The sequence below is a fragment of the Passer montanus genome, unplaced genomic scaffold (assembly GCF_014805655.1).
Source record: "Passer montanus isolate IOZ18808 unplaced genomic scaffold, ASM1480565v1 scaffold46, whole genome shotgun sequence".
Taxonomy (NCBI): Eukaryota; Metazoa; Chordata; class Aves; order Passeriformes; family Passeridae; genus Passer; species Passer montanus.
The window spans coordinates 3222651-3511008 of record NW_024369485.1 but is presented as its reverse complement, the minus strand read 5'-3'; the positions used below and the strand labels follow the sequence as shown (position 1 = coordinate 3511008).

The following is a 288358-nucleotide window of genomic DNA, read 5'->3' as shown; positions in this document are numbered from 1 at the left end:
TTCCTGAGAGCTGGACAATGTACAACATCTCTCCAAAGTAAGAAATACTGCTTGGTGTCGGACTAAAACCAGCTCAGAAAAATGCATCCAGTTTTCTAAAGCAATCACTGAAATATGCCCATGAACTCAGGCCTGGAGGCGACAGACAGACCTCAGTTTAGGCAGTGACTTAGGTCTTCCCTCAAATGCTGCTTGAGAAATGGGGCTGAAAGAAGGACAAATCTGGATGGATGGATGGATGGATGGATGGATGGATGGATGGATGGATGGATGGATGGAGAGCTCTCCTTCTTTCCTTTCATCAGGATCCCTGTAAGTCACATCCCATGTCAGTTTATATGAGCGCAGTCTGCTCTGTAGATGTGGAGTTTCACTGTCACTGCTGCTGTTGTGGTTTTATTTTATAAGTTTGTGCTGAGAAGTGAGAAACCAGATTGTTATCATCAAGGTCTCTGGAATCCAGTACCAGTTTTTAGCCCTGGATCGAAATGCATCTGATAATTTCCTGGTCTTTGGTAGCTTAGGAGAAAAAATCAACTCTTTATGTGAGCAGTCACTGGAGCAGCCTGACAAACCAGTGCCCTGCCAAACCAGAAGCATTTGCAAGGTTTCCTTATCTTCATCTGTCCAATAGGAGAGCTGAAGCAGCTTTCTACAGGCTCTGATGTGCTTCTTTCTCACTGCAAGGACCCATCACGACTCCTCATTTACTTTACTTTTTCAGAGAGAAGATATTTTAATATATTGAGCAATTTATTAGTCAAGTTAATATCCTTTACATTATTATGAGGACATGAAGACAGCAAGACTTTTTGTACTTTAACCACAGAGTTGACTCTTGCAAGACCATTGGCAACAGCAGCCAATTATGCCATACACATTATGGCATATGTAATTCCCTTCCTCCTAGAAAACAACCATGTGGTTAGATGCCAGCTCTTTGCCTGGGCATGCACAGTGGAGAGCTTAGCCTCTGTTTAGAGATTGTGATAGGCAGGTGATAAGGTTCTGTTGATTATATCCTTGACATCTGCCCTGGTTCTGAAGATAAGATTTGGTGTGGACTCGTTGAGAGATCTGGGTGAGCCTTGCAGTTAGTAATATGCTGGCTAATGATTTCTGCCTTGCAGACCTTTTCATCCAGTCACAAAGCAAGTGAGTGGGAGAAGCTATAATAAAATATTAAACTCTTTTGTTCCAAAAACTATTCCCTACTCTTCTTTTATGCCTATATTTCAAGTGCTACAGCTCTTGCCTCTCACTGAACCCTTCCAGTGACTCATTAAACCTTGAAGCCTCTAAAGAAAAAGACTCAACTCCATCCCAGCTAGGCAATATCATGACATGAGATCAAATTTGATGCACTATTCCGACTGTTCCAGAAAGTCTCTTGTTTACTTCTCTTCCATTCTGGAATCACAGTCTGAACAACTGATTAAATCTCTGTAATTTACATAACCAGGACATGTATGCAAAATTTTATCCATCTATTTGTACCACTCAGTGACAGTCTGAAAATTACATGAGAACTCCCAAACTCAGCAGGTGTCAGCAGCTGCAATCCAGGCTGGCTCTTGAACAGATTATGGCACAAAGTGGGTGAATAGCAGGAACTCTGTGTTTAATCTCTTCTGTTATATCTACCTCCTTAAAAACCCTTTTCTACTCCACAACAAGGACAATTTATCAAGCAGGTATTATTATTATATTGACTGTTTCACTGTTATGGCTATGAAAGTGCCACCCACCAAAGAAGTGGCAACTCCAGCCTTCGAATCAATCATAAAATCACAGAATGTCTTGGGTTGGAAGGGACCTGAAAGAACATCTAATTCCAAATCCCTGCTGTGGGCAGGGATGCCTCCCACTAGACAAAGTTGCTGAAAGCCACATCCAATCTGGCCTTGAACGCTTCCAGGGACAGCTCAGCTTGCAGCAAGTGACAAAGTCGTTGTTTGAACGGCCCCTTGATGATCTCCTCTTCCCACAGAAGGAGGATATTTGGTGCAGGTTCTCCACGACCCTCAGGAGCACTGATGAGAAGAGGAAGCTCTAACTCACAGTAACACAGCTCAGTGTAGCAGACTCCAGGCCAAAGCACAGGGTGCCCAGGCACAGGAGCCACTGCCTCCGGCACAGGAGCCACTGCCTCCAGGTAGGACTGAGCAGCAGGAGAGAGGGTGATGGTGATGACTAACACAGACCAAGTCCTGACAGGAAATGTTCTGGTGACAGCAGAAACAGCACAAGTGACCTTCCTCCTGCCCAGCCCCAATGGGGTGGTTTTGGATGGCAGCTCACCCAAACTCAGGTTGTCCTGCCCTGACCTCACAGCCCCTTTGTTGCCCAGTGCAGAGGTTGGCTGCAGGTTTTGTTTCTCTGCCCTGCCCCAGTCCTCATGCTCACACGGCCCCCAGGCAAGGTTTTAGCTCTCTGCTTTGCCATCTTCTAAAGCAAACTGTGTCTGTGGAACAGGGAGTGCCTGCAGGATAAAAGAGAGATGGCTGCAGGTCTCATCGTGTTCTTTGTTTGCCATAAATTAAGCAAGAGATCCCAGGTACATGTAATGTCCTTATTGCTGTGTCCTCCTAAGTATGGGTAACTCAGCATTCAGGGAGGACAAGGAAACAACACTTTTGCAGAAGGTCATTTGTTTTATCTTGTTTCAGATGCTTGAGGACTTGTTTTGTTTTTCCTGTCCTATTTATGAGATGAAGATTGCAAAACCCTGGTAATGTGAAATTCACTAATGAAAGTGCCACTGGCACACAATTTACTCAGAGCTCTGCTACTTCAGAGTTTGGAGATTAACTCTGAATAACCAGCACACATGACTCAGTTCTTCTCAAATAGAGTGTATCCTTACTAATGAGGATGAAAATAATGAAAATCATTAAAAGGATACTCTAAATAATGAGGATTAAAATAACAAAAATCATTAAAATCATACTCTAAATAAAACATTGACAATTCTACTTTTTAAGATACCTTTTGGTCATTTGAATTTGAGATAACTTTTGGTTATTTGAATTATTTTGAGGCTTCCATTTGAAGTCTCAAAATTGTTTTTTGAGGCTTATGAGTTTGCTCATGCCATTTATGAAGATGATGTATAAAGATTTCAAAAAAAGGAACAAAAATATTAAGCTGAGAAAGAGAGAGCAGGTCTTCTACTAAAGGAAATTAGTGAGAATTAAGCTCTTTAATCACCCTTAAGTTATCCTCTTGCAATATCTGGAAAAGAACATTTTAGTTTTATCCTTAGAACAATTGAACTATGGCTTCCAACTCCTTTCTTGTCTACAGAAATCTGGACTTTAAGCAAAACATTAAACACATGGGACTTAGAAACTGTGATAAAAATGGAACTTGAACTGCTGCCTTATCCTACAGTATAGAACTATGTTTAAACTGACCTCATCTTCAAAATCAGCCTGGCTGTAAGCCTCTGAACCTCACAGTCAGGATCAGCTGGGGCAAGCAGTGGGGCTGTTCACTTTATTACTACCTTCTGCCTTTTCTGAATGTGTGACAGCACGTAAATGGGGACATTTCCTCAGCAGCTTTAACACACTTTGAGTGCTGACTGGTTGCCATGGCAAGTCAGCACTTTTAGGTAGCAGGCAGGAAACAGGGAGCTGCTTGTCCAACAGCAGCGGCTGGGAGGGCCCTGTGCATGCAGCAGTGTGGGGATTTTGCAACTTCCCGCCTCAGATATGGTCAAGCTGGCTGGGACTTTGCATCCAGCTGCTTCCTTTTAGTAGCTTCATTCTAGACAGAAGAATTAAGGGTAAATGAGTCACTGCTTCTAGACTAGGAGATCAGAAGAGAGGTTTGAACACCATGAGATGTTGGCATTAGTGATAAAACGCCACGTCTTGCTTCCCTGTTTCCCTTGCACCCATCCCGTATATCACAGCCTCCTTGGCTGTGCCACTGAAACAGAGACTGCATGTAACAAAATCACTGGGATTATCAGGGTTCAGCTTCTTTGGAGGGCTGTTTGGTTATGGGAGGGATAACCAATATTGGCATCTAAAAACCTAACTGCAACAGGGAGCCCAAAACAGGATATGGTACTCTGAGTGCAATCCCAGAAGTGATGAATAGAGAACAGGTTCACAGGGTAATTCAGGCTGGAAAGGACTTGGGGAGGTCACCCAGTCCAGCCACCTGCTCAAAGCTGGGTCAGTAAGCACCTCACTTTCTAGCACAGCCCAGGATGCAGCCAGCTGCCCTCACTGTGAGGGTACACTGCTGACTCATGCTCATCACCCCCCCTCAGATGTCTCTGAGCTAGGCAGCCTTTGAAGATAATGACAGAAATAGGTGTCTGACCCATTTCAGACATCTGCTTCAGCAGGAGATGAATCACACTCCAGCAATGCTTGGTTCCCTCCACTGACTACAAAGGGAGACCAGGGTGATTAGCTCTGATATAAACATCCATACCAGTGGTGCTTTCAGCCAGATTAACCCTGCTGCATGCCCAGAGTTTGCTGCAAGATGTCACACATGTGTGTGTGTGTGTGTGTGTGTGTGTGTGTGTGTGACATGCACTTGCAGGGCTCCTTTGAATGTGAAGAGAGTGCAATTCAGAAGGATATATATTCACAACAATGCACCAAACTGGACGTACTTGAAAGAACTGATTCATATTTCAATGACAGATATTCTAGCAAATATCGACTCTAGTGGTTTCTGAATGTTAGCTTGCTTTAAACATGTGCCAGAGATTTTGTATTTAATACTAAGTAGCATGAAGGTATCTTTCTCTTTCTTCTTCTATTTTAGTAATATCAATTTGATTTTCTCAGGCAAAATATAAAATTTGCTTTGAAGCAGTCAAGAGCATCAAATTCTGCATTCAACCCACACGGAGATCATCCTTAATTCTGTTTTTTCCTCTAAGAGTTTCAAAAGAGTTTCAAAAAGAAGCCTGAAGTCAGCAAATTTGACTGACTTTAGCTCCTGGTGGAAAGGTCAGGTAAAGTTCAACTCCTTTATAACAGAGGAACAATTCAGGAGGTCTTTAATCGTTTGTCCTGTAGACTAGCACAGTCCTCATCTTTCAGTGAACATAATGGTTAAAAATTACATTAAACCTCCCCTTTTTGACTAACTGCTCTTCTTTTGACCTCTCTGTAACCCTGAATATTATGGCCTGCTATCCAGTTTGAATCACAAATGAGTGTTGCACTTTTTAGATGCATGTTAAATAATCTGCCACTTTCTTCTGACTGAAGACAGACACTGTCTCTGCAGAAAAATCCAGGCAGATAAGGGAGAAAGCATCACATCCCATTCCCAAAAACCAGCCTGGACAAGCAAAGTACATATTCTTTTAATAAGTATGTTTTGAAATGTTGAGACATCATTGATCTTAATCTTAAAAGCTGCCTTTAGCCTCCTTTCTTGTACTTTGTAGCAGCTTCCTCAGAAGTCCACCACAAGCCTTCCCAGTCATGACGATCTCACATCATCTCTGGGCAGCTGACCACGCGCATACAAAACAGAGAAGGGGTTGTTCATGCTGGTCAGAGCAGACAGGAAAAAACAGAAAGAAGACACTCCCCCAAAGCAACTTTAAATAATGAGATTGATCGGCCTCTGCAATTCTTACTCCATGAAAATTGTGGATATCCAGCTGCTTGACTCCAATTGGGTTTAGGCTACTACTTAGGCCAGCAGAGGATGGTCTAAACATTTAATCCAGTGCAAGGGGGTTTTCAAATTACATGCTTGGGTCCTAGCATAGCATTGCCAAACATTCCTTCAGTGATGAAGCTTTCTATGGAAATATCACTCATACAGGTCCCTGGAGAAATTCTAGGGGGATCCCTGGAGCCGTGCTTTCATAATGGAGAAAGAAGCATAACCAAAGAGGAGTCTGGACCATCATGCTAGGAAGTGTCTGAAGTAGAAACTGGTGTTCTCCAGTTGGTTCCATCTTTTTATTTATGCCTTTCTGCATTCTAATGTTCCTCAAGTTCAGAAGTCGGCAGACAGCTCCTCTTTAACTTCCTATTTCTCTGCTAGTTTAAATTTTGCCGTTGTGTGTAATGCTAACCACACTGGAACTTACACCAAGCCTGGGAGGACAAAAATCCTTGGTCCTGGAGAGAGATGCCTGAGCTCAAAAACACTGTGAGATGTGTCCCCACAGCAATGCAAACCCTGCTCTGTCAGGGACAGGAAACAGGCACTACAGACAAACAGCTATAGGGAGGTTTACATTGGATATTAGGAAAATTTTCTTCACAGGTAGGGTAGTCAAGCATTGGAAAATGCTCTGCCCAGGGAAGTGGTAAAATTGCTGTCCCTGGAAGTGTTCAATAAGTGTGTGGATGTGGTGCTTAGGGACATGGTTTAGGTCCAAGGTTTAGAACCTGGCAGTGTTAGGTTAATGGTTAATGAGGTTAAATCCTTTTAATGTTTATTTGTAAGATAGCTAAAAGTGAATTCATGTTCAGGATGCACATGACATAGTTATTAACAATAACCCTGGATTTGTTAGTAGTAGTTCTAGCTGAGGTACATGTCCACCAGTTTCATAGATGGGTATAACACACCTAGATCTCCTGAGAGTGTTTCAAATCATGCATAGACCTCAGACATTCCTCACCTAAACTATACATGGACCATATACTCCAGAAACATTACCAGCACTTTTGATGATGCTTTTTATCTGGCTGTGATATTACCAAAATTATAACAGAAAAAAACCTATTTTGAAGCAAAAATAATGTCTCTGAGACTAGCAACATAGCCCAGACTTCATTGTTTTAAATAAGTGTCTCATATTTGGGCAGAATTAGTAAGATGCAGCAGATGTTCAGCGCAAAAGGATCATTTTCTACTCAGGAAGTTGGAGATTTAATAATAAATGTGGCCTGAGGATTTAAGTTTATAGTCTGATGTTATGGGAGCTTCTGAGCACTCAGTTCCTTTGAAACAAGCCTGCAAGATCTGTGAGAGATGTTAAATGAGCTCCTCAGGGCCGGGCAGAGGCCAAGGCTGTGAGGGAAGCACTCCTGCCCAGGAGATGGGACAGACAGCCCCAGAGAAAGCAGCAAGCTGGTTCTGAGCAGCCCAGCCTCCCCCCACCCCAGAGCAGCTCCTGCAGGGCCCCTCTTGCTGCTGCCCATGGCCCACAGCCTCTCCCTTGCACTTCACTTGGACAGACCCCTGAGCTCCACCCATTGTCAAGGTCATCACACCCACTCCAAATACTGCCTGCAACAGTAACTTCAAAAACATAAATATCATCAAATTATAGAATTACTGAATTGAAGGAACCTTAAAGATCATCTTGTTCCAAGCCCCCTGCCATGGTCAGGGATACTTTCTACAAGACCAGGATGCTCAAAGTCCTGTCCAATCTGAACACTTCCAGGCACAGGACATCCACAGCTTTTCTGGGTAACACGTTGCAGTGTCTGAGCAGCCTCACAACAGAGATATCACAGTACATCAAGTTTTTCTTAGTTCATTGCCTCCTTATATGTCTTTTCATGAAAGTTGTAGGAAGCATCACATTTGCGCAGCAGGCAGGGGGTATATGAAAGTTTAACAGTAATGCAAAGATCAAATAAACATCTTATCACAACAAAACCCCTGGCAGTTTCTGGTTAATCTCAATCTGCTCTCTGGTAGGTGTACAAGTGCCAAATATCAGTGTAAAGTCACCATGGAAAGCCAGTTATTTTAAAAAGTGTTGCAAATATCACATTTGTTTCCTCAGATCATCCCATTTCTCCAGCTGCCATTTGTGAGCAGGCTCTGTACACCCCTCTAGAGATGTGTACCACGTGTGGCTGCTGTCAGGTGTCACTCCAGGGCCACTGCACAGGAATGGCAGCAGCATTACATCACCCAACACTCCACTGTCTGGGGTGACCTCACAGCTCTCAGGAAACACCTGCTGTCAGCACTTGCTATCTTCTCTAAGGGCTGATAAAGTGTTGAATTTCAAATCTGCATGTTACCTCACCTGCCCCCAGCTCCAGCTACTGGCTGAACATACTCTAGAGGTTCTTAAGAAGTTTATTGCAGCTATAAAAGTCATGTGCCACGCATAAGCATTTTGGTAAAACATTATGCAGATATTTCTATCAAATACATCTTTCATGTCATTCCTTGAAGGGAATAAAGTCTCTTGTTAGGTCTCTCAAGTACCTGATTTGTGTTTTTTTCAAATTTCATTTATCATTGCTGAAAGTCATACGAAAAGGAAAAAATACCCTAATATAGGGAATACAACAAAGGACACACAGAAGGCACAGCATCCCTAGGGCAGAACAAAAACCAGCCCAGAGCCTGTCTGGGCAGCCCAGGAGCACCCCCATGGGTAGAGAGATTTGTCAAAAGGCAATTTGCTGCTCTCTAGCACAACCCAACCCAGTGAGAAATGAAACTGGGGGCTGCTGGGTGCTGGGGATGGATGCCTGGGGACAGGTCTGAATGGAAAATGGGGCATGGGGAGGCAGGGAGCTGATTCACATTTCAAGGCAGATGTTCTAGCAAGCATCAAACCCTAGTGGCTTCTGAATGTTAGCTGGCTTTAAATATATTTAGAGACTTTACTTTTAATAGTCTAGGTAACATGAAGATGCTTTCATTTTCTTCTTTTATTTTGGTAATAGCAAATTGATTTTCTAAAGGGAAATATAAAAGTCTGCTTTGAAGCAGTCAAGAGGATCAAATTCCCTGCACTGAAATTATCCTTAACTCTGGTTTTGGTAACCGAAACCTAATGGGCTGAGGCTGTGAACATCCATGTCAGTGTGGGGACATCCCTGAGGGTCCCAAGCTGTAGGAGCAGCCCTGAGGGACTGCAGCTCTAGGAGACCCACACGCACACACCCTGGAGGAACTGTGCCCATGGGGAAAGCAGCAGTGCAGGGGCACCCTGAGGGACTGCAGACAGGGGTGACCCTCTCCGTAGTGGGGACACTAAAAAAACCCTTTGAAGACAAGCTAGAATCAAAGAGAAGCAGAGAAAATCCTTGAGAAAAAAAAATGGTGGCAGAGAAAAATGAACAAGCAAAAAGCATCAGCAAAATACAGCTCCAAACACAGCCTCAGGAGAAATGATGATGCCACCTGAGAAATCAGAACAGGATAACATGGGCTGAAAGTCAGGGAAGCTGAGGCTGGGAAAGCAAATATAATAACTGATTTAGGGGAAGGAGGACAGAAGGTGTTTGCGTTCTTTTTTTTCTTGGTCAATATTTATAAGGCATCAGAAATTTGTGTTGTCTGTAATTAAAGTAAGTAAAAAATCCCAGCATTGAGTCTGTTTGGCCTGCAACTTCCCTCTCTATAGGAACTAGTGTGTTTGAGGCTTTCATCAAGGAGCTTTGGTAAATCAGCTGCCTCTCCTCAAAGAAGCAGGCACAGAGTGCTGCCAGACACACCTGCTGCCAGAGGCCACAGGCAGACACCATTTATTCCTGTTTGGAGGATGAGTGGAGCAGTGTGTTTTGCTGAAGTTTGTTCAGAGGCCGTGGAACTCTTCATGCAGTTTGCTTTTGCTTTATACAGAGTTCCTGCCATGTGTTCTCAAGGCACTGAAACAGAATCAGCCAATTCCCAGCATTTCCTCTGTGCACTGGGTACATTTGCTCTCCTTGTGTCTCTTAAACCACACCAGGCCAGGCTTGGACCAACTTGAACAAGATGAGGAGAAAATTCCCTGTGCCCAGGGTGGGAAGATCTGGGTAACAGGCTCTTTGCTACAGCTCTTCCTTAGTCAAGTCTGCCTGATGATTTCCAGGTTTTTTTGAGATGTACAGACTTTCATTTACATGCACAAACACACAGAAATTTCTCAGCAAAGTGGGATGTGTGCCCACGTATCTGCATTCCCATTTCGATGGGAGTAATTAGCAGCTCTAATTTTTATTTTTTTTCTGTTTAGAAAGATCAGGTTATAGTCTTCATTAATTCATTTTTTATTTAAGTTATTGACTGTGACAGACCACACACACTCTCTCCTCTTGTGGCCCAGCATCTCAGTCTCTCCCCACGCTACACAATGTGTCTGGCTCCACAGAATCATAAATATTGGAACAGTCCTTTAAGGTCATCAAGTCTAATGATTAATCCAGCACTGCCAAGCCCAGCATTAAACCATGTCCCCAGGTGCCACATCTACATGTCTTTTAAATACCTCCAGGGATGATGACTCAGCCACTTCCCTGAGCAGCCTCTTTGAAAGCCTGATCCTGTTTCAGTGAAGAAGTTGTTCCCAATAGCCAATCTAAACCTGGTCTGGTGCAATTTGAGGCTGCTTCCTCTTGTCTTATCACTTATTACTTGGGAGAAGAAACTGACTCCCACCTGTCTCCAACTTTCTTTCAGGTAGAGAGTGAGAAAATCTCCCCTCACCTCCATTTCTTTATCAAGCCTGACTGCAAGCACAGCTCCTGACTGCTCTGCAGCACAGAACTGAATCACTCTTTCAGCAAGGCCTCCTGATAATAAAATCTGTGCCAAGACGTTTGTGGGCGACAAGCACCAAGATGAGAGTAAGTCAGGGCAAATGTTTTTAAAATTTCACACATGTGTTTATTTTTATCTTTTCCCAGTATTTGTCCAGCTGTCTAATCTTCCTAAGAAATGCATAAATCAGGTTAACTCTTGCCCAGTGAAAAATTTCATGCCAAATTCTCCCAGGCAGAACTAGAGGTGGGGTTTTCAGTAGTGTCACCCCATCCTTTCCCCACACACCTGCCACCAAAGTAGCCCAAAAAAATAATGTCTCTAATTTTCACCTTAAACAATACACTGTGGTAAAAGAAATAAATTTCTTCAAAAATATAAAAATCATTTTTATTAAAGAAAATTTTCCTCCTTCAAGCCTGACTTTGAGTCATGGTGTTGCTTCGATGATGAGATTTATCCATGGTTTCAGTTATTACAGTCTGCAGCACAAGTCATTTTACCTTTGGTATGCTGCTCCCATGTCTTCTCAAGACCAAATTTTTCAGTGTGTTCTGGTATAGAAGCTTTGGATAAAAAACCCTCTATTTCTCTGCATGCAAATCTCAAAATTAAGGTATCCACCTACCACTGGTTTCTCAGAAATACACCCCCACATTTTCCCTTGCTCTTCTCCCACACTGTGCTACCTTACCAGACTCAGCAACTTGGCTTCCAGCCACAAATTACTCAGATATATAACTGGAAATAGAAATGTGAAGAAGCCCCACTCCAAACCTTACACCTTACAAATACGCACTGTGGCCTAAGACAAACTGTGACATCCCAGTAAGGTGTTAAAGAGCCGTGTCCTGGGCCAGTATGACACTGTCATGGAGCCAACAATAGGCCATGAGGGTCTTTAAGGGCCTCAACCAATGCAGCAGAATCCCACAATCACAGAATGTTCTGAGTTGGAAAGGAGCCACAAGGATCGAGTCCAACTTCCAGCGCTCCTTTGGATGCTTTTTAACGTATCTTTATATTTCATGACAATTTTGGCAAAGAGAAGGCTGTTTCTTGTCACCTCCTTCCTCTCTTCCTTCTCCACATCCACAAAACAGATCAATTTTTACCATGTCCAGAGGATCCAGTGCTCCAAGGCAGGACTCTCAAACCTCCACGGGCAGAACTGCAGAGAAGGAGACCTGAGTGCATGGAGAGAAAGGCCCCCTGCACCCAGGACTGCGTTTGCTCCATGAACCAGTGGTGTGTGTCACACCGGACAAGATCATCCCACCCAATGGTCTAGTGGATGCTTCCAGCCCCAGGTCTGATCATGTTTTCATTCCCTGTTGTGTCTGTTGTTCCTCCCCAGTCAGTCTGTTGGGATGCTGAGTGGGAACTAACATGATCAGGTAATTTTGTCCCTTGTCAGGGGTAGAACAGCTAGAATTTCAAGTCCAGCATCATTTAATATTGGAAGTTTGCAACATTTCCAATAACATTGCAAGAACAAGGTGCATACTGATCTCCTCTGCTGAAGAAAGCAAGAAAAAGTCAACTCAAAATCCCCCATGGTTAAGTGTAAAAAAAAAGAACCAAGATTATTTTACGTTCAGGATGGCAATGACCCCAAGCTGCACCTTGATGGGGTCAGATTTGGCCCTAAGGAACTTCTTAAGCAGGAGAATAATATAGTCCTGGAAGTATAAATTTCTGCCATACAGAGGGATAGTAGAGTCTGCACCTTAGAGACAAAACGTAAATCAGACTACCAATGGCTTGATCTGATGCTGGCAGTAGTCCTGACTTCAGCTTGAGGATGTCCTAGAGTCGGTCAGATTTGGCCCTAAGGAACTTCTTAAGCAGGAGAATAATATAGTCCTGGAAGTATAAATTTCTGCCATACAGAGGGATAGTAGAGCCTGCACCTTAGAGACAAAATGTAAATCAGACTACAATGGCTTGGTCTGATGCTGGCAGTAGTTCTGACTTCAGCTTGAGGATGTCCTAGAGTTCTTCAGAGGTCCCTTACAACCAGCATTCCAATGATTCTGTGAAAATGCAAACAGAACTGAGAGCTGCATACAACTGCTTTACTATTTGGATAAGACCATTCACTCCTGTCTCCCTGGAAGTTTATCTCTTGCCTACATTTTGCCATGCCACATCTAAATACTCAGGTTTTCTTTCCAAAAATTCTAAGCTGTAGTACCTACAAGCAATCTGTTCCTTGAAGGTTCTTTTCTGTTGGCCTGAAGTTCCTCTTTCTGTATAGAATTAGAATAAGGAGGAAGAAAAAGGGGATAAGATCTCCAATAAGATAAAAACTTAAACTTCATCAAATTCATCAGATGCTGAAAATGAATCTGAACTTTTCAAACATAAGTCTTGCATTGTTGCACACTGTTGCACACCTATATCATTAACCCAGAGCTCATAAATAACATTCAATAGATAAATTTCTGATTATATGCTAAGTTTAATGCTGGAAGGGACTATGTAAACATTTGTTTTTGCCTCTGGAACATCCAAAACTTTTTCACTTAACCATTTATACAAGAACTACAAGCTTGTGCTTAACAACATATATCACCCAGAAATACCTTATTCCTGAAGAAATCAACTTTCTAGTTCATATTAGATACAGAAGTGGGACGGCATCACACATTGTGCCAGTCATTAGGAGGTGAATAGAACTGTCACTTTCTGTGGAAAGCATAGGAAGATAGATTTGTGTTGTACCACTAACAGAAGGAGAAGTGCCAACGCCCAACCAAGCATGTTTCAGTATTACTCTGACCATGCTGATCTCCCCTGAAAAGATCCATGAAACATTTCACAGCTCTGCTCCCCTCAGTCTGATTTGCCATCCCCCAAATGCTGAGGGTGCTGAATTCACATAGAGACTGAAGTGTTGTAGGAAGAACGACACCACCATGCTGGATCTGTTCCTTGTTAGTCAGCAGTTTTCAGCATGGCCCGTTGTGAGCCTTCACTCCTGCACAGGGACTGGAAAGGTCAGTCATTTCTGAGCAGTGTTGACAGGACTGGATTGCAGCAAGGCATGCTGACTAGATTTGCACAGCTATTCTAAAGATTAAATGTGGTTTAGACAGCTGGCAGGCACTTCAAGCTGATGCTGTTCCCAGGGAACAGCACCAGCACAGTGCAGGCACCTTCCCCATGGTATGAGAGGGAAGATGGTCTTTCAGACCTGACAGCCCTTTCCACAGGGAAAAGATCATAGAGGCTGCTCATGAAGATTGATCCTGCTGTCCAGAAGCCATGGGTTTGTCTTCCCCTCATCCTGGCAAATACTTCTGGGACCCCACCAGAAATCTTACATAACAACCATTTGCTTCTCTTCCTGGATATCGATTCTCAGAAGAGAAGAGTGAGGGCTGGTAAAAACAGCTTTTCTTCACTTGATGCTGCTTTATTGCAATGTAGTGAAATGATCCACCTAAAGAGATACAAATGCTGCCTTTGGAAGGACATTGATCTGGTGGGGCAGTCCAGAAGAGGGCCAGCAAGATGATTAGAGGCATGGAGCACCTCTCCCACAATGAAAGGCTGTAAGAATTGGGTTCATTCAGACTGGAAAAGAGATGGCTTAGGGATGACCTAATTACAACCTTCCAGTACCCAAAGGGAGCCTACAAGAAAGATGGAGAGGAGTTTTTTAGAAGAGCATGTAGAAACAGGACAAGGGGGAATGGATTTAAAATTAAAACAGGTAGATTTAGATTAGATATTAGGAGAAGGTTTCTTTCCTGTCAGGGTGGTGAGGCCATGGCACAGGTTCCCAAGAGAAGCTGTGAATGCCCCATCCTGGGAAGAGTTCAAGGACAGGTTGGATGGAGCTTTGAGAAACCTGGTCTTGTGGAAGGTGTCCCTGCTCATGGCAGGGGAGTTGGAACTGGATGATCTTTATGGTGCCATCCAACCCAAACCATTCTATGATCCTATGATTTAATCTCCATATAAATGAGAGCAAAAAAGCAAAGGAGGATTAATTATTTGCTACAAGACTCAAAGTCCATGAGTTGGATGTCCATACCAACTTGGATGGACAAAGTGACTTTCAGCTTTCATCCATCCTGTGACATGGATAAAAAAAAGTCTTGTTAGACCTCTTTCACACTGATCTGAGAGGTTTCATGCCATGGTGTGGTAAATATGAAGTTCTCCTACAGCTCGGAAAACTTGGCTGTGATTGCTTACAAATAATGTGACTTATCTCACAAAATCCTCCCCTGCCCCCTAGAAATGTCACTGCACCAGAAAACACAGCTTGCTTCTAGGAGAACGACATGACTGAAGAACTAAGGCAGGCCAGAAATATCCTTGGGCTGGCAGACGAGGAGACAATGCCAAATGGGGACAGGACGATGATGGATGAGATGAACGGTTTCATCGTGACCTGGCACCATTCTCACATGCTTGTGCTTCACTAAAAGGCACTACAGAGGGGGTGTAACAAAAGCATAGGACTTTCCTGGTGATTTAATCTCACTATTGAATGAACAAGGGCATCTTTCAGGTGCTCAGGCTCTTAATTATTTGCAAAACTATTAGAAGAGCATTTTGACAATTGTGAGAAGTGGACTGGCTTCAAAGGAGAGTAAGGACAAGCAAGGAGTACCTCAGGAATACAAAAAAGGGACCACATAAACAAAAAAGGGGGAAAAGTGAAAGAAAGAATGTGGAACAACAGTTACAGATGATATAGGCAAAGTTTGAAAGTAAAAATAATACTTTATCATGTTTTAAACAGGGTACCATCGTTCATTGTGTGGACAAGGCAAGGTGGCTAAATAGGGATACACACAGAGGACTGAAAAGGAGATTGTCTGAGGGGAAAAGAAGTCAAAGATCCTGGTACACTTGAACCAGGGACTAAATTAATTATATCCCAAATGTTATAGATACACATGCAGGAAACTGGGTCTGGCAGCAAGTATGTCTGAACAATTCCATCAAGGAAGGATGGCTTCCTGAGTAGTGTCCAGAGTTTGGTTTTCTGAGCCTAGGAAACCAGAGGCTAAAAAGGTGTGTTAATTGCTTTCTATAAATACAGCAAGGAGGAAAGGGAAAGCAAACAGAGGAGAGGAAAGGATCCATTTAACCTAAAGCACAGTGTTGGCAGGAGAACAAATAGGTACATACTGTCCACAAATATACTTAGGCTGAAAATTAGAAGGCTTCTTGCCTCTAAAGTGATCAGAATCTCTTCCAAAAGCAAAGCATAACATTTCTTTGAACACAGACTTTCAGGGTGAATTCTTTCAGAAGCTTATAAAAGAGATTTCTGTGATAGCAGGGGAGGTGGCTAATAAGCTGAAAGGTCTCTTGTTTCTAAAAACAGCTGTCTAGATCTAGAATAGTTATAAGAAGGTGGTTTTAAAATGTTTATTTTGCATGCATAACTAAAAATCATTCAGCCTGCAATCATACAAAACCCCACTGGTGCCTCCATTGATTACAGTGCAGACAAGAGCTGTTTGTGAGCCTTCAACTCACCTGTTGCTACTTCAGCTCCCTGAGAGCAATGGGAATATGGGAGAAGGGCCCCCTTTAAAATACTGACAAACGTATTTCTTCCCCCAAATCATAAGAAACAAGATAGAAAAAAATGCAAATTTCATAAGCTCTACAGTGGAGTTACAAAGCTGTCTGGGAGTGCCACTGGCACCTCAGATTTCATGCAAAGAAGAATTTATTTTTTTTCAGTGAGGGTGGTAAATCACTGACATGGGTTGCCCAGAGAGGTAGTGGATGTCCCATCCCTGGGAATAGTCAAGGTCAGGTTGGATGGAGCTCTGAGCAACTTACTCTTTAAAGATCCCTTTCAACCCAAACCATTCTATTATTGTATGATTCTATGGCCTTGGTTCTCTCTAGACCTGTGTCTGTCCAGAGTTACTTTATCATATAAAGAAGAACCCAGCCAGGGAATAATGTGCTCTGACTCAAATGATTCAGAAGGCTGAAGAAATGCTTTATTAAGCTATACTATATTATACTAATACTATACTGTATTAAAGAGATACTAAAGAAAAACCCATGACTGTCTCAAATAGTCACAGCTCAGCTTTGACCCAATTGGTCAATCAGTCCAAACAACCATCAGCAGAATCCAATTAACAAATCCCTTTCAGTAAACAATCTCCATAACACATTCCCTATGTGCCAAACAACAGGAGCAGCAAAAAGAAATAAGAATTGTTTTCTCTTCTTCTCTGAGCTTTCTCACTGCCTTTCTCTAGGAGAAATCCTTGGGAAAGTTGTGCCTGCTGCTCTCTGTGAAGAGAGGTGTGGCCACATCACTCCAGTGCAGCTGTGATGTTCCAGGTTTATGCTGCACCTTATTCTGCAGCTCCCTCTGCATTCTCCCTCTGTGCAGAATTGGAGTGGAGCTGGGCAGTGCCTGCCAGCCAGGTGCCCCTGACTGCTCTCTGAGTATTGTTGCTCTCTAAATATTGTTGCTGTAAATATTCACAGAACAAAAGCAGGGAGGGACACATGACACATGCAAATCCTTGAAGCTACAAATTACTTTCAAACAAACAGTAGTGGTTAATTTGCCAGTGACAGAGAAGACAAAGCCCCACATTTTCCCTGTCTTTCCCATGGAGCTCAAACTCTTTCCCACAGCAGTAATTTTGGAGAGGAATATAGCTGAGCATTTGACATATGCACTATTTTGGGCTGTAAGAGTTGTTAATAACTTTTTGTGAAAACAGTCCATTAAGTTTGCTCCCCATTCCTTTCCAGCCATTTTCACTGCCTCATTTCCTGGGACTTGTTATCATAGGTCATTTCATGTGCCTCATTGTGTTGAGATTTTTAGTACATTGTTCAAGATGCAGCACTTTGGACTTGAAATAGATGCTGTACCATACTTCTCTGTTTTGCTTTGTTTGGTTGGGTTTTTTTAAACCCTGGCAGGTAACTAACAAGGGTCAAGCTGACCTGCATTTTCTCAGAGAATTCATGCTTAGATTTGTATAGGAAGAGACATGGTGTTTTGTGGTTTGGACATGCAGCCATGGACTGATATTCCATTCTTTATTAGAAATTCAGAAATACCTTTTATTTACACTCTGAATTCTAAAAAAATGCTGAAGCAGTGCCAGCATCAGGATCTACTGAGGGCAGCAGAAAGGAGGTCCAAAGGAGGCCATAAGGATGGTAAAGGGTCTAGAGGGGAAGCCATACAAGGAGTACCTGAGGTCACTTGGCTTGCTCAGCCTGGAGGAAACTGAGGGGAGACCTCATTGCTGTCTAGAGCTCCCTTACCAGGGGAAGCAGAGGGGCAGGCACTGACCTCTTCTCTCTGGTGACCAGTGACATGAGGCTGTGTCAGGGGAGGTTGGATATTATAAAAGGGTTTTTCACCCAGAGGGTGGTTGGGCACTGGAACAGGCTCCTCAGGGCTGTGGTCACAGCACCAGCCTGACAGAGCTCAAGAAACTCTTAGACAACACTCTCAGGAACATGGTGTGATTCTTAGGATTGCCCTGTGCAGAGCCAGGAGCTGGACTCAATGATCCTTGTGAGACACTTCCAGGTCAGGATATTCTAGGATCCCATGACTATTTCCAAGAAGAAAAATGTTTCAGAATGGAAATTATTCCTGATCAGTTGAGGATGTCCTGCATGCAGCCCTGACCTCAGTCCATGCTGCTTTCCATGTCTACACAAGGTGTACTGAACTCTCCAAGCCTAAAACTCTGCTGAAGCCCAGGAACAAAAAGCCCTGGATTTTCTGTGATTTCAGTCAATTCACCCTGTGATTGGTTCAGTTGGTCAGAGAAGGATGTAAGTAACACCAAGGCTGTGGTTTCAATCCCCATACAGGCCATTTACTTAAGGGTTGGACTTGATGATCCTTGTTGTGTCCCTTCTAGCTCAAAATATTCTTTGAATCTGTGAATAACCCACTCTCTGCCCCAGGTCTGAGTAGTTTTGAAATAAATGGAGGAGCTGGAGCAGGATGATCCTGGGGGCTGTGAAGGGGCCACTAACAGAGAGGAAGTTCAGCCAAGAGTTTCCAGTCCCAGACACTTCTCTATGGGAGCCCTTGGGGATGGGTGGATTGGACCCAACAAGTCTGTTTTGGACTTGTTCTGGTGTGGGTGAGGGTTGGGGATAGAGCAAGAACAGAGCCCCATGCTGGTGGGCTGTCAAGGGGCTTGCCAGGATCTGAAGTCAAATCACAGAGTCTCTTTTTTACTGCTTTTGAAGATGGATGCTACATCTGTCCTTTCCCAAACTGCAAAGGTTGTGTGTGCACTTCAGAAGCTCTATAAAATAAAGCTTAATAGTTTAGAAATTCATCTTGTTGGCCCTTAGGTACTCCAGAGTGTATTTCATCAAACCCTTCCTTATTTGAATCCATCTAACATGACTGGATTTAAAGCCTCAGATATGATGTCTTAGATCCCTTTCAAAAGCACAAAGGTTTCAGTTTCTAGGCAGGGCACCACTGACTTCAGGCTAATTATCCATAAATCTGTATTTCTTATTACCATCAAAGTGAGATAGAGAACTATTTCAAAGTCATATCAGCATTTGAAAGAGCCTGAAGATCCTGAGCAGAAAGGATGAATTATCACCCTGGGTAAGAATTCTCACTTTTGCAATTTTTAACAGACTTTACTGAATCAGATGCTCCAAATGTGTCCTATTCTTCACTGGAAACTATTTCTTTTCCTGTAAATTTCTGGTTTATTTTTATTGTCTATGTGCCTTTAGTACACCAATCCAAAAGCTATTTATTGTGGGAAGCATACACAAGACTCTTCCCCACTCAAACTGAGTACTTTGGGTTTCATTTAGAAATGCTGTGCAGGAGATTTCTGCCATTTCAGGTAGTATCATAAACATCTCTGTGTTAAGAGTCAGTGAGAATTTGTTGTACTACTGAATTCACTGCTAGAAGGTGCTCAAAACAGAGCAGATGAGCCTGGTCTAAAAGCCAGAATACAGCAGAATCAGTAGTATAACTCTACAATAAGAAATTGCAACTTGTCTCTATTTGAGTAGACATTCACAGAGAAGTTACTTGCTCAGCTTTGAACTAACTTTTCAGTCTGCCTGCTTTCACGTGATAGAAATTAATAAAAACAAAGGTAATCCCATGATATTTTGTAACACAAGATGTTTTCCATAAATTCAGGAAAAAAGTATGTCTTGTGTGCAATGATGTTGAGGACCCCTGAGGACCCCTGAGCTGTTGAGTTGTTGAGGACCATAGCTCAGCATCTCACCCCATTACACAAGGTGTGAACAGAACAAAACCACTGTCCTTCTGCAGCTCTCCATTCCCTTCAGGACACCAGCTTACACCTCTCCTGTGTTCCTCTGCTTCCCCTCAGGAAATCTCACTGGGGTGATGTGCCAGGGAAGGAGCCATGTACCATACTTATCTGCAATAGGGGATGAAAGAGGAACTTGACTCAGGTACTGGCCAGAAGGATGCCCAGCCATGTTCTGTGCCTGAGGGTCTCCTTGCTCTGAGACCAGAGTAGAACCCAGGTTTCACAAGATGGCCTGGGCTCCATTTCATTTTCATGCTTACTATTTTTCTTTTTAGTACCAAATTTATTCAAGGAGCCATGTACCATACTTATCTGCAATAGGGGATGAAAGAGGAACTTGACTCAGGTACTGGCCAGAAGGATGCCCAGCCATGTTCTGTGCCTGAGGGTCTCCTTGCTCTGAGACCAGAGCAGAACCCAGGTTTCACAAGATTGCCTGGGCTCCTGGATTTCATTTTCATGCCTACTATTTTTCTTTCAGAGTTCTTTTTAGTACCAAATTTATTGAACTAGGGGTGATTACAGTTAACACCCCACTTAAAAATATAAAGTTACTACATGAAGGCAAAGGGATGAGCCCTAACCTTTGAGACAGAAAGGCATTTCTCCAGACCATGGGGATTGGTGACGTTGAGCACTCCTGGATCTAAACCACTCTTGCAAATTTGTTTTTCAACAAGAACTGAGTTGCAAATCAGCAGAACTTCAAGTCCTGTTTGAAGCAACTGAGCAGCAACAAGCACATGAGTTACAAAGGTACATTTAAAAATGTTAACTAAATGGCAGTGCCAGAAAATGGCAGTACCAGAAAATGGCAGCCAGAGTGATTCTTGCACAAGTGCTCCTCCATCAAGCCATGACAAACAGTCCATGGCACCCACAGAGGGAAACAGTCCCAGAAACCCCCTAAGAGGCTCCAGCAAGAGCCACACTCCACCTGTCCCTAGGGGAATACAGTGACCCTGGACAACCATAAATGATGCTCCAGGCTCAGTCCTCTGCTCTGCTCACCCTACCCCACTCTACAGGAAATTCTCCACCCTGAGCATGTTCAGTTGCTCACAGCTCAAGCTCAGTTTGCCTTTATCACCAATACGTTTCCCCTGAGCCAATTCACAGAATTTAGAGGCAGTTTTCTTCTCAGCTGTCCAGCCTCCATCCATCAACACAACAGCAGGACCAATATACATTAAATTATTTTTCATCATCCACCAGTCTGATACATGAATGGTTTCCAAACATTTACAAGTAAAGGTCACAAATACCCTTTCTGAGCATTCGCAAGGTAACAGATTGGCTTGTGAGTTCATTGAATGGTTTGGTTTGGACTGGAAGGCACCTTAAAGATCATCCAGTTCCAGCCCCGCTGTCATGGGCAGGAGTACCTTCCACTAGACCAGGCTGCTCAAAGCTCCATCCAACCTGGTCTTGAACATTTTCAGGGATATGGAAAGGACAGTTCAAGTGATTTAAAACAAAAATAATTATTTGTTTTGGGGGGAAATCTCATCCTTTTCCTTGGTCCTTCAATGAACCTGATAAGTTGGGATTTGACAACTGGCTTGGCTGAGGACAAAAAGTGCCAGCCAGGCTTGTCCTGACTGAGTGCCACAGACACAGTGAGGAGTGTTTCAGACTCACAGGAAGAAATCTCTACATGACAAATTTTGTTCCATCAGCCAGTGCTATTATTTCTGTGAGTGCCACTAATGCTGACAGTTGCACAGGAAAACCTGGAAGTCCTCATTGACAAAGCATATGTCTACAAAATTGTTTGGGTTTCATTGACAGGGCAGGGTATGTCATGTAACTGTCCTCAGAGGTGTCTTATAATCAGCTGCTATACCAAACTGAGAAGACATTTGAAATGTGTACTGTGGCACTCTGCTTTTGATCTAGTATTACTCCAGAGCTACTGTTCATTTCTATGAACAGTTTGGACAATTAACAAGATGGAATACTTTAAAAATTTGCTAGCTACAAGAATACCCCAATAGATAAATTAAAAATCTTGAAAGAAAATCATAAATTAACCCAACTTTGCAAGATGTAATTGATTACATACACATGAAAAATACTAAACTTGCGAAGAATGAATCAGAGGCACAGACACAAACAAGGAACATGTAGGTTGGCAGCAGTGCAGCAAAAAAGGGCCTGGAGTTACAATGGATCAAAAAGCAAAGATGCACGAAAAATATGAGGCTCTCTGTGAGACAGGAGATAATTACTCTTTTCTGGCCCACTCTGGAAAATCCTCAACTAGACCACTGTGGCTCAATTAGAGAGAACAGAGACAAACTGGGGAGATTAAAGCACAGCAGCCAGAATGATGAAAGGACTCAAAACTGTGACCTACAGGCAAAGGCTGAAGAACAGGGGATTGTTTTCTCTAACAAGGGGGAAGCTTGAGGGGTTAAAACTTGCAGCTTTTCTTTGTGTAAGAAGCTCAGTACTGAGCTATTGCCCAGTAAAGTACGAGAAAGATAAAATCAGCTTTGCAACAAGAGAAATGTGGGCGGGTTATTGCATACCTGTACAGAAAGAGTCCTTGACATAAATGGGAGATTTCAGACAGACTAGATATGCTTCATCCCATGTCACTATTAATTATGCTTAAAGCCATTCCCAGGGAGTTATCCTGCTGGGACTATGCCTGTCTAGATCCATATCTGAGCCCACACAGAGCACAGCATCCTCAGCACATGGAGTTAGTGCTGGACAGCTGAGAGGGGTCCAGAGTGAAAATCTGCCATGACCTGCACTGGATGGGAATGTGATCTTCTGCTCTGTTAAAAGCAAAGCTCACGTGTGGCCCTGCCTAGATCCTGCTTCTGACAGCAGGGGAAAGGGAGCACATGTGGGCAAGGGAGCACGTGTGGGAGCTGTCCTGGTGACTCACAGAAAGGTTTCTCGCCTGTGCTTTAGGGGAGGGAGAGCATTTTGTTGTGGGATAGGTGAGTTTAAAACAGGGGAGGTTCTTTAAACCAAGGAGATTGCTGCAGCATGTAGGCAAATCTCGGTTTTATAACACCAGCAACCATTTGGAACAAGGTCATGACTGTTCTTAGCAACACTGGTACTTTCCTGCAGCACAAATCTACTTCCAACAGTATCCTCCTGTCCAGTCACAGGCAAAGCTTGACACAGAGCAGTATTTAGTGAATTTCTTTTCTAATAACCCCCAAGAGCTTGAAATCTGGCAGAGAAAGGGCTCACTACAGTCCTACTGTTGCTGAAGGGAATTAAAAGGCTTGACTCAAATCCACCCTAACAGGCAGCAGATATAACTTCCATCTCTTGCTGGAGGTGCATCCAGCTGTGCTGCTCCTTTGTGTGTGAGCTGTCTTTGTCCTTCATGGCCCATCCCATGTAACAGCAAAAGACTCAGACCAAACCCTTTCAACCAACTCAGTGATCAGCTTCTGCAGAGGAGCTATTTCTGGTGGACTAGCCTTGATCTCCATGAGCTGTTGGCATGGAGAGACGTTTGACTGTGTGAAAAGGGATAAAGGATCAAGTCCTGAAATATTTTGTCTGAAGCAACCTGGGAATGTTCCTCCATGCTGTGAGAAACCCTGCACTCAGTCATCTGAAGTAGCTGCTCTGACAGGATTTAAGTCCCCATAATTAGGTCTTTCAAGTATAAAAACTCAAAGCACAGACTTTCAGTTTTAAATAGTCCTGGCCTGTGTTCACCCTTCTGCCTCAGTTCTCAGAGGCTCTGCTTTGTGTCTGTGGAGGCTGTGTCATTATCCACCCACAGCAGCAGCAGGAAATTTTCCTGGGCCCGAACCTAACTTTTGTTTTTAGTTCAGTTTCTGACACCTCGCTCCCACTCCCGTCCTCAGGAACAGCTCCCAGGGAGGGTGAGTCACTTCACAGCCTTGGGAAGACAGAAATGAGGAGCTCATTCTGGCTCCAGCCCTTTCCTAAAGCAGTTTGCACAGTTTGCAGGTGCAGCCCCTGGAGGACTGCAGCCAGCACAGGGATTTTTCCCTGTCACTGACTGGAGGTCCCAAAGATCTTAGAGAAGGTCTAGAGAATTTCCTCCCTTTGCCCCAGCAACGCACACACAAACACAGCCCACATTCCCTCTTCCCAGCTAAGGTGTGACTGCAAACAAGGATGTGCAAGCCTGCAGGGATGAGCAGCTGCTGGCTGTGGGAGCTGCTGGTGCCTTCTGCTGTACTTTCCAGAGCCCTCCTTCCTCCTCCCATAGCTGAGCTTGCTCAGGAGGTTTCATCCTCTGTCTCTGTTCTAGAGGTCTCCTCACTGCCGTGCTCTGTGGTAATTTCCTGGCACCATCTCAGCCACAGAGAAGCCCCAAGGCAGAAGTACCTGGGAAGGTGGAGATGGTGCTCGTGATCACCTTTACAGCCCTGACACGGTGAGAGGATAGTGGGGAGGTCTCTGGTGGCAACTGCCAGCTGGGAATGTGCTCTGGACAGAGGAGGCAGAGAGCTGGCAGCTGATAGATAGCTCCACAAGCAGAAGTAAGTTGATTTTAGAGACTTTTTAAAGATTGGAAAGAGTTAGTGATAAGGTCTAAATGCAATCTAACATTCAAAGGAGAGCTCGTGTTTAAAGTAGGAGATTTGGTCAACTTCAATGGCAAATAATCACAAATTTCATCCCTGACACAAAGGGGATGTGTCAGTATGAGTTTCAGAGTGCTTCAAAGAAAGGTGAGAATTCAGATGTCCTAAACACACATTAAATTGATGATTACTCACAGAACAGGCTAACCTCATTGGCTTACTGTGACTGCAAGAGTATTTGTCTAGTCATGGATAATTGTCAGAATATTTAGAATTATGGTTTGGAAAAGCATAAGAGACCTGGAGATCTGTCTGAACCCTCTGAACTGTCTCTTTGCAAATGCAGGCTGGCAGCCTCACACAACTGGGTTTTCCTGTTGAGTCCCCTGGCACTGCTGTGTGTGTTCCTGGCTAGACATGCCACAAGTGAAACCTCTCCTGTGTGAGCAGGGCGGCTCTTCGTGCAGTCTTAGCCAGGAAAGCAAACAAAACTGAAAGGCAAATGTTATCTGACCACTTCTAAACTTCAAAAGCATTCAAGGTCAAGCAGTTCTGTTGGTATATAGATATATGCTAAAAAATAGCAGCACTTGGAAGGGCTGAGCAAAGAAGCTTCCTGTGGTTTGCTTTTCTTTTTTTCAGACTGGATTTCCTGTCAAGTACACCCAGAATGAGGAGAAAGACACAATTGTGTGGATCAGGAGGAAGAAAGTCAAAGGTGATCACTGATGAGGACTGAACAGGTGGGAATTGTGGGTATGACTGAACTCCAGGGCTCCTTTCCCAACATCAGCCTGGCAGCAAAGGTGCTCCAAGCCTCTGTGATGGCACAGAGGATGTCTGTCATGCAGCCCTCTGACTCACAGGCATTTCCTCACAGGCACTTCCACAACATCTCTGCAACACAGACCTGCCCAGTATTAATGTTGTACATGGCTGAGTAGGAGAGGCTGAAAAAACCACAGTGAAATCAGACACACGTGTTCAAATTGCCATGTCAGATATTGAAGTTCATTATGGAAGTGTCACTTTTTTAACCCACCTACTTGTTTTTTTTTTTCTGCACAAACTCGCAATTCAGGCATTCTCTGCCCAATGAAGCATTATGCAACTTGTTAATTAAAGCAGGTAGAGATTTTGCAATCCTAAATTCTGTCTGAGAGGCTTCCCTACAGCACAGGGCTCCCCTGGGCTCCTAAGGACAAGCAACTGGCTTCTGCCATGTCAGAAGTAAACATCTCCCATCTTCCATGAGGAAGATCTCTTTTACAACATTCCCAAATGGCAACAGGGGACTAATCTAATGCACACACATCCATCTGACCCGCAGGAAAGTCAATTTTGTCTGAACTCAAACTTTTCTGTATAAGTACAGCGTCACTAAGAGGTGTATTTTGCCAATGTTTGAGACTGGCAATTTCTGTTTGCAAAAAGATTGTGTAGTATTTTTGAGCCTGTGGTGAGAGAACTGATTTCAGACATGAGAACACGTGCAACTATTTGTCACAGAATCATGGAATCACAGAATTATAGAATTGTAGAATCACAGAATTGTTTGGATTGGAAGGAACCTTAAAGAGCATCCCATTCCAACCCCCCACCATGGGCAGGGACACCTTCCAACAGATCAGATTGCTCAGGGCTCCATCCAACCTGGCCTTGAACACTTCCAAAGATGGGGTATCCACAGCCTCTCTGGGCAACCTGTTCCTCTCACAGACACATCCACTCCAGAGCCTCTGAGAGCTCAGCTGGGGTGTTGGTGGCACCAATTCAGTGGCAAGAGCCCAGTCTCCAACCAGGCAGCACAGGTGACCTGCAGCTGGCTGTAACCTGCTGGGGAAGGCAGGTGCTCTCCCTCCTTGCTGCACCAAGCAGCCTCCAGCCCCAGGCCAAGCTCTTGGCAAAGCCCTCCTCGCGTGTTAGCTGTGCTCACTCTGTGGGCTCACAAGCACAAGCTCCATAAATCCAGTGCCTCCCACGGTGGGTGAGGTGTCTGCTGATCTGCTCAAGGGGCACATTGCACACCAGAGCAGAGCAGAAATCTGGCTGGGAAAAGGCTGCTTCAGACAGTGGAGGGTCAGCATGCTAGGGCAGCCAGCACTCCTACAGTCTGCAGGGAACCGAGAGATGGGGACAATCTGATGTAATTGTGACCACAGGACTGCTGCCTTTCCCTGGAAAGACAGGCCTTTCTGCATGCTAGGCCCACCACAGCAGCAGGCAAGCTCATCCCTTACAGTGTACAGAGAGCTAGCATTGGACTCGAGGGCTTTGTGGACACCCAAATGTGAGAATTCAGCCCTGAATGCATAAACCTAGATGTTGCCTTGAAAATAAAGCAACAATCTACCCTCTCCTCAGGAAAGAGTGAGCTTTGCCATGGCTGACAGCACTGTTGAATGCATAAACCTAGATGTTGCCTTGAAAATAAAGCAACAATCTACCCTTTCCTCAGGAAAAATGTGAGCTTTGCCATGGCTGACAGCACTGGCTTGTCAGAGGGCACCTTCCTCTCTTTTTTAGCTAAGAGACTCAGCTCTGTCCCAGATGACTGCTCCTCCTTGAAAGCTTATGGAGAATTGAGCTGGGAAACCTGTACGGTCTCACCTCCAGCCTAGAAATGCTAGAACTGAGACTGCACCAGGTCTGACAGCTTAGCAGAGAGCAAAAGCACTAAAAATCATTTCTGTGGCTTTTCAGAAGAAGGCATGAAGGACATGACATGTTTTAGGATTACTGTCAGAGGGGGAAAGGCTGCCTTCATGTCACCTTAATGCTGGAGAAGCCTGACCAGGTTTTATTGTTGCCCTCAGCAGAGCACAAAGTCTGTGCTGCTCTGCCCAGGTGAGAGGTGGTTATTCATTCACCAAACTTCAAACGCTGCAGAAAGTCATTTAGCACCTGAGCACACGCACATAAATCATCAGCCACGTTAAAGAGTATGAGGAGTTTTAAAAAGCACCTTGCCTCCTCCTTGGTGCACAGCAAAGGCAGCACCAGCCTTTGAGAAGAGAAGCATAGAAAGCAACAGCTGGTACAGACATTAAGTTAATTCTTGGCCACCAGCTTCAGCCCCAGGACTCCACCTTACAACACAGCTTTCTCCTTCAGCCTGTGGAAGCAGAGAGAAAAGAAAACCAAAGTGTTATCCCACTTTTAATGATCTATTGCTTCAAGCCATACTTGGGGGAAGCCTCAGACTGAAGGGAAAGAGCATGGAAAATGCAAGGTGAACCTTCAGGACAAGGTCCCCAGTGCATGTGTCTTAATGACAGCCTGCTCTTGGCTTCTTTGGCATTTGACTGCTAAGGTTACTGCTACTGTGTCTTCTGCACTGCAGAAAATGAGGGTGGTCTGCAGAAATGAAGGTCACAGATGGGTAGCAGATATCTCTGACACTTAAAGCCTGGGTAGATGCGAGTGGAGATGGCAGAGTTAGGTGGAACTACAGCATTACAACACTTTCCCTCATCCCACCCAGAACTTATCAGCTAGAGTAGCCTTACAGCTCCCTTTGCCTGCAGGGAAATGTAGCTCTGCTAAAAGGAATATTTTTTACAAGGGCCAACTGCTTTGGTGTTGTTCCCACATTGGACAGCCTTGAAACAAAGTGCAAAAGCAGTCCCAAGAGAAAATTGTTATGTCTCTGTGCACAATCCCAAAGGCCCACTGCTGAAAGCAGTGAAGCCCCAAAAAGCCTTCTGCAGATTTGAACTAAGTTATTGAGGAGAGAGGAAAATGGTTATTTCCATGCATCGATTTCTCCCTGTTACATGAGCAAAAGGTGACAAATAAATCTCCATAATGGCACAACCACCTCCATGGCACCCCCTCTTTGACTAGGAAATCATCCCTATGGGCTCTGCTTTGTCAGTGGCTGAGAACAAAATAGCTGAGGCACAGTAGGATGCCCCTGCCACCCATCTGGTTTGGCTGACCAGGGCTATTGCAGAAGAGATGAGGGGTTTATGGATCACATCAAATCCTGCTTCTTACTCAAGGCAACAAACCATCCTTACTCTGAGTGATGGAGAGGAAAGCTTCCAGATGTCCAAATTTTTGGCTTCTTGGGAAAATTTTGCCTGTAGGAGCTCATTTTCCCACACAATTAAACTTATGGCCTTTTTAGTTTAGGTCATTCCCTCTACAAATTTCAGAGGACTGAAGAGAAGGGAAGATCAAAATAGAACGAATCCCTGAGGCCAGGGAGGAAGCCAAACCATGTTGTGTGACAGCAACTTTCTTGGCACTCACTTGGACATGAGGAAGGTCTTCTAGACAGAAAGCAAGAAGTGCTCTAATATTCTTGGCAATGTTTGGTTAATGGTTGGACTCGATGATCTTAGATACCTTTTCCACCCTAAATAATTCTATGATTCTATGAGTGTAAGACTTTGGCATCTCCTAGAAAACCCCAGCTCTTCCAGCTGGTAAACTGGCACTCATCCCCATACACGCAGAATATTAAACAGAGCAGCAAAGCAGATCCTTTCTGAGGGTTCATAAGGCTTTCCACACTTTTCTTTTTCCCTCTGTTGTCACGGAATCATAGAATACTTTGAGTTGGAACGGACCCACAAGGAACACGAGTCCAGCTCTGAATTGAGTGGCCCATAGAGGGATCAAACCCACAAGCTTGGTGTTATCAGCACCATGCTCTGACCAGCTGAGCCAATCTCAGCCATGATAAAACCAACCCAGTACCTCATCTCCATGGCTTTTGTGTTTGACAGTAAGCATATATCTACATATCTCGGCTGAAGAGAGGTTTTTCTTCCTGTCAGGCTGGCTATGTACATTAGCAAAGGAAAGCTTAACTGGGCCTTTACAGATCTTCATTTTTCTGTTACACTTGCAATATCACAAGTTTCATCACTAAACCAAAACCCAAGGCATTTCTTGTGGCATCCAAGCTGCAAATTGGAATGTCAAGTAAAATGAAGACTTATAGGGTTGTAATTCCCCAGGACAAAAGAGGGGCCGCTTCTACAAAGCACTTCTGTCAGCTGCATGGAAATCCTTCCAGCAGGCTTAGCCTATGAAGGAGGAATTTACAAGCTGGAGATGATTAAAAGCCAGAATTGTGAAAATGGCAAGCAGGCCTTGCTTAAAGGGCTAATTTGATCCAAGGCAATAATAGCATATCTAATGGAAAGGCAGTTTGTATTCAATACATAATTTCATCCTCTCTCAAAAAATGCAGGGATAAACTCCACCACAATCATGGATATTCATTGTGATCATAAGTTGCAGATCTGTCACTTCACATCAGCACCTATTACCTCTCAGATTCCCTTCCAAGGAACATTTGGGGCCTGGCACATACCTGGTTAAGAGTGCAAAAATAGAGAGAAATACAAAACAAATGTCCAGATTCTGCCTTCCTTATATTCAGGTCTGGTTGCAGCACTGAATAAAGGAGCAGAATCTGGCCTTGGGGGTCTCAAAGGTACTGCAAGTCAAGGCAGAACCTGACCTGACTCTACCCACTGCTAGTTTCCTTTGCATGCGACTGCAGTCGTGCAGTGTTCCCCAAATAGAAGTTCATACCTTTTCACCTTCAGAGCTGGCCTATTTCTGCTCTCTGGTATTCAAAAATAAGTTTCTCTCCATCCCAGGAAGGAGCCATGCTATAAATATCCCCATGCAAGTTTCCTAAGTCCTAATGTTTCTCACAGGAGGGTGCAGCTCCTTGTCCAGAAGTGACAAGCCTGGCTGGGTTCTGCAATGCCTTTATTAATGTCCTTGTGCTGCTGTGACTGCAGACTAGGAATGGAGACATGGGCAGGAGCAGCAGCACTGCTGTAGCCATGGTGGTCTAGACACCAGCAAGAAAAAAGTTAGGAAAATCTCTTCAAACTTAATCAGCACAGGTGAGGCCACACAAAGAATCTTGGGTTCAGTTCTGGGCCACTCACAACAAGAGAGACATCGAGGTGTTGGAACATGTCCAGGGAAGGAACACAGAGCTGGGGAAGGGTCTGGAGAAAAGTCTGAGGCAAAAATAAGTTTCTCTCCATCCCAGGAAGGAGCCATGCTATAAATATCCCCATGCAAGTTTCCTAAGTCCTAATGTTTCTCACAGGAGGGTGCAGCTCCTTGTCCAGAAGTGACAAGCCTGGCTGGGTTCTGCAATGCCTTTATTAATGTCCTTGTGCTGCTGTGACTGCAGACTAGGAATGGAGACATGGGCAGGAGCAGCAGCACTGCTGTAGCCATGGTGGTCTAGACACCAGCAAGAAAAAAGTTAGGAAAATCTCTTCAAACTTAATCAGCACAGGTGAGGCCACACCAAGAATCTTGGGTTCAGTTCTGGGCCCTTCACGGCAAAAAGACATTGAGGTGTTGGAACATGTCCAGGGAAGGAACACAGAGCTGGGGAAGGGTCTGGAGAACAAGTCTGAGAAAGGACCTGGGTGGGGGTTCAGCCTGGAGAAAAGGAGGATCATGGGGAACTTTCTCACTCTCTAGAACTCCCTAGAAAGAGGTTGTAGCAAAGTGAGGCTCTGTTTTTTCTCCCAGTGAACAAATGACAGGACAAGAGGAAATGGCCCCAAGTTGCACCAGGTGAGGTTTAAATTGCACATTAGGAAAATTTTCTTCCCTGAAAAGGTGGTCAAACATTGGAACAATACCCAGAAAAGTGGTAGAGTCATCATCCCTGGAAGTGTTCAAAAGACATGTGGATGTCCTGGTTAGGGGCATGGTTTACTGCTGGACCTGGAAGTGTTAGGTTAATGGTTGGAGACTCCATAAACTGAAAGGTCCTTTCCAAGCTTAATGATTCTTTGCACTTTAATAAATCAGCTCATACAGGAAGAGGGCTCGGTTGTGAAAAGTGCATTACCTCAGTGCACTTTACATTGAACCCCTCAAAAAATAAGACACCAGTTTTCTTAAGAACCAGTTGAACTGATGGAAACATTCAGAATCATGAAAGGGGAGAGGGGGCCTGAAGGGATAATGTGTCTTGCCCAGGGAATCAGCAGCAAGCCCAGGAGCACAGCAGAGGGCTGCTAACACTATGCAGCAGTGTAAAAGTGTAGACCACACTTTTCCTGCCTGAAAGGAGCTTATTAAAGTAATTAAGTGATGTAAATGCTGTAGAAGCAGTGATGCAGGCATATATGTGATTGTAGCTAGTCCCACTGGGGAGAGAGACCAGCTAACTGCTGCATGGCACCTCCACGCTCTGAGACACACTGGTAGTACTATTTCAGGGATTTCTAGATCACCTCCTTGCTTCAAACACATTTCACATGAAACTAATCCCAGTAGTATCCATGAGCCAGGCCTGCCAAGAGGGATGCAGATCAGAGCAGATGTTCAGAGTGGCTGAGGCTGTTACACACAACCAAGCCAATAATGAGAAACTTTCATGAGGAACATTAGCCCTACATCCTTGAGATATGAAAAGATTGAAGGGGCATTTCACACCCCACTTATTTCTCCTGAGAAAAATGTTTTCACCAGCAAACCCTTTCAGAAGCATCAAACCCTCCCACCAACATCTCAGCATGTGCTGCAGTGTCAGAGCCTGTGACTCAGTGACAGCTCCAGAGACTTGGAAATCAGCTGCTGGATTAAACGGACTGTGTAGAAACACTAGGTTTGGGTAATTCCAAGAAATACAAGCTCTGTGACTAAAAAAAGATGTTCTCAAACTGTTAAATATTTAGCTGCCAGCTGGGGTTACTATGGAGAGAGGTGGCTCTGTTGGTAAGGAATACTGAGGGCAGGATTTAAAGAGCCTGTAAGGAAGAAAAGGAGTTTGGACAAAAATACATGTAAGTGTAAGACGGATGGACAGTCACAAGTTCAAGACCTTTCAGGCTGGTCCTTTGATGAACATGGTGGTATCTACTTTGCCTTATGTTTTCTGGGTCCTGTACACAGCAGGCAGTTATCTTTCAAAAGGAGAAGAAGAAATACTGAGAGAGGAAAAAAAAATTGTGAGTCAGCTATAAAGGAACATGAAGAGGACAAGAGTCAGGTGTTCCTGGGACCTCCTTGGCCTCATTTACTTCTTATCTATAAGGGTGAAAACATAAGCAAGAACATCTGAGTTTCCTCAGCTGCCCAGAAATGACACAGAGGAAGGGCAAGCGTGGTGCAGGGAATGTCTGTGGCCAGATAAGTGCTGTGCAGAGTCAGATAAAGGTGACAATTCTTATCCAGTTATCAAGCAATCTGGGAGTTTGACAGCAAAGCCATGCTATGTGTTTGATATGAAAGGAGGGGACTCCCCACATCCCCTCCACTCTGGCTGCTCACTTCTAGCTGATAATCTGTCCAGCCTGGAGGAAATACTGCTGCCTTTGGAGGAGCAGAGTAGTTTCCTCTGCTAAAAAAACGCATATAGCCAAAACCAAAAAAGTTTTAAAAAGCTTGTACAAACTGCCTCCAAAGCTGATTAAACTGTTGAGCAAGCTTCAAAAGCAAGTGGTGCCCTACACACCTTTAATCCATGAGCTCATCTGCTCACCCAAGAAGCATCCCTTCGTTAGGCCAGTGACTACAGCCTGAGCAGGGAGAGGACACACCTCGGCCTTGACAGTGCAGTTTTGTAGGAGTAATTTGTTGATCTCGAAGCATGAAGCTGAGTTACTGAGGGTGTAGGAGGAATAAATGTTCTGCAGGAGCAGCCCAGCTCCGTCAGTTCTAATCAGTAATACTTGGTTGCAGACTCTCACCGCTGTTTTTCCTTCCTCACTGAAAACAGAAAAAAAAAAAGCTGCTTTCCATGACTGACAGCTGTGGAAAATAAAGTGAATTGTTTTGGCCACAAAAATGGGTGAGTGTGAGAGCTGTCAGTGGCTCAGCTCCCTGTCACCTTCCCCACTGCAGGTTTGGTGCTGCTGCTGGCCAGAGGCGTTCAGCCAGGGGCAGGTGCTGGAAGGGGCTCAGGACTGTGCTGCACCCTGAGATGGACACGGAGCTGCTCACAGGAGCCCTGGGGTTGTGTTCCCCAGGGCTGTATCCTGCCCTGCACATGTCCCTGTGTGCCATGGGGACAGCCTGCAGCTCCTCAGCTGTCCCCCAAAACCACGTCTGAGCAGAGGGGTGGGGGAGTGGAGTGTGCTATATTTGTGTCTGCACTGTTCCCCATGACAAAAGATTCAGCAAGCACAGGCAGGAGGGTTCCACGTGAAGCCAAAGAAAGGCTGGAGGTAATACTCAAAATTAATAGTTCTTGCTCATGCATACACAGGGAAATGTTGGGCATGTGCTGCTGCATCACAGGAACCATGAATCTCCTCTAGTGATGTCCAAGAGAAAAACAGGGACTGAAACCTCTCCATAGGAGAAGTTCAGATGAAAAATTTCCATCTGTAAAGATGGGAGCATTCACCAGACTCCAGTTCTTCTAAGAACTTTTAGGAAAGGACCAAAACTCTGGTGCTTGCCAAGACAGAGGACATTTACCTTCTTTCTAAAAATGTCAGACTCATTTATGAAGAGTGGAATGAGGAACAACAGTCATGGGCAGACAGGAATGACTGGGAAATGCACAAGCAAGATGTGAATCCTAGCAACAAACACAACCTTCTCAGCACAGAGGCTTAAATGCTTCCCATTTAGGAACTGTTTTGATTCAACAGCTCCTCACAGTTTGTGCAGACAGGAAAGACCTGTATTCAGTAATGTAGCAATATGGTTTTCCTATACCACGGAAAAGGTCCATTAATCTTGGCATATTAATAAATGAGCATCTATTAGCAACAAACAGGCTGGAGATCAGATTTCAAGTGCAAGGAGGTGATGCTCAGAGCAGCTCTCTGATGCCAGAAGTAGAGGTCAGGAGAGGAATAAACCCAAAATCTGATGGACTTCCAGAGAGAATTGGATAATAAGGGACAATCACAGGGAATTAGCATGCCCTGGGTGGAGAGAGCACACAGGTCTGGGTCCAGGTGAGGTCTGCAGCAAGGAGCAGGGCTCTCAGTGCAGCTGCAAATGCCCATGCCAAGGGACAATGCCAGGGACAGCAGGGTCCACTGTGGCTGGGGAGGAGCTTCCAGGCTGAGGTGCCCAGTGGCTTGGTGGGTGAGCTGGGGAGAATCCTGACCTCTGTGTCTGCTGCATGGCTGATATCCCATCTGATCTTGTCCTGCCAAAGGGGGCAGCACTGGAGCAGGAGCACAGGTGGAGCACAGGGATCTCTGTCCATCCCAGTGACAACTGGGGTGCTGCCAGCACTGCACTTTCACACCCAGAAATCAGAACTGCATGGCAAAGCAGAAATCAAGTGAAGTTCCCCTGGGTGCTTGGCTGCCATCTGGGAGACAAAAGCATTGCGAGCACACCTCAGTTTTCGAGCTGCACAAAGCTGCACAGAAATAGGTGCAAGACCACAAACCATGGAGTCTCAAACCCTAAAGGTCAGTGAGGACCCTCCCAGGGCAGGGCACAGCCACAGCACAGGAACAGCCCTGTCACTGGACAGAGCAAGCTTGGAGAAGGTCCTCTCCTCTGCACGAGCACCTCAGTTCACTCATCTCCTGTCCTGTGGGGGTGAGGACAGGATACTCTGGTCCTTGTCAGACCTGTGAAACTCTCTCATTATCCCTCAATTTAAATAAATGCCCTCAGAGTTCAGCAGGATGGAAAGAGGTCAGTTTTGATCATGCAGGCTTGGTGAGTACCTGTGAAAGCTGCAGTAGTGGGTAGGACAGTCATGAGACATCCAAGCTGTCCCTCAAAGAAGGGAGACCACAAAACACAGGTCTGCTCAGGAAATAACATGTGAAACGTGAGTTTGACCTCTTCCCAACTTGGTGAGTGACAGCTAAGCTTTGATGTACAGAACCAGTGTAATTTAGGTTGGAAGGACCTCGGGAGGTCCCCTAGTTATTGCTGGGCTAACACTGACATTAGTCCAGGAAAATCACTGGCATTAATTTCTTCTGAATTCACAGGCAGCTTCTGTTTGATCAAACCTCTGCTTGGTGACAAATAACACACACAGCAAAGAAAAAGACAAACAACAATCCTGGCTCCCACCATGGGCTGAGCTTTGCCTTCCAGTGCTCTGCTCCCCTCGGACACAGCCCCACCTCTGGGGGAAAGGGCTTTGGCTCACAGGGAAAAGAAGGGGTTAACAAACCCCACGGCAAATTTAGCATCATCAGAAAAAGCTAGACTGCTACTTTCTAGGATCTACAACCTTTAGCCAAGGGACTCAGCTTGCTGGGAATTGTTCCTAGAGTAGCCCAGACAGTGTGACTGAGTGCTGGCATGATGCCTGTCACACTGTGAGAGAACTTCTAATCCTGGATTTTGGGTTTGGGGTTTTTTGGTTGATTGTTTTGTTGGGGGTTATTTTCCCCCGTGCTTTTTTTCCTTGCTAATAGTGATTTTTATAGCATTATTTTCAAGCACAACAGAAATTGTCTAATTGGAGTTGTTTTATTAAAAAAGGCTGAAGAGCTTCATGAGAGACATCAGGAAATTCTGCAGGACATTTATCAAAGCCACAAATTCTGGAAAATTTAAATCCTGACAGTATTATGGACAAAATCCCATCAATATAACTATGTGCACATGGTTTTGCAGACCTAGCTTTTATTCACAAAAATGTCCCCCATCTGTGCTATCCACAGTGTTGTGAGACACCTTGATAACCCTATTTGCCAGTTCTTTCACCCAGAAAGCCTCAAAGGAATACACTGCCCAACAAATGCTTCTGGACAGGGAAGCAGTCTACATTTAACCTTTACTTGAAGTTGCTTCAGTGTAAGGGCAGTAGGTTTGAGAAGCTGGTGACTGAAGGCTGGGTACAGCCCCAGTTCACCCACAGAGCACACAGTGCTGCTCAGTGCCACCCAGCAGTGATGCCAAGGGTAAGGCATGGCCAGCCCACCAACCAGGGCTGGAAGGGCCCATTGGTCTCCCCTGCTCATTTCATCCAAAAATGCAACAAATTTTGGCATGTGAGCACCTTCTGGATTGCTTTTCTTCCTTCGTCAACTTTTAAAGCACAGCCACTGGATTGGCTTGCAAATTTAACACGTAAGATGCATATTTTTCTTGGGTTTTTTAAAACCATTCATGCACAGACTTAACAACACAGTCTGTTAGTGGAAGAGCCGCAAGTTCTGAAACCAGTGTGTGACTGCTTTATGAAATAGTCATTTGGGAATGCCTAATAAACAATTGTTTTTAATTTTAAACATCTGTATCTATAACAATAAGAGCAGCCGACGTGCCCCTCCCTCAGTCCTGGGCTCTGCCTTCAGTTGAGTAAGGACTGGCTGCAGCCTGAAAGCGATCTCATCTGGCCCTGCTGCTTCATATGCTGTAATTCTAGCCCTCTGCGGCTTGTCCTGGCTGATTTTCCCCTGAAACTTGATCTTTACACGGATCAAAGGAGCAAAAGGAGAAACAAGAAACTTTTGCAGTGACATTTCAGCCACGGCAGCTTGAGCTGCGTCTCCAGTTCAATGCCAGCCGCCGGCTGCTGCCTGTGGAGCGTGCTGCTGTTTCCAGCCTCATGTCCTCATCCTGCCAGCAGAGTTTGCCACAGCACAGTCCCGTTTGGAGTGAAGTAACCTGCAAAAGGGAAACCTTGCCCCCAAATCACACGAGGATTTTACCAGTGCAACAAAAATCATGCTGGCATGGAATGACTCTGCTGATAAACTGACCTTCTGAGACAAAGCAGTATAATCCCAAAATTTAACAAAGGGTTCAGAAGATTAACATCACCAGCAGAGTGAATCAACGCATTACTTACAATTTGTCTGCTATATGGTATTAGGGAGACTGTCTCCCTGCAAGGTGACTGTGCACCAGCCCCCCAGCCCTTAGTGACAGTGTGTCCCCTTGCAGGAGGAGGCTGGCACCAAACACACCCACCCTGAGGAGGCTGGCACCAAACACACCCACCCTCAGCTACCCAAGGGCAGCTGCCCTGGGCCCTTCTCAGCATTTACACACCTTCATCATGGTGTTGGTAGCAGTCAGCTAGGGAAAAAGAGGAGGCTGGCACCAAACACACCCACCCTCAGCTACCTGAGGGCAGCTGCCCTGGCTTTCCTCAGCATTTGCACACCTTCAGCATGGTGTTGGTAGCAATCAGCTAGGAAAAAGCCTTCCTTCCATGGGCATTTCTGCAGGGTGTGCAGAGAAATGGGGGTCCCTAAACCTGCCAGGTACCTGCACCCAGCTCAGGGGCCCAGCACAGACTCCTGACTGTGGTCATTAGTTTCTTGTGATCAGATGGAAGAAATATGTCTGGCTTATTCCTTTGCCTAGTTTGTGAGATGCAAAATTACAGAAGCTTATGTTTCAAATACGTGCTTAGGCTAAGGAGAGTAAAAAGTGACTGAAACCAATGTCTTAGAGTACATATTACAACTGCTACGGTAATGTCAGTCTGAGAGTGCAAGTGAAACAGCCTGCCATCCTTACTTAGCTGCCTCCCTGACACGATGAAGAATTAAGAGCATTTTTAGATGAAAAATGTGCAGAGGAATGGCTTTGTATCAAACCCAGAGGTACCGCTGGAAAAGCCAGAGAATCCCTTAGGAATCAAAGCCCTTCTTCCAGCCTGAAATCTTCCCGGATGAATGTAGGCTGAGAATGGTCGCTCTGAATTTCACACGATGGTGTTAAATCTGAGCCCACCCAAGAGGAGAGGCCACCGGTGTCTGGGAGCCAGGGCTGTTAGCACAGAGCTCAGGCATTAGGCACACCTTCGCCAAATTCCTGGCTGCAAGATAATTACTACAATTTGCTTTCCTTGTCACCACTTTACTGGTGTGTGTGTCTGTGTGTCTTCTTCCAGCCTCTCATTTCAGTAATCACTGGGAGTGTTTTGAGTGAAATGCAGCAATCACTGCAATGCAAAGTGTTCTGTCACCATCAAGAAGGAATGAGCTCCCCAGCTGAAAGACCTTGTTTGGGAACACTTCCATGAAGAGACACACATCCATCCTCCTGCCCTTCACCTCGCCGTGGGAAGGTGTGTTGGTACACGCTGTCTTGACATGAGCTCTCTCCCCTCCAGTTTCCTTGTGCCTCCAGATGCCAACATTTTACTGTCCCTCCAAGATGACTGTCAGAGAAAATGGAAATTAATTGTGAGGACTTTTAGAAAGCAGTATTTAGAAACTTGGGAGTTTCTTTTAGACACTCATGGGTGGTTGGTTTAAATCCCCCAAAAGATACATATCTATCTTTGTCTTTCTCGTGTTCTTAGACTTGCACACCAGGCCATGATTTTCATCAAAATTTTCCAAGCTGATCATTTGTCAAAAACACAGTGTCCAAATGCTCTTGTAAGAACCTTGAGCACAAAACTCTGGATTTTTTTCTTTTTATATGTTTACACAAGTAGTGTGACTACATCTAGCTTTGCACACACGTTATGAAAAACTCCTGATCTGGAACTCACGCTGTTTTCACCAGATGAAAAAGTTGCCTGTCAGCAGGAAGGGTCAGGCTGCTGCCATCAGACCCAGAGAATCCAGCAAAGTGGGACCCGATCCTGCAGTCCCGACTTGTGCTGCTGCACTCAGAGGGAAGAGCCCCACAGAGCAAGGGCTCCAGGGTCAAACTTCGTGGTATAAAAACCCCACTGCACAAAAGCTTAGGAGCAGAGGAAAGGCTCTTCCAGGGCAGACTCCTGGCAGATCCTGCCACAGTGTCCAAATGCTCTTGTAAGAACCTTGAGCACAAAACTCTGGATTTTTTTCTTTTTATATGTTTACACAAGTAGTGTGACTACATCTAGCTTTGCACACACGTTATGAAAAACTCCTGATCTAGAACTCACGCTGTTTTCACCAGATGAAAAAGTTGCCTGTCAGCAGGAAGGGTCAGGCTGCTGCCATCAGACCCAGAGAATCCAGCAAAGTGGGACCCGATCCTGCAGTCCCGACTTGTGCTGCTGCACTCAGAGGGAAGAGCCCCACAGAGCAAGGGCTCCAGGGTCAAAATTCGTGGTATAAAAACCCCACTGCACAAAAGCTTAGGAGCAGAGGGCAGACTCCTGGCAGATCCTGCTTCCCACTTCCCCATGCCCTGGGCACTCCCCAAGCCTTGGGGGCTCCCCACTGCCACCACCCTCCTCTCCCTGCAGCCGGGAGGGCAGGGGACATTCGTATGCAAATGAGGGTGATTTCCCACCAGGAAACCCTCTTTGTTTCCAAATCCATATCTACAGCCCTGCCAGAGCAAGCTTTGAATGCAGAATCCCATGAATGACCTAAAAGCAGCGGAACTAAGCATTTAGCATAAAATCCCACCCACTGGTCCCCTTTACTGGAAAGCAAGATTTAGCAACACAGACAAAACCCACACAGACTGGCAAGGGAGGAGGGAAATGTACACACTGAGTGAGTTGGTGCTGTAGGCACCGGTGTAATGTTCTTACTCTGCAGCTACAGTTCAGTGTAAGGTATCACATCAGTGCCTCGGGCTTTGACCCCCTCTAACATCCCCACCTTTCAGCAGCAGTTTGATAATCATGTAAGGAATGCAGATATGCCCGCAGCTGTTATTACACCAAATAGTATCAACTTCTGAGTTATGGATGGATGATACGCTGCTGACACATACACCTCTCACTTCATGGCCCCTGTGACAGAACTGGAGAGGTCTGTCCTGTGCAGAGTGTGCATGGCCACAAAACTGAATTTACCTGTCTGCTGCTTTTCACAGACTGTGGCTTACCACTGCCACTGGGAGCAAGCCTGAAGAAAACTTGCTCTCAACAAAAAAATGGACAAATTCAAGGAAGGAAGAGGGAAGTACAACTCGTTCCTTTCCTGTAGTAGCATTGAAGAAAATGTCCATCCATTACATCAGGTTACTCAAATCAAGCACTTAAAAACATAGAATCATGGAAACATAGGGTGGTTTGTGTTGGAAAGGACCTTAAACATCATCTAGTTCTGCAGCCAAGGAATAAAATCTGTGACTGAATTACTGTTAGTGACAGTGATTCAAGTAATATACTTGTGGAGTCCCTTACAGTAATTTTTTTTTTATTTCTTTTACTGCAGGAGTTTGTGTCACATCTTTACTTGATGTCTTGAGAGGCTACCTAGAACAGAGGCTAGACAGTGTTAAGGGAATAAAGTAGGTATTTATTAAAGGGCCTTCAAAGGTACACCCTGGGCAGTACAAGAGCCTGGCTGAGGCTGCGCCCAAGATGGACCCAAGATCGACAGCGGGTCACACACTTTCACACTTTTATAAGTGTGTCCATTTACATATTGGGATTAATTATCCAATTACAGCTTCAGATTATGAAGTCCCATCCTCCCAGATTGCTCTCCTCAATTTGCTCTTGTTTAAACTTTTTGGGCCTGAAGCTGTAATGGTGTCCTTGGTTCTTGGGCTGAAAAGGATTGGTTTGTGTGACTAAACTGTGAAGAGAACTTGCTAACACTTTATATGAAGTTCAGAGTTATATACTAATGCAGTACAGAATCTGAAAAATATGAAAGCTAAAACTTAAGGCATCATAGTGAGCTGCAAAAAAAGATTTGTAACCCGTACAACATAATGTAAGGCAAATTAAGCTAAACTAATTTATTGTTGCGAACCCAGAAAGCCATTAAGAGGACATTGCCTTTACGTCTGCAATTGCACTTGTGCAACCCCCCTGGAGTTATGTGAGGGTTAAAAAAACTTGCAAGCATAAAGAGCCTAATTCCAATGCATAACAAGTGCTTCAACAAATATTCTGCCAGAAGTACCAAGGAGATTTAATTACTTCTTTCTCCCACCAAAGATGACTTATTCTGTGTTTGACATACCCTATGGAGTGTGCTTTCCACACAGAGATTCTCTATTTGATCATGCAAGGGCTACTTACAGCTGCTGTGGGTAAAAAGTGAAAAAGGAGCAAAAGGTGGTTCTGACCTTCCCTGGGTGGCTTCATCTTCAGTCTGCCCTGACAAGAGACCCTCACACTGCCAGAGGGTTCAGCCTGGGAACCTTGTGGGAGTGCACAAGTGGTCTCCTCTCTTGAATGGAGAATGATGGAGATGATGAGTGGGCCTTTCAGCAAGGTGCCCCTACATTTCCAGAGTTTGATGCTAAGGATGTGACAGCACCATCACAGGGTTCGCATGAGAAGAAACAACTTTAGCAGAAGCTGAACTCATCTTGAACAGAATAAGTGAAGGTACAATCTTCCTCAACTTACTCATCTGTGTAATGTGTGGACACAGCTGGCAAAAGCCTCTGTGCCCAGCAGTGTGCACAGGACTGTGAGGTGAGTCAATGGTCGACCTTCCTTTGATGCTCTGACTTGCTCAGCATCACTGCTTCTCCTGCCAAAAGGTTACAGCAGACAGACAGGGCTCAGATGAATATGAATTAGGGGACCAGATGAAGATAAGCAAGGGGAGGTCCAGATGAAACCAATCCTCTGTCTGAATACGGGGTGTAGGTTGTCAGGCACCTGCTCTGAGCTCAGGAGCCTGCCTGACCCCAAAGGTGCAAGATCCTCTGGGTACACCTGGGGGGATGCAGCTGTGGGGTGGAGTTGGTCAGTGTGACACTCTCACTGTGGGGTGACAGCCTGGACCTGTCCGGGTGTCAGATGGAGTTGGTCAGTGTGACACTCTCACTGTGGGGTGACAGCCTGGCCCTGTCTGGGTGTCAGGTGGATGCAGTTGGTCATGGGTGGAGTTGGTCAGTGTGACACTCTCACTGTGGGGTGACAGCCTGACCCTCTCTGGGTGTCAGATGGATGGAGTTGGTCATGGGTGGAGTTGGTCAGTGTGACACTCTCACACTGTGGGGTGACAGCCTGGCCCTGGCCGGTGTCTGAGTCACGAAGGGTGGGATGTGCCACACCTTGTTTCCCCTCCACCAAAGCAAGCCCAGCAATGTGACACAAAGCAAAGGAGTTACGTTAGAGCTCTGATCCCACCATCTGACCCCAATGGGTGGACTCCCACAGTGACCTCACCCTGGTGGCTTATTCAGCTTCACAAGCAGCTCAGTTAAAGGTCATGCTTGGTTAAAACCAAAATGTGCTTTCTTGCAGCTTTTCTCCCTTGGGCCAGAGGCAGTATCCCTGACTTGGGCAAAGATCCAATTGGAAATAATGAATGTAATTACCTTGTAAGCACCTCAGTGGAAAATATTGGTATAGTTAATTATACAGGGATGCAATGCTAACCCATTTCCCAGTGTTTAAAATACAAATATTAATGCTTTCTCCTTTGGGGTTTTGAGAAGATTAGTTATTGCTGCAGTCTAACTGAATTGATAAGGTTTTCAGCTATTGCAATCATTTTAATGAGAAGGTATAACATCAATGGCTGGCATCAGGTGTAAGAGTGTTACTCTGCACAGAGCTGGGGTTTGAGTCCCCCTGCAAGAATGAGGGCCCCTTTGGCCATGGTCCTTTAAGCATCCAAAACTGAGATCTCTTTCAAAGGATGTTTGATTTTAGCGTTCTCAAACTGAAGATAAGAAACTCACACACTGACTGTCCAGAGAACTGAAACTGAAATTTGAGTATCAGGAGAATTGAAAAGGATATCCAAAACCCAGGACTTCTGTACCTTTCAAGAAATCCTCGTTAAATTGGCTATGTGTAAATGTGTCTGCCTTTTGTTAAGGATTGTAGGAAACAGTGTAATAAACTCACAGCATGGACTGAGCATGTACTCCAGCATTTTCACATTATGGCTGATTGACTTCCCAGGTGTTGAACAAGGAACCTGTTATTTCTGTGTCAGTCTGCCTGAAAAGCCCCATCACTTTCAGCCCTCTGTGAGTAAATGAGCAAAAGCCACGCCATGTGTTCTCCTTGCTTTGGTATTTGTTAACATTTCTGAACTATATGTAGCCTAGCAGATATTCATAGGTCAAAACCAGAAAAAGCTCAACTCTCTTCTCACATCTCTGCAAAAGTAGTGGAGAAGATTTATGAAAATAGAAACCTGTTCTGAGATTTCACTTGAAGGTATCCAAGGAAGTTTTTCCAGGGGAAAAAAAAACAGGAGCCATCAGCACTTGGGGCAGAGGTCTTACTGTTCAGCAGCAATCACATTTTGCATGAGGCTACCTCTTCCTGCCAGGAGGCAAAGCCACAGGCAGCAGCCCAGGGCCTTGGGCACCTGCCCAGGCAAAGAGGGAAGGGACAGGCTCAGTGCTCTGCTGGGCATCCCTGACACAGGCCCAGAGTTCTCAGGCTGCCATGGGAATTAATGAGGCCAGCAATTGGGAAATCCATCCAGGCAGCTCTGGAGACTCCAGCCTCAACAGAGAGCAGTGTTTGCCCCATGCCCTGCTGCAGCAAGCAGGGCATGGGGCAGGGCACACTTCAAGCAAAGGGGAGACCACTAATAAAAACTGCTTTTATCTAAATATTTCCTTGAAAGGTAATCCTCACTGCCGGTGTTATTTTTCAGTTTTGTGCCTGTTCTGCTGCAACACCAGCTCACTGGGAGCCCGAGCACAGCCACAGAGGCTGCCCGTGCTCACCCACAACAAGGAGTTTAAAATACAAATATTAATGCTTTCTCCTTTGGGGTTTTGAGAAGATTAGTTATTGCTGCAGTCTAACTGAATTGATAAGGTTTTCAGCTATTGCAATCATTTTAATGAGAAGGTATAACATCAATGGCTGGCATCAGGTGTAAGAGTGTTACTCTGCACAGAGCTGGGGTTTGAGTCCCCCTGCAAGAATGAGGGCCCCTTTGGCCATGGTCCTTTAAGCATCCAAAACTGAGATCTCTTTCAAAGGATGTTTGATTTTAGCGTTCTCAAACTGAAGATAAGAAACTCACACACTGACTGTCCAGAGAACTGAAACTGAAATTTGAGTATCAGGAGAATTGAAAAGGATATCCAAAACCCAGGACTTCTGTACCTTTCAAGAAATCCTCGTTAAATTGGCTATGTGTAAATGTGTCTGCCTTTTGTTAAGGATTGTAGGAAACAGTGTAATAAACTCACAGCATGGACTGAGCATGTACTCCAGCATTTTCACATTATGGCTGATTGACTTCCCAGGTGTTGAACAAGGAACCTGTTATTTCTGTGTCAGTCTGCCTGAAAAGCCCCATCACTTTCAGCCCTCTGTGAGTAAATGAGCAAAAGCCACGCCATGTGTTCTCCTTGCTTTGGTATTTGTTAACATTTCTGAACTATATGTAGCCTAGCAGATATTCATAGGTCAAAACCAGAAAAAGCTCAACTCTCTTCTCACATCTCTGCAAAAGTAGTGGAGAAGATTTATGAAAATAGAAACCTGTTCTGAGATTTCACTTGAAGGTATCCAAGGAAGTTTTTCCAGGGAAAAAAAAAAACAGGAGCCATCAGCACTTTGGGCATAGGTCTTACTGTTCAGCAACAATCACATTTTGCATGAGGCCACCTCTTCCTGCCAGGAGGCAAAGCCACAGGCAGCAGCCCAGGGCCTTGGGCACCTGCCCAGGCAAAGAGGGAAGGGACAGGCTCAGTGCTCTGCTGGGCATCCCTGACACAGGCCCAGAGTTCTCAGGCTGCCATGGGAATTAATGAGGCCAGCAATTGGGAAATCCATCCAGGCAGCTCTGGAGACTCCTGGCTCAACAGAGAGCAGTGTTTGCCCCATGCCCTGCTGCAGCAAGCAGGGCATGGGGCAGGGCACACTTCAAGCAAAGGGGAGACCACTAATAAAAACTGCTTTTATCTAAATATTTCCTTGAAAGGTAATCCTCACTGCCGGTGCTATTTTTCAGTTTTGTGCCTGTTCTGCTGCAACACCAGCTCACTGGGAGCCCGAGCACAGCCACAGAGGCTGCCCGTGCTCACCCACAACAAGGATGATTAGTCACCACCTTGACTTTTGAGTACATTTCCATATGCCACACACAGGAAAAAAAACTAAGGAAGCAGCTCCCCCAAAGGGAATTAAAACCACCATCCTCTAAAAGCTGCCAGACAGGTATTTCACCCAGTGGAGAAAAGCCAAATAAAAGCAAGTGTAGGCAAGGGGCAAACTCTGGTCTAGTTCAGCTCTACCCAGGTGTACTGCTGCAAGCAGAGGACTGTCTCCATGAATCACAACACTGCTCTCACAAGTGTCAGCATAGAATCTTTTAATACTTTACATAAAAAACTGCATACACTATAGTTTTATGTAAACATCATATACATCTCAGTTTTTGCCATGTCAGTTTATTAAAAACAGTCTCAGTACCACTGTTGAGGGAAGAGGGAGAAAAGTAAACAAACATAAATGGATACATTTGTTCTCTGAACCAGAGAAACAGAAAATTATTTTCACCCAGGTTGGCCACCTCGTGAAAATAAGTTTTAAATAAACCTTGATTCTTTAAACTGCCCTTAGTACTAAAGTCTGATGTACTCACTGCATAAGTAACAGTGCTTTCACCCATTTTTTTTTTCCAAGGCAAAAATATACAGTGGTTTTATTTTGTCTTGTGTTGAAATCAGTTTTGAACAAGACCCAGATGAGGTTACTGAGTAAGAATGTTTCCAATGCTACAGTGTTGTATGCAGATGATGAGTGCATTGAGTGTTTAATTTAAACATAAAAAAATCCACCGAGTTGTGCAAAGTAACATCTTTTGAAAATAAACTTTTAAATAAACCCAAATCAACACACTTGCAGGAGACAACATTAAAAGTAAGGAGCAGGCACCAAAATCATAATATGGCAATATCATCCCCTTGCTCACCCTGCCTCATCTGTCAGGAGGTGGATATCCAGCAAGCAGGACAGTTCAGCTTTACTTTCTGGCCTGGTGGCTTCTGCAGCTGGAGTCAGTTCATGGCTCCTGTTATCAGCCGGCATCAGTCACTCAGGGCAAGTTCCTTTGCACAACACAAGTCCCACCTGGGCACCCCCTCCCCACCTCACTTTAAATAAGCACCCCCTGCACTCCCCCAGTTTGCACAAGACAAAAAAGGTAACATATATACAGGCTTCGCTTGGGATGACCCTTCCCTCCCCTCCCAGTCTCGGTCTTCAGGGCACTAATTTCCACAGCAGGTCAGGCTCAGGCTGAAACACGTGAGGGAGAAGCAAGGATGCTGCGGGCAGCCTGGGAGAGGCAGCCCCTTTCCCCAGCTCGCCTGGCTGGAGGCACATGCAGGCAGGAGGCAGAAGTCCCTTCGAGCATCTCAGCTCCACCGCCCTCCTCTTGCAAAAGAGAGGAGGCTGCCCGGGAGCAGCAGGTGTTGGCGAAGGGGCAGAACCGGGCGCAGCGTTTGCTCAGTCCAGTCTCAGCAGCTTTTTGTTGTTGAGTCCACGACTAACTCGCAGGGGCCAGTGGTAGGAGAAGGCTTCTCCCCACTTTATTCCCAAGACTCAGGGCATGCAATCCCCCCCTCCCACCGTCCCCACGGCTGAGCAAGCACAACCCTTTTCGGCCGAGGCTCGAGGAGCGTGCTCCCTCCCTCAGCCCCCAGCCCGTCCACAGCCAGTCCCTAGGGAGGGGACAGGCGGGTGCCGTGTGCGTGTGTAACCCGGCTCCTCTGCACCTGCCAACAGGTGATCCGGGCGCTGAGCCCAGCGCCGCGCTCCAGACACGCCCTATAGCACTTTGCAGCAGTTGATGCAGCCGTTCTGGGTGCCGTAGCGCTTCTGCAGGGCCGCCCGGGTGGCAGTCTCGAAGACCTCCCGGACGCCCTCCTTGGTCTTGGCCGAGCACTCCAGGTAGTCGTAGGCCTGGATGCGGATGGCCATGGCCCGGCCGTCCTCGGTGCGCACCGGCTCCTGCTTCATGCGGGCCAGCTCGTTCCGTACGTGCTCGTCGTTCCGCAGGTCCTTCTTGTTGGCCACCAGGATGATGGGCACGTTGGGGCAGAAGTGCTTGACTTCGGGCACCCACTTCTCCGGGATGTTCTCCAGCGAGTCCGGGCTGTCCACAGAGAAGCACATGAGGATGACATCGGTGTCCGGGTAGGAGAGGGGACGCAGGCGGTCATAGTCCTCCTGGCCAGCCGTGTCCCACAGGGCCAGCTCCACCTGCTTGCCGTCCACCTCGATGTCCGCCACGTAGTTCTCGAAGACGGTGGGCACGTAGACCTCGGGGAACTCGTCCTTGCTGAAGACGATGAGGAGGCAAGTCTTGCCACAGGCACCGTCCCCCACCACCACCAGCTTCTTGCGGATGGCAGCCATGGCCAGGCTCGCCAAGCTGGCCTTGCCGTGCAGCAGGACGATGGCAGCGCCCTCCTCGCCGCGGCCGCCGCCTCCCGCTCCCTCTCGCTTCTCACAGGGCACCGTGGCGAGCCGGCAGGCGGGCGCGCAGGCAGGCGGGCGCGCCCTGCTCTCTTTGCTCACCGGCACCGCGCCGCCGTGCCCTGCCTCACGGGAGCGCTACGGCCGTAGGGGAGCGCCGCCAGCCCCGGAGCCTTGCGGTGGAAGCGTCGCCGCCGGTTCTCGCCCTCACGGTAAAAACCCGCACAGCACCGGCTCCGCACAGCCACTGCCGCAAGCTGCGGCCCGGCGCCGCTATTTAAAGGCGCTCGCGACTTTCTTAATATAGCTAGCCAATGGGAAGGCAAGGAGTGAGGTCATCCCCGGCGGAGAGCGCTGCGATTGGCGGGCGGCCGCGGGCGGGAGGCGGGGCCGAGGCGGGCGGGGCGGCGGGCCCGGGGTCGCGGCGGGGGCGGCCCGGGAGCTCCGGGCCCGGTCCGAGCCCTCACGGCCCCGAGAGCCCTCACGGTGCGAGCCCTCACGGCCCCGAGGAGCCCGGCCCGGCGCCAGGGCAGGGAGGGCCGGTCCCCGCCGCAGCCTCGCCGCTCGGGATGGCCGGTGTGAAGAGACTGGGCGGGCACCCGGCAGGAACGGGGCGCGCCGCCGCGTCCCAGGTGCTGCTTTAAAGCCCGGGCAAAGCGAACAGACTATTGCGGGCGGGTGAATAAAATGAAAGTGTCCGCTGGGTGCTACTGAAAAGCGCTCGGCTCCCTTCCTTAAAAAAGCCATCATGTTCGACTCTGGCCAGCTCTTGGCCAAAAGGGAGCGGGGGAATTGTAAACCGGGAGAAGCAGGCTTCAGCTCAGGCTTGAAATGAACTGGCCCTGGGTCGCAGTTTACGGGGATGTGGGAAATCGCAGCAATGAAAAAATGACCGTGGAACATAAAGGGGCGCAAAGCGCTGCAGAGCGGGGTTGCTGGGAGGGCAGGGGGCGAGTCCCTGCACAGGAGGAGCTGGATGGGCTGCGATGGGCTGAGCCGGGCTGAGCTGAGCCGGGCTGGGCTGAGCCGAGCCGGGCTGGGCTGAGCTGAGCCGGGCTGGGCTGAGCCGGGCTGGGCTGAGCCGGGCTGGGCTGGGCTGAGCCGAGCCGGGCTGGGCTGGGCTGAGCCGAGCCGGGCTGGGCTGAGCCGAGCCGGGCTGGGCTGGGCTGAGCTGAGCCGGGGGACACACGGACACCGCCGGCAGCGGCGCGCTCGGTGCCCGGTGCAGCTGTCGCTGCTCAGCCGGGTTTGTTGTCCCGAACTTCTTCCCTGGGAGCTTTCCCACGCAGACGGTGTCCTGCTCCCACGGGGTTGGATTAGGAGTGTCTCGTTTTCCTAGCTAGCAGTGGCATTAGGGAATGGAACAAAAATGAGTGGTTTGTACAATACTGTTGTTGTTAAAAATTGTATTTTAAAATACCCACTTGGAGAGTGAATGCATCACTGAGTCCATCAAATCGCCTGACAGGTTACTTGTAGCAGACTGCTACAGAGGGGTGTATGTCAATAGGGCAAAAGGTTCGTTTAATCCTAGACATTGAAATAAAATTCATTTTCTGTTAGATTTTTGTAATATCTGTTACTCCCAGTCAAAAGAGCATGTCCCTGGATGCTGACGGACGAATTTGTACCTTGATTTTACAGGGCTTTGTACAGCATATTTTATGTAAACATAATAAATTCAAGCTGATTTTTTTAAGAATCCAGCAGTGAAGTGTAGACATAGACACGGATGTTCTTCAGTACCTGTGGCCTTCCAGCGGGCCAAATTTCTGGCTTGCATCGCCCCTTTAAATCCATTGTCACTGCTCGCCGGCTTCAGTTCTTCCCAAAACTGCGCGGAAATCATCCCCGCGCTGCCGCGTCCTCCCGGCGATGCTGCCCTGGCACCTCGGAGCTGTTTTCTCCCCAGTCCCAAGCAGGTTAAAGCCGCTCGGGGAGGCAGGCAGAGGGAATTCGCTGTGTGTTTTCCCTGTTCCATGGAAATCCCGGGAACTCGCCGCTGCCCCGGCGCGCTGACGGCGGGGCCCCGGCGCCCTCCTGCGGCGGCTCCGCGCACTGCACCGCCCTGCGCCGCTGGGACATCCACAGCTGGGAAATCCTGGGAACATCCACAGCTGGGAACATCCACAGCTGGGAAATCCTGGGAACATTCACAGCTGGGAACATCCACACCTGTAAAAAATCCACAGCTGGGAACATCCACAGCTGGGAAATCCTGGGAACATCCGCAGCTGGAAAATCCTGGGAACATTCACAGCTGGAAAATCCACACCTGTAAAAAATCCACAGCTGGGAAACTCACAGCTGGAAAATCCTGGGAACATCCACAGCCGGGAAATCTTGGGAACATGCACAGCTGGGAAATACACAGCTGGGAACATCCACAGCTGGGAAATCCTGGGAACATCCACAGCTGGGAACATCCACAGTTGGAAAATCCTGGGAACATCCACAGCTGGGAAACTCACAGCTGTAAAATCCTGGTAACATCCACAGCTGGGAACCCCACAGCTGGAAAATCCTGGGAGCATTCACAGCTGGGAACATCCACAGCCGGGAAATCCTGGGAACATCCACACCTGTAAAAAATCCACAGCTGGAAAATCCTGGGAACATCCACAGCTGGGAACATCCACAGCTGGGAAAATCCACAGCTAGGAACATCCACAGCTGGGAAACCCACAGCTGGAAAATCCTGGGAGCATCCACAGCTGGGAGCATCCACAGCTGGAAAATTCACAGCTGGGAAACTCACAGCTGTAAAATCCTGGGAACATCCACAGCTGGGAACATCCACAGCTGGAAAATCCACACCTGTAAAAAATCCACAGCTGGGAAAATCCTTCTCTGCAGCAGCAGCAGGAGAAGCTGTGACTGCTTCATCCGGCGTGAGAGGTGCTGCTTAAATATACTTCTGATTCTGCTTGTATTTGACTTTTGAATCATGCCTGGGTGTTTGGTTTTGTCATTTGAGGAGCACAACGTTTTGTTAAATAGAAAAAGGAATAATGCAAATGAACAGTTGCGTGGATCGACTCATCTGTGCTATGCCACAGCAAGCAGGTAAATAAGCACTTTATTCATTTCAAAGCACATGGCTCTGTTGTTGCCCAGAGTGCTGCTGAACTCTTTAAAGGCTTCAAAGCAGGGTGGCCTCATCCAAATTGTCTGCTGGTTCCAGCTTCCAAGTTGTGCAAAGGAATTACTCCACAAATGTCCAGCTAACCCAAGTTAAATCCATAGCATGAATTTTTCTTGTAACTGAGCAATGCACATGTATTTGCAGCACCCAGTTATGGTCTGAGCCATAACTGCTTCATTTTCAAGTGAAGTCTCACATCTCTAGTTTCCCACACAGTTGCACTGAAAGCAAAGTGCCTGACATTTCACCTTGCAAGACAGACTTCAGCAAAGACTGCGTAACTCCTTGACCAAGGGTTTCAAATGCTCTATGAATCTTTTTTTCCAGAAGCTTTGTATCCTGAGACTCAGCCCTGTGACCAGCTCAGGCTGAGATGACACTCATTTCACTGTGCTGGGGTACACTCCAGTGGCAGCCTCTCTGGGGAACACCTAAGTCACTGTGCTTATTACACATCTGTAATTAGTGAATGCATCCAGCTCACGTATTTTAGGGCATTTTAACTTATGTTGTAGCTTTTATATTTTCTGCATGAATCTCCATATGCTGAACTATAGTTCTTTAAGTAACCTGAATCTTCTCACTCTCTAAGCACAGCATTATTTCTGCTGCACCACATACATCTGTATGACTGATGAAGAAAGCATGAAGTAGGAGAAAGAAGACACCACTTGTTTGCTTTTATTGCTTGTGCTGATGGTTTTGAGATTAAAACTCAGATTTTTGTGGTTTGGGTTTTTTTAATTTAATGCAAGTGACTTTTTTTTTTGTTGAGAAGACAATTCCTGTCAATTACTGGAGATTGTTTCTAGATTATATTCCCCTCCTTCTCTTCTTTTAAACAGATTTTCTAAAGGGCATGTCTGTAACGCAGATAATTTGTGTTCAAGCATAAATCTGTACCAAAAGCACAAAAGCTCAGTGGGGAAGGCAATCTTTCTCCTTTTTGTCAATAAGTAGGCAGGTAAGCACATTGCCTGCTGAGGCAGCCATGTGTCCTCTAGTGGCACACAAAGTCCTGCATGCTGGCTCCTAACGCAGGCATCAGGCATCCTGCATCCTTGTGCAGGCAAAGCTTCTCAGCAAAGTGAGGAAGGCAAGAGGCAGTGAAATACGAGCAGTTCACAGGCCAGTGAAAAAGCACAGGAAAAGCTCTGGGTAGATGTGTGAGAACAGGCAGAAATTGTATCTGTCTCCCTAAATAAAGAGTTTCTGGCATGTTTAGGTACCAGACCTTGCTGTGTGTCACCACAGGTCCATTGCTTTCCAGAGAAAAGCAGAGTTTAACTCTGAGTCCCTTGGGATCAGTGCCCCCAGCAGACAGTCCAGACTGATCTGCCTAGAAACTGGAATGCCAAGGCACAGCAAAGGGTGAAATGACCTGTGTGTTTTCATACAGAGGTTTATGCTAAGTACAGTGCACATGAAAGCACACCATCCCAAAAAAGAAATGCTTTCATTACTAAAGAGCTGTATGGGATCCACTGGCACTGCTCTTCTAAGGAATAAGAAAGGTCAGTTAGAAGCTGTTGGTTTTAATTTTTTTCCAGTTCTTATAGCACGACTACAAAATTCATACTTTAATAGGACTCAGGAAATAAGGGTTGGCAGAATAAAATTATACCACTACAGTAAATTAAAGTGGCCTTTTGTCTCTAGCCGAGTTCAAAAATTACATAAAAACACGGCCTCATCCTTAGGCTAGAATTTTTGGACCTACAACCCCTCATCTCAGTTGAAGAATACCTCTGTAGCTGAATGAAATAAATGAGCTGGCCACATAACTATTATGGATACTAATCATGTATCTACATCACCAATGATGCCTTTGGAAACAGTTCTCTCTTCAGAGAGACCAAACTTGTCACCCTCTGGTTCCCTTTGTTCTCAATTTTTACTGACTGCAGACACCTTGCAGTCTTTGTCTACCAGGAAAGCTGAGACAGTAAAAATTGATTGTTCAATGCCAACAAGATAGCAGGGAATTCAGTCTCTATCTGGAGTTCAGGATAATATCCTCAACAGTGGGAAGTTCTTTCTCTTCAGACTCTCCAGTGGATGTACTTCATTCCACTATTTTCAGGATGGTCAGAAAAGGCTGCTCATAGAGACTGTGGGGTCTCCATCCTTGGGCATATTCAAAACCCAGCTGGACACAGTCCTGAGCAACCTGCTGTAGCTGATCCTGCTCTGAGCAGGGTGGAGTAGATAACCCCTCCTCACCTCATCCATTCTTTGATTCTGCAATTCATTTATTTAATGCCTCAGCAGATCTGGAAAGTGATGTTTGGAGGGTCTCTCTGGCAGGTCTGCTCCTGTTTCACACTCCAGCAGTGCCAGCCCACGTTCCACCAGGGAGCTTGGCACACTCAGTTCTGGAGTGCTCACACAGGATGAGGCTTTCGCAACAGGAACAAGGAAACTTCTGAAGTAAACGTGTTGTGATTTGTTAATGATTTGTGTAATTTCCACTTTATTGGCAGTAAAGTAGATTTTAAAACAATGATGTCATATGGTTCTCTATGTAGATTTATTTGCTATATTAAGATACATTAACCTATTCCTTTAATTACTGGGGTGTCCATGGTGGTCTTTGAAGTGTGGTGGTCAGTTCTCTCTGCAGGAGAACCTGTGACCTGAAGAAGCTGAGGCAGCAACAATATTAGAAGAAATTGGTCTGAGGGAAGGCAGCTGATGGTGGAAATTACCATCCTGTAAGTCTAACAAACTTCTATTTAATATAAATTAGCCATGACTGTGAAGACTGAGAACACTTTCTTAATTCCCACGTGATCACTGATCTGTGAGCAAAAGCAGCATGGGTGCACACAGAAGAGCTACTGCCATTGTAGAATTCCACTAACAGATCATGGCAGGAAAAATGTCAATAAAACCAATCTGGAAAGTTATTCACTACAGTGTTTTGCATTCCATCTCACTCACAAAATTAAGTCATTCAATCTAAAAAAATTAAATCTGTTATGGACTGGACACTGACCATAAACAATATCTGAGATGATAAAACAGAAACATAGGGTACTGCAGGAGTCTTGGTTACATCCAGATTTGGTTTATACCTTATTTTTTTATTTATAATATTAGGCAAGAACAGGGTAGTCACAATTTCAGAAAATTCTAATGTCAGAGAAATTAAAATATGGGGGAAAATAGGGAAGAAAGGTAAGACAGGAGTATGGGGAGAAAAAAGGAGATAAAGGAAGTTTCAAACGAATGGAATTTCTCTCCTCTCCTCATTCTACTCTTCACAAAAGCTTAAAAACAAAAACAAACACATCCTGTGAGTATGTAATTTTGTACTTCATCTTTATTTTCAAGGAGTGGCATCTTTATTTTCAAGGAATGGCTTTTTTAGGAGAAAGTTAGCTGCAGCTGGAGATCACCCCTGTGGTAAAATGTGCTTCCTCTTTGCTCTGTGCCATGAACACCTTCCCAAGTCCTGTGAGCCAGTGCTGACACTACTGACACAGAGATAGAAGGGAAAGAGATGAAACGTTCTCATGGATGTGTCAGGGAAGGACAAAGTGGGTTTCTGAGATCTCTGCCCAGAGTTCCACAAGGATGTAGACATCTACAGATGTTACTTTAATGTGCTTCTTCATGGACAGGACTGGCTTACAGCAAAACATCCTTGATTTTGGGGTTCTAGAAATCGAAGTACCTATTATTCCAGTGGCTGCTGACGGAACTAAGGTATTGAGAAAAAACTACTCCAGGCAACGAGGCAATTAACACTACAGAAGGAAAAGCTTAGGCTGCCAGCATTAGGGCATATGCTTGTCTGGGCTGTTCTGCCAAGACAAAAGAAGGTGATGATAGAGGCGTGGAGATCATTAACCAAGTGCATTACATGAGGAAGGGCGGAGGAAAAAACACTACAGGCACCGACAAATTTTGTGAGAAGGGAGCATTATTTTGTGGTTGGATTTCATCATGTGGAAAGGTAAGCAGATATTTTTGTTGCTGCTGTGATTGTGCTATAAAGGCTGCTTATATGTTATAGGAGGAAAACATCCCTTGTCTGCAAAGCATCACAATTGAAAGCTGGATTTATTTCTTTCTCCACCTCCAATAGAGGCTGAAGAGAGCAATTCTAGGTTTGAGATGTGGAACCAGTCCTGAGAAATGGAAATGACCAAGCTGCCATTCTCCATGGAGGTTTTTTGGTCAAGGGAGTTACACAGAGGCTAGAACAGAAAAACCAGCACTATGGGACAAGCACAAGAACATATGTTTTAGTGAATCTAATCCCAGGTTCCTGGTTGTGGGACTCAGTGGCAAACAGCTGTGCTGACAAAGTTTCCTTCCATACACTTCCTTGTGGGGTGTCCTTAGGGAAGGGTGTCACCACACAGGTATCCAACAGTCTGCTGTGCTAATAGCAGTGGGTTTCTGACTGGCAGAGCAGGTCTGACTTTCTCTAGGGTTCATTTGTGGAGCTGGCCATATATGCATCAGGAATGCAATGTATAGCATAGAGTACAATGGAGGCAGTGCTATCTCCACCTCTTCTTCAGGCACAGGTGAATAAACTGGGGTAAACCAGTCTGGATTTGGGGCAGGACAGTCCAGTTCATGATTGAATTCCTACCTCAAAAGTAGAGAAAAAGTCTAGACTTCAATTTCTACACCTGTTTGTTCTTATAATCGGAGTGTATGTTAAATTTTTCTCTTTTGGTAACACTTGCAGGCAGAGGACATAAAGAAGAGGGAATGCCAGCAACCATGCTGTCAACTTTGCAAGTCATTAACAATCTGGAAGGAGACTGAGACATTCTGTCAACCTAAGCAGAACATCTCAGAGAGGCACAGAGATGGACAAAAATGGAAAGATTTTGGGTGCAACTCCCCATTCCTCCCTTCTGAGAAGCAGTGAGTCCTGGCAGCCTAAAGAACTGAGTTATGAACTGAGATTAAAGGCACAAGGCTGGAAGTAGGCAAGTAATGTGACTGCAGAGTTTGAAGGCACGTGCTGAAACACAGAAATGGACAAATGGACAGAGAAATATTCTAAGGCAAGCCCCTTCTGATCCTGAAGCAAAGGTACAGCACTAAGTGAGTGTAACTGCCATGAACTAGGAGAACACGGAAGTCTGTCCCTTTGTTTTGCTGCTGGTGTCATCTCTCTGGCAGCCTGGTTAAAGTTCCCCAGGAGGAAACAAAATGAGAACAAAGACAAATTTCTAAATTCATTATGTACCTGGAGCTGTACACTTTGCAAATGAGTTTTTCCAGGTGAGAGACCTAGCAAAATACACAATATTTTTTTTGTTACCCACTCTTCCCACCATTATTTGTCTGTTGATAATACCATGGGTAGAAATGTTGGGGCTGGCCAAGTATTCAGTATTGGATGGATTGCTGCTTTCCTTCTACATCACTTTTTGATAGCAGTTTGAAGTCCACAATCAGGCTGTGCCATAACAACAAATGCTTCAAGGATGACATTTGCAAAAGTACCTTTCTTCCAAGAATCTCTGAGTGCTTTTCAACATGAATTGCCAGCCCATCTCTTGGTGATAAGTAGGTGTTATTTCCATCTTCAAACTGAGAAACTTAAACTGCTGCCTAAAGTAACTGTGAATCATCTACTTCCTGGAGCTTTCGTTTTCTTGTTTTCCATACCCTTTCCCTTTTGTCTCCTGGGCCATTCTTAACCACAATTTCCTCTCCCCTCTGTCGATAATAATACCCTAGATGCAAAGTGATGTTGTACCCAGATTTTAAAATTCTCTCCCCCTGTCCCCGCATGCAACTTGGGTGTGTGTGTGCTGTGCATTAGTGCTCTCCTGATTCAGGTAGTAGCACCAACTGAGCCTTTCAAAGAGCTGTATTTATGTAGATAGGTTTAAATTGTTATTTCCATCCTGTACGTGCATGTGTGGGTGGGGAGGATTAGTCTGCAGATGAGTTAAAGAGCACAGGTGTCTCAGGTGCCTCTGATGTAGAGCACTGAACTGGAGAGAGGCAGTTTTGCAAAGATTCCAAGCACTTACTGCTCCCCCTGCTTGGAAAGTTCAGACCACCTGGGTGAATCAGCTCACACTACCTGCTGCTTAGTAGGACACTGGGCAGAATATTGGCTGGTGTCTGTTTTCAGTCTAAATAAACAAGTGCTTTCCTCCAGAAGGGTGTTTTGTTCAGGATAAGGGTTTTACTCCCAGTATTCACTGTACATATCTCTGAATTAAACTGTTGTTACACTGACCTTAGTTTCTGTTTCTTAACCTTAACCTTTTTATTCTTTTTTAATGGGAAATAGAAAGATGGCAATCTGTTTCCACTCTGCAACTGGAAAAGAGAAACTCAGGGGAGGTATTTCATCATATTTTCTTAACGTGTATAAGCTCACTTTTTTGCCATTTCTATGAAAAAATCAACGATTTCCCTCTGTATCTGTCTCAGAGCACTTTTTCAAAAGATGTTTACTATGTGGCTAAGAGATTGATTTGGCTGGAGTCCATATTTAAGGGCATCTGTCTCCCAAGAGAAATACAGGCTGGATAGTTTCCTGTTTGGTGTTTTAGCATTGCTCTGAGATCCAGCAGTCAGTGCATTATCCTGAGGCATCTGTACTGGGGTTGCTTCTCTATTCCACCTCAGGCTATGTCTGAACACATGTGCATGTCTGCACTGCCAGGTAGCTGGAAAGAAGCAGTACCCCATGGCAGCAGGGTGCCAGTTCATTCCTTTCCCACTCAGGAATGTGTCCCCAGGATCCTGTGCCGACCCCAGGGCAGGAACACCTGCCAGGTGCCACTGGGCTCCTGCCCACAGCCTGCTGCCTTGGCTGCTGTACTCACTCATGGCAAGAGCTCAGACTCCACCTGTGGAAGAGCTCAGACATTAGCCATTGAAGAGCTAAAAAGTCTGTAGGAGACTGATGCTTGGAAAGTGATACATGCTGGTATCTTATGCTTGGAACAAAAATTAATAGTGATGAATCCACGAAAAAGCAAACTGCCAGCAGTCAATACTCAGGCTAAGCTTGAGCCAAAGTGCTCTCCTTTAATTTAAATAATGCTGCCAGTGTTGGAGGGTAAAGGAGAAGAAAGAGAGGGAGAGGAAACTGTTTTATTAACTTTTTTTTTTTACTTTTATGTATTTAAATATTAAATATTAGTATTTATTAGGAAAATAAAAAACAAAGGAAAGAAGTACTGTGGAACAGAAGATGGAAATTAAATGAAGCTCATATATCATTCAACAGGGCCATTTCCAAGATGAAAAACACTATTTGTTCCCCATCATCCCAGCTGTCCAATTGAAACAGCAGGGGAATTCATACTATATTAGGTGAATATGATGTTATACAGTGCAATTTGGGATTTCAGTGAAGCAAATATGAAAATAAATGATACTGATGTATTCAGTAGAAATAAGAATAAGTAAATAAATAAATAAAGTCAGAATATAACAATAAGAAAACAGTACGTGAGAGCAATTTTCCATTTTCATTGCAAAGATAATTTATGCATTCCATGAAACAGTGTTGTAATAGCCTGCCTGCTTAAGAATGCCATCAAGGCAAGGTTTGTAGACAATCTGATTTAGTTGGGAAAAGAACAGACAAGCTCTTGGACACTCAAGTCTTCAAACACCTTCTCCAGATCCCATTTGATAAAGGACCTGACTTCCCCCCATATTGCTCAGCAGACCATGATGAGCCACAAAAGCCATGACAAAATAGAATGTGTCTTGTGCAGAGATGTAGGAAGAACCTGTAGGCTTCAGAGACGTCTACAAAGTGATATATCAGCAGTGCTTTAGCAAAAACCTCCCTGCACAGCACCAGTGCAGGGGTTTGGAAGGAGGAGCAGTTTGGAACTAAAAAAGCCATGTGCTCTCTCCTTTTCACTCCCTGTTTTGCAGATGCAGTGGAGAGAGGGAGATTGGTCTTGCTTAGCAAGACCAATCTCCATTTTGCATTAGTTTCTTATGTAAGTAGGTCTTCCTAGTGGACAAATCTATCAGTCTACCTACTAATTCATCTGTTTACTCAAAATTATCTTCAGACAGGGAGCATGTTCTCTTTCATGAAAATAGATTCTCTTAGGCTTTTGTCTCAGTTTTCTTCATAATGTCTTGCCACTCAGTCAAATTCATTTTGTGAAGCTGCATCTGTTTTAAATAATTCATCATCTTGTACCTCTGCAATCACTTGGAGAATGTCAAAGAGATACAAGAGCCTGGAATTTCGTAGTATATTTTGATGGAGATACAGGGCTGGATCATGGTATTCCTCCACATCAACTCAGACTAGAATATGAAAAGGAGGAAAGACTGCAAGTTTTTGCCAAAACTAAATTCTGTGTGTCTCTAAGGCCTCAAAAGTTTCATCTCTGCTAGTGAACTTGTCCATCACTGAAACTACCTCTGCACTGCTGATGTGTTCACATTTCACTCTGCTCAGTTGCCCAAGACATGCTTTGTGCCAGCTACCTCCTGTGTCAGGGTGACACAGCCTTTGGAGAGGACTTGTCTCAGCACATCCCTCAGGCTGTGCCTGCTGAGGGGACGGGTTGGTAGACAGTCAGCTCATGAATCACACCCATGACTAGTTTCTGAGCAGTTTGATGCCACTGGGAGCAACTTTGCCAGCTCAGGTGTGGCTGAGCCAAGCAGTGCTGCAAGGTGTGTATGCCTGGGTGCTGGGAATGGGGGATTTAGCTGCCTGTCATCATCCAGCCTTGGCTGACAGGGAGTTTGTAAGCTTGAAGACATTAAAAGGACCATTTTCTCTCTTTTAACCCTTTTGCTCAGGCAGTAGGACAGTCTTGGCAGAGACTGTCCATGGCTCCCACCTGACTGCAGGCCCAAGTGAACAGGCTGATAAATCCAGTAGAGGCAAGGCTGCTGCAGGTCCCTGGCCCCAGGGCCAGCTGTCAGTGGGGCTCAGTGTGTGTTCCCAGTAGGCACGTGAGCACAAACACACTAAACACATATCTGGGTGCACACGTGATCAGTTCCACAGAAACATCAACACACACACAAGCACAACCAGCTCCAAGGACCTCATCCTGTTCTGCTCTCTGGCAGATCATGATGAAAGCTCATAAATATAATTTATTTGTTTGTTTGTTTGTTTGTTTATATGGACATCTATACAGTGTAGATCCCTCCAGCCACTATCCTGAGACATTCAAGTCTACACAGTAGCTGGTCCCTGAATCCTCTCATCTCCAGCTGGCTCTCACACAAACACAGTCAGGTCTCTCATTTGACTTCCAGGCTCCACAATACCCCAGTATCTGGCCAGGATCCCCTGGTTCCTCCAGTAGCCAATACAGAGATCTCTGGTGCCTCCAACATCCAGACCAGGCTTATGGTTGCTTTGGTATCTGTCTGCTGAAGCCTTTTATCCCACTCACCTGTTACTCCAGCTTGACATTCACCAGTGGTTCATCTAGACTCCCAGCACACATGTGCACACAGGGCAGAGAATCTCTCACCCATGAAAAGCCCCTGAAGTGGAGTTCAAGGAGAAAACAAGCCCTTCTGACCAGATGCAGGGCATAGCCAGCCAGACAAAGCAACCAGCCAACCCCTGACATGCCACTGGCCCCTTTTATCCCCTTATCATTGTGGTTTTCCATCCTTATTCCTTCCCAAACCACCAAGATCCCTTCCTTTCCCCCTGCATTGTTGCTCCTCTAAAGATCCCATAGTAAATAATGCAATTCCAAGGTGCTCCTCCTCTGTGTCCCATGCTGTGTCCTGTACCCCTTACCCTTCTCAGTCCACACAGCTTTTCCCTTTAGCTCAGGAGTGCCCCAGGCTGAGACCCCCCAGGACAGCCCTGAGAGGGGCTGCACCAGGGCTCATGACCCCTCCTGAGGGTTTGTGGGGTTCCCCCCACTGCCTCTGATCCACATGTTCCTGTGTCACACTCCCCAGCCACCATGGGAAGACACTTTTGGGTGTGCCACAGGCTGTGCCCATCATGGACAGCTGCCTGCCAGCACTTACCCTGCAGGGAAGTGAAATGTAGCTGTGCTTAGAGCCTTTGGCAGGTTAAAGCCTAAATAAATATTTATCAACAGCCAAAGCTAGAAAAGAGAGATAATAAAAATACATCTTTTGGAAGGCTCCCTGTCCACCAGTTTTCTGCAGGAAGGTAAATTTAAATTAATGTTGCACTTAAGCATTGCTTTGCTTTTAAAAACAATGAATGGGCCTGGGTCCATTTCCAGTGACCTGCTGTAAACCTGGTGCACACTGCTTCAGTAGTAAATTGCCAACAGACTATGATGCCTTGAAAATATGAGGGAAGCAGCTCAGACTTTTTCTTCTCTTCATCCCAGTCTCATTGGAAAGAGCACACTGGCTTCTTTCCCAGCAACTGGAGATCAAGACCACAGGACTTGCTCAGCCTCTGCCATGGTTGTCAGAGCATCACCATGGCCCCCCTCACTAAACCAACACTTCAGCCTCATGCAGGGACCACAGAGGAAAGGGTGAGGGACTGGGAATGAGTGGGATCCAACATCACAAAAACAAGCTTGTTATTTTCTCCCACTACAACCCAGACAGCTGGATTCCCATTATAATTAGACAGATATGGAAAAGCCTCATGGTAACCCCTACCAGCCTTTTCTGACACAGTTATGTGACGATTGCCATACGGATCAAGAGATGAGATTGCAAACTCAGCACTGCCTTTTTGTGTTGTGCTCACATGCCAAACATGAGGGGTTCTACCATCCCAGAGCAGAGGGAGGTGCCCCTGATGGTGACAGTGTTTCTTGATGTCCTTTGTTTAGCCACAACCATGCTTTAAGACAGACGATGGCAAATCATCACATCTGATAAACTCTGTTAACCAGAGATCTCCCCAGATTCCCAGTCTGTCAAGAAAATACATCAATACACTGCCATTAGCACAGGGCTTCCCTATGTGGTCATCCACCAAGACCCCTGGGGAAAGAGAGGGAGAGCCCTGGGACAATCTTTACTCACTTTGACTCATTGGGAAGCCATCCACCAAGTGCAGGATCTGGTCTTGGCACTTCGTCTGCTGCCCTATCTCAGCTACAAATTAGTGTTAAACATAAATGTTATTTATCTCTAATTAATTATTAAGGCAATGTGTAACAGCACTTAGGAAAGATCATATTGGTTTGTGTCTGGATGCAACCCAGCCCTCCCTAAATCACACTGAAAGCTGACTTCCCTCCTGCTGTAAGCAGATTACTTCAGTCTCAGTGTTGGTACATAAGGAGAAGATTTGTCACCCTTCTGGAAAATCAATAGGCTCTTGGCAAACTGGCTTCAGGGCTGTTAATCATCCTGATGGCACCATCTGCCCATCTTCCAAACTGCAGCAGGAGAACCACCCTGCCTGAGGGCCCAGCCATGGACCCTCTCAGTGGCTGCAGAGCCCTGGCACAGCTGGGTTTGCACCTCTCACTGCATTTGAAACAAGCCCAGCTGAAGGTATAGGAGGATCTATAGTGCAGATTTCATGGAGAACTCTGTCATGTCTCCTCTGTATTTCTGTTCCATGTCTGGGGGCAGTGCCTCTGCTTGGTGCCCAAAACCAGCTGAATGTTCACAGGAAAAACAGAGGAGTCAAAAATGCTGAAAATTCGAGATGCCTGAGGCATCACTGCTGGTGTGTGCAGCTTCTCAGTGCCTCATCAACATGCAGAGGATGGAGAAATCCATAGCAGAGCTTGCTGGCTATGGACTGTCACTTGTCACCATATGAGGCTCTGGTGTGAGTGCCCCACCTGCCCTGCAAGGAAAGGTCTCCTCCTCCTCATCCTCCTAACCCAGCTCAGTGCTGCTCCAACAGACAGGAGCAACATCTGTGGGAAAACCTCCTGTGCAGGGCCAGGACAGGCTGGAGAGGCAGGAGCCAAACTCCAGGAAGGGATGAAGCAGATGGCAGACAATCTGTAGCATGAGCAAAGGAGCTCTGGCCTGGCTCACAGGGGCATTGCTGCAGCAGAAATCCTGGCTGCTGCCTCTGGAGATGTGCTCCAAGTGCTGCTGCTGCCTGGCTGCTGGGAGGGGGAAGGGATGGGGCAGGACCCTCACACTGCTCCTGTGGCTTCCCATCCAGTCTGCCCAGGCTCTGCATTCCCCAGTGCCAGCATCAGGTGGGACCTGCTGAGAGCCAGGCTGGGGACACGGGCTGGGGACATGGGCTGGGGACACAGGCAGGGGCAAACAGTAGCGCAGTGCCAGCATCAGGTGGGACCTGCTGAGAGCCAGGCTGGGGACAGGGGCTGGGGACATGGGCAGGGGCAAACAGCAGCACCCAACTTCCTCCTGCTCTATATTCATCAGCATTTTTCTGAATCACAGACGTGGTTTGGCTGTGGGATATCAACTATGAGATTCAGAAATTAATTCAGCTTGGGAGCTTTGGATGACTCAGACTGCTATGAAAACACCCCAGGGCAGAAATGAGATGTAGGGAAAATTCACCCTGGGGGTATCTCTCAATGGACTTTAACTGAGGACAAACTTAATTTGCAGAACTGAAGCATATTTTATTTACTTTTTTTAACTAGCATTTTAAATTGAAATATTCAAATATGTAATCAAGATGCTCCTAATGGGCTGCTTTTATTGAAAGAGAGTTTGTTTAAAATTCCTCAACCTCGGAGTCCCAGACATATTTCCTTCCCCCAAGTGAATTCTCTGTTGAATTTCTCTACTGCATTAATTATGAAAATCAGAATTCACCAAATAAACAGACAAGATGACACAGCAGTGATGTTAGGCTGCCCACAACCTAACCCGTGATCCTGCTGGAAGTTGTCTGTAAGTCTCAATGGAAAAGCTGTATGCAGTAGTCATATGTGCTTTTAGGAGTTTGTGAAGACAGAGCTCTTTCTCATGCATCACTGGGCTCCCAAAGATAAGCTATAACAACCCTTAGAGTTCACTTAACTCTGCTGCCAAATGTCTGCCTGAGAGGAAAAAACCCATACATTTTTGTAGCTGGAAAAATATTGAGGCAAAGGATTTGAAACACTGAGCCATATGGACTCCTGCCTCAGCTCTCTCAGTGCAGCAATGCTTCATTGCAATCAATAAATGTTTCATCATCATTTCGGTGCAGGGAGGCTTTAAGGAGCCCAGGCTCCATTCTTGGCTCCACTGTCTGCTCACTGTGAGCTTTAAGCTTTGTTTCATGTCAATACACCAGGACTCAGTGCCCTGTTCTCTTCATGAAATGCAGGCTGTGTGCTGGGGACTCCCAAGGATGAATCAGAACGAGAATCAGAGTCAGAGCAGTTTGGACTGGAAAGAAACCTTTAAAAGCCATCTAATCCAACCCTCCTGACACGAGCAGGGACACCTTCAACTAGATCAGGTTGCTCAGAGCAGCTGCTGCTGTTCAGCTTGACCTTGAATGTTTCCAGGGATAGGACACCCACCATCCCCCTGGGCAACCCATGCCAGTGTTTCTCAACACCTTCTTGTAAAAGCTTTCTTCCTTATAGCTGAATTGATCCTCTTTCAGTTTAAAACCATTGCCTCTTATCCCATTGCAACAAGCCCCTTCTAAAAGGTTTGTCCTCATCTTGCAGTACCCTTCAGGTACTGGAGGTTGCTATAAGGTCTCCCTGGAACCTTCTCCAGGCTGAACAACCCAAACTTTCTCAGCCTGAAGCCCTCTGATTATTTTTGTGGCCTCTTCTGGGCTCACTCCAACAGGTTGATTGCCTTCCTGTGCTGGAGACCCCAGAGCTGGATGCAGGAGTGTGGGTGAGGTCTCACCAGAGCAGAGCGAAGGGGCAGAATCCCCTCCCTGGGCCTGCTGTCCACTCAGCTTTGGATGCATCCCAGGATGTGGCTGGCATTCTGAAGTGGTGTGGGGTGTCCAGGACAGCTCAGGGTGCTCCATGCCCTGGGTGTAGGGGATGGGCAGGCAGCACACTGTGGCATTGGAAAGGAGCAGGCAAAATTTTGACCATGCCTTCACCTTGGGAAGCCAATGCTCATGGCTGGCAGATGGAGGGAAGCTGCTGTACATTATATGAAAGAAACCCCGAGAGCAAAATCTGGGGAAAGACCTGGGGAAATTCCTTCCAAAAGCAAGGCCTTGTGCTGGAGGACACATCTGGATCCCATTTGTTGTCTGTTGTTCCTGGAGGTGTATCAGATTGTTTGAAAGCTCCCGGTGACCCACCCAGCCTGTGAGAGACAAGAGCTGGATCTGGCTGTGTTTCCATAGACTAAAGTCTGGGATGTGACATGGGGTGAAATTCACTTGGGGAAGGAGTTCAGAGAGACCTGTGTGTCTTGCACTGGGCTTTGGGAGAACCTCAGCAGGAAGTGAGGGGCAGCTTGGCCACATCTGCCCCCAGTATGGCATTTCTGGGACAGTGGGGGTGGGGTGATTTTAAGGCTTTAAAGGTGCTCAATGATGCAGGTTTTATATCAGGTTGATTTTCTTGCTTTACTGATGGCTGTGCCTGGTCCCCCCTTACACCCCCCAACCAGTCTAAGCCAAAGCTACCCCCACAAAATGCTAAGATAGTGTTGTGGACAGTGTGGATCCTCCCTTGGAAAGGATGGTTATTGTCTCAGGGGCAACATGGGTCCCAGGCACTGGCTTGAGAAAAGCCAGATAATGGAACATAAAATAACCCTGGAGAAATTGTTTCTCTGTGTAGTAACAAAGAGACAATTGTTGAAGCAACCTGCTAATATTCAAAGTGCTTTTAAGAATTAATTATCTGTTGCTGATGCCATTTGTGACTGACTACATCTGCCTGGGACATTGTCAGAGCCATCAGCCAAAGTTTTTGCCCTTCTGAACTTTATTTTCTATAACTTCTTACAAGCTAGAGCAGGTATAGTGCTTTACATGTATTCTTTCCTCTGCAAGATTTATGATATGGGCTAGATATCTTCATTTCTGCTTAAAGCTATAGAAAACATCTCTGTGGCTGCTGACACATCTTGAACATGAATCCAGGTATTCCCCAAAGGGGATGCAGGGCAAGGAGATACATCCTTGTGGACAAGCCCAGCTGGTGGAATGATAGCTCTGTTTTTCTTCTGCCCCAGGAGGAATGTGCTCCCCTGCTGTCCTACCTGAGAGAATGGTGGAAAAGGAAAACTGAGTTTGTTTGCCAGTCCCATCTCTCCTAAGAAAACTCCTGGAGGGAGCACTGTCCCACAAAGCATTTCCATGGGTCACACTTTGCAAAGCCCATTCAACTGTACAGTAATTGGGGTTCCAATTTATTATTACTTCATTTATTGAAAACACAAATGCATTTCTTCTGCACAGTTCAGGCATTGTATAGCAGTTATGCTGAGATGGTCTCTGGCAAATGGTTTAATTTTTGAGGGGGCTTCTGCACATGTACAGCAAAATGCAGGTCCTAACTCACAGCTACAGCTTCTTTGTGTTAGGAACTAACACATCTTAAATAAATGGTAACATTCTTCCACCCATACTCCATCTGCAGAAAAAATATATGTAATTAACCCTTCCCCATTATCCCCTGTGTCCATCTGTTTGCACTCACCTTGAATAGTGAAAAAGTCATATTCACTTTGTGCTCAGTTACACAACTTGAACCTTGAGTTTTACTCTGTGGGTTTCCAGCAAGCCCTGAGCTCAGCGGGGCAAGGTCCTGCCTGCTCCAGGAGGCAGCTCCTGCTTCCCAACCAGCTTTGATCTCAAGACAAGACAAAGAGCCAGGCTCTTAAAATGCACTTATAAAAGTACCTCTAGGGGTATCCAACTCCAGCACAAAAGCACTTCATCTGGATTTCCAAAATGGCAGGGTGATGGATATGTTTTGAATACAGTGATGAATAATTCAGTTTTCGTGTATTTGCCTGACTTCACAAGGACTCATCCTGATTTCAGCCTGAAAGCTGCCTTCCTTTCTAATCACTACTGCTTCAAGAAAAAAAGCCATGGCCCTGGGGAGAATCCCCTGTCCCAGGGCAGTTGCTGCAGCCCAAGAGAAGTGTCCCCAGTGCTGTTCAGCAGGTGGCTCTGGTGGGTGCTGTATTGTGGGTGCCTGGGGCAGAGACACAGGGACAGATGGACACAGCAACCAGGAGGCCACTACTGCAGAGGGCAGGACTTGTTCCCTTTTATCATTTCACTTCCAGCCCCAGGACTGCCCTCTCCCTTGCTCCAGAGCTGGCATCTGTCTGAGTAAGACCCGGAGCTGTTTGATCTCACTCTCCTGCCCCAAAAGGAGCTTTTCTGTTGCCAGTGGAGGCAGCTGGCTCTGGGTGGGCAGGGGCTGCCTGCAGCTGTTCACTGCAGCACAGTGAAACCACTCCCTGGGCACGACTGACCCCACTCCTCGGTGTCACTCTGTCCTGCCCAGCCACAGGGTGGAGAGGCTGATGCTGCTGAGCTCTTCATCACCTGGCTGCCACTGACACCTGCCAGCCCTGCAGTCCCCTGCTGTCACCTCCCTGCCCTCAGCTCCCAGGAGCCTCTCACCTGCCTTGGGCACAGCAGACATGGGAACTTGCCTGAGCTTGGGGGAGACCTTACTGCTCTCTACAATTACCTGAGAGGAGTCCTAATGAGGTGTGAGTCTCTTCTTTCAAGTAACAAGAGACAGCATGAAAGGAAATGGCCTCAAGTTGTTCCAGAGAAGGTTTAGATCAGATATTAGGAAATATTTCTTCACTGAAAGGGTTATCAAGCATTGAAACAGGTTGCCCACCGATGTGGTGGAATCACCATCCCTGGAGGGATTTTTTAGCAGTGCGGATGTGGTGTTTAGGGACATGGTTTGGTGGTGGCTTGGCCATGCTGGGTTAATGGTTGGATTCCATGATCAATGATCATAGAGGTCTTTTCCTACCTAAATGATTCTGTGATTTTAAGGAAGCCAACATTAAGCTGAGGTTTCAGCCCAAAATGAGTGCAATGGCTTCCCCATAATTTTCATCTGTGCCAATGTCTATTCCAAATCCCCCAATCCCTGTCTATTAGGTTCTGTTTTGTCGGGCCAGGGTTTTATGAGCCCTTAAAAGGGAACTTAATACACCCAAGGATAGCTTAGCTATTACCTTTGGAGGCAAATAATGAGCAGGATGGCTTCTGCTGCAGTGTTAGAAACAAAAAGGTTTAACAAAAGGAAAAACAATAAACAGAAAATCCGAGCCTGATCCTAGTAGAAACATGTTCACAAAAGCCTCATGGTTCCTTTGTTCTCGCTTTTTCTACCTTATGGGCCAAGCGGGACCTTTTGCCTTCTATCCAATTAGGTGACCCCAAAGTTTTAGTGATGTCTCAGGGGTCCTATAAGGTAGCTTTTCACCTAATCGTTAGGAGAAACTTCTGAGCTTCCTTCCTTTTTTGAAAGACAAAGGCTAGTTTGCCCCTCTCTCATTGGGGGCATCCTCCTACACTCCTTCACCTATCCTTTGCCCATATTCAAGACTCCTAAGTATTTGTGCTGTCTGAGGGGTATTTTGCATTGTAAATCTGAGGAATGCTACTTTTAGCAGAAAGTAAACTAAATGAGAGTGGAAAAACAGGAAAGGGGGCTGCTGGGCAGGTTGGCAGCACAGCCCTCAGGTCAGGAGGAGCAGGAAAGCTTGATCCAAGGGGACATGGCATGACAGGACCCTTTGGGAAGCTGATGAAGACTGCAGGAGATTTTTAAGGACCATTTCTGCTTCCACAGTGGCCAGGAGTCCAGGCAGCTCCAAGGGGATGAAAAGTCACCATATGCTTCTTTACCCCTGGTCATGCTTGTGCCTGTACATGAGAATCCTGGTAGGAACCTGCAGCAGGATCAGGTCCAAGCTTTTTGTCTTGCTTCAAAGGACACAGCTCTGCAGGTTTTGGGGATCTCAGGGGCCCTGAGACTTGGCATAGTTTGCAGCATCATCTGGGTGTGTTCAAATACATCCACACCCCTCTGTACTTTCTTGCTGGGCATGAGGCATGGCTCCTGCCTGCAGAGTGCCCACAGGGGCCAGGGGACTGAAAGCCACCCAGGGACACCAAAAGGGTGGCTCAGCTGGTACAGCTCACACAGTGGCCCTTCAGCCAGGATGAAACCCTCTGTATTTCCTGCAGCTGCTGCACACTTAATACAGATTGTAAAAGTATAGGTAAGAGAGACTACTTGGCCTAGGAAGAAAGAAGATTATTGGCATCATCTGATCCTCCTGCTTCCTCTTCAGCAAGATGAGATTATTTCCTTTTATTTACAAATATGAATGAACTAAAATTCGTAACAGCTCAGACAGGCTGAAGTCTCATTAACCCAATTTTAAACAGGGTGGGATGTGAGTGGAAAACTGAGCACTCAGAGCCCTGGAGTAAGGCCACAGCAAAGGGAGGAGGACAGCAGATCCAATACCCTGAGAGATCCTGGGGACAGCTCTGGATTCCTAATTCAGGAACTGGTGGTGCTCCTTGTGACAGGGTCTGTACCTTCTGGAAATCTGTGTGCATTCTGGTGCCCTCTCTTCAAAGGAATCATGACCTGATGATGATGTTTGGCAACCACAGACTGAGCAATGAAAAAAGACTGAACCATTGCTCTACTTTGTTAATGACACAGTTATGCTGTGGGAAAAACAGATTGTGAACTGAAGAACAGACTCAGAATGTAAAAAAAACCAGAAAGGAAATAAATCACTGCTAAGCAAAAAAAAAAATTATTCTGTCATTTCAAAAATTCTGGGCACATGTCTTTGCTATTTGGGTGTTGTCCATGCCTGAATTTTACATAGGTAATTCAGACAGACAAGCCAAGACTTGTATGTACAGTAATTCTCTTTCAAGCTACTTCTCATTTTCCCCGTTCTCAAGCTCCCCTGTTGCCTTTCATGTCACTGCATGGAAACCAGGGCATAGTCCATTAAATTAAACAATAACAACTGATGACCAAGCTTTAGAAGGAAAAGATGATCATTTATCTGCCAGATACTCAAGCCATAGGGTTCACTGTCTCTGAGGACAAACATGACATGGTAGCTTGATTCTATAAACAGATGGGCTATTTCACTAGCCATTAATCTCACTGCTAGTTCACAAAGCTAAGACCACCTATTTGTATGATGACTGTGGGTGTGCATCCTTTTTTAGCAGAAGCACTCCTTCATGACGAATGAGTCACATACACAAATGCCCTGACAGTATCCAACTAACTAATCAATAAATAGTAAAGTGCAAGATGTAGATCCCCCTGCACTGCTAGACTGAGTCATCCTGATGCTGGATTTATCACAGCCTAGACAAAGTTTCTAATAAAAGCACCAACTGTACAAAGTAAGGGTTTTCCATTGCCTTCAACTAAGGCTGAAGCTTCAGCTGAAGCTCTCAGAAGTGACAGACTGAAAGGGTTACACATAGTGGCCTGCATTAGGAAAGGTACCTAAGGGATGTCAGTGTCTCTCTAGATTTGACACCTGTGAAGGCACACTTGGAATGTTGCATTCAATTTTCTGACCCCTTCCCAGTTCAAAAGGAAAGCAGAGGAACTGAGAAAGTTCGCAAAAAACTCCCAAGTCAGAGGTCCAGAGCATTTGCCTACATGAAAATCTTGAGTTGGGCTTGTTGAGTCTGGCAAAAAGAAAGAGGCAACATAACAGCAACTTACAGCTCCAAAAAAGAGAGTTACCAAAAGGATAGAACCAACCACTTTGGCAGTAGAAGATGATACAGAGAAGGGCAACAGCCACAAGCTGCAGCTTGAGATGTTCAGACTGAACTTTAGTAAAATTTCTTTATCCAGAGAGTGATGCAGAGAGATGGTGGGCTCCATCCTCAGTGTTTTCCAAAACATGAAGAGACAGAGGCACAGGTAAATGACCTTACACGATAATAGTCCTGCTTCAAGAAGGAAGTTGGACAAGAGACCTCCAGAGGTCAGTTCCAACCCACACTGGAATGGTCTGTGATTCCCAGAGCTGACTGTATTTATTTCATCCCCTAAATGTGATGACCTGGAGAGCAACTTAACACTGCTGAGAGAGCACAATGAGGTCTTTTTTTATTTCCTATGTCCCAGCAAAGAGCAGGAGAGACTAAACACCAAATCCTCTGCACTGGCTGAGAACTGTTCAGATAAACCCACTCAGTCCAAGTGGGTGAACTGTGTTTCTTGAACAGAGGAAAATTAAAGTTATCTTGAATTCTGCTCTGTCCCACCCAACTGGAAATTTGTGCTCAACCATGAATTATGGAAATCACTTGAACTTGGGCGTATGAGCATGCCTGACTAGAAGATCACCAAAGGAGGATTTTCTGTGCTCTCTCACACACTGGACTGTCCTTTATTGTCCCTAGGTGTAGTCCTTCTCTGATGCTTCTGAGAAAGTCAGGAAAAAGCCCAGAATACATTCAGCTTTGTGCACCAAAGTAAAGCTCCCAACAGGTTGTTGCAGTTTGCCAGCTGAAGTATGGGACTCAATTATACTCAGGGTCTAGAGGTGGAGATCTTATGATTATCTTGAGGTCAATGCTGATAGTCCATTTTTCCTCTGAGCCCGTGAAGAAAGGGTCTAAGCACAGGTCACAGGGATCTGGAGCTTTGGAAACAGACAGGACCAATGAGATCTTGTAGGATAACCTGTACAAGCTGCAGGTGCAGAGCTCAGTCCACTGTCACATTGCCACTGTGCTGCAGGAATAAGTGGTAAGGATGTGCTGCCTCTTCCTGGCACTTCTATTGTAAATGTCTCATGAAGGAAAAAGAGATTCCAATTTACATATCCTGGGGCTGAATAGATAAGCAATCATTTTGAAAAATGAGTGTGCGCACATATAAACACCCACACGTTGTTAAACCTTCTGACCAAGGAGAGATAAGCCTGGTGCTGATTGTTTATGATCATGCAGTAAAATTTCTATGGAATTGTTTTTCTTGGATGAAAAACAGAAACAGACACATTAACTCACTTCATTGTAATGCCCATTTTATTGCAATTATCTTTGAATTCTCTGAGCTTTCAGCATCTTGTTTTGGCATTATAAACACCTGCAAATCCGAGGCAACATAAATAAAAAAGAACATCTTGTTACAATAATATCTATAGAAAATGAGGTTGGTGCAGAGTATGATAATTGCAGCTTTCCTGTTCCCCTATAGCCATACACAAACCAATAACATATAAAGGCTATTTATTCAAAGTGCTAAGTCTTTTCATGTTCTTTATTAGAGCACAGCCCCGTGTGATAAGCTTCATAAATAGGTAGGAAAAAGATTGTTTCCAAAAAATTATAATCAGAGAAATTGTATTATTCTAATTTTTAGGTAAGTAGCTGAGATATATCTCCTTTAAGAAGTTTCCCTGACATCAGATGAAGAGCCTGGGGCAGTGCGGGGGAAGGTAACCTAGAGCTCCTGACCTCATCAGTCCTTCTGAGAACATCCCCTCCTTTAAGAGACGTAGCCCAAGAATTTTATATTGTCAAGGGATTCAAGAGGAAAAATTGTTCCCTCATTGGCCTTTGTTGGCAGCTCCAGTAAAAATCAGTGGAAGGAAATCCTCCTAAACATTGTTTAAGCTAAGGATTTGGATGAATGGCATCTGGCCTATCCATTATCATACCTAACCCTTGGAAAAAGACTGTTGATGCATCCCTGTAGCTGCTGATATCACCACTCAGAGCAGCAGGAGGGGTGACATTGCAGAAAGAGATTGTAATCAGATACACAATTCTGAGATGGGCTGGAAGAGGCTTGGAGGATCAAGTAACCTGTGTTCAAGGATGGTAGCAGGTTAGGTAAAAGGTAGCAGGTTCTATAGAAGAATGCCGACAGAAAGTTAACTTTCACTACTCTAACAAAGCATTTTAAGGACTAATTCCTAGACCTTTTTAGTCTATGACAGGTATCATCCTGGAACCATCTGGAAAAATGTGAAGAAAACAGCTTATAATACCTCTCCTTCCCCGAGAGCTGGAAAAAACCAGCTGTGCCTCAGGATAATGGGAAACAACAGTGACTTCAGTGTGTTAGGTGTGGGTGAGAGCACAGCCTGTGACTTTTGTGCTGTGCCTTTAGAATCACAGAGATTGGCGGAAATGGCTGTGGTAGAAAATGCAATGAGATCTCACCACCTTTCTGCACACTGCTCCAACACTGCACTGCCCTCATGGGGCACATTTCCCAGCCTGAACATCTCAAGCTACAGCTTGTGACCACTGCTCTGAGCTGCCTTATAAAGAAGGGCTGAGGTGGTCTTCATAACTCCGCTGCCCTCATGGGGCACATTTCCCAGCCTGAACATCTCAAGCTACAGCTTGTGACCACTGCTCTGAGCTGCCTTCATAACTCCACCTTGAACAGCAGGGCCCAACACCAGATGCATTATTTCAGGGGTTGAGTCCATACAGACAGACTTTCCTTGCTCTGCTGGCCACACTTCTCCTAATGTAGCCCAGTATGTGGTTTCTTTAATTCCTGGTCAGAGTATCTTGCTGGTACATGTGCTCTAGGGTTTTTTGATTTTTTTTCCCCCCCCTCACTTTGTCACAAAATAAGGGTTTTTTTCTTAAGGGGATCACAGGAAGCACAGGTGTGAATGTTGGCACTTGAGTGATGCTGCTTGCATCCTCATCCTGAATGGATGGATCCCAGATGACAAGTGCATTCTCAACTGAGTGAACTGACAGAGCTTTAAAGCACTTCTTGTCTCATGTCAGAGAGTTTTCTGTGGGAGATGTGGGATGGTTTCTGAGACAGAGAAAGGACTGTTGTGACTGTGCACTTGGAACTGGAAGAAGCATAATCTTCCAGGGTGAATACCTGAGTGAAAAAGGGTTTATTTCTTGTGGCCATGGTGAGCCCTTGCTTTATTGATTTGAGAAGCTCTGCAGCCACAGTGTGTAAATAATTAAAGGTGTACAAGGTGAAAATAATTAAAGGCATTGCCAGGAATGGCTATGGGACTCAGTCTGCTATATGAATAATATTTCATTGTCTATCTTTTGCTGCATTTTATCTTGAAATAGGAGATAAGATCCTGAGAAACAGCCCTTTTGGGGATGAAAAATACAAAAGCACATATTCATTTGGAATCCATATGTAATGCCAAGGCAAAGCTGAAAAGGAGAAAAACGTCCCCAGAATTTTAGGGAAACATGAGGAGTCACAGCTGTAGTCCATCTCACCTGGACACTTAGTGTCACTCACATTCTACTCAGTGCTCTTTACAGAAGAATATTTTCTGAGCCTTGAAAACCAAGGTGCTGGGATAAACCATGAGGTGCAAGCACCCACCAGAAGGATGTTATCTCAGTTTGCATCCCTGGTAGTTGGAGCAACTTCCAGCAACAACTGGAGGTGTAAAGTGGCTCTCTGTAAGAAGCGAGGGTGGTACTTAAAGTGAACCAGTGGGAAATAAAAAATGATGCCACTGAAAATGAACAGCACGATGTAGAGGATCTCTATTTGGGGTTGATCAATGATGGGAGCTAACACCAGGTACACAGCTGCCACCAGCACAATTATGGGGATGATAATTGGGACCTGTGAAAGCAAAACATCAGCATAAAGACTCATGTAATTCTGGGCCTCTCTGTGTCTGGGCAACCCTGGAATTTCTGCAGAAAGATTTTAGATTAAACCTTCCTGCAACCTGAGGTATTACCTAGAAATACCAATTAATCCAGACATCCTGTTTCCCAGCCTACCCCCACCCCAAGGCTGAACATCCCTGCAAGAGCTACACCACCATATCACACCTTAACCCCTGGTCTTTCCTGCCCTCCTAGACCTGAAGATGCAAACTACTGGGTTTAGTGCCAGGTCTGTTCTTGTTCTCCCTACTACCTTGCATCTAAAAGCCATGCTGTAGACAAAACACAGAGCAATTGTTTTCAAATCAACTGTATCTTAGCCCTCTTGCACAAAAAGTTTTATCCATGTGTTGACAGACGGGTGGACAGGCAATCTCAGAGGCTGTTTTTGTAAGCCTGGTCAGAAAGCATTTAAACTTCAATTTGAAGCCACCCTTCCTCAAAGGAGAGTGGCTTGTGCATTCATTAATAATCCTCAGTCACTGAGGAAGCACTGAAGATCAGCTCACTCATGGCAGGGGAAGAACACGTAACTCTCGATTTCCCTCCTTGTATCTGTTTTGTGGGGAACAAACCTGTCCCTATGTTATCTCAAAGAACCTGGGGCACTCCACCTAAGTTATTTTTCCCTCTGCAAGGTTCTTGCACCTGGGCTAACCTCCAAGGAGTTTGCCCAAAGTCTGTGAGCATAAACAGGTGATTACATGGTTGATCAGGAACATCCTTCTTTTACCACTTAAATATTTTAGAAAGAAAGAGGATATGGTAGACATATTTTCATAGTGAGGAGGCAGGGCATTATTAGCTTATCAAGACAGAGAATTCAACCTTGACTTATGCCTGTATGTTAACACTGTCTCATCCCTTGTTGGCTTTGCTGACACAAAACTTGAAATTAAAAAAGGAAGGACAACCACATTGAATCTGTAAGCCACCAGTGCTCACTCTATTCTGTAAATGTTCTCATAGTCATTTGAACAATACAGGAAAATATTTGAGGGTTTTATGTTATTACTTTACCTTGTAAGATCTTGGTAGTTCTGGTTTCTTGATTTTTAAATACAGGAGCCCAGAAATAGTCATTCCATAGAAAAGCCATGCCATAAAACTTGAAGAAAAGAAAAAATATTAGACAGCATTAAACGTGGGGTGAGATCATCCAGGAATGTCAGTCCTGCCTTACAGATCCCAGATGTTCATATCTCCAATTAAAAAGGTGAATATTGATATAAATTTAGTAGTTCTTCCATTAATTTCCTTTCTAGCACAAACAATGAGAACTTTAGAATTATCTGAACATTACTGATTCAGTGGGGATGAATCACATTCAGTTAGGTCTCTAGTGACAGGAGCACTCATGCATTGCAAAGGTGCTGGTACCAATCTCTTTCTTTTCTTTCTTCCCTCCTCCTCTCCCCAGTATTGGTTAGAAAGCAATACTCCAAGCTCAAAAAAATAATGCAAGGAAATACTTATAAATATTGTAAACCCCAGGAGCACAGGGGATGCAAACAGAAACCTGACACACACACACCTGAAAAAGTTGACGATGCTGGTGAAGCTTCCTGATATTATCATTATTAAAGACATTGCAGATGTAAACAGTAGAGCAGGGGAGGGCGTGAGGCGTCGCACGTGAGCCATGGACAGAATGTCTGGCTGAAAAACAAAGCAAAGCCCTGCATCATCACTTCATGGACTCAGAGGTCCTTACTCATCCCCGCCAGATGCTGGTGGGAGCTTTGCCTGCAGCCAGAGCCATTCATAATCAGCAAACAAGCATTATATGAAACCAAACCAACTCCGAGGAGTGTAAATACAGAAACCTCCTTCAAGGGTGTTTTTATTGTGTCTCACTGATTTCAGTTTGAGCAGGCAAAATGAGGTTTTCAAACTACTGATATGACAGAATGAGTCAAATTAGAGCTTTCCTGACCACCATCAGGACCTTTTGCCATGGGCCCACTCTTCTGCCCTCTGTCATGTCTCTCTGGGACTTCACTTCTCTTAGGATGACTGGAAAATGAGACAAGGACTATTCCTGAAACATTCATGTAAATATAAATTAAAAAGGATTGTTTAAGGATTTGTTTCAGGACTAGTAGCCTCTTTATTGTTTGTTTCATTGGAAAAGTTTAATGAGAAGGCTCCTTTTAAAATCTTATTTTATTTTATTTTTAATTCCCAACCAAAATATTATGCAAAGACCTTAGCTAGAGATGAGTGTTTGAGAAATGTCATAAATGTCATTCAGCTCATAGTCTGGTATGGTCAGGTTCAGACCATCTGTCACTTCTCAGCACAGAGCTTGCCATGATAGAGCAGGCACTATCCTCAGAGAGAGAAGTCGAGGAACCAGTAACCACTAAACCCAAGAACCACCAAAACCAGCAACCACCAGCCCAGTCATCTCCACCAACCTGGTCATTCATACGCATAAAAGATTCCCTGCTATGAACCAGGAGTGGAGCTGGTGTGCAATCATAGATTCATAGAATGATTTGGGTTGGAAGGGACCTTAATGATCATCTAGTTCCAACATCCTGCTGTAGGCAGGGACACCTTTCACTAGACCAGGCTGCTCAGAGCCCCATCAAACCTGGCCTCAAACTTCCAGGGACTGAGCATCCACAACCTCTCTCTGCAACCTCTTTCAGTGCCTTCACACCTGAGGAACAGAAATGCCAGATGTTGTGGGTGGGAAGGACCAAAAAAAGCAGAGAGATTCAGGAGGAACACAAGAGGCCTGCTCAAAACAGAGGACAAATGCAGCTCAGCCTTTTTGCTCCTCTTTGTGGAGCTGTGTGGTTAAGTGTTTGTGGAGGTGTACCTTTGAGTGAGGGGGTCTGTATCAGCAGCTGGGATGTGACAGCAACCCTGGGGGCTTGTTTGCCCAGACACCAGTAACTGGGGAGACTGGGATCCAGGGGCTGAGTATCTGAGCCCAGCTGCTGGAGGGACCCACACTGCATATATGTTTTATATGTATTTCTCATTAACAGACCCCTGATCAGCCAGAAGGGGAATGAAAGGCCCTCGGTGTTGTTAGTGCTGGTGTTTGTGTGAGCCCCAGGTATGTCTGTATGTGCAGCTCTATGTTCCCTGCTGGCTCTGTATGTATATACACAGCTATACATGTATGTGTGTATATAAACATGTTTCATACCTGTGTTTGTGTGTGTGTGGCTGCTGGGAGTAGATGATGGACTTATTGGTTGGACCAGGGAGGAGGGAGCTGCAGCAGCCTGACCTCCACTGGATTACCAGATTTGGCCCACCTAACAAAACCAATGATAAACTCAAGCTAGGAGAGATGTAAGGCTTGGTGTCACCTTGTAATTGCCATGAAGCTTGAAGAGCAGAGATATCCTGTGTTGAATCTAAGCTGCAGTACCCATGTGAAGGCTGGATCACCCCAGAGACCAACCTGTGTAGTCAGTAAAAGAGCTGCAAAGGCAGCTGGCTGGTGCTGGGCTACCTTCCCAGTGTGAGCAAAGGTGCCTCACAACACACAAGCATGGCCAGGTTCTCCTTTCCTGGCAGATGTATTGACTAGGTCACCCCACAGTCTGTGCCTGGTGCTCCAATGCAGCAATATTTGAGTGGTTCATTTCAAAGCTGTTCTTAAAATCCAGGCTAGATGTGAATATGTTATCTTTTTGAAAGCACCTGATTGCAGAAGAAAGCCCAGAGACAACATACATCTTCCATTTGAAAGAGATGGGGATTAATGAGCAAGGAGCAAACCCCTTGAAGAGCTATCACTCTGCCAGTTGAACATACACAGTGTTTTCCTCTCTGCTTTGGTGTCACAAGAAGGTGAAGTTGCTCAGAGCAAGGCAGGCCCCTTTCTTTGTGCTCACCATATGGCCCTCCCTGGCAGCAATGTAGCACACGCGGCCTCCGCTGAAGAACGTCCCGTTCGAGGAACCAAACGTAGACAGGGCCACCGACAGGGAGATGAGCCATGCCCAGCTGCCCAGGACTTTGTCCCTGAGGTGGGAAAGAGTTCACAGCATGAGATGCAGTTCGTAGATGTACTGAATACACACTGTAGAACCAGACAGATTACATCCCTCCATTATTTCTGTAGTATACAGAATCTTTTTCCGAAGTCTTTCTAAAGATTTAAAGTCTTCTTGCAATTCCCATAATATTTAGTGACTAGAAAGTTTATCTTGTCTGACAGATTTTCTTCCTGCTATAAATATATATATTCTGTCCACACTGCAATGGTGTACAAAGAGGTCACAACAGGCAAAACCACCTTTTTTGTGTACTGATGCTGTGGCAAAACGCCTGAAGATACTGCTATCACAACCAATAATATTAGCTCAGAAATCACAAAAATTTGTTCCCATCACACTGGAAGAAATATTCTGTATTACAACCTCTTCCTGAATATGCATAGGATTTTAACCCTTTAATCTCACATACACCTATTACTGCTCTTCTGTGAATCTGACTTAAGCCAAAAAAATGGTTTGAATTCCAGATGTTTGGTTCTACAACATGTTCAGACATTTCTGGTTTTGTTACACAGTTCAAGGTAAACATTTGGAAGGAATGATAGTTTTCTCACCTAAAAGTGAAGACTGTCTTCTGGAATGAAGCAGCATTAAGAGTATTAACTGAGTAATACATGCTGGTGTTTGGGGTAATTATCACATACACAAACACTGTTTATCTAATTGGCAAAAATCCAAAACTCAAAGTTTTTTTAGATCACTTTATTGACAGACAAACTGAAGCCTGTGGTTGCTGTTAAATCACTGTCATCACAGAAATGCTGTGAAGAGTTTCCTGAGCTCCTTTTGTGGCTGCACCTGTCACCACTGAACAATGTTTCTTTCTGGCAGTTTTCCTCTTATATAGGGAATAAATGCATTTAAATGTGACAAGTCCTCCTCTGGCTTCTTTATACTCCTCCCATTCTTTCTTAATGGCCTGAATAGCTGCATGTGTTGCTTGTGAGCCACAAACTTCACCTCCTCCTCAGACTGGCTCCCCAGCCTTTGAGTGCCCAGCTCTCCTGTCACTAGTTCAATATTTCTTCCTGAATTGCACTCTTGGGTGAAAAGGTTAATCAGGAGGAAAAGGATATGTGTTACAAAGGAGGAAGTTCACAAATAACTTGTTAATTAGGAATGATGGGAAAGGAAGTGCAGGGAAAGTTCGTGACACTGCAGCTTAGTGAGGCTTTGTGACATGCTCAAACAAAGCACTAGACCTTTAAAAGCTCCTACTCATAACGATGTGAAAGGCTATTAGAGAACACATCCAGCAAGAGCTCAGTCAGATCTTCAAATGGGAGATCTTGTGAAATGCACACAGAAGCAAAGCTGCTGCTGACTTTTTAGGAAGAGCAGTACATAATCTGTGGATACACCATATCATAATTTCTGCCAGACAGCTCATTTAGGGCTATCAGGGATTCTGTGTCTTTGGAAATGCTTAGACTAAGGCTGGATGTTCTGGTGGAAAATCACTGATGGTGTCTATACCTCTCATGCTGGTCCCTTCCTTCTCTTCCTAAATTCCTTGTCCTGTACAGAAACTGTTTAATGTCACCAAATACTTCAGGTTGATGAAAGGTAGAAATTGTTTCTGTGCAGCTCTGGAAAAACACAAGCCAATTGAAGTTACAGTTATCAAAGGCTACCCAACCTGTGTATAACAGCTCTTAAAGGTGTTGTTGAGATCAATGCTATCTTCCATTTCCCCACAGATGGAGAAACTCAGACAAAAGACTCTGGTCTCCTCTAAATTCCAGGTGCCAAGTAGACAGGATTTGGCAAGTTGATGCCTGTCTCACTCCCAACCCACTGGCCCTGCATTAGCAGGGCAGCACATTGCCCTCTTCATTTCCCTGGCAATATCTAAAATGTGAGTCATTTCTCAGTCCCCAAGCCCATGTACCCTTGCTGCATTCCCAGTGCCTGTGGGGAGATGCTCCTGGTGTCACCTTCACCTCTCCTATACGGACACTTCCCATGAGGTGAAACATGAGTTGGGGGAGTTACAGGTTCCCAGTATAAACAAAGGGAATGGGGAGTAAGGAATGTGCCATCTTGGCAGCCTAGATGCACCTTGGAGACCATGGCCAGATGGAGCTGGTCAGCCTTGGCCTCACAGAACCACAGAATTATAGAATCATAGAACAGTTTGGAACGGACCTTGAAGATCATCCTCTTCCAAGCCCCTGCCATGGGCAGGGACAACTTCTACTAGCCCAGGGATGGGGTATCTACAGCTTCTCTAGGCAACCTGTGCCAGTGCCTCACTACCCTCACAGTAAATAATTTCTTCCTTATGTCTAATCTAAATCTACTCTCAATTTGAAGCCATTGCTGCTTGTCCTACTTCTACATGCCCTTGTAAAAACTTCCTTTCCAGCTCTTGCCTTTGGGCACTGGGAAGTGCTTTTTCTCCTCCAGGCTGAACAGTCCCAGCTCTCTCAGACAGCAATGTGCTTCAGTCCTCTGCCTGACAGGTCCTCCTGGCCTGACCAATGCAGTGCTGCCATTCCCTCTGGGAATAACATTTAAATCTCCTGAAACTCAGGAGAGAACCAGTGTTTCTCAGAGCTGCATTGCCCATGCTGCCCCGTGCAGAGCTCACCCCCAGGTGACAGCCACAGCTCCTGAAGACAGCAGCTCAGAGGGAGTCATGGCTGCCAAGTAGCTCACGTTTACCAGCAAATACAGGCACGTAACCAAAGGAATGGCAATCATCAGAGCTCTGGGAAGGGTCACCTGGAAAAAGGATGACAGCAGTGTTAGGTGCAGCACTGTGCTTTTTTTGTTTGGTTTGGTTTTGCCACCACCCACGTCTCTCATTCAAATTCTTCCACTCCCTAAACCTTTTCTCAGAACAAGACATAAATCCAGATTCACATGGCAGCTTTCACGCCTGTCTTGTACAGTTCCAAAGTTAGTCTAAAAAACCCCACAGCCAACCAAACAAAATAATTCAAACAAAGAGAACCCACCAAATCTTATTTAAAAGATTTTGATTTGTAGCTGCCCAAGATGCCTTTTGCATACTTCTTGATTATTTTACTATTGATTTATTTGTTAATAGTATGTTATGTCTCCTGGTGTGCATCTTCCCATAAACACCTCACTGCCATGGTAAAAGTTCTAGTGTGTGTTGTATCACATTTAACTACTCTACAGTTTAAATCAAAATAGGGGGTTGATTTCAAAATCTCAAAGGGGATTTGCTCTAGGAAGGAAATATTTCTTTTTTCTAAGTGGCAGGATTGTGTCTTAGAACACCACAGGATCATTTTAAGACTCAATAAAATCAAGAGTGTCTTATGCAACTTAAAATACTGGTAAATGGCAACTGTATGCATCTAAGAACCTGAAATATCAGTTTTTACATTCCCCATTCTCAATACAGGAGAAGATACAGCAATTCCTAATGGTGGTGTCTCCACTCTGGAAGGGCCTGAATATCATTTTTCATGATCCTGTGGGAGAGAGTGGCCCTGGGATCTTTGCTGCCATTCAGGTTAATATTTAACTGTATATTTGCATTTGATCTGTAGGATCTTGTGTGCTGCACTGGTACAAAGCACACTCTATAAACTCTGCACTCACACAACTCTTGCACTGCTGCAGTGTTTGATCTGTGAAAAGGGGTAATATGGCACAGAGGAGGTGATGTGAAATGCAGGTGAGCTACTTCAGTGCCTATAGCATGGACTGCACAATGCTACAATATAGATGTTTAAAGACAGGGATCATTCACAGTTAGATTCCCTTTCCAGTGAGGCTTGGCTTGCTCTGAAGTTGCTCCTCGATGCAACAGGGAGAGATAAAGTAGTTTTCTAAAGCATAGATTATGGATCAAGTCTTTAAGAAAATACATGTTGCTAAGCATCCTTTATGGATTGTAGCAGTGAGTGTTTTTCTGAATAAATCTAGGTGTCTACAGTGACATCCTCTAAACACTAAGAAAAAATTTCATCCCCAAAGCATCCAAGTGCTGCCTAATAATTTCTAGTCAATGGGTAATTTTAGGACTTTTATAGGACCACAAAATGGTTTGGATTGGAAGGGACCCTAAAGATTATCTAGTTCAAACCTCCATAAAATGAGCAGGGGTTCCTTCCACTACACCAAGCTCTCAAAGCCCAACACAAGCTGGCTTTGAACATTTCTGGGATGAGGCATCCACAGTGTCTCTCGTGTCAGTGTTTCACCACCCTCACTGTAAATCCCTTGATTACCACTCTTGACACAATCACAGATAGAATCAAACATATTAACAGCAGGATAAAGTAAAACCCAGCTTGCTCGCTCACTCACTCACCTCAGGCTTCTTCAGTTCCTCAGTTACATAATTCAGGTTGTTCCATCCATCATAGGACCAGAGCCCCTGGTAAAACGCCACTCCAACTGCCCCAATCCCTGCAGTGGTGCCTTGAAAACCATTCTGAAAACTCTGAGTTTGTCCCTTGGCAAGCAGCACCAACCCACCCACCACAATCACCAACAAAGCCAAGAGTTTGGCAGCTGTAAAAATGTTCATAACAGATGTTGCCAGCCTCACGTTGAGGCAGTTGATGATAGTTAAAATCAGGATGCAGGCAGCAGCTGTACATTTGACGGCAACCTGCGGAGACGCGCATCCTGGGTAGAACGGTGCAATGGCATACTCAGCAAAGCTCAGACAGACAGCTGCCAAACCAGCTGGTCTCACCAGGATGACAGAAGTGTAGGCGAAAAGGAAAGCAGGAAAGGAACCAAAAATCCTCAAAATGTAAATATATTCTCCTCCAGACTCTTTAATTATTGTTCCAAGCTCAGCGTACGACAAGGCTCCAAACATGGCCAGGAGACCACATGCTGCCCAGATCAGCAGGCTGCTGGCAGGGTTCCCCATGTGGTGTAGTACCCACTCAGGGGACATAAAGATCCCCGAGCCTATCATGGTACCTGCAATTAATGACACGCCACTAATCAGGCCAACCTCTTGTTTCAGTCTTAACTTCTCGTTCCCTTCAGTCAGATCTGTGGATGAATGGAGTGGATCTGTTGCCTTCCTTTCCCTCATCGTGAAAATGTGAGGAGACAGGAGACGTTGTTGTAAGGAGAGAATCTGAAAAAGGATTAAGGCATTTGAATAAGGACTACCCCAGGCTTTAAGGTTTAGTTAATAATTACAAAAGTCATACTGAACGCTGTTGAGAAGCACAAACCTATCTTGTGCATTTCACATTCTTTCATTACCTATCTTATCTTGGTAATTTATTATGCCAAGTTTGATTATCCCTGAATCTCACTGCAAGTAATGGTAATGGATAGTATCCAGCACCACCTCAAAATCACTCAGCACATTAATGGACTGTGATCCTGGTTATCTCTCCTTTAAATCATGCCCCAGACAGCATGTGAAATAAGGATCAGGTAAGCAAAGTCCCCATGCAAATAAAGTACTTTATTCTTTGCTGAAAAGTCAATGTTCAAGCACTTGCTTCAGTGCTCAATCTTATTTTCATTCTTCACTGTAACATGATCAAACAAACAAGTCAGCTGGCCAACATGCTAAGGCTTTGCTCAAGGTACATTTCCAGTGTCTTGATCAAAGAAACAGAAAGGTTTTGCTAAAAACAGTCCAGAGACACTTTTTCTGCAAAGTAGTAGGGGGAAATGTGGGCTTTTCTCAATTTTAGGAAGTGGAGGTGGAGAAGCATGAAAAGGCTACAATTACATTTTTCCAGAGCCTTTTTACCATTGTAGATAAGGTGTGCACACTCCTACTGGACCACAATCTTCAGAGCTCTTTGTCACAGCTCATTGTAAGCACATTTCAATGCACACATGACAGAAACATAGTACAAGCTTTTGAAGATACCCCTGACCCTTATTTAGATATCTAACACATATAATTCCAGACCTTGAGGCAGGTTCTGCTATAAATATGACTATTACAGTGAGACCTTTCTCTGCCCTTCATGGCAACCACAGACCTTGAATCTTTAAAACTATCTGTCCTTCTCAAATATTTGAGCTAAAAAAAGCATGACTATAAGCAGAGCTATTGTTTCTCTAAAAATTCCTTCTAAATCATTTAGACTTCTCCTTATTTGCCTTTTTGTAAAAAACAAATAAAAAAAAAAATGAACTAGCTTTGCAGTTCTCTGCAAGAAGAGTCCAAGGTAACTCTTGGACCCTTAAAAAATCTCGTGGGTCCACAAGAAAAACACCACATACAAGTCGTATAGTTTCTCATGCTAAGGCAAATAAAGTACTCAATTTTTATCATCAGGTTGAAGGACTTCAAGTTCTCTAAAGAAGAAAAAAGCTCTCAAATCTCATTTAAAAAGTAGAGGGGTTTAGAGTATAAATGTTATCATTAAGGAAATAATGAAAAAAGTTTGATGGGTTTCCTAAAGGATTTCAGAAGCTATTCCTAATGTCACCTCTCTAGTATTCACTAGGAAATGAATGCCAGCTGGTTTTCTCCTAATTTCAAAGTCCCTTGTAGAAATTCACAGCTGATCAAGGGGTAGCTGTAACAAAAGAGAAAGCTTATACTTTATCTGTCAAGTAGGTTTTTTAAGCTTTCCCAGCAAAGGTGTGAGTTCTGAGAATAAACATACACCTTGTACTGCAAGGTGCAAATTAACACATTTCAAGTTAATGGTTTGCAAAGTGGTTGAGAACTTGGAGGGAGGCATCCCACTAATGCAATGTATTTTGGTTTGCTTTTACTAAGTGACAGTGCTCTTCTTGTCTGGTTTAGCTATTTGTAGTGTATTCTTCTTTAAACTGCAAACGACGCTGTAAGGCAATGCTGGAATCCTTCAGGGGTCCGAAGGTCTGAGTTGTTTTCCTGCAGTACTGACACTCCTGTGTGCATCAATACATGTATTATGTATTCCAATCGTTATTGAAAACAAAGGCACAAAAAGTATGGTCAAATCAACACTAAAGAAAATTTAATGTGACTACAGGTAGTTAAGTATCCTTCTAGTAAAGCTATACATATGTTTCTCTCATTCTTCTTCTGTTTTAATGAAGGAACTTCTGGTCTGAAGTGTAAATGCAAGGTTCTTGGAGGGAATGTTTTCAAACCTTTCCTGTTCTTGCTCCTAGAAATGAATAACTTTTAACCTAATGTTGTAGGGGAAAAAAATTAGAATGTCTTCCAGCTTGACCATATTAAAAAAAAATTCTGTAAGACCCCTCAGATAATAAGAATTAATTAACTGGTATGTCAATAGCCTCAGTCAATTCCTAGAGGGAAGTCTATTTCCAATCCCAGATTCATTGTTACTGAATTCTAACTGCTTCCACCTAAAGTAATAAGGAATCTAATTAATAATGGTAAGAACTTGAGGCTATTCGTGTGGAAGCTAAGGTAGTCTGATTGATTTGGATTTTTTTTCCCATTGTCTTGTTCTTTTTTTGACTGATATTAGCAGTAAAGAGTAGCCTCAGATAGGAGCAGCAGCAGATAGTTTAGTCAAATTAATTGTCACAATTATAATTTGTCAAAACTGAGTATGGAAAAGGGCAACTCACTGCTCCCCTCCCAAAAGGAGAGGTATAATAAGGAGTAAAAATACAAGTTCTGCCTTCTCGTGTGGAGTAGCAGAGCTTTGCTGCTCAAGCTGTCACCTAATGCATCCCCTACCCGAACCATTCTCACCTACCTTTGACACTGCAATGGGTGGTTGCCATCTACTGGTCCCAAGCAATAATGCAACACGGCCCAGTCTGCATCTGGGTTGGGTATTTTGCATTCCTGGCTGAAAAGAAAGCCCGCTGTAAGTATTACTTCTTCAACATTAAGATAGCACAAACAGACTATATTCGAGCTGTGAATGAACAGTGTCCTTAATGTCTTTATCGGTTTTTTTATCTCAGGAGTATCTATGAGGACTAGAGAAAACTAATTTAAAGTAAAGGTCAATATCAGTGGTGAAAACTAGGCAAAACATGTGGGCAAATATTTTGCAATATTTAATTTTAGGTCCCAGGAATGATATTTGGAACACAGTTATGGGCTTGGTTTCCCTGTCCCACACTTGGAAAAGAGTTACAAATCTCTAGATGGGATTTAAAATAACCTGTAATCTGAGGATGGAGTGGCCAAAACCATTGCCCATAACTTTCTTTGGAGGTAGACACCAATACTATACTTATAAATTTGAGAAGAGATCAAGTTTTTATGTTTTTTTCATTAAAAACCCCACCAAACAACAAACATCAAGTTGGATGAGAGGTACTAAAGATTAGAGAGTTCATCCAGGACATAAGATGTGGGTTTGATGGCCTTCTCTGCTTAAGACCATGGAAACCCACAAATTCAGCTTGAATACTCTCACCTCCAAAAGGCAAGATTTGAACTGCAGTTGCAGGCAGATCGTGATGCCTGTACATCCCATATAAGTAGAGATGCCTGACTGAAAACAGAAAGGAAATAAAGGCCAGGAAAGTGGAGCTCTGAAATACATCTTGAGCCCAGAAAAAAATTGGGGCGGACAGACTACACACCCCAGATGTCCTGTGTGAAAACAGACAAAGGAAAGAGGACTCATGAGAGGTATCTGCCTGGGGAACAGGTGCCCCATGTGTTTGACTCTAATGCTCTGCATCCCCAGTGCATCCTGGCTCTTCTCACATCTGAGCCTTGAAAGGGTGCAGCTTTGGTCCTCCACACCCCTGGAGATGCCTGGACCCACCAGCTTCTTTCATGATGTGCCCAGGGGCCAGCAGTGTGTGGCTGCCCCCAAGGCAACAGTGCCTCTGGCACAAAAACAGGGCTCCTTGTGCAGCAGAGCTCTGGCTGGGATTTTAAAAATGCCAATGTGAGCTGCAGCTAGCAAAACAAAAACCCAGCTTGGGCTGCTGGGAGTAGGATGGTGGGGTAGAAATGACATTTCTGAGGATGCAGGATAGCCCTAGGGTTCACAACAAGAATCAACACTAAAACTGAGCTTGTTGATATTTAAAGAAACTGCCTTTTCCTGTCATGTTACAATAGCGGATATGAAGTTGGGAGGTTAAGAGTGAACCTTAAACCCAATAATTTACCACGAGCTGAGTTAGTGCTCCCTGTCTGGGTCTGCAGACAGCCTGCAGCTGAGCTTGAGCCTCCTTGCTCCTGCTGAGCAAGGGCTCAGCATATTCTGGTTCTGCAACTATTAAACTTTGATGGACTTGCTTTTGTTTTATAGATATTCTTTATTAAAATGTATTTGGTATCCCATGTTTCCAATTAGGCACTGAATATTTTGTTTAGTTATCTTACTGTGTTCAAGGGGAAGCTGCTACTGCCATACTGCACCCCTTAAAAACAATAGTATCTAGATAGAAGGAAATCTCAAAGGCTAGGGAGCAGGCTGTCCCTATGTGCCAAAAGATGAGTCAGTGGGGAAGAAAACCAGCCTGACTGAATAGGGACGTTTTGCTGAAACTCAGGGGGGGGAAAAAAAGAGAGTTTATGACCTTTGGAAGAAAGGGCAGGCAACTCAGGAAGAATACAAGGATGTCATTGGGTCATGTAGAGAGAAAATTAGAAGGTGAAAGCTCAGCTAGAACTCAATCTAGCCACCACTGTGAAAGATAATAAAGAGGGTTGAGGATAAGAGGAAATGGCCACAAGCTGCACCAGGGAAAGTCCACGTTGGATATAATGAAGAATTTTTTCACCTTTTTTTGGAAAGGTGGTTGAGCATTAGAATGGGCTGCAGAGGGAAGTGCTGGAGTCACCATCCCTGGTGGTGACTAAGAAACAGCTGGTTGTGGCACTTAGTGCTAGGGTTTAGTTGGCATGGTGGTATTTGGTCAAAGGTTGGACTTGATGGTCTTGGAGGTCCAACCTTAAATGATGCTATGATTTTATGATACTAGCTGCTCTAGAAGATACTGATGGAGTAAGGTGAAACACTGGTGAAAGGAGAACCACAGCTGAAAAGAAATAATTACAACTTGGGAAAAATACTGATCCCACCGCTGCTTGCACAGGTCGAGTTAATCTATCAAGTGCTATTGGTACTTTTCTTTTGGCAACTGAGGGAAATTATACAAACTTCTTCCTTCATTCTGTATTTCATGGGTTTATAGCTATTTGTCTATACAATGTGTGTATACACACTCACACACAATCTGTCCTGTTTTCTTTTCCTAGAAATTTAGCCTTAATAATTTATTTGCATTAGTTTGTACTCTTAAGAAGGCCTTTTAAATGTTGGAATTAAGTTTCATTTATTTATTAAGTTTAATTAAAGATGAGATTATCTTGTCCTACACAAAGTCTTTATCAAATTAATGCTATCATTACCAGAATACAAATACACATTTTCATGAAAACTTTCTAGCAAACAAGATTAAAAATAGAACTTGTACATGCCAAAATTCTATTTAATCACTGAAATGCATTCCTACATTTCAGAGTAGATGCACAATAATACCTTCACTAAAACAAGACAGTTTTATTGTTTTTAAGGTAAACTTCTACAACACATGCTTAGAGCTTAACCTGTAAATCTATATTCATTCTGTTAGGTAGCACTCTATAATAAAATAGTTTTCTCTGTACAATTCCTGTCAGAAACATTATAATAACATCAACCCAAATAATTCCAGTTTTCCTCAAGAGAAAAGGGGACATAGTAACTGCAGGTACTAAACTGAATTTCTTAAATCTTCATGAAAACTGATCCCTATTTTTGAATAAAACTCTGGACCAGAAGTGACATTGAGGGCACACAGAAGGCAGCTCCCTTCCCCAGCCCACCCCACTGCTGCCACGTCTCCCCCAAGGACTGAAGGGCTGTTTGTCCACCTTCCTCTTTTCTTCTTAATCATAGAAGTGAGGGAAGCACCAGCTTTGGTATTGTGGCACATCAGAGGACCTGCCCTACTACTAGGGGACTAGGAAAAGCACATGGAGAACAACAACCAGGAAGGAAAATAGGGTAAGGTGGCTTGCAGCAGCTGGTGAAAGTTTTGTGAGTTGCCTCCACCTGTTTGCTTTCCCTGGGCCAGAGTCGGGAGTGCAGGGTGGGGCTGGGTGGCTTATCCCTGCCTGGCACTGCTGCTGTCAACACGTGTGAGGCAGATCACCCCTCCACTGCTCCCCCCACACAGGGGTGGGATGTGCTTCAGCTCGCAGTCAGGGCCAGCATGAGGCCAGGGTTTGCCCCTACATGCCCAAAACACTTTCTTGGTGGAGTGGCTATAAGCTGTATGATGGGCTCTGGGCCATCCACGCTTCCAGCCCTGTGACGCTGATCTCCTGGGATAAGCTTAGCCAGGATCAAGGGGGCTCAGCCAGTGTCCATACCAGTAAGTGCCTAGCTTCTCAAAGAGCTAGGATAAGGGGGTAATTTTAATGCTGTTTTACTATAACATCACTTACACTCTATCAAATATAAAGCAAAAAACAATGTTTGCCTGGTAAAGTCAAGTAATTTATGACACTTTAAGATCTCTGGCTGCTGCTTTATGAAGTTGCAACAAACATGTATTTTCCAACTAATGCTTAATCTTGTGCATTTTTACCAACAGAAAAACTAATGATCTTGGGAAGATAGTGATGTGTTGAGACTAATTCCTCCCATCTGTATGCTTTGGTTAAAGCCAAAAATAGATATAAATAAAAAGAAGGATGAAATGGATTAAGCATACTTTCTTGGCCTTCCAAGGGAAGTATGTATGCGTGGGAGATGGGAACCAGGTTTTCATTCCACTTGGTAAATTTTCACTTGAGATCTTATGAAGGAAAGAACTGTGCTAAAAGGTTTGGAGGACTCTTCCTGGTCTAGAGATCATAGCTCCTTAATCACCCTTGTCAATGAGGCAGTCAGCATGATGTAACAGGAATCCCTCTTAAGTAGTATTGTTCTCTTGAATGAAAATTGGATGCATCTACAGATAATGTCCTCTAATTCTTAGTCCTTAGCCAAAATGAGTGGAAAGGCACCTCTTATTTACACATATACACTTCCTGATTTGCAATCCACTAACAGGATGTATTACAAGGGAAGAAGTTTTCCAGACAAACTGGATTTCCATCTGGAGCCAGCTCAAGCCAGTAGGCAAAGCAGGCTGCAGGGTGTGGTCTTGTGCCTACTTCTCCTGTGCCAGGGAAATGGGAATTGATTATTCCCATTTGAAGAGCTAATCTCTGCTTCCCACTTGCAAAGCTCTTTATTCCAGGTGTCACAGAGACTGCAAAGGTATGGCTGGCTGGGTGGTGGGTTCCTCCCCCAGCAGCTCCCACAGGAGAACCAAGCAATTCTCTTCCCTCTCACCCTGCCTTTTCCATTTGCTGCTCCAGATGCCAGCTCACCCTTGGGTCCCCACCCCAGCACTGGGGGTGCAGATGCACAAACAGCTGTTGGGCCCTGATAATAGATTAGCTGAAGACAAGGGTCCTGTACTACAAGAGAGGGCTGACTCACAAAAAGAACTTGAATTTTGTAATATTTAAAAACACATTGTTTCAGCTCAATGAATTTCTTGTTTTGTTCTGTATTTGACTAACTGCCTAGGAAGAAGGATGCAGCAGAAAAAAGAGAAGTACTTTAGAAGTCTGTAAAACCTGCAGATATAATTAAAGGTAAACCCACAGAGGTATGAAAACACTGTTATTATTTATGTCATATGTGCATAACATTGGCACCTACTTTTCAGTATTACAGTGCTCACCCACTTTGTTTATGCTCAGGAAGCAAGATGGAATTTCCCTTCCTCAGTCTGTGTCTGGCATTCTACACTCACTGTGCTGTGCCTTGCTGCTCTGAAGGCATGTTTGGCACAGAAGGAGGTTTGGGTTCTCTGTGTGGAAATGGGGGTCAGTGGGTATGTCTTCATGCTGTAATGGTGAGTCAGAACAGAGGTCTGAACTAGCTCTGAGCTGATACATCTGTGCTCCATTTTGGTATTTAAATGATGTGTCCAGTCATCTTGTTGCTTGCGGTTGGGCCCCCTTGACACTGTATAAGAACAGGAAATTCTTGTGAGCTTCAGGTGCAGTTAACATAGAAGAAAAAATTATAGCCTAGTGATTACACCAGAAGAGCAGAGATGACTGCAGATGTCCAAATGTTACCCTAAGCAAAGTCCACTTGGTGTTAAGGCTGCTGGTTCAGAGCCCTGCCAGAAGAACCTTTGGCAATTGGGAGGATCAGCATTTGATATGGCAAGAGGTAGAAGGGTGTTAATGAACCTAAGACGTGAAATTATGTAAGCCAAAGTACTGCTGCAGATCTTTCTTCTAGCTTATCCTTTGCACTACAGCTTCTCGTTTTTGAAGAAACAGAGACGTTCTAGTTAAGTTGGAGAAACTTAATGCAAGTTAAGTTGGAGAAACTTTATGCCCAAATATCAAAACTTCTGGATATGCTTTTAGAGTTCTTATAATGTATTTCCCTAGGAGAGAAAAAAAAGTGCATTCTTCCCACTTTTGTTCTGATATGGCTGAATTATGTCATCCTAAGTGTGCAAAAAAAACCCCCAAAAAACCACAAAAAACAACCCTCCCTATTATTCAGAGTTCTTGTGCTTGCTTCCATTGCCTCAGATATTTCTTTGAACTTTTCTCCCCCTTTTAGAAATTAGCATGTTTACTCATTACTGCTTAATATATGAAATGAGTGACAAATAATTTGATGCCCAACTCTAAGGTTTCATTTTTTGTACTGAGTATCATATTCAATCTTCAGCTCTAAGAGCCACAGCCTGCCCCTATCATGGAGATTTCCTGTACCTTAATTCTCCACTGGAAAGAAAAATATACTTCTATTGAGACATGCAGGCTCTTTTTTTAAAGATAAGCATTGATGCCACTCTGTTGTGAATGAAGTGAACATGAATATAAAAACCAGCTGGCATTACTTCTGGCTTTGCTCTCCACAGCTATTCACATCCATTCATGTACATGAGGTGATGCCATTAGTGATTCTGGTTGTATTACAATGGCAGGCTCTGGTGGCTGTGACTCTGAGGTATGTTTATGAAGTTTGTTCACACCTCAGCCAATTATGAAGGGACGGATGACTTGGGGACCAAAGCCATCCTGCAAGAGAAACAAGTCTCCTCCACCATTATAGCACAGATTTACTTAGCAAAGCATTTCCAGGAGAGACATTTCTTTCTTGGGACAAGTTCATGATGATGTGTGCTCCAGGGCTGTGCAGGCCACTCACTGACACCTCCTCTCATGCATTTCTTTTAAACATCTTGTTCTTGTTCTTGCAAAATTATTACATTGCTAATAATGTCTACAGGAGCAATGGTCATGTGTACAACTGAATGGAAAACCAGCCTTTTAGAACAGTAGTATAGTAATGAGTCATTCAAAAATGGGATTTGTGACAGAATTTACTACAATACAATTGTGAATTTTCTGTAGGTGCTAAACTCATGTGCACTAGCTCAGTATGATATGCCAGTTGCTATCTAGTCGATAAAAAATCCAGATTATGTGGCCTTCCTTGAGGAAATTTACAGGTGCACATACAGGTAGGGGGAAACAAATGGAAATAATACCATACTAGGGGAAGGCCTTTTTGTACCAGCTTTTTGTGTTAAATGGGAAATTTGAAGGATAACTAACTCAGAAGAGTTCTTCCCACACATGGTATTAAAAGCTTAAAACATGTAGTTACAAACATTAAAACTAGACAATGGATGCAGTTGCATAATGTGGGTCAAATATTTCCATATCAGAAGAGAGGGTTGAGACAGGCTGTGAAGATTGAGGGAATTCAGACAACAGTATCAGTACAAGGAGAAGCTGCAGAGGCTGAACAGGTTAGTGGTCAAAAGCAATAGAACAGAAGATCAGCCCTGACTCAGCACATGAATGGCTGTGGCAGGGAAAGGCTGTGCTTGTGAAGCAATGGTGGGCCAAAACGATGCAGGAATGGGAGAGTCCTGCTGTGAAAAGCGTCTGCAGCTCCTAAGCCTGTTTCTCTGAGGCTCTGGCTACAGATTAGCCAAGAGGGAGCCTTAGCTCACTGGGACAGAGTTCATACTGCACTAAATCTGCCTATGTATGATGGTCACTGCCAGGCTAAAACGTGAAATACAAATTCCTACAGCAATGCATCTAGCAGCATCTCTACTGACTGTAGCATTTCAGACTCATTGATTTTATTAATTAAGTCTCTTGACAAAATGGAATGCAGAACCCAATGCACTGGGTGCCTAGATTTGGTATGCAGTGGTGATGTGGGAAAGTCAACTTCAGGATGGTGTGGGGGGATAGAATATAAGAAAATAAAGATAGTGCAGAAAGTAATCTCACCCCTAAGGAGTTGCAGCTGGGCCAATTATCAAAGATTAGGAGCAGTCCTGACTTTAACAGGTCACAGCAGTAACCAATAATAATAAGAAGAGCACTATAAAAGAGTGGGTTGGCTGGTGGAGGAGGAGCTGGGGTCAGTTGGCTGCTTTGTGAGGGAGAGCCTAAGAAGCTAAGGAGCTGCCCACGAGAAGAGACAAAGAAGGTATGAAACTTTTGTGATAAGGAGACAACAGTATGGAACTTTTACAATTATATGATAACAGGCTGGGATCTGCTCCTGCAAATGCATGAAACATACATCCAGATGACCATATTTTACCAAGATGTAGCTCACAAGGGACATGCTAAGGATGAAAACCACCATTCCGAGGCCCTGCTCTCGATCTTGGACAGACAGCTCCAGTGGCTCCCAAGCTGCAGGGCTGTCCCTCAGTGAAGGTGGAGGTAGTGAACTGCAGCTGTTGTTTCACAGAACTCAGAGGTTCACTCATCCGTGACTGCTCCTCTTAAGATGTAGGATGACAGCCAGGCTGGGGATTAGACAGGGATTAGTTGGATTTGGGGTTTGGACTAGGGGGTCATTAAATCCCTTCTAACCCAAACAACTTGCTGCTTCTCTGCAAGGCCAGCAAGCAGAAGATCTGAGATGAAGATATGGACTTCTTCCCTGCAGAACAGAGCAGCTGCAGCAGAGGGCAGCCCAAGTAGGCTGCTGATCTGGGGACTCTTTCCAAGGAAGTCATACCTGTAAATCTTGAGCAAAGGAATTAAATCTGGGTTCTCCCCCATCCCAGGAGTGAAGGATGTCACACACCTTGTTTAAGAGTGCAAGCTTTTGCAGGGACTTTTTTTTTTGGTGGAGATGGTTTGATAGTGTCTGCCACATCTAGTTGTTTTGTATTTTCATAGCAGAATACCTTAATTTTAATTAATACAGGTTAATTATTTGCTACCCTGATAGATCCAACAGCACCATTTGTCAAAACTGCTGGGGGACATGAAATGTCATGGCACAGCAGGATAAATTCTGTTCATGGCCAGAGTTTTAGGTCCTGAAGTTTGTGGCTTTAGAGCATGTAGACCTCTTCACGATTAGGCACTATCTGAGCAGGGGTGGATAGGGCTGCAGCTTTCAGTTTCTCTGAGTGCTCCTCAGTTGAGTGCCTTACCCAAGATGTCAGAGGAAGACAAAGGCTTTCATATCCAGGTTTCCATATCCTTGGCTATGGTCTTAAACTGTGGACTCTTATTAGTATTTTTTATTGAAGATATTATTCACAGGAAAAAGAAAGCATAACTCTGTTAAAGGAGTTTATCTGAAATGTCTGCAGTGTAGGCAGGGCCCAGACAGCTGTTAATGCATCCTTAAAAAGAGGAATAGCTACAAGAAACACTTTCTAATGTTAGCAAGTAAAACTATCTAAAGCATTAAGTATTTTTAAAGTTTCCACTCAGAACAAAGGTAAAAGAGGCATTTCTTGAACTATTTTAGCAAAAACTTTAGAAGAACTATTTTAGTCAAAACACAAGAACTATTTTAGTAAAAAACTTTAGTGCCATTATTAAATTGTGAGATGTATGGTGGTGGAATAGTTTTATTCTTTTTTTTTAAAAAATATACCTTAGAAAAGAATCAAATAATTGTATTTACCATATCAAATTCCAAACTGATTGAACTTAAACATTTTTCTGTTTCATGATCAGATTGGTTTTTCTGAGGAGAAGCACACTGATGTGGAAATCATTCAAGCTTATGCTTATCAAATGCATGTTGAGTTTTGTGAAGATCTGATGCTTTATACAAACACTGATTATAATTATTGAGAACAAACAGGGTCCCCAGAAGGGTAAGAGCTGGTGTAATGTAGACCAGCTGCTGTAAATGTTCAGGATGCCAAGAGCATAACAGGGTTTCCTTCAGTCCCAGCTGGTCTGCATGAAGGGAAGGGCTGGCTTGGAGGCTGTGTCTTAGAGGCCTTCCCTCCTCAGTAAGCACAGGAATTGGCTTTTCAGCCCTGCAGCCTCCCTGGAGACAGCCCCAGGTGGCAGTGGGATGGGACACTGGGGATCACAGAGATTAGCCACGTGAGTGGCAGCAGGCTGCAGACATATGAGTATTTAGCTGACTAGTATTAGACTCAAGAAATCATTTTCCATTTCTTGCAGAAATGTTTCTATCTTTATCAGGAGCTGGGAACTTTTATGTTCTTAACCATGTCTATAAATACTGAAAACAGTGAGGATTTTCTCCTTTGAGACATCTCTATTTTTAAGAACACAGTTGGTAGTCACAGCCATCTCATCCACACAACTGCTGCGCCAGCAGCAGCACCAGTACAGGTGCTATTCCTGCAGCCCAGCTCGCCTGGAGTCACTGCGACAGGCAGGGCCTGGCTCCTCCCTGCCGGCACAGCCAGGGGTCGGGGCAGCAGCAGCGACTCTGCAGTGCCCACAGCACCGAGAGCCAGGCTTTGTCTGAAGGTTTCATCTGTGGATGGCATCTGTCGCTGTTTCCCGCAATGGAGCGTTCTCTAACCAGGCTCTTGAAGAATGGCAAAATAGAGGAATTTCTTGTGAAACGCATGTTTTAAAATGTCACTGACATGCAGAGAACCCTCTGATTTCTAGGGGCTGCTGAATATGCAGAATTTGTGCTCATATTGAGGTTATCAACATGCAGTGCTGGCAATGCCTACCAGCACCAGAACTGTATTGACCTCCCTGCTGTACCAGTGATGCCATCTTTAACTCCCTAATTGGAAGGGATAATTGGCTCTTTGCCCAAAATCACCACACAATAACTATTAGCACAGCAGTTAACTAATAAACTAGTAACTGCTGAGATGCATTTTTATTTAGCGTAACACATGCACGCAAGCACACATCCCATGGGTGGTGTGGGGTGTGGAGACCTTGGGAGTCACCAGGGACCACTGGGGACTCCTCAAACAGGCCTTGCCTCCCCCTCTGTCTCCCAGGCCCTCAGGTGGGCAGCACCTCCCACCGCCACACTTCTGGAAAGGCCTAAAACCACAGGATCACAGAACTGTTAGGGTTGGGAGAGACCTCTGGAGATCAAGTCCAGCCCCTGCCAAGGCAAGGTCACAGGAATGTCTCCAGAGATGAACGGCCGGGGAGGTTCAGCCGCGCTCTCGCTGTCCCTGTCCCTCCGCGCCATGTTGTTGTGAGCCCCGGGCGGGCGGGAGGGGAGGCAGGAAGGAGCGGCGCCCAGCGGGAGCGGCAGGAGGAGGAGGAAGGGGCCGGCGGGCGGGCAGGCGTGTCCCAGCGGCCGCTCCGGCTCCATCGCCGCCAGCCAGCCCGTGAGTAGCCCCGCGGGGCCGGCGCCGCGCTGGGAAGGCCGCGGGCGGGCGGAGCGGGCGGGCGGGCCCCCCTTCCTCCAGCCCCCTTTTGTCTGCGGGCTCGGCTGCGCGCCGAGGGAGGGGAGAGGGAGGGGAGGAGGAGGAGGAGGGAGGGGGCCATGTTGTGGCAGGTCACCGGGCGGCGCGGGGCCTGCGCGGCGGCCTCGCCGCCTTTGTGTCCGCCCGGGAGCGGCGCCGAGGTGGGGACGGAGCGAGCGCCGTGAGGGGCGGCGGCGCCGGGGGAGCGAGCGAGGGAGGGGCGGCATTGTGCGCTCGGAGCGGCTCGGGGGGAGCCGACCCCGGCCCGGCGGGGTGTGCGGGGCCGGGTTGGTGCCCGGGGGAGCGTCGGGGCCCGGGGCAGAGGGGGGCGGACGCAGCCCCGGGGCTACAATGGGCTCCGGCTCGGGGGGAGCGGAGACGGGGGCGGCGCTCGGACCCCACGGGCCATTGCGTGGCTGGGCTCGCACGGGCTTTGTTCGAACGTACGAAAAACTTGTGTTGTTTTTTTCGTGCTCTTAAAGATAATAACCGCTTCCTGAGAGTGCAGCGAGAAGGCCAAATGCCTTTGGTGGCTGGTGGCACACAATGAAGCGGTAGGGTTTGATTCTGCTTTGAGCCTGCCCGTGCAGACCACAAAAACAAAAAGTTAAGGAAAATGCCTCCTGTCCTGAGTGGATCGTGCGTACAGCGAACAGTTTGGGATCAATCTCCCCGGCAGTTATTGTGCAAAGATTGTTGGGTTTTGTTTTGGCATTGTTTTCTCTCCCGTATTTCCTAAGGTCAGATCCTTATTTATTTGAGAGAAAATATTTTTCGGACGGTTTATATTCTTCTGGTTTACAGTTTGTAGCAAGATGGCTTAATACCAAAATGTGCAGGGTGTTTGAGATGTGATAAAGAGCTTCTTATCACCTGATTTCGGGATGCTTTTTTCTGAGCAATTAGATGTGTATGAGCAATGTGAATCAGTAAAACTCTTAATTCGCCTAATATTCCCTACATATGCTGCATGTTAACAAAATACTTTGAGGTTTATTTTACTTTCTCTTTGTTGCATCTCCACTGAGAGATCAGGCCTTCGTAGTTTCAGTGAGCTGATGGTCTTGCTCTTCAGGTATGTGGGATATAAATGCATCTGAAATATAATTACTATGCCATGTTACCATTTTTACACATAAAGCATAGTTTTGTGTTATATTTAGTCACATCTAGGTTTAAAACCAGATGTTAAAAACAGTCGCAGTTTTGTTGAGAAGCTCAGGCAAATGTTGCCTGCTTTGCTCAACAACTCTGTGTCAACCCGAGTATAAATATGCTAGGGAAGTGGGAGAAGGAAACTTGCTTTAAAAAGGAAATGCTAATTTGGTGGTGGTGTAGTTTGGGTTATATGGGTGGAAATGACACCAAATCACCTGACAGTTTTCTGAAGTGTTCAGAGTTGAAAATTTGGAATTTGGCCCAGCAGAATGGTTAGTAGGCAAATGCATGTGAGAAACTGCTTGATAATGCACATTCTGCAGTTTATTATGTGGACGTTGTGCATAGGAAAGTCCATGTTATTTGAATACTCTTTTTTTCTGCGTTAATAACAATTGTTTTTATTTTTTTTCCTGTAGTATCACTCCGTAGTAATAAATCTTCTGTGTTAGGGATGTTGGCACGGTGCTGAGGCAATTGTAATTGTATCTGGTATCGTGATTGAGCTGATAGTGCAAGCAGTTGGCTGAAAGGGCTGGGCTTGCCTGTCTTTATATGAGAAGGTGCCTCTTGTTATGACAGTTTATATTAAATCTTACAGTGGATTGTGGAGTACACTGAAGACTTTATGTAGCTGTTTTCTTTGGGTGTTTCTCTGCAGTGTTCTTGGTGGGCCAGATGTTGCAGATGTTTAGGGCAAGTGTGTTAACAGAATGTCAGCTTGCTGAAACTGTGAACTAGATCTGATTTTTAAACAGCACTTTCTAGTTCACTTTTAGATGTTGCCCCCTTCTCCTTCGTTCAGTGATATTTGAGTGTTCACTGAATAATCAGCATGTGTAGAAGCATTCTTCTTGATAATTTCATCTCTTTCTATGTACAGTGATTTCCAAAATCCCCAAATTATTAGATCAAGTTTTTATACACAGAGGCAACTAACCCAGTAGGTTGAATTCCTGCTTGTGTCTTCCTGCCTTTTTTTTTTTAATGTGGAATTATGTGAAAATCAACTGTCTATTGCACTAAGAAAAAAATGTAAAATCTCTTCAATGTTAAATTCTTTGTTGAGAATCTCCTGTGAAAATGAGCATTAATACATTGTATTTTCTTTTTAAAAAGTTTGGTAGAAACTCTACAGAAGAAACAAGAAAGTAGACATAAGGTATAAATTCTTCTCATAGTGTGTATCAAAAGTGTAGGTATGTAAGAGAGTTATCAATCTTCTTTCTCTTTTGAGTAATTAGGTGAAAATGTTGCCTCATTTAATTGGGATTTCCCCACCCATAACATAACTGTTGTCTTGCTTATTCCCCATAAGCCAGTGCCCAGGCCTTTGTCTTGGCAGTGAGGAAAGAAATCTTTCCTTTAAAAGCTCCTGTAACAAATAACACTAATTGTGTAGTGTTGCTAAGTAATGAAGTTGGAGGCACTTCACAGTCATATAGTGGAAAAGCATTTTAAATTGCATCAAAACATGTAAAGGATTGGGTTCCAGCTGCTTCAGTGTCATTTCAAACAAGTTATATGGAATTTATACTATGGCTTGCATGCTGAAACTTTACAGCAAGGTTTAGTTTGGATCTCACTCAGAGTACCTGCTGTGGCTTTTAGAATAGTATGCAAGAGCTGATATGAGAAGTGTTTAGCTTACAAATAAAGACCACGTATCTCTAAAGATTATATTTCATTGTTGCTTAACAGATACTTTTTCTAAACATGCTTATTTAAGAGCAGTTGTAGGTATGTAGAAGTACATCTGAGGAGGTTATGACAACCATCTTAGGAGTTAAGAAGGAAATGCCTAGCTCCATAGCAAAAGCATCTCAGTAATAAGCCACATTTGAGTTTTTTGCCATTTCTCTGTATATGCATTTATTTGCACTAAACTTGAGTGGTGATATGATCTGCTGTCCTCTGCAGGCTATGCTAAAAACACATCTGCAACCTTTCTAGGCAGGCTTATTTTTTGACACCAAATATTTGTGTACCTAGGACTAAGTAAGCTGGTTTACATTTTGTAGTTGTGATTATTTTTAATTTGTTTTTTCATACAACTCCGGGATAGGTTACCTCTTGCTTCGTAGAGGTGTTGGCAAAAATTTCAGTTACAGGTAATAGGTCTGGTTGTCTGTCTTTCCATATAATGCTTTCAGCATGTAAAATGGAAATATAATGCATATAAGTCCTAGTGGAAGTGGAGTTATGTCAGGTCTGTATGTTCATAACTTTGCTCTTAGATTTCATCCATGTTTTTCTGGGAAGAATTTTGGGTGATAGATTGAACTAGTCATATGGTCATTTTGCATGGCTGATACAAAGTTTCATGTAGAATTAAATCATAAATATCTTCAAAAAGGAAGTGAATTTTTAAAAGCTGCATTAAGTTCTGTAGCTCTTCACATGTGTGTATTGATTAAATACAAAGCTAGACTTACTGGAAATGACTTTGTGTAGTTGATCTAAAAATAAGGAGTCTAGGTTGACTCATATATTTCAAGTATATTCTATTTGTCTTCTCTATGATATATAATGCTTAAATTTTAGTTCTGGCATGGTACAGTGATGAGTTAATCCCATAGTCTGAAGAAGCTGCAGAACTCATGTTACTACAGTATTTTGATGATAAGCAAATATCTACTGTAACAGTATTGATAAGACAAAGTAGCTTTAGATCTTGCATTACTCACAAAACCAAGATTGCTCAAGATTAAAAAAAATACTCCTACTATATAACTGTCTGTATATTATATTTTTCCTTGAAGATGCTGCATTTGGTAGTCTGTAAAACTCAGTGAATAAAGTAGAACTGTGTGGAATCTAAGTGTTGTAGTCTGATTATAAATATCTATCCACATATGTTAGATTTTAATTGGACTTGCCACTTTCCTTTAGCATGAAAAATAAAACATTTCTTAGACTTGAATATTTTTTTCCTCCCTTAAGAAGTACTTATTTTAGATTGTAAGTGGTATTTTGTGCTTTATTCATGTCCATTCAGATACTAAAAGGCTGATAATGCATCAGTTGTGATAGATAAGGGACGTGTGGCGATCATTAAGTGTGGCTATTCCGGCAGGCACAGGTGTTTTTTCCTGAGAGGATTCTGTCAATACAGAGTGTTTTGCTGTTGCCATTTGTAATTGTTTTAAACCAAGTCTTAAATGTTTCACAAATGAGCTGATGAATTTAATTTTAATCTGAGTCTGAAGTCTTCATTTTGTGAAGACCCCTGCAGGTGCTGCTGTGTGGGTTAGAGACGTTCAGTGGCATTTACTGTGTTAGAATGTTGTGTGGCTTAGCACATGTGAAAGAACAATTGAGGCTGGGGTGTAAGAGTGAGATGTAGTTCCCATACACAAGTTAGTTTTCTGTGCTACTTTGATACATAGTCTCCTAATTATAGAATCAGACATAGCAGTATAACAGAATTAGTGGTTTTACACATCATGCTGAGTAATAATGTGAAAGAAACTGCTGCCTTTGTGATTGAAAATTGTATTTTGATTTTTTTAGCAAGGAAATACGTGGGCAAGCATTTATAATGTATGGAGCTCTATAATTTTAATATACTATTTTGTAAAAACCTCTGTGGTGCTTTTTTTTTTCTTGTACAGTCCTAGTTTGGCAGTGGCATTTAAGATATAAAGTTTAAATAAGTAAACATATTTCCCAGTAAATATTGTTCTTATATTGCTTGGACTTTTTTTCCCCAATCCTAATTATAAGAGCTATATATTTAAAGATATGTAGGAAAGCCTTTTTTGTTATTAAAAGTTTTTCTTTTTAGCTTTCTATGTGGAGTGAGCATTTCTTGGGTCCCCCTAGGCATGGATGAAGTGTCCTGGCTGGAGATCAGAGGAATGATGCGTTGGTGTGGAAGCCAGTGGGGTTGGAGTAGGGGCTGCCCCACCTGGGGCAGTAGCTGCAGTAACATCGGCGCCCAGTTCAGGTGGGAACACTCCTCACACCATCCCTGTAACTGGTGTCAGGTGCTTCCAGTATCCAGGTAACCCCTCAGTGGATGTCCTCCATGCCACTGTTGGAATTTCTTCCAGCAGCAGGCTGGAGGGCAGCTGTGTCTGGCAAACCCTGCTGGCTCACAGGAGATGGCATTCATGTAAGTCAGCCAGTAGGTCATAAGTTTGTTTTTGATTGAAACAGTTGCTGTGTTTTGTGTCAAATTCATGTCTTTAAGAATAATATGTGTGAATTAAGCTGATTTTTCAATGCTGTAGTAATACAACCTAAAACTTACCATTCATTTTGTTAAAGCAGTTATACATTAAACTGCATAAAATAATTTTGAAATGTTCAGTTGGAACCATTTTTTTAAATTGCATAAGCATATCATATTTCTCTGAGTGCCTGGTTTTTATCAGAATATGATAAAAGAATTAGTTTTGAATTTATGCAAAGCAATTGGTTCAGTTTGAAAAGGCACTCTCTCCTGGTAGGCTTTATGAGAAGTAATATGCATTTAGTACTGAGTCTTAGTTGTTACACTTAGAGATAAGAATGTTTTATTCAGGTGAAATAGAAATAGAATTAAGTGTAGATTCAAATGTAACTCTTTTTGCATATGGTAACCTAGGAGAAAAACAAAATCCAGTTTTAAGCCTTTTGTCCTCAAATGTTTGATACAGCCTCCCAAGTTTTTAAAAGAATCTTTTGTTTGGTTTTGAAGATAGGAATTGCTTTCTCCCCCAGGATTCTGGTAGTGTGCCACAGTTTAGGTCCACAAGGAACTTCTTGCACCTTCCCAAGTCCAAGGACAGAGACTGTACTCAAAAAATGTAGTATGTATAAAAGCAAATGTAAATAAACAAAATTTGCTGACCTTACAAGCAGGAATGCCTGTTGTACTTCATATTCTTCTTCACTTGTTCTTTCTCATTCTTTAATTGCTTTTGGCATTTTGTTTCTTGCTTTCCTTTTTACTATTTTCTTCCTCTTATATTGACCTGAACAGCAAAATAGAAAACCTTTTACCTGATGTCCTTCTTCATGTTGTATCACATTCTTTATTACTTGTGCAGAAGCTGTAAAGCAGTTTTTTAAATCTAAAATATGACAGTATTTTATTTGTCCATTTGGATACACTTCCTGAGAATGAAAATTATGAGTTTTTACTCGCTAGTGGAAGTTGCACAGGTAATGCACTAATTTTCACTAGCATTTCTCAAGGCTGATGCGTTGTGTAGGTAAAATTATTCACAGATAAGTAATGCTGCATAACAGTTGCATCTTCCTTCTGCCATCTGCTTTCCATCCCCAGTGATCAGAGCCATGCCTTTATCAGAAGCTTTGTTTAGTTCAGTTACATCCATCCAAATACTTCTGGATTCCAGGTGAATGTCATGAACCTTGTATGTGTTTTCAGGTGACTTGAATGGGGGATGCAGAGGAACTACTCTCTTAATTTCTGAAGTGCTTCAGTGGTTCTGTGCATTATGAAGATGTGGTGAGGGTGAAGCTGCTCTCTGCTCTGCATTATCCATATGGGAATAGTAGTTTTCAGCTTACTGTCATCATCTAACTGTTGTGCTGTTTTTTGACTCATTTGCTCTCATTCTTCAGTAGCAATACAAACCAGCAGAAATCTAGGACAGGTCAGGGGACTTCTCCATTTCAGTTCTTTGATTTGAGTTCTGTGTACCAGTGTTCTTTGGGATTTACCTAAGATGGAGGTTACTGTTTTGTTGGAGGTGTTTTTGGTATTGGGGGGGGGGTTGTTTGGTTGTTGTTTTTGTTGTTGTTTTGGGGGGTTTTGTTTTTGAAAACTGTAGAGTTAGATGTACCAAACAAATGGGTTTTCTAAAATCTGTGTTTATGCAAACAGTGGAAAGAGTTTAGCTGGGATTGTGTTCTGTGTCTACTACATAAACTGTATAGGTTAATATATTAAAACCAAATTTTTTTTGCATCCAAAGGAAAAAATGGAAAGAAAACTAATATAAGCAAATATAGTAGATAAACATCTTGTAATGTCTGATGTTCAAAGAATCACTGAATGGTTTGGGTTGGAAGGGACCTTAAAGATGATCCAGTTGCAACCTGTCCATCCCACCATGGGCAGGAACACATTCCCCTAGATCAGGTTGCTTAAAATCCCATCCAGCCTGGCCTCTAACATTTCCAAGGATAGGGCAGCCACAGCTTCTCTGGGCACCTGATGCCAGCAGTGCCTCACCATCCTCATTTCTTCCAAATACTGGCTATAAACCCTGCCAGTTTAAAGCCATTTACCCTTACCCTATCCCTCCATGCCTTGGTCCAGCTTTCCTATAACCCCTCTGGGTACTGGAAGCTGCACTAAGGTCTCCTCAGAGCCTTCTCTTCTCCAGGCTGAACAATGCCATTTCTCCAGCAAAACCCCCCAAACTTCTCCCAGCACTGTGCTCCATCCAGTTTCCCAGGGATGTGTTGCAGCATGGCAGGGTGGTAGAAAAGCTGCAGCCTTCTTTGAAGCATCTCCTTCAGGGGCCGCTCGGAGTGAGGCCACGCGAGCAGCCATTTCACATCCATGCACACACACACACCCCCCACAGGTAGCTCAGCAGAGGACAGACAGGAAGGATCTTTGTATGGTGTATTCCAGCAAAGGTTTATTGCATCCACCACGCCAGAGGCACCAGGGACAAAGACAAGACCACGTGCTGTGCACAAGGTTAAGTAGGGGAGGGCACAGGGGCAGTACGAAGGGCAGGGCAAAGGGCATTGGCTTACAGGGAAGACTGGGCTGGCCACCAGGGGTACCACAACCAGTGATGAAACAGGGAGAGTTGGGACGTATGGGGAAAGGAGCTGGGATGGGTCAGTGTTCAGCTGGAGTCCATGGGGGAGTCCTTTCTGTCCGCCCAGGTGGGGAAGACTCTGTGGTAAGTCTCCCCAAGGCAATGCTCTGGGTATTTTCCTGAGGGGGCGGGATTCAGAGGATTCCACAGGGATAGTCATCTGTCAAGTAAGTCCCATGAGCCTGAGGCCTTAACTGATGATTTCAAGTTAATAGAGAATGTAGAAAAACCTTATATCCACTTTCATACCAGAAGGTACCAGATACTTTTTGACTGAGGCTGGGTGATACATAGAAGTGATTTGAAAGAGGTGGTGTTGAGAGCCATAAGACAAACAGATCAACTTGGCTGGAGTCACTAACGGATTGGGAAGAATCTTTAAATTAGTTAAAGTGCTAAAGAATCTCTGTAGGAGAATAAGAAGTTGATAAATATACTTAATTAACTGCAATAAATGAATTCTTGGAAAGACAAGTGAAACATTATCTTGGTCTTCTGAAAGCCATCTGAAATATCTTCAGATGCTTCAAGGAACTGAACATAAGGCAGACAATGTCTTTAGTAGAGATAATTACTTGTCTACTAGGATATTTAATTTTTACTGTAGTTAAAGACTGAGTTCCTTGTCAGTGTCCCTGATAAGGGGTTACTGTGGGCTGAACTGTGGGAATTATCACTGAAGTGTCAGTAGTTGGAAGGCAGTTCATGCCATTAATAAGATGCTTTAACTTTTGGTCAGCCCTGAAGCGATCAAGTAGTTAGATTAGATTATTCCTTCCAGCTGAAATAGTCTATATAAATTAATTCACAGTAGCATTGGAGGCCTTTGATAGCCCAGAGAAAGATCAAGTGGGTTATCCTGGAGATCCATGGTAGTATTGAGGCTTAGTGTACCCTAATTCAGAAATTACCAAGACTAATGAAAGAACTCCAGGTGGCACAAACATTTAAGAGAAGAGCAGGAAATTCGCACACACCACAAGTTGGTTGAAATGGAAAGTTGTTTTGGTAAGTGTGCACTTGACACATTGGTGTCCAAATTAACAAACCACTGGCTCAGAACTAACATAATTGTCTCACAGAACATTTCAGCATAAGAGGCACAGTTGTTAATATTCTCAGTCTGTTGTGTTCTTCTATATCTGCTTTAGCTGCAGCGATAAAAATTGAAGTGGTGGACAGCAGTTACTAATGGCCAATGCTTCAGAGAGCTACTTTGCAGGCAGAGGGGGAGTCTCTAAACAATAATTTGCAGCATAGAAGAGAGCAGAGACTAGAGGAGCATGCTTTGTATGAGAGGTGATAGCCAAAAATCTTTGGGCACTCAGTTGAATAGTAGTGCATGCAGAACTTCTCAGTACAAGATGTCAGAGCCAGCACCATTAATTTGAGTCAAGACACCACCATTGTCACCTTCCATATTAAAACATAATGACCATCCAGTCACTGACAAGGTTAAGTATAATTTAGAAATAATCATCTTAATTTAGAGATAATCATCCTTGACTCTCATTAATCTTTCTTTAAAATATTTAATAGTGAAAAGAGTTATAAAGGATAACAAACTAATTATGAAAACTATTTCACTTGAGGTTTTGACATTTTTTTCTGTCCCTCAACATCAAAAAAGCATTTCAGTCTCTGGTAGCAGAGCATTTGAGGAAGACTGCTGTGTGCTGTGGCATCATCCTTTCATTCACATCCCCATGGGGCTACAGAGAGGTTAGTGATCTGTTTGTCATTAATTCACATCATTTCAGGAATGAAGAATTGTCAGGGATAGAAAGGCTTAGTAATCCTCAATCAGCATGTAATATTTGGAGTTACAGAGAAGAAGTTTTTTGTAAAGTCAGGGTATATTTACTAGGATGTTGGACTACTTGCTGATGTTCTTCCCACATGCTGAAGAAAGCAGCTACAGCAGTGTGATACTGCCCAGGCTACTTGTCCTGTCTTTTCCTAGGTCAACTCCATCTACTTCCCTCCCTCATAGCAAAGTTAGTTAAACACTTCATTAGTTTAATCTAAATGTTTTAGGTTGTGAATTTTAACATGACCTGGGTGGCTTTGTGTCTTGCTTTTGAAGAAGCAGGAGTTGATAAGCAAGACTGACAGAGAAAAGCTTTGGCTGTTGCAGCCTTCTCCAAAAATCCAAAGGGTAGTGGTGCTATAAACAAAAGAACATAAATTGTGTCTTTGGGTAAAGTTTCAAGTGAGCTGCTGTTGCTGCAACTCATTTGTGTTAGAATTGACAAACATCTCAAAGTTTTGTGAATAGCTGATGTAACAAAGAAAAACCCTTCCTTGGAGGGGAAAATGAGAGAACAAAGGAAAGAGTCTTAGTGAGTTCAAGTGCTTTTTGGCACTTTTGTGGTCTGGAAAAGAGGCTGTATGTTTCAGTATTTGCAAGTATCCATCCTGACTTCCGTGGGGGTCTGTTAGAACTAATATAGGCATGAGAAAATGTATAGATGCTATTAAACTAGCAAAATGTGCAAATACTTAACAGGATGAAATGGACAATTCCTAGCACAAATTCTGCCTTGGTTTTAATAAGATTTTGTTTGTTGTTCAAATAAGTTAGACTAATATGTTTGTGCAATAGAAATTGGGAAATCATTTTCCCATATGAGACCTCACAGTCATGTAGCCGTCCCTTGAAACAATGAACATAATCTCTTCATTCAAATTGAGAACAACATAATCTGTTTCCTGACCTTACAGGGGGAATTGCATTTCCTCAATCATTAGTTCTTCCTTTTATAGATTTTACTTTAAATTGTCCCTAGAAATCTAAATACGCTTGCAGTCCATTTTTTTTATTTCCTATCTTTGTTCACAACTTTTACTTCAGTTTAAAAGTGAAGTGTAGTTGTGAAATATAACTACTTTAAAGTGATTTCAAACTAATTTTCATCAACAGATTTTTAAGACTTTTTCAAGTGTTAATCACCTATACAACGCATAAATACTTTGTTAGTTTTTCATAGTAGTAGCTCATGTTTTATCTTAGCTGATTGATGGGGTTGTTCTCCCTGTAAAGTTAACATCACTCTGAAGCTGTTCTGAAGATAATTTATTTCTGTTTCTGCAAGCAACAAGTTCTCTAAAGACTTTTTTGTAAGTATTATCTTTCTCTGCTTGGATTTGCTCTGATTTAATTTTGAGTTTGCCATTGTCATCAATTAGTTCCAGTATCGTTCAGCTCCACCAGACTAGAAACCCAGATTATGGTTGTTGAATGTATGATTTAAGCAACTTCTCAAACTTGCAAATAACTAAAACTTTTCAAGCCTCACAAACTAGGAAAAGAAATCTTAGACTGGTAGGATTTTCCATTGTGCTTAGAGGAGAGCTGGGGGAGAGAATTTGATTCCTGTTTTGGAAAATCTGTTCCCTGTTAAAATATCTTATTCAATAAGTTCCTGGTGAGATTTTTCTGTCATAGTAGTGCTGTATGAGATGGGGAAAATACTGTGAGTTTTTCAAGTGAATTGTAAGATTGGGCCTTTTTTCTGTTAAAAAAATTAAATGTTTTGCAACTTGATTAGTGAGATTTCACCTTATTGCCTGTCTGCTTGTGACTGTCAGTTTTGATAGCAGACATAGCTGGAAAGAAGAAATAATGTCTGTCTTTCCCCTCTGTTTGATTTGAAGTGGTTGAAAAAGGAATATTTTGGGATGTATTGCAATGTGTTTTCATGTAATTGGACTGAAAGAAAAGCATAGAGAGAAGAAAATTATGGCACCGAATTTTGCAGATACTTGGGTTGTATTTTTAGTATTTTCCAGTATGTAGTGCATAGAATAGGCAGTTTAATGTGAACTGTCATGAGGGCAGGGAAAAGGAGAATTATTGCAGTCACCTGACTGTGCAGGCAAGTTTGTTCTGTGTGACTTCTGTTCTTTAGAGACTTTTTCTTAATCACTCCTTCCAGTCACATTTGCTGTTTCTGTGTGTCTGCCTGGTTTCTGACCTTTTCAGCAGCATTTCAAACTGCAGCTGATGGTTTCAGCCAGTGAGGAGCTTGACCAGTTCTCCCCCACTGCATATTGTTTCATGTGGTGTCAAGTGGTGAGCTGCTACCTCCTGCACGTGGACTTTGTGGTAGTTGTGCCTTTATTAAATATCTTCACCAGTGTCCTTGTGCTGTCCAACATACTCTTCTTTAGTTCCACCTGCCTTGATGTCTCCAAATACCTGGCAAGCACTGTCGAAATGTTTTCATGTGAATGACTGCTTTATTCTCACTTTACCAATTTACTTTCTTGTTGTATCAGTCTTTGTAATGTCTTACACTTAGAGTTCTTTGAAGCAGAGTCCTTCATACTTCAGTGCTTATTCAATTCGATAATTAGCATAGGGAGAGCCTGGTTTGATATTACAGCAAACAAATGGCATGTGGTCAACTGTGTGTTATCTTATTTACATATAGATAAACTTTGGTGTGTGCTTGTGCAGCATGGCTCTGCACAGAATTCGTTCAGGTTGTGAGGAATTACTGACAGCAGCATAAACCTGAGCAATAGTGCTGCTTCCAGAGGGAGTGTGGGCTGGGAGCAGCTTTGGAGCACCAGAATAGGAACCAGAGACCTGAGCTGGTGCTGTATGGAGCCAGCTGGAGTTTTTTTGCATTCATTCCCATGTGCTTCTGGTTCTAGGTGAGATTGTGAACGAGGCCTTGTTCTAAACATGGTTATTGTGTAGTTGTGGAATTTTGTCCTAAAGTTAAAAACTGGCTTTAGGCATTCTGGTTTTGCATGACATCCAGGTATCATGGCTAAAAGGCCAAAAAAGGCTGCATATAGCTTTCAAGCCTTTTGCATTTGCAGCAAATTTCTTGATAAGTTCTTATTAATTTCTTTACATTAGTCATGGTGTCAAGAAAATAAAAATATGGGTTAGTTCTTTTGCTTAATCTAAGTTCTTATCTGTGGGTTTAGAATGCTGTTTGCCTTTTTTTAAATGTGATTTAAAATTGGTGGTTTTGAAAATTGGACACCGCTGTATTGCACAGAGGAGCTGCATTTAGTTTTCTGAACTACCTTGACTTGGTACCAGTTACATTAAAGTCAGGGTAAAGAAGGCCCTTGTGTGTCTTTGTGAAGAGTTATGTGAAAGCTTTTTTTCTCTTCAGTGTAAAGATGAAGAGAAAAGCAAAGTGGATAAATAAGGAAGGGAAGCATGCTGTTGAGTAAATTATTTCAGGGAATACTTTATTTTGTGTGAAGATTAATAACCTGGAATTTAGACATCTAACCAAAGATTTTGCTCAGAAAATCACCATGTGATATTTTTTTAGATAGTAATTCAAATGTGGGTTGTTTCTGTTCACAGTTTCTGCTTTTGCCTGCCCTATGAACTGTGCCTGTTCGTGTACTGATAGGGCTTTTACATGTAACTGCTCTTAAATTTTTGGCTTCTTAAATGAAAAAGTTGAAGTATTTGGCTTTAAATCCATTGAAGCACAGATGTATCAATAGCAATCTTTGAATTAATTTTTGTTAAAAAGCTTTTCTCTCTTCAATTTCAATTCTAAATAGCCTGCTTAATTTTTTTATTATTTACTTTTGTTTATTGTCGTTGGTATAAAGTCTTTGGTGTTATTTTAGACTGTCTTTTACTTCCTTTGGAGGACTTTGCTAGCCAGCACTTAATGAGATATTAATGTCCAAAGCTAGGCTGCAACTCTTAGTGAATTAGAAGTGACACTTACTGAGTTAAAAGTAGTCTCTAGTTGTGTTTTTTTAGAGTTGGCTGGTTTTTCCAGCTTTTAGGCAATTGTAGAAATCTATGGGTAGTTTAAATGCATGTTGTCCAAAGAGAACATCCTTAGAAAGCAGCTGAAATCATTGATAACAGCAATTTCTTTAAATGTCCGTTCACCTGCTGTAGACAGATAAGCAGAAAACACATAGGCTTCCCTGTAGCAAGGGAGGAGCTAAAAAAATACACTAAAAGAAGAAAGTTTTACCATTCCCTGGCTCTCCTTGAAGTTGTGCGGAGTTTAAAAGCACAAAAAAATTCAAGGTGGATTTTGGAGCAGACTGACATATACTTGAAACCTTGGGGGTTTTCACTGTTATTTTATGCTGGGGATGCAGAGAAGTTGTGTGTTGTGTCAGCATCTTTCTTTGCAGAAGCTGGTTATTTGTAGGGGAATGAGGAGTCTAAAAATTCCATATTGTTTGTTTGTAGTTTGGTGTGGTTTTTTTGTTTGTTTGGGGTTTTTTGGTACTATTAGCTGTTCAGTTCATTGCAGAAGAACTAGGTAATTTCATGTCTTGTTGTAGCACTCACTTTGAGAAGATCAGGCTGTGTTGGTAACGCCTAGTTTCTTCTTGCCTGCTCAGGAGGGGAAAAAAAAGCAAAACCAAAAGGCCAACAGCTTGTTCACATGGTACTGGATCATGAGGGAGAAGAATTCATGATGCTGGAAACTTCTGAGCAGAATTACTGGGAGAACTTCAGTTTTTCCATGTAGTGTTACTGAAAACTAAATCCTTGAGAAATTAATATTTTGTGTGGCAAATGAATTTTCCATATTCTGGAGGAAACAAAATGAAAGTACGTGCTCTGAAGAAGAGGATTGTTACTTATCAGTTGCTGGAGGAATGTTTGTGATATCAGCTCTATAATAACGCAAAATAAAACTGTTTCCTGGAAATTCTGTTAGAGTGACTTCTGGAATTTCCTCAGCCCCACTTTTAATAGGTGTGGTGTCCATGTGTATGTACACACATATGAAATAATTTTCTTCATATAAATGATACTATGTATAAATGAGATGTTCCATGGGATTCCTTAGGATCACATTAAATGGCGTTAAAACCCGATAATTTGTCAAACAGAAATTTAAAGTCTGGATTTTTTTTTTACTTTTCAGCCATTTAGTGTAGGGGAGATACTCTGTTTCAGGTTCCTTGGCAATAAAGAGAAAAGTGAAAATAGTTGAGATTTCTAAAGAAAACACCTCAACAAAAAGAATATTGATTAAAATGTAGAAAATTCATTTATGGAAATTTTACTTGATTTGAGGCATGTGGGTTACAGTGTTCCAATTCTTGTTAACACATTTAAGACAAGCTTGTTGACTCTATTAGAATGAAAGCTATGTTTCATTAATCATTACAAAACACAGCGAGATAAATTGTCCCTAGTTCCTGCTTGTGTGTAGATATCTTTAGGGTTTATACAGAGCTTTCATCTTTAGAAAAGGCTAAGTTTTAAGCCTTTTTTTATAGTATATTGCCTAGAAAGCATTCAGAGGTTTTTTTAAAGTTTTTTATTTACTAAATAAAGTTTTTGAATGAGAGCAAACGAAGTAATGAAAGCTGACATCTCAAAACAGCAGTACATCAAATTAATGTCACGCTTCTGTATAGAAGTAGCTGGATTGTCATTACTCATTCACAAAGCCTTTCTGTGTAGAACAGGATAATAATGGTTAGAAATTTGGCTCTTAAATTCCTCTAAACTTCTGTTGCACCACTTGTAGCACTTGCTACTGCTATTAGAAAGGGGATGCTGACTAACCAGATTAACAAGAAATGTAAATATTTAAAATTAGGAAAAAAAGAGTTTAGTCATATGCGTATAAGTAATCAGCACCTATTAAATTAAGCATGTTTAGACAGAAACTGCAACTCATATTTCATTTTGCAGCTTTGTTTTCAAGTTTCTGAATATATTTAATATCTTCCTCTTTTGTTTCTGATACATTTGTGAAGGGTCATTGGAGTGAGAGTTGCAGAATAATGTGTGCAGCAAAGGCAGGTGAAGAGTCTCACCAAACTACATGGGATTTGTACCTAAACTGTTTTGTATTGATGATTAAACCTGTATGAAAAAAAAATTCTTGTATGAAAAATAGTTCTTCAGTTTGATTTATGAGCACTAGAGGACCAGTCAGGCACTTTTTTTAGGAATTGCTTTTTCTTGTAGCTCATTTAAATAATCTAAAAGGTGTATGGGAACTATTATTTTAATCACTTGTTCTAGTTAAATTTTTTAAAATAATTTCCTGTTTACAGAAGCTCTCACTGGACAAGTTTTAATGGGCTATTTCTTCCATTTTGTAAAATTATATTACATACTTTTTATCACATTTCTAGATTTTTATTTTGGAAACTTCTATTACCCTCCCTGCTGTGCTGTACATTTCTTAGAAACTCTTTTGAATGGATAACTTCTTACACAATTAAAAACCTGAGAAACCTGCTAAGATTATTTAGTCTAAACTGTATGCCCTGTTTATGTGGGAATCTATCACTTCAGCTTTGTAAATGGTGCAAACAGTGTAACTGTTACAAATGGCTGTGAAGTGTGGGTTCAGTACAAACACATTCATTTATGTGAGCCTGGTAGCTCTGCCAGTATTTGGCTGTCCAGATTAAAATCCTGAGTTTGAGGACATTTGACAGTAGTTTAGGAAGACTTGTACAAACAGTTCTGCCAGTCTTAGGGCAAAGTTTGAACTGGTTGGGTGGTAAAGAGAATCATGAAAGCCTGTGCAAAGAAGAGGCAAGTTTCTTATGTGATAGAAGCAGTCATTTTTTGGGGGAGCAAGTGCAATTTCTTTGATTCCTTAGCTGGCTTTGAATGAACCATCATGTAGTTCTGAAACAGGGGGCAAGATGTCCATCATTTTCCTCTGCTTTTCTTTGTGGATAATGATGATATAATACTCGTTGCTCTGTATCATCTGTAGGCAGAAGACTATGCAAGTAAATCAGTATTTTCCAAACTTCATGGTGACTTGTGAGATACTATCCAGCATACTTTGACATGTATATATAACATATATGCGTTTTTATACATGCTCTTGATAAAAACCTAGAGAATTCATTTCCCCTCTGTGCAGGCTTTGAAGTTACTGATATTCCTGTTGAAAACAAGCAAGCAAAGAATGGGAGTTGCTTTTTCAGCAGGCTGGACTCCGCTTTGGCTAAGGGTATTCCCCTGCCCCTTTAACGTGCTGCAGAAGCCCCACCTCAAAATCTGCTCTTTTCTATCACTGACAACGTTCTCAGTACTGCTAGGATTGCTTCTCTAACTACAGTACAAAGCTCACAAGGAAATAAAGCACAAGAACATTAAGATCCAGAGTGATTGCTGAGCCAAGCCAACTAAATTGAGAAATTTGGTCTTGTTAGAATATTTGGATGTATTAGGGGTCATAGAGTGCAGAAGTATAGTACTGCTCAGTCTGGGAATGAGTTAAGAATCCAAAAATAGTGCAGTTGAAGAATTATTCACTTCTCTGCAAAAGTTTTGGTTGGTTTTAGAACAATGTTTTAACACAGTGAAAATCAAGTGCTTACTGGAGGAAGATGTACTTTTGAGATTGTAACCATTCTTTGTTAGAACTCAAAATTGGTTGCCTAAGTCTTTTGTCAGAAGTGCCTTACACCTTCTTTGTTTGGACTGCTTAAGGTGCCTGGACATTTTGGAGTATTTTGTGAAGTTTTCAGTTGTGTTTCTGTTCCATGTGGTCCTCAGAAAGCCTTGCCTCTTATCAAAACACAGCACCTATTGACTTTGAATTACTTGGGAGCTGCAACTTCCATTAACCAGCTTGGTAACCTTAAGTGAACCTCTGGTTCTCTGATGCTTCCAAGAGGTATGAGAAGATGCATCTTTAAAGAAGCAGCTTTAGTCAAACAAATGGTTTGGGTTTTTTTAATGTTACAGAAAATAGTTGGTGTTTAGTGCCCAAAAGAGTTCACTTGTGCTTCTCGTAGTTGCCTGTTCAGCTACTCAACAGCTTTTGTTGTCTGGGTGCACTGTAAGTTGGCCTGTAAATCAAAGTAAAGATGTTTTAGGTAATTTTGGCCAAAATATGATAGAGTAGAAATCTCTATATACAGCCCTTTTCTGCAGTATGGCATATCAAGGTTGGAGATGTACAGTTTAGGCTGGTTGTGTAGTTATCCTTTCTTGGCCTTTGTTATGAATCTGTTCTAGATTTCTGTCTAATATTTGTATCAAAAATACTATTTTTATTTAGTAATTTCAAGTTGGCCACCTATCTGAAAGATTTTTGATGAGTTGTCTTTTTGGGAGCTTTTAAAATGTCTTGTGAAGTGTCTGACATGGCTCTTTACAGTAGTGTTCAGCTTTGTGGAGGACTGGCAGAATTGCTGTGTATTGGGTTTTCAAAATAGTTTTAAGTTGATTGTAATGTTAAGTCTCTGCCATAAGCATATACATTGCATAAGATAAATGCTACAGAAGAGCCACCCCTGTCAAAAACTACTGCAAGGGTATTTTGCATTGAAGTCATTCAGTAAAATTAAGAAAAAAGCAGAAGCATTTGCAGTGTAAACAGCAGCTTCCTTTTCTTTCCAGTCCCAGTGCTGTAATTACTGGATGTTCTGTTTTGCATTTCTGGCCTAGGACACAACTTCAACTGCAAAATATGTCTTTTTTGTTACAGTGGTTAGGGTATGCACCTGAGAGGGGAGGGATGGGATTTGGCATTTTTTAATGCAGAAAAAGTGGGTTTCCTACTTTCTGGTCATCTGGGTCATACACTTTTGATGTATGAAATAAAGTCATATTTTTCTCTTTGATACTGTATTTTTGTTACTATTTTCCACAGGCCTTTTTTCAAAGAAGGGGCTGTTCTTTGCTTTTGCAAGAAAATGGTTACAAGCTTATTTCTGGCAAGATTCAGGGTTATTTGAGAGAGTAGTTGTCCCAAGATCTTGGTGCCTGGATTTCAGAAATGGATATTACTGTAAGCAGTGTTTTTTGTGGTAGTCCTAGATGATTTCCAGTCAAGAGTCTGCCTCCCAAAGTCTGCCCTGAGTTACGGAGGGCAGGGTTTCATGTTTCTGGTGGAGTTTCTGGTAGGCAGCACTGAGTGGATGCTCCTGTCCCACCTCCTCCACAGCAGGTGCTCCTTGTTGCTCTCCCCAGGTCAAGTGTAGTGGTCTCTTCTTCTCTGTGGTGTTTTACCACAGTGGTCTCTTCTCTGGGCAATCTGGTGAAATTCTCATGGGGGACAAGGAGTGAAAAAGCCTTCTGAATCAAACAGTTACCTTGATGTTTACCAAGTTCATTTAAAGAGAGTGCTAAAAACTGTTGGGTGAAGGGTGGCAGGACTGTCCTCTACAGTCTCAACAGAGTAAAGGAATGGGTTTTGTGTAGGCCTCTAGATTTATAAAAAAATATTTTAAATTTCAAGGAGAAGAGAGGAAGTGTAACTTTAGAAAGAGTCTACTAAAACACAATTTTGTTTTTAAACAGAAATTGTGTTAAAATTTCATTGCTAACACTGCAATGAAAAATGAACTAAAATGTGATGGCATGTTGTATCTAGAGCCTGTAGAAGAAGATGCTAATTTTCTGTTGATGTGTTAAAGGGGAAGAAATCATGAATGCTTATGCCATTCTACCTACTTAACGGCAGTATGTGAGGAACTCTTTTACCTAAAAGAGTGACCTGCCTTGTGAGCTTTTCTGCTGCCATTACACACCTAAAGACAGCTAGGTGTGTAATATCTGTGCATAATTTGGGGGCCCTGTGGAATGATGTGCTGTTTATTGGAAGTTTGAAACTATTGTCCAAGCCCCTGCCATGTGCAGGGACACCTTGTCTTAGACCAGGTTGCTCAGAGCCCTGTCCAGCCTGGCCTTGAGCAGCTCCAGGGATGAGGCAGTGATGTAATCAAACAGAACCAGAAAAAAACCCTTGTGAATGTTAAGCACCATATTCCACAGGCCTCTTTTTGACTTAGGAATTATTCTCTATGATACGGTATGAATAAAAATAGAAAAAGGGTTGAGGGGTTTTTTATGTTCTCATATTTGTGTTTAAAAAAGTATTAAAATGTTTATTTCTGGAACCTATGAGTTAGGTTAATGCTGGTATTGAATTAGAGAAAATAAAACTCCTTGGTATACAGATACCAGTTTTTCCTTTGGGGAAAGGGCGTGTCTTTATACATGGGAGATCCAGCTGGGTGTCATTCTGAATGTTGTCTTCTGTTGTTGTAATGGTAGGGCTGAGTTGGTGTTGAAGAAAACTCAGGGCAGCACCAGCATCTCCAAGTCTTTCTCCAGTTTGTAAATGATCTGTGAAACACAAATTTGTGATATGGGGCAGGATCTTGTGGGCTGTTGTCTTTGGTGGAACAAAGGACTGTATTTTTTCTCTTGCTGCTAGTTAGCAAAAAATAATGTTAACTTAAATTCTAAAGAAAGAGGCCGGTGAACAAAATTAATGCTTATTGTGCTAAAATGTATTTACAGTTTCATAAAACTTCCGTTTCTTATAATGGTCTTGGAAGTGCTTAGAGGAAAAAAGGAGTTAGCTGTGCTCTTACCCTGATTCTTGGATTGTCTTTTCTCAGAGACAGGGAAGGAGGGGTGGTCATGGTTTTGGACTTCACTGAATTGTGAAAAATAAGCATTTATTGTTAGGTCTTGCAACACCAGAAAAACACAAACAAATAAAACCACCACCACTGAAAGTTAAAACCGACAAAAAAACCTGAACAACAAACCCCTAACAACCCACCCAAAAACCACCACAACCAAAAAAATGATGCCTCTTTCTGTCTTGGTTGTTGCTATCTAACAGTGATTTGGGTAGTGTTTATGGGAAATATAGTTTGTGAAGCTTTACCTGCGTATTTGTTTAGGGATCATTAGATCAAAACTACATATTGAGACAGAAGTACCTAAATTAATAATGGTTTGTAATTGAAAATAAAGTACATGACCTCAGCATGAACAGTGGCCTAGCTAGGAAAGATAATCAGCTCTCTCACCAATCTGTAGAAAAAAAATATATTTTCAGAAACTGTAATACTCAAACTCAGAAGTGTTCAAGGTTGGAGTTTCTGATTTTGCTTTTTAAGTAATTGCTGTTCTACTGTTATATTTTCTGTGTGCATGCACAAATATTTGATTATCCCTTGGAGCTAATAAAAGTTGTGCATAAAATATGAATCTGTTTTTTTAAAATACTAATTTGAAGAAAAATAGCTTTTTTAAGGATAGGTTAAAATCAACTTTCAGTTTTTAAAAATCTAAAATCAATGTGGTTGTCAGCATTACTGGAATAAGGCCAGTGTGTTGATGTGCCTACCCCATTATTCAGTCTGAAACTAAATTTGCTCTTCAGTATCACATTGAAATTGTTGGGAAGTGATTGCAGACTCCATCTTAACTAAAATATTGTTATTCTTGAGGGAATATTTCTTTGAGCTGTGAAATTTCTTTGTCAAAAGCACAGAGACAATCTCAGAAGTTAATAGCTTAGAATGATTGAGGCAATAACTATAGTTTGGGAGTAAAATTTTGAGAATGGAGTATCTATTTTCCAATAGATAGCCGCTTTTCAAATCCTAACAAAGGGTAGTTTGTGCCAGAATGTTGAAAGCACCAGATTGTTTCTTTGCCTAGTATTTGAGCATCTATTGAAAAGTGTTAGTTATGTGTTATCAGCTGTGTGGAGAAACTCCAGTTGGGTTTATTGGCTGGTGTCAACAGATGGATTTACCAGTGAAAGATTAATTTTTCCTTTGAACTTGAATAACTTTGCCTGCTGGATGTCACGATTTGGAGAGAAGAAAAGGGAAAGAAGCAGAATTTCCTTATTTTACTTGTTTTTCCTAACTTATCCTGGCTTTGAAAGGTCCTTATGGGAACCATTTTCTCAGAAAAGAATGAGCCCAGTGCATTGTGTATCTGCCATGAGGTGGTTTGTTGCAGCAGGAACTCTTACTTTAGTAAAATGTCTTTCATATCTACAAACATTAAAAAAAACCCGCAGAACACCAACCTGTGGAGAAGGAAAAATGTGATTTCCTGGAAGAAAACATGAGGAGTGTGATAATGCACTCAGTTACTAGATTTTAAAAGCAACACGATGCTGGTAGGTTTTGTGACCTGCCTTGTGAGCTTTTCTGCTGCCAGGTGTACTCAGTAACAGTGTGCAACACTTTTTACCTTTTTTAAACACTTGTGTAAACCTTTCTAAAGTATTTTATATGCCCAAATCTTTAATTTCACCTTTTTTTTCTACATTCTTTGCAAATGTACTATTGGCTACCGTTCCTATAGTGAGCAATATCTGTACAGATAATTGGAGATTAAACTGTTTAAGTCTCTTGGAATTTCTTGCATATGATATTAGCAGGGTACATTAAATTGGTCACTAACTATATCTGTTAATGAAATCCAGGCTCATGTTCAGACTAAATTGGAAAGCACATATTTTGTGTGTGTTTTCAATATTGGGAAATCTTTAGGAGTACTGAAAACTCTGAACTTTTGTGAAGGTATTTGACTAATGGATTTTTCTTTTGGTTTTCCCTCTACAGGTTCGATCTGTGGATGAGATGAATCATGAGTTTCAAGCTCTTGCCCTAGAATCTCGGGGAATGGGAGAGGTAATTATTGAGGGCTGAAAATGCAGTTGGTGGTTTGGAAATGTTGGTACAGTTTAAGAAATCTAAGTAACACAACATGAAGCAAAGAGCTTCTCTTAAGAACAAGTCATTTCTGTCTTGGGTGAAGAGAAGTGAGTTACATTAAAAGAATGTTATTTACTGGTTCTGCTGTTAGATGAGTGATAGTTGTAGGGAAGTGAAAGGGTAAGTTTTTGTAAGAGTGTACAATTCTATGAAAGGAGGCATGTTTTCAGTCTCACTGTATCTAAGCTAGTGGAACTTGCTTCTCCTGAGAAGCCAAGGAGACTGGGATTTGGAAAAAAGGTTTGGCTCCAGAAAAATGAACTGGCATACCCAGCAGAATGTGTGGTAATTTACTATTTTTCCACTGGTAATTACTCCTTAAAAGATTTTAACTAGGCTGAAGAGTGCTGTTATGTAATTTAGCTGGAGGGAAGAAGAACTATTTCTTTTGACTGATTTGATTTGTTTGGGTTTTTTTAAGTCGGTGTACTTTAAGGTTGGGGGAAGGAGTTTAAGAACATGAAGAATGACTTGGCTCCTTCAAAAGCAGTTCTCTGAACTGTTTAGAAGGTAATTGACAAGTATTAGGGTCATTTGCCCTGACAGGAACCTGGTAAAGAAATTAATGTTGAACTAAGATTTCAAATGTGGATCCTTTTGTCTTGCTGGGTATTTACCTAATTCAGTTGATGGTTGAACCAGTGACAATATTGCAGCCTAACCTTCTTAAAATGATGATAGCAGTCTTTATGGAAACCATAACTACTGATGAAAAATAAGTGCTGTGTTCTAGTTGCTGAATGTTTCTGTGCTGACACATGGCCATTCCTACTTGACTTTTTATTTTAATGAAGCATTCGAGCAATCACTTGGCTTTTCAGCAATTTTTGCTCCATCCAGGGTTGTCTTTTCCCATTTGAAAAAAATAATAGATTATTAAGAACAGAGGCCAGTTCTTGAACACTGCTCCCCTCCCAATTCTTGAAACTCCTTTTGAAAAGTAAAAGTGTTAGTGCATATCTGTGATAGATCAGCAGTGTTATAGAGTGGATGGGTAAAATTCATAGTGGTATTTGGTCTTTGACACCCACTAAGTACTGTAAAAAGATGGAAAGCAGTGAAAGCGAAGGATGGCACAAATGCCTGGGAATTCAATTACAGTATAGATGACTGTTCATACCAGTCTTCATTTTAGGTTATCTCAGATGAAGGGATGCATTTCTGCATGATTAGGATTCTGTTGGTTTGTTTTCATGGCATTCAGTGGATCTATCAAGATGTTTAAAAAAAAACCACCCACAAAGAGTCAGAGTTTTGATACAGTACTGCAGCAGCAGAAATTGATACTATATCGTGACCCTGCACTCACCAGGTTATTTTGTCTTTCATTTCAATGGTGTTTTCCAGGTATCTTGAGGCAATACAGGTTCACATAGCTAGGTTGACTTACTCAGTAATTTTCTTGATGTATTGCACAACAGTAAAGTAGTTCTGGGATACATTCCATGGCTGTTTTAATCTTCCTTTTGATTATAGCCTTCTAGAATATTAAAGGAAACATCCTTATAAAGTAAGCTAGAAATGGTAGAGGCTCCTACATGCTATCCTCCATATGCTTTGAAAAGTATGAAAGAGAGGTCAAGTGAACTGTTTCTAACTATTGGGAAATAATGTTCCTTATTTTCTCTGCCTGGATTTTTTTCTGAACTGAAATTAATTTACTTTTAGTAATTCTAATCCTTGCTGATAATTTTCTTCACAACTGGGTATCAATACTTGGCATTAGGAGGCTGTTAGATAGGTCTGTGTTGCAGACATATTTCTCTAAATGTGTTTTGCAATTTTAGCTTGGTTAAATTGTTACGTTGGTTATTCACAGATGATGCTTCTGGCTCCAGCTCCCAAAATCTATGGTGATGTGTAAGGTCTCTTCAGTATTCCGAAGAAATATCACAGATGATGCTTCTGGCTCCAGCTCCCAAAATCTATGGTGATCAATATTCCGAAGAAATGAGAACACATGGTGCTGTTTCTCTCTAGGCATCTATTTGCTATATCAGGGCAAGCCAGAATGGGCTGCAGGATTTTAGTGTGACCCACTACAGCCACAGAAAACTTAGTGCCAAACAGAACAGAAAACTAAATCTTTTTATGATGTCTCTTAGCTTAACTTAGAGGGTTGAAGCACTCAGAGTTCATTTTAGGAACAAAGTATTCATTTCTAGTGTCAAAACTTCTTTCAGAGAAATTCAGCTGGAGTCTTTGAGCTCTGTAGGAATAACTTCTGATCTTAAAAGATTAATTTAAAAAAATAATTTAAAAATCCTTCATTCAAGAGACAGCAATGGAGACTGTGCGGTTTCATATCAGAGAGCTGATGAGGCAGTGTTAGCATAACTGGTTGTTATTATTTGTGTGTAGTAAAGGGCTTTGTTTGTATGGCAGACACCTAACAGGGATCCGTGCTGGTACTGAAAAGGACACCTTTATTAAACTCTCCCAAAAGTTCACTAAGAAATATGACAACCTTCTCCATTATTTTTACTTATAATTGGATGTATCTTTGTAAAGTTTGTGTTTTATTGAACTACATGCAGAAAATGTTGAGGAAAACATATGCTATCAAAGAGTAAAGCTCAATGATTTTAACTTTATGTATTGAATTTGAGATGATTTCTAGATGAAGTCTTTTTTGGTAGAACTAATCAGAATAAATCAAACACATTATTTTTCCTGTCTGTTTAGTTTTTCTGAAAATTAAAAGAATTGACAACTGATAGGGGTGTTTATTTGATATTAATACATTAATTTAAAAAGAGTGTGGTGTATGTCATACCCATCTGTCAAAATAAATAAATCTAAATCAGCGGCTCTCAGGGAGTTGCAGTATTGTTAACTTTGTAAAATTGCATTTATTTAAGTATTTGAGGGACTTTGTTGTATAGAAATTTTATGAAACTCATTTCAGTAAATGTGTTTAATCTTAAGTAGTTTAAATTTAGCCTCTCAGTATGGATCAAGCATTATGTTTTGTGTTAAAGGTACTTTATAGTCTTTGTACCAAAGTACATAAAGACTGAAAGCAGTTGAATTTATCTGTTTGAAGTTTGAGAATAAGTAGTTAAAAAAAAACAGCAAACCTCAAAAAAAACCCCCAAAACAAACATTAAAAGTCCCACACTAACAACAACAGCAGCAAAATCCCCCCCAAAACAACTTGTACTTTTGCAGTGAGGACTATTGCTTCTTTCTACCAGGGAAAATCTTCCCTCTCATAGAAATCATATGAATGAGTTTTGATATCAAAAATAGTATTGCAGTGTCTTCTGCTCTAAATTTGCTTATTGTTCTTAACGCTGAGTCATCTGAACATACATGTCTGATAGTAGAATTTACTAATTTCAGGCTAAACATACTTCAGGTAATGCTCATTTTTATGGCACTTGAGATATTATTAGATCTGTTCTATTCTGACGGGGTTGTGTTAGGTGGTGACAGCTTCACTTAAATGTTTCCAAGCTCTCAGCTGGACACATATTTGAAATTGGCTTAGACAGCATTTAAAATAAAATATAATTCCCAAAAGCAAGGTTTTGTAGATAACATTAAATGCTTGCTTTGTGTTCTACCATTCTCTTACAAAATTAAAATTTAGTATTGCAAACCTGTTACAAATAGAAAGCTAGAAGTGATGTGTGTATTCCATAGGCAGATCTGGATTTTGTAATCTTCTTGTTTTAGTTGAAATGCAGTTGTAAGATTCCATTAATCTGTTTATCTGCCTTTGGGTGGCTGACTTCAGCCCTCAAATTTGAGGTAAACTTAATATCCTGCTGCTTGCAAATTATGTTTGGTTGACACCTGGTGGTGATTCTACAATGCATTTGAGAGTGGGCTTCTCTGTCAGGGCAGATCACAGCAGTACAGCACCTCTTGCAAGCACAATATTCTACTGTAGTTTTGTTGAGCTTTGGCTGTTTATCATCCTCCCACCTGAATCCTTCTCTGTTAATGAATTTCTGTAAGGAACCCAGGGATTTGAGGTTAACCAGTCAAACACCTTCATTTCTGGGAAGAGCTCTGGGCAGCACAGAAGAACAGCAATCCTTAATTTGTCCAGAGGAGTTCTTGTCTCCTCTGTTGCCCTGTTAATACTGGGGCCTGCAAGTGGCAATCTTATCCACCTCCTCTTGAGGCTGTTTTCACAAGCACTTTCAATGTCACACTAGGAAATATCTATATTACTTACTGACTCCTGGTAGTAGTTTCATCAAGGCTCATACTAACCAGCTGTGAAGTTCAGAAGAGTTTTTAAGTCACTTATATTATAGGAGAAGCAAATTTCCAGAATGTACTCATTTATTGCAGACATTAGATTATGTTTGGGTTTTTTTTAATTTCACAAAATTTAAAATTCTAAATACAACATTACATTATGCAGAATCTGATGGATTATGCAGCTTTCTTCCCTGCATTTTGCAAGTTGTTTTCACTTTTCTTTCTGTTGATGTACCTTGTAAAGTTCCTGTTCTGTCTAAGAATACAGTTTTTTAGTTACATGTAGGAAAAATGTGACATGTGGAGTTTGGCAGTTGTAGTGTTACTGATAGGAAAAGGTACAGGAATAAACTACTAAAATCAAAGCAAAAAGGATGCTAGTATTTGAGGAATTCTTGTTTGTGTGGTGCTTCTGTCATGTCACACTAAGTCTTTCTGTTGTTGAAGACAGTACAAGTGATACTGATCTAACACGACACCTTCTGTTTTACAAGTAGGAATGAAAAAAACCATGCATCTAAATAACAGTGTTGGTATGTGGAACTTGGCATAGGAATGTCAGAGATTTTTAGCAGCCCTATGGTCTAAAGGAGCTGACTTGCTACCATATGTATTAGTCACTTTCTAAAATTTGGAACATGGTGCATTTCCAAGTGAAGAGAATTTCACCTGCTGCTCTTTCTGTATTAGTTAACAGCTAGACTTTTGAGTCTTTGGCAGGAAGGCACTGTTAGTTAAAGCTTCTGAGAAGATTGTCTTGACTTAACACAGGGATTCATTTGATTTGCCTTTTTCACAGCTGCTTCTATATTCTGTATTTCGTCCTCATAGCTTCAGAATCTCAATACTGTTGGGGTTATTTTAGCAATTCCTTTTATACAAAAGAAGAGGCAGGGCAAGTTTTTACAAGGGAAGATAGTGGTAGAATGAGGGAAAGTGGTTTTAAATTAAAAGAGGAGAGATTTTTTTATTAGATATAAGGAAGAAATTCTTGCCTGTGTGGGTGGTGAGGCACTGGAACAGGCTGCACAGAGAAGCTGTGGCTGCCCTGTCCATGGAAGTGTTGAAGACCAGCTCAGATGAGGCCCTGAGTAACCTGCTCTAGTAAGTGGCAATCCTGCCCATGGCAGGGAAGTTAGACTTGGATGATCTTTAAGATCCCTTCCAACCCAAACCATTCTGTGATTCCATGATGTAAAACTAATTACTTGCATATCCTCTTAATATCCTCCTGCTATTTCTGTCCATCTATATGCATATTTAAATAAAACCATCTTCTTTTTAAACAGCTTTTACCTGCCAAAAAGTTTTGGGAACCTGATGATTCAGCAAAAGATGGACAAAAAGGGATATTCCTTGGTGACGAGTGGAGAGAGACTGCATGGGGAACTCCTCGTAAGTGATTGTTGTGTATGTACTGAAAAATCAGTCATGATTACTGAATGTTATTCAAAGCAATTTTGTAACTTAATATTAAATTTTATTTTCCTTTCATTTTAGTTGTGAAAATGTAAACTGCATGGTGATTGTATTTCAATAACACTTTCTGAAACTGTGATTTAGAATGTTTTATATAATTTTTGTCTTAATATTGTACTTGTAATGAAATGCACAAACAAAGTTGTGTTTATAAAACTATAGTTTTATTTATTTGTTTGTTTTTAACAGACCATTCTATGTCCCAGCCTATTATGGTACAGAGAAAGCCTGGACAGGGTTTTCATGGAAACAGTGAAGTAAATGCTGTGTTGTCTCCACGATCAGAAAGTGGTGGCCTTGGAGTGAGCATGGTAGAATATGTGTTAAGTTCCTCTCCAGCTGATAAATTGGATTCCCGGTTTAGGAAAGGAGCTTTTGTAAGTAATGCAGTGTGTTAAGCTTGCCTGGTTATCTGCTATGGTCTTCGTTACATGATTCAATTCTCATTGCTTTTAATTTTTAACTCTTTAGAAAGAAGTAGTTGCTATCTGTCTGTCTTCCTTGGTTGGAGGGGGCAGAAGAGGGAAGTGGTTTGGGAATCTTATCTAAATAGCTGTCTTAAAGTGCTTTCCTAAAAACTATTTAAAGGTAGGAAAAAGACTGCAAATAGCCTAATTTAAAATGTGTGATGAGCTTTATTCTAGATCTTCTATGTTTTTATGCGGGTTTGTTTTGTGACTGGATGTTTTAATTGTATAATATAAACTTTTCTCTAATTCAAAGTGTTACTGCTTTAACAGCACCGCTATAGTTAAGGTTGAGTTAGCTCTTCCATTATAAATCTTGGCATTCCTTTTCACATTTTGGCAGTTATTAATTGCATGTGGTTGAAACTTGATGATCAAGTGACCCACCAAATGCAATTTCATTGACAACAAACTGTTTGTGTTGTTTACGTGCTCTGTAGTGTAGAATTAGGTCACCTTGTGGTGCTCCTATTGTGTTCTGTTCAATATTCAGAATCAAACAGATTCTTTTTCCTCAGGGCACTAGAGATGCTGAAACAGATGGACCTGAGAAAGGAGATCAGAAAGGCAAGGCTTCTCCATTTGAGGAGGACAAAAACAGAGATCTTAAACAAGGAGATGATGAGGATGTTACTAAAATAAATGGCAGAGGTTTGCCAAATGGAATGGATGCCGATTGCAAAGATTTTAAGTAAGCTTTTAACTGTTTCTCAAGAAGACAAGCATGTCTCTTAAGGGCATTATTACAATTCTGGTTTGTGTGTCAGCTTTAAACATTACCCAGCTTCAGACTGATTCTTCCCCTCTCAAGTCCTCCCTTTCCCACCGTGCCACATGTTTCTTAGGATGTCATTAATGTGTGTGTCACTTCTCATGAGACAAATTCATCCTACCATAGTAACTATTAAAAGTAAATGGGTACCTTCTGAATGTGGTGCAGTAAAGAGGGATGAAAACTTTAACCCTTTTAATGTCAAACTAAATTTCTTTCTCTCTCTGCTTCTTTTTAATGCTCTTTTGCATCTGAGTGTTGTAGAGAGTAAGTCCTACAGAATTTTAACTTTCTTTCTGATTTTGCTAGTGGATACCACAGCCTAACACAACTAATCATTTCCCCATAAGTCTTTATAGAAACCATATCTTTAACTAAGGTGGAGCAATGTATTTTTCTATTCATATAATTAAATGTCACCCATGGAATGGTGTTGTAGTTTGGGGTTTTTTTTTTTTGTAGGGAAAAATAGATTGGACCAAGCTCAAGCTTTTGAACAGTGAACTCGTATATGACAGCATAGCCAGTGTGGGTTTTTTTCTAACACTAAACTGCATTTTAAATTGGGTATTTTTTAGGGCTGATCCTTCTTTCTTGAATGACTGTGATGCATTTGTAAGTGTCATACAGAAGAATTAAAAAGATAGAGAACTAGAGTGCTGCTCATAAATTTGTATTAATGTGACGAACATGACCAGATAGTTGTGGTTTCATTAGTTCATTACTGAACATTAAAATGCATGTTTGAATCCCATACGTAAGTATTTCCTACCCTTAAAAATGTATTTACCTGAGGCTAAAGAAGGATTCTTGAGGTCTGTTTTTAAGATGTATCATTGAAAATAATACAATACCAAGCATACCAGAGAGCTCACATTGGCTCCTTTCAGTTGTGTGCTGCAGTATACACAATAAACAAAGATACCTTTTTTGTTACCCATAGGAAATACAGAATAACTTTGGTCCTGCTTTTCTTTACCAGTATCTATTTCAATTTTGAAATAGGTGTTTGTGAAGTACCTTCTGTATTATTTAAAGAGAGAAGTTATTGAAAAATACACAAATGCAAAAAAGCATCCAAAGCCAGTAAACCTCTCAAAAAAAAATAAGGCCATCTAAATGAAATGGGCCATATAAAGTGGTGGTATAGAACCCTCCAAATTGAGGTTTATAATTGAAGTATTGACACAACTTTAACTATAGCAACAGAACAGCACCAATGTAAGGAGCAACCTGTATTAGCTAACCATAGGTATTAACAAAGAAACTTCATCCTGTCCTCCTCATTGTATTTTTATTGTACTTGTAGCATTTTTAAACTAAGTATGTACTGAAATAACTGCCTTTTTTTCCTTTTGTTCTTCACTTTGTTGATGCTGTATTTCACTTGGGAAAAATAGGGAATATTAAATGTATTTAAACTCAAGTTTTCAGCCAGACATGGTTGATTGCTAGGATAGCCAGCATGTTATAGATAATCCTCATGAGGTTGCTTTTTACATTAAAAAAAAATCTTGTCAAAAACCTCATCCTTTCTTTGACATATTTTGTCCAGAGTAATCAATCATACAGTGTTGCTGCAATAAACTCCCTAAAAGGCTGGTTTCTAGCTGTACGGACTTCAGTGTTACCAACTGTTACATCAGTGCTGGTAGATTTCTTTGTGTTACTCATGGGCTTTAGTGAGGAACAGATACTTTGGCTCTGGAGAGGAAGCAGAACAGGTCGAACTGAGGCTGTGTCTCTGACCTAGCATTAGCAGTACAGCAAACTGGTCTGGCACTGTACTGCTGGAATAAACATGGGTTCTTCCTGCAAGATGGCATTTGGTATTTGAGCCCAGTTTTCACAAGTAAATCAAACTAATATTGAAGTTCTGCATTTCCCGAGAAACAATATAGAATCATAAAGTTCTGCCAGTGTAGTAATGTTAGTGGATTTTCTCACACAACTCTTTACTAGTAGTTAGATTTTTGCCAGTAAAAATTGATAGTCTATGACAATATGGCTCCCACAGAAGGTGGGATACCACTCCAAATTAAGGTATCCTAAATCGAACCAAATAATGCTGGGAATCTCTTTAGGATGTTACTTTGTTGACATCTCACCTCATCGGTTCGCCTGTCAGTGTTTATAAAAAGTCCCCTGTAGACTGCCAGTCAGATGAGAGCAATTCAGCTTTTATATATGATACTGTATCTTTGATATGGTATATTCTATTCAGGGTTATATTAGGAACACTTTTTCCCACCAATCATCAGTGTAGTATAGTCTATTAAATGAGTTGTATAGGAAATTAAATGTTTTAGTAGCATACTAAATGAAGTGGTTATTAGTTCATTTTACTCAAGGTAAAAATCTATTGCTTGCTTTTCAGATGTGAAAAATGGTTACTATATTGTATGTTTGTCTTTTCCAATTGAAATTTTGCTGTGTCTTTCTGTTCTTTGGCATGAAATGCCTTTAGCCATTTTTTTTAAGTTTCTCTGCAGTACATTTCACGCCACTACCAAAATACAATAAAGAGACATCCCAAAATTCGCAGGTGACCACAATTCGCTCCATTTGACTCAAAACAACCTCACATATCAGTTTGTTTTTCTCACAAGTGATTTGAAGAGCTCTGTAGTCAGTCTTAAACTTACAAAACAACAAATAAAATTATGCTTTGGAGTTAAATGCATCCTTTATCTTGAACCATCAGTGCATGCTGGTTGAAAATGATAAGTGATAAAATGAGTCTGTCACTTCCCTTTGTAAAGTCTCTTGAGTTCAGAGCTGCTTTGAAAGTAGAAATACTGTATTCTGTCCATGGACAGCTTTATTTAAGACTGAAGAGTCTCTCTTAAATTTCTTCTGAACAGTCGTACCCCTGGAAGTCGACAAGCCTCCCCAACAGAAGTAGCTGAACGCCTGGGCCCCAATCCCAGCACCACAGAAGGATTAGGTCCACTTCCCAATCCTACAGCCCACAAGCCTCTGGTAGAAGAATTTTCAAACCCAGAAAACCAGAATCTAGATGCCATGGAACAAGTTGGTCTTGATTCTCTACAGTTTGACTATCCTGGCAATCAGGTACAAATGGACTCTTCAGGAGCTACTGTAGGACTTTTTGACTACAATTCTCAGCAGCAGGTTAGTAATGGACTGTGGAAAATTGATCCTTTAAGTTGTTGATTATCCTTTTGATAATCAGTCATTTCAACATGCAGTGCATTGAATATTATTTTGTCGGTGACTTAGTCAAGGGCAAATAACTGTATAATTAATCTAGAAGAATATTGTTGCATAATTTTTTAGTTTAGTAACTTGCTATTACAGAAGCTTGATTTGACATACTGTTTTTCCATAAGCAAATCCAAGTATATTATAGCCCTGACTTTTGAAAACTGAAATGCATTTTTTTTCCCCCAATAGCTTTTCCAGAGGACTAATGCTCTGACTGTTCAGCAGTTGACAGCAGCCCAGCAGCAGCAATATGCACTGGCTGCAGCTCAGCAGCCACACATAGGTGAGCTTTCTGTACAATGCAGCAAGTGTCCCTGGCAAAAGTGGGTGTGTTGCTTTGATAGACTCCTTTCAGTTTACCCAGTCTTCTCATTCAAATAGATACTGATCACTTGGCTCGCTGCAATGGTTCTCATGAAAACTGCTCAGAATGACTGCCTATGACTGTACTGTTCTTAGTGGAGGTTCTCTGCTGTAAATTTTCCCCTTTGGACAGTTGTATACAAAGAAATAAAACTTAGATTTGCTTCTATAGCATAGTAGTTGAATGTTGATGGGAGTAAAAGGTTAATGCTTACTGCAATAAGCAGTAATAGAAACACTAGCTTTATATACTAAAAGCCAGTATGCAATTCTAAGATTCTCTTGCAGTGTAGTATTTTTAGTAATCCAGTTAAAAACCATTGTAGAACACAATTTTGAAATCATACTGTTGTGTTGATTAAGTTTTAATTTTTCCTTGTTAATGTCACTATTTAAACAGCTCTTTCTTCTTGCACGTACCCTAATGAGCTAGTTCTTTAGCAGACATTTTTTCAGTGCCTTTAGTTCTGTGAGTTAGTTAAATACATCAAGTTCTTCATGTGCTGCAACTCAACAAGGAGCCTTCATTTCAGTGACAGTTTTGTGTTCCACTGTGGGGAAGCTGTTGGTGTTTAGGGGAGGGAGGTTGGAACACACATGGAAGCAATTCCTTATTCAAGGAAGGGAGATGATGAGGGTTTAAAGATTTCTACCTTCTCCAGTTCCACTGGGCTGTTGAGGTGTGTGCACAAATGTTTCCTCTGTGAGAAAAAACAGATTCTCAGAATTAGAAGGGCAGGAAGAAGTAGGAAGCATCTGCAGTGCCTTGTGTCCATGCTCTCCTGCAAATAAGTTTTCTCACCAGCTTGTTGTTTAGGTAGGTTGTGAGGTCTGCTCAGACTGGGATCAGCAGCCTGTAGCTGGGATTGAAAAGTGGCAGATCTTCACAAATACAGGCTGAGAGCTGGAAGCATGGCAGATTGAGATGTTTGTGTGAGGTCACAGGTCCTGTCTTTGACTTCTAAACTTCAGAGAAGCCTCTTCTTTGTATGAAGTGCTGAGTAGTCAGCTGAAATTTTTCTCTTTAAAATGCAGCCTCTTCTCATGTATATATTAATAGACATTTATCAAGAAATATTTGGAAGGAGGGACATAGTTTGACATGCCTTGCTTGCTGCAAAAGTTCCTGACTCAGTGTTGGATAAAGTACATGAATGCAACTGACTGGGGAAACTCTGGCTAGTGATGCTTTGTTTGCTGGAGTTTCTGCAGTTGTCTCCTTGCATTACAATTCCTATATCAAATTAGGATTCTTGGGAAGTAAGATTAGCATCTTATATCTGGCTGTTTAAAAGCTAGGTATCTGACTTAAACTATCTGGTTAAATTTTTTCCTAATTGTCAGTGAAGAGAGGTTTTGTCTCTAGCAGGTGGTTTATTTCATCTGGCTGATTCACTTCACGCACTAGATGACTTGTCTGCTACAGATTTCCTTGCAAGATTAGTTTAACTTTCAGATAGTTAAAGTTGGGTAAGATAAATTCCACTTTGAATAATCCCTTCTGTGTAAGAATGGATAGACACGTATGAGATAAATCTCCTTGGAGTCTTTAGGTCCAACAAAACAAAGCTGTTAGGCCTTGGGATTAGTGAGAAAGGACTGATGAGAAGACATTGAAGTGTTGATTTCTGTAATTACGTACCTGGTCTTCAGAGCTTCCAAAGTACAAGCAGTTCTGATTAGAACAGATAGGCTGTGTGATTTGGGTGGTGTGAATATGATGATGCTTGCTAAGAATGTTGGCTGTAATGAAGCTCTGTTTGTTACTGCAGCAGGCGTATTCTCCGCAGGCTTGGCCCCAGCTGCTTTTGTGCCAAACCCATACATTATCAGCGCTGCTCCTCCAGGGACTGACCCGTACACCGCAGCTGGATTAGCTGCAGCAGCTACCCTAGCAGGTACTGAACACTGGGGAGTGTCTGTCTTGATAATTCAACCGAACAAAAAGAGGAAAAAGAAGTGAAATCTGTCCGCTTTGTTCTCTGCAAATGTAGTTCTAGGCAGGAGAGACTTCTAAAAAAAGGAATACTGCCATTTTGAAAATTCTTGCTATGATAGAAAGTATTTCAGTTTGTTATATATAGATTCCAAGTTATATCTCTTGCCACTGGACTTTCATATACAAAATTTAGGGCTTTTTTTCTGTTCTAAAAGTGTTTGTCCTTAATAAGGCGAATCTGACTTTGACAGTATGTATTATTTTCAAAAGATGTGACAGCTAGCCTTTCCTTGTGTATGTTTGCTAAGTGCATTAATTTTCTAATTCCAGCTTTTCTCATTTCCAATGGAGACTAAGGATGGTCTCCAGCGTGCTAAAAGGTCCAGACAACAGAGAAATACAGGAAAATCTCTTAAAAAGTTACTAGATATCACTGTGAAACAACATAACTGAGTATTCAAGTCCCAGCTAGTGCTCAGACTTGAGCATACCATTTAAAAAAAAACCAAAAAAAACTCCTGTGTTTCCACAAGGTGTTTCACAGGGAAGACAGTAGAGAAAACTAAAAGACAGGTATATATAATGCTTTATATGTACAATCCCATGTATGGAGAGATTATTCTTCTACAGGTTCTTCATTTATAGACTGGAAGAGTTAAGTGTGCCCACTTGGAAGAGCATCATGTATATGCAGGGGAGGCACAGGCAATAGTGTTTATAAGCAAGGGCATCATACAAGAATGGAGGAATCACAGATGATCAAAGTCACAGTACATCACTATCAGGAGGATAAATTTTCTTCATACTGTGATGTTCTGAAATGATCTTTTCTTCCAACCATGAAAACTGATTTTGAATGCACAGACTCTGAATGCTTTAAGGTTGTTCTTTGTCACCCGAGTCTCGCAAGGGTATTCATTTTTTCATGGAGAAGATATGACTTGGTGCGAATTTTAAAAATTAATCCATTTGTATTCATGTGTCATTTTAGCTAACATGGGAATTCTTTCTTTTTAATACTGATTTCTGCTCTGAAACTGAGAAGATGGGTCAATGAGGGATGCTACAAACAGTATTTTAAACAGCTGCACTAGATGGAATAATCATATTTTCTGGTTTTAGGTCCTGCTGTGGTTCCACCTCAGTATTATGGTGTTCCATGGGGGGTGTATCCAGCCAATTTGTTCCAGCAGCAAGCTGCAGCAGCAAATACCACAGCAAATCAGCAAGCAGCTTCCCAGGCACAGCAGGGACAGCAACCGGTACGTTCAGCATGAAAAGCAGAGGTGCCTCACCTTAACATTCCAGTGTGCAAGAGTCAGCTGCTGGAAAATTTTACATAATTCAGATGTTGCATTTTACTGTACAATAAATGAATGTTAAAAACTCTCAATTTCCTTACTCATTGTCATTGTCTCACACCGTGTTAAAGTTATTTTACAGTTTTGTTTCTTAAGACAATAAGCATTAAAAATGGTTCCTTTCTTCCAGTAGCTGTGCTATTATGTGTGTGGGTGATGCTTCCTGTGTAGTAAATTAATGTTAAGGTTAATCTAGAAAATGAACATAAGGGGATGAAAAGATACATTCTGGCAATTTTAGGAGAGTATTGTTTCTTTTAAGCTTGGGAAAAAACTGATCTGTGTTTTCATAAATTAGCTGGAAGATTGAATGTTACACATTTTTCTGTCCCTTCGAAAAGTAGGGAAATAAAGGTGTTACCAGTAGTTTTGTTTCTTCACAGGAAGGAAGGATTGCCCAGCTTATTTTTCTGTGATATTAATTGTATTGCAGCATCACCATGTGCCATATGGTGTTTTTGCCTTGGTGAAGCAAGAATGAGCAATTGTTACAAGAACCTGTTGAAAATTCAGTTTCTTTAAGTATTTCTTGAAAAGTGCTAATTTTCTATTGTTACTCTGGATACATTTTTAAACTATTGTATGAGTTTTCAGTATAAATGAATGGCAATTTTGACAAAGGAAAACCACAAATTTTACAATGATTTTACACTTGAATGAATGTAAGCATTTCAAAATTTTTACCAGCAATATGGTTCATTTCAGTGCCATTTTTAGAAATGTAATAGGAGATGTCTGAGGTACCATGTAGTTCCAGGGATTTCATCACTGTTTTTATGTTCAGGTGGATATTTCTTTCTACTGATTGTTTTTATCAGTGACCTGCATTGGTAACTGAATGTATATTGTCTCTGCAGTTTCTTTTTGTTTTCTCTATAAATTAATATTATAGAGAATTTATATATATGCAAACAACATATACAATTCTTTGTGGGAATATATTGTGAGTTGTATTTCTCCCTTATTTTGGACCTGAAAAAGTTGACTTTAACCAAGAGGAATAGAGTAGCTGCAAGAATTTAGATTGCTTTTCAGTCAGATTCCCGGAGATTCGCTGTCAGAACATAATAAAATACGCCTGCATTGCATGGTGATGGAGTGTTATGTGAATGTTTAAAACTTAGTGGGTGCATTATTTACAGCACTGTTGGCAGTGGAATGTTAATTATTTAGACAAGTTACTACAAGTGCTGAAATACTGAGATTTACATCATTCAATTGCCTGGAAGTAATGTCAACAAATGTGTTTATCAAGGAAGGTCAGGTGTTCAGTTAATAAATAATGTAGGTCATAAAATGTATCACTCTTAGATTTTCTTCCTTCCTTTGTACACATTACCAGTGATGGAACATACCTGAGTCCCGATGTCCAAGGCAGGGCAGATATTTTATGGTCACGTTGGTCAACAAAATGGTATATACCTTTTATTATTTGTATATTCTGGAAACCAATGAGGTGCAGGATTCCCAGAATGAAAATCAGGGCTGAGAGGCATCAGATACTAAAAGCAACTGTTCTAGATCTTTGTTAGCACATAATAGATTTGATTCCTTACGTTTTAAGGAAGGGGTGTTGTGTTGGCCTTTTCCAGGTCCTGCGAGCTGGAGCAACTCAGCGCCCGCTCACTCCCAACCAGGGGCAGCAAGGGCAGCAGGCAGAGTCACTTGCAGCAGCTGCAGCAGCAAATCCAGCTTTGGCTTTTGGTCAGGGTCTTGCTACAGGCATGCCAGGTATGTATGTTATCAGTGGATTAAGATACTCACAGAAAGTAAGAATATTGGTGTTATTAGGTAACAGATTAACAAAGTCCCGTTCCATTTACGATAAGCTGGTTAGAATTGAGTTTTTTAGTTTTATGTTATTCCATTGGTTTAAAATACTGGCACAGTATTTTTAGAGCACAAGAAACTCCTCTAGCATTTGTTGTTTGGAGCATTTTCTCTGTATTGGCTGTTACAAACGTATGCACAAGAAATACAGATTTTTGCAAGGTAATTTCATATATAGTGAAGCAACTACATGCTGTCTTTAAAAGTCACTTGTTCTCTGGTTCCTTTGCAACAGGAAGTATTAAGTTTTGCTAGAATAACTTTTATTTGGGACATAATATCTAAAATTCAGAATCCAAAATGAAGACATTTTTTAAAAAATTAATTCTTTCTCATATCTGAAGATCACAAAATGTGTGGAAGCACTCCAGATGTTGGAGCCTCAGATTCTGTTAGTGTGCATGGCTTCTGACTTCCTGAGGAGTGGTTCATGTGTTGTGGAGTGGTTAGCTTGAAGTTCAACGTCTAAGTGTTTGGTACAGTTACCTGAGCAATTTCAGAGTACTTGGCTGTTCTTCAGTGTGGAAGTATAGACTTTACCTTGTAAGTTAGATGATGTTCCATTAGAACATTATCTATGTTCCAAGTAGATAATGTATCCTTTCCTTTGACCTGTACAAGTTCTCTCCTTGGTTGACACCACTGTGAGATGCCCTGCAGTCTGGAGCCAGAGTTGCTGGCTGCGTGCTCTTGGCCTGCGTTGTGCACTTGGCCTCCTGTGGGCACATTTGAGATTCTAGCTGCAGAACAGACTGACTGTGGTGTTTTTCCTGTCTCTTTTCTTTTATAACTATAATTTCTATTTCTTCTCATGCAGTAGTTATCTTCAGCATTTAGCATCTTTCTCCTAAAAATGAGGACTCAGCAGAGTGCAGTCCTGGCACCTGCCAAGTGGTACTTCTGCACCTCACCGAAGCAGTGGATAAGGCCTACAAACAATGAGGCATGTGAGAGATGCTATAACCATCTTTGCACAAGCCTCAAAGGCTTAGCTATAACTTTTTATTTTCTTTTTTTTTGAGAGAGGGTGTGGTGTACGTTTGTTTATGGTTACTTATTAGTTCTTACTTTAGATCTGGAGTAGTAGCTGTCTTACCAGTAGTTCTTAAAACCTGTAACCTCCCACCTCAGTGGGTGATTGAAAGTAAAACTGAGTGGTCAGATACATAACCTCAGTAGTGCAAGACCCTGTCCTTTGAAGAAGGTACTTGAAGACTTTTTTCCTCTTCCACAAGACCCGAAAGGTTTTTTGTGAGGGCAGGAGCCTTTCTATTCAAGTAGTCTGGGAAAAAAACCACCCATGTATAAGGCATTAAAATCAACAAGTCCTGTCCATTGGCATAGCACTTTTTGGTTTTATTACCTAGAGGAATTTGAAATGTGACATTGCAGTGGGTAGTATGAAATGGAAGTCAAATTTCTTTGTGGCAGATATACAGTATAGGGAAAGTTACAGTGGTTATGGAAAGTATAAATGGGTTACTGGCTGGATAGTAAGTTCTGAATTTGTTTTATTAGGGGATGTGCAGAGATAAGGCTGAGCATGTCTTCATCAGTACAAGCAAAGGTTATAGGGGTTCAGGTTTTAGACAAAGAGAGCTGGGGAGGAGAAAGGATGGCATTTTTAAAAAGAGCAGATAATTGAATTGGCAGTAAGGAGTGTTACATCTGTTAAATTGTGTAGAGAGAAGTGCCAAACTGGCATATATTTGGATGTCATCACTAAGGGAAGTTACACTACTGGATGGATAAGGGCAGTACTAAGGATGAGCTGCATGAGCCACGAGAACAGATTTCATTTCCTTTCATTCTTTAGATACATTCACGGTTTGCGTAATAAGAATCAGAAAGTTTTTCAGAGTGTGGTTTCTGGAGACATTTAGAAATAATTTCAGCAAAACACCATAATTATAAACAAGATTGTTTACTTTCACATTCCCTGCTGAGAGAGAGACAGTAAGTATAGATGGAGCAATTAAACTCTAAAATAGACGGTGTGATTATGAACTGATCAGGATCAGTTATAGTATGTTATAGTTTTCTGACTGCATGGGAACACCACTTGAATTCAGTGAACTTGAATGTAAAGGCACTGAAGTGAGATTGATAATTGTTAATTTTGAGAGGAAATTGCACAGCCACAGGGAGAGATGATGGTGTGATGGAAGGTAATGAAAACTGAAACAGGAAGAGAAGGAATTAGAGAGGAGATGTGCCAAATCACTACCTTATCTCTTATAGATAAGGCAGGGGAAGTTTCTAGGTTTGTACTCAGCTTTCTGGGATGAGGCACAATTTGTGGAATAGTGGAAAGGAAAGGAGATCTAAGTTTGCTGTGGGAGCTCTTCTTCAGTTATTTAATTTGATCTTTGATGGTCTCTCTGAAATTTTATTTTTTATATCAAAACAAAAAATTTTATACCTTTGAGGCTGCACATGCACTTAGCAGGGTTTTAGCAATTTCACAAATAGTCCTATGTTGCTTTCTTGTGGTAGATTTAAGTAGAAAGCTGAGGTCTGTTTTGGTTCAGAATGTATTTCAGAAATTGGCCTTGACCCTTCTGTGGCAGTATCTGGATGCTATTGACCTAGTTTATCATTACTTACTTAAATGTACTGTCTATGGGTGGGTCACAGGTTCACGTAATGTCAGGGAAGTATCAAGAGGGCTTGGGCATCTTGTAATGTAAAGAGCAAGGGCAAATTGTTTCCATTTTTTAATTTAGCAGTTGTACAAGTAAATTATTTCAGAAAATTTAATATTAATGTATTAAACTGCATTAGTATTAATTTCAGTAAATTTGTTTTGTACAAAGTGTAAGTTATCTCCCCTGCCCCTGTCCAGATACTTTGCATTGGAAAATAGCCTTGTTTACATTGTGGGATTGAAGTAATATAAAAAGCTGTATATTAGTGGAAGAGTGTAAACATAAAATCAGTGGGTGTTTTAGGCAGTTAATACTTAAACAGTTACACCATTATCCATGGGTTTGTGCATTTGAAGAGGGTAGGTGGGCAGAGTAAATACTGGTAAGCATTAGCCAATTCTGAGTTCTGAAAAAGTGGTTTCATAAGGTACAGCAGGAACAAACAGCAGAACCAACATGTTATCAATTGAACCTGCTACAGATAAAAGCAGAAATTATGTAGATACTAGTAATTAAACATTGCTAATGTGTGCAGGAACATGTGCTACTATAATGAGCTTTTGTACTGTGTCACTAAGCCAATATTTTGTGTTATCTGCAGATCTACAGTAAAACAGACAATGGTTTGTCACCTTTTCCTACCTTGGGCATGTAGCAACTTTTCTTAGTGGTGAAGGGGTACAGCAGAGCACATCTGTGTAGGTGGAAGAGGCAGTGGCACCTCTAGCAAAATATTTCTGTAGTTCAAGTGTAATAACCTGTTTTGGTTGGTTTTAACTGGCCAAATTTTCAGAAAAATTATGTGGAGGACCACTGTCTTGTGCTGTTGGTGGGAAAGAAAAGGTAGATGTGCCTGGAATGCAAGGCGAGTAGTGAGCAATGAGAACAGGTTTAGAATTATAGCAGTGATGATTTTTCATAACCAGTATAATGCATTCACCTCCAGAACTGTGAATTGAACCTAAAGATATGGATTTTCATTGCTCCTGTCCTGTTAAGTAGTACCTGAGTCTCCTTCATCTCTTGATAATTTCTTTATGTGTGAGAATTTAGACCTGTGGATCCAGCTTCCCTGCAGAGCACTGTGACTACCAGGCCAGAAGGCAGATGATGTTTCCAGCTCTTTTTTTGGATTGTATCTAGGCAGAGGAGATTAGAGATGTTTTAGAAATCGAGGAGGAGAAAATACGACTTAGAAGGCTGGTGATTGTGGTACTTACCTTAAATCACAGGTCAGGTTATGTTCAGGTCCATATGTATTTCAGAGAAAAATCTGCTAGACCTAGTTCTGAGCATACAAGGTGACTTAGGGAACAGCTGACTTAAAATAGGATGCAAAATCTTTGTTCTTACATGTACAAAAATAGATGTGTGACTTTTGCAGTCTTGTCTTTTTTCTTAATACTGTTAGTATATATTTGAACATGGGAGGAATATTGAAATTAGATTGGGATTTGTTTTATTGCTTCGTAAGAATAGTCAACCTAACAACTAGAAATTGTTGTATTTTAAATATCAGCATCCTATCTTAGATTATCGTAGCTTGTCTTCCATTTTTGAGGGATTCTTATTCCAATTCATCTACTTCACTATAAAGTGTGAAGAGCCTTAAAATTAATTCTCTTGTTCATGTTCTAAGTAAAGGGTTGTTTTGCTTGGCTTTCTTTTGTCTTTTTTGCTTTTCTTCATTCATATATTGTATTCTGTATTCCTTCCTACTGTTTGCTTTTCTCCTTTTTCAGCTCCTCTTCCTTTTCATCAATTCCAAGTCTTAACTGTCAACTGAATGAAGTGTTATTCTTGGATTACAGTCTTTTTTATTCCTGTGAAACTGGCTGGTCCAAGATACTCCTGCACACACAGCATTCCTTTCCTAATGTGTTTTTTGCAGATGGACTTTTAAGTGTGGTTAGGTAATGTGTGGAATTGCCAGACTTGCATTTTGCTCAGCCTTTTAATTGTGCACGTCTCAAGAGATTCTCCATGTACAAAGGAGTACAAGAGAAAAGTATTTTAAACTGCTGAAGGAAATTGATTTGATAATGATCCAAATCTGCCAGTTGTGTTGTACCTGTACCTTCTCACTGTGGTGTTAGAAACTTTAACCTTGACAGTAAGTTCAATTTTAGACTAATTTTAGCAGTTATTTTAGTTGTGAAAAATTACTTGAGGCATTTCTAAATCTGATTTTGTCCCAGTGTTTTATGATCTTTACTGCTTTTACTTTGATATCCAGTTGATATTCAAAGACTGTGGCAGAAGTGCTGGTTTGTAGTTTGTGGTTAGAATATTTCAGGGAGAGAGGAAATGCTGACTGTATGAGGCTGTAGCACTGATCCTTGTCTCCTGTGCTGTGCAGGTTACCAGGTGCTGGCTCCCACTGCCTATTATGATCAGACTGGTGCCTTAGTAGTAGGCCCTGGAGCGAGAACTGGCCTCGGCGCACCGGTCAGGTTGGTGGCCTCAACTCCTGTTCTCATCAGTTCTGCAGCAGCACAAGCAGGTAAGTATTTCATCCTGCACAGATATTTCTTCCACTTCTCTACTGAATCTTAACAGTAGTGTTGATTAGTATTTGATATCATTGTTTTCCATGCATCTGAAGTTTTCTAGTTGTGAAGGATATACTGTGCATGCTTGCTTTTTTATTCTGTCTTCTCCTGTTTTTTTTTCACAGATGGGGTTTTCCATTTTTAATTGAAATTTACAGTCCTCTTCCCATACATACATAGGCATGTTTCTGCAAATGTTACTTGTCAGATAGGAACATTTTCTCCTTCCTCTCCCCATGCATTATAACATGCACTTCTCATCAGTCCCTTTAAATGGTGTCCTCTAGGAAGCATCATTTCATTGCTTCGGCCTGGCAGAAGATGGACTGCTCTGGAACCTTGCTATACTTTTCTCATGAAACTTTTCTCCTGAAAAATGTGTCAAGGAGAAAGCTATGTCTAGAATGGAAAGCAAAAGAGGCAAATTAGTTATATCAAAACTCTCTGATTTCCTTCTTTTTTACCAGTTGTAAGATCTAGTATTACTTTACCGAACAATTTATTGCATTTGTTAAATTAAAATCTAGACTATTAACCCTGGATTAATTAACTTAATCTGTTCAGAAGATTAGATTTTAAGTTAATCTGTCAGCTTCTTTCTCTATGCAGAACTCGCTTCTGATAGCTGAAGATGTCTTTGAATGACTCTTAGCTGCAATTCTGCCACTGCAACTTTGGATATAAATTAACAGTAAACCGTAATGTCTTACATGTTTACACTGGAAATTCCCTCAATTACATTAACAATTCTGCAGCCTTGATTAGCCTAAAACATGTGCTGTGTTCACTTTTTTCCCTTGAGTAATTAAGATTGTATAATACTATTAAGTCTTAGTCCTTTAATATGTGTATTTCTGCTTGTTTTAAGAGGGCTTCAAGAAAACACAATTTAGTTCTGAATAATCCATTTTCAGTCAGAAATGTTCGAGAGAGTAATTATGATTGAAAACATGTGTTTTACAGCTGCAGCTGCTTCAGCTGGAGGAACAGCAAACAATCTCGCAGGAGCCACGAACGGTCTATTTCGGCCACTTGGTGCCCAGCCACAGCAACAGCAACAGCAAACAAATAGTAGCCTACAATCCAATTCATTTTATGGCAGTAACTCTTTGACCAATAACTCCCAGAGCAGTTCCCTTTTTTCACATGGTCCTGGCCAACCAGGAAGCACATCTCTTGGCTTTGGAAGTAGCAGCTCTTTAGGAGCAGCTATCGGCTCTGCACTTGGTGGATTTGGATCATCAGGTAGGTTGTTAATATAGTGAGGACATTCTGTGAGACTTTTGTGCTAAGCAAAAAAATGTATCTGTATCAGGCATCATATATATACGTACATTTCTAAACAGAATGAAAAAATAGGTTATATAAGTTTAAAACAAATTATAGGGGAAAAAGACAAGTTTTTAAAATTCACTTGGGTTCTGTATAGAAGATGCATTTTTGAACAATATCCTGTAGTCACAGGTATCTCCAAAATACTTTTCCATACTGATCACTGTACTGTGCCCCAGAAGTTTGTTACTGTTTTTCAGTAAGCTGCTTTTGTTTTCAAGGAAGTCTGCATTCTGTGGTTAAAATAATAATTGATGATAGTGAAGATGTACATTCTTCTGTTTTAATAAACATACAAGAAAAGTTCCTAATTTTATTTTTAATAAATCAAACAGTATATGACTTTCTAAATTTGATCTAATATCAAAGTGGTTTTTTTCGATACGATTGTAAAGGATTTATAAAACAAAAACATCTAATACCCAAGAATAGTCCTTGTTAGCTCTGTCAGGTTTACTCTTAGATATAGTTAAGCCTAAATAGTTCTGTACATGTTTGGGGCCTTTAATTATTACAACAGATACTACTGAATATTAGCAACCTGTTTGTATTTTTAAAAAAATCATTCTGTCATGTTTCTGCTCTAAAGCAGAAATTTCATATTCACACAGTTTTTAAACATGCAAGGTAGGTTTTCTATATTTCAGATTCAATTTTAATAAGGCAAGATAAACATTTTCTAAGAATATCTCCTTTTGCTATTAATCTCTAAGTTTACAGCACTGAATTGCTTCTTATTACTAATATTATTTTAATGAAATCAGGGGAGCATGTTTGATCTTGCATATCTTGCAGATGGGTAGAAATTGGGGGAATTTTATGCACTCTTAAACAGTATTTTTTACAAAATTAAGGAAAATAAGGACTAAAGAAAGTAATTTTTTAAAAATTACAAAATGGGCTTATATATGGAGGAGGAAAAACAGAAGGAAAAGCACACCCTTCAGTGTTAAGTTATGGTAGTTATTTGGTAACTGTGGGACTAGTGACATCAAGTGTATTGGATACCAACACATAGGTTTTTTTCTCAGTGTTAATTTTCATAAAATAATCAGAAAAATTATTTACTTTAACAAAATTAATTCTAGGAAGTTCAAAATCAGGTTTTTACACTGATCCTCTCTAGTATTTGATTTTAAAGAGGAGACCCAAAACATCCCATGTTCAATTAAAAAAAAAAAAAAAAGAGGCTACTCAGTAGTGGAGGTTTTCTTAATTTTTCCTTAATTTACGGCAAGTAAATTTTATCTACAAAATTGTGCTATCCAATATTATGTAATATAACTTGTCCTGAGCTATTTGTAAGGTTTCAGTGAGTTCTTAGCAGCTGTGTTTCACTCTAGGTAGTTTCATTACAGTGGTAGATAGTCATAATAAATATATATATTTACTACCACGCAACTATTTAAGGTCTCTAGATAGAATAGATTTAAGTCATAAAAGTTTTTATCCTGCGTTATCTGAAGAACCTCCATACAAATTTTAGTTGTGTATCTACTTAAGAAAATCAGCATAGCTTTTCCTGGCACAGGAGATTAAGCCTTTTTCTTGTAGCAAAGGTCAGTTACAGAGCTTTGTCCAAAGCCCTCAGCACAGAGAGCACATGCTGAAATCTTGCAGCAGTATCCAGGGTGATTTAATTAGCATGGTAGTTTGCACAGGGAAGCTGGAACCCTATGCTTTTGCAGTTTGAGCAGTGCTGATGAAAGGTGCTATCTAAACTTGAAATATTTTTAGTAGTATTAGAATAAAAGTATACTGAAACTGCCCTTCTGCCAAGTATAAATTGTACTTGCCCTAATAGCCACTTTAAAAATGCTTCCTGGTTTTTTTTTGTTTTTTTTTTTTTAGCGTTCTGGCCTGTATGTATATATTAATTGAATTACACAGATGAGCACTTAAATAAGTGGTATTTATGCATATTGAGGCGAATTGAAAGTTTAATTTTTTATGTGCCATGGTTTCAGCTTCTTTGTAACTCCCATCAGTGTGTTGAAAATGTTGAATTTCAGTTAAAATATAGCCATGAAGACTCATAGATGGCAGAACACAATTGCCCTTATGTTTTCAGTTTTTGCAGGGGGCAAAAATAGCTGCAAAAAATGCGCATAAGGTGAGCATGTTCTAGCTTGAATGACTGAACAAAGTAACAACTAAAAGCAGCAAACATACCGTATAAATGACTGTATGTACTCACAGTCTCTGTTCTTTTATAATAAAGTTATTCATACTCCTTTTTAAAGGTTTAGGTGCATGATGATAAGTTACTGCAGCTTAACAGGTAGCCAAGAATTAGATCACCTGTGGCAGCTTTCCAGATGCTGCCTTCTGGCTTGTAACAACTGTAAAGGAATTGGAATAGCTTAGTGAGGGGGGAAGAGGAGCAACCTAATGCAACTTATCTTGTGGGTTTTGTGAGCTTTGCTTGTTTTGTGTGTGAAAACGCAGCTCAGCTGCATTGTGGTAACTTGTTAAACTGCAGTAATTTAGCCGGGTAAGAAACACTGAAAGATGGAAAAATAGCAGTCCATTATGTAGCATTTTATTAACATTTATATGGTTCACTGAGCCAGAGCCTGTAGGGCTGGTCTCAAAGCTTGAGTTTTCTTTCAACTGTTGCCTTAATTTGCTCTTCTGGTTTCTTATTCTCAATCTCCTTGCCTAGTTAGTCCAGTATCTTTTCCTTCTGGTTTCTCCTCCAGTATGTCTTCCTTCCCAGTTTCCAGGCAACATTTATCTCCTGCTTCCCTCCTAAGTATGTTTCTGTTTCTACTTGTACTGTGTGATGTTCCCATCATCAGCTTACTATTCAGTCTTTTTGCCCCACAGTCACATACACCTTCTGCAGCCTAACTTTTCTTCAGATCTGCTTTCTTCTCATCCTCAGTCCCACTGAAAGTGCTTGCCAGTTTTTCTTGCAGTCTCTTTGTTGGCTCCTTTGTCTTACCTTTCTCTCTTCCTCCTGGTTTCCTTTTTTCTCTTTCCCCTCTCCTTAGTCTACTTCTTGTGTTTGGCTTTTGTCTCCCCGGCACTTGAAATAGAAAAATTCCTTTCCTCATTGCCTCATGGGCCTTTCCAACACAAGGTGGAATCTTGGACAGCAGTTTCAGAGTCTTTTTTTGACATGGCACACTGAAGTTCAATTGCAGGCACAAACTTAATCAGTCACCTCAGATGTGCTGTGTATGGTCAGGAGTTTTTAAGTTTTCAGCTATGAGTCTGTAGCAGATCTGTGCTGAACTTGGATGAACTGTGATTTTGCAAAGGTTTTTAGTCCATTCGAAGAGTGTGAAAATAAAGGTCTCCTGTTGCTGGCATATTTGGTCTGAGTGCATGAAAGCATCAACTTCTCAAAGAGGTAGCTAGATTATTTTGGTAAGGATAAAGCACCTTTCTTTGCCAGTATTTCTGAAATGGCAGTGTTTAGACAAGAGTTGTATTAAAAATTTTGTCTAAGCATGTTCCTGCCATGAAAAATATTATCCAAGTTGTTAATGTTATGAGAAAACAAATTAGTGTCTTAAAAATGGGAAGTTTCAGGCAACCTTTGTATTGTTCCATGCTGCCAGCTTTAGTAGGAAGGCACTTGAAAAGGATAAAGGTTATGGAAGTAAAAATTCTGACCTTTCCTTCTTAAGTTGAAGTAGTCAATAGCAGTAATCAATTTTCCAAATTCAGCTTAAGAAAGATATTCATTACTAAAATATCCATAATCTTGGTTTGGTTCATGATTATAATAATGTTGAGCATTTAAAACAGGCACTCTAGTTTAATACTTTGCTAGTATGCAGCAGATGCTAGAATTTAACATTTCTAAAAACTTTTTATTGTTCTCCTAATTTGTCCTAGACTGCTCATCGCCCTGCTGAACGCTGCTGTGCAGGATAACCAGTCCTTCACTAACACACTGTTATCCAGAGCCTCTAGTCTAATTAGACTTTCAGAAACACTGATAGCAGTAAAATCACGTTTTTAATTTCTCACTTAATTTTCCTATCTCTGCTGTGCTTCTCATCTTCTTTCTTGGCCTATTCCCTCTTTATAATATCTTTTCAAAACACTTCTTTGAGAGCCATAATTCTCATAGGGAATTTAAAGTAGTCATTTTTTTTCCTACAGGTGAGGGGGTTCACAAACAAGGAAGTTCAGAAAAAGCTGAACAGCAAAATAAATTACTTTGTGAACCCTTAAACAACAACTAATTTCCTCTAGACTTTTTCCTGAAATGAGTGTCACTGTCTGACTAATAATTTATGGTGCAAAAAAATTATCAAATAATTTAGTGGCAATATTTTTAGAATCATTTATCCTAAAAAGTGCCAGTGTAATCTAATCTTATAAATTCCATATTTGTCCCAAAGCCTGAAGTCAGGCATTTAAAACAGAGTACTGCAATATTATTGTGAGAAGTCTAGTGTGAAATGTTGAAAGACATGGACGTTGGTGAAATTACTTGCCAGTGGTATGTTTATACCCACTTAGATTTATTTAAAAGCATGTGTGGTTATCACAGTAATTGTCTTTGTCATAACGATTGCTGTAATTATTGTGATCGCATCTGTTGTTGCCCAGCTGTAGTTGGGGATAGGTTTTATTCAGTTGACACTGTGTAATTAGGGTCTTTTTATTTCTTCTTCAGTTGGCAGTTCTGCAAGTAGTAGTGCCACAAGGAGAGATTCTCTATCTACTAGCTCTGACTTGTACAAAAGATCTAGTAGCAGCCTAGCACCCATAGGGCAGCCATTTTACAATAGTCTGGGATTTTCCTCCTCTCCAAGTCCAATAGGCATGCCTCTGCCAAGCCAAACGCCAGGACATTCACTTACGCCACCGCCATCACTTTCATCACATGGATCCTCATCCAGTTTGCATTTAGGTAAAAAAAACAAAAACAAAAAACCAAAAAAACACTTTTTGTTTGTATGTGTGTATGTATTTCTATGTGTAAAATATATGTTGCATAAGAGATGTCACGTTACCTTTGCTGTTAAACAGTTTTGTAATGAAGAGGGGCCATTCCTGAAAGGTGAAGAGCATGTTCAGATGCTCATTGATTTGACAGTGCAGGGCACTCAGCTTTTGGCAGTATCGGGCCAACAACTGATTTTTCTTCCCTTGCAGAAGCCCGGTAGAGAGCCCAGTAAGAATTATTGGTCCTTTTTCTGTTATGTTTCCACAGTATGACCAGCAAAGGTGCATTGTTTTTGTTTCTCCTCCACTGTGTTGCCACTTTAAGGACATTTTAGATTATGTGTTTAACAGTGAAGTGACTTTCATTAATGCCCCTTGCCATGATAAAGTAGAAAAGTGAGCAGTGCTCTCTCTCAATGTAAAATGTATTGAAAGGTGATTTTTTAATCAGTCAACCTCATGGCCCAGTTGCTTTGCCAGGAAGACAGTAGTTTATCACCAGGCTGATGGAAGGAGACAAAAAAAATATTTGTCAAAGAAGTAGCAAAGGCATTGGTAGTGGTGGCTCTCTGTTACTGGATTCCTTATTTTTTTAAGGAATGCTGAAAATAATTTCTCAAATGGGTTTTTGTGGCTAGTAAGGTGACATGGGAGCTCAACCTTTCTTAAAAAAAAATTAAAAAATAAAAGATCTAAAAAACTCCACCACAGTATACAGTATATTTGGAAGATAATGCCTCTAACCTGAGGTTACCTAGTACAGTTTTTCTTTTCTGCTGCAAATATTTGCAGTCATTTAATTTGAATGCTAAAAATCATACCGTGAAACTGGATGTAATTCAAGACTGAGTTGCCAGTTGCTCCAGTAACTGCTCAATGCACAGTTCCATGCTTGCAATAGGCAGCATAATTCCCTATATTTTAGTGCAAATAAAACAGGAAACAAATTTTTTAAATGCCTACCAGAATTCACCTTTAGTGAGAAATGTGTGATTTGTATAACAAGGGTTTATAATTAAAATATATTACATTTGCAGTACAGTATCCCATTCAAGGTTAAGTGCTGAATACCCGAAATAAAACTGGGCAAGGGGATGTTTCAGCACGTTTTATTTTTTTTTACTTACCTTTTTTCCTTTTTCAGGTCTACAAAGTGCACCTTTGGGCTGAGACCAAGCATGGAAAGTTTCAGCCCAAATGGAGGCTTTTGAGAAAGTTCTGAACATCTGACAATGGGGTTATCATGGAAATCTTTTACTTTCTTTCTTTTCAAAGTACTCTCACCATAGTTTTCATATTGCTGAAAACTATACTTAAACCAAATTTTGGAAGGCATTATCTAAAATTTAAAACATTCAAAGTTTTGTTTGTTTCACATTTGATAAATGTTAAAAGACTTTTTTTCAGTTCTGAGAAAATAGGCTGTGATCAGTGCAGAGGATTGCCTCTATCAGCAGAAATTGTTAAATACTGACTTTGACCCATTTTGAACTGTTTGGCAGTGTCAACTAAGCTTAATAGCTTGTTAAAATCATGTACTAGATCACTGTGTAACTGCCAGAATATACAGTTGTACTCTGAAAATTGACACAACCTTTTTGGCTTCCATGTGTCCTCTTCATCATCTTAAGTGGACCGGACCTTGATTACTGATAAACTTTGTGCTATATTACAAAATCAGCCTGAAATTTGGAAATGGAGGACTTTTGGATATTTGCTTTCACAAAAAATGCAGAAAAGTGCAGTAATTTTTTTTAGCCTTTCTGCCATGTGCCATGTTTTTGCACAGTTGCATTCAAAGTGCACCATGTAAGAGTTTAAGACTATTTCTGCAGTTAATTGTCTGTCTTGTTATATTTATTCTGGTATGTTCATCAACCACTCTTGGAAGCGTGTTTTGTTCTTACATACAAAAAAAAATCAAAAAAAATCAAAGGTTTCTCACCAAGTGAGAAGTTAACACCTGAAGTCAAGCAGGGAGTGTATTTTAAGAAGGGTATGGTTATCATGTAGTCACTTTTCAGAGTAGAACAACATTGTAAGTTCATGTCTGCATGCAGTTTCCATTGGTATTCTGATAATGCCTGTCAAATGCAGCTCTCCCTCCACCTTCCAAACTTGTCCTGCCTGCTTGTATCAACAGGTTCAGCTAAGTTTAACTCCTGTTTTAAAATGGGCATCAAACTCGGTTGCTCCTGTTTCAGGCACCAGAATCTAGAGCACAACACTGGGAAAGGGTGCATGGTTTTATAACCCCTTTGTCAGACACTGCTGCAATTTGTAGCTTAAAAGAACAATTTCCCTTTTAGAAGAAATTTGTGATATTTTACTGTTTTTATCTCTTCTCACCGACTTTTATCCAACATCCTAAAATAGGAATGTGCTAATGACTTTGTGCTAGTGTCAGTTTTCCTGTATTTGAAGGGATTTGTCAGTTGTCTGTAACTGCTTCTTTACTGTAATCAGCTGGAGCAGTAAGGTCATGAATTTGAACTACCCTTTCACTCCCAAGTACAAGAAACTGCAAGAGGAAGTGGTTTTCCACTGTCATAAAAAATCCTTTTAGATTGGTAGTCCTTACCCTGTTTGATGGTACATTGCAGCATTTTAAGAATAGAGTTCTGGTGTAGAGTAGGATTTCTAAAATCTGGGCTTTTGGAAGTAATTGTTTCCTGTGTGTTGCAAGCCAGGTTTGTTAGCAGTTGGGATTGGTGTTTCACCTTCAGAGATGGTCATTCTGGGAACGAGTAAAGGCCCCTTGGCAAGGCAGTGTGGGGAGCTTTGCATTGCCTCAGCTGTGTCCCTCCTCTATAGGGCTGCAGAACCAGTCATTATAAACATGTGCATTGATTCCTAAAATATACATAGATCTGTGTAATTGTTTTCCATATGAAGATGAAACTTTGAGCTTAGGATGAGCTGAAGCTACTTTTTTTACAGATGAACAAATACATAAGAGAAATCAAGTTTAAAGCATTCATATACATGTATGTGTGTTACTAGAAAATACTGCTGACACATGTAAATAAGTTACTCTGCAGTAGATGTGTTTTCTGTCTTCATTAGAAATAATTAAAAAAATACTTTGATAAATACTAACAGACTAATGCTGTCAAAATAAATGTGCCTGGATCTAGTTTTTAATATTTTTTCATGTTATCCTTAACATTAAATATGTTAAGGAGTCAGTAATTTAACATGCTTTGTGTCCTTGAAACTTAGGCTTGGATTTAAATGATCTGTATCCCTGCCTTTTCCTCCCTATGGGTTAGCCATGGGGGTTTAGGTTCAATTAAACTGTAAAATAGCTTAGTATTACTCAGTGCTTTGGAGATTTCTGTTCTGTGAGATCAGAAGTGGTGGCTAATTGATTATCTGAAGAATGAACTGCACACTTCATTCCCCAAGAGTTTGGAATTGTGTGGCTATACTGATGTCTAATAAGTACTTCAGTTTTGCAGTGCTTTATTCAGTAGGATATGTTCCCCAAATAACTTACAAGATGTAGGCTGTTACTTTCCTAGTTTGGTGAAGAAAATAGGCCATTGTACTCACAATTATGTCTGCAGGTAATAAGTATCTAAGACAGTATGCCTTTATTTTGGGAGTTTTACTGTTTTTCAAATCCGCAGAGTTGCAACTGAGCCATAGCATTGCTGTAATTAAAGGTTATGTGAAAATAAAAGCTAATTACTAATTAAATTACTCTTTTTTATAATAGTATCCAGTCTTTTACAAGGTTCTGCTTTTCTTCTTGGCACAATGGATGTGCTTTCTTAATACAGCCTTCCTGTATTACTGTCCTGCTTAACATGTTTGTGTGAAATAGTCTCACAGGCTAGACAGGAGCCTCCCAGTTCCAGCATAATTGCCTTACAAGTCTTAAAAAGTGTAAAAAGTGATGGTTCCCAAATTAGACTGAAAAAAGGCTTAATAATTTTCAGCAGGAAATGTATATTACACATATATAGCACATTTTTTTAAAGCTACCAAATTTCTTAATTTCTATTTTAGTTGCTGGATAAATTGTTGCATTTAATTTATAGAAATGAAGGCTCAGTCAAAAAAAAAAAAAAATAGAAAACACCAAGCTGAAATGTTCAATTCTATGACTGCGTATGTTGACTGAGCATATGATCCAAACTGCCCTGTTAGTTTCTGGCACAGAATTGAGCGTGTGATCAGTGGAGCAATAGTGATGCTGCCACAGGAAAGGAGCCTGTAAGTTCCTTTCAGATGGGCTCTGGTGCCCTCTCGTGATACTCAGCAGTGTTACTGCACAGCACGTACAGGGAGCCAGGATTGCACTGGTGTGCAACGTTTACCTAGTCCAGATGAGAAATACCATCATTGCAGCTGCATAACTTTTTTTTGTTCTTTAGAAGTCCATTCCTAGAGGAGGAATTATGGCAGAGCATCACTCTGCACACTGCTTCACCTGCAGAATGCTGGGTTGTTTGTTTTTTTTCTTTTGTTTGTTAGTACCATAGTGTTTGTCAATGGAAACTAAAAACTATAGTTACAAAAACTTGATTTTTCTGGCTATACAGAATTAACAGGCTTTAATTTAAGGGAAAACCTAGTAGTTTTTAAAAGGTATTGTGGGGCATGAAGTATTTATTGATGTTTTTCACAGAATTTTGAAGACTAATTATAAAATAAGTACTAATTATTTCTATTTTAGGGCATAGTACTATACAATGCATTAAATGTGATGCTTGATGTATCTTGCAGAGCACTAACATCTCAGATTCTGGTAATAGAATTTGACCTTTTGAGAAAGATAACTTCACCATTAATACAGTGCCAGTCCACTGTAACACTGTTGTTGCCTGGCCTTATAAGTACTTGGAACCAAAAAAAGGATTGGCTAGGGCAGAGTCACCTGGGTTGTTCTCTTTATTTATTTTTTTTAATTGTTTTGGAGGTTTTTTAATTATTATTTTTGTTTATTTTTCCCTTTTTTTGCTTTTTTTAAAATTAAGTTTGTAATAGAGCACCATTCAAACAGCACATACTGCAATTTGTTTTAAATTCAAATGTAGATATTTATTCTGTTGGGTTTGAAACGGCTTTAATTACAATGTCACTTCCTAGACAGGGAGACAAAATGCTTTCCTTTTCCAATTTGTAGTCAATACTTTTAGAGAGAGTTTGTTTTTTTCTTTCCTTAGTTTGGTTTTAGTAGTAGAATTGAGGTTTCTGTGTGGGAATTTTCTTGGAGTATTTCTGCTTGTAGTATAGTAAGAGTATCCCTCAAAAATCACACAGCAGTTGGGAAAAATGCTTTGGATGCTTTTTATGATAATTGCTGCCTGTTGTAAAGTGGAGGGAAGAGGCATGCTGGAGGAGTTCAGAGAGCAGGGTGTGAGGAGAAATGCACAGGACTGTAGAGTGACAAGAGCTGTAGGTGGAATCACTAGCAAACAGAAGGACCCAGACACAGGAAGGCAATTCAGTTCTTAGAAAGTAAGGAAGGATGAAGTGAGAGTGATGAGTGTTTGTGCAGCGAGGAAAGGACTTCATGTTTCTAAAAGGAGCTTCAGTTTGATATATCTATGGTTGTTGGATAATTAAGTAGAGCATTCTTTAGTTGTCTGATTTTGAAATTTGACATATTTAGTGCTGAGAAGAGGTACCAGATTGAAGGTTTGGGATGCTGAAGTCATCAAATAACCTGCAGGACAGGTACAGCTTGGCAAGAGGCACATGTGCCTCCCCAAAAATGCCCTTAACAACCTGCAGGACAGGTACAGCTTGGCAAGAGGCACAACATGTGCCTCCCCAAAAATGCCCTTAACGTGCTGTAAGCTGGAAAGGTATCTCAGCAGGGACTGAAGGGTAGTTCAGATTTCATGGTCTATTTTGACACAATTGGCTAACTTCAAGACTACTAACAAGGGTATTAGCCAGTATGCCTTGTGAAATGGAAATCTGCCCACTAAGCCTAAGACCCACACAGTTCTAAAGTTTCTGTAAGGCTGAGTGGGTGCTCACTTTACCGACCTTGATATATTCTTCTAATGACATTTCTTTTCCTGGTGCCCTTCACATAAAAATGAGGAGGAGAATGGTTTTATTTATTGCAAGATAAAGCTATCTAACTCCTCCGACCATAATGAGGTAAATATAAATAACAAGACAGCACTGTTGTTTTCTTTGGCTCCAGGGTGTATCCATAGTTTTAGTTCACTTGCTGTTTTGCTGTTGCTTATTTTCCTCCGGGCTGTGACTGACAGAGCTGCTTCCTTGTAGGAGGACTGACAAATGGTAGTGGTCGCTATATTTCTGCAGCCCCCGGAGCCGAAGCCAAGTATCGCAGTGCGGCGAGCACCTCCAGTCTCTTTAGCTCCAGCAGCCAGCTCTTCCCTCCCTCGCGCCTCCGCTACAGCAGGTCTGACATCATGCCCTCAGGACGCAGCCGCCTGCTGGAAGATTTCAGAAACAATCGTTTCCCTAACCTGCAGCTTAGAGACCTTGTTGGACATATTGTTGAGTTTTCCCAAGACCAGCATGGTTCTAGGTAATTATTATAAGCATAGTTAATAATTTACTGCTTTGATATTGTTTTATTAATATGAAAGTTTTGAATGAGGTGCTTGTCATCTTAACTCGAAGTATCTTAATTGGAGCACACACTCTTAGGCCGACCTTCTCTAAGAAATTTCATTGTGAAAGTAGTATTAATTTAGCTGCCTGTAGAAGTTCTCAGTGTAGAAATAGCCTCATAACTAGACTTGTAAACTCAAGTATTAAGGTATCAAAAAGGCGTTGATTAAGAAAACAAAATATGTGGCATCTGGAATGTAAAACTGTTTTTGTCAGTACATCATCAGGTACTTAGTTACTGTTATTCTTTTCATCTTTAACACTTTTCAAATGAAAGTTTTCTAGTCTTAGTTTTACTAAAATGTATCCTTTTATATGCAGAGGTGCTACTTTCATTTTAATAAATTTTATAAATGTTGACTGCTTTCTTTAGAGTGTTGAGGTGTCTCATTGAAACAGTGTTTGAGAGGTTTTCCTGTTGTAGATGCAAAGCATAATGTACCTTTTTTTGCACTTAGATTTATACAGCAAAAGCTGGAGCGTGCTACTCCAGCTGAGCGCCAGATGGTATTTAATGAGATCCTGCAAGCAGCCTATCAGTTGATGACTGATGTATTTGGAAACTATGTAATACAGAAGTTCTTTGAGGTAAGCATAGCACTAAGTGTATGGATGGACATGCAAGTGAAGTGCTGTAAATCTGATTAAATTTAACTGGTCTTTCCTTAACACCATAGCAGAATTCTTCATGACTTCCACAGAACACAAGTGTGTAACTCTGCATAGGTGTTTTCTGTTTTGTATCCAGTGGGTTTTGCCATAATGGACACAGTTTCTCCTTACACTGGTGGTGCATGTGTTGGTGAACCCTATGCACATTGAGGCTTCACAAACCTCTGAGCAGAACTTAGAGAGACTTTCAGCAGATGAAAAGGAACATAAATATTTTAAAAATGCTTTTTATTGGTTACTGCATTATGGTACAGAATGGTCTGGAAAATGCAGTTGTGCTCAAACAGCTGTGTGAACTTCACCCTGTGCTGTGTATGAGGAAACTCCCATAAAATGCATAGAGGCAGAAGAATTTTGAGTAAGGGATATCCATCATAAGATGCATCCAGTATTACTACAACTAGTATTTAAAAGAGATTTGTTGTCTCTTAAAAACTATGTGGTAAAAAAAAAAAAAGGCTTCATCAAAGAATTACAAGATTTGGCTTGCAGAGAGAAGAAAAAAGTAATACCTATGTCCTGGGAAAAGTTATATGTAGGAAAGGTATCTAGTATAGTGTACTTTAAATCAAGGGCCCTCTCAAAGAGTTGTGGAGAGAAGGTGATGCTGGAAAATGTCCAGTAAGAAATAAAATACTTGCTATAAACAATAATATAATTTTTTATAATCTATAAAATAATGTGCTCATTTTTTGCTTCTTTTTTTTTAATAACCAGTCAAAATATCTTCTGTGGTGTCACTGACATAGGATATACAAGATCTTGATTTTGCTCAAGAGTCATCATCTGCTATTTTTTCCATAATGTTAAGTTGGATGAATACACAGTTAATCATTGTTAGCTGAGTGTTTTCATCTTAATTCTGCAGAATACTTCTCAAGAACAAAAGTGGATGTGGTCTTACATGTAATAGGGGACCTCATTTTATGGTATAGGTAGGCAGGTGAAGTTGTTGGTCAAGCTTTCTTCAGAGCTGACTAGTGTGGAGTTTGACTGTTCTCAGCAATGCTGCAGGAATGTTGCTGTGCCACCAGCTGGTTGTCCAGCTGGTCACTTCTGTGTCCTCTCTTACAGGATATGAGATACACTACACAAGTTTTGAGATAGATAGAAAATCTGATTTGGATTCATACATAATAGTGACCTGTGCTCAATTTGCCGGTATAATTTATTTGAAAAAGTGGTGTATTGCACTTAAATATTCCTATAGACAGACAAATATAAACTATATGATTTCTTCTGTTGTCTTTCAAGGTCATGCATTTGGTAGCAGGTATGTGAACTGGATGTGGAATATTACAAAATGTTGCATTTAGAAAAGAAAAGCTTCTGGTAAATATCCCCACCAAAATACAAAGTGAAAATTGATTCAAATATTACAGTCATGTACATCTTGACAGTACTTACTCTGCCATGTAAATTCCAGCATGCTGCAATATGTCTTCATTTGTTAACAGCATATTTATTTTCTTTTAGTTTGGAAGCCTGGATCAAAAGTTAGCCCTAGCAACACGCATCCGTGGTCATGTTCTGCCATTGGCCCTGCAGATGTACGGCTGTCGTGTTATCCAGAAAGCACTCGAGTCAATCTCACCTGACCAGCAGGTAATTGTAAGTTAGAGCAATGCTTTTTTGATTTATTTCTTCTTATTGCATCCCTCTTTTTGCTTGATTAAATAGATGATTATTCCCTTCATCATGAAATATCCTGGGGGCTAAAGTAGTTGTTTAAATGAAAGTACTGAGGTACACAGTTAACACCAGTCAAAATGAAGGTTGGAGTCAGGATGAAATTAAATTTTTCCCCATTTAAGGAGGGCAGGGTGGGGGAAATACAGTCATAAAGACAAGGATAATCTTTGTTTTTCCAGAATGAAATGGTGAAAGAACTGGATGGCCACGTTCTGAAATGTGTGAAGGATCAAAATGGAAACCACGTTGTACAAAAATGCATTGAGTGTGTTCAGCCCCAGTCGCTCCAGTTCATCATTGATGCATTCAAAGGACAGGTAGTGTCAGTGGTTCATTTCCTCTTTGCAGGTTGCTTAAATTTCACAGAAAAAGATTTGCAGGTCTTTGTCCATCATTTGCATGTACAAGATAGCATTTGCCACTTTGCACTCAGCTTATTTTAAGTAGGATGAAAAAGGGAATGATGACGTGGAAAAGCTGTTGGAGAGACAGTTAACATGCTGTAAAAAGATGAATTTGTTGGAGAGAAGGCTCTAGAAAGACATGTTTGTATGTATTATAAATAACAGTAAATATTTATGTAATATAAATACATACAAAGGACTTTGCATGCCCAGGCTTTGTGTTTGTGTTTTGTGATAGCACCATTTCACATTTCCTTCACAGCTTTTGGCAGGGCCATTTTTTATACAATAACAATATCCGTGCTCTCTAGTATACATTTTTCATTAAAAACTACATTTTCCTTTCCTGTTGCTGGTGTTGCACATGTGTCCTTCAGTGTTTCCCAAAGGATGTCAGTCCTTAAGGAACTGCAGTGATGAAATTCACTAATCTGTTCCCTGCATATGGACTAGTGTGAAGGGGGTCTAGTATTTGTTTACTTCAGATTGGGGGTTTTGTTTTGTTTCCAAAAGAAAAAGCATTATTACTGTAAGATTGATATTGTGCTGCAGGCTAGTGAATGTGCTGCAGCTAAATAACATTTTAATCCTCTGAGACAAGCATGTACTTTTATAGTCTTGAGAAGAATTGTAAAAATCTTACTAACTTGGCTATATAACTAAATTTTACTTTAATGGATGGCCAAATGTATTTCCTAATAAAATCTACAATATCTTTCTCATTTTACACAACAGCAATACCTGAATTATTGTTGTACATAGTACTAAATTGCATGCCAAAGTTTCTAAGGTTCAGTGTTTTTACACCAAAAAATGTGTATGAGGTACATGAGATGCATTTTTTTAAACTGTAAATAGAGCCCCTTGACTAAAGTTTGAGTTTATGTACTGAACTCCATCCTAAGCACCAAGTAATTATGTATAGAAAATAGTAGCTAACATGAAATGGCAAATTAAGAATGTCACACTTGTGATATTACTTACCATTTTCTTCTGCATTTGAGTTGATGCCTAACCATACAAGATTCTGTATTCAGTCCTGACCAACAATGAATTTTTTTTAATTAATCCCCAAACCACAAATGCAGCTTCAAGAGAAGCAATCAGAAGGAATAAGTAAGATTTGGCTGTATATTTTGAGTAGTTATTTATAAACTTTGTATCTGTAACTGGGAGCTTATTGTGTATGCTGGAACATGAAACTGGTGAAAATCAGCTGCAATTATTGAATTCCTTTTCATAAGTGTCAAAGTCTTAAAACTTGAAAAGAAAGTAAAAAGGAAAGCTTGAAAGTTGAACAGCAATTACATAAGGGTCACACTTTCAGGCTTTCCTCTGCAGCTATTTAGGCTACAAACATTGTAATGAGCACTTGGGTTCTTAGTTGTATGTTTTCTGGAGTCCTTGACACACAAAGAAATGCTTTTTCTTCTTTTCCTGACTTTTCCTGGAAATGGAATTCTGGTCTTGGCAGACAAAAGTTTTTTTTTTAATCATAGATGGTATGTTCAGTTCCACTTTGATTGCAGCAATATTGCAATAGGTGTGAGCTTCTGTTGGTTTAACTTCAGTTTGCAATCCTGTTTTCAAGGTATTTGTACTTTCAACTCATCCATATGGTTGTAGAGTAATTCAGCGCATTCTGGAGCACTGCACTGCTGAGCAGACTTTGCCAATCTTAGAGGAGCTGCATCAGCACACAGAACAGCTCGTGCAGGTCAGTGCGTGTAGGCTCATTTTTAATGCACTTCAGAGGTTTTTGTTATCATCATCTACTCCTGTATCCTAGTTTAAATGCATTTGCCTCTTTTTAGTTTTGTAGACATTGATTTTTTGTTTTTCTTTCCTTCCATAGTTTTAATGAAAATTAATTTGGAAGTTGCGAGGCAAAGAAGATATAAAAAGTGTTTTTCTTACACTTTTGACTGTAGCTGGGTGTTCAGGGGAATATTACAGCTGTTAAAAAAGTATGATCTTAAATTTGTGGACTTCTCTCTTTAGGAGGATAAAAGATACTCTAGCAAAACACTGGTTTTACAAATTATTTACATTTTTCATGTAAAGTTTGTGGTTCGTTAAGTAATTCTTGATGAAATATTTCTTGCATCACTTTGCTTCTGTAATGTTGATGTTACTGGTTTTTCCTTATATCCATGCAAATATAATTTCATACTTTATGCTTATGTACAAAAGCTGTCAGTATTCATTATGTGTTATGAACACAAAAGAAAATATAAGTAATCTTATTTTCAGGATCAATATGGAAATTACGTTATTCAACATGTACTGGAACATGGTCGTCCTGAAGACAAAAGCAAAATCGTTTCAGAAATAAGAGGAAAAGTTCTAGCTCTGAGTCAGCACAAATTTGCCAGGTATTGCACAACTTTAATATATTAAAGATTCATTAACCTTGTAAAATTCTAATACTGGATTGATTTCTTGTGTTACAAAAGGGATACAATAACTTTTTTATTGTTTATCTTACCTCCTGAAATTTCGTATTTTTATGATAATGATATTTTTATACTAGGTTTGGGGAAGGGAGGAGGCAAATGTTCTGTAGCAAAACAAAGGAGGTTCTGTGGGTTTATGGAATGGCTTTTGTTCACTTCATGCAAGTGCAGGCAACAGGTTCCAGGTTTTCATATAAGGATGCCCAGAGCCAGGTAAAAAGCTCTGCTGGAACTTGAGTGATGTGCTTGAGTGATGAAGCTGGGACTTGCTGATTCTCAATACAGCCTAGCAATTTGCAAGTATAACAAGGCTATCTTTAAAAAATGGTAGCTCAGTGTGACAAGGATTTTCTGCCTTAGAAAATCTGAAAGACTGCTGTAGGAGGCCTGAACTATTCTGAAATTGGAACCTAAAACTCCTCCTTTTGTGCTTTTTGCTGAAGGTACGGATTTTGTGCCTTTTGTGAAAGAAAAATACACCTCAGAATTCATTCTAGGTGATTTAATGAGATTAACCTTGTCATCAAAATGATGTAAACATGCACTATGACTTTATTGGGGGCATTTGTTTTAAAAATTGCTAGCAAACTAGTTTATTTGGATTTTATTTTTCTTTGCCTGAATAGAACTCTTCATAACCCTCTGACTTGTTTAATTTCTAAAGCATAGATTTAGGACTGGGATCTTTTTGGTATGTTACAAGCTTTGATGGCCTTTCCAGCTTCTGAAATAAACTGGAAGGTCAGAGACTTGCTCCAGAAAAGAATATTTGATGGAATCTCTGATGTAGGCATGCTCTTGGAAACTGCATTTATTCAAAAAGAAAGAATCTTCATACCTGGCATTCTCTGTTGTGTCTTCAAAGGGCCTACAACCAAAGCAGATGTGCTAGAACACATCTGCAGCCTGAAGTCCAGTATATCTGTGTAGGTTCAGTGAAAAAGTCTCTCCTACCAAATAATGAGAAAGTAACCCTGTCACACGGGTGAAGTAATAGTGATGTGGTGACTAACTTCCTCAGTCATTAGACTGGAGATTTAGAAATGAGGAATTGATGCATTTGCAATACTCTTTTTACTGGCATTAAGAACCCTGAAGAACTGATAAACTTCCAGAGAAATTAATCATACTTACCTGAGAAAGAAAGTTACACCTCCAGTCCCATCACAGACTTGCCTTGTTTTGCAGCAACGTGGTGGAGAAATGCGTGACCCACGCGTCGCGCGCGGAGCGAGCGCTGCTGATCGACGAGGTGTGCTGCCAGAACGACGGCCCTCACAGTGCCTTATACACCATGATGAAGGACCAGTACGCCAACTACGTCGTGCAGAAGATGATCGACATGGCCGAGCCCGCCCAGAGGAAGATCATAATGCACAAGGTACGTGTGTGTGTGAGTGCAGGGGTTCAGAAATGTGACTGGGAGCTCTCCTGCCACAGCACCTTTCCCTGCCAATGTAAAACTCTGTAATCCAGAGCTTGATGAGTAACCATGACATTCAGTGGAGCTTGGTAAAGCAGAAAGCATTCAGGTGTCTGAGCACTGAGCTAAGAAAGGAAAGTTTCAACAGCTGGATTTCATCTCCTGTCTTTGTGGCAGCTTTTATGTGAAAATACTTCTCACAGGAAAATGTAGTATCTGTCATCACTGTTAATATAACAGGAGAAATACTGGTTTCTCTTCTTATTTCCTGGTTGTGGGTATAAATCCACTCTGCAGTTCCCCCAAGAAGAGATTCCCACACTTCCTAGCATATAGGCACATTTGTGCTTAAGAATATCCAGACATGGAGAAGTGTGCTGTTGCCATAATGGCTGGAGGCTGTTTAACTCCCAGGATATTCCTGCAGGAGCTCTGCTTCCTCCAGTCACCACAGGGCTCTCCCACAAAGTACTGCCTCCCTTTTCCTGCAACAGGAACATCACTTATTTGATGAGTCAAAATCACCAGGTTTACATCTTGCCAGACACTTCCAGCACACTGAAATACAGGCTTCTGGCATCTTTTTGCACAATTTTTTCAAAGTGTAGTCACCTGTACTTAAGTGTGGATGTTAAAAAAAACCAAACATGTTTCTTATTACAGATTCGACCCCACATCACGACTCTGCGTAAATACACCTATGGCAAACACATTCTGGCCAAGCTGGAGAAGTATTACCTGAAGAACAGTGCTGATCTGGGGCCAATTGGTGGACCACCAAATGGGATGCTGTAAAAGACAAAGAGAAACAAAAGAAAAATTAAATTGTGAATTATCAAAACCTACAACTTAACTCTAAATGTTCTGATTTTTTTAAATCTATTTATTGACTTTGTTCATCCATTTGTAAAATTTTTATTCTTGTGTATATTTTTGGGGAGTGAATTGTTAAAAAAAAAATATCTCCAGCCCTGATCCGGAGACCTATCAGATTGGATGGCTGGCAAAGCACAGAATGCCTGTATATGATGTAATTGTATCAAAATAGCTGTCACATATTTTGTAAATTTTTACCTTGTAAAGTCACTGAAATAGTTTTTAAAGGGAAAAAGTACAGTATTCTTTTAATACACTGGCTTGCAATCTGGTAGGTCTACCCAGCATCATAGCACAACAGGTTTATAGAGTTGTATATAGAATTAATCCTTATTTTTCCCTTTTGTGTGAAGTCTTTTATACCAGATTAAAATTGATCAGCTGCATAAACATTATTTAACATGTTGAAAGTTAAGTTGTATTTTGGTGGTTCACAACATCCTATCCAAATAACAAACAGGGCACAGGAAATTAAAGTAGGGAAAAACAAAATGATGGAAACTTTAAAAGACTAGGTTTTGGCACTTGCTGTGGATACAGATTTTTTTAAATCATGCCCTAAGGTTTTCTCTAGCAATGTATTAAAAATAAAGTGCTGTATATACCTATATATTTAATTGTTGTACAAGGTAGAGGGATGAAAATGATGGTGGTACTTCCATTCAGCAAAGTACTCTGTTGGAAAAGGAGTGAACCCTGTATTAACTTTACAGTCAGTTTTACAATGCAGGAAGAGTAGAGATATGTATTTTTTTATTTTGCATATAGAATTGTAAGGATTTGAAAGTGTTGAGCATTTATTTTGCTTTCTCACTGTAGATGCAAAAAATAGGTAATGATAAAGAGAAGGGGCCACTGAAAACTAAACTTGATAGCTCAACATTTAAGCATGATTGATTAATATTCAGATAGCTTTTTGCTTCCTATAAATATATGCATTGTATACGTGTAGTTAATAGGTGTAAGTTTACAGTTTGAAAACAAATCTCTCGTTTCGATGTTTATTACAAAGCCTTGCTAATTTAGTAGTGATGCTTACCTTGGTTGTACAGATGTACATTTGTAAACCTTCATGCTGTAAATGTAATTTGTTTTACTCCTTTTTGGGACAAAAATTTGCATTTTAGTGTATATTCATATCCTCATTCCCTTCTTTCCCCTGGCATATAGTGTTGTATAATGTAAATTTATTTCAGCAAATCAAGAGTGATTTTTTTAAAATTCTATCTTTATATGGTTTCAAAAATATGAACCGGCTTTCTTTTTATCTATTGTGAGAAACATTATGTTTTGTTTATAACATAGCTCTTGAATCTGTTCATATGGACACTTTGGGAAATCAATCTGTTCAAATTTTAAATCAGGATAAATAAGCATAGTAAGAAGTGGACTGAAAGATTTGGTTATTACAGAAACCAATGCTTCTTCCATCTTAATAAATGTGGCATGAATTTTTTGTACAGAAGAGTACTGTATTTTTGAATAGCCTTCTCGCAGCGTAAAGCAAATATGTATGATACTGTCGATTTTTTTCTCTGGACATATGACATTGTAACAGTAACATAAAGATGATGTACATATACAAGCGGCCTTATGTACATTTCCCAATGATCTTTTTAAGGCAGAATTGTGACCATATGTGTATAATTAAAATCCTTTTTAATCCTTTGCCTATGGAAATATTTTGGAAAAAGCTTACTTTGTATATTCAGTTTCTGAAAGATAAAGAAAGTGCTTTGTATGTTGTTGAAGTAAGTATTTTGTGTAAAATGTTCATTTGGATGGCTTAACCTAAAGTTTTGATCAACGTGGTAGTTTGGAAACAACGTCTTGAGCATTGATCAAATAAAAGGCTGTTTTGGTAGGGGTGTGATCATGAGAAAGAAAATAGTAGTGGTATAAACTTGTATGAGGAATTCTGTCATGTTACTGTTGATACCAGGGTTACATAACTGTTACTGTAGCAGACATCTGAGGCGCTGCGTTACTAATGGTAGTGAGAACTCCTTAATAGGCAAATGGCAAAGTTTCTTCCGGCCTACTTCCAGTGCCTGCATGAAGTGAAGTAGTAAGCCTCGTTATTTTGAGTAAGCACAATTCTAATTGCCAAGTAGTTTTTGCATGGCAGTTCACAAAATTCCTCCCCAGAGGTACCAGCCCAGTCATGGGAGCCAGAGTTTTCCCGTAGTCACCCAAAGGATGACTTCTGAGCCACTCCCTTGAACACATCAGTTCTCAGTGACTGTCTTTACCCTGTGTACCTGTGCCGTGTGTTATAACCCACAGAGCTGGCATTCCTTCAGCACATCAGGCTTTTGGGGATGTCCAGGCAGAAACTGCTAATGTCCCTGTACTTTGTCCCTGCAGCACTCATGCCATGGTTGAATTTAAACAGTCCTGTAACTGTCATCCTTGGTGCTTTCAATATCTTGAGTATAATCTTCCACTTGCTCTCCTGAGGTCATTTGTGCACAAATTCTATCCAGGAACATGAAAATCACTGGATTTCCTTTCAACTATTTTAGGGTTTGGGTAGAACCACTAGACTTTTTGCTCAAGTATTGCTTTTTTGATATAGATTGTTTACGGACCAGTTTGATTAGGTTTGACTCCAGGTGGCTCGTATTGAATAATGTAATGTTCACGTGTATATACTGTAAAATTCAAAATGAAAATGTGTGAATAACACTGTGTGAAATATATCTGGTCTTGCGTTTTTCCTGTAGGAAACCAGCCATATTCTCTTGTGACTTACCTGTGTCTGTGGAGCTCAGCTTTGGGAAGGTGCTCGCTCACTTGTTCTGATGGGAATTGGGCAATTATTGAAGAAGCCTGGATTAGATCATTAAATTTTCAGAGGGCAGTTTTGAGCAGCTCAACCTTCCTATTTTATAGTGTCTTTACTGGTGACTAGTTAAGGCTACAGCCTGGTGGTGGTTTCTCTGCACATCCCTGGCTTCAGGATGAGCTCAGGAGCATTTGAGAGGGTTCGCTTCCAAATGAGGGAAGAAATTGTTAGCACTCTGTGGCATCCCTGGATCCACACTCATTTCTGTTGCTACCCAGGAGGTTTTTCAAAAGACCATTTTTAGCTGAAGGTGTGGAGTGAAGTGGACTGACAGCACAGGAAATGAGCCTGGTGGGAAATAATTCACCTAAGGGGCCCCTGTGGACAGAACAGTCATAATGCCCATCCCTCCATCCCTACTTTTCCATCAGAGCTTGGAGAGAAATTGAGGTTTGGGGTCATAATGCTTAGATGTTTTAAAGTGCTGATGCAAGTCCAAAAACCACTGTTCTCTAAGGGACGTGCATATTTGAAGAGATGCTTATGGCTCACCACAGCATAGTAGCACAGCAGTGAGATTGGGCTCCATGAGTGTTTGATGCTCCGGATTCCAATAACTGGAAAAGTGGGTTAACAGTGGAGTGACAACAACTCCTACCGTGTCATTTGGGGAAGCTGAGAGAATGCAAAAGCATTTTACTGTCTCATGACTGGTCACTGAAACTGCAGATTGCATGCAAGTCATGCACCAGGGGGGAGAACTCAGGGCAAACAGAGCAGCACTTTGCAGCCAGGGCAGCTGCAGCACTCTGGTGAGGAATTCTGCATGGAGCGGTGCTTGAGCAACACATGTCCTGAGAGTGGCAGATCCTGCCCCCGTGGTGACAGAGTTCTCTGCTGCTGCTTGAGGAAGGAAAGGGGAGCACCATGAGCTGTGTGATCTGAGCTGTTGCAGCCCACGGCAGGGCAGGAGTGGCTCTTGGTTTGCTAACACACAGTTCACGTCATTCCAAGCTTCCAGTACCACCTGAAGTCTCATTAGTCTGTGGGCAGCACGGATGTGATGAGCTACAGGCAGTGCTTTACTCTGCCCAAACAGTTTCAGATACACTGGCACTATCTGTGCCCAAAGGATGCTGATTCAAGCACCTCTTGGCATGGGAATGCGGAAGCTTGGTTCCTGCAGGGATCTATCCCTCTTGGGGCTCTGCTTGGTTCCTGATGTTGGGCTAGGGAGGTGTGGGAGAACTTGGCAAGTGCAGATCCTGCCACCCAGGAAGAGACAATCTGAGAGGTGCTGCAGAGTGAGCCTGGGGTGTTTGCTTTCCTGTGCAGCAGAGCACCCCAGGCCACTCCAACTCCATCATCAGAAGGGGTTAAAAACCAGCACTGCCATCACAGAAAGAGTCACACGTGGAAAGGGTGGAAGGATGTCTGTCCATGCAGTGTTGATAGTGCTCCAGAGCCGATACAGGACATCGTGAGCTGGTGCAGGAAAGGTGGTAACTGCTTTGGCCAGGAGAATGAACCAGATCCAAACATCACACGTTAGGTGTCAGAACACAGAGGCTGTGGGTGGGGGAGTGACCACCCTGCATCGAGGCAGGGAGGGGTAGGGAAGACCAAGCTGAGGGATCTGCCTGAGCTGCTGGTGCTTGGGTGGAGCCTGCTCCCTCTGCAGGCTCGCTCTGTGGCTGGGGAACTTGCCCAGCAAACGAGATGCTTGAATCAGTTTCCATTACCAGCCTCAGGGTTTTGAACCCACCTCTCTCACTTCACAAGCATTTTCCTAACCACAAGGAGCTGGGCGGGTTTACTTTCTACTCCTGAATTTGGGCTGGGCTTTTTAGCACAGCTTGAACCATTCATTGCATCACAAAGAGCACAAGATGGAGCATGACTCCTAAAGCACGCAGGTGGGAGTTGGAAGTTCTGCACCTGAGATCCTTGTCTCCACCTCGATTCTCCCAGACTCACTTAATGCAAAATATATCTTGGGAGCAGCATTCCCCCATCATTATCAGACTGGAAACTTTCCAGAGGCTTTACAAAAGCAGCTGAAATGCAGGAAGACTTATTCTAAAGACTCTCTTCCTTTCATTAATAAGAACAAATATTGGAATAAAATGTTCACCTCCTCACCAGCATCAGTGCTCTGGGCACAGGAGGCCTTCTATCTCTTCCTCCTCTGCTTGCACAGTGTCTACCCAACCCTAAACTGCCCAGATGTGCAGACAAGAGCTGGGGCACCTTGCAGGTGACACAGCTGTAGCACAAGAACATTGGGCGGGCAGGGAGAAGCCCCTTACATTGCTGAGCCCTAATGAGCTTCGTTTGAGCTTCAGACCTGCCTGGAGGGTTCAGATTTCCTGGCAGCCCTTCCTCAGCCTGGCTGCTGGATCTTATCCCAGCCCAGCCCCGGGGAGCAAGGCAGCCCTGCCCCAGCACAGCCGTGCTCAGGTGGGGGAGGCTGGGGGAAGGCTGCCTGCTTGTCTGCTGGTCACAGGGCAGGTTCACACGCTTCAGCTTCACAAGCACACCCCAAGTGCTGGCTGCAGGTCGTACCCAGCAGCACAGAGCTGCCCCAGTGCCTGAGTGCCACAGAGGAGTGCCACTCGTGGGCACTGGGGGGGCATTGGCCAAGCCTGCTGAGGTCCCTCTCCTTACAGGTGATGTTGGCTGTGCCTTCTCAGGCTGCAAGGCCACTGTCTGCTCCTGTCAAAGGGCTTTCCTCAGGGCTTTTGGCGAAGCAGGTGTCACGCAGGTGTCAGGTCCCAAAGTAAAGATCCCCAAAGACACACAACTGCTTACTGAGGGCTAATGGAAACTAAGAAGGGCAGTGTTATGGCAAGGAAACACACACAGGTAGTGGCAGAAAGCACTGGATAGCAAGGGAGATGATGACAGCATGTTTCACAGCTCTTCCCCAAATATAGGCACCCTGTTCTTTGTCTTAACTGGAGGATCAAAAGTTAGAGGTTCCCTGGTGAGAATGAAGAGCTCTCTTTCCTCCCGTTTGTAATCTTTATCTCCTTTTCTCTAAGACAGCTAAAATATAGCATCAGAAAGTATTTCCATTCCTCCTTGCACAGGATCAATTCAGGAGGAGAGGTTTTGGGAGGCCATCTGTTGATACAGGCTGGATCTTGGAGAAGGATTCAGCCCTGTTGCTGGGCTCAGTTTTGGTGGATCTGCCTAGATGCTCTTCCTTGCTCCTACCCGTGTGTGAACTGGATCCAGAGGCTGATAAAACAACCAGAGCAATCACTCAATAAGCAAGAATCAGAGGACTGAAGCTGGGCTGAGGAGCTGAGGATGGGCAAACTCAGTGCAAATCAGAGTCCACTCCAACCCCTTGCACGGAGGGGTGGGATGAATGGAGCAGAGTTCAACCCTATCAGAGATCCAAGCTACACACTGATCTCTTTTAAGTGAGCCATTTCGCTCTTAAAAAGCCTTTTTGTATGAAAGCTCACCATCTTAAATACTCCAAAATTCACATGATGTCTCCTGTTTCCTTGAAACATCATGTGTCTCATGAGAACTGAGGGTTTGATTATTCATCCCAGTTTGGGAGTCAAACAAGTTCACATCCTGCGGGGAAAGGTCTATCATGCAGCCCTACCCCATGTGCCACCCCTCCACATGCAGGGAACCAAAATCCAGAAGTCTGATCAGGGTGTTCAAGGTGACCCACCCCACATTTCTGTAAGTGCTGCATGGCCCCACTGCCACTTGGAGAAGAGATACCCCCCCCCAAAGGCCATGCAGCTGCACCCCACCAGGGAGGCTATGGGGGAAACACCATCCAGTTTAAAACCAAATCTGTTTAAATGTGGACACTTCCAGGCAGACTCATACACTGGGAACAGATCCTGTTGCATACTTAGGGATCTGGTGCCATTGGAGGGACCCTTGAGCATCCAAGACACCTGGGCAGGGCAGGGAAATATTCCCTAGGAGTTTGCCTCGGCCAAACCTATTCCAGCAGAATGTCTTAGATGGCACTGGGCACCTTAATACACACAGAGTTGGTCTCTTCACCTAGGAGATACCAGAAATCAGTAAGCAGCATTTTATAAATCAATGGTTAAAAGGGGGAGGAAGAAAAGGGAGGGAGGGAAGATAAGGCGTTTGTTGGGGGTGGGAGTGAGAACAACTTTATACTGAAGAATGGAATGGGATGAGTAGTGGTGAAATAAAGCATTTACATCTACACACACACATACAAAACTACTGTAACCACAGTGCAATAAACAACCATAAGGACCTTTTGGATTACAGCTAATGGGAGAAGGGGAGGGGAAGGCAGAAGGAGCATCTTGAAAAATAAATGGTGTTTTTTAAAAGTACATAATATAGTAATAAGAATAAAAAGACACTTTATGCATTGCAAAACCTTTATTCCAGGCCTCCCTGTGAAGTATAGCTAATTTCACAGTCACCCAAAAAGAAACTAAACTAAAAGAAAGGAAACAAAAGAGAATAAAATTTGAAGCAATTAAAATATCTTTGTTCAGCCCATCTGTGTTGCAAATATCTTTATTCACCCAAAGTCAGTGCTGTCAGAGCAGAGCAGGCATCAGGCACACATTCCACACTAAGCTGAAACCCCTGGCAAGCCCACAGCTTTCTCTTCCCCACAGATATGTAGGTCAGCAGTGCAGGACCCCCCACTGCCCAGCCAGGGTTCCAGCCCTTGCTCCCGTCCTTCCCTCCAGCTCCTCACCCGTGTATGTGCCCTGCTGTGCCCCTGCCCTCCTCCCACCGGGCAGATGCTCCCGTGGAGGTGGGTCAGCCCCAGGAAGGCACTGGCAGGCAAACCCTGGAGCACAGCTTGGTCTGTGCCTCAGCCTGTGCCAGCCCCGCAGCACGCGAGCACCGATGTACCCGGGGCAGGGGCATCCCCATCCCCACCCCCAGGAGTTCTCCTAATGAATGCATGAGAAGGGCCAGGGATGACACAGGATGGGTGGGATCGGGGTGAATCAGTGCTCTGACAGCCAGGCCGGGAGGCACTTGCACCACCTGGAGGTGACTGCACCCAGCCCTCAGCCAGCCCATGTCTGTGGGAGGGGGTAAGTGGCCTTGAAATGCTCAGTGAAGGGTGATAATTGCAGCAAGATGCATCCGTTTGGTTAATCAGGAAGAAAACCTGTACGTTGTATCGTATCAATTTCACTGCATAGTCACGACTGGTGGCAAGAGGACATGGTAAAACCTGTGGCTGGCCCCAGAGCCATCGTTCCTCAAAGAGCCTCAGCCAGTCTGAGGTCCAGATCACCTCAGCTTGATGACTACATAAAAAAGCAACAGTACTTTTTACAATGTTCCAAATATCTGTTCTAATCTGCTGTTACTGAAACCGAACTAAAATCTCTGATGCAGCCTAGCCCTGCTCTCACAACTGCTCTGCTGCAGCATCTGCTTCTCCCAAGACCAGCTTTTTTGCATATGTAGGAGTATTAAACCTGCTTTGGCAGAATTCCTGGAGTTAGACGTGCTTACTCAAATTCTCCATGCAGCAGAAACACCTAACTCAACACACTTGGTTTTTTAAAGGTGACAGTCTTGAAACTTATAGTCAACATGTTTCACGTGGACCAAATACTTCCATATTTTGGTTAAGACACTTTCCTTTTCTCCTTAGTTTGGAACTTTTTAACCAGCAGTGCCACTCTAGTTTGTGCAAAAACTGATAGCTAACTGCAGGGGTATGTTGTACATTGGGTATGGTCAGAGAGGAACAGGGACCACATTCCACAAGGAGAATTTCTATTAAGGTTTTGTGGAGGTTATTCAAGTATAACCTATCATAAGATAGAGCATAAGCCTCTATCACAAATCAGGACAATAAAGGAATGGAGAGAAAATACAGAAGGCCTTTGACAAAAGATTATATCTTATTTGATCTGGAGTCCCCATCTCCCCCAGGTGAATAATGGGTCTCTGTGACACTGCCGGAGCCAGCTGTAGGATTAAAACCACACATATTTTATTGTCATATATTGAGGTACTATAAAAGCACCAAACATCACAGTTCCTATTTTGCAGGGTGGCAGGCAGCTGCGCAGTGTCCGACTTCTCTCGTGGTCAGAGGGTTTGCAACTCAGGCAATCTGCAAAACTTCTTCTCAGCACTTCCCCACTGAACACACTGAAGAAAGCTCCTGTCCCCAGGGGGAGCACAGGATCAATGGAAACCTCCTCTGGAGGAGCCAGGGCAACCCAGAGGGGAAGGCAGCAGGTACCAGGCAGGGGACGCTGTGGAAACAGGGTAGTCTGTCCTCCTTGTGCTGCTTGCCTTTTCTCCAAAGCTCCCAGCACCGCCTGCCTGTATGTTCCTGGGAGTCGTGATACCCTTCTCTCCATGCTCATTTTCATGCCAGGGCAAATCCCATTCTGTGCTCAAATTATTTAGGGTCACGGAGGTCGAGGGATCACGCACTGCAAGCCAGCGTGAGTCACCGTGAGTGAGCTGCCCCGAGCTGGCCACAGGGGTGAGAGCATCACAGAAAGGCAGCAGAGCATCTCCCTGGGCAAGGGAAAGAACAACAAAAAAGTGGTTATTCAGGTGAGTGCTTTCAGAAATACCTGCCTAGTCCACAAGCGCTGAAAGTGGTGGGTGAAAATTGTTGAACAGTGAAAGCAGCATCCAGTACTACAGGAAAAGGCCTCATTAAGAGAGAGGGAGTCAGTCTTTTCTTGTGGGCAACACCCGGGTAACTTCAGGCTAATGGGAAACCCCTCTGTAGGTTTTCATGCACCAGCCCCTGAAATCCAGTTCTGAGGCTCTCTGGAATGAGCATGCAGGATCCTACCAGGCCCTCACACGCAGCATCAAAGCAATGCAGCTGCTTTTATTGCAGCTGTTTATGAAAACTATCACAAAAGTGCCATGCCACTGCCAGCTGAGCTTTTGCCAAAGGAAGCTCTGCTTAATTAGGTCAAGAATTATTTGGTTAGTGGCACAGACATATTTATATATAGTTTTCAATGTCCACACAGAAGTTCTCACTAGCAGAACAAAGGGAAAGGGGATAGAGGAGAAAGAAAAAGGTCAGCAAACTCTTGGGAGAGGCAGCCAAGTTGGTTCAATTAGCAACTATAAAGTCAACACTATGCTAACACTTGGACCATTACGGTTTGCATTGTTTAAGCAGGGAAAAAAACCCAACCTCCAATTTTTTACAAGATTTATTCTTGTCCAAGTAAGCAAGGTCATCCTTTCCATCAGAGCATTACATGGGGAGAAGAAAGGAGATCAGAGCAGACATTGCCTCAGGCTAACTGCACACTCCACACCTTAGGGTGGGCCACGGGGAGTCTCCCTTGGTCTCTCACTTCCTGGGAGTGAAAGCCAGGAGGCAGATGGAGTTGCTCAGAGATGTCTGACTCACTGCAAAGGCGGCTGGACAGAACAGGCAAAATCAGATATCAGCATGCAAGCAAACTGGGTGCGTTCAGGTGATCCTGCTGCAAGTCACAGCTGCATGTGAAAGGGTCAGAATCAATTATTTCTACATCAGCGCAAAAGGACATCCAAAGCAAATGCACAGGATTTGCCAAGGCTTGCAAGGAGTTAGGAAGAGCTAACTCCTGAATTTGGTGCCACCAGCCTGAACAAAGAGAAATGGGCTGGTTAATAGGGGACCTGGTGAACAGTGGCCCCCGTGTCTGGGGACCCAGAAGAGGAGCAGCACAACAGCTGGACACCAAATGTTGCACACTGGCAGACAAGCTCTTGGTAATCTGAGGCTGAAGATCCAGCTTGCTTCTTCTTCAGACTCATTCTTAATGCTTGTATTTAATGACTGGGTAGATTGCTCCCTTGTTACTGCATGGAGTTAGAAAGAGAAGGATGTGGTGTGGGCCATGGATAACAAGAGGCACTGGCCTGAGGAACTTGAAAGGGGAAGAAGAAGAGAAGCTCCAGGCTAGCAGCAAATTAAACTTTGCAAACCTTCCTGGTCTACACAGTCTCCAAACAGGCCACCAGCCACACTGTCCTAACTTACTCCTGTCAGGACAATGCTTCCTCTTCCATCTGCAGGTATTAGCTCACTGATCAAAGCTCCTTGTTGCAGCTCACCATTCTGAGGCACCAAGCATGGGAAACACCCTGATGTCAAAGGGACTGTCAGTGACAGTACTTTGCCCTTCCCAGGCACCATCCCTCTTTCTTGGGTTCATCTCCCACCTCACTCCAATAAGTTTCTAGGGCAGACTGAATCTGAATGCATTTAACTAAATATATCTATGTCCTGTTGCTGTCCCATTTGTCCAGGGGCACCCTCTTTCCTCTCTGTCCTGTTCAGCAATCACCACAGAAATTCAGGGTTTCACCTAAAGCCTTGCCTACACATTATACCTGAGAAGTGAAACATGAGAGCTGTGGGTTTCCTGTTCTTACAAATCCCCTTTAGCCAACTGAGCTACCACACAGGGGGAAAACCAGACTTCTTTCTCCGTCACAAAAGCAACAACAGAGAAAATGGCAACCAGCACCTCAGAAGCCAACTACCTGAAGCCAACCAGAAACAGCACATGTGAGCAGTGAGCTGTCAACCCCAGCAGGGGGGCAGCCTGGACACTTACAGCAATCTCAATATTTGCACATACTCTAACCTCCCACTGTGTGTTAGGGAATATATTTCTATATTTCTCTTCTCCATCCCAAGATGTCAGGCTGTAGCACACTTAAACAAGTTTGTCAGCTGATGGAATCATTGAGATGTCAGTCTGTCCAGCTTGATGCCACAGGTACAGTCCAGCCCTTGTAAAGGAACTCAAAGCAGAATCTAACCCTTTTTCTAGCCCTACCCCAACAGGTCACAGACCATTAATAAACCATCTAAGGACACATGGGACCAGGCTTCAGGAGTCATCCATCAGTCATCTGCTCTGCGGGCTGCACTGCTGGTGAGGACACAGAGTAACAGTGGCACATCCTCATACACTACTGTGTCTGACACCTGGAAAGCCAGGCAGGCAGCTCCTGCTGCCCTGTAATACATTCATCGGGGGTAGGTGACGATGGCTTCAGCTCCAGAGCCCAGTGCAGAAGGGTGGTGGTTGCCCAACAGCAGCAGTTGCCATCCCGGCTCGCCTCTGGTGGTAGCAGAAGCAGTGAGCAGGATTCCATTCCCAGTGAGAGGAAACAGGCTGTGTTTCCTCTCTTCCCATGGCAGCACACAGTTCAAACCAGCTTCTTTTCCCCAAGGAGACTGAGTTCAATTGGGCTACACTGCTGGAAGCCCTTGATCCAATTCTGGGAAATCCCCACAGCTCCACTGTACTGGGCAGAGGCAACCAACTCCTATGATCCCCTGAGCTCCGGGCTGCCAAGAAGCTCCTCTCCATACAAGTCTCATCTGGCTTTTCAGCATGGAGTTCTTTTGACTGAAACCACAATACTTAACATGCTTCAATGATCAAGCGGAGGGCACGGGAATGTCACTGAAAACACTTGGCTTCCAAACGCTGCATTGTTCTTCTCTCACCCCATTCACAGATCCCGACCAGAACATCCCAATCAAGCTCTAAACCTTTTCTGGCCAATCCAGCAAGAAGCACCACAGTTCTATTTGATTGAGGACACACACAGGCCCACGCTGGCATGAAACCCACGTGCCACTCAACCCCAGCAGTGCCTTGCCACCGCTCCCAGGAGTGCTGTGGAAGTGTTCCCTCCCTCCCTCTGCTGTGCTGCCAGGGTCCACCAGATGCAGCCTTGGCCAAACTGACCCCTGCTCCACCGCAATCTGCTGAGGAGGCTGGCTGTGCCCAGCATGCATTTCCTGATCCCCAGTAATGACCATGCAGATGGATGTCACCACCCGCCCACCAAGGCTGGGTGATGTTTTCAGCCTTGTGCTCTGCAGGCCCCAGCACCAAGCACCTCTGATCCAAGCCCCATCCCAAAAGTCTCATGTCCAATGCTCTGGTTGCACCAGGTTCAAGACATGGCAGGAAGAAGAACGTGGAGGCCATGGCTCATGTGAGGGAACGGCAGGGTGGTAGGAGCTGCATGAGTAATTTAAGAGAGAGGGAAAGAAAGCAAGGTAATTAAAGGCATGATAAAATCTCAACAGTTTTAGCCACATTGAATATCCAATTAGGTCTAAAAAGCCTTTGGGCCACAGCTGTGGAAGGGATCCTGGGTCTGGCACAGATTGACCAACACCCACCAAGAGCCTCCAGAGCAACCAAGAAATACCAGTTAAGGCTCTTTTTTGGTTATCCCTCTCCCCAGCAGCTCCAGGGCAGCAGGGCCCAATGGCTGCAGCCTTAACCACATCCCTCATCCATCCAGCTGTGCCATGGCCGTGCTGTGCCCATTGGCCATGTGGCCAGTGTGTGCTGCTACAGCTTCCAGCAGCTGTAAAAATTCCTAAAATCTGCCCTTTTTTTTTTTAATAACATTTGCACACACATTCAGCTGCATTGTTTATAGCAAACATTTCAACATGTGCTGGCACAAGCAGAGAAAATAAAACAAGACAAATGAATGGACTGGAACAGGAACTCCAGCCCTGACCCCGTGGAAGGGTGATACAATTCGTCCTGCGGTGTGTTTTTGCTGGATGGTTGTTGCCTCATTTTTGCCATCCTCGGTGGGACATGCGAAGACCAAGCCACAGCAGCACTGAAGTCGCTTTTAACTCCGGGAAAAAAAGGGCGAGTTGCAGGAGGGCGCTTCTTTCAAAGCGGATTTTTTGCCGCAAACCTCTCGCAGCATTTTGTGCTGCCAGAAATCCTGTTCCGAGCAGCAGAAAAACGTGGGCAGAGGCTATGGGGCCGGCCCCGGGGACCCGCGGGCAGGAGAGGAGACACCTCACTTCCCCAAACACATATTTTCTGGGGGAGAAGCCCCCGCAGGAGGTGATGGAAGGTTGCCCTGGGTGTGGGGCCACCGGGGAGCGGCGCCGGGGGGAGACAGCCGAGCGCCCCCGGGCTATTCCCACAGTGAAACGGGAAGGGAGGGCTTTTAACAGTATCATTATTATTATTATTATTTTGAATTATTATTTTTAGCGAGAGGGAAGGAAGCTCGGCGGGAGCAAAGCCTCTGCCAGAGAGGAAATCTGGGAATGCAGTGGAAGGGAAGCGGCGGCTGCCGGGGGACCGGCCGGGGAGGGGGCACCGGCGCAGGTAGCGCGGCGGCAGGAAGCGGGGGCGGGCGGCGGGGCAGGGCGTGCCGGCCGGGCCGGGCTGGGCTGGGGAGCCGGGCTGAGCCGAGCCGAGCCGAGGGGAGGGGAGCGGAGGCGGGGCCGGCCGGGGGGTGGCCGTAAGGTGAAGGTTGTTGCAGTGGGTTCATTAAAAGACAGAGTTCAACTCCTCGCCATCGCAGAGCGCTGCTGGGAGGCTGGTTCGGCTGCGTGCGAAGGGGGAAAAGGAGGGAAATAAAACAAAACAAAAAAAAAGAAACCAGAAAAGGGAGCAAACCCGCAGCTACTTAAAACAATTCCAAGAGGAGCGGAGCAAGAGCGGCGTGGGAGACGGCGGGAAGCAGGGGCAGGCTGCGCGCTCCCGAGGCCCGGCGAGGAGGAAGGATGATAAACGTGGTGGCCGTGTGGCTGGTGGCCCTTTGCTTCCAGGCTGCTGTGCCGGTGAGCGGAGCGGGGCGGGCGGCGCTCCCCGCGCCCCCGGCCGCGGGACCCCTCGGTGTGCCGGGAGGCCGGGGGGGCTGGATGCTGCCGCCGCCCCTCCGGCGTGTCGCGCCCCGCAGGCGGGGAGCGGCGGGTCCGGGGCAGCGATGGCATGTGGTCCTTTGTGGCTCGGCTGTGGCCAGGTCGCGGGTGACTCCTGGAGCTGCGGCGCTCCTGCCGTGCCCCGGCACAGCTCCGGGAGCGCGGGACGGTGGCTCCGCGCCGCCTTTGTGCCCCAGAGCCCCAGCCCAGGGCAGGGTACGCCCGGACTCTGCTTTCTGCCGCTGAAACAAAGGTCCCTGTGCTGCCCGGCTGGGCGCACGCCGGTGCCGGTGCTCCCCGGAGCGCGGTGACCCCGCGGCAGCGAGGCCTGTCCCGGCTGCCGTGTCCCGGGAGCTGCTCCCGGGGCAGCCCGGAGCCGCGCTGGCCCCGCAGAGGCAGCAGCCGCCAGGTGTCATCCGCGGACAGGGGATGGCTCTGCTGATCCTGCTCCCGCCCCGCCTGCGGGAGCCTTGCCGCGGAAACCCGGCTCCGCAGCCCCGTGAAGTGCTGTGCTCGCCGCTTCAGGTCTGTGCTGGCAGCCTGGGCGGCGTCCAGCCCCGTGTGCGGTCGGAGGGTGCGGGGCAGGAGATCTTGTGGCCGCTCCTCCAGGGACACAAAGTCTCAGTCCTGTCCCTTTCTTCTGAGATGAGGGACACGCTTCTTTGCTTCCCATGTGGTCCCCCGCCAGACCTGAGTGTGCACCGGTTGTGGAGTCTTCTGCTTTGGATGAGTTAGGAGGAAAAAGTGGAGCATGAGACAGTTTGAGCAGGCAGGGCAATCAAAATAAAACTGGTGGGGTTTTTTCTTTCTGAAATGATTGATTTAAAACTTGCTTAGGGGTAAACTGCAGCAGCAGTCGAATAAGGAGTGGCAGAACAAAGTGCACCGTGGGATCTGAGCTGCTGGAAATACCTCTGGTTTTCTGTACCATTCTGTCTGTGAACTTTGCCTGTAGTTCTGAACGTGGACCCTCCTTGCCCACATGGCAGTGAGTCGTTATGAGATGGCTAAAAATTACAAACATGTGAGTGTAGGCAGCACTGTTCCATGGAAGGAAGGCTCTGCTCTCAACTTCTGAGTAAGCTTCTGCTTAATGAAGTGGGGAAACTGCAGTTAATTTGCAGCCTCTGAACTCTATTTGGATAAAATTCCCCCGTGATAAATATGCCATACTAGAAATGAGAAGGACATGAAGTAGATGCTTGTCTGGAGTTCTGTGCCTGTGAGATGCTCAGGCCTGGCTGGCACTGCAGATTGAGGGGGGTTTCAAGGGTGAGCACACGGAGGAGCAGAAGTCCTGGGGCTCTCCAGGGTGACTCAGCACTGAGGCTGCTTTCCTTCTGGTGATCACATGGCTTTTTTCCCCATGTCAGAATGTCAGTGAACAGGGACTGATCTGCCTTTCACACCCATCTAGAATAATGATGATTTTACATTGAGTGTCTGAAAACATCTTGTGTTGAAGCAGAGTGACCTTGCACAGTACTTTGAATCTGCCAGACTCCAGTGCTGTGGGTATTGCCATGGTTGTGTTGGGTTCTTGGTGGTCTGATTGTTGGGATGGATGCCACTGCTGCTGGCACCTGGCTTGGCCCTGGCTCTTGCTACGTAATTTGGCTCATGTATGCATATTGTCATTGGAATAATAAACAGGAGAAAGAAACTGGCCAAACAATAGTTGTTTTCTTCCTGAGTACTTTTACCTGCAGGAGTGATTGGGGAAGTTCCTGGTCTCCTTCAAGGTGACACTTTATTGCTTAAAACACTCTTTATGACAGTAATTACCCTCTGTTATTATGATGGAGGCATGGACTTCCTTGAACTGAGAAGGCTGATACATCTTATCATTTTAACAGTGTAACCTTGTTATTCTCTAAAATACAAACTTTAACACAGTGTAACACTGCCCAGAAGCCAACTGATCCTGTGGCAGGAGGGCAGTGGGCAGCCCAGCCCCGTGGTGGGAGGAGGAGGGTTCTGATTGTTTCGTCTGGTTCTGGTGTAGGTGCATGCTGGTGGTTGACGGAACCTTTTTCCAAGGGTGGTGTCATTCCTCTATGAATGTATACTAGTTAGAAGAAATTGGATAGTCCAGCTTGCTTGGTAAACATGCAGGCAGTGGATAAGGAGGAAGCACTTCTTTTCTATGGTTTGCACAGAGCAGTGTCTCACTATTCATCTAGCACTGTAAACAGACCTTCTCCATCTGAACACTGACTTGCTTCACCTCCCAGTGAAATGGTGACTGCTGTATCTGGTCAGCTCTGAGTAGAGCAGCAGCAAATGAGCTGGGGTTTTTGTGGTGTAAAGGGGCTCCGGTGCAGTTTTGTAGTCTTTGTTCCAGGTTTCTCTCAGTTTCAAGTGGTGAGAAGAGCTAACATTTTAATGGCAGCACTCTGAATTTTCTGGAAACAAACAATCCTCTCTAACAACCTGAGACAAGTTACAGCAAGTGCAAGAAATCTGTAAGCCTTCTAAAATTAAGTTAGTGCACAAACCTGAAATGTAGGCTGCTGTTTTAGCAGCAAAATTGGTCCATTTTAAGTATGTGTTTTGCATTGCCTGTACTCAGATGTCTCCAGGTGGCCTGTATACCAGCACTTTGTCCTAACCTTGTCCGAAGTGATTCCTGTGTCCAAGAACCACACCAATACCCCTGAGAGGGACATTCCACACTTGTTTCTGGCATCTGAGGAGCTGGGATTTTAGGCCCTCCTTATAGGGAGGAGGGAGCTTCTTGGGAGAGAGAAGATAGGGCCTTTTCCTGAGTAGGTGCCGCCAATTATAAAATTGCAGTGCTTCAGCATTACAGCGTTAGTGTTTTCATCCTAATAGCCTTGAGATAATGAAGAGTAGAAGATGTCTAATACAACACTCCTTGACAGCTGAAGATTGATGGGCTTGCTATGTTCAAATGGCACTAGTCCCTCAGGACAGCGTTCAGCTGATGCTGAAGCACCTAAATGTAGGTGTCTGTGTTTGCTGGGTGCTTAAGCCCTCATTAGAGTCAAGGCGATGTAATCAGTGCAGCCAAAGAGAGCGATTATCTGACCAGCCCCTGCACGTCTGCTCCAAGGTGAGTTGCTTTGTCAAGGCTTTATTGGTGAGATCTCAAGTTGGCTATAAGAGAGCACAAAACCTTTACTCTGGTGCCTTTATCTGAGAGCGATTTAGCTCAAAGTGATGGACTTTTTATCTGTGGAAATTTATGGTAACTCTCTCCATAAACAAACAGCCTGGACAGTTGTTCCTGCCAAGAGAACTAGCAAAGCAGTGGGGAACATCAGCTGCTGGCTAGAACAGCAGCTTTCTTCTGTTCTAGTGTAACTGTAGTCTTCCTCTGCTAAAGAATGTGGAAGAAATTATGGATTATAGCTGGGTCCCATCTCAGCATTCTGGAGTGAGCAGAAACATAAGTGTTTGTATTTGGGGGGGATGGTTGTGAGCTGTTGAGTAAGCATCAGAGCATTGTAATATTTAAAGACACTGTTTATTTGTGGATTAGATGTGAGAAGCTTTTGTTACTCTGTAGACTTTGATATAGACAATGAACTTACAGTGAGGAAGTTGTTTTGACCAAGAGTGCAAGGACTTCTGATATTTCTTATAGGCTCACTTCTGAGTTGAGAAGATACTCATAAATGCAGAAGGCATGTGGTGCCTCCTTTGGAGTGCTGAGTGTCAGCTTTGTTAACAGGTCTCTAAGTTAGGGCTGATGAGTGTGCTTCACCTGAGCTGCTGCTCTGCTGGTGTACCGCAGCGATGAGCCTTATCTGGCCTGGCTAGAAACCTGGGACAGTGCACTTTCTACTGTGGGGATGCTAATGGAAAAGTTACTGCTCTGTGAAGCCTCACCTCAAGGTGAGATAACATTTGGACCTCCTACAAGCAACTCTTGTGGGGCAACATCTGCTAATGTGTTGGTTTCCCAAGCTCTCTGTTTCTCAAGCAGTGCTTGGCTGCAGTTGGCGTTCTGGGTCTTGTGGAACCGGCACGGGTCCAATGGAGTCTGTTAGCTTGGGCTCCTTGCCACGCTCGACTGTAATGTTTGTATCTTGCTGCTGGGACCAGTCTCACCAGTGAGGCTTGCTTTGCTGGATGGGAACCAGTGTGTTAGTGGGATTTGGATGGAGTTGGCAATAGAACTTCCCGTTGAGTCACTGGAGCTGCAGTAACAACTGAGTCATGGAGGTGTTGTAAGTCATGGCTTTCCCTGCTAGGCTTCTGGTTAGAAACTCCTTGGGGTATTTTCAGTTGAAGAACTCTTGCTGCTTCACCTCTGTGTCTTGCTGCTCCGCTCTCTGGCAGAACTATCTTCTCCCATAGCCCATGTTTTTGCAACATGGTTCTCTTTAATGTCCACTCATTTTGTGTCTTGGTGTTCAGGATTTTCTAATAACTGAAAGGTCTTCTGGATTGCTCTTGCAGAACGACTCCTGACTAAATCAAGGGTGCTGATATAACATAGGAAATTGCCTGCCAACTGGCTAAAATATTCATGGGTATCCTACCTTGCATGGGGGCTCTGTGTTGTCATACTCCACCATGTAGCTTTTCTGCACTGCCTGTGCACTAATGCCAATGTCTTGATTTCCAGTCACAGAAGCAAAAGCTGACAGTCTTGATTTTTTGGCCGTGGACAGTCCCAGGCACACACTCCTGTCAGGCAACCTTCTGCAGAGTACAGCCAGTTCACACAACGACTCCTCAGAGTGCACTGGCTCCATCACCTGAGCACACACAAACCATAGCTGGAGATTGGGGCTTGCTCTTTGTCTGCCTCTGCCATGTGATGAGGTGCTTGTTGCCTCTTTTAAATGTAAGGAAACTTGAACTCTGTTCCACTTGGAAGGGGAGTGTGCTGAATGCTTTCTGGGCGGCACTGCAGACCATGATTGTCCTGTGCTGTACACAGGAAAGCTCTTGCTAATTAGTTCCTAATGCTGGTGGCTGTACACATCCTGGTCAGAGGCAGGCAGCAGCTCTGGTCCAGCCCCTTGCTTATATAGGGATTACTGGAGGAGCAGGCTGTAGATTGAAGCCAGAGGTGGGCAGGGGTGAGTGGAGCCAGTCTGCTTTCTAGAGAGCAAGTGGTGATTAATGTAACGAGTTCCAGATGAGAGCTCTTGTGAAGCTCCATGTCGTAGCAGTGGTGCTGCTGTGGCTGTGCTGGTAGGAAGCCTTTGTGTGTTCTCTGGGGATCAGAGCTGGCAGCTACAGTGCTGTAGGAAGAGACTACCTGGCTCTTTCCTGTCCCAGAATAGGATCCCATGCTGTCTTTTCCTATGCTTTGAGACCAGAAGAGTGGAGAAATACAAATATGGGTATGTATATATTTATAAAGAGAGACACATGCTACTTGTTATCCAGCTGACAGCAGAGTTTGGAGGCTGTGTGCCCTGGCCCTAGCATGGTGATCTGGGAGATTTGATACCTATGTTCTGCACAACCACAGCAGCTCAGAGCAGCCTGTTGATCTACCAAAACATCAGTCTGGTAAAAGCATCTGCAGAGGAGAGAACCTGTTATCCCACCGACCAGCTTCTAGGGATCTTCTTTAGAGACAGAGTCCAGGCTTTCTTCAGTCAGGAAGCTGATGGGTAAAAGCCCAAAGTAGAGGAACTGCAAAGCTTGCTTGAATTTGTATCTAATACAGATGCTAATATATGTGATATTCTTCACTCACTTGCTGTGCTCTGTGCTTATGAAACTATGACAGAGACTCTCACACCAGCAGATTTGATGGACAAATGAGATTTGTCCACCTCACTGGCTCTAGCAGAGCGTAAGTGGCACCTACATGCAGTGGAGAGTGGTGGTGAAGCTTGCATCGAAACTTGCCCAACAGCCTGCAGCTAGACAGCTTTGACTTCTAAATCTCCTTCTGTCCTAACGGAGGAATCATCTAGATCGTGACTACTTTCCCATCAGTGAACAAAGCACCGAACAAAAGAGGCTGACTCTGGCATGTCTGGGCAGTGGCAAGGAGGGCTGTGCTATCGTGCTCTCACATCGACTGACTCATGGCCTGCAGAAGAAAGCTGCTGGCTTAATCCTGCAGCAGCACCGGCTCCCTCTGAAGTGTGTTTAACCTGCAAAAAGTTCCCCAGTCTGCATCTGTAGTTGCACTGAGCTGTGAAACACTGGTGAGCTTCTTTCTACACAAGCTGGAAGATGTGATTATGAATAATTAGCAGTTATTACTCTGGTAGCTCAAGAGTGTTAAATGCTCAGTGTGCCCTTCCCCCTCACACCCAGCATGTAGCCAGAAGGGGTTAAAAAGATTCACCAAATGTTGCTATACTGGTGCTTGTAAGTAAATGTGGTGGGTTGACCCTGGCAGGGCACCAGGTGCCCACTGAAGCTGCTCTGTCATTGCCCTTCTCAGCTGGGCAGGGAGAGAAAATATAACAAAATACTTGTGGGTCAAGATAAGGACAGGGAGAGATCCCTCCCAGTGACCATCACAGGCAAAATGGACTCAACTTGGGGAATGAATTTAATTTATTACCAATCAACTCGGAGTAGGAAAATGAAAAGTAAACCCAAATCTTAAAAACACATTGTCTCCATTTCCCCCCTCCTTTTTTGGCTTAACTTTAATCCAGATTCTCCAGCTTTTCCCCCCAGGAGTTCAGGGGGATGGGGAATGGGGCCTGTGGTTGGTTCATCACATGCTGTCTCTGCTGCTCCTTCTTCTCAGGGGGAGGACTTCTCACAGTGTCCTGCTCCAGTGTGAGGTCCCTTGTAAAGGGTTTGTCTCCACAAACTTCTCCAGTGCGAGTCCTTCCCATGGGCTGCAGGTCTAAATCACTGCTCCAGTCTGGATCCCTTCCAAGGGGTGCAGTCCCTCAGGAACAGGCTGCTCCAGCTTGGGTCCCCCACAGGATGACAGGTCCTGCCAGCAAACTTGGTCTGCTGTGGGCTTCTCTCTCAGTGGGGGCTGCAGGTCCTGCCAGGATCTTCTTCCAGCATGGGCTTCCCATGGGCTCACAGCCTCTTTTGGGTGTCCCCCTGCTCTGTTGTGGGATCCTCCATGGGCTGCAGGTGAATCTCTGCTCCACTGTGGACCATCATGGGCTTCAGGGGCACAGCTGCACCAGGGGCTGCAGAGGAATCTGCTCTGGGGCCTGGAGCTCCTCCTGTCCTTCCTTCTTCGATGACCTTGGGGTCTGCAGAGTTGCTATTCTCACACCTCTCTTCTCTGGCTGCAATTGCTCCTCTGCAATAACTTTTCCCCCTTCTTGACTGTGTTATCAGAGGCACTGCTGCTGTCACTGATGGTGTCAGCCTTGGCCAGCAGTGGGTCTGTCCTGGCTGGCTGGCACTGGCTCTGTCAGGCACAGGGGAAGCTCGGTTTTGTTAGAGAAGCCACTCCTGTAGTTCTCCTGCTACCAAAATCCTAACGTGCAAAGCCAGTACAGTAAAGCATGTTGGACACAAGGTGTCTTGTGACCAACTTAAATGCTAGAGCAACAACTGTGTAGGAAATCTAATTGTCTGGCCTATTCTGTAATGCACCCCCTTCATCAGACTGCCTGGTGAGAACCTTCCTGTGTTTATTTGGGGGCATACTGGTTGGCAAGGCTCAAAACTATGCCATAAATCATTCTAATAATATGATGGTATTGGTGGTGTTCTAGTGCCTGGGGATGCTCTCTGATATTATTTAATTTACTAGCATGATGTAGCCAGTGGGTCTCTGGCTGCAGGCCCAGAATATTAAGAAGCTGAGAAAACTGCAGTATCCAGTAAAAGAAAGTGAAAGTTCACAACAGAGGATCACAACTCTTCTCTTGGAAACCGAACCTGTTTTGGATAATTCAGAGAGATGAACAAGTACAATTGTGTGAAAAGTCCTGTGTAATCCATCAGCTGAGGATTGTGAGGTGAATACTACACACCTGGGACAGCATTCAGTGTTGTTGTGATGGTGCTGGTACATGCCAGTGGCTCAGCCTGTGCTTTTACACTTGGCCAATAAAGTGGTCCTTCAGCATTTCGTCCTCTGCTCTATTCAGAGGGATAATGTGCTGGCTAGAGTTGGTAGTCACTGAGTAGACCCAGACATTTATTCATATATTCATATATATGAAATATCTTCAACTTAGTGATGTTGAAGAGTGTCTTACAAGTTTGATCTGTTATGGCTATACTGATGGTACCTCTTGACAGAAACTGTTCTGAAACTAGGGGACATGCTGTGCTAGGAGTAACTTGGTAGTAAAGCATTCACCTTGCCTTGCAGCTTTAGCACTGTTTTATTGACTTGTTATGGTGCCTGTCAGTCTGTCAGCAGTGGCATTAGTGGTCTAATGGAAGGGAAGTGGCTCTTGTCTCTTCACAGTATAGGTGTATAAAACACAGGGATGTCCAAATCACAACTTGAAATCTTACGGTTGCCCGTAAGATGTGAGGCAGGAGAGCATCCAGAGTGCACAAACATGGTGGCATCTCACACTAAACTCTAACCTCCCCACCTGATTTGGTGGCTGCTCTGAAAGAAGGCCAGGTGAACAAGCTGTATACCCAAAAATGACAGCAGGAGGTGAGGCTTGGATAACAGCTGAGATCAATAGGAAGCTCTGATTTATCTCACCTTTGTAACAGTCCCTTGTTCAGGGCTCTGCTGTACAGATGTGGTATGAAACAGTGAACTGGGTGACTGGGTCAGAGTCAGTTTAATCCAGTAGGTCTTGGTCAAGAAATGCTTAATGTCCATTAATTAAATGAGTGGAACAGTAGGTGACTGGAGCACCATTGCAGCAGCAGGGTTTTTAAAGACTGTTTCTGGTGGGAGGATTTCATTTGGTGCTTCATCACTGAAATGATACTTCAACACCCTCATGACTCAGCATGGAAGTACACCAGTCAGCTCTCATAATCTCACTGAGGTGTTGCATAATTTAACTGTGAATGGGGCAACTGCTGTCAGAACTTTGTAGTATGTGCAGGATTAGCAGTGCTTTTGTGAAGCTGAGCACAGAGACCATTAGTGTCCTGGGAGGGAGTGCTGTGAGCTTGGTCTGTGCCATTTCATGTGGGTAGATCCCTGGCTGTGTGCTCCAGTGCTTGTGAGCGTGTGTTTTTCTCAAAGGGAATCCATGCAGTCTGAACTGTGTTCTCCCTTAGAATAACTCAGTGGAATGTGGTCCAGCCTGTGCCCAAAGACCATCTGAACTATTGCTGCTTATTCCAAGGAGACCAGTAGCACCCAAAACAAGTGCATGATGCTTTTCTTCAGGAGCTGCTGGGACTGTTGTGGAAGGAGGGGTAATGGTGAAAGTGCCTCTTTGAGAAGACTCTTGGGATAGGGGAACAGGGTATTCCTGATCTAAGATGTGCCTCCTGCTTCTGCTGGAGATGTTTCAGTCGTTTAGTGAATGGCTTAGTCATGGCAGTGTAACTGCATCTGTTACAGGGATGACTTCTGCATTATAAACAACCTTGGCTTAGTCAACACTGAGATCCTGTGGATAAGACAAATATGATAGCATGCCTCATAATGTAGGGAGAAACTTGATTGCATCAGATCTAAGTTGGCAAGGGTGAGCCATAGAAACAAACATAAAAAGAGCACCAAGGATAGTAGAATATACTGAGTTGGAGCTCCACAAGGATCATTGAATCCACTGTGTGCTGGTGTAAGACCTGCCAAGATGCAGGAACTGCCTTGCATTGGGTCAAACCCAAAATGTAAAGTTGCCTGCATAGTCTGTGTGAGTCCAGCTGTTGATTGAGACTCATGAGTTCATTCCTAACAGACTGGTGCTGGCTGCTGGAGGCCTGCTGTGCAAGAACAGAGTCACTTACAACTGCTTGGAGCTTAGCTGTGACCAGATCAGAAAGGTGCTGTGGAATGCCAACTCTTGCCTCATTTTGCTGCCCAAATCTTGCTTCTGTATCTCCCTTGCAAATATCAAGGTCTCCTCTACCAGACTGACTGACCAAGCAATCGGGTTTTGGGATGTCCCTGGTCCTGCCATCTGGTGTGCACATGTGAGAGAGATTGCATTGGTGCCTGTTCAAGCCAGGCAGTTCCTGGGTGCTTCCAGCCCCCTGATCCATCAGCTCTTCAGTGGGGGTTGTGGTTGAAAGGGCTGGTGTGATGCTGCAATTGAAAAGTTGAGTGTCACGTTTATAGTGAAATGCAGCATTCCAAGGGAACACATGTCTGGGATGCATGGATGAAAAATACACATTGTTACCTGGTCTAGGTCCTGTCACCCCAGGACATTAGCAAAAACTAATTTCACAAGCCTTGGAGACTTCATTGCGCATCTCTCTGAAGAAAATGTGGAATTTTCACAAATGCAATCAAGGAAGCTTTGTCTTGGGTTGTTGAGGCTTGGGATGTTGTCATGATGTGAAGAAGCTGATTTAAGTTTTATAAGTTAGACTGTGAGCAGATCAGCTGGGAAGATAAAGCAGAGTTTGTTAGCAACAGGCCTTGCAGCTGGCAGGTGTTTGTGTCACCAAGGTGTAAGCAAACAGAAGGCAACTTTTGTTGTCCTGTCCATATCCGGTTGCTGAAGAATACATCCTCTTATAAAACATTGTCTGGGCAGTTCCACTGTAACTCTGGGTAACTAATTGGAATACCTAGTCAGCTATTTTGTTGCTGTAAGGCCAAGTATTTGTAAGTTTAAGTAGTCTCCCTTAAGTTTACTAATGGCTTTAGCTGAGACCTTTGGTACTCCAGGGTTGCAAGTTTATCTTTCTGCTGAGGTTTAAACAATATCCTAGCTGCTAGGAGCCACAAGTCCTGCCCTAAGTGCAAGGTTTTTAGTTTGGTACAGTAGGGATTTTTATCTGAAACTTGGATTTCACTAATTTAATATAGCACTGCAAGCAGTTTGCTCAAATTAGAAACATGTATGCATTAGTAGTAGACTGAAAATGTTTCTGTGATCCTTCAAGAAATCTTAGAGCTTGGTATCTGGACTCCTTGGCATATCTCACATTAGGTAATTGCTGGACTTCAGGGTGGTGAAGATGGAAACTCTTGAAAAAAGAACCTGAGTATTTTCCTATCCATGTGTCTTGACACTGAAGGCTGTTGCATTTTCTCTTGTCTGACAATTGTTCCTGGCTGCATGTTGGCTTCCCTCCCTCAGGTGAAGCAGAACAGTGTCTTTCCCCCTCAGAATACTGTAGTGATGGGGTGGGGTTTTGACTTCTGGGACCACATCTGCTCAGGTCAGAGCACTTGTGCAGCTGTAGCACTGCTTGTGGCAGTTTGCTGATCACATAAAAGCTGCCATGGAGCTCATTTCAAATGGGTAGTGGTTCCACCAACCAAACTGCACAGCATGTGTCTCCAGGAAACAGCCTTCCCTAGGCCAGAGGCACACACGTTCTGGTGCTGCTGAGGGCCATCAGCGATGCACAGGCTGCCACCACCCTAATTTGAGGAGTTGAGATGCCACAGACGACATCTTGCTTTCCTACAGCCTCACCTCTGATTTCTGAGCTGCGGCTTCCTGAGATGATTGGCCGAAGATGACAAGAGCAAGCTGTGCCCCCGTGGGACCAAAGTCCTTGAGCTGCCTCTGCCATGTCCCGACACTGGTGCTGCAGGCTTGCGCTCTGTCCTGCAGCCACGGCCTGGGCAGGAGGCCTGGGCCTCCCGTGAGGGGCCGGGCAGGAGGAGCGTGAGGGGCCTGGGGCCGCCTCTGCCCGTGAGGGACCGGGCAGGAGGAACATGAGGGGCCCGGGGCCGCCTCTGCCCTTGAGGGGCCCGGGCAGGAGGAGCGTGAGGGGCCCGGGGCCGCCTCTGCCCGTGAGGGACCGGGCAGGAGGAACATGAGGGGCCCGGGCAGGAGGAGCGTGAGGGGCCCGGGGCCGCCTCTGCCCGTGAGTGGCCTGGGCCTCTCGGTGTCCTGGCGCATGTCTGACAGCCCCTCGCTGAGCATTTGGAGCTCACAGGGCTGCTGGGACAAGCCAGTCCCACATGGAACAAATGGGGGCACTCAGCACCTGCAGCTCTTGCCTCAAACGCAGCCTTGCACTCCGTTCTGCAGCCTCAGGGCTGTAATGCCAGGGGTTGCTCTGCTGGGAGCTGGGTGGTTTTTAGGTGTGTGGGGGAAGGAGACTGGCGTCCCCAGCCCACACATGCTGCTAAGGAGCAGCCAGGCAGTCTGAAGCCCACTGTTGCCCTTGTCAGAAACTCTGGTTCTGCAGCAAGTTTAACTGCAATGACAGTGCTGATTGCTGAACAGGGTGAGTGGTGTCAAGAGATGGGGCAAGGAAAGGAATTTGCCTCCACCACAGATCAGTTGATTGGGAATAATTGGCAAAGAATGCTGAAGACATAAGCTCGGTGTGTTTATATGTGCTGGAGGCAGCATTGCAAACTCCAGTCTCTTACTCAAAGTGGCTGTGGCTGCTGATGCCTTGTGGGACGTGAGTTGCTCTTTCTCACCTGAACTCCACAGCAGGGGCTGCATGTGAGCAGGAGGAAGAGGCAGCAAGTATTTACATCCTGTCGCTTCCAATTTCTTCTGCTGGCAAGAGGGTTGCATTTATCTGTGCTGTGGTTACCAGTATGTGTGGGTTTGGGCTGCTGGAGTCCTCTGCTGGATGGGTTTCCATTTCATAAGGATTTTCTGCTTGCCAGCCTGCCCCCCTCTTTAGCCTTACTTTGTCAGGTTTCAAGGATGGTGGCCCACCTCTAGCCTCTGCTGAAACCAAGCAATTCCTGGTCTGTTCCTTTCTAAACAAGCAGGTGAAGTGGCTGTTGCTGTAAGAATGAATATTCCCTGCTGGTTTTGCTACACTAGGAAGTAAGAAGTGCTGGTGGCTTTCACTCAGAGGATTTTAAGAAAAGCTAGGTTTGCCTAGTCTTGATTTAGGCAGTTTAGTGCTCATTTCTCAAGCCAGCTTAAGTAGATTGAAATTAATTTCCCAGGATGGATGGGCCTCAGTGAGCTGCACCTACTTTGCAAAACCCTTTGAGCTTATACACTGGCTGTGGCTTTTTTGTGCTAACTCAAGAAACAAATGCCTGAACTATCAAGTATGTTAAAGAGCTGCAGGGAAGGATCTTTAAAGAAAAGTGGTTTATAACATAAAACTGAACTGGCTGCTTCTCATGAGATTAGCTGCAGGGAAATGAGCTTTCTCATTAGACTGCATCTTCAAAGCATGGGCTGCCTTGAACGTGGGAGACAAAAGGGACCCCACTTTTGGCTGTATTGTGACAGCCTATCACTGATACAGAGTTAAGCTGTGAGCCTGTTGTGTGCCATGTCTGTGGATGTGTTGGGCTGTGGTGAGATTCAGTCTTTGGCCTGAGCTGCATTGCTCCGCTGGAAGGAGCAGGTTGGTGTGAGTGAGAACAGTGTGTAGTAACTTACTTGTTTGATACCTTGTCCAGGTGAAAAAGCAGAAGCACAGGCTGTAACTCACTTCTTTATTGCTGAGGGACTGAGCTGGCTGAGAGGGACTTGAGAGGCAGCTGAGCTCTTCTGCATCAGAGCTGGCACAGAGGACTCCCGTGCACAGCTGCTGTGCTGTCTCTGCTGCCATGAGCACAGCCATGAGCTTCCCCTGCTGAGGAATCCAGAGCCCTCTGGGAGTCCAGCTACTCCAGCTTTGCTCAGCCCTCTCTGATGAAGGATGTGCAATGCACTCTTTGTCCAGGAATAAGTGGCAATTGCACTGGGCCTCCTGTAAAGTTCAGGTGGCCCAGGATGAAAGTAGAACTGCTCTGGTTTGAACAAGACCTCTGTCTAGCCTTTGCTACTGTGTATTCCTGCTTCCAGGATTCAGAAGCACTGCTGTCAGACCTTGGAACAATTATCCATGAGCAAACACTGCAGAAGAGAACTCTCCCTACAGCCCCTGTCCTTGCTCATTTTTGTATGAACCTGTGTGGCCCTCTGAGTCAGCCTCTGATTTGTGTGTTGCCTGCAGTCTGGTGATGTGCATTTCCATAATGCATGGCAGGCTGGGGGATGAGTGTCAGCATCCCAGAGAGCAGGCTGTGAGCCTCTGTGAATGCTTAAGCAGCCCTGGCTGCCACGCTCTGCCCTGTGCCAACACAAACACTTGTGCATTCATGCACTGAGCAGGATTGGGAAACTGGTCCTGCTGGAAAATTCTTTGCATGATATTTTATCCTCTTATTTTTTTTCTTTTTTTCTTTTTTAGTTTTGTTGGGTTTTGTTTTTTGGTTTGTTTGTTTTGTTTTTGTTTTTTTTTTGAGGGGGAGAGGTTTGTTGGTTTTATTAGTTTTGTTTTTTGGGTTGTTTTTTTTTTTGTGAGGGGGAGAGGTTTGTTGGTTTTGGTTTTTTTCCTTTGCTTTCTTTTTCCTTTTGTTTAGTTTAACAAGACCAGTTCCCTGATCTGGTTCACCATGAGAGTGCACAAATAGACATGCAGGGGATGGTCCAGGAAGCATGAAGTGACATGCTCTTGTGGGAGGTGGGAGTTAAAAGGGCCCTGCTGTACAGGGTGAAACTTAACCTGATGGCGACAGGCTGGTTCATTTTTGCTCTTGGCATGTTGATTACTGTGTTTCTGCCCTACTTAATTAAAAAAGCTGCCCTGTCACTCTGAGGAGAAAATGTAAAGTTGATTGGGCAATAGTGTGGAGCCTCTAGGAGCACTGGGACACTGGCTGCTCTGCCTGTGGAGTAGCTGGATGCTCTTCCTTGGCCACTGCATCTTGTGGAAAGGATCAGGGTATGCTCCTACAGCTTGAAGAAAAGGAGGATCACAGCCAAGTCAACAGTGGGCAGTCTACAGTCTGTTTTTTTCTGTCCATAGTGAAATAGATCCTAAGAGTTCTCATCCTGTTTTGAGTAGCTACTGAAAGGCGTTTTGCTGCCTTTGAGACCTGGGTGTCAAGAGGAAACTACTGTGTGATGATCAGGGAATTCAAACACAGCCAGGACTTCTCTCTCAAAGATGGTTCCTCTCTCAAGTCACCAGGCAAAAATAGAAAGAGGAGGCCAGTAAGAATGAAATTAACCAAGATTTTCTATATCTCTGTACACTAATAATGGTCTGATAGACAAGCAGCCAGATTAACTGGCTTGCTTACCTCTTTCTGCTAAAATGGTGCTTGCCTTGCTGAGAAAAAGAGCCCCCTTTGCTTTCCACTTGCTTCTCTTTGAAAGGAGCACCCTCTGAGCCACTCTCCAGCCTTGCAGGTGACACAGATTGATGGATGGAAGGGTGGGGATGCTGAAGCTTGTTGATGCACATCAAAAGGTTGTTGAGGGCACAGGGGAACACCACCATCTGAAACAGGGAGGGCACTAGGAAGTAAGAAGTGCTGGTGACTTAGTTTGTAGAATCATAGAAGGGTTTGGGTTGGAAGGGACCATAAAGTTCCAACACTCCTGTTGTCACAGCAGTCCATGATTGGAACACTAGCCAGGGATAAAATACTGCTTAAATCTAGGCTGTCCAGCCTTTGAACTGGGTGTGGGGTGGTTGGTAGCTGTCTTTGGCCTGTGCTGTTAGTCTGCATCTTTGGCTCCTCTAGGAAGAGAAATACTTCATTAACCTATGGGATCACCAAGGAGTACCAGGGTTTCTTTTGAGTAGCAGGAGAAACAACTGCAAGAGAATTTAGGTGAGGTGGTACCACACTGCTGCTGGGTTCTGATGTAACAGACTTGCGTGCAAGCTTCACTCTTGACTTGCTGTATAAAAGCATCAGCTCTCTTTCTGCTATTCCAGAATTTATGGCTGACTATTAAAGAGAAGGTCTGTATAGCCAACTTAATTCCAGAGTCTGTGTTTGTAAAAGAAGGGGGATAGGTGAGGATGCTGCTCGTGGTTTTTATATGGTTAGTTTTGGGTTTTGTTTGGTTTTTTGTTGTTGTTGGGTGGTTTTATTTTTAATTTTTTTTCCACCTTAATCATTGAAGCTGTCTCCCAACCATGAACATCTGGGATTTGAGTTAATTTTGCATGGGCTATTAACTGCAGAATATCAAGGCTTAACAAAGCTAAAGTTTCTTTCAGCAGGTGGTTTTGTCTTCCCCCCACACTAATACCAATGTTACATTGAGGTTAGAAGTTCTTTGGGCAGCTCTGCCTCATATAGCATTTCTGCTCTTGAGTGTATAGGAAAAGGTGAAAGACAAACCTTTCTGTTTCAGTTTATTTAAGAATAAATAGTTCAAATCCTTTTGAAAGTATTCTTCTAGATGCTCTATTGTAGGAAAATTACAGGGCAAATGCTTGTCTTGCTCTTGTATATCCCTTAAACAAGAGCAAACTATAGGTTTTCCTTCCCATGCAGTTGCAGTACTCTCACAGGATGTCTAGGGAGCTGTTTGAGGTGGGAGAGCTCATTACAGTTCATTCTTTTTCAGCTGAGCAAGAAGGATTTATTAGGGGAAATAAATGTGCAAATTTAACAGCTTTATTCAGATAATGGAGGATTTCAAGTGTTTTTGACACTGCAGATCACTAACTGGATTAAGAAGAGTTGGATACAAATCATCCTTAATCTAGTTAAGGGCTTGTAGCAGCTTGTGGCAAAGCCAGTGGTTTTGCTTACCTCAAAGAGCAATTTGAGAAAAGCTCTTTCCTTTTGCATGTATCAAATTAAATAAATGTGGTTCCCAGTTGGGGCAGGGTTAGATCAACTAATCAACTACAAATCTCCCCCTCATCATGAGAGAGTGCTTCAGATCTCTCTTGTAGGAGGAGGGAGCTCTGTAGCAGCTGATGGGATAAGCCCAGAAGGACCCATGCTTTGAGACTCTGACCAAGATGAAGACTGAAGCATAGTTAAAAATTATACTTTAAAAACGTCTGGACTAAGTCAGCCTTCTGGATCCAATAATATTGCTAATGAGTTGTGAAAGCCTGGCCCATTGTTGATTAAATTGAAGATGCCACTAAGCAGCTTTCTGGTTGTCCCAGCAGAACTGAATAACTATTGTTCTGCAACAATGCAGTGCTCAGCAAGAGCAGAAGCTAACAGTCACCCCAGGGTTTCCCCTAAACAGGCTGCTTTGATCCTTGTGGAAGAGGGTCTTCCACTGGTTAAAGCATATCAAAAATACAGTTAAAAATTTTACCCCTCACATGCAACTGAATTCGGTGACAGTGAATCAAAAGGACTGGATGAGTATTCCCAACCAGCTGTCTGAACTGCTAACAAAACCATATAAGCTTGTTAAATGGTAAAAAACCAACATGTTGTAGGTGCTCGATCAGAATGTAAAGATTTTTTGACTAGAGTACATGAGCTATCATCAGAGATCCTTCAAAGAATCCACTCTCTGAAAGGTAGAGTAAGCTTGTTTTAAGCTGGAATTATTTTCAGCTCTTTTGTATGATAGCATAACCCAGTGTTCTGTGCCCCTAATCCTCTTGGCTAATCAAAACCTTTCCCATTGGTGTAAGTCTGCTTCAGTAAAAGGTCATTGAAAAACCTCGACCATGAGGTGTTTGTTCTTTGAACAGCACAGCCTGTCTTCCTGATGCAAACCCAAATTAGTTCAGTCCCTTCCAATGCTGTCCTGAGTCAGTGCTTTCTAACCTTGCTGTGTCTGAAATCCTTCAGCAGCAGATCATTGTAGAAACATGGCCTTTCTGCAGTACTTGTATTTTGTGGGGAGGTTACCATCTTTTATGCCCATTGAAGCTGTAATTTATGGAGCAAGAAATGTAGTCCTTATATAACCATTCAGTTACATAAATTGGGCAAATGTTCCTTAATACTCATGTGTCATGAGATTGGATGATGTCATGAAATTACAGCACTTTGTGGGCATTCTGACTGCTATCCACATGTGCACAATCCTGTACTGTCCCTTGAGTATTTGGGCCAAAGAAAGTGCCTCCCATATCCCAAGCCCCAAGCTGCCTGGCTAAAGGGAGGTGCCACAATGCCCAGAGGAGCAGCTGGGACAAGATCCTTGGGGACATGTACCTTCACTAAGTTCTGATATAAAACTGTGGAAAGCAGACTTTACTGATCCTAATTCATGTTTTCTATTATTCTCTTATGTGCAGCAGCCAACCTCAGGGGTTGGTGGGTCATGGTGGGTGCTGAGCAGCTGCTGGACAGCTCTGCTGTGGAACACCTTGGGTGTCCCTTGGTTTAGACTGGGTTGTCCTGGGCTTCTCTCCTCTGAGGAGGACTCACTATCCCTGCTCAGATACAGGAATCAAACTAGGAATCAAATGGGTGCATAACAAAGGCTGTGGAGAAGCAGATCTTGCAGCAGCCTGGGAGGAGGCTCAGAGCTCAGGTGTGAGGGGAGATTGTCCTGGGTTGGACCCTGGTTAAGGGTAGGGTGGCTGGACACTCTTAGTAAGAGCAAAGGAAGTGTGGCACAACTGAACAAGCCTCATCTATTAACCCCTCAAGGAGAAGGGGTGCAGGCTCAATAGTCAAGATCAAGAGTTGCCATTTTATTTCTTGGCAGTCTGTGATCCTTTCAGGAGGATTGTTGAGGTCTGCAGATGATCAGTCTGTCCAGGTGTTGTTGGAAATCTGTATGAGCTACCCCTGAATATTCAGATTTGGGGGGAAGGTGGCCTCAATCCTAGCTGAAGGTGTATGGTGATACCATAAACTGTACTGGCAGTGCCTCACTTCAATAAAGAACTGGAGAGTTTGTTTTCTAGTTGCTTCAAGGAAGTTTTCCCACTGGGAGGAGAATGCAGCCCCCACCTTTAGCAGCACATTCCCCTTTTGCACTCAGCCAGGCTGAGTGAAAGAACAAAGGGTTGTGCTTGCCACTGCCGGTGTGAGAAGTGAGAGAGAAAAATGGTCACCAACCCCCATGAACAAAAACAGTGCAATTTCTAAGGCCTCACTTATCTTCTGAGCATACTGGGAAGGGCACACGAGGGAGCTGAGTTTGGGCAGCCTGGCAGTTCGTTCTTTATTCTTTATGCACCAACAGTTCGTACTCTTTAATATTTGAAGCAAAGTGAGATCAGCCTGTGTGAGTCACCACCCTTCGACACAAGAAGGAAAACACATGGGAAGTACTTATCTGACCTACTTTCTGTGGAAGGGTGCAAAAGCACAGTGCAAACAAGCAGGAACAAATCTAAAAGTCAGAATTACCTCATGACTTGCAGTTAAGCAAGAGATCGAAGGGCAATTCACTCTAGAAATATGCTTGCAGAGGCTTGAGGAATAGTGCTTTGGGGGGCTCTTTTCAGTAGGGAAGAAAAGAGCAAAAAAATTATGTCTGTATGAGGGGTTTTTGTTCCTAGCTTTTTGTTATTTAAAAAAAATCATATAACTACAATAATTGCCTAGAAGGGGTAAGATCTTGGGGCTGAATAGGCTGGTGACAACTTGGTTACTTGTCTTCAGAGAGATGGAATCTGGTGGGTTAGTTAACCACCTTGGAAGCTGGTTCTGTGGAAATGTGGGGTATGGATAAGGTATTAAGGATGGAAAACTGGGTAAACTTGGTATCTCAACAATAAGGAGATAGGACCAATAAACACATCCATTGTAGGCAATAAAGGGATAACTGCAGAGCTGAATTGTTCTGATAGTACATACTGGTGCTGGCTGACTTCTTCCTGGGATGAGGGTGAATGTTATATTCATTTTTAAGTGACACTATGTTAATGCAAGCTAGAGAGATACAGCGGGCCTGGCTGCAAAGCTGGCAAGAATATCTGTCCTTTTTTACATAATAAAATGAGACTTTGCACTTCTTGGGATCACAGGGATCCCACAGCTTGGATGATGCAACATCTAAACTTGCAGATGGCAGTGCTGGAAAGGGGTGACAAAGGTGACTTGAGGATGGGATAGAAGTCAAATTTGTGAAAATAAGGAGTATAGTTGGATGTCAAAAAGATGAAATTTGGAAGTGACTTACAGGTTTTGGTTTGAAATCTGAGAAGGGAAAATGACTGGTTAGGTAATGGTAGCCCTGCAGAAATAAACTCAAGGCTCGTCATGGGCTGAGAGTCAGGCATCTTGTAGTGATAAGAGCAGCAAGTGTATACAGCACAGGCCAATGAGATGTATGAAGTAATCATTCTGTAATGAGTGAACACTAAGTGTTGTCATCTTTGGAGATCCTGAATAGCTTTGAGTGTTGTATGCTTTGACAAACAAGTATAGAACAGGGGTTTGGCCTCTTGTTTCAGCAGCTGAATTTCAGTGCTGGTTAGTGCACTCCTTGGAGTGTAAATGGAGAAAGTCCAGGGCTTATTCTCCAACACTGAAGGCTGGCTTCTATCTCTGGACTTATCTTGAGTGCTCACTCGTAGTAAAAAGGGACTTGGATTCTCCTTCTAGCTAGGTGCTTTGGTTTCAGATATGTGAACAGTATTTGAGTCATAAAGGGAAAGAAGACAACTACTTTGCCTCCCCTTCCCTTCTGCTCCTTAGAATTAATGCAGTGATTTGCAGGTGTAGTGGTTGGTGGATAGGGAAGACACAGTGAGCACCTGAAACAGGCTGGTAAGGAGTGGGCATTGCCTGCTCCCAGGATGCAACACTGAATGGATTCCTTGCTTTCTTCTTTCCCAAAGCAGCTGCAGCCTGGAAGCAGTGCAGAGAAAGGAGACAGCAAGACTGACCTTTCCAATAACCAAACATACTAACCAGAGCTAGTCTTTTGGGGAGGGGAGCTGGAAGGAGGGAAGAAGAAAAAATGCAATCTGAACCGAAAAAGTTTGTATGACCTCTAGGAACCCCTAGAGGACTCTGTGCAAGCAACCTGGTCACTTCAGTCTCATCACTGACACATCTTTTTCTCTTCTCTTTAAAGCAAACTACAAATCTGAACCTTCCCCCTGACGACCTTGATTCATCTGGTGATGAGGACGACACGTTCTCAGGTTCAGGAGCAGGTGAGTTATTAGCACTTGTGCTTGATCCTTCTAGGATGTGGCAACTGAGATCTCAGTAGACACCCAGGGGAAGGGAAGGGGGAGAGAGGGAGGAATCTACACACACCCACACTCACACCCCACAATATGAGAGCTGGGAACAGAGAAAGAGCCTAACCTATTAATCTTGTATTCCTTGAAATACTAACAATTAGTAGAAAATGAGCTGTAGGAGACTTGAGAGGGAGCAGAAGCAGAGATAGACTCCATGTGACTGCTAATGTGAGATGCGTGAAGAATGTTATGAAACTGGAGTGATTCTTCACTCATGGGGAAGAGAGATCATAAAAAGGCCCTTTATGAGCAGGTAGGAAATAATGTTTGAGGGTGTGTAAACCCCAGCCTACCAGCATGTATCAAGTGCAAACTTTATCTGTCATAAGGTGTGCATCTTCCCATGGGCCATAGGTTTTTGTAAGTGATAAGAAGGATTTAGGGTAGGGGGAAAGGGTATAAAAATGATTGTTAAACTGCATGAGAGAGATCCTTGGTGTTCAGTACTGAAGTTGAGGGGATGCTAGTGAGAAAAGAGCAAGCTATTGAAAGCTGAAGCATGCTATGCTTCTGCTTCCTTCCAGCCACAAGCTTGTATTTTAGATTATACTCTGCAGAAATTAAGACTCTGAAATCAGTTCCAAATGTGGTTGAGACTGAAGGTGTGACTGCTCTGAATCAAATAAAAGTGTTTATGGAAGAAGCCTCAGATATCCACCCTGAAGAACCAGTGTATTGAAAGCAGATTTCCCTTGTCAACCTCACCACAAACAGGCACTTTTGCTTTGGGGAGAAGCAGATGACTAGTGGAGTATTGCTGAATACCACATTGGTCTGTCCCTTCCTTATTCCACTGAAAAGGATGAGGAATTACAAACAGAACTTCTGTTATTACGAAAATTGACTATAAAGGTTAAGCATCCTCCTTAGACCAGTGTCCTGAAGATATTATTAATAGGCCTCTAAACTGGCCAAGGATAATATTTTTTGTTTGTTTGTTTTGCAGGTCCCCTGACTGACCCATCTCACACCTGGAGAATCTCAGGAGAATCAACTAATTCCTCAACAGTAGCATCACCAGTGGATTTCAGTGAACAGCCATTTCATGGGATTGAGAGCAGAACTGAAAAGGAAGTAATATCCCCTTCTGCAACCAGTAATCCAGTGACAGAGGAGCCAGTTGTAGCTGTGAAGGATGAAGTATCCATCCTGGGCTCACCTGAAGGGAAACCAACAAGCCACGCAGTCACAACAACAGTGAGAAGTCCCACTGCTCACTTTCCTTCCGTGGTTCATGTGACTCCTTCAGAAGTCTCTGCTGTGGTCCATGAGCTTGAACCTAAAATCCCCAGCTCTGATGTGCCAGACACCAAGGACGTGCCTGACCCCCACTCTACTGTCCATGGCGAGGGAGAGGTCGCTGCCACCCCCGCGGCCACAGCTCCAAGGGATGTTGTTCCTACACCTGAGGAGGTTTCTGAAGATGGCTCTGGAGACCCGGTGAGGACTAATAGTTCTAACTCCCTTTGCAGGGAGATGTCTTTTGTACCATGTACTAAGTTGGTTTGGTTGGAATGGGTGTTAATTAGTCAAAACCAGTGATTGGTTTAATGGGTTATGTTGGTGGAGGGTTTTAGATGAGAAGAGAGTCTCCAGAAACAGACATGATGAATAACCTGCCTTGTATGTCCCAACAGGGAGACTTCATCTTGACTAAAGACGAGGAATTCCTCCCCACCCAGAACTCAGAAGTACTGGCTGACTCTGAGAGGAATGCCAAAGCAGCAGGAGCCTCGGGAATTATGGACAGAAAAGAAGTTCTTGGAGGTACTGGATATTTTGGATTTCTAGCTGGTAAAAGCAGATTCCTGGAGTCTCCTGGCAGCAGAAGCTGCAGTTGTGCAAATACATCTGTGAGCAAGGATGCCAACCTTTTATGTTAGACCTCTGAAATGAGGGTGATGATTCTGTGTTGTCAAAACCCTAGCAGGGGCATTGCTAGCTACTATTAGTCTGCTAATAGCAGCTAGCAAGGGCTGCTTTATCTGCAACTTTGTTTAAACCTCTTCCTTCACTCTTCTGACAAGTTACAGTAAGATTTCTCTGTTGCTGCCTCAGTCAAATTAGCATGGTTCAACACCATAGCCTTGTGTGCTTTGCAGCATGGCCCAGTGGGAGATCCATGTCCCTAGGCCTGGATGGTTATTTGAGCAGGTACTTGGTTTGGGAGGGGACAGAAGGATAAATTAATTAAAGTCATTAAGCCAGGGACAAGTAAGGAACAATCTGGAACTTAAAATCATAGTAGCACTATCTGGTATGGCATCTAGAGTAATCTGTGTCTTTTTCTCCCCTTCCAGGTGTAATTGCTGGAGGACTTGTAGGCTTGGTGTTTGCAGTGTTTCTAGTTGCATTTATGCTGTACAGAATGAAGAAAAAGGATGAAGGCAGCTATTCACTGGATGAACCAAAACAGTCTAATGGAGGATACCAAAAACCACACAAACAAGAGGAATTCTATGCATAAACACTGATCTTCAGGACACTTCTTATTCCATCTTTCTTGGACTCTTCTCTCCCTGCACGTGGACCTCCTAGTGTGCTTTGCATTAAACTTAAGCCATATGATCATTGGGTTATTTGCCCTTACCACTTTGCCATTGGAAATTTTATAACTACAAAGTAGATCTGGATTCATTGAACATTCCCTGCTTTCTTGCACAACTTGGTTTTTTTTTTTTTTTTTTTTTTTTGGTGGTTTTTTTTTTTTTTTTTAACAGAATTGGAACTGCAAGTTCCTAAACTCACTTTGGTTTATCTAAAGACTGCTGGGACAGGAGGTGGGGAGAAGATAAGGGAGCACTGTATGTATAAAACTCTTGATATTTAGGGAAAGGGCTAGCAAGAATAACCAATTACCAGTGCTCAAATTCTGTATAGCAGGGGTCCTTCCTATTTAACTCATAGATGTGTTTTGAGTGTAACAAGTGGCTGTGCTGGGCAGACATTTGGTACACTGCTATCCTCTAGCTCTTTCTGACAGCTGTATTTGGAGCACTTAATGCCTATGAAACATCAAGCTGAACTTGATCTCTGCCAAAAGGAGATGTGAGGGGCAGGGTAAACAAATGACTGTCACGTGGTTTAAAATAACTTACATTTTGGAAGCATTATCCCATACTCAGAACCAGCTCCTAAGCAGCTGGAACATACACTAGCAAAAAACAAACCCCAAGAACCCCAAAACTAAGCAGAGTAAATTTTACCAAAAGTGTTGGGCTGTCCCACTACCCTCTCTCTGTCTCTCTGTCTCTCAAGGCTTAGGTAAGAAGTAGATTTTTCCAAGCAGTCTCATCTCAGACATTCCCTTTCCTAGGTGCTGAGTCCTGCTGTAGGTGATCTTACCCCGGGCAGTCCCAGGTGACCGGGGCAGTGCTGCAGCACCTCCGGTCACCGCGGTTGTCTCGGAACGCGCTCTGCCCTCTGTGCCACAGGGTGCCGTGGCACACAGGGCTGGGAGGTGGGAAGCAGCATGTCATGACTGCAGCTAAGGAGTAGAGAAGCATCTGAAATGAGTCTGGGGAAGGTTGAGTGTAGGTGGCCTTAAACAGATACAACAGTTGGTGTGCTTGACTCTCGCTACTCCGGAGCGGCTCCTTGGAAGCTGTTCCTGCACTTTGGAGAGAAGCCACTCCAGGGATGTCAGTCTAGTAAGGGCAGAAAAGCACCTCCTGAGCACAGTCTGGATGCCTGAAGCTGTGTGTGGTCAATATGCTGTCAGATGTCAGGCACTGCAGCCTCACTGGGAGTCTGGAGCTCTCCAGAGTATCTCAAACCGTGCGAACACAAGTGTGGTGTTCTGTACAAGCCTTACTTCTGCTCTGCCTTTGGGTAGCTTCTTGCCACTTCAGTTCCTTATCACTCAGTGCAGAAGGTATGGGGTGGGTGGAGGAGTGTTTACAACTGATGTAAATATTTGTACTGTTGAGCCAGAGGGAATGATCCGAGTATATTGGACAATATTGCAACAGTTGGTACAAATGTTGCACGCTAACAGACAAACTTAAAAACCTGTGTAATTTAAATGAAGTATGAAACACTCCTGAGCTGCCATGCAGCTAAAATTGGTGCCTTCGTTGCAAACACAAGAAAAAAACCCCAAAATGTCTTGATTCCTAACTCTTCTTTATGCACGTGGAGAACTTGTGCATATGTGTAGCTGGCTGTTTTTTTAAGTAAAGCTGCAACAACCATTAGGGTTTTTTGTTAGGGTTGTTCTGTTTTCAGTTGTTTGTTATTTTGTTTTGGGTTTGTTTGTTTTTTTTTACTGAATGAATTTTTATAGGTTAATGCAATGACCAGATGGTGTTAATTTCAGCTGTAATTCTTTGCTTTGTATAGGAATGTAGAAATGTTTGATAGGTCTATCTATGAAAAGGTTCTTGTAAAGCACAGGAAGATAAAATAGTAAAATTCAGTTGTACCTCACAACCTTATTAGGGGGAAAGGAAAAAAACTGTATATTTTGGTAGTCTTAACTGACAGTTTGTGAAACAAACATGACATTCTGTGTTATTTAAGTGGTACAAATGAAATATGAGTTCTGACAGAAGATGCAGCATTGGGTTATCTGTATGCCATGTAAAGGTATACTGCAATAAATGGCATTTTGGCAAGAATGTGTCTGACACAGTCTGTCTGTGAACATTATTGTGTATAATACTTAAAAAGTAGATGTTGTTTTTAAGACTGCATAGGTCTTTAAGGAATTTGGGTTACAGAACTGAATTTTGGGGCTAGAAACATAGAGATTCAGTTCAGCATTTGAAGGGTCAGTGTGGCCTGCCTTCTCTCCCATCCTGCCCTGAGTGTCCTGGTTGCAGTGAGCTGCTCTTGCTGGAGGCACTGGTGTGTGATACAAATGGGCTCTATAGACTTGAAAGAAATGGCTTTGTTAGAGCCTGCAACATTTAATGATGGTTCTGATTTTGGGACCTCTCCTTGTGTAGAATGTCACCGTCCCCAAAATGGTGATAAAAGCTGCAAATCTTCCACAGGGCTTCCTGCAGCTCCTTGTCTTTTGCCCTCAGGAGTTTGAGAGCAGAGAGGACTGTAGGAGGGCAGCCCCAAGCCTTCCCTAAAACCTTTCCAAGACGAATTGGAGATTGTACCCCCCAGGAAGGAGAACAGAGCAGGCCTGTCCTCAGTGTTCTGCTGTGCAGCATCAATTACTCTGGGTTGCTATGGCTTGTCGTGGGAGGAGATGGAGCAACACAGAAGTAAAGGAAAATTATTCCCTTCACAAAACAGGGAAATCAGGAGCTGCTGCTGTCTCTCTGGGTGGGTCTTACTGCAGCTTTACAATTATTTACTTTTGTAAGGTTTTGAACTGCAAGAAACTTATTTTTTGTTCTGTAAACTGGCCACTGTATTTTGAGTTTGCTAACACTGGAACTATGGGGGGCTATGTTTACAGAAAAGCCCAAACATTTGGAGGAATCTTGGAAAACAGAAAGTTTTGAATCCAGGCAAAAGGATTGAAGGGTTGAATTTAGCAGACTTATTTCCATAGTTAAATACAGCTGAAAAGTGCTTTTTAACTTCATGCCAACTTTGCCAGTCCCTTAAACTGTCTAGACTTGTGTAAGATCAGAGTTGGCTGGTTTGCATTGCAGGGCATTATCAGCTGTGAATTCACTTCCTTCGGGGCTACCAAGACTTTTGCTTCCCCTTTTCTAGTCAGTGATAATATGTGAAGTTAAGGTGGCAGGGAGGGAATAAAATGAAGTGCTAAGGGAAGTGAGAAATTCCTGTGTGAAAATCCTTGCAAGTGCAACACTTGTCTGATCCTCAGTGTGCACTTCAGAGAAATTTTGTTGTTCCAAGAGAGAATTATTTACAGGAGAGCTGGCCTGCCTCCTGCTTTGGCACAGGTTGGCCTGGATTTTCCTGAGTCACATTTCTGTTCGCTGTGCTTCCTGACTTTCTTCTTCATCCATGCTGGAGCAATTATCACATTTGCTCTTGTTCACAAGTGAGATGCAAAGAATGTGGCTGGCAGAAAAATTTGACCCCTTCTTTGTTCTGGAAAAATGAGCTGGAGGGTGTAAATGCACTGAATGTCAAAGAAGGCAAACTATGAGAGAAGGAGGACTTCTCACAATTCTCACTTTGTCAGGTTGTATTAGAGCCTATAAAGGAAGCTAAAGCAAATCTAAAAGGCTGTATAATCTTGTAATTGAAATAGAGAACGGGAGAAAAAAGAGGGCCACTCGGCAGGGGTGCTGAGAAGAAAAACTATGTCAGGCATTTCATAAATGCCTTATCTGAGTCTTCATCAGGACTAGTGTGTGCATTGATGAAAATGAGTAGTGGAATGAAGGTGCAGGGTGAAATTTGCTCCATTTGAGATAGCAGCAAAACAAAAAAATCCAAGCCTTTAAATATGCAAGAGGTGAGGTAGTGGCTCAAAACCAAATAGATACTTAGCATTCTGGGGCAGTGTTTAGGTCATAAAACTGCAAGCCTGATGGACAGAATTTTTAATAAGTTTCTCAAGTTAGAGGACAGCAATTTTACTGCAGAAAATGAAATGCAGTGTCTTCACTAAGGAAAGGAAAGCAAAAGGTGCAGCCTCAGCAGTATGCAGGGTCTTACAAAAGGATCTGATGGATAGAGAAATTAAAATGTAGGATGATCATATACAGCACAGAATAGATTCACCAAAAGTAGATTGTGCCTGACTAATGTGATATCTTGCTTTTTGATTGCAGTTTTTTTTCAGTCAAAAGCAATCTCTTCTAATTGAACTTCACTAAAGCAAGTTATCTGTGCCACACAGAAAATGAATAATCAAAAGGAGGAAGCAAGGGATTAGTGGAAGAATTGTAGAGTGGTGAGAAGTCAGCTAAGGAGCAGCAGACTATGCACAGCAGAGTTAGTATGGAGAAAAGACCTCATTTTGGGGACGTCTTTCTAAATACTGTCTGACATAGAAGGAAATACACAGGATTACATTTGCTGTTGGGAATTTGGGCACCCTAGACAGTTTAGAGTATGAAGGATATGTTAGTATTCTGACAAGTATGTATTTAGGGTCAACTTCAACATGACAAGGTCAGACATGAGGGGGATAATAAAAGGAAATTCTGCTCTAACCAGGAAATAAAAGGGGAAGAAAAGGCTAGGTGAATTAGTCAATCCTAGAACAATTATGTGTGATGTAGCTGTAAGAAAGGGAAAAAGAATCAATAGAGGATGTAGTAGCCAGCAAATATTTCCAGCAAGCAGAGGGAATTGCTGGCATCATAGGTATCATTATACAAAGAACTGGTGAGTCCTTTGCTTACCATCACCTATATGGTCTAGGGTTAACTCGTGTTGGGAAGGAACAGAAGAAAAACATTAAAATTATGTGGGAGAACGGAGTCTTTTCCCACAGTAAACAGTACCCAAATGGTATTTGATTTGTCCAGCTCAGGAAAACACAGACTGACAAAAGAACTGGTGAGTCCTTTGCTTACCATCACCTACATGGTCTAGGGTTAACTCATGTTGGGAAGGAACAGAGGAAAAACATTAAAATTATGTGGGAGAACAGAGTCTTTTCCCACAGTAAACTAATGGTATTTGGTTTGTCCAGCTCAGGCAAACACAGACTGACAGGTTGTACAGTTGCTGTCTGCTTGCTTGTCATGGTAAAGGACAGTACTGGGGACAGGGATGAACAATTTAGGCAAAAGAATAATATGGGAAAAAGAAAAAAAAAAGAAAACAGGAATTGGCAAGTATAAACACTAAAAAAAATTTACAACTTGGAGAATTATTCCATTAATGGTGAGGGGGAAAGCAAAAGAATAATATGGGAAAAAGAAAAAAAAAAGGAAAAAAAGGAATTAGCAAGTATAAACATTAAAAAAATTTAAAACTTGGAGAATCATTCCATTAATGGTGAGGGGGAAATATCCAAATGTACTGATAAAAAGCTGGATGCTCAGGAAAATTACAGTATAAAATGTTCCTGAGCCAGTGGGATGTCTTTCAGCCAATAGTCTGTGCAAAGAACACAGTTAAAAACCATCTAAAAACCCTTCCTCTTTCTTACCCAGTTGGTTCGTTTTGGTTTTTTTCGTTGGGTAGTGGGTTGATTGGTTTAGTTTGTTTTTTTAATTTACTCTATTTTATTACTCTCCTCCTTTAGCATGGAAAAGCAGATGGGCAGCCTTCTGGAGCATTCTTTGAGATGATAACAGAAGGTGATTTGGACTGATGTACTCTGCTTTGTGCACACACACATTTATACATGCACATGTGATTATGCATCTGCATGGACAAACAACTATGTGCTAATGAGAAATTAAAATAGGAACAAGGGAAGGGCAATCACTGAATCACTAAACTTTAAAAAGTCAGACAATATTAAGTGCTTTTAAAAGCAAAAAAACATACTTTAAAATTGCATAGAGCAAAGGATAAATAGGTGTTATTTAAAAATAAATATTAGGATTTGGACAGATCCTAGACCCCAGAGCACAGCTGTTCCAGTTTAACCAAAGCCACGTGACACTGTTGTATAAAAATGTCCTCAGCATAAACTTGTCTGAGCCAACCATCAAAGCATTCCTGGCCCCTGAGAACCTGTGTGGGAGAGAGTGGTATGCTTAACATGTGCCACAAGGCCAGGGGTCCCCAAACTGTGGTACCCCTCTGATATGCAATGCATTTGAAAACAGTGTGCAGAGAAAAACAATCACAAACCCCCAGGCCTCAAAAAATCCACCACCAAAACCTATCTCACCTGCCTTACCTCTGGAAGTCATAGGCAGGAGCCAGCTGGATTCCTCCTGTACACAGAGCTGGGGCTGCTGCAGGTGGTTGAGGTGAGGGCAGGGACATTGAGGAAAGGAGTGGGGCAGCCTGGAAGAAACTTATGCTGATGCCACCAGGGCATTTCTCCCTCTAAACAAAGCCCGAGAACCTGTGCCTTAGGAGACTGGACAGCTGTTTCCTTCATGTGGCAAATCAGGTTCATCTCCTGAATGGACAGGGTTTGAGTGCCAGCAGAAACTCAGCAGGAGCTGAGAAATGCAGGTTCTGCATAAGATACCTCTCTCTTCTGGCACCTGACCCCCATCAGATTTAGGAGCAGTATATGCTGGGAGCAAGGGGCTGCTTCTCTGGAGATGCTCCCTAAGCGTGAGCTCATGCTGTTCATGAGCCTGCTGTGCTTAGGGGGTGTGCTGGGTGCCACTGTGTGACCACAAGGAATCACAGACAATCACAGAGTTTGTTATTCTAACAGACACACACACACTGCCTTACACAAAACCTTAGCTGAGGAAAGCTTAGAAGTTGAAGCTTAGGATGTCTGTGCAGAACAAAATCAAACCAATCAGAATTGAGGCTGAAATAATTTCAAAAGGCCATTAAAGAACATTGTTCAACCAGATTAGAACTCCTCAAAATAAAGCAAAAAAAAGAAAGAGTTGGCATGTATCTAAACAAGGGAGCAGATGGTCCATCTAATTGCTTATCTGTCCATACCTGGAGAAGAGCTGAAAAGCTGACTTTGCTGGCAATCAGAAGCCATCTCAGTCGTGGTCAGAGGCCTTCAAAGCCCAGCTCTGAGTGGACACCAGGGCCTGGCCAGCCCTTCAGGGACTGGCACATAGAGAGCAGGACTGCACGTGCAGCCACATGCAGCACACAGCCCTGATGTCATTTCTCATTCAAAATATCCAGGCCTCAAGTTGCCTTTATGAATAACTTGATGAAACAGTTCAGTCTTCATAACACAGAGCAATGGTTCAAGAACTTCTAGGAGTTTTATTGTTCTCAGGGTGGCACAGGGAAAAATATTAATATGGCTGTTTTGGAGAAATATTAGCTACCTTTTGTTCAGACTGAAAATGTGGCTTTATTATTATTATTGCTATTAGTGTACTTCTGGAGGAAAAGAGAGTTTGCAAATGCTCTTGAAAATGCTGGTTGAGTCTGCTCTTCCTGCTCAAATAGTGCAGTTAATGTTTGATAGCAGCTGCCTGAGAACACAAGCCTTTGAACTGTTTATTGTTCTTGGGAGATGGTTTGTCTTTTTTGTTACACATATGATATATACTGGAGCCTGGCTGCAAGGTTCTCAGGCATGACATAAATGATTAGAGTCCTGCTCAGAAGTGTTGTCAGTTTTAAGGATTCTTTTCAGATGTTACCATCTCTACGTCCGACCCAAAGCCGCCGCGCGCTCGCGCCGCTCCAAGGAGTGGTTGTGTGGTTGCTGCACAGTGAGGATTAGTCACACATTAACCACAGCTGTAAAAACACATCTATGGGAAAATCACGGCCAAACACTGAGTCTTTTGAGGCTGCTGCTCCTTTCCAAAGAGGTGCGTTTCTGTTCCATTTTGCTCCAGCATTGTGCAATGACCGTTCACTGGCATGCTCACTTTGCTGTCGGGTGCATTGTAGCTTTTCCTCTGGCACTCCCCTCCCTTCTCCACTTCCATGGGCCATGGTGGGCACAGGTCTTACAGGCAGAGCCAAGTCAGCCAGTGTCTCCAAACCAGCAGGTCCTGGCAGGGGAAGGGGTACTCACTATAAGCTACAGGATTCCAGTGCTACCTGAGGCAAAGCAGGTGATGTCAAAGGATGACTTAGGGCTTGAAACTTTTGGTGTGGGAGGAACAAGGGCACCCTTACTCATAGCCAAGATGACAACTAAACGCTGTGGCATGTTCTCTTGCTTTTTGCTCAACAGGATGTCCCCATTCATCACTGTTGTCCTTCTCTCAACATGTCCCATTCTGCACAGTTCTCAGCAAAGTACAGATCCCACATTCAGTTTCCAAGTCCTCCTCTTCACACCTCAGAGGTAGTAAAGCTGGAGAGCTTAGAGAAGGAGAAAAAGGACAGCAGCATACCCCCCAGGAACATGTGACTTGTTAGAGCCACTCTGTGTCAAGCTTTGGCCTCTGAATACTGCTGGTATTGACACAAGTCAGGATTTCCAGGAGAGCATCCCAGATCATCATCCACCATCCATGTATTCTGTTATCCCCCCACTGCTGTTGGATTCCATGCAAAGAATGACAAACCTTCTTAAAGGGAATATTTTTTGAGGGGAACAAAAAGGCAGTGCAAATGAGAAATACACAATTAGGAATGCTTTCTCCAAAGCTGCTTTGGGCAAACAAAGAAAAGCAGCACTCATTGAGAGCATGTAATTACCATGTCCTCTGCCCCACCCTTTCCTTCTCAAGAGAAAATTTCTGTGTTTACTGATTTGCTTCAGGCCTGTGTCACATGTCCCATTGCAAGTCAGCAACCAACAAAGTCCCTTTCACATAAATAAGTGAGGTTCCTTTAGATTCCTATTGAATATATCAGGGAGAACTGGGCACTGGGAACAAGGCAGTCCAGCTTCCTGGTGTTTCTGAGAGTGATGTCCCTGTGTTTAGGAACTGAAGCTGGGAATCCTTAGCCACTTTCTGTGGTTCCATTTGGATTTCTGAAGCCATGTCCTCACCCTGGCTCCTGCCTGGAAAGGGAATTTAGGCTGGGGTAGGAACTTACATAATACCATACTGTGAGAAGTTGTACTGCTCTGGGAAAGTGTGTGTTTTCTATCCATTGAGCTCATTTCCCTCCTTACCAAGCCTCTAATGCCTGGTCCAGCTTGTGTTCCTGCTACCCCAGCATTACATTTCTTACCATGCCTCCCTTTCCCTACCTGCAGTAATAGAAGGTTACCTGGGGCTCCTCACGTTTTCTCTGCATGAGGCAGCATAAACTCCAACTTCTCCTTGAGCATGGAGGCATTAATATTGATCTAGGAAACACCTTAGAGAAAAAAAAAATCTGAAATTATTCCATGTAGAGGGTTCCTACACTGATCCCCAGTTTCACAAATGGGAAAATAAATCCTGCACAACACAATCCCTTGGCCAGTTAGGGCACTTTGCCTGTCATTTCAGCACAGCCTCTTAAGGAGTTTGCTTGTCTTCCCATCAATCCTCCAGCTCCTTTCCCTTGCATTCATCCACATTAAACGAGCAATGAGAAACACCACGGTACAATCTTCACATAGCACTGCTGTCATTTCCTCTCCAGAGGCAGCTACACAGCCTTCTGTGCTCTGGTTCTTCTTCAGGTACACAAGGAGGGCTGAAAAGGATGCTGAAGTTTCAGAAATAAGTGTTTAAACTTTTTCCTGTCCCCCTGCCTTCCCTCACCCCCTTTAATACTAATGACAATATTGGACCCAAATATTCTCTTGTTTATTACAGAGAACAAATATATGTTTTCAGAAGTTCTTGCACTACATACCAAAGAAAGGCATCTGAAGGCTGGTCCCTGCAGTCTGGAGAGGGTGGCAGAGCTGAGGGTCTCTAAATCACACATGCCTCTTGCCTCTGCAAGAGGAAGAGCATGGTCACATTCTGAGGGCTGGGCTGCTCTTTGCACTTCCAACTAGTAGCATGGGAACAGACTGCCCATGGGCAAGAGAAGCTGTTGACAAAACCTACAAAAAAAGGGTTCTCCATGTACGTAAATAAGAGGAAACAGAAAGAAAATGTTGGCCTGCTGTCCAACAGGAAAGCTGAATTAGTCACCAGTAATACAGGAAAGGCAGAGGTTCTCAACACTTCCTTCACTCTATCTTTACCAGCACTGCTGGACCCTCAGGCCTTCAGAACTAAAACCCAGGCTGAGGCAAACACAGAGCCAGAGTCAGTGAAGGAAAAGCTGCTCTGTGAACAATTACAGGAGCCTGGGCCCTGCACATCGATGGGCTCTGACAACATCCACCTGAGGGTGACCAGAGACCTGGCTGATGTCAGGGTTGAGGTAACTGTGATCTTTGAGAAGTCATGAAGATTGAAGGACAACCTTCTTCCAGTCTTCTGAGATAAGGTCACCCCCATCTTCAAGAAAAGCTTAAAGAAGGACCCAGGAAATTATAGGCCCATCAGTCTTACTTCAGTCCCTGGGAAAGTTATGGAGCGAATCCTCCTGGGGGCTATCACAAGTCAAATGAAACATTTGATTGGGCAAAGCCAGCGCAGATTCACCACAGGCAAATCGTGCTTGACAAACCTGATTGCCTTCTACAATAAAGTAACCTGCTTGGTTGATGTGGGGTGAGCAGTGGACATTGTTTACCCAGATTTCTCAGAGGCTCTTGATAGTTTCCCACAGCTTCCTCCTGGAGAAGCTGATGTGTTACAGTCTAGACAAGCCATGGGAATAATCTCCCCAGGGAAGTAGGGAGTTCCTGAGCACTGGACACTTCTGAGATTTGATACTCAACAGGGTAGAGGGCCATCCTGCCTAGACCAGGCTTTTGCCACGAAAGTTGGACCAGATGAACCTTGAGGTCCCTCCCAACCTCATATTCTGTGATTCTCTGATAGCTAATCCACTTTGGATCTTGTATGTGGTAATGCTGTTCTCCACCAAGGTCATCAACTGTGTTTTAATATCTTTCTCTATTAAAGGAAAAAAACCATTGCCTTACAGTAGTGATTGAAAAGTTAGTAGAGAGAAGGCTGCAAAGTTTTTACAATCCTACAGCATCTGTGAAGATGCATATAACTGATAAAATAAATTTGTTTGATAGAATCTGTGCTCAATCCTTAATACAATCTCAGCTGGAGAAAAAAAGGGCATGAGTGCCTGTTTCTACAAGGATTATTCTTCAGTTACCAGTCCCATGTCTGTGGTCAGTGTGAAACCAACAGCTGGGTTCTGGTGGAGCTATCTTCCTGCCCTGTCTCCTGCCTACAACACCGCCGAGGTGCTTGGTCATCCCTAGGGAAGGGTGGCTTTGACCAGAATGAGGCATCTCTCAGGTGCCCCATCCTGTGTGACCTCAGAGAGTGAAAGTTTGTGAGGGACTTGAAAACCATATTTATGTTGAAAGAGTTGTTCAGCTAAACCCTGACTGATACTGACATGAGACACATAGATAACAAGGAAGATCTTATCAATACACAGGTGAAGGTATACACACCAGGACAAAAGTTTCATGGAACTTACTGAACCTGAACCAAATGCCATTTTCTTTTCTTGAGAAATTACCAAATATCAATTGTGATAGGCCATAACCAAGAGAAAGAAATATGGGTACCTGAGATCAGTCACACTCTGCTTGCAGTGCTTTTCCTTTGGCTTCTTTGGTTGAAGCCTTGTGCAGTTTCATGTACCCAGTGAGCATCACCTGTGGTGTGAGGTCTGACCCCATTCAGACACAGCTAATGCCCACTTGTTGGCAAACATCACATACCACCAGGTTCTGCCAGTACTTGCCAATTTTGTTGCTAAAAAATGAAGTAGTTTTACAACAATGTTTGCAAAACAGAGTGTATCTGACTAAAGGAAAAAGAAAAAACAGTAACTGAAGTTCAGGCTGGAGCTCCTCCTCTGGAGCAGCTTACCAGGCCCACCAGGCAGGACAGTGCAGGAAGATGTGAGCAGCTGGTGGTGAATCAGCAACAGGCAGGAAGGAATCTGCTGAGGGGGCAGGAGCACAACCTCATGCCAGCAGCCACTGTGGTTGGTGGAATTTCCTGTCTGTCTGTCCTGTGGTCAATGTCACCGTGTGGCTTTTGATGTTCCAGAGAGCTCAGACTGAAGGAGCCTGTCCTGTGCAGGTTCTCATGTTCCTGTTGTTCTTGCATGGTTCTGCTTATGCAAGGGACGAAGGCCAAAGGGCTGCCCAAAGTTCTTCAGGAGCAAGAATCGTGGTGAAATACAACACCAGCTGTGATTGCCTTAATTGCTGAAACCTGGGCCTTTGTGTGCCTCCCAGGGAACAGAACTCAGGAGGCAAAAGCTGGCTGATGGAGCTTCATGTGTGCCTGCTTCCTGATGGAAAGCCAGTCCAGGAGGAAAAGGCAGCTGGACTGTAAGCATGTCAAAACAACCAGCAAAGAGGAGACTCTGGGCAGATCTTACAGCACCTTCCAGTACCAAAAAGGGCTTCAAGAGAACTGAAGAGGGACCTTTTACAAGGGTGTAGAGTGATTGGACAAGGGGGAATGGCTTTAAACTGAGAGAGAGTAGGTTTAGGTTAGATGTTAAGATGAAATCTTTCCTGTGAGGATGATGAAACACTGGAATGGGTTGTGCAGAGAAGCCGTGGATGGTCCCACCTATAGAAGTGTTCAAGGCCAGGCTGGATGGGGCTTTGAGCAACCTGGGATAGTGGAAGGTGTCCCTGCCCATGACTGTAGGTAACTGGATGTCTTTAAAGACCTTTCCAACCCAAACCATCCTGTGATTCCATTTGCAAAATAGATTTACACACAATCAAATTTCAATGGCAATAATTTGCAGGACATCTGTAACCAGTTTCAGGATTCTAGTACATTTAGTAGCTCTTCTATGCACTCCTGGCTGCTGACATCAGATGAACACTGTGTGTGCTTGTTAGGTACAGGAGCACTTTGAGAGGTCCTCCTACACTGACCAAGATTAGAAGTGTGGTAAAATGGATTAAATTAACATGATTAAGCAAGATTCCCTTCCTAGGGATGAGACCCTGACATTTATGATAACCCGGTGCTGATAAGCTGAGCCAGGTACAACACCTACACAAAAACCCGCACTCACAGGACTGTTAACATAGCAGGAAGCCATTGCAAAGGTCTTTTTTTCCACGGGTTCCACAGAAACAGGAGAAGAAAGCAGCCTCCATCAGTGCCTGGCTGAGAGGCTGCAGAGTTCAGCCCGCGTTAGATAACCGAACGAGGAGAGAAAGAGCTTTGTAATGAACGCTCCGAGCGCAGGAAACGACCAATTAGTCCCGCTACTCACAGGGTGACTTGTTTTTCCTGTCAGTGCTCAGAAGACTCCTAACAGGGAGTGACAGGAGCGATTTGCAGAGGTCGGATAGAACCTGCGGGCGCGTTTGTCTCCGGCAGCAGCGGCAGAGGCAGAATCAGAGACAGAGGCACCACAGGGCAGAGACAGCGGCAGAGGCGGCCCCGCTGCCCCCGGGAGTCCTGCCCGTGCTCGGCAGCCCGGAGGTGACTTGGCCTCTGACAGCCGTGGGCCGGGGAGGTGATGTGTTTGTGGCAGCTGATGGAGCTCCTGAATTCTCCAGATAGTTCTTGAGCATCCTCCCGGAAAGCAGTTGGACAGGGTGTGCGATTCCAGGGGAACCCCCATGGCAAACAGAGCCAGCTCGTCTCTCACCTCCTCTGGCAGATGTGGTAGGCCTCATTTTAGCTGATAAATGAAAAGTTTAATGTTGAATTCTGGGGCTAAAATATTGACATCTTGCAGTTCAAACTAGTATGACCAGGCTAGAGATGGTAATTTTTTCACTTGCACACGGCTCAGAATTCAATGGCATACATTGTGAATTACATGAAGTGTAATCTGACTCTTCAATGTTTTTGCTAGAAAATTAAATAAACCACATTAATACCCACTTTGCCACCAGTGTACAATGCATTTGCTGTGTGAGATGTCATCCATAATAGAACTGTGTAAGTTCAGTAAGGCCATCTTTTTTGTGAAAAATAATTATGCAGGTAATGACAGATAATACATCTCCAAGCTTTCAGCCCTAGCAATTCCTGAGTCCTAAAAATGGTTACACCAAAGAACTAACAGAGACACACTCAAGGCTTCAAGTGCTTATCACTTGCCACAGGAGCAATGCAGCTGGTTAATCCCTTGTCAGGCCACAGGTGAATAAATCCTGTGGAAAAGGTTTTAAGCAGAGTAGTGTTTGATTCCTGCTTTGCAAAGCACTTCCTAAGAGTCGGGGGAAAAAAAGCTTTACAGTGCTCAGTCACCATAGGAACCTGCCCTTGGGCTTTGGCTGTGCAGGGGTTGCCTGGAAAGCCCACACTCCTCTTCACACCGTGGCTGAAGCTGTCCAAGACATGAGGGTGTTTGGTGAAGAATAAATAGCAAAGTGATGGTCTTTGTGGCCTTTGTTTCTTCCTGAAAATGTATTAAGTTTATGTATTCCTGTTGAAGAAACCCTTGTGGTCCTTGACCATTGGAGGATGCAGATCAACCTTCTCATTTTCCAGGATGTTGACAGGATCACTTAGGATTTTTTTTTTAAATGTCTATGATTCTCTATGGTGAAAGCATGAGTGGCTGTGTGGGTGGTACATTTCAGAATTATTTTTGTTTTGTCAGGTTTTCCTCGACCTTGTACTCTGAGTGTGCTCTGTCCCCCGAGCCATCTGCCTGTGTATTTCTTCTGGCTTTCTCACCTTTGCAGATGCAGTTCTTAAGCTTTTACAGGCCACATTTGCACAGCTTGACACCCTGCTTGGCCATAGCCATGAAGTTCCTGAGTTGAAAATTAATGAGATAAATCATGACATAAATTAAATAAAATTGTCAAGTCCCTCCATCCATGCTATTTAGGAGCATATGCTACAAATATCTAGAAGGCATCAGGATTTAGAGAACTGAACTGGATTGAATTAATTCTCCCCAAGTAGATCTATACTGGTCCATAAAACGAGGCTGGAGTGGGGGTCCAGCCACAGGCACACATGACAAGCATGTCCAGCTGTTAGCATGGACCCCATCACTGCTGGCTTGTACTGCCTAGCACTGTTCCAGCAGCACCCTGACCCAGCCAGGGAACACCACAGGATGATGATTTTTCCCTGTGGTTGGTTCTCCCTTGGCCAGAGTGCGTGGGGCAGGAGCAGAGCTCAGCCATGTGGATGGGAGCTGCACTGGGCTGCTCTGCCCCAGAGCAAGCAAATGGTCCCTGGCTGATTTTATTTATTAATGAAGACTGAAGAGAGAAGAAAAACCTGGGTACAGTCTGTTAAGTGATTTTAAAATTGAAGTAACTTGTAAATGTGCATCATGGTTTAAGCTGGAAATTGAGTCCCATGGAACTGCTCCCTTCCCCCATCCTGAGACAGAGAGAGACAAAAAGTAGAAATTCTGAGCTGAGCTGAGGACAGTTTACTAGAAACAGTCATGAGATAAGAGAACAGACAGTGATAGCAACAGCAACAATATTAATAACAAAAGTATACAAAAAGAGGGCAATTTACATACAGAAAATATTCTCACTGACCTGAGCCCGTGCCACACAGCTCCTAAGACAGGAAAAAAATTGTCCCCCAGACCCTTTGCATGCACCTTGTCCTTCCTGACTGCAAGCCATCCCCCCATTCCATAGTTCTACCTCCTTCAGTGATGTGAGTGGTGTAGAATAACAACCCAGAGGTTCCCATACAGCTCCAGGCTCCACCTTCCTCATGGCCTTGGCCAAAACTAGGACAATGTGAAACTGGGAATTTAAAAAATATTAAGTGTAAATTATTTCCAGCCTACAGACATGATGAAGAAACTGGGGTGAGCACACTTGTTCCATGCCTTGGCAGAGGACGAGCACACCAGGGATAAATGTTGAGAACACAAAGCCCCAGAGCCATCCTTTCATTTAGTGCCTGGATTCATGAAAGCTGAGTCCATGGCAGGGCAGGTCACAGAGCACTGCAGTGTCCTGTCCCTTGCTGTGGTGATGGGGCAGCAGCTGGATGGTGGCGGTTTCCCAGTGGAATCCCCACTGCCCCTCCTTCCCCAGGGACAGGGGAACATCCATCTTGGCCCAGGAGTTCAGGAGCATTGCCAGCTACCTGAAGCAGAGCGATCAAGGGAGCATTGAGTGAATTTTTAAAGCAAAGATAGATTTTCCTTTTTAAAAAGGGCAGTCCACTGGCTTCTGTGGTGGCTGTTGAGGCACTTTTTATTTGTACTTTGCTCTAGCAGCCAGACTGCTAAACATATTCTGGCCTTGCCTATCTGACCTTGTATCTTCCATAATAAATGCAAGGCTCACCTTTCCAGCAGCACTGTTTGGAAGAGGTTTTTCTTTCACAAAACTCAGTTAAACATCTTTCAACAAGCATCTTTCAACAAATGGAATTTTTCTTCTCAATATGTGCAAGTAGAAAAAGATGTGCCTTCAATCTGTGATGTGCCAGCATATAGATGAGGGTTCAGCAGGTGGGAAGGCTCAGAACTTCAGAAAAGAGTGACAACAAGTCTGAGGGGTGAAATGTTTGCCCAGACACTTTTAGTAAGGCAGCAAAGAGGAAAGAAATTAAATTTTTTTTAATGCACTTCCATCCTTTCACAATTCAGAGGGATTTGAACTTCCAGAGTTCAAGAAGAGTTTGGACAACTCTCTCAGGCACATGGTGTGACTCTTGTGTTAGTCTGTGCAGGGCCAGGAGCTGGGCTAGATAATCCTTGTGGCTCCTTTTCAGCTCAGATTATTCTATGATTCTAATTCCATCTCTGCAGCACCAGCTTGAGGCATGTCCCAGTGAGGCACAGATTTCTGGGACCACTGCTCCAGCCCTCCTCATGCTGGGATCTCAGTCATGGGGATGGGTGGTGCCCCAGGGCAGGAGCTGGTTCCCCAGCAGTTTCTGTGGTCCAAGGAGTGAGCCACAGGAAGGTTTGGGCAGGCAAGGGGCCCTGGGGGCTGCTGCATGAGCAGCTGTGGGATTTGGGACAGAAGGGTATAAATAAATGCACAGGAGCACTGGTCCAGCCTGGGGTTCCAAACCACCACGCAGAAGAGAGGAGGGAGATGGCAGACCTGAGATCACATCTTATGCTATTTCCTGTGCCAAATCATGAATCTTTGTCTAATCCCAGTGGGGTTCCTGTGCTGCAGCCAGGCCAGTTTGCAAAAACACAGCCCAAAGGGCTCCCAGAGTGGATGTCAGTAACCATCCAGCCTTGGCGGGACTTTGTTCCCAGGAAGTTGCAAAACCTGCCTGGGAAGACAGGCAAGTAAACCAGGCTCCAGGCAGCCCAAGTGCTTCCTTAAAAGGCTTCTGGAACTGATCCATGAGTGTTGTCACACATGGGATTCTATGAAGTGCTCATCTCCATCCCTGAGCCTTCTCCTTTGCAGTCACTGGTGAGATGTCACTGAGGGTATGGCAATACCCAGGAGTGAATCACACACACCCTATGTGTAAGATTTCATGGCCTGTGAGCTGTTATCATGTGGCCCAGACCTTCCTGCAGCCTGAAGAAGCCTCACGGTTCCCTGGAGGGCTCCTTGCCTCAGCACTGGAAGCAGAGCTGGGAGCTCTTTGTCCTCCTCCTCCTCATTTCATCTAACACACTGGGCATGGTGAGGGATGAACTGCTCTAGAAATGACATCTGTTGTCAAAACAGCAAATAACAGCCTATTATTTATTATTTATTGCTAACCTGCTGTTTGTCTGGGTTAGCGGGATAATCAGCTGCTGATGGACTTGGTCAGTGGCATTCAGTTAGCACAGGTTTGCAGAGGGGTGTTTTTAAGACCTCAGAAAGTAAAGGTGCAAGGTATATCATTAATCATATTCTGACAATGTACAGACTGCTTTATTTTATATATGGGGTAACAGAACATGAAGGATACTGCATTTTATGGTATTGTGAAGGCAGGATTAAGGCAGGACTTCCAAGGTCACTGTCACATTTCACACCAAGAGCTCTCTACCCTACTGCTGCATTGTTTCTAGCTGTGTGTAGAGACTGACACAGAGATCATTTTGACCATTAACAAACAGCACCTCTTTTGGGATGCAGCCAAGTCCTGAAGTGAGAAAGCAAACATCAGCAGTGCATGATCAGGCCCCCAGCAGTACAGGAGAGGAAGTAATAAATAACTTGCCTACCTAGAACTGCAGGAGGAACCCAGCAGGTTGCGTGCAAGGACCCATCTGAGCACGAGGAAGGAAGTTCAAATGGGTTCTTCTGGTGCAAAAAAAAGGCTCGAGTGCTCCTATAGACACAGCACCTGGGCAAAATTTTCATTTTTTTTTCTAAGCCTTTCCCTTTGGCAAAAAAAGTGCTCTTCTGCACTTTCATGATTTGTCACTTTGTTACTGACCCAGAAAAACCATTACCAGCCAAACATGCCTAAGCATTCTGTGAAGCCAGGGTTACTCGGGTAAGTTCTGCTGAAATCAAGCAAGTATTTTCCAATCAAGGAGGTATTTTCCAATCAAGCAGATATGTTCCCAGGAATTGTGCTGAGTCCAGGTGTGGAAGGAGCCACGTGATGCATGTGCCTGCTGAGTGCAGGGAGAGGCTGGGATCTCTCGCAGGAGCACAGGTGACAGACCTGGAGATCAGACCCTGAGTTCAGACCAAATCTGCTTTTGGATAGTTTTGTTTCTCTCTGGAAGTCTCACATGCCGGGACTGGGGATCTGAACTACATCTTTTAAAAAGACTTCACTGCCTGCCTACTGGGGCAGGAGCTCAATGATGGGACCTTGCCGCTCTCAAATGCACATTCCAACTTTATAATATATAAATGTGCCTCCATTTAATTCTCAGTTTAATGTATTGTTCTTCCTTGTTGCCTCAACTTTAATAATGTATTTATTGCTTATAATAATACTGAATCTGTGACATGAATGAGTGTTACATGACTGTTTTATTTCTAACTTTAAATAATGGCAAAACATTTTTAATAAAGTATATATTACATTTCCATAAACTATATACACTGTGCTTACCTTTAAAGTGTGTTTTATTATGTTAGTATACACATTTTTTTCAGTGGAAGTTTTATCATGGCAAATTATTAAAGGTGCTGCAAATCCATAGCTGCCACTAACTGGTAGAATCACTTGTGTTCAATATCTGTTAGGACTTAGTCTTCAGAGATTATGCAGTACATTTGTGAAATAATTATCAAATATTGGCTTGCTCTTATTCCTTTTAACTTCAATGGAAGTATGACTGACATCAGTATAGTCATGTGTCAATATGTTTCATTGATAAAAAACATTATGTTCAAAATTCCTTCCTTATTTGTAGCTAGGAGCTCAGTTTTTGTATTGTTTACAGAGCTGAAAAGCAATGTAGTGTCAGAGTGACTCATGAATGGAAGTTAAATAGATTACAGTGGGTGATAATGCAACCTGAAAAGGCTGGGTAAATATAACCCCCAGAAGGGAAATTTACTATATTTTTTCCATGAAAGATCAGCTGAACTTTGTGTTTATCACTCAGGAACGTAACAAGTTCTGGCTAGCTCCTGTGGTTTAGAAACTTTTCACCTTGCAATTTTGATGCTTTATTTCCAAGTTCCCTGGGATTATTTAATTTAAATTTTGACTCTCTATTACAGTTTCTTCAGGTAGAACAAGATGAGATATTTTATTTCAGTGTTCTGAAGTTTTGCTTTTGGGTTTTTTTCATTAAGAAATCACACAATGGAAGTGTAGCTCCAAAGTATTTCTTCTCAGAGCTGCATGGCGCTTCACATCTGCCCTGACTTGCATAACCTTCTCTCTGCACTGAACAACCATCTTTAATGAGGGAGCTGTTAAAATGTGCTCTGTTCTGCACTGAGACATGTGGGCAAGGAAAGAAAAGATTTTCAGTTTCTGTTAAGAGAACTCTGGCTTCCTCTGTCTTTTTTTTTTAAATCTTTTAAATTTCATATAATAAATTACTTTGGCTGCTTTTAGGGAAACAGCTCACATACCCATTCCCTGTCATTTTATTTCCATACATCCCTAGACTGCCTGATAACAAACATCTTCTGTAGGGAGGGAACAAAAGAAACAAGTTGATTCCTGCACCATGGTCACTTGGTCAGAGGTTTCTCCCATCCAGAGTATATCCACCACATTTATTTTCCTGCATGTGCTGTGGTACTCTGTGTGTTCATTCACGGACTGGTATGTCATCTACAGAGGAAAGTAGGAAAGGGGAAAGTTTTCACTCTTCAGGGGAAAATGATACTTGGATTATCTGTGTACACCTGTGAAAGCTCTTGCAGTTATTCTCCCTTTCTATTGAAGTCAGTCTTGAGTAACACCCCTTGAACCCTCTGTGAATGCAGGGGTGAAGAATCTTAACTTGGAAGAGGTTGGAAAATTGGTGCTACTTACAACTTGCCAGACATTATGTGCAAGAAAATATAAAAAGCAAAAATAACCTCATAATGGATGAATAATTACATTCGTCCTTCCAGTACAGTTAACTGCAAATAATAAAGTTGTCTGTGTAATCACATCTGGTAAAATGCTACTGTGTAAATGGTAAAATCCATGTGTTACAATGGGCTTTACAAGAATACAGATGCAAAGGCCACAATTCACATTCCAAGGGGCTTTCTCCTGCTTTTTTGGGAAATCAACCAATCAAAGGTATTCCAGGGTCTTTGTGATATAACAGAACACTTTATATGGAGGCATGACTTTTGTCTTGAGATGTCAATTTTGGAATCAGAGTTTCAGAGAATCATTGAGAAAAGCACTTGGTAACAAGCACTGGATATTTCAGCCTGAACCCTGCAAAGAGCAGGGCCAGCTTCAGAGCTAGACAAGATTGCCTACAGGATTTTTGCAGACAGGTTTTCAAAAGTCTCTAAGGATACAGGCTCCACAGAACCTTCACATTAGCCAGGTTTTAAGTTCTGGAGACAAAAAATCCTGAGATTACCCCAGAGTAATATTTGGAAAAATATGTAAGTAATTAACTCTCATGTGTACTGCATATTATCTCTGCCATAATGTCTAGTTTTTTACAGAAATGTGTTGAATTACAATCTGCTGGTGCTCATAAAGGTAAATGCATGAAAAAACATGAAGAGGTGTGATGTGTGGTTGAGATAAGCTGGGGGAACAGGGGGCACCTGTGAACTTCACCCCCACCCAGCAGATGGGTGATGTTTTGCAGGAGAGATCTCTGTTTCTTCTTCCTTTCCTCTCTGCTGAGCAAGGTTAGATTTAGATCTTACCTAAGTGCAGGCTCTGTATGGCTTTAATGACACTGGGTTCTCAGCACAATTATAAAAAGGGTTTATTTCTTTGTGCATTAAAAATCAGCAGGAAAGGGAGTAACCTCTGCTGCTACATGATAATTTAATAGTGGGGATAATATGGTGTATTGATGAAAAATAATCCAAATGTAAATGGCATTATGGCAGCATTAAGCAAAGGAATGCTGGATGAGAATGCAGATTTATAATTATTTATTGTAGCAATGCAAGCAGATATCTACACTTAGTTATTCCATGGTCAAGAGAATAGCTCCAGCCAGAAAGGTAAAGGGAAAGTCATTCCAACCATACAGGCTCATGGTGCCTTTACCTGAGGGGAATGGGAACGGGGATTCAGCTGAACAAAGCCATTTACCTGTGAAATAACTTTCCCTGTTCCTTGAAGAGGAAAACTTCCCTCATCACTGCACAAGAGGCAGGCACAGATCTTGGGAAAAGCAGTAAAGTGCTGCCACCTCAGCATTCCCATGAAGAGTGCACCTCTAATCCATAAATACATACATATATATATATATATATAAATAGAGGTACATATTTGCATATATATTTGTATGCTCTGTAACCAGACTTCACAGCCTCCCTTTCACAGGAGTCCACTAAAGGTTGGAAATAATCTTGATATCTCCCATGATAACAAAAAATTCCATTTGTTCCCAGATGCCAATCCGCTCCAAACACTTCTCACAATCTCTGAGTACTCAAAACCTTTTTGGTACTTAAAGTACATTTTGGTACTTAAAGTACATTCCAGCCACTGTAAGTTATCCTCAAATATGCAAATGTTTACATTTATGGAAACTTAAGTTTCTGCTTTTTCTTTCTTCCTATCTTGGTCTCACAACGACCAAATTCTTGTGCAGTTTTTGATAGTGCTCATTAACATCAGCAGTTTTATTTTGAGCCCATGGCTGGAAATCCGTGATAAATCCTACACTGATCCCTCCTGCCTTCTGTGTTTTGATACGGGCAAGAAGTGTCAGGTTAAGCTTGGCCCACCTGCCTGAGCTGGGCAGGACAGTGGTGGTTGTGCCTGGTTATTCACAGCGTGGGGTGCAGCTTCAGTGGGCAGCTTTTTAATAATGTAAGCCAAAAGTGAAAGGGTAATGTTTACCAAACCTGTTTCAAAGTGGCTGATTAATCACATAAATGGGTGTTTATTGAGGCTGTTGCTAGGTACTTACTGCTATTGAGATAATTGTGTGACTCAGCTAAGCCAGACAAAGAACTCCACTGTTGCTCTAAAGCACCGACTGGCCAAGTTCGCATCTTACACCAGAGTAAGGGCACAGACTTTGCTCTTTCTGCTTAGTTTTTTAACAAAGCTAATAATTTAGTTCATTTATCTGACACATCATCCCCTTTTACAGCCAGCTTCAAATGGCCTTCTTCCCACAAACCCCAGAAACACTGACCCTTCTGCAGAACCCCTTCATCTTCATTACTGACACCAAGGTGTGGACACACCTTTCTCTTGTGTATATTCTATATTGTATTATATCAATTATATTATATTATGTTATGTTATATTATATTATATTATATTATATTATATTATAATTATATTTATAGTATTCATGCCTTTTTCTGCTAAACATCTGAATAAACCATAAAGTCATCACCATTCAAAGCACTTGTTTACTAAATAACTGAGTACTTGATTAGACAGGCTATTAATGGAGATTTAATCATAGAAATTGCATATTACAACTCATGGCTTATGTTTTTCATCTAAAAAAAGAATGGAAACTTTTTTTGAGACTGCTACTAATGAGTATAATGATAGAAAACTCTCCTTGCTTCTCAGAAGAAAGCTTGGAGTACATGAAGTCTGAGGTACAGGAAGAGATTTATAACTGCTGGCTGGGGGGAACACTAAGAACTTATACCTGCCCTCCAACTAAATTCCTTTTCACTATATCTTGGTTTTATTATTTTCATGTCATAGGCCTTTTCTCATTCCAAAAACGCATGTCTGTGTTCTGCTGATGGTAGTTTGCATACCTCAGTGAGTAGTAAAGGGTATTTGAAATCACAGGGACATGTTTACTTCAAGACATCAGTCTCAAGTTGTACCAGTACAAATTTGGAGTAATGTTACCAGCAGTAGTGTTACAATCAGATTTGCACTGATATATCTGAGAGGAGAATTTAACCCTTGCCAGTCATATTCTGCAGCAGATTTGTTGGTTTTTTTTATAATCTTCCCCAAGATAAATTATATTTTATAAAGAAGCAGTATTTTACTTGCTCAAGGTTGTATTTTGATTAGAAAATCTTCTGGTGTGTGTTAGAGAGATCAAAGAAGCAGTATTTTACTTGCTCAAGGTTGTATTTTGATTAGAAAATCTGGTGTGTGTTAGAGAGATCCCTGCATTTTAGCAACAAACACTTTCACTTCCTGGAAATGCTCAATACTTATTTTAAATGTTTCACTAACATTTTCTTTACTGAAACATCCAGGCATAACTGAGAAATTTAGGTCTTCCCTTGTAACAAATTGTGGAGGTTTATAGATCAAGGTCTGAGCCAGGCTTTGAACCAGGAAGCGGGCTCTGTTTGAACCCTTGCTTTTGATTTCTCAAATTAATGTTTTACTAGAAGAGTTTTCACTGGAGGAAGAGAGCAATCCTGCAGCTGATCTAACACTTCTTACACTCCCAAATATGTTATTAAAAAAAAAATGTAATGCCTATGATGGATTTTTTTTTCTTTCATTGGTCATGAGCATAAATCATATTGAGCCTGTACTGGAGTCTGGAGCCAGCCTCCCAGATATGACAATTTATTAATGGTCTTTGTGGATATCCAGAGTGGGACAATCCCCTCAGCAAGCCACTGTACAGGGGCAGGCTAATGAGAGATTAGTGAGTGTTAAAGGAAAGTAAGGGAAGGGTGGAGCAGAAATTCCCTCCAAGTTCTGCACATGGCCCAGGGGGAATTAGCAACAGCATTACCCCAACTCTCTCTGCCAACTCCCTCCAGCCTCTCAGGCATCACCTCTGTCACACTGGTACAAATGAAAAATGGTGTTTTCTCTCACATCATCACCTTGTGAAGGAGGGTGGTACTGCCATCCCAACAGGTGGCACAGGATTGTCTCTGCTGGGATTGTTGGTGTCAGCAAGGCAGGAAGCACAGTGAGAAAACTTGAAGAAGGTCTGAATGCAAGGTTCAATCATGTTCTGATTTTCTCCACAGGACAGAAGCTGTTAGCAGAAGCCAGCTTTTTCTCCAGAAGCATGTGTCAAGTGGCCACCAGTGGAAAATGATAATGGTGTTAAGTCAAAAAGATATTTTTGATCCAAGAAAAGGTTCAGAGGCAACAGCTCTTCCTTGGCTCTTCCTTAACATGTCTCAGAATTAGGAAGCTCATCTCCCTGCTGAGAGGGCAGCAGAGCCTTTCCAGGGTCCCTTTTTCCATGTCCCTGCTGTGGGGAACAGCAGCCATGAACTCCTTTCTCCTTGCAGCTTTGGACAGGAGAGAAAAATATCAGCCTTTTTGATAACAAAATGTTTTACATGCCAGATATCAAAGATATGTAACCCACCTACCCAGTCGCTGCTAACAACCTTTTTTGACAATGGGCAATGTAATTTACTTGCAAGTTCGACAGCAACAAACTATTCTTTAAAACACTTCCCCTCAGGTAGAAATTTGGATTTTTAACTCAACAATTCTTGGGTTGTTTTTTTAAATTCAGAATTTGACTACATTGCATTTGCCCTGAAAACAGTGAGAAATGTATTTAGTGAAGGGGGTCTAGATACTGAAAATACTTAGTCTTTCAGTCCCTTGAGTCTTGGAAAAAAATGGCATACTTCAATTGATAGCTGTTTCCTCTTCTAATTTACAAGACAATTTACAAGGTAACCTTTGGTTTTGGGGTTATTTTTTTCTTCTTTAATTTTCTCCTGTTGGAAAGCAAAGAAAATGAAATAAACTTTTCTTTTTTTTTTTTTTAAATGAAAAGTTTCAGTTCTCCCAGAGAAATGCTTGCTTTTACCTTCTACACGGCCCAGCCAGACCTTGCTTACAGACTGCAAATCCTCAAGGGATTAATTCTACCAGAAGACACGATTCCTTTCATTCCTTTTACATTACCCATCTCTTGGACAATGCTAAACAGAGCTGGGAATGCTGCTCCACACCCTTGGTCCTCCCAGTCTAACATTTTCCCAAGGGGGAAGCAGCCTGTTGGAAGTGGGAGCAGCTCTGCCACCTTCAACCTGAGCAGGCACAACTGGCTGGACTGCTGAAATGGTTTTGGGTTTGGGTTGCCTTGCAGCAGCCTCTTGATGCCACACCTAGGCCATGTGCAATATGAACTGTCTTGATGAAGGACAAATCGTTTCTTTTTGTTTTAACCCTGTAATCGGTTTATGCACTTGCACAATTTCAAGCAGTGGGCGGGAAGGAAGCAATGTATGAAGGGAAAGCTGTGTCTGAGCTCTGCTGCTGCTGACTGAGTTGTTTGTTGAATCTATTTACCAGAAATTACAGGAGTCAGATGAAAACAAAAGCCAAAATATCTGACATTTGGTGCCGTCTGATGCATAAGATGAAGCTGGGAAGGTGCTTCCCTAGTTTTCTGTCGAGGTGGTCTATGTATTCCAGTTGTTTGGATAATATTTGGACCACTAAGCATCTCACCTGGAAAGCACAGACCAGCTCCCACTGACACCAACCTGTTCAGACACCTCTGTAGTGCAGGGAGCACCTGCAGATGCTGGGCATGGCCTGGGGCAGGATCAGTGCCTGGCAAGAGCCTGGAGAAGGTGGAGGCTTGTGTGTTCAGTGCCTGCCCTGCTCACCCTCGGCAGCACCAAACCAGACCCGTGGGTGGAGACCCCCGACCCTGCCTGGAGAGCCTGTCCAGATCTTCCCCAGACAGAGCAAATGAGTCAGGAACGTGATCCTGGTGGCACTGGAGGGTTTCCTCCTGCAGCAGGATTTCTGCATGGATTCCTCACACTGCAGTGCAAAGGGATGCCCTGTGCTAACACGTTTTGCAATATGCACACCCTTCACTGGGACAGTGTCTTTGTTTATGGTTCTAAACTGCTCTGTGTGGCTGTACCCTCGTGCCTCCCTGCAGTTGCATCAGTTTGGCTGTGTTAACCATCACCTATGATTAACAGTCTGAGCTGCTGTGCACAGTACATAGCACAGTGAATGTGGGGTGAAGTTTGCAATATGTCCTCGTTTCAACTTCAAAATACTAACCTCTTAAATAAAACCAGCTGCACGGAGTAATTATCAGGCATGAAAATGAAAAAAAGCTTAACATTTTGATTTGGGAAGCTTCTGAAGACTCTGTGCTCCCTTCCCTGGGAAGTACAGCTTTACAAGTTCAGTAAATAAATTACTTTCTTTTTTCCCCCCTTATCCAGGCACATTTAAGAAGATTTAGAAATAAATATTAGAGGGACATGTATACATGCACAGAAGCACACACGTGCTTGCATGTCCCAATTAAACTGCAACTGCTTTAGCTGTAGGCAGATGCCTTTGGAAATTGGAGAGTCTGTTCTGCTTAAGAGATATGGGAAACACTTTGGGAAAGTGTTAAAGAGCATCTAAATTGCATGCTGAAGCAATATAGTGCTGAGGCACTTTCCTGTAGCAGAACTAGTGCCCCTTTATTTATAATGGCAGTGCTTGCAGTTTGCATTAGAGAGACTCTGGGTTTTTTAGGTAACTTGCAGAAGTAATGGGAAGAGAGTTCTCCTTGGGAATTTCACTGCATTTCTTTTTCCCGTCCAGAGGCAAATCCAATTTCCCCTCCAGCTGGCAATGAAGGAGCATGCTGAGACATCCTTATCACCTTTCAACTGATCACAGGGATTTTCTACACCCATCTAGGATGGGACACCACTGTCTGGAGCACTGCTGCTTTTGCACCTCCTTTGCTGTCACCTTTGTGGAGGTGTCACCCTGTCCCTACCACCACAGCCTGTCCAGGACACTGGGGGCAAGCCTGTCTGCTGGTTTTCTATCACACATCACTGAGTGTTTCATGGTGGAGAATTTTGGGAGTGGATATGGGGGCAGACTGGTGCTGCCTCCTCCTTCCTCCCTCCTCCCTTTTCTGTTCTCTTAAATTAAAAGTGTGAATAGTTGTATTAAGCAGACATGTAGGGAAGAGCAAAAACTCACTGAGTGTGCACGGTGTGTCTCCAAGTACTTTTCCAGCCTCCAGCTGCTCCAAAATCAGGGATTTTCTGAGTCTGTTCAGCAAAGCCCTGTTTCAAGCCTCTCCGTAAGGCACGTGGCACATCAGCACATCAAACTGACTCGGAATGATGAAATCCTCCTGGAAGAGCTGTTCCTCAATCCAGCCAGGCCAGACTCAGACACTGGAGGAGGAGGTGAATACACAAGTATTCAGACACCTGGGAAACCAAATGACATCTCCATCCTGGTGGTAACTGGCACCTATCATCAGCCGTGACCCTGAAGGTTGAAAACAAGCTGCAATTTGCTGGGCAGAGTTCAGCCCACTGCCTGGCCCCATTGGGGTACCAGGGCTTTTCCACTGCCACAGAAAAAACAACCACAGAAAGGTCCCAGCTGCTCCTCCCACAGCTCTGAGTCCTCTGATATTACAAATCAAAGGCAAGGGGAGAGAGAAATGCATCTGACTCCATCATCAGAAGGCTAAATAATTACTTTATTATTCTATACTATATACATTGCATCTAAACTGAATCTGCCTTGCACTCACCCTTGCTCACAACTGCACAGAGCTGCTCTCATCTCGATTCTCCTCGTGACTGTCTCGTGACAGCCCAGACTCACACGCACACTTGGCCCTGATAGGCCAAGGGAACAAAACATCCTCACTTTGGGTAAACAACCTCCATATTGCGTTCTATTTTAGCATAACCCAGGCACAGCAAGTGATAAAAATTGTGTTTCCTTTCTCTGTGTTTCCTTTCTGTTCAGAGACTGTGAATCCCAGAAATATTCTTGGGAAAACTGTGCCTTGCTTTTCTCTATGAAGTGGCAACACTCTGAACTCTGCAAAACAGCCATTTACTCTCCTAAACTACCTCCACCACCTCAGTTTACACTTGGTGGCTTATGGTGACCCTGCACCACCTTAACCCCTCCACCTCAGCTCTGGGCACAGCCACAGCTCAGGCTGCAATGGCTCTGCTCTGCTGAGGGACGAGCCACGTTTCAGCAGAGACTGCAGCATCGCCTCCTGAGCAGAGCCCTCCCATCCCTGCCTCTTCCCGTGTTGGATTTCTCCCCCATGCTCCTTTGGGCCATGGCTGCAGGCTACAATTACCAACAGTAACTAATAAAGCAGCAGAGAGCTCCAGATGAGCCGGGAGAGGTCAACCTGAAAGCAAGGGTTTAAGAGCAGCCAGAAAGCAACGTCCAAGAGCAGCCCCAAAGCAATTATACTGCAGCTAACATTACCCCTGCACATAAATAACTCCTCCTGACTTCTCCAGGCCTTTGCTTTGCTCTGTTTGAGGAGCCCTGGCAGGTCTCAGCTCTCTCTGTGCAGCTGTTTGGGCGGGGCTGCACCTCTGCCCACACCAGTTCACCTGGAGCAAGTGACCCAAACAGTGCCTGCCCTTCCATGGGCTCCTGGCAGCTCCATGTGATGGCATTGAGTGGGCTCCTCACAGTGCCCTGCAGCATCCCTTCAATACTCCTTGGGTTACTCTTACTTTTTCCTTTGGGCTTGTAAATGTAGAAATCATGTCTTGATGCTCTAAAAGCTCATGTTTGGTATCTACAAAGAGGAGCTTTGCCAATTTTTTCCAAGAATGCTGTAGAAGTGGAAGGGACCACTCAACAGGTACTTGAACAAGGTGCCTTTAAGCCAAAAAACCTCCACCATTTCCATGTGACCCTATGAATGTTAAGCCTTCACATGATTTCAAACAAGTAGCTGAACGAATTCATACCAGACAAAAGCCCGTGTGGGTATGAAATGCAAAGTCCCTTCCTCGGGTGCAGAAGGCCCTGTGCTTTGAGTGAGAGAGGCTGGGAGACCACTGTGGGTGGGCTGGACATCTGTTTGCCCCATTCCCATGGCCTTGGGACAGACAGAGGGACAGGACCCTGGGCTGGGTAGGTGTCTGATCCCACCTGGTTGTGTGCAACCATCCCTGTGCTCTCTTGTCATGAGCAGTAAGGCTGCAGGGGCAAAAATGTCAGCTGATTTTACATGATAACAAATATATTTGTAAGGGAAATCACATATTGTAGTGGCTGCAGTGGAGCCTCCTCATCTTTTAGACTCCTTCCAGCATTTTCCTTCTCACTTCAGTCACAGCCATTTCCAAGGGTCTGGTTTGAAGGCCTGATCTATGTTATATCAAATAAAAGATCAAATCCCTTGTTTTTCCAGGAGCAGGGCCAAAAGTGAAACTCCTGTGTTTTGTCTGGATTCAACCCCAGTTTTTTGCTGATATTAGAGATACCTGGAATTTGGCCCACATGGTTTAAAAATCTCAGGAGCTCTGAGGAAAGTGAAAAAGTGGCATCAGATATTAGACAAAAGTAAGTGCTGGGGAAAAACCTTCGTGTTTTAGTTGAAGTTCACACAGTTACCCCTGTTCTGGATGAATCATAATAAATCCTTTAGCCTAATTGTACTCAGGATTTCATCACAGAGCTCTCTGCAGAGCTTATGACTTAAGAAGAGGAAAAGAAAATGGTTGCAAAATATGGGAAATACAAAAGAGGCTTTTGCATACACTTATGATCTGTAACAATGAACCAGCATTGTCCTGGTCCCCAGTAAATAAATATTCAGAGCATTTTATAAATATAAGAAGGCTTGTGAGTTAATGAGAACACAATACCTGGGTGCTGCAAAGCATTTGTACTGATTAGATGAACATCCTTTACCCAAACACGAGGATGAAATGTGACATAAGAGAAGTGGCAATGAAAATGTTGCAGATGAATGCCTAAATATAGATTTTTCTTCTACAGCAAGAGTGAAAGTCTGTTGTTTGGTCTTCAGAAAAGGTGTCAATAAGCAGTGTTGTTTCCCAGCATGTTTGAAATTCAGAACACTGTTTAAATACCTCACTGTGGAATTAAGAGTCTATTTAAGTCTAGCTATTGATGTTTCACGTGGTAAATATTTGAGGAATTTGCAATAAATATTTTTCCACATTTTTTCTCAGTTGCGTATGAATCAAGAAGTCCTGTGAATTTTTAAAGACAGATTTGTGTTGCTCCCTGCTGCACAGTATATAGGAACTACAGTTATTTTATAGAAAAATACAGAAACTATCGAGACTTGCATATGAGCTGTTGCTATTTTATGCTAAAACCTATGTTAGTTAGGTGTTAATGTTCTGATCTCACAAATATTTATGCCAATAAATAACTTGAGTCAAAGGGGAAACATTGCTTACATGTGTGACATTAGCTACAGTCACAAAAATGTGCAGGACTGGGGTTTCATCTTGTAAACCTTCATTTGCTGAAATTAAAATCATAAAAGGCCATGTTATTTTAAGCAGCATAGATTTTGACAATATCTTGTGGATATTTTATCTCATAGGCTGCCATCCATAATTTATTGGTTTATTATTTGAGTTGTTCTATTGCAACCAGGTGACAGGACTGTTTGTACCTTCAACATGCAGGAATTTGGGATCACCTTTCTGACTCAGTGTCCCTCGTGTTTCACTGCAACTGCCCAGAACTCATCTGGGATCTCAGCAGCAAAAGTCTTTTCACCAGGAAATGTCAAAACGCAAAATCCAGGGATTTTTCCAGAAATATGTTGGGTTTGATCAAACCCACTTTGAAAGTTGCTTTTAAGATTAAAAAAAAAAAAAAAAGGAAAATAGAAAATTCTGATTAAATTTAGAGAGGCCCATTGCAGACTAACAGAGCAGAGAAGAATGTAGGAGCTTTCAGGGGCCCTATATCTATTAACTGGTTTGGCTTGGACGGAGTAGAGACTTAAACCTTGCTCCCACACACAGGCAGCCTGGTGTTTGGTTTACCTTACTCTTCATTTTCTGCATTTCCTGGCCAGTCCCGAGGGTGATGTGTACTCCTGACACAGTAGTACATGCTGGGAATTACAGCAAAAATATCGACTACTGTGAGCTCTTTAGAAGGGCAGCAGCACCACACCATGAGTACATCTGTGCCCTGGGACTGAGTAAACTGAGCAGTAAAGTAGCTAAAGAACAAAATTATACAAAATGCAAGCCATCAATAAACACGTTTTCATGCTGGGAACTCTGTGAAATGGTGACCTTTTGTTTGCTAAAGGGAATCTATGCAACTGCTTCCCAGGTTATTACAGCATCAGCATTGCATCACTCCCAAGTACACTACAGACAGCACCAATATAAAGCATCAGAACAATGAAAGATGACTGTGACAATTATTATGTGGGATGTAGCTCTTGCCTTATTAAGCAATCTGTTTCCCACTCCTTTAGGGCAACCTGAATATGCTCTCAGCAATCTTGCTTCATTCTCTGGCAGGACAAAGATTACAAGGCTGTTAGAAAAGAGCCTGAGATGGAAGAACCCTTTTAAAACTATTTAGGGACTAGTTCAGTCCCTGGAGAAGATTTGTTTTAGGTAAAGACAACGTAAAACCAGATCAACAGGAAATGCTTGTCAAGGACTTAGAAACAAACAACTGCTGCACGAAGCATCCTAACTTCAAACACCTTAATGCAATAATTTGTTTTTAATCATCCATGAGATGGAAAATATGAGGAAAATGTAATATAAATGTCCAAGAATAACAGCGGTTAGTTGTTTGGATTTAAAATCAAAGGCGGTTTCTGTGCTGTTGAAGGTTTCCATGCCCATGGGAGCTCAGGGTGCAGTAGGCTTCCATCTGCCAAGGACAGAAGTGGCATTTGCCCTCCCCATATTATCCTGCAGCCCCATGTGCTGGGACAACACTGCAAGGAGCTGTGGTGATGGGGCAGTGTGGCTTGGCCACTCCCTGGGGGCGAGTGAGCCTGGCTGGATCGTTCCTCCTGTGGAGATCCTTACCTGGTGCCAAAGTTTCACTCCAGTGACGCCTGGCAGCCGCCTCACCCAGACCCTTGGAGTGTCTGGGGGCCCTGCCAGCACTGGGACCTGCCAAGCACTCAGAGAGGTCTAGAAACAAAGTAGTTAGAGGTCCACTTTGGAAAGACCCCTCTTATTTCCATGGTGATAAAAATAAAATGTTTCTACCCTCTTTTCGTGGGCTCTCAAGCCTGGTTTGGGATAGAAAGGAAATAAATTTTTATCGTGGGGAAATGGAACACAGAAAATCTTTGGCGCACCTGTCTGCTTCTTTTGGTGCCTAAATACCTTTGAAAGTCCTGCCTTGAGTGCCAAAGTGATGATGGATCACACAGTATTTCCTTTTTATTATTGCACTGCATCCTTTGGGCCTCACATTAACATAATTAGGGCCATATGGCACCAGAATCTTTGTTGGTTCAAACCGATGCAGCTCCTTTGAAGTCAGAAAGCCAGTGCCAGTTTATACCTGCTGAAGGTTTGGTTTATGGTCTGGGAAATAAGAGAGAGAGGGGGGAAAAGGGACCCAGGCACTTTTTGTAGTTAATTAAGAACTGCATAGATGTATTTGTGCCCTGCTGCTGCTGTCCACCAGGAGCAGTGCCTGAAGTGCCTTCATGGCTGTAATATCCTTTGTGTGATTACTCTCACTGTCAGCTGCCCTGCCTCTCCTTCTGACTCAGAGTGTTTCAGTGGCTGCAGGTAAAGCTGCATGCCGTGAGCCAGCCAGCCACCTCTGCATAGCAACCAAAAACATCCCATTCCCATTCACTTGGTCCTAAGGAGGGAAATAATTACCTGAGTGACTGTAGTCTCTGTGCAAAGGAATTACTCTCACTTTTTCCCCCTTGATTTTATTGTGAAAACATTTGACACTTACAAGTAAATAAATTCTTATGAAAATATCTGCTGGGTAACACCAAAAAGATAACGAAATGTAGAGAAGGTAAGTAATGCAAATCCAAAGCACAAGGCCATGGAATTAGAGCAGGGAGCAGAGAAATATTGTGACTGGATGAAGCGTCAAAGCCCAGGACCAAAATTCACACTCCTGAACCCCTTTACAAGGCACCCAGAAAAAAGTAAATTATACTGCCAGAAATGTTGCAACTGGAATCGCTGAAAACTCTGAGTTGTCAGTACCTGGAAAACTCTGGTAATTGACCGCTTGGAAAGTAGAGTCATGTCTTTTGAGAAAGTGAAATGTGAGTTTGTGCATCCACATTCTGCCCTGTAACGATCCTAAAATGATGTTTCAATTCCAAACAGTTTCCTGTTTTGAGGCAGCTCATATTCACATCTAACCAAGGTTGGTCTTCAGTGGATCAGCCACACATGGTCTGACCAGAGGGCTGGCTGTCCCCCACCCCCTACCCCAGCTCACCCCCAGGGCTCAGAGCCATCCTGGGATGCAGCAGCCCAGGTCACCACTGCACACATGAAATACATTCCTGGAAGTCCTCCAACAGCTCCAGTTAGCACTAAAATGGGCCCAATAAAAACTTCTTTGCTTCACAGTACTGTAGGTCACAGGGAGAGAAGGATAATCCAAGTGTGCTCAGCTGTGGGCAGCAAATACCCAAGCTAAGTCCAGAGCCCAAACACGCCTTGGCCACTTCGCAAATGCCACACTCTACCTGTCAGCTGAGCCACTCTGTGGTCACTGCCTTTCAAATAACTTCTTTTAATCACAGAACTACATAATAAGCTGAGTTGGAAGGGTAATTGAGTCCAGCTCCTAATGAAGGAAGGCAAATTTTGGTCTCAGAAGGTCCTTGAGATGTGTAGCAAAGGGGTCTGGGACTGCACTGTCTGTCTGCTTTTTCCAGCCCTCTCAGTTTGCCAAGAACGTGTATTACCACTCTCTGCAACACGAGCTCTCCTGTGTCCCTGGGTGAGAGCAGCAGCACCGTGACCTCTCGTGACCTCTGTGATCTCAGGCACCAGGATTTGGCTGGGGTTGTTTTTATCACAGGCAGATCCACAACAGTGGAAGCTGTCCCTGCCCATGGTGAGGGGCTGGAACTGCCAGATCACTAAGGTCCCTTCCAACACAAACCATTCTCTGGTTACATGATTCAATCAGATATAAAGGCAGCTCCTGAAAAAGGAAAAATCAGCTCTTGCCATGTGCCAGCAGGGAGAGGGCAGCAGCAGGACAAGTGCAGAGGTGCCAGGCAGAGCCCCTGCCAGCCAGGCACAGTGTGCCAGATGTTGCTGGAGCCAGAGATGCTGGGCAGAGGTTGGTGTTTGCTCTAGGTGTAGCTGATTTTCTAGATCACATCTGTTCTTAATCTTCTGCTATTATGCACAGTTAAGCATTTCACAGGGCTTTTATCAGCCAGCTCTCAGCTGGGACTAGGAGCTGGTTATTCTGAGGAATTTCCTGCTCTTAAATTAGACTGTCACAGGGCAGAGAGGGCTCATCTCTAACCACAGCTTCAGCACATGAGGACTCCTTCCATATCTCACTGGATGGCAAAGTGAATTTATGTGGCCATTACTTCTTGGTAGTAATAATGAAGATCAGCAGCCTTTGTTAGAAGATATTCATGTAACAACACAGTGTTGAATGTGGATTTAGACAATGAGACCAAAATTTGGTCTCTGTGAGAAGGTTACTTCCCCAAAAGAAATTTTAAACCCCCCATCATCTCATCAATGCAAATCAATCTGATCCAAATATGGGAAAAAATTACCATTGAGATGAACAGATTATGAAAAGACTTGTCTAGATGTTAGGACTTCTAAAAAGGGGGGAAGTGCAGGTCATCAGGGATGGCTGTTTAGAGTCAATACAAAATGGGGTCATTCAGTCCCTCATTGATGGGAAGAGGGAAAGCTCTGGCTCAGGCAGGTTGGTAGAACGAGGAACAGTACATTACTCCATCCTCTTCCTCTCTGTGATGCAGAAAAAGTGGAGAATTATGTGCTAAGTAACACACAGAGTAATTGTCAAACTGTAGTGACTTTTACCATAAAAATCAGCAATTGATTTGTTGTCTGCATAAGCAGTAATGTAAGTCAAATTCTTATCACTTTTTGACTCTCCCAGCTTGAAAAATCATAGCTTATCTTCATGTTTTGGTGTTGATGCCACTGTTTTAATGTGGTTACATAACTTATAGCAATTAAAAGCATTTAATTAAACTTGTTTTGCAGGTTACATATCACTTTATACTTCACAAGTGTCCTCCTGCATTAAATCATCTTTGTACTTTTAGTAAGCATTCATTATATCCTACGCCAGTCCAGCAAGGTATGGCAACAGTGTCACAGTCAAATTGATTTGGCAGTGACAGTCAAACACCTGCAGGTGCTGGAAGAGATCATGATTGTTTTGTGGGGGCTCAAAATTGCATAATTCAGACTTCTTTAGCCCTATCTCAAACCAACATAGAGTCAGGATAGTGGAAGATATTGAGCCTTGGCCTTCAAAAACCTTTGTACATTCAGGTTTCAGAGCAGGGCACTTCCCTGGACAGGGATAATCTGCTTAGGATGTAGGTGTTGGTGAAACAGGAGTGAGAGGAGTTTTGCCTGGCTGCAACAGGCCAAAAGACTGGGTCTCAACCCTCCCCTCTCCTGGTCTAAGTTTATGTTTTGCCTAGTGCTGCAATGGCACAAAATGCTCCTGGCAAAGGGAAGGACATGGGTTTCCATCTGCCCATGGCGAGGACAAGGTCAGACCTGGCCTGGTTACCCCTTGCTGGGAATGCTCCCCAAAGCTGTGGTGTTCCTGCATGCACTCAGGTGATGAGGAAGCCCCTGTGGCTTCTCTGGACCTCTCTGGCCTTTGTGCCCTGTGTTAGGGGCAGGAAAATCACCACCCCATTAAGCAGGGTGTGGCTTGAGAGGAGGGCAAGGGGAGGGAAACTGGGAGAAATGTGAGAAGTGGTACATGCTAAGAAGCAACCTGTGTAGGGAACCAGATTCATAGTCCCATGAAAAGCTTTTCCTGGCTGGCAGGGGAACAGGCATGTCCTGGAGCACATCAGGCATGTCCTGGTGCCTATGCCAAGCTGGCAGCATTGGCCACCACCTGCAGTTCATCACCCCCTGGGTCTGAGTCCATCACAGACACCATCACCAGCAGTCCTGACCTTGCTCTGTGCTCTTTGCTCTTCCTCCCACTCCCTTTTTCTGTCTTACACCTGCTAAAAGTAAGTACCCAAGTGTTTCTGAAATGCATTGAGTCCCAGCAGTGTCCACCTCCAGGTGACCAGAATCCCATTTCTCACTTGAGTTTGTCACTCCCAGTTTGTCACCATTGACTCTTTCAGCATAATTTGGTCACTTTCCTCCAGGTCCCTGTAATCTTAACTTCAGCACCAGGCAGAGGAGAATAAGGTTGGAGCCAGCCTTTGCCTCCTCTGGGAAGCATCACAGGAGAGGAAAGAGTCAAACCCCTTTGGACCTCACATCCCTGGCATAATACTATTAACTGACTTGGCAGGAGTAGCATAAGGCTTAATTAGTAGCTATTTGTAAAGAGCATAAAGATAATTTGAAGTGCAAGATGATGTATTAACCTGAAGAATTAGTCTAATTAAATGCTTGAAATTGCTATTAGATACCTAATGTTATTAGAGCAGAGGCTTTATATCAATAATGTAATGCAAGCACAGTTTTGATTTTCTGTTTTGAAAAGTGCTGCCATAAATTTAACTACAGGCTGCTTAATTATTTTATCTCCATTAACAACAGTCATATGTTAAAATAATTTTGGCTTCTCCATGCCTTTCATGCAGATGTGACTAGCAATGGTTTTTGTTTCTAAGAAATTAATGTCTGAGCTGAAAACACAGGAAAATATCCATATTTTTGTTTTTTTCAAAATTGTCTTTCAAAGGACTATAATATGCAAATTTGGCTCCACAGTGAAGTGATATGGACAGAGACGTAAACTCTCCATCCATGCAGATTCAGAGTTTTCTGGGATAAAGTGTTCATTATGCAGAGTCAGACTAACAGTGGATCTGAGAAGTGTAGTCCTGTTTCCCTTTCCCATCCCCTCCCACTGTTCTCTTGGGGCAGCACTCTGACCTCATTGTGAACCACCTCGTGGTGCTAACCCTTGGGAACCATAACCCCACAATACACAAAACTGTCTGGGGGACTGACTCCCTGAATCAACTTACTGCAGAGTGAGTGGAGTGGCAGAGCAGAGGAGAGGTGGCAGGAGACTGTGCAGCCCAGGATGGAGGAGAAAGAAAGCAGTAGCACTGTTTAAACACCAGCTCCTTCCAAAATGGCTTTATTTGTAACATAAAGCCATGCTGTTGGAATGAGGGGCAGCCACCCCAGCACACTACTGCCAAGCAAAGAGAAAACAATTAACAGCAACACAGCAATTAACAGCACACCAGTTGGGATCAGAGATGCAGCTGGTCTCAGGCCTGCTGCAATATAGATTTGCCAAGGACAGGAGCCAGGAACAGGAACAGTTCCTCCCAAACCTCTCTGCTGCTTCCCCATCCACGCAGTACCAGGAGGAAGTAGGTCACTAGACTGTGTCTGACGGTGCAGTGCTGACACAACTGTGCACCCACTCTGCACAAAGCTAGGAAACATTCCTGCCAGCTCCAGCCAAAGGCTTAGGCAGCCCATAATAGTGCTGCCAACAGGGATCAAAAACAAGCACCTGGGGAAATTTATCAGGAAAATGCAAATGTAGCATGACACTTGCCCCATGTACTCTGTCAGCCTACACATGCCCACAGCTTATGGGCTCAGGCACTGTGGAAAGAAGCATTTCATTCTGTGAGTTTTGAATTTGCATCTCTTATCTTTGTTTTCCTCTTGTAGTGACAGTAAAAGCAGACAGTTCTTCTCAGCTGGCCCTCTTCATGATTTTACAGACATGTATCTGTAAGTCCTCAGTTGCCTCTCATGGCAGATGAATTGAGGCATTCATGGGTCTTCCTCATGTAGTGACCATCCTCTGCCTCCTCTCCTCCCTGCTGGCCTTCTTGGGTATTCCCTTTCTGTGTGTGGGAAGTTGGATCCTTGATGGATGGGACAAAGGACAATATTCTGAAGGTGTAAGGTGACAAGCAGGATATAAAAAGAGGAGAGCCAATATAAAAAAAAATATTGGTCACTCAATTCCCAGAGGAGATAACAGTGAGAAGGCCAGGGATCCTACACATGTTCCTTTTCTGTATCAAGATCTCTCAGTGAGCTACCCTTCAATCTTCTAGGAAAAAACAGTATCAGGTTTTTCCTGGTATAAGACTATTTAAGGAAAATTCTACAGTTCCTTTTATTAACCAAATACTTTGAAGACTTTCCATACAGTCATGATTAGTCACTACTGACACATCCCATCTATGCTGCTCTCAGAGCTGCACACCATGCCCACTGTAGGAGCTCTAAGGGAATTGTTTAAAATGTATTTAAGTGAATCCTTTTACAGAGGTACTCCTTGTGCTTAAGGCCGATGTTTTAAGGACCTAAATGTGCAAGTAGAGGTTTACCAGAATTTGAATATAAGGGCCACATGTACATCACACACCTAAGCACTACAGAAAACTGCAGTAGAGCTGAAACATCCATGAAAGTCACATTACAACTCTAAGATACCGTGGAGAATTTGGAAATCACAGTCTATGATCTATTTTATTGGTACTTTTGCTTTTCTTTCCATATCCTCAGTCTCTCCATCCCATAAGAAGAATCAAAAATGCATGAAATAAGGCATTCAAGAGAGAGGGACACATCAAGTGAAGTATCACCTGCAAAAAAAAGAGGAAATTTCAGTATTGTTCAGCAAAGCCTCAATAAGACATCATTTAGGCATCCTAAGGTAAGGAAAGAAGGATTCAAACTGGAGCAAGCTCAGAGAAGAGCAGCTTGAATGGCTGGAAGAACTGGCAGTCTATTAGACATGGAGAAACAGAAACACCTTGGCTCCTTAACCAATGCCATCCAAGACTGTGTTGTATAAAATGGCTGTTACAGAATATGAGGGTACCTGTGAGACATGGAAAGGATGCGTAAGGAAAATGTTGGTGCAGCAGATTATTTACAACCTAGCCATGAACAAGGTTAGGTTTGAAACTGGAAAGAAGGTCTTCAAGAGGAATGTCACTCTCTGAGCCTTTCTCAGAGAAGGAAACAATCCAGTCACTTCTAAGCTTAAACAGTTTGTGAAAGGGATTGTATCATAAGGCCTCAAGATTATGTCATAGCAAGTCTCTGCCAGTCCTATTTGCCAACATCCTCATAGCCAGATAGAGCTGAGCCAGACAAAAACAGCCTACGTGAATGGGGGAACTTGGCACAGGGACCAGACTGCAAAACTTCCTTGTGAAACTGCAATCAGAAACCTCCTTCTGGGAGATCCACTGAAGAAAGCAAAACCATTCAGGAAGTATTTCTGTATGGGCAAGAAAGAGAGCAGTGGGTTTCTCTGGCTTCCCAGTCCATTAAGAGAACAATGGTGAACGTGTTGGAGAATCAGCAGCTCCAGGTAACTTGAACTCCAGAGCCATGAAGGAGTTAGGGGAGGGAGACTTAGTGCACTGATGATAAACACTGGAAAAGCTGGAAAGTTCAAGAGGGAAGAAATGGTCCCATGTTAAGGCAGTGACATGTGGAAATCAGGATTATTTGCATAACTACAGGCCAGGTATCCCACTGCTGTCAGACACTGGAATAATTCCATTAGCAAGATTCATTTCACAAAGAAGGCACCAATAAGAACATAATTCATGGTTCACTGTCTTATCCAGACTAGTTTGATTTAATTATTGGGGGGACTGAACAGCTGAGTGGTGATGGCAAATAGGGGTTTTCTCAGACCTTGGTACTCCTGTATCATTGCAATTACAAAGACCAGCATACACTGCCAGTAAAACACACATTAACTGGACTGTGAACATGCTAATTGATTGGTCTCAAACAGTGACTGTCAATGGGGAATCATTTAGTGATAAACTGCAGGGATCAGTGTATAGTCAATGCTGTTCAAAATTTTCTGCACTGCTCTGGAAGCACATACAAGGAACATGCTGAGATAACTTGCTGTAGGTGACACAAAGTTTGACAGGATGATAAATAATGATGAAGATAAGGCTGTCATCCCGAATCAGCTGGAGAGAGAGATAAATTGAGCTGATTCAAACAACCTGTATTTTAAATTAGAGAGCTGGAAAATGACAGATTTCATAGCAAGGAGAGCTGACCATCTGCAGAGTGAGGCTGGCCCTGAAAAGCCATTACACTGCAAGGACTGAGGGATCTTATCAGTCAAGCAACACAAGACGAACTCCCACAGTGACAGAAGAGGATAAAGCAATTTCTGTCTGTACAAGCAAGGAAGTTGTTTAGTAGCAGCAGAGAATATATTTTGCCTCTCTAATTGTCTAAAGCTGATCCTGAAAAAAAAATCTTGCCATTCTGGTGCCCTTTTTAAAATACTCTGGCAAACAGAAGTCAAGAAGAGTGTCATGGGAATTAGTTGAGCAAAACACTTCTAATGAGAAATACAGACTCAGCCTCCTCAAATTATCAAAAACAAGAGTGAAGGAAGTTTGACTATAGTATATGCATTTGTTTTGTAAAACTGAAACCTGAAAAAAAAGGAAAGGGATAAAAAAAGCTACGGCTGCACACTGTAACCAGGTGAATTCTGAGGGAAAAAAGGGCACTTTTCTAACAGCACATGTGCTGCAGTACCAGATACCACAACCTGTGGTGTGTGCACCCAGGGAGCACTGCACACCTCGGCAGCCACAGGTGAGCTGCAGGGCTCTGAGGAGGGGAAATATGTAGTTGCATTAAGTTCTAACTCCCTGCTGCAGTTTGGAGAGTGCTGTTGCTGTGTATATAGGGACAGGAGCTTTCACTGAACTGCTGATGGACAGCATGGGATATGTGTGACCCATGATGTGCACGAAGCCACTGAGCATGTGCTCTTCACATACTTATGAAATTGGGCTTATTTCTGTCTGCAGTACATTGTGGGGTGGAAAGAAACAATTTGTAAGTTTGGTCACATAGCAGGATGATGCATAATGATAATAATTGACCCTGACAGCACAACACTCCAAATGCTGATGAGTTCAAGCTTTTTGAAGTGCAGGCCAACATCCTCATTACAGCCAGAGCTCCCTGCTGGTGGAAATCTGACATTTTGTGCTCCTGGAGTGCTCGGGGCTGTGGGCATCCCTCCCAGCCACCACACTGGCAGCAGAAATGGTTTGGTCCCATCCTGGTCCACCCTTTCATAGGAGGCTCGAGTCAGTTCTGCCTCTTGTGTGAGTGGGTGAGTAGTTCCAAAATAGTCTGAGAGCAGAGAAGCAGGTATGGGAGAGCCTGCTCTGAGAGCTCTGGAAGGGTTGGCACTGGCCACAGGGTGACAGGGTGTTGGAGGACACTTGGCTGAAGCCTCTCCAGTGTGTCCCCAGCACAGGAAAGGGGATCTCAGCCTGGCTGTGAAACATCAGAACAAAGCTGTGATGGAGGTTAAGCGAAAGCTCCTAGCCAGCATGTATTCCCCAGCCTTTGTTTAATTTAATTGTGAGAGGTCTCTTAGGAAACCAGGAGTCTCCAAAGCCCAAAGTAAGCACAGAGAAAGGCACTGATAACAGAGGAATTTGATAGATCCCAGTGAGGACATTTTTCCATGGATCATGCGGAGTCTGGATGTGCAGACAGAGCAATGGGTGAGCCCGTGGCTGAGGAGCAGAGACACCCAGCTCTGAAGATGCAAGCGAGGGAGGCAGACAGCCTGTGAAATCAGAGACATGTGTTACTGGGCAGAGTGGGCAGGAGAGAAAACCTGGGAAAAGCTCACACAGTTTGGGAACTGTGATTCAAAGAAAGCCAGTTCTGTGTGAACTGTAACTTGCTGCTCCTGTCTTCAGGGAAGTAGGACTTTGAATTTTCTTCTGACAAAGCAGACATAAAAAATGTTTGAACCCATCTTCAGCTTTCTCTCTGTAGCCAGATTTCTTTTACAAAATCCTGAATTTTAGTGACCTACATGGGTTAAAATGTTCCATGGATGTTTGAGAGTTTTAATGCTCTGTGTGTGTGTGTGTGTGCGTGTGTGAATATGAGTTTAGGCACCCCAAATTATATTTCAGCTTCCAATCGAGGGCAGCAACTTTCTCTGCAATGTCAGCAGCCTGACTGGAAGAGCATGTTTCTAATGAGGAAAATGCAAAGTATAGCCAGAGAGAATATAGGAGACAGACTAGAAAAAGACAACTTCAAAATATTGTTAGAAATGAGCTCATTAAATGTGTGTGTTTTGATCTCTGCATCCCACACAGTACAAAGGGTCCAATGGCTGAATATCAGGGGGGGTGGAAGGATCAATTCCTATCAAGGACATCAGCAGAAGTACGCAAGGATTTAGGTGTCTTGTTTCACTTGTGGTTTTTTAATCTTCTGCTTATGACTGCATTTCATTTTGAGCTTTGAACCCAAGAGCAAAGGTGCAGTGAGCAACAGATGTTGGGAGACTAAAGGAGGGACTGGCAGCAGGGCCTTGGATGTCACAGCATGGAAATAGGGGCCATGGAACATAAACATGGGAGAGTGGCAGGGTCATGGGCAGTAAACACGGGCTGTGCAAGCAGATCCTGTACAAACATGGTGTGTCCAGCAGGACAGCCTGAGCACAGGGGTTTGGCAGAAAGACTGAAGGAGTTAGGTCCCTTCACCTTGGAGGAGAGAAGGCCTAGGGGAAATGTCATCACAGTGTTCCAGTAGTTACGGGGTGGCTGTAAAGAGGGTGGAGGGTGTCTCCTCACAGCAGAAACACATGAGTGTGGCAGGGCCATGAGCTACCCACACAGGGAGGGTGGGGAATGAGGATGCTCTTGTGGAAACAGAGCAGGTCAGGGCATGAGACAACAGCAGATCTCTGGAATGGAGAAATTTGGGAAATCAGCCCCCTGCTTAGCAGTAGAGCAGAACTGCATGGCAAATGTGACAGTTCAGGGAGGAGGATTTGGTCCTCAGATGCTGTAAGGGCAAAACAGGTGTGGAAAGCATCCATTCCTTGTTAAGGATGGTGTGTATTATTGGTCATAAAAAGCAGCATGAGACAGGTTGCCTTTCCAAGGGGAGAGAGACATTTTGGATATAAAGTCAATATGAACATAAAGGAGATCCTCTTCTGCAGGAAAGTGTTCTGTGGAGAAAAATGAATGATTAACTTGGTAACTGATGCTTTAGTGGTTAAACTGGAATGAATCTCATGTGCTTCTGATCTCATTGTTTCCACTGGATTCTTTGGGCTGAGCGTGGGAATCTCACTTCTGTTACCACACCCATAAAGATGATCCATGCTGGGAAGATGAAGCCTTTGCTCCACTCACCACATTTATGGTGAAGTTCTTCTTGTACCAGCATTTGTAGGGAGCAATGTGGGAAAAACCAGCATGTCACTCTGACAGAAATAAGGGGATTGGATTAAACCAAGTGGATAGAGAGAGAGTTTAGCTAGAGCATCTCAGTTAGCTGGCATGAGTTCCCTCCATTCTCTCCTGTTTCATCACATGTGACACAAATCCATGAGCTCCTCGTATGCAGCTTGTCTGCACATCATCCATGGAAAACATTGAGTAAGAGGTGATGTGAGCCAGCTCATGCTAAATCAGGTCAGAGCTGCTAACGGGGCACAGACACCATCATGGTAATTTCCACGCTGCTCCACAGACGAAGCACGGCAGTATATATTTCTATTTATATAATAAGGGAAATAAGTTATTAAATGGGATCCCAGCTGCAGATGTACTTGTATGTCATAAGAGAGGTCATTGACATGTAGCTGAATCAAGGAAGATGACCAAGAATTTAAGAAATCTGGGCATGTATTATTTATGGAAAGAGAGGCTCAGCAAGGAGCTGTTTGGCAATTGCTGGGGGCGGAAAGATTCATGGTGTCTGGGTGAGGAATACTTTGTGTAATCTGTCTAGGAAGGGAGAAGTCATCTGATTCAAGGAGAAAAGTATACAGATAACTAAACCACAGGAGGTTGCTGCACGAAGGCTCCCAGGAAGGAACAGAAGGGATGTTAGGATGCATTTTGGGAAACATGAAAGCTCTGTATAGCACTGAGCACACAGATGGGTTGGAGGTTTATTTTAAAGACCGTGTTCACCACAGCTGAGGGGAAAGACCAGTAAACATATGAGGTATCACCAAAAATCCAGCAAAATGGCATAATCCCCCTCCCCTGCCATGATACACAGGGGCATCAGAAGTAAGTGCAGATATCCAAAGCATCCAAGTTTGCTCCACCCTCAGCAGCAGGGAGAGATCCAGGGGTCAGCCCTGAAAAAGCAGAGATGCTCTAAAAACACAACGACCAGCAAAGGCTTGGAGAGCAAAATATCTGCTGTGTACCTTTGGCAGCAATCTCTGCAAGGGGTAGGTTGGCATTAGGGGTAGATAAACAGGTTTTTTTCTTTCTGCACCTTCTGGGCTTTAGGGTGGGACCCTTATTTTGCAGACCTCTTTTTTCTCTCTTGCTCTTCCAGAGTGATCCCATCTCTCCTGGGTCCTCAGCTCTTCCTTCAGCCTTCAGCCTGCCATTGCCTCACCCCCTGGCAGGAGTTCAGTGATAATATAAATCCAAACTGAATTTGGTGGATTTAAGCCCACTGTGCTTCCCGAGAAGCAGACATATCAATGTTATGGGAAAATTAAAAAGAAACTTAAAATACAAAGACTTTTGAGGAGACCCAGTCCAGAACCAGTTTGAATCTGATTATATTTTATGGTTTAAATATAAATCCCTTTAAGGGGAAAAAGAAAAGCCAATAAACAAAAGAGATAATGTAATGGAAATAATGTTTCCCTGCGCAGGACAGAGCTGCCAGCCTGAGCCCTGGCTGGCATTCACACAGAGCTACCTCACACCTACTGGGTGAGGATGAGGCCTCACAGCCGCATTTTATTGACACATTGATGTAGTGCAAATAAAGTAGGGCTGGAGCTGTGGCTGCTACAGGCAAGAGGAAAGGAAATGAGCCAACTGTGATGTCTTTGTATACTTGCAGATTATAGGAATGTGTTTTGCTGGCCTAATGGTAATCTGGACTTTGAACTCCTTTCAATCCCATTCCTCTCTCCCATGACATAAAATAATTCCTCAGGACTGTCTGTAACCCCCAAACTCCTTGGAGCCTGTTCTGTGCAATGTTACACCACTGGGGCTCCTCACACTATTGTGTAATGGGTGAGATCACAGAGGAGCTCAGCCCCTGTGGCTTGTGCTATCTTGCCTGCCTGATGGTTAGCTGCACATTAAAAACTAAAGAACCATTCCTGCAGGATTACAGCCATAATTCTTAATAGTGACAGGAAATACTGACATGCAAGTGATCCAGACCAGCAAGAAATCCATTGATGTGGGGAACTTTTCTGCTTATGTCTATAAGTTCATATGCTGTGGTCGCAGTTTGGGAAATTCAGCCTTTATTTGTCTTACTGTGCTTTACAAACACATATGGATGGGTTAATTGTGGAGTCTGGTACAGGGGCAAGGACAAGAGCAGTGTCGTGTTTTCAGATGTGGTGTTTGGCCTCACAATGTTAAATAGAAACCTGAACAGTATTCATGGATTTAACCTCTCGGCAGATGCACCCTGATGCTCAGATTAAAGTCTCTGAGAATGAGGAACTGCCATCCCATGGTAGGATTTTCCTCTCAGGTGAGTCATTGCCCTTTGCCAAACTCCCGTGTTAAACGGCTGTCGAATGTGAGGCACAGAGCCCAAGCACTCCAGCTTCCTGGAGTCTGCCCTCATTGAACAGTCAGGGGGATTTTGCAGCCTTTTTATTTACAAAGAGCCTCTGGAAAATGAAATTTGAAAATGAGCCTGGCATGGTTTGCTGAACTGTATCCTGACCAGGAGGTCTGAACAACACAGACGGGACTCCAAGCTGTGTCCTTGGTGACTTATTTAGCTTTCTAACCACAACTCAAATCCCAGTGCATCATCATGTAAAAAGTGAGTGCACTTGATCAAGAACAAGGTTATTTGGAAGCTTCAGACAGTGGTCTGATGGTTGTCACAGAATCATAGAATTCTAGAATGGTTTGGGTTGAAAGAGGCATTAAAGATCATCCCGTTCCAACATCCCTGCCACAGGCACGAACAACTTCCACTAGACCAGGTTGCTCAAAGACCAATTCAACCTGGCCTTAAACACTTCCAGGGATGGGGAACTTTTGGATCCACAACTTTTCTTGACAGCCTGCATATATTTTATAGATATTTGTATATATTTTATTCACTAGAATTAAAAGAACTGAAATTTGGAAAGCTTATCATATAGACACAGACGGGACTCCAAGCTGTGTCCTTGGTGACTTATTTAGCTTTCTAACCACAATTCAAATCTCAGTGCATCATCACAAAGTGCAAAAAGTGAGTGCACTTGATCAAAAATAAGGTTATCTGGAAGCTTCAGACAGTGGTCTGCTGGTTGTTACAGAATAGTAGAATTCTAGAATAGTTTGGGTTGAAAGGGGCATTAAAGATCATCCTGTTCCAACATCCCTGCCAAAGGCAGGAACAACTTCCACTAGACCAGGTTGCTCAAAGACCAATTCAACCTGGCCTTAAACACTTCCAGGGATGGGGCATCCACAACTTTTATTGGTAGCCTGCATATACTTTGTATATATTTAATATATTTTATTCACTAAAATTAAAATAACTAAAATTTGAAAAGCTTATCATAGGAATGTGTGAATATGCTGATGCAGGACAGGAAAACAAGAAACACACAGTGTAGTCACTAAAAACTATTTAAGTCCTCTGGGGAGTGTAGAATCTGTCCAGAAGGCAGAAGGGACAGGAGCACCAGGCTCCCAGCAGCAGCCTGGCAGCTCAGGGGAGGTTTTGGTCTCCTCCAGGATCAGTGTTCAACCCTCCTGCTGCTGCTTCCCTGGTGTCTCTTACCTGCCCTTCACTGTTGACTACATAGAGTTAATGGATAATGAAAATATGCTTTGGGAGAGATTTACACAACCACATTTTATCACTGGGTCATTTTCTGTTGGTCTGTGTGGCTATAAACTGAAGGGAATAGATTACTATAAAATAAGCCCTTTGGTCAGAGAGGATGAGCTGTGGCTGCAAAATGCCATTCACTGTCTAGAACAGCCTGAAAAGAGAAGATTGCAAATGCCCAAGAGCTTAAACATTTACACTTGGAGGTAAAACAATGACATTCAGTCACCCTGAGCCTGGTGGTGTTGGCACCTTGCCCTCAGATGATTCTCTGGGCTGTTTTCCTGTAGCAATGCCATTCCAGGCTGATTATAGACCAACCCCAAGCCAGACACAGGACAGGACTGTGCCTGTGGGTCTAGCCTGAGGGCCACAAGATGATTTGACAAGAAACTAGTTTCCTGTTTACTTGATTAAATACAACTATAAAATTAAGATAAAACATTTCCACAGCCCACTAGAGGTGTGTTCTGAGATGCACCACTGAATGTTTGTAAGTGATTTGGAAGCGAAAAACATTGCAACAATGTAAAGCCCTGTCCTTATGAAAGACAGTTGATTGCTTCTTTTACAAGGCAACAAAGTCCAGAAAAGTAGAATGGAAATTAGCAGGTCTCCAGATCCCTGGCAGCAGTCCTATCCCTGGAGCAGCTGCAGCTCTGACACAACCTGATGCTGCAATCTTCTGGAGAGAAGAAGAAAGCTATCTAGCATTCAGGATGCCCACTGATGTGACAGCAAATGCTGTCATTTATTCAGTGGTACTGCTGCATCTCCCAAATGAGGAGTTCAGGCCTGAATTCAGCTGCCATCACAGTGACCAGCGTGGCTTCAGAAAAATCTCACCATCCCTTTATCACCAAATCTGCAGTGTTTCTTACCCAAGGCCTGTGAGTGAAAGCTTCTTCAAAAAAGCTGGCAACTGGTGTCCAGTGCATTTTGAAAACTGGCAAAACTACATGATGGCAGAACAAGCATTGCTCTTGAACTTTTAGAAGCATTTGTGCTATGAGGATGAATGTTTGTATACATTTGTAAGTCTATGGGACACAGGACCATGAAAATCTTGGAGGGGCAGAAACATGCGCAGTGCATGTCAGTAGTTCTCTCGAAGAAGGTTGAATCCTTTTATTGAAGGACCTCTGAAGGATACACTGCCATGGAGACTGATAACTCCAGAGCAAAGCAGGGGCTGTTTATAGCTCTGTACTGAGAAATCTTGCTATGCAGCGAGTTGCCAAATATCTTCTTATTCCCTCATTGCCAATATCCAGTTGCCCACCATATTACTTGAAATATATTTCCTGACTGAAATGTTAGTGCAGGGATCTACTGCAAAAGCAGTGAGCACTGCTTGTTTGGATTCCAAAGGGCTCTTGGTGGGATCCTACCCTGTTTGCTCTCACCTTCTGCTGCAGCTCACCACCCTTCAGCTGGGCTGGGGCAGAAGGGATGCTTTTATTTCCAGTGGGGGTGCTTTTTGTGATGCTGTGGGTGAGGTGGTTTCAGTCATTGGTGCGCTCCCTCTCCTCTCCTGGGCAGGGCTGTGCCCTCTGCCCCAGGTGACATGGCTGTTCATGAGATAAACCACACACAGCCTGGTGTGAAGTTCTCAGTTTAACCCACAGCAGTGGAGTTATTGTGGATAGGGGTGGTTCAGCCACTGGGAACTGGAACAGGAGTCAAGCAGCCTCTGTGCCAGCCAGTCCCAGCTCTGCCACCCTGTGGGACCAGCAAGACCACAGGAAAAGGTACAGGGCAAAGAGACTGCAAAAGTCATCACCTTCCCAAACCCCTTCCCTTTACCTCAAATGCTGATTTAAATGCAATTGCTGATTTAAACTTGCATCTCAGGATCATCACCAACTTGTGCAGAACAAAATGCCTTCCCTTTCCATCCTGTAAGCAAGAGGGAAAATTACTTTTTAGGAAAGCTGTGCAATGCTTGCCTGAAATTAAAGTGCTGGTTCTTTTTGGTCCCTCCAAGCTATTTTTTTACAGTTCCTTAAGCCACAGACGAGAAGGAACAAAAGCATTACAAAAATCCAATTAAGGAAAAGCTTTGGGAAAGAGAAAGTGCTTGTTGTTTAAATGTGAGTTGTAAAGGTAGCCAGGAAAGGTGGGTTAAATGCAGAGCCTAAATATCCAGCAGCCATAACTGTTATCTGAGCCTCTGCACCATCAGCGATGCAGCAATACTGGTTTGGGTTTTCCCCTCCACTCTCCAGGTTCACAGGTGAGCAGGTCTCCACAAGCTACCCAGTTACTGGTCTGATGAAAAATTGGTTTGAAAAATAAAACCCTGTTAGAAAAAGAAAGTGTATGAACAGGCAAAGTAACAGTCTTGGAGCTCTGGAAGAAAAATCTTGGCTCCAAATTATTCTACATTGGGAAAATTCACCAGGTGCCAAGAGAAAACTAAAAACCCGACAGTCTTGTTTTGATTTCCACCCATTCCAGCTGATCCCTCATATCCAGGCTGAGCATATCTTTTTAAAGAGGGTTTCTTATTCAGTGAGCCACAAGCAGTGACTGCAGGGAGAAAGCACAGCCCAGTTTTATGTAGGATGTTTCAGCTGCCAATGAAAAGATCTTCCTTCCCTGAATGCCGCAAAACCTACAGCACCAAACTGTGCCATAAGTGATGTGCACTGCAACAGGATTTCCTTGTACTCCACCAAACACAGACAACCTGAGACCCACTTACCCTGTTCACCCATTGAAAAGGAAATGGGATGAAGAATTAGAAGGAACAAGATAATGAATGCAAACACATTTGCTGTTCATTTCTCACCTGACTTTTGTACAGGTTCTTTCTCTCTGTCTTTCTCTCCCTTTGACCTGTATGTCTAAAACCACTCTGGAGGGCTTCTGCCTTTTTCAGTTTTCTGGCTTTGGTGGAGGGAAAAATCAGTTTTATTAATTTGAGCTATCTGGCAAAAGGTTCGTTTTCTCAGATGGCTGCACAGATGCAAAAGGCCACAGACTGAGCAGTGCTAATCCACTAGGTAAAATGAAGACAGAGTTTTATGGGAAAGAAGTAGTTTTACGCAGGTAAGTGACTGAATATGCCACTAAAAAAAATCAGAAGAAAATAAATCAGCTCATTCTATGGATTAAATTCTGCCTGTGGCACAAAAAGGGAGCACAGCTGTACTAAGGGCAGCATTGGGCCCTGGATATACATTTGGTTAATTAGATATTTTTCCTCCTTCCCAGCCAGGATAGCTTTGTTTTATGTCTGCACCTCTCTCTGGTCTAGCCAGCCCCAAAATGATAGAAATGCCTGTTCCATGCTGCTAAAAGGCACAGGGATTCCTGCATTTGGCAGAGAAATCAGGGAAAGTTGATGAGATACATATATATGTGTATACATATATGTGTATATATATATATATATATGTGTGTGTATCTCCTCTTCTGGAAGTCATGAGCACTGACAGGTCTTTGTTCAAACTGAAATAGCTCAGGTATATGCAGGGATCTGTTTGTATATATTATTCAAGTAAGTATGTGTGTAGCTATATACAAAAATGCACATGTGGCTCCATACTCCAAGTGATGTATTTCCCTACGATCTCATTCATCTTGAGAGGGAGGCAAGGAGCAGTTTCTGGAGCAGCTTTCTGCTGGAAAGACTGACTAAGAGTGATCTCCCTTTGGTCATTTAATGGGTGGTGGGGTCAGATTAAGATCTCTGAGGCTTTCAACATTTAGCTTTCTTTCTCCAGCCTATTTGTCTTTCTTTCTTGTATTATGCAAGAGATGAGACGCTCTGATAAAAACTCTTCTTGTTAGAGAACATGACTCAGTTTTCACAAGTGGATACCCCATGAAACATAGCCATCATTCCCTCATAAGTCTTCATATAACCAAAATAATATCAGAAGTGGAGGCAGGAGAGAATCAGGGTCAGAGGGGTGAAGTAGAGGAGGAAGTCATAAACTTCCTTCTGTATTATTTGCACTTAGATCCTACAGCCTCTGAATCACAGCTATGTGCACAAATAAGTCACAGTCATCTGCAGGAGATCACCACAGTTGTAATCATCACCCTTTTTACTCCAGAATTTTCAAAGTTAAAGTATTAGTGGAATAATGTATTTGTACATATCCAAGTTATACCTCTGCCATGGAGGGGGGTCCCATTCCTCTAATCTCATTCAGCTGTCAAACATCTCTTGAATGGGTCTGGGAAAAAAGTCTAATGGAATAAACCACATCTTTATCCACCAAGGGAGACAAAAACTTGAAAACTCATTGTTTTCTCAGACCCAAGAGTAGATGTACCTAATTCAACCACAAATTGTTAGGCTGAGCAGGGTTCATGGCACAGCTAGGAAGACTAATTCCTTCCTGTGCAGGAATTACCATGTTAAACTCCATGACCTGGGTTACACAGGAGGTAGATTAGATTATCACTGTCCAAAATTCTGCTCCCAGAAACCAGTTTCCAGTGCCCATCTGGCTGCAATCCCGGGTAAACACGAAGAAAGAAGAAAAGCAAGCATGTGGTCAGGGTATCTCGTTTCTGTGTGCTGCGGTGGAAGGGCTCTCACTGCTGTCGGTAAGAAGGCAGCAGACATTCCTGAAAACAAGAAAAACTTTAGCAGATGTCCAGGAGGGAATTTTAGAGTCATGAGTAGCCAATATGGAGCCCTTCCAGCATGGCCTTGTGTGCATGCAGGCAGTCCCTGCTGCTGACTCAGGGTTCCCAGATGTCCTGAACTTGGTTAAATACAGAGAAACTCCCCCATGGCAAAGTGAGTCCCAGAGGTACAAATCATTGCAAATGGCAATGCTACCAGTGTGCTCCACCCATTCCAGGACTTTCCTCTGGGCTATTAGGTCTCTGCTGGGGAAGGGGATGCCACCTGGCCCTATGCAGTCATTCAATAACCATTTCTGCCTGTACAATAACATTTCTGCCCCAGTGAGAGACCAAACACGCTTTGCTGCCTGTCTTCTCTCTGCTGCATCAGTCAGCCCACAGGACAGACCTGGAATTGTGTATTTCTGTGCCATGGATACCCACAGTCATGCCAGCACCATATACCTGAAGACCACAATATAACTGGAGAGGCAGCAGCTCTCTCCAGTCAGCCTAAGCAGCAGAAGTTTATTTCTCAAAGAGCTGAAGGAACATCTGCTCATAGTTGCTCACCTGCCAACACAGGCAGCAGAGCCTGTTTCTCTGGTTTGTTGGTGCTCACTTCCAGCTCACAGTTATCCCTAAAGCTCCAGGATCCCTTTTTAGCACCTCCTGTGTGAAATGCTTAGGCAGATGGTACCAGCAAGGCTTAAGCTTTCTTTAGAGTTGCCGTGAAATCACCTGCCCATCCCTGATTACCAAACACTGGCCTCCATCCGCTTGTCCTGTCCCCACCCCTGGCAGGCTGGTGAGCCCAGAGCTGCTCTGTGACTAACGCAGCGTGAGCAAGCCAGGAGGCCATCGGCCACCTAAATCAGCTGAATCAGAGCAGCAAGGGAAAGGAAAAAAAAAAAAAAAAAGCTGTGTGAACAAGCACTAATGGCTTACAAGCCGCAGCATGAACATCAGGCACATTAGTGAGTCACGGGTGAAATGTGTGACAATGACTCCGGTGAGGGTGGGAAGGGCTTCACGCCTGGGCGGGAGCGAGGGTGTGCGGTGGAGGCACAGCCCGGCCAGCCAAGTGTTTCCCACGCACATTCCTGCACCCCAAGCACTATGAAATTCGGTCAGAAGATAAGGCATGGAAGCAGAAAGAAATTCCTAGGAGGAAAGCGAAACAGAAATACAAAACAGCATGGTAATTTCTTGCTTGTGAAGAGCGGTATTTCCATGTGCGGGCTTGCTCCACCTGCGATTTTACATGTGTACAGTGATTTCTGATACATGCCTCTGGTAAGAAGCTTGATCTGTCTCAGGAAAATCGCTTTCTTGTTAATTTATTATTTGATATATATGTAAAACAGCATACAATATAGCCTCAATCCACTGAGACTCATGCCTTCAGGGCTGTGGGTAAAGGAAGGAGTACACAAGGGATAAACCAGAGGGAGAACTAAGCTAACAGCTGAGCAGCCTGGGTTCAGAGCAGCCCCTGGTGTTCTTTTTGTCATGATTACCAGCACTCTGGTAGCACCCACAGCAGTGCATGGTGCTGAAGTTACACACAGCAGGTGCCTATCAGTGGGCATCCCTCAGCAGTGCAATTCTATTGCTGGACAAACACAAAAAACCCAACCTAGGGATTTTCGGGGTAATGGGAGACAGAGCCTTTGGTGGTGCTGAACTGGGTAAGTCTTCTAACTGGAAATGTTCAAGGTCAGGTTGAATGGGGCTTTCAGCAAGCTGCTGTAGTGGAAGGTGTCCCTGCCCGGGGTAGGGGACCTGGAACTGGATGATCTTTAAGGTTCCTCCCAACCCAAATGGTTCTGTGATTCTAAAAGTCCCCCTGTGAGTCCCAGCATCTGAACACTTTGCAGCAGAAGAGCATTTCTGAAGGAGTGCTGCCTGTCTCAGGGCCCACACACTCCAGACCTCGCTTCAGAAGGCATCTGTGCATGATGGGTATAGAGGTGAAACCCCTGCTCTGTAATGAGGAGAGCATTGTTTCCAGCAGTGCCCCCACAGCCTGCCTGTGCTCGGCGGGTGTTTCAGGCAGCCACACCGACATGCGGGTGCCTGCCGGCACACCCAGCCCGGGGCACTGTGCCCGGTAACAAGGCCGCAGAGCTCCGGGCGGGCCGCGCTGCCATTGCAGGGGAGACCTGAGCTGCAAGGGAGCCCCAGAATACTACAGCAGCATGGCAAACAATGACCCAGAGCTCCCCCAGACAAACCACTCGCTGGGTGTTGATGCAGCCTGGAAGTGAGAGACCCCTGGCCCAGCTCCGGCAGGGGAGGCTCAGCCCCCAGCCCATCACTCCAGGGCAGCTCCCTCTGCCAGCACCGGCACATGGGTGAGCTTTCCATGCAGCCAGCTGTGATTGCAACACAATGACTTGCAGTGTATTACAATTAAGCAAGCAGTTAAATCATTTTTCAAATCAGGTCCTAACATGAGGCAAGATGCAAAGACAGCTCCACGGAGGAAACGAAGGGGGCGGGGAGAAAGGGAGGAGCGCTCCAGACGTGCTGTAATATAAACCAACAGCACACCCGCCCTGATGGCTGCCAGTCTGGGCGCTTTTCAGACACACCTGGTAATGGAGGTAAAAGCCAGAAGCCCAGGCACACCGAGAGCTCACCAGAGGGTGACCCATCTCCTGTGTGGCTCAGTAGCTCTGCAGCCTCTGCTCACCCCAGTGCACGGTGAGCAGCGATGCCTCGTTGTGCAGGGCTCCATGGGTTTTGTGTTGGGTGGGCACGACCCAACCTGAAAGCCCAAGTGTGCAGAGCTCTACTGCTGGCAGACACTGCCAAGGCAAGCCCATGGTGCCTGCAGCTCCCTGCTCCCCTTCTTGCTGCCTGCCTGCAAAATTTTCCAGCAGTTCAGCACATCTTGTGTTGTTTATTCTGTACAGAAAACAGCCTCTGTCTTTTGCAGTGAAGAGGACACTTGCAAAGAGCTTGCAGTTATCCACTGGCTCCTGGAGCAGCTTTGGATGCTAACAGAGAGCTAAACAGCCTTAAGCATCCCTCATGCCTGTGAGTGACTGGCTTCAAGGTAATCTTTTTGTGGATGTGTGAGTTTTAGTTCACACCATCTAGTACAGGTGCCCAGGAGGTGCTGTAGAACGTGCAACAGCCCTTCACAGACCCTTTTGTTAGATAGTAATGGGTTACCATGGCCCTGGCTTCCAGGTCTCCATTCAGTTCACACTCTCAGGCAGTGTGAGTTGTGCACCTCTACCACTAGTAACACTGGAGCAGCTGGCCACTTCTCTATCACAAATACACACTTGTTTTTATAGCAAAGAGATTGAGCCTACTTCCATCCTAGTATGAAATGAAAAGTACCCACTGTTTTCCTTTTTTCAGTCTTGCCTCTGGCCTCTCCACCATCATTATATGGCAATAAGGACCTAACTTCAGTCTTCTGAAATATCTTTTGCATCCCAAGAATGTGCTTTTCTAATCCCCTGTCCCCAAAACATTATCTTCTTTTTTTTAAATTGTGAGTTAGAATGAGGCCCTAGGACAGACAGGCAGCCTGGGAAGGCTCAAGGCTCTTCTTTTCCATAATTTTCATGGGGCTGAGGACATCTACAGTCCTAGCCTAGCCCCAGGCTAGGGGCCAAAAAAAAAGATGGGTGGAGAGCCTGGCTAACACCTGCTGCAACCCTACCATGTCTGGCAGGTGCTGGGAGAGGCTTGGGAGGCCAGACACCCTCTCCATGATGGAATGGGGTTACAAGATCCCATGTCAAATGAAGCTGTGGCTAATGCAAGCTCTGTCTGGGGCTGCTGTATTGAAGCTGCATTGAGCAGTGAGCTCCTGGTGCCACTGAAGCACTCTGCCTTTCCCAAACTTCCTGGGAAGTGTTTTGAACTTTATTTTTAAAAGTGCAATTAATCACAGAGCAGGGCTTGAAATGAGTCCAAATGCAATAAAAGCAGCAGAGCCTGCTCAGCCCAGTGAGCATTGTTCACCACGGCCTGACTTCAGGCATCAGGAAACTTCCAGATGTAACTTTGCCGCTCCTGGCTCCTGCAGGAATCTTAAATGCTTCCATCTGTACAGGGGAAAGACTTCGGAAAAGCAGTTCTCCCTCTCCTTTTACTTACATTCCTCCAAGCAGCAAGCGTTATTATCCCACAGCCTCTGCAATTTCTGCTGGCTTCACCCTCATTGATGGAATACTGTACCCTGCCATTCCTTGCTGCTCCCACCCCCTGGCAGGGAGCATCCTGACGGAGCCCCTCCATGGGGCGAGGACAGGCCCCTCCATCTGCTCCTGTTCTGCCTGTGGTTTACAGTACGCTACAGGAAGGCATTTTCTCACGCTATTAAGTTTTCACTAGATGTGGAGGGGGATCAGGAATGCCTCGGATGGCGTAAAAATTCCCTTCTTGGTTTGGTTATTAGGATCTAGAGGCAGCAGCAGGCAAAATTATAGCCTGCATGAAATCTGAGTCTGCTGCTCTGCCCTGGGTGAGGAGTGCACCCCGTCCCCATTCCAGGTACACTCAGAATCTCCTGGGCCAGCCCCAGAGCCTCTTCAGTTCCTCCTCAGGCCTCCAAATGCAGGAGTAGCTTGTACCTGTGCAAGCTCCCTGTTTATGCCCACAGTCCGAGGGTCAGGCATCTTTCTGGCTAAAAGGCTCTAAAATAGCACTTCCAGCTTAGCTGCTGCCCTGGGGAAGTTGTCATTCACTCTGTCTGCTGTTTTCTTTCCAAGAAGAGGCTGCTCTTTGTTGCATGTTTATCACATTTTCCTCTTTCCCAAATACTTCTAAGTAACAGCCCCATGCACTAGCTCTGTAGATGCTCCTAATCATCCCAGTTACATTTAGCACTTACAGAGCTCCATGCTTGGTGCTCTGTGAAGCATTAAAAGTATCTCACAAATGTAAATTAATTGATTTTTTTCACTCTCAGAGGATGGAGGTGAGCAGGGGCTACACTACTTTTGCAGATGAGGAGGCTGACACAGGAGAGGTCCGTGGCTTCACAAAGGGCCACACAAGGGGTGAGTTAGATCAGAAAGCTCTGGCTCAGAAACTGTGCTCAAACCACCAAACATCAGGGCAGAGGAAAATGGGAAGGAGCAGGTCCAAACCAGAAGTGAGCAGTGCCCAGGACTATAAATAGTTTCATCTGACACAGCTTTTGTGAAGTTCGTGTAAAACGCATAAAAGGCTGGTGTTGCCCTGGGGTTTATGGCTGTGTTTCTTTCCAAAACCTCACAGATCACTCAGCCCCCCAGTACCCAGAGGAGTCCTGGAAATGAAAGCCCAGTGAAGCAGTTTGTGACCACACAAACCTTGTCTGTGGCCAGGGCTTTGGGTGCTATCACAACAAAAGCAGTAACAAAGTACAGCTGCTCTGAAGCAAACCTGCACACGAGCCTTGGAAGAGTGGAGCAGTGAGTGAGAAACAAGGAGGAGCAGGGGAGAGAGGAACGGAGATGCCTGACAAGTGGAGCTCTGGTAATCCAGGATCTCTGGGGAAAGCTAAAATGCAGTACTGTTTACCTGACTGCAGTATGACTGATGTGTTTGCACCCAAACACAGAGCGGATGTGTTCAGAGATGTAGCTGCCTGCCCTGTGCTCCTGGCTGGGAACAAACCAAAGCCCTGCTGTTTGGAGAGGGGGGAATGTGACTCAGCATGGAGGAGCTCCAGCCATCCTGCCAGCATGCCAGAACTGCTGTCCTCAGGCTGTACGTGCCCCCAGGCCATGTCTTCTGAGAGGAGGGATGTTTTCATAGACACTGTGCCAGAGCAGAGGCAGGATGCAGAGACACACAAGTTACTCATCCTGGCTTAAACCCCACAGGATGTCTCAAGTGACTGAACCCTAGGCTGAAATAGAGACTTAAACTATCAGTTTGTGGATTTTGGCAATAAGTCATTGTCTGCAGGGAGGGCCAGCATGGGATGACCAAGTAGATAACCCCAAATGACAGCAGAAAAAGCTGCCAGATGGAGTTGTCTGTTCCTCAGGGATTTTGGCATCACTAGTGGCTGTCAATGCCCAAGCCCTATTATGGCAATATCAGAGCAGAGAAATTGTGGTCACAGGAGGAACAATGCTTATTTTTCGCTCATCTGTGCTGGGTGATTTTTGTAGCTGTTGATAAAATTTTGAAATCAAGAAGTTTCTGTCTTCTCCATTTTTCTGCCAGTGCAGCTTCTGTTTCTGAGAACAGTCCCCAGATGGGGAGCAGTGGAAATGAGATGTGAAATGAGAATTCGGATTTCACATTAGAATCAGAAATTAGGAACAACAGTTAGCTCACCTCTCCACTTTCTATGCAGGACAAATTAATTCCCTCAAATTTTCAATGCTTTCAGTGTTATTTGCTTAATCTGATGGAACAGATCTTTTATTAGGAAATTAAAATGTTGTAGCATGATTCATCAGGAAGCAGATAAAATATATTTAAGGAAGTATGTTAAATTATGATATGTCTAAACATGTGTAATAAAGCAAGGATTTTCACATCCAATTTATACAGAAGATTGTAAGAGATTTATTGGACCAGACATTCTAATGTACATTAATTTTGGGTGTAATAACAGAAATGCAAAACAAACTGGAAGACAACACCTGTGACAGTTGTGACATAGTGGAAATAATTCAACACCACCCGTTAAAGCTGAACAAAGAGAAAGGAAACTGAGAAGTCAGGAAGATGATACCACAGAAGAAGAGAATGAGCTGTTGCTCCTCCAGAATCAGACATGGTTTCTGTCTTTGCCATTTCCTAGCTCATTACCCCTAGAACAGACTCCAGCTGTAGTGCATTGACTGAGCAGAGTCAGCCATCCTCAGCTACGTTCTCATCAAGTCTTTCCCTAGAAACAAAATCAAAACCACTTGTGATAGCTCTGTTAACTGCCAGCAATCTGCTGACTGGGTTTGGAAGCCATCACCCTCACCTTCCAGGTTGTAAGATTTTCCTCACTTGTTTGCCCTTTTCCTTGGATTCTTGCTCTGGTTTCACCCATATATCCAACAGTATCACAGACAGCAGTATCTCCACAGTTGCACAGACTGCTGTCCCAAGGGGGCTCACTAATATCTGTGTAGAGTAGGCAGGATTATGATGTTTTGAATGCTTTCTAGTGCTGGTTTTATTTACAGTGCTCCTCGTTTCAAGGATTACTTGTGATTTCTTATGACTGATAGTGTTACAGATGTTGCACTGGAGCTGGGATGGCAGCTGGAGTGCACAATGTGAGAACTGAAATTCTGTTTAAAGCTCCTGTAGTAACCCAGGAAAATAATATTCATTTGTCTCCCATTCCATTCAAATACACATGTGTGGACACTATGGCCAGATGGCAGCCTGTACAACATTTATTTCTGCAGCTCTCTGAGATACTTTACAGGAGATTTTCTTTAGGATCCACATTGAATGGTATTGCTATACTAAACTTGTTCAGCTGGCCTGATTCACTCTGGTGAGATATGTATAAGGGTATGTTTCAAACATTTTTTCATGGGAAGAAAAAAAATAAAAAAGAAAAATACATCCTAGCTTATTGCTGCATTCTGCAAAGGTCTGTTCTCTTCACCAGGGTTTATTTTGGCAGACCAGAGTGCACAGATCTGCCTGTGGGTGTCATTTCCAAGCATGTTTGCTGTTGAAATGATCGCATCTGATCCCTTCCTATGCAGAAGGCTGGTTGCCATGATCTTTTCAGAAGTGGGAGAGAAATAAAAATGTGATTCAAACACCACAGTGCCTTGTATAAAGGTACCCTATGGCCACGCTTCAGGACATGTCTCTGCCTGCATGGGGTCAAATAGAATGACATGCATAAAAATCTGGCCCTCATTCTCTCTAGGTTATAAACCCACAAAACCTGGGTTCAAGCTTAGAAAATCTTTTGTTATCTCTGTTCCAGGGGTTGGTTCCTGTGGATTATTGAGCAATTCAGTTGCTCAGGAAGCCTAACAAAGTGCTAGAGCCCCTCAGCCCTGAGGTACCTGTGCAAAGGGTCCTTCACCTGCTCAGCCACTCCCTGCTGTGAGATGACAAGTGCTCTGCTATTGCCTGAGCTCCTTCTCATTAAGGACTGTCATAGGCATGTGTTTGTTTGCCCAAACCAGCAGGGTTCTCAGGCTACACCTAACTCAGGCTGCACCAAGGACTCATGGCATCCTTCTCCAGTAAATGTGAGGGGATGCTGGTGCAGTAGCAGCTCCTTCTGCTTAGAGACCTTGAAAACCCAAAGGTAATACAGGGTGATGAGTGCTGGGGACTCAGACAGGAGGTAAAAAGAGAGCTTACATAGAGCTCTATTGTTCTAGCAAAAATAAAGAAAAACAGCAACCACAATAAAAGCTGTGACTAGGACAAAAGTGTTGATTCATGCCAATATCCTCAGGATACATAAATATATATATATATATATATATATATACACACATGAGCACACTCTTGAGCCTGCAGGTACCAAAGTTGCATAGGTAAATATCCAGATAGTTATCACATGCATTTCACTTCTGTAGCACTTTCCTCTCAAGGATCTCAGGGACATTTGTGGACATCCACAAACAGTTGAAGTGAATAAATATTGAATGTGCATCTCCAGTGAGGAAATCCTGACCCTGCTCTGAGCAGGGATGTTGCACCAGATGGTCTCCAGAGATTCCTTCTCTCTCCAATGATTCTGTGAAACAGCTTTAAATAACATGGGAAATCTGGGTTAGGATTATTGAGATCCTTTGAGTCAGCTCTGAGCACACCATTTGTCAGACCACTTCTTAGGACTTACATGGATGGAAGAAGTAGTTCCCCTCTAAGAGTGCTACCATCAGGAATTTTATGCTGATCCCACCTACTGCCTTCTAAGGAAGCTGGGCTTTGATGATCCTTGAGGGTTCCTTTTAATTCAGGGTACTGTATGATTCTATGGCTAGTAAAACTTCATCTTTTTTCAAAGTCTTAGAAAAATTATACTCAACAAGTTAAAGTTCCTTCTTTGGATGAGTGTTTCCAAAGATCTCAGGTCTTGACTTGTTTCTAGTTGAATCCACGGGAAAAAAATTAACACATTAATTCATTAACACATTAACACGTAAGTTAAAAAAAGGACTTCCGTTAGGTTGGTACATGGAAAATTCCACCATGTTGCTTTTAGTGAACAATGACCCTCATTAATAATAATCAATTTTCTCTTTTGGTGCAATGGTATACTCAGGTAAAATGATTGCTACTCTTTACAGTGACAGCTACAACAGGTATGTTCAGTGCTAGGTCAAGTGGCACTGGATCTGTTTTTCTCTGTTCTCCAAGTGGCAGAGCACAAATCCCTTGTACACAGGGACAGACAGACATTCATATGCACGTAGCCCAAAATGACTTCAGCCCATCACCCTTCAAGTAGCACTGGTCCATGTGGTTGCATGAGATTATTCTGATTGTGTCTGTTGCATCATTTATGTTCTCCTTTTTGTCTCCTGTGTTGTCCCTTTTCAGGACTTCCTCACTGCAGCTTCTTTTCCTTTGCACACTGCATACCTTGTTGAGATAAGATATTCAGATTTGGATATCTTAGTCAGCTTCCATGGTATTTAGCTCCACAAAACCTTCCGGAAAGGCAGACCAAGCTGCTTGCCTTAGTGGTTTAGTTTATCCCTGTCATAAAACTTAAGCCTGGCGTGATGGGGGTGTGTGTGGGGTAATGGGACAAGCCAGTTGGGAAAATGCAGAGGGGGAGAGGTATGTCACTGCTGAGAATATTTCATTCACCATTCACGGGGAAGAAAGGTCACTGAGAGTGAGCCATAAAGTGGATGAATTGCCCAGGCAAAATATACAGACACCAGAGGTCGTACATTAAGTATGACACTTTTTATGAAACTCATTTAAAGGGGGGTTCTGTATATCCTAAATTTTATTTTTCTTCTGACACAGGAAAATTCCCTTAGGCTACCAGCATCAGCTGTTCTCTGTTATGCTGCCATCTGTTATGTAAAATAACTAGAATTCCTTTTTTCTCCTTCCCCCATGGCTTTCCTGTTTTTCAGCTTTGGTCAGTTTTGTCTTTTTGGCTTTCTTTTATGATGCAAAATAGCTTTTTACTTGTTAAATAAATAAAATACTGCCAGAAAGACTTAAATTATTTATCTTTACATATAAAATGCATCAATTTATTTTTACAGTAGTCATTTGAGAAATACCCATTGCTTTGCTTTCTAGTTGCTAACTTAAATCACAATGTGTTCCAAAGTGTATGGGGCATTTATGCTGGGAGTTGAGGCAAGTCCCCTGTGATGGTATGGTGATGTACTTCAGATCCAAATACAGATTCAGACTTTTAAACATTTTTGAAATGGAAATGGTATTAAATTAAGGGTTTGGATTTAGAATTTTTGTTCATTTAAGGCCCAATACTCAAATGAGTGGGTCAGGAACTAAATACATGTAATATTTATACTGCCAGTCCTTAACTGGGTGCTCCATAGATGGCACTGAAGTCTTTGGTGACTTGTTAGGTTGATATGGACTTTGGAAATATGTGAAACATGCTGTAAAAGAGGCTGCACAGTTGTGTTGTTATTTTAACTCTTTTCTTTAAGTTATAACTGTTGTTTTATTTTTTCTGATGAGCCTCAGACAATTTTCAGGACAAGCCCTCAGCACATTTTCCTATGCAGACTATACATTCACTGTTTCTCTAAAATTGAAGAAATAATCACTGTACATGAAGAAAATTCAAATTCTGTCTGACCAAAGGGGTTTTACAGAAAAATGACTCTTGTGCAGATTTTCAGATGACTGTAGTAAACCCAGGGTTCAGCAGTCTGTACTGCCCTCAGAAGACAGCAGATGCTGTGATGCAATGTCTATCCTTCCAGCTCCCCTTCCCCCTGGGGGTCTGGGCAGCTCCCTCTGTTCCCTTAGCTGGTGGAAATGATCTTGGAGTCTGCAAACTCTCTGCATCACCAATATCTTTATAAAAGTTTTTACTTTATAAACCTAAGGAACAGTGGAGCTTTTCTGTATGTTAACCTCAATTTTGAGCCAGATTTCCAGGAAGAGGGAAAATGTGATGGCTTGGGACCAGCCACTGGTCCTCTGCTGTTATAAAAGGGACAAGAAGAGAAAAGGTGTTCACTGCCTGGTGCAAAATAGCTCTTCAGTGAACTTTTGTGGGGGAACTGGGAGGGAAGAGGCTGAGGTTTCTTCCTGGATCTGACCAAGGAGAAGCAGAGAGGAATTACAGGATCTGCTTTCACTGGGGACTGTTGTGTCTGCTGGCCTCCAGCAGATGAGCTGTTGGAAATCACACAGAATTCATAATCTTTATGCATTCCTAAACCACCCAAACTCTTTTTTTTAGTCTTTCAGAAGAAAAGCCACAAAACTCACACAAAGCCTGTTTCTGTGTGTAGGTGCTAACTTGCCACCTGCCCCACAAACTCATCCTTTCCCTGGATAGCTATCGAAGTGATCAGGTTGTCCTGCCCAGGAGCTGTGACTGTCCAAGGGCCAGCAGCAATGGGCTTGTTCCTGCTGTGAGGAAGGACTGAGACAGAGATGATGGGTCTCATACCACTTCAATTCAGATACTTAAGTTTTGTCACTTAGGTCTCAGCTCTTCTGAGACTCCATTAAAGTCATTAGCAGCAAAATAGGAAACTGGAGGAAAATTCTCTTCTTTATCTAACTTTGACAGCTGCCTTTGAATGAGAAAAATATCCCCCTCAGCATGGTCCTTTGATGCCACACAAGTCAGAGGGAACCTAAAAACTACTTTTACAAGCTGAAATTCAAGTGAAGCTGATTCCACCTGGAGTCTGTGCCTGATGTGTACCAGGAGGAGCCTGTGGAGACACAGCAAAGCTGAAAGCTGGCAAGCAGTGAGCTGACACTGAGCACAGCAGACTGGGAAGTGTCCATGGAGATGGTGACCAGAGCAGTGGCACCACCACAGACACAACCAAAGTTGCTTAAACTCTCTGTCAGATGCTAGTCAGACAGAACCAAATGCAGATGCACAGATATATCACTCACTAAGGTCCCCTGGCGTAAAGAAGCAGTGCATTTTAGAGGCTCCTTTGCTGGAGTATCCAGCATGGAGGTGTGCTCACTGTGAGGGAATTATCCAGACTTCCGTCGTGGAGCACCACACTGGCAGACTGAAGATATTTCCCTCTTTTGTAAGAAATCATGCTCTCTTGGATCAGTTGGAGAAATTGGCAATAAATCATAGCTTTGACCATTATGCCTTTAAGGCTACTAAATATGGGGGAAATTACACAGATGCAGTTTTTACTCTATGCAAGCCCTCTAAGAAGGGGCTGCACATGGTATATTTACTGCATTATTTTACAGGAATTTTCTGGTTAGGAAACTGCAGGACAGCTGTAACTAGCAAGTTATGGACAGTGGAGTTTGCTCCATGAAATGTGTCTTCTGGGAGCTTTAAGGGGAGTTTCTAGAGATTTGTACATTAGGAAATTTGAGCCAGGACACTGAGATAAACCTTTCTGTTACACGACAGGCACACTGAGCACTGTGGTGAGTTGCTGAAACTCCCAGTCATGACTGCATAGCATGTTCAGTATCACTAACAGAAACAAGGGATTTATCAGTGGGGAAAATCCCAATAACTCATCCTGTCTGCCACTTCAGAATGATATATACTCAGATTTCTTCTTCTTCCACTGACTTGTACCCACCTTCAGGGATGGGATGAGAGCAGCTGTTCAAACAAACACTATGTAGCAACCCTAAACCATGCAAGGAAGTGGAAAGATTTATCATTACTCTTCATCCCCAAGGAATTCCTGGAAGATGGTGGAAATTACTTTTCATCCCCAAGTATACCATGTCTCTTCTGACAAAACTATGCCAAGGTATCTTTAGTGTCCCAGCACGACTCCTTTGTTTTGTGCCCACCAAAGGAAGGACCCACCATTGCAAGGCTCATGGAAGAAGAAATATTGAGTTTTCAGCTCAGTTTGGATGACTTGAAAGAAGTGAGTGCTATGACTGAGAAAGCCTCATTAAATGGAAGTACTGTAGTGCACGTGCTCTGAATTTTATTTTTTCCTAATCTTTCAGAAAATGCAGAGAATGCAAAAGAGTTTATTTAGGAATCTGGGCAGAACTCCTTTTGCTTATGGCCATTTCTGACTCTCCTGTTGACACATCACTTGATGCCCTTCCCTACAACCAATATTTTTGTCTCCCAAAATGAAGTGGAAGAGGTGTTCCCATGTGATTATTTTCAGGAAAATAGTCCCAACCTGATGATACTGTAGGCCTATTTATCTAATAATGTTCTTCTAGCTGTGTTAAGGAATTATCCTGAGAAGTGCACTGCAAAGGAGATGTACATGACCACACAGGTGACATCTAGCATTGCACTGGGAAGGACTGTAGTTAATTTAGTTAAAATTCAGACACCGGGTTGGGCTGGCAGCACTTCTCTGCTTTGTTCAGGGTGCAGGAGTGGCTCCTGAGCCCTCCAAGTACAAAAAAAATCAGAAACAAGGTAGCTCTGCTGTATCTTCGTGATCCAGACACACTGTGTCAGTGATATCTATTGCCCATGTTACAGAAGTAAAGGGTTTGATCCTTCAGCTGGACTTTGGGTCTCTTACAGAGGCTCCCCAACACCAGAGCAGAGCAGCTAAAAGTGAAAACCTATCTGAGGCTTCATGCATCTTTACTTTTGGACAATGAAACCTCTATCTCTGCTTGACAGATCCAATATTGCTCCTGGCATGGATTTAAGCAGCTGTAATATCGAGGATTTAGAAAAATTCAAGCAGCAGAGTATAGCCCAGGGCTTCAGCAAGCACAGTTTAACTGGTGTAATAAGGCATTTATTGAGATGTTTCTTGGTGTAAATTGTATTGCCTGTTCTTCACACTTGCTTACAGCCTTTGTTAGCAGAGACAAATGGTACCATCATAAGTCCTACTGAAACATTCAACATACTTTTAATGCTGGGTCAGTAAATCCATAAATTCCAGCATTTATTAGAAATGCCATTTTCATACCTTTACATGGAAAAGGAGCTGTTTATTATGAACCAGGTCCATTGGACCTCACACGTTTTTCAGGTATGGCATACAGAAATCCAGCCTGGAAGTGCAGAGGGGCAGGGCTGTCCTGCACAGTGCCTTGCTGAAGACTTCTTTCCTCCCTCCCTCCTTCATCCCTCTTGTCTGTCTCGACTGCAACCTCTCCCAGAGGGGGACTCTCCCTTCTCATATCAGGTGGTCCCAATGCAGACCAAAGTCTGTGACCATTTCTCTAACATACACATATAAAACATCTTCAGAGGAAAAACAGGACATTTGGAAGTGGGAATTACTTTTCCTTTTTGAGCTCTCTGCAATGGGAGATGCTTACCAATCTCCCAGGAGTCAACAGCTCGTGTCGTCCTTTTTTCCCCTCTCACCCCGACCTTGGTACAGCTCTATCAAGGTACAATATTCCTACTATTGTTGAACCTCACTTCCTGAGAAACAAAAACCTGGGTTCTCTCCCTCTCGAAGTGTGACTCACAGCAGGAAGACAAACCTTTAGAGGAGGTCTACTCTTCCAGAATAGTTCCTCTTCTTCTCATTCTTGAGCTCAGGAAATTATATCAGGAAATTATATAATACAAACAAAACATGGTGTAAAGGGGAAAGGGCAAACTTAGATTGAACAAATATCTTTCCTGTTAGGATGCTCATGATGAAAACTGCAAATGTCTGTCAAGGGCTGCCCTTCTGCCAAGGCTGTGCTTTCTTTCCTTGCCTGAGTACTTTTCTCCTAAAAAACAGCTTATCTGCCATCTTACAATGGATGCTAAGTGTGAAGAAAGAAGCAAATAGCTGCAGTATAAATATATTTTTTAAAACTATTGCTGGTAGATATTTGTACAAAAAAACCTGAAAGTATGATTTAAGTTAATGTAAAGGAAACCACCTGTGGACCAGAAGCATTTAATTTCTGTCAACACGGTACAAATAGTAAATGGCTTTGGCTTCCAGCTATGATGCTTACCAATACCTGACACTTACATATATAAAAGTGGATGTTTATTCTAGCAAATTGTCTTCATTTTCTTCAAGCAAACCTTTGAGAAGCACTGTCAGCATCACAAGCCCAAAGGCAGAGCAGCCATGGCTGGGCACTGCTGGTGGGTGTCCAGGCCCTGCCCCAGCCCTGCCAGGATGCCAACATCCCTCAGTGTGGAGTCCAGCCCCTCTAGAACAGCCCCAGGGTGTTTATCACTTGTGACTAACCCACCCCAGTCTCCCCCTCTGTGCAATGAGTGCTGCTCTCTGTATCTGCAGAGTAAATCAAGAATAACTCAATCTCAGTTATTGTGGCATCTAAAGAAGCTAGAAAGGAAATCTAAGTTGTTTCAGTTCTTTCTGTGCAATTTGTTCAGCTTTCCCTCCTTCAGAAAGGAGGGAAACATGCAGTGGCAAGTCTGACTGTGAATGTGTTTAGGGAGGGTGAATCTGTGGGTGTGACTATCAGCCAGTGCACCCAGGTTCACAAAACAGGCCTGTGAGCCTGAGAAAAAAGGGCATAGAAATAGAGAGACAGAGAGAAAAAGGGAATAGAAGACAGAGGAAGGAAGGAAGGAAGGAAGGAAGGAAGGAAGGAAGGAAGGAAGGGAAAAATATACATCTTGTTTTAAAATTATAACTTTCCTCATAGTCTAGTTTTCATTACTGAGTCAATACATGAAATTTACTATTAAAAATGTACTTAAGGAGAGTAAAACAGCAAATACTATAATGATGGAAATATAAACACAGCAATAAACTAAAATGGCTCAAAGCATACCAGCTCTGCCCACTAGCACCAAAGACCTCTCCATCGTCAAATACCAAGAGACAATATCAAGCCAAACAATATCTCAGAGAAGTTTTTTCTCCCTAACTGTTCAAATCCATATCTGACCTCTGCTGGCCAGGTTTCTCCACGATGCGTTTGCAGAACACCACATGTCAGCTTCCCAGGAATGGCTGAGGCTGGGAAGGGATATTTTGCATATGGCTATTTTGATTCTTCTCTCAGCAGAGTTTTTAGGCAGCTGGGGATTCTGACCGCTCTTGTAACAGTTTCCAGAGGCTGGGCAGGCAGCAGCGCTTTGGCAGATGGCACCGGGCGGGCTGAGGTGTGCGGCTGCTCTCCCGACAGGTACCCGGCAGCCTGACCTCGTTTCGCTCGCCTGCCTGGGAACTCCCCGGGTCAGGTTTCCCACGGGCCAGCACACCTTCACTGCCACCCAGCCACTGGGACAGCTACGGCTCTGCTGACACAAGAATCCCACCCCTTGCTCACAGAATGCTTTGTGGTCAGGCTGTTATTAATGCGGATTTTCATGCTCATGGTCTTGCTGTGTTTCTATAAAATGTAATTGACTTTCCTTGCTCATTTTAAACTTTTAGGAAGTGCAGAGAGAATGTGACTGCGTGGGAACATGGTGGACTGGCCCAAAGCTGGGCGAGTTCTCCTCTCTGACTGCAAACCTGCATCTGAGATGCATGTGATGGGTAGGTGATTAGTTTAATACATCACTGAGAGGCATTCACACACAGGGTGTGCTACAGGGACCTGGGGGAGCACAAGCAGACCACAGTGAGATGCATATTGCAGAGGTACAAGTCCCCACAAACATCCCAGCCTTGTGCTCAGCCCTCAATGAGAGCCATGGCCTCATGGGGAAGCGTCCCCCCTCCCGAGTGCTGCAGGGAGCATCCCAGTTCCTCAGGAATAATAATTTAATTTCAAGTGACCATCTGACAACGACGGGCCCATGAACATTAATCACAAGTAGCCTCTAAAAGTAGCTGCAGACACAAACTGTAGTGCTCCTCAGAATTGCCAACTCCTGTTTTAATGGCAGAGTTTGTGAGCTCTTGAGCTTTACTATAAAGTGTATCATGCACAGAAACTGGCAGCTTTGTGTGGACTTAAATGTACTTTCTTCTTTCGTGCATTAATATGTTGGTTTCACTCTGTAATCCTCAGTTAGCCACAAAACTCTGTAGCCTTCTTGATGCTTGTCCCCTGTTAATGAGCCCACAAGACTGATTTCTTGCTCTTATGCCATCAACGTGACCTCATATTTACATGGAAAAATCAGTGGCTGAAAGTATTGGCGCAAGTCAAATCCTGAAATCCTTTCCCAACCAGAAACCTCATCAAAATCAGTAGGGCCAAGGATGTAAGAATTGCTCATGTAAAAGTTTCAGGTTGTTCTTTCAATCTACAAATCTAAAAAATACCTGCTAAAATGCGTCCGATCAGTTTGCTTTGTGTCTTTTCTTGCTAACTTGAAAAATGCCTTGATGATTGCACAATCACAGTCCTTCAAAGAACAGCTCTGATTTGACAAAAAAAGCTTCATAATGCTGGCTTTGCCACACAGACTTTGGGATGAATGGAGTACGTTCTGCCTATCGAGCCAAAATCCATGGAGCAGTGCTAAGATTTTAATGAACAGAAAATCTTTGCTGGAAAGACAGGTTAGACTTGATTTATTTTTTTTCTTAAGAAGAGAAAATATTGTCAGTAGCAGTGGGAAGGAGTCAACGTTTGTTCACTGGTTAAAGCAGTTATAAGATCTTGTATATGAAAAAGTATTAGAACAGCATGGCTTTTACATTTTCTGAGGCAAATTTTATTACAGATTTGTATTGATGAACAAATGCCATGAGCTCTTCCCACTCCTATTGACATTAAGGAGTACTTTGTCATTCATTTTCTAAGGAACAACTTTTGGTTATTCTTTTTATTCCATGCACAAGACTGCTAACTGAGCAGCACAGGGATTTAACTTCAGAACACGCTTGTGGGACATTACAACACAGACAATGCAGAAAACCTGATTTTAAAGATATGTCTTAACACAGACACTGCTGTAAGATCAGGGAATGAGCCTATTGTGTAGACAGCAGGCAGCCATGGAAATCAAGGACCGCAGACTGAATTTAAGTGAGTTCCTACTGCAAAGCAGGAGAGGATAATGTGATTCACGGATGTATGAACAAGGAAGTAGTGAGTAGGAGGGGGGAGCTGATCTTATCTCTCCCCACTGCTCTGGTAAGACTAATACTGGCAAAGTGCATAAAGTTCTGGTGCCTTGTATTTTAATTGTAAAGGCTGGAGACAGGTCAGAGAGAGGATGAGAGAAAAATGTCTCTCTCTAGTGAAAACCTGGAAGGAATCTCTCTGCTTACCTTATCAAAAAGATGGAGACATTACTTGATTAAAGCATACAAGTACCACCACAACAAGATAATACCATATGCAAAAGATCTTCTTCATCTAGTGGAGAGAGCATAGCAGGAATCAACGGCTGGAAGCTGAAGTCAAACAAATTCATACAAAGAAACCCAGGCATGCATTATTAATAGTAAGAGCAATTAATCCTGGGAACTACTTACCAAAAGTAGGGCTGGATTCTCTGTCTCTTGATGTTTTCAGATCAAGATTGGATGTCTTCCTAGTAGAGATGCCCCAGGCAAACCCTTATGAAAGGGAAGCATGGTGAGACATAATAGTCTGTGATACACCATCAGACCGGTTGAGTAGATGATCCTGTTCTTTCTACCCACTGGCTCTATCTCTGCTAGTAAATTAAAGCGTCAGGACCCAGGCCCAGACTCCAGAACATGATCACCTATGCTATTAAATTGTTAGGACAGTCCTTCACACGTTGTTGACCAGGGTCAACTGGCCCTCTCCCAGACACACTTAGCACAGTTTGGGAACAGGCATAGTCCAAGGTTACAGGAAATTTGGACATGGATACTGTATTTTGGAGAGGAAAGGAATATAGTAGTGGTATATGCTGACCAGCTACCCTTTGGCAAAATCCATTTTCACCTGTATTACTTGCAAAGATTTGATTTGGCTACAACAGCTTGAGGTTTGACACCAACCAAGAGAAAAGTCTGTGAATCAAATATTCCAGAGCCGCCTCCAAGTAGGTGGAATGATGTTGACACACTCACAGCTTTGAAGAGCTCTAAAAGGGAAAAAGGAAGAATGTTTTGACATATTTTAAATATTCAGAAAGGCTAATTGTTTCCAGAAGTAACTGACATTCCATAGGAGCAGTGTATTCCTGCCCGTCATGTCCATACTAGATGGAGACATTGCAGCAGTGCTTCCCACACAGTCCTGGCAATTAGGCAACATGGAGCCTGATGACTGGGATCTTTTAAATGTCAACACAGCTTCCTATTCCAGTGCTCACCCGGCCCTCATTAGCAGCACTGAGTTAATGTCTTTGTTGCTGCTGGTGATGATGTGCAGGGACACGAGTGCTACCCCTCGATGTCTGCTGTAATAGGAGAACAAGGAGTGCAAGTTCAGGATTTAGTATCTCATCTCAGGGATCCAACAAGGATGCTCTTCACTGTTTCTGAGCGCTAGAAGCATTTCTTGCCTCCTGAATATTAAACAGACACTAACCCTCAGGGTTTTTATAGAAGAAAAAATCCCATATGCTCTGGCTAAAGCTATAGCAGGCTCTAAACAATTTCTACAGTGAAATTACACCTACAATTATTTTTTTTTTCCAGTACTGTTGAACCTGGCAGCACAGTAAATATCGTAGGGGTCGTAGAAACAGTTGGGCAGCAGTTGCTGGGTTACCACTGTGCACATCAGAGGCCTGTAATGCATTAGTTTGTCTATTGGGAGACGTGGGACAAAGGACTGGAATTATAGCAAGCCCCTATGTAAAAAACTTCCAGATTTCATCTCTGTTTATAAATCAACTAACACAGAACCCCCAAGAGAAAACAAAATCGTACTGCCACTTCTTTCTAGTGTAAGAAATGATGGTAGAAAGACCAGGTGCTTTAGGTCCATGACATGTACAAAGAGAACTGGAGGGCAGGTCTCCACTGCAGACCTTTGTGCAGAGACACCACATGGCTTTTTGGTCCTGGATGCCTTCAAAAAAGGCATGGTCCTGGATGCCTCCAAAAGAGATGTCCTGCTCCATGCTGAGTACTGAAGTGCCACGTCTAAGTTAACAGGCAGTACCCGAATGAGGGACTTTAGCATTAGTTCCCATATCTCCCCAAATCACCCTTTTACTTGGTGTGCATGAAAAATCTCTTGCCCAAGAAAACAGAGCAATTCTGAGTCACTCTGAGACTCTCCAAAAGAGCTCCACAGCTGCAGCAAGGGAATGCAGAAAGTGCCTTTTCAGTTCTCTTCTGCAAGCCTGAAGATCCTATGCTGACAACAAGGTCATCTACCTCAGATCAAGGTTTATTATTTTTGTGAAACTCAGATCACTCAACACCTGGAGGCAATTTCCTAAGCATCTGCACTTTTACAATGTGAAGCCAAGGTGGGATGAAAGGGCAAAACCCAGTCGACTCTCAGAAAATCTGGCACTCCTGGGCTTTGCAAGCTTGCCTTAACTGAGTAAAGTTGCCATTTGCAGGCTATCTGTGAAAAGCTTCTGGATTAAGTGAAACAATGCTGTGGTTGTGGTTTTCACTTCATTATACAGAACACACTTATTTTAGAAAATTTCATTCACATTTCATGCTGGCCTTAAAACATTATGTTGTCATAAAAGGTGGATATAACACTGACAAGCAGTGCTCTGAAAAGATTATACAAATACGTGAGTGAGGTGTAGAGAGGCTCATGGTTTGGCCATCACTCATCCCAGGCCAGTTTGTGCTCCTGCAGTGACACCTCAGCAAGGTTCAGGAGCTGAACCACTGCCAGCAGGCATTTACAATGGGACCACTCAGTTTTGGGGACAAGTTGCTTACCTGTGTGGCCATGAGGAATGTCTCAACTCTAGGCTATGGGGCAGAAAGGGTCCTAGAACTACTTTATAATTCACAGTGGTGACATCTTTGGATTTATCTTGCCAGGACATGAGAGGAAAGGAGCAAATTGAGCTCTCTGAAGCAATTCAGACATCAGGACTTAGCAGAAAAAATCATTATTAAATTCATTACATAAAGTTTAGGTGTCTACATCTAAGGGTCAACACATGAGGTAAAGAAGAAGTTGTTTTTATCACCTGAGACCTTCTTGGTACTCTCTTTGGCTTATAGACAACAGTGCAAACATCTTTGGGATTGTGCTGTGTCAACTCCCACAGCACCACATAAAAGTCTTGTGCATCCTAGGACACGAGTCTGGCCAATGGAGCTGAGCCCACAGCCCCTCTTCATACAGAGCTGAAACCCACCCCAAACTTCCTAAGGAATGATTTTTAAATTTGTAATAAATGTCATGAATTAAAAAGACAGACAAATAAAATAATATATTGGTCGTTTAATTAAGATAATTACAAAGATTGAAGTGCTAGTCTTAGTTGTTTTATTCAATGCATAGAGAGGTATCACAGATATCAAGGGCTACCAGTGTGGATTTCCATACTGTGTATTACTCTTCATTCTGCAATTCTAGGTCCTGGAATTTTGCCTGTGTGAGATGGCATTGTGTTGTCAGAGAAGGTCATGGGTGGATCCTGTCTCTGGATGCAGCACTGGTCTCTGGTGTTTTTAATATTTTTATAGACCACAGAAAGCAAATGTGGGGATAAATTCCTAGGACATATCTATGCTGCTGCTGCCCCCACTATGACATGACAGTGAATTTCTCAGCCTGAGGGTCTGCAGTGTGAGAACTTCCAACAGAACAAACAAAGGGACAATTGTAAGAACAATTTGCCAGGTTTGGCAAATAAATGAGTAAGATACTTCCTTGGGCACATTCAGAGTTGCCAAAATGAGCCTGAACACATGACCTAGCATCTGTCAGGACATGTCTGTGTCCATGTCCAGTCCTGTGAGGGACATTCTGCCAGGCAGGCCAAGATCTCAGAGATCTCCACTCTGCTGTTGATGGTCTGCTGTGTCATAGAATCCCAGAGTATCCCAGGGTGAAAGGGATCCACAGCTGGGTTATAGAATGTCTTGAGGTGATGAGAGATCCTGGGAGCATCCCTCATTGTTGTCATCCCATTTTTTGGGTTTTGTCTTCTACCTTCTGTAACACTTTCAGCATGTGCTGCTAAGCTGGGTTCAATTTTGAACCACATGTCCTTGGAAACTGGAGCAACCCTGTCTCAACCATACATTCAGAAACTTGGGACACTAAATGCCTCTGTGCACCTTGGATTAGGCAGTGTTTCACCAGTCACAGCAGCAAGCTTTAACAAAATGTTTTAAATTAACATAACTTTATTAGAGGGAAGGGAGGGAAGGAAACAGCAGGAAGCAACAGTTGGAGAAATCTGAATAAACACCCAGCCAGCCCCAGGCTTGCCTCTCAGCTGAGTTATAATGGAATTAGCCTGGACTCATCTTTCTGCTTGTAGCTGTGACAGCACAAAGGGATGGCACTGCCCTCCTGCCTGCTCCCATTCACCTTGAAACACGTCTGTGCTCAGGGTGTTACAGTGCTGCTCAGGCCATTTCCAGGGCTCTGAGTATCCCATGGACAATGGTCCCAGCCCTGCTGCTGGTGTCCCCATGGAATCATCAGGCCAGGCAGGTGCTCCCAGTTGCCCCAGACTGGTGCCCAGTAGCCTCCAAGCCACAGGTTTTGCCACAGGGTGCTGTAGTTCATGCAGTACCAGCTCTTGCTTACAGCCAGGGACCTGCTCCCCTCTGCAGTCACCACTTGCTTGGGTCACCTCTGGGCCACCCACCTGCAGTTCCCTTGAGAAGCTGGGGGTGCCTTTCCTCCAGGCTCCCCAGTGGGGCTGGTGAACTCTACACCTTTTCAGACACCCAGGATCATGTTTACAAGCCTCCTGGGGCAAGCAGTTGTCTCCTATCATGTGTTTTCACTGCACCAAGGCCAAAAAATGTAAAGTTTATAGCTATTACTATTGCAAGTGACAAAGACGGTTTCCATGATACAATAATGCACGGTCTGTAGATTGAAACTCTACCAAATGGCTAGAGGTGATAGGAGTGCAAGAAGGGATGATATCCCTCAGCCCCCTAATACCCAAGAAGAGGGATGTGTGCTCAGGCATAGGAGGAGGAATGGCACAAAAGGAGGCAAGGAAAGAAAACATAGAGAACAGCAAGGGGCAAAAAAAAGAGTGGGCAGAGCACATGATATGAAACTGGTCAAAAGAGCAGGATGAGGTTGAGAGACATCTGTTCTGAGACATGGTGCAGCCATTTCCTACTCCTAATTCATTTTTCCTGAGGATACCCCAGTGCTTCTCCTTCTTCCCCTACAAGTCTTCACTACTGGCACACTCTGACCCTGGGGCTGCAGGCCAGGACACCTCCTGCTTGGACAGCCACAATGCCAGTGACATCCAAGAGAGCCTGGAAATACTTGCTTCCACCCTCAGCACGTTTAGCACTGATATTAGCCTTGAAGTTTCTTATATCAAGCACGAGATGCATCTGGTTCAGGTTTGCCAAGTGCAATGCAATCCATACTTGTATTTCTCCAAAACCTTCCTCCCGGGTCCCAGGATGTATTCTCCCTCTTATTACACATTACAGAAACTCCCTTCGTGTTGTACACAAGAAACACGGGGTTAACTGAGCCCTTCACAGCACCCATATTTTTGAAGAATGGCCCATGGGCATTGTTTCTGTCTCCCGTGGGAGCCAGAGTGCTCTGCGAGTGGCACGGGACAAAGCTCAGGCTGCTGTGACACCCTGGGAGCCGCAGTGGGGCCGTGGGCAGGGCCGCTGGGCAGGGCTCCGGGCAGGGCCGCTGGGCTCCGGGCAGGGCCGCTGGGCAGGGCTCCTGGCAGGGCCGCTGGGCCCTGGGCATGGCTGCTGGGCTCCGGGCAGGGCTGCTGGGCTCTGGGCATGGCCGCTGGGCTCTGGCAGAGCTGCTCGGCTCTGGGCAGGACTGCCAGGCTCTGGCAGGGCTGCTGGGCCGTGGGCAGGGCCGCTGGGCAGGGCTCCGGGCAGGGCCGCTGGGCTCCGGGCAGGGCCGCTGGGCCCTGGGCAGGGCTGCTGGGCTCTGGGCAGGGTAGCTGGGCTCTGACAGGGCTGCTGGGCTCTGGGCAGGGTAGCTGGGCTCTGGCAGGGCTGCTGGGCTCTGGGCAGGGCTGCTGGGCTCTGGGCAGGGCTGCTCGGCTCTGGGCAGGGCTGCTGGGCTCTGGGCAGGGCCGCTGGGCTCTGGGCAGGGCTGCTGGGCTCTGGCAAAGCTGCTCGGCTCTGGGCAGGGCCGCTGGGCCGGCCCGGGAGCAGAGACACGGCGCTCTGGGCTGTGATAAGAGAGATGCTGGCACCGAGCCGGCAGCGAGCAGCCCTCCCTGTCCCAGTGCCCCCGAGCCGGGCTGACTCATGGAGATACTCTAATCAAGGGAAACGAGAAATATTTGACATTCCTCGCACCCTCTCACAGCAAAAAAAAAATACGGTAATCAAGGGAAATGTGAAATATTTGACATTCCCCGCGCGCTGTCACAGCGAGAAATGCTCTGTGTTTCGTGCCCTGCGGGCACCTCGCTCCGGATGTCCGCGTTCCCCGGAGCACGGAGGGAAGGGAGCCCCGGTGTTCCAGGAGCAGGGAAACAGCCGGGCCGTGCCAGGGCCGGTGTGGGGTGAGGAGGAGAGGAGCCCTCAGCTGCCGGGGCTGGGCGAGGCCAGCCTTGCGCCGCCAGCCCGCGGCATCAGGATGGAGCGGCAGTGCCAGGTTTCTCGCAGCCAACAGTGAAGAGTTGTGAGATGAAATGGAGACTTCTTTGCCTGTGGAAGAGTCCTGATTCACATCGGAAAAAAAAAAAAAAATCTGCTGCCACATGCCTGGCCTGGCCCTGTTACGATTCACATGCGATTTTTAAGCAGCCCCCCCGCCGTGGCTGGGGCAGGCATCAGCCATTTTGTGCTTAAGTACAAATTAAAGGATGTCTTATCTTTGTTTTCCCATTGTCTGTCCTCTCTGTACCTCGTACAGCTGATCTTTATTCATTACAGGAAAGGGCAAAACACCCAAGAATTCGCTTGTATGGAAGAGAATGTTTTAAAAAACCCCAAACAACAAAACCACAAACCCCTGACACTGCCTCTGTTCCTGCCTCCCTCAGGTGCAAATTTTGGGACCTTGCAATATCAATCTGGGTTCCTGGGCAGTCTGGGTTCCTGTTTCAGTGGAGCATCTTCATGAAATAAATCTTACTGAAATCTGCTTCTCCATCACCAGAAGAACCCCCCTGGATAAATCCCACCTCTCTCCCTCCTGTAAATGGCTGTGATGATCTCGCTCACCTGTGCTGGATCTGCATGGCTGAAAGTTAGTGACAATGTACAGAAATAAAATTATCTTTTTCACCATTTCTTTCTCAGATTCTCATCTCCTGATTTCTCTTTCTTACCTACATAGGAGGAAAGAAAGTGAAAGCCTTTCTGCTTGTAAGACAATTAATCCCTTTTTTTTTAAATTATGAGAGTATTTTATCATAAATGTGGTTTAACTTCTACCCAGGTTGTCTTCTGCTTCTCCCACTACTTCTCAAAATCTTTAAAATATATAATGTGTTATTGCTTCATGGGCTCATTGACTCCCACATTGTGCTAGAATATGCTCCCATGGGAATACTTATTAAGTCAAGCTTTTTAAAAATTAAAGGGGCTTTACGCAATCCTTCTCCCTGCCAGTCCTGATGGCATTGCTGAGGACAGACGGCTGAGGCTGCCCCTCTGCCCCCTTCCCATGGGGTCTGGCTGGTTTGAATCCCTGCCTCCCTCAGCAAGGCTGCTTTTTTGGACCAATTTCTTCATTTATCACCTCTGCAACAGCTGTTTCTGTGGTTGAAATTTGGAATGAAATCACCCCACAAATGCCCCAGCAGCTAGAGAGGGTTAAATGTTTCCTACAGAAACCTTCTCTGTCTGAAAATGTTGGTTAATATGAACCAAAATTATTTTTTAGACTATTTGTATCTGCTTTGGAGGGGGGAAAAAGGAAGTGATTTTTTTTTGTAACACAGGAGAAAATTATTGCACAAAGGTAACTAAGAGATCTTTGCCTAGACCAGAATTCCAATGTCCTCTCTACAAATAGCTGGACATGAGAATAGGGACTCGACTTTTCCTCTACAATTTATATCTGAGTATGAAAACAACATTTCCTGTTTAGGCAGAGATTGAATAAACAGTTAGAGAAGAAATTTTCCCTTAGGTTGAACCAAGAAACAGAAGTTTAGGGTTTCTGAAGATGAGAAATAAGTCTGTTAACATCTAAGATATTTTTGATCTAAACCAACATGTCTCTTAGGGGAGATAGAACTTGAACCTTCAAAGGCTTTTTTTGGTAAATTTAAGATAATTTTAAAATTCAAGATGGCTTTCGGCAGGGCAAAGTAAAAGGTTTTGTTTAGCAAAAGCCAAGAAGGGATACCAAAGTAATATTTCCAAAAAAATATGCCTCCATTTTGAGGGTCAATATTTCTGGCCAAACTTAACCCAGATTTATAAATAGATTTATTCTTTCTAAAGTTATTTTGATTTCAATGGGGTTTTTTGTTTGTTTTGTGTTTTGGTGGATTTTCTTTTTTTTTTCTTTTCTTTTTCTTTCAGGAAAAAACATACTGTTTGTAAAACTAAATTTAGAAAGCTTCCATGTGCTCTCACTACATCTGGAATAAGGATTGTGACCATTTGGTTATGCTGAAGTAGGTGAGAAGCTTCTCTCTCACTCCTATTATTTTTTCATCTCTAAAAATAGTGGTTTTCCCCCATGGTGAAACAAGGAATCAGTTTTCTAGTTGGATTTCTCGCCAGGCTGTGACCTGTCTCCCAGCAGGATGTGACCTCTCTCCACTGCAAACCTTCTTTCTCATTTAATGCCTGGCCAATGCACAGGAGCAGTTTTGAACAGGAAGACTGTCAGCAAACCCCTGTGCACCTTCCAGTCCTCTGGCATCTCACCAGATGAAAGAAAGAGGTGGCAGAGGAATTATCTCAGGCAGTGGTGCAGTCTCATGGCAACTAATTCCTGAGGGAAACAAGAAAAAGTTGTCCTCCAGGTTTGAGGCTCTCACTGTCTGAGGAAGAGAGCAAAACAGTAATGCATTACTTTTGGTGAGCTACCTGTAGGTAAAAACACATTTAATTTCTTGAGCTGGATATCAGTTACACTATTGTGAGTAGTATCAGCAGGATTACGGAGATTTTGCCACTCCTGCAGAGTCAGAGGACGGCAAACTGAAATCACTGCCTTGATCTGCTCTGCCTGTTTGCTCTTGTAGAAAGGCTGGGGACTGGTTTTCAAGTGGGACAGGTTTTTGAGGGCTCATTGTCAACAGCTGTAAGTGTTTTCAGCACAGCTCACACCCAAAGGCAGCTCAGCGAGCATTATTTTTTCTTCCCTTGGAAATGTACTGAGCGACGCCAGAGATGCAATTTTATGTAACACAGTGGTGTGCTACAGCATTCTGCAGGCAATTGAGGGGCCTTGTGGTCTCGACTAGCATGAAGAGGCAAGGTTACTTTAATAAATGCTCACTCCTGCCTCTATGGTATCATCAAAACAAAAAGTTTTACATGACCTCCCCTTCAGGCATGCTGGTTTTCAATGGCAGTGGTGCACTGATGCACATGGGAGCTCCACAGCCAAAGCACGTGCCACAAATTATTACACATTAATAAAATCATAAAAAAGTTTCAGCTTCTTCTATATTTTTAGGACCAAGATGCTGCCATGCATTTTATTGTATCCTTAGATTTTACAACATTTCCTTCTGTGGGCAGAAACCTTAGAGCCCCCCAGATTAGTAGAATTAAACCCAAAGTAAATGCCAAGGGAATAAGGGCTGCAATAAAAACTGCCTAAACTCTGACTCTTCAGTAGATACCTTGCTTTTATAAGAGCCAGCAAGTCAGAGTATGACCCCGAGTGCCCAGCCATTGCCTCCAGGCTGTCGTGGGGAAAGCAAAGGCTCATCTTGCCACCTGCCAATTCTCGAAAACACATAGTGAAATACAACATCTGAAAGGGCAGGACTGAGCCTTACGTCACTTTTTAATTCAATGGCTCGTTCATTCAAATGAGATTTACAAAGACATTATGCAATTTTGCAGCACACAGTCACCAGGGCTGTGTAATGAATATCTAACCCGCAGCCTGGGAGCCTTGACTGGGTGTAGATCATCTCATGACCATGGCTGGGAAGCAAACAGGGCCCGTGCACCAACTGAGCTTGTAAAAATGTGTTGAAGTCTCTGACTCAGTTGTTGTCTTATATAAAAGAGAAATGCTAGAGCATTGTGAAACCTTGGAGTTATGCAAGGAGGGAATTTAATTACTATTATTGAATTTGTACATTTTTTGCACTGCTAGTAGCTTTTAATTACTCATTACATTTTAAGCACTTGACAATTAGAAATAAGAACTGCAGGCAAATTTGTCCTTGATACTGCTTTTAGGGTAATGGAAAGTTAAACCTATCCATAGAGCTTATTTTACAGAGATATTTTAATTCATACATGACATAATGAAAAAGAAAAGCTAATAAAAATCTTATTCACTCGTTTCTCCCTGAGAACTTGTCAAAGAGATTAAACGTTTCTCATTAACAGTGTTTTAACTTCTATTAGAAAGCTTTTCCCACCTTGAAAGACTCCAAAAGCATTTATTTGTGTTACCAAAAAGCATTTCTGGAAGTTATAACACATACACATCTATTTTCCAGCCTCCAGTTTACTGGGAATATTGACATAGTTTCTTGCAAACAAAAGGTGTAAAAAAGGTAAAAATACACTATTTATTGCTGAATATATGAAAATAATAAAAACTTGACACAATTAATTGGAAGAAAAAACTATTTATTTCTCATTTAAAAAATCAGGAAGAAAAAGCAGAAACTTAAGTATGCCTCATTATCTACCACAGTTTTTGAGTGCTAATGGAGTGAAAGACAGAATGCTTTGAATTTTTTTTACATGGACATCTGTAACGATTCTTATAGAAAATATCAGGAGAAAACCAAGGAAAAATGCATTTGATAATGCATGATTCGTATTTGCACTTGTAAACATGGTGAAAGCACTCACCACAAGGAAATGGATGTTGGTTCTGCGGAGTTACAGGAAGAAACATAATGTACACTAGGCCAGAAATAATATGATTATTTCAAATAATGCTGCACGTGGTCTCCCTTAACAGAGTCCCCATGCCCATGGCAGTGATGGACACTGGATTTAACTGAATTCTCAGTTACATTTCTCTTGCCACTGCTGGGTTTAATTTACTTATTTTGTTTACTAGGTATTTAATGACTTGTGTGAATTCAGGTGTCTGCTCAATACTTGGGATTGAGTCTCCATTGATTCTATTAACCAGCAAGAAGTACAGAGCCTATATTGTGGTAATGGGAGGGATAAAAGTATCACATTGGAGTCCCTGTATTTTTATAGTTATCACTTTCCACTTAGTCTATGCTCTGCACATCCTCAGGTTTGCAGCAATTCATTCTGGTGGCTGATCTCAGTTTAGTAATTTAATTTTTTTTTTCCTTATGTAGCAGAGTGATGGCACATATAAACAAAGCATGTCAATTTGATTTGAGTATTTTGACTTCTCCTCTGACATCTTTACAGCAAAAGCACAACAATAATAAACCTCTGCCATCATTTATTTTTTGTACCCAAAATCCCTGGCCGAGCTCAGGAGATGAACGTAACTCATTTCGGCGCAAAAGTGATGATTAGATTTTTGCCCTAAAGGTTCAAGGTGGCTACAAAAATAACTGAGTCACTACCACGGAGGTATTTAAAAGACATGTAGATGTGGTGCTCAGGGACATGGTTTAGTGGGTGACTTTGTGCTGGTTAATGGGTGGACTCTCTGATCTTAGAGGTCTTTTCCACCCTAAAGGATTCTGTGATTCTGTGAATTAGCATAAATTCAAGGTTTATTCTCACAGCCAGGTTTTCCTGGTAGCCAGGAGATAGCAGGACAGGGAGGGTGTTCTGGGGCTGGATGTGCCCAAGTGCTGCACAGGACAGCTCGGTGACCCAGAACAACATCCCGACAGGTACTGGTGCCTGTGCCTGGGCCTGTGTCCTGCAAGACTGGAGTTTGCTGGTGCCAACACTCCCAAGAAGGTGGTCAGACTTCCAGCTCCAGCCACCTACCCGGGCTAGTTACAAAACAAGCCCCAAATCAAGTGAAGCTCACTCAGCTCACCACCGGATATTTGTTTAGCCTGCCACTCTCAGGCAAAGTTTTCAGCCGGGTGGTGAAGAATTTGATGCTAGACGCTGAAGCCAAAACCCCCAAAGGCTAAGAAGCAGTGAGAGGCAGTGGCAGAGCCGCGGATCCCGGCAGCCCGCGGTGCCCCTGGCTCGCCCGCCTCTGTTTTGGGTTACACAGTGTGGGTGACTCAGCCAGGGAGAGGGAGCCCCGGGAGGGGGAAATAAATGTGTTTGGAGGAGGAAATTGAAGGAAGGAGAGTATTTTCTGCAGGGGAGTAGAGTGGTATGTAGGACTGCTCGGTGGAAATCCAACATAAACCTTGCACAAGCCTGACTGCTATGATCCCCACGACTGTCTTCTCATTCCTTAAGTAGTTGAGGCTTCAGCTCAGCACAGCATTAAAGCTCAGGCTTCATTTTATGCTGTCAGTAAGTACTTTGCTGAACAGGGTTTAAAGTATCAATCTCCTTGCATGAGACTTATCCCACCTAATTTTAGACATTTGCAGTGCAGATATCTACGCCAGAGCTAGTGACCCCAGTCTCTCCCCACTGTGAATGAGGACAAATAAGCATCTCTGGGGTGCTGTTCATTAGGTCTGTTCTACCCTAGAACAACAAATAGCACTCACAGAAGTATTTGCAATCAGAGCTCAAAATAGCTAAATCACATGTAAACATCTACAATCCGTGTACCTACACTCATGCACCTGAACCACAACAGCCTCTGACAACAGATGAGTAGGAAGAAAACATACCAATTGGGAGAAATCAGGAAAATGCAAACTGAATTTTAACAGAGAACGGAAACTGAAAATTATTTTCTCCCTGAGAAAGTACAGTTGGAATTGTTTTTAAGACAAACAGAGGAAGAACAGAATAGGCCATTGTTATTCCCTTGTTTAAGGCATTATTTCTTTCATACTTGCATTGTTTGAGATTGCTTCCCTGCCTCCATTGGTTACTGGGGATTCCTGCTCACCCGCTTAACTTTTAGAAAGCTGTAGTTAGGTAAAGTTAATCTCCTCTTGTGTCAGACAGCTATTTTTGAAGGAATAATCTCAAATATTTGAGATATTTCTGCAAAGTTATTTGATTTAGAGCTCATGTTTCTCTGAATATTGAAAACCATTGCTTTCCCTGCGTAGGCAACTGTGATGTAAACTTCTGGGGATCACTGCAAACATGGGAATGCCTGGAATCCCTCTGGGAAATAACTGCAAAACCTTTAATCCCTGTTATCTCTGAGAGCACATATTTTTGTTTGCTTGATTAGCAGTGGGAGAGGATGAGTGATTGGTGTGTTGGGCAGTAAAAGCTTGTGCTGTTTCTCTGCTGCTGCCTCGGGGAAGGTGCTGGCTCCTGGGCACACACCCCTGAGCAGAAGAGCCACAGCAGTGCTCCATGTGAAGTGGTGGGAGGCAGGGAGTGTGTGGCAAATACAAAATCAGCAGCAACAACTGCAGTGTTGAAAGTACAACACAGTGACCAGTACTGTTAGACTTAGTTAGTGTTCAATCACAGAATCACAGAACCACAGAATCACAGAATGGCTTGAGTTGGAGTTCCAACCCTCTGCTGTGGTCAGGGCCACCTTCCACTAGATCAGGTTGTTCAATACCCCATCCAGCCGGGCCTTGAACACTTCCAGGGATGGGGCACCCACAGCTTCTCTAGGCAGCCTGTTCCACTGTCTCACCATCCCCACGGTAAATAATTTCATCCTAATATTTAACTAGGAAGAATATCTAATTAATGTGGTCTGACTCCAGGAGTTTGGGATGCCCATTTCAGCACCGAGTTGAGGCAGAAAGTTAGCAGTAAAATTGCTCAACATTTCCTTCTGCAAACAGTGGAGACAGGCAGCTCCAGAAAATAATTCATGCTAAATTCAGGAAAAAGTTTAAAATTTGTGAATTGAATCTCTCTCTGAACACAACAATCTCTCTTTCTAACTACAAGAAAGTCATGAGATCCCTAACAGTGGTGGATCGTTCACTCCTTAAACATTGCTAATACAAACACTGCTTATACGGAATCTTACCACTGGAAAATTCTTTTTTTTCCTGCACTTCGACATCTCCTAAAATGAGGACTGTGCTGAGATTGGTGCTTCCATTGCTCTCACAGGGCAGCTGATAACAGAGCTCTGGGCTCTGTGAATTTTCCCTCTGCAGAAAGAGCAGAGGGAAAATTCATGTACAGGACTACAAGACATCTTTCTATTCTGACATCTTTCTGGCTCTAAGGTGAAAGCTTCTACCACAAGCATGGGAGCTGTGTGGGGACCAGATCTAGTAAAGGGTGTATTTCACTTGGGGACAGATTCTGTCTGGGTGTTTTGTGGGACCAAAGAAGAGGAAATGATTCACTGACAAAAGGGGGAACAGATGCCTTGACTCACAGTTTCCTGCTATAATCACTAGACAATTCCTCTAGCAATTCCTTAGTGCATCAAATGGATGGATTATTTTCTTAATTCCTTCAACATCATTAAATGGTTTTCCAGTATTATACATCCAGGCTTACCATATTGCCTTTCGGAGGAAGACCTCTAGATTTTATTCTGTGAGTTAGTAGAAAAAGTGCCAACCTAAGTGTATTTGCCTGTCTAAAAGCTAATTGCTGATGGAACCAAAGTGCCAGGTCTGCTGCACTGCTTTCCTCACATGTGGAGGGCTGGGGATTATGGGGTTGATTTACGCATATCTCACTTAGTTCATGAAATTCCAAACGTAACAGAAGATATTTTTTGTGCCTAATTTGGTAAGTTTCTGGATGATGATTAAGAATCTCAAAAGGATTATGTCCACATAAAAGCAAATTTCAGACATTACTGTTCAATTAAATCATTCTGGGGTTTCGCTTTCTTTCCAGTAAATAGAATTTATTTGTATCCATGACCACTGTAAATGGTTTCTAGATCATACAAGGATATCAAAAGAGTGATTTATCAGGCATGGATGCAAAAAGCTTATACTTACACTTAAACTGTCAGCTGTACTTGAGAATCTTAAACCAAACTCCACTGCTGTCAGATTGTATCATATATGCAGTTTCTTTATAATTATTTCTCCTAAAGAGAAAACACACTGTTTTCTAAACCAGTATGCTTTAGGCTGACAAATCCACAGGATCCCCTTGAAGGAACGCTCAGATTCACGGCCCAGGCAGCATTTTCCCTTGCAGGCTGATTTTAGTTTTAGGACTGTGCCATCTGCTGTTGGAATTGCAGATTTCCCTGGGTCCGCACAGTCTGCAGAACGCAGCTCCGACGGCCTGGCCACACACGACTGTGATCAGTGGCAGGTGGGGGACACGTTGTAGAGTGACTGCCATCCCTGTCAGAGGCTTCAACCATCCCAGGATCATTTGTTTCACTGCTTTGAAGGACTCTGCTTTGGCACAGAGATGTAAGGGCTTCTAATTTTCCCTCCTGCTCAGAAGTATCAAAGGTGCTATGACACACATGGGATGCAGAGTCCTATTCTACAATATTAAATTTTAGCAGAAAATAAAACCTCCTTCTGCTCTTCAGTTCCATGAACAGAGAAGGTGCACAGGCAACTAAGGAATGGGCAATTTCATCTTCCCAATCTTATACTTTAGTTCCCATTGTTTATACGCTTGTGGGATCACAGAGCCATTAAAAACTAGACTGAACAATAGAGATATTATTCTGCTACTGAAACTGGATTGCACTCTTAACCACAAGCATCTCCTATCTGCCAACATGAAAGCGATACCGCTTTGGGAAAACTGAAAATGACTGTGCACTGGGTACTCAGATTCCTCACAGGGGTAACCCACATCCTCTGCAGAAGCATTTCTGAGCTCAAAGGTCTACCAGGAAAGACTGGCAGGGAAATATTCCCAAATGTATTTTGCAGCTTAACATTTCAACACGGGGCATTTTCCTGGCAGTTGCTGCAGAAGAGAGAGGCATGCTGTGCTCCATGCCTGTCTGTGGCAGCTCAAAAAACGAGGCAATCGGTATAGGGATGAGCTCTCCAAGGGAACAATACCACATTTTGAGAGACACAACTGACCTGGAACGTCTTAATCCCACTCCTGCTTCCTGTTAGAACTACATCGGACTGCCTCACATCACCAACATGCCTATCTACTGACACTATTAGAAAAGGAAATGCTTACATTTTACATGCAGCAATATGTGAGCAGTTAATAGGATTCTGTTCCTGAGAGCTATAGGACCTGGCACCTTTGGCACCTGTCTAATGAGGGGCATGTATATGCCTGGGGATCAAACTGAGAATGGCCAGCACACCACACAATGAGCTCATTAGAAATCCTGAGGCATACACCTTAAACCCTCTTCTGCTTCAGGATTTAGGCAGTTTTTAAGGCTTGTTTTTCTCTCAGCAGCATGAAGAACTCCCAGATCAACAAGCATCATTAATACTTATGTATATGCCTGGGGATCAAACTGAGAATGGCCAGCACACCACACAATGAGCTCATTAGAAATCCTGAGGCATACACCTTAAACCCTGTTCTGCTTCAGGATTTAGGCAGTGTTTAAGACTTGTTTTCTCTCAGCAGCATGAAGAATTCCCAGATCAACAAGCATCATTAATACTCGCAGCTGGCATGACACCAGTGCTCCTCCAAGTACTTCTTCCCAAGGCTTTAGGTGTCCATCCTACCATCAACAATTCCTGCACCAAAATTCCACCCCCTGGCCATGCCAGCCCACGTCACTGGCCACACCAGCTGACCCTGCTGGCCACACCAGTCCATGGCTCGTGGAACCTGCCCCAATGCTACTCACAGGCACAGCACAGTCTGAAGTTAGAACTGAGGCTCACAGGGAAAGCAAGGGGTGTTGTTGCTTTGTGTAGAGCATGGGCTGGTAGAGTTTGGGGAATGCTGATCTGAGAATACAAGCAGATAAAAGATGTGAAAGCAAAGCCATTAGCTCCTGAGTTGAAATAACTTGGCCAGTGTTACCCAGCAGAGCTGGGAAGTGAACATGGCCCCCAAAGGTCATGTAAACCATGGTTTGTTTTCTAGTTGAGAAATAAAATGGAAAGTACCAGGAACACAAGTAGAAAATCCCTTTTGCAGACTGAGAATGTGGCTAATGTTGGTGTTCCTCCTCTGCTTCATTTAATCATCTTACAATTTGTTTATAACAGCAAATGATTCAATTTCAGATAGAAACATGATGAAGTGTCAGCAGAGACCCTTGACATAATGATGGCCAGCATTTCCTTCCAGGGTCTGAATTTTTCCCACAGGACATACCATCCAGATCAAGCCCTTTTCAAATGGGAGCTGCCTTCTCCCAATACTGCCTGCAGCCTGAGGCTAATTAGAGGAGGGCTGTACAGAGGTCATGGTGCTGAAGACCTTTCCCAGTTTTTCTGGCTTCAGGAGGTTTCAGAGCAAGCCTTGGGCCAGAAGCAGGACTACAAATGAAACAGGAGGGCTGAAAGCAGGAGGCAAAAGTAGCTGTGAGTTTCTGACCAAGAGGGCTTGGGTGAGAGCAAGACATGAAGGGAAATGAGCTGCTGCTGGAGGGAGGCCATGGGATCCAGCCATCACTGGACAGAGCTGGCAGATGGAGCTGGGCATGGAGCCACCTGCTCCTGCCTCAGCTGCCCTCTCCTGCCTGTCCCCAGGCCAGCACAGCTCTGCCCAGCAGCAGCACCACTCAGATAAAGAAACTAAGCCTTGGTATGACTGCCTACATTTTCCAGCCTGGATTGCCTCCTGAGACACTGCTTCCTACATTCCTGAGGTGGATTTGAAAATAGGACTGCCTCTGATCCATGCCAGGTAAACAGATCTTATTTTCCTGGTTTGCATGTAGCATGTGTTGTATCTAATGACCATGGTAAGCTGCAGGCAGTACAGTTTTTGGAGGCTGAGAAAAGACATGTCTCATCTCTGGAGATGTCTCATACATATAAGGTCAATACCCTAAATTTAGAACAACATTACATGAAAGGAACATGAAGTGTAAGGAACTGCTAAAGGACTTGAAGTTAGCTTAAGCACACACTCCTACAAACACTCAGAAAATTGCAAGATACTTCCTTCTGAAAAACAACTACCAAATATGCAGCCTTCCCTTCTAAAATGCTGCATTATTTGGGAAGAAATCTGGAAGAACAAATAATGCTGTGCATGCTGCAACAACATGTTGCTGTTATGGTGTGGCTGGCAGGCTGGTGGGATGGCTCTGAGTGCTAAATTATGCCATGTTGTGAGAGATACAGCCCCAGAAATGAAATGTTATCAGAAAAGTTACAATATAGTTGTTATGGCAATTATAAAAAGGGAAACCATTGGTGTTATTTATTTCATTGTCACGTGCCTTATGGTGAAATCTTGGCACCCTGGGTTGTGGAAGGAGACGATAAATGTGGGGTTTATCCCCAGTGGCTGAGGGTTTTTTGTGTAGGCTGAGCAGAAGAGCAACAACCCCAACAAATCCTGATTGTCTGGATCCTTGGGGCACAACTCAGGGACACGGTCTTGGGATTCAGACAAAATGGTAGTTTGAAAAACCTTAGGACTCAGTTGCTAATAGAGATTTCTGCTAAAAAGCCAGATCCAGAATTTTCTTTGTGATTACTGTAGCCCTGTGGCCTGGCTGCTCACGGGACAGAGCCCTTCTTAGAGCAAACCCATGTGCACTGGAACCACAGGCAGCTGCCAGCCATGGAGGAGGCTCAGCCTTCCCTGTGACTCCTCCTTTGAAGGAACTGAGGTCACATTTTATTTAATGGAAATTAGTAATCTGGCTAGGAAGCAGAAAAAACATGAGCAGTCAGCTCCAGTGGTGCCCCTCATATGTTGATGAGGAAAAGAGAGCTAAAATGATCCCACACCATGTGTCTAGGATCAAGTTAATAGGTTACAAAGGCTGAATGTTACCTCTCCATAAGACAATGCAGAAAAAGGACATCCAGGGATGTGCAAAATAAGAGACTCCAAAACCAACATGAGACCTGTTGGAAACCCCTTTTGGAGAGAAATACAGCTTTAGTATCTTTTATTTATCAGAATTGAGTCTAAGAGGTAATGCACACGTGACACTGAAGCACTTTCTCAGGAGGAACACGAGAATGATATCACTGTCAGAGCAAGTCACAGAAATCACTGGTGGGAAACCAGAGCTAGATAACATTAAATTAGCAAGAATATGTAGGTTTTTTTCACATGGAGGATGACTAAACATGAGAAGAAACCATGGAGGATGTGGTGGATGTGGTACATTTTTCAGACCCCCACATCTCCAGATCAAAGTGGAAGGTCCTCTTCAGATGAGAAGCTTATCTGAGCACATCTAGGGAGAGCCATGCCTTTGATACCCAGATCTCATGAGAATGTGAAACTGCCTGAACACTGCAGAGTAGCCACACTTTTACCAGTGAATGTGTATTCAGACATTTTTGACACTAAAACCTTCCTGAGGGAAGTGATGCCCTCCCTCCAGTGTGTCAGCTGCATCTCTCAGAATGCTGGTTTTGATAGCAATAAACTGTGTGTCATCACTCATTTACTGCATGCTCACTGTGTCGTGTGCCAGTTTGGATGAAAGCAAGGAGAGACATCTTAATTTGGAGACTTCTCTGTAGACATCATGTTCCTGTAAAAGTGCACACGTGCTGCTGGTTGCTGATGAAGGGACCTAGGAAGTGTCTAAAGCATGAGCTTGAAGTGTTTGTCAAAAGAAACAGCAAATTACCAGCTGGTTTCCCAGACAGCTGGATGTGGGACACAGGCTGAAAAGCACTGAGAATAAATATGCATGGAAATAACATAATAAAGCCCTGTCTTTTGCTGCTAAACAAATACATTCATTACTTGTATAAAATATTTATAGTGGTATGTGGTAAGTTGCATTCAGCTGGGGTTTTTTTTGGGTTTTTTTTTTGGGTTTTTTGTGTTTTTTGTGGGTTTTTTTTGTTTGTTTTTTTTTTTGTAGGGGGGAATAAATTTTCCCGCCAG

At 43.4% G+C, this 288358-nt stretch overlaps 4 protein-coding genes and 1 long non-coding RNA gene across 13 annotated transcripts; 3 read left to right on the top strand and 2 right to left on the bottom strand.

Annotated features, from left to right (window-relative positions):
* The first annotated feature begins 13724 nt into the window (after nucleotides 1-13724).
* On the top strand, nucleotides 13725-38505 carry LOC120508264. The gene is made up of 3 exons (XR_005628961.1): nucleotides 13725-13835; nucleotides 24941-25041; nucleotides 38091-38505. It is a non-coding gene; the product is annotated as an uncharacterized LOC120508264 (long non-coding RNA).
* Nucleotides 38506-45345: 6840 nt separating this feature from the next.
* Nucleotides 45346-47718, bottom strand: RHOB (ras homolog family member B). The gene has a single exon (XM_039721609.1). It carries the CDS (start codon nucleotides 47409-47411, stop codon nucleotides 46821-46823), a length of 591 nt encoding a protein of 196 aa, XP_039577543.1. The 5' UTR covers nucleotides 47412-47718; the 3' UTR covers nucleotides 45346-46820.
* A 25090-nt stretch (nucleotides 47719-72808) lies between these two features.
* Nucleotides 72809-83475, bottom strand: LOC120508268 (b(0,+)-type amino acid transporter 1-like). The gene is made up of 7 exons (XM_039721696.1): nucleotides 83371-83475; nucleotides 82451-83239; nucleotides 80750-80883; nucleotides 77992-78121; nucleotides 75663-75787; nucleotides 75149-75236; nucleotides 72809-74078 (listed from the first exon to the last, which is right to left on the bottom strand). Exons 2-7 carry the CDS (start codon nucleotides 83192-83194, stop codon nucleotides 73845-73847), a joined length of 1455 nt encoding a protein of 484 aa, XP_039577630.1. The 5' UTR covers nucleotides 83195-83239; nucleotides 83371-83475; the 3' UTR covers nucleotides 72809-73844.
* A 13061-nt stretch (nucleotides 83476-96536) lies between these two features.
* PUM2 (pumilio RNA binding family member 2) lies at nucleotides 96537-163180 on the top strand. 9 transcript variants are annotated; one of them, XM_039721693.1, is made up of 21 exons: nucleotides 96537-96726; nucleotides 119094-119162; nucleotides 124754-124859; nucleotides 125133-125320; nucleotides 125929-126101; nucleotides 129047-129317; nucleotides 129600-129693; nucleotides 131546-131671; nucleotides 132835-132974; nucleotides 134666-134804; nucleotides 139911-140054; nucleotides 141067-141348; nucleotides 146075-146311; nucleotides 152602-152869; nucleotides 153414-153543; nucleotides 155104-155238; nucleotides 155499-155636; nucleotides 157315-157440; nucleotides 157977-158098; nucleotides 159368-159560; nucleotides 160266-160713. In XM_039721693.1, the coding sequence occupies exons 2-21, from the start codon at nucleotides 119112-119114 to the stop codon at nucleotides 160395-160397; spliced, it is 3195 nt and encodes a 1064-aa protein (XP_039577627.1). In that variant the 5' UTR covers nucleotides 96537-96726; nucleotides 119094-119111; the 3' UTR covers nucleotides 160398-160713. The 9 variants fall into 9 exon arrangements, with proteins under 9 accessions (XP_039577627.1, XP_039577621.1, XP_039577626.1 ...); XM_039721687.1 differs by lacking the exon at nucleotides 96537-96726 and adding an exon at nucleotides 96904-96965 and having other exon boundaries at nucleotides 160266-163180; XM_039721692.1 differs by lacking the exon at nucleotides 96537-96726 and adding an exon at nucleotides 96904-96965 and having other exon boundaries at nucleotides 131564-131671; nucleotides 155104-155232.
* Nucleotides 163181-174540: 11360 nt separating this feature from the next.
* On the top strand, nucleotides 174541-200474 carry SDC1 (syndecan 1). Its single transcript, XM_039721653.1, has 5 exons — nucleotides 174541-174877; nucleotides 195688-195769; nucleotides 196809-197302; nucleotides 197500-197629; nucleotides 198163-200474. Exons 1-5 carry the CDS (start codon nucleotides 174821-174823, stop codon nucleotides 198327-198329), a joined length of 930 nt encoding a protein of 309 aa, XP_039577587.1. The 5' UTR covers nucleotides 174541-174820; the 3' UTR covers nucleotides 198330-200474.
* The last annotated feature ends 87884 nt before the right edge of the window (nucleotides 200475-288358 follow it).

Coding starts and splice junctions, on each gene's coding strand:
- PUM2 (XM_039721687.1), top strand. CDS start 119,112: ATGAATCATGAGTTTCAAGCTCTTGCCCTAGAATCTCGGGGAATGGGA. Junction 129,318..129,599: donor ACTACAATTCTCAGCAGCAG/GTTAGTAATGGA, acceptor TTCCCCCAATAG/CTTTTCCAGAGGACTAATGC. Junction 157,441..157,976: donor ACACAGAACAGCTCGTGCAG/GTCAGTGCGTGT, acceptor TCTTATTTTCAG/GATCAATATGGAAATTACGT.
- RHOB (XM_039721609.1), bottom strand. CDS start 47,411: ATGGCTGCCATCCGCAAGAAGCTGGTGGTGGTGGGGGACGGTGCCTGT.
- LOC120508268 (XM_039721696.1), bottom strand. CDS start 83,194: ATGAGGGAAAGGAAGGCAACAGATCCACTCCATTCATCCACAGATCTG. Junction 78,122..80,749: donor GCTGTGGCTGTCACCTGGGG/GTGAGCTCTGCA, acceptor TTCCCACCTCAG/GGACAAAGTCCTGGGCAGCT. Junction 75,237..75,662: donor AGCATCGTCAACTTTTTCAG/GTGTGTGTGTGT, acceptor CTTTTCTTCAAG/TTTTATGGCATGGCTTTTCT.
- SDC1 (XM_039721653.1), top strand. CDS start 174,821: ATGATAAACGTGGTGGCCGTGTGGCTGGTGGCCCTTTGCTTCCAGGCT. Junction 195,770..196,808: donor GTTCTCAGGTTCAGGAGCAG/GTGAGTTATTAG, acceptor TTTGTTTTGCAG/GTCCCCTGACTGACCCATCT. Junction 197,630..198,162: donor CAGAAAAGAAGTTCTTGGAG/GTACTGGATATT, acceptor CTCCCCTTCCAG/GTGTAATTGCTGGAGGACTT.